Genomic DNA, 288,358 nt, shown 5'->3' with positions numbered 1-288,358 from the left:
CAATGGACTTCGTGTTATGTTCTGCTCTGAGTGAAATAATAGCAATATGAAAGGATTAGGTATGGTTCCACAGGGTGGTATTTTGGCCATCGATTCCAGGAGCTGGATTGGGATTCCAGTTCTTGCTGCAGTGTCTCTTTTACATTTTATTAAATAGTGGTGTAATACAAAATGCTCACAGACACTGGAACAAGGAGGATAGCTGTGCCTGTGTGCTCTCACGCGAGTGGTTTGCTTAGCCCATTATCAAGTGTTAGCTCTGACATGGATGTCAGAGCTATTTTCAAGAGGACCAGGAACACCTCTGTACTTGAGGGGCAAAAACGTGGGTCTCAATGTCCCCAGACCTGCACAAAAGAGGATGTAGCACCTCGTTCCTTAAGACAGGCAGAATTTAATCAGACAAGGCACAAAGCAGGCTGTCTTATCCTTGAAGTTACACGGGCTCTGAGGAGGAGGTTGGGTTAAGCAAAAGCATAAATTATGATTATGATTTCATAATCATTACATAAATTTCATATATATTAATGAAGTTTCTGGTTGCTGCTTTTTGGGATCTGCTCCTTAGGAACTAAAATAATAGAATTTTAGAATGGTTTGGATAGGAAGGGACCTTAAAGCTCATCTAGTTCCATCCCCCTGCCATGGGCAGGGAGACCTTCCACTAGATCACGCTGCTGAAAGCCCCATCTAACCTGGACTTGAACACTTCCAGGAATGGAATAACTATAGCTTCTCTGGGCAACCTGTGCCAGGGCCTCACCACACACAGGGAAGAATTTCTTCCTAATATCTCGTCTTGTGAGACCCCGCTTGGAGTACTGTGTGCAGTTCTGGTGTCCTCAACGTTAAAAGGAAATGGAGCAGTTGGAACAAGCCCAGAGGACGGACACGAGGATGATCAGGGGACTGGATCACCTCACATGTGAAGGCTGAGAAGGTTGGGGCTGTTCAGCCTGGAGAAGAGAAGGCTGCAGGGAAATCTCATAGCAGCCTACCAGTATCTGAAGGGGGCTATAGGGATGCTGGAGAGGGACTCTTCATTAGGGACTGTAGTGATAAGACAAGGGGTGATGGATTCTAACTTAAACAGGGGAAGTTTAGATTAGATATAAGCAAGAAGTTCTTTACTGTGAGGGCTGTGAGGCGCTAGAATGGGTTGCCCAAGGAGGCTGTGAGTGGTCCATCCCTGGCAGTGTTCAAGGCCAGGTCGGACAGAGCCTTGGGTGACATAGTTTAGTGTAAGGTGTCCCTGCCCATTGCAGGGGGGTTGGAACTAGATGATCTTAAGGTCCTTTCCAACCCTAACTATTCTATGATTCCATGATTCTATGATCTAAATCTCCCTTCTGTCAGTATAAAGCCTTTGTCTTATCGCTAAAAAAAGTTCTCCCAGCCTTTGTGTTTGCAGACTACTAATCCAAATCTGGATGCTATTCTGCTGCTCCTGGGAGCAGGTATTAAAGTTCTTTTGTGTATCCCAAATGCTTAAACGTGAGTTTTAGAGAAGAAACCAATACTGATGTCCTTTCCTGCTACTTCAAGGGAATGGCTTTTATGATTAAAAAGAAATCCACTAACTAATGGGCCTATTTTCAAAATTAACTAGAGTTATGAAAAAGAAGAAAACTTAGGACACCCATTAAAAATAAAGCCCTGAGGCAAAGCAATCCATTATGAAACTGTTCAGTAAAAGTATTCCTTTGAAGTTAATTTTTATGGAAATATTGGTTAAAGTTGCATGTTCTTCCATAGAGGTAGGATATGATTTTATATTTGTTACTAAACAGGTCATTAATATTCAGTGCCAAAGTCATTATTTTTGCAGACAGTAATGTAATTACATGCTGTCCAGAGAGGAAAAGTGAGTATGTAGTGCACATGCTGAGAAATGCACATGTTTATCAAGTTATCAGGTGTTCCTCGGCCCTGAGAATCTGTCATCCTGAGAATGTTCTATTCTAGTGCATTTTAATGAGCACTGCTGAATCTATGAATGGTCTGTCAGCACTTTTATTAGGCATCTTATTATTAGGGAGTTTATAGGTTGGTTGTAAAACTTTGCTGTAGGCTAAAACAACTTAATACTTTCAGAGCAATGTTTTGTGCCAAATTTAATTCAGATAGCTTAAGGCATTTTTCCATGTTCGTATCTGAAGGCAATATTCATGTTGTGATTGAAATCTTTTGAAGTAAGGCAAGGCAAAATACAAATGGCCTCAACCTGCAGCTTTACTTATAGCAGACAGTAAAGATAGTCCATTAGTGTAGAATAGACGTTTCATGTAATAATGATATACGGTCACTGTAGTGGTGGACTCAGTGTTTCAGGGTTGAAGATAAAGTCCTTATTGAAACAGAATCCTTCTTTGCCTGAGTAGGGTCTTCAGAACTGGAGCTACCCTGGGGCTATCTGTGAAAACCCTATATGACTAACTCTGACAGAAATAAATTACATCATTTAAAGTGAAAACTATTAATTTAAAATGCTGCAGAAAATTCCTGTTACTTTTTCTGTGTTGCACTCAGTGACTAGCTCAGCAGAACAGGGAACTTGCAGGGGTCTCTGGTTTACCTTTGTTTGTGGAACAAATGCTCTCATTTCATACATCAGCATTCATAGTTTGCTACTGCTGTTCTGCCAAGTCAAAGCATATACTTTTCAGGAGGAAAGAACACAAAGTAGTATATCATTTGATGGTCACTTCAAGACCTCGGATGTGGAAGTGTATTGATCTTTAACTTTGCAAAATTGTTGACATGGAAGTTGCATAAACCTGTAGGTAAAGAATCTCAAAACCAAAAAATCAAATGATGAAGTATAATAAGTTCTGTGAAAATATACTTGTTTTATTTCAATACAACATGAAGGGGGCAGAATGCCACATAGAGTACATGTTGCTTTAGTAAATAAGGCTTGTCATGTAGCACTATCACTCTGACCTTAAGTCCCAGACTGTGCAGTATATTCAATGGTAATGGACACACTGTAATAAGTTGAATAAGTAATAAGTTAAATGTGGACAGATTTTATGAACTCAGTGGTTTCCTTAATGCATGGAATTCAAGGCAGAATGTCAGAGCCAAAGGAGTTCCTCTTTTGTCTTTCATTTGCCTTTCTTCATCGCTTCAGCAGTCTCCCAGCTGATATCTACCAATTTGAACGAAAAAAAGGTACATGAGTCACCTTGCTGTTTCAGGCAGCTTCTGTGGGAATCCAACATCTGTGGAATACAAATTGTATAAAAATCCAACTACTGCAATTTTCGACCGAAAGCTAATTCCTAAGTTTTTACAGGTTAGATAATGTTTTCTAAATTAGCAATGAACAAGTATTTAAGGTGGAACCCAAGTACCTCTGAACTTGGTCAAAAGTAATGCTGTGGATTTGAGTAACTGCGTCAAGCTTTAGTGTTTTATCAAGTATTACAGCTGTGCTAAATGTTGGGCAATTATAAGATTATCCTCAGTTCTTCCACTTCATTACAATCGAGAGTCCCCTTTGTGGTGGTTTTCAGTCTGAGCCACAGGTTATTCCTGTTGTTGAGTTTTCAGTGGGCTTGGGGGAAAAGTGAAATTGATAAGGGGCTTTGAAAGATTATTTGTTCCTCTTTCTTCTGTGCAAAATTATAAAGATGATGCCTGAATTTTGAGAACCCTTCTGACGTAAAGCAACTGTCACAATTTAAAGTATATCTTTCCCCCTGTTCTGCTAAAAAAAAAAACCCTCCTTTATCAAACATCCAAGGCAGCTACACTTGGATTCAAGCAAGTGCTTCAAGGTATTCATTCACTGAAGATCTAGAGTGTCATAGCTGAATTTCATGGTTTGCAGGAGTTTCATCTACAAGATGAAGAGCTTTTACACTATATTGATATGCAGATAATTTATTGTCTTGCAGAATCTAGTATTTTTTCCAGTACTTTTTTTGTGTTGGGTTATTTCTAGAGAGGAGACAGTTCTAAAATTTGTTTTGTTGGCTGCCTTTGCTAAAGTACCATGCATAAGGTGAGTTCCTTCTTTTTTTCTGTACATATTTATGGTTTCACTTAAAAATCTAAGAAAACAAGTGTGAAGGTAGCAGAGACAAAGACTCACTGCACAAACTTCAGGTAGAGACAACCAGAGATAAAAGATACTTGCATCTCAAGGAAGTTTAGTCTATAACATTAACTGGGGCTTTTGTAAAGTTCAAACCCTGACTCAACAACTGCTGAAGCTCTAAGATGTTTTGGCCTGGGTTTTTTACTGAAAGTGATCTCTGTAGTGTTTGCAGGTAAACAAGATTTTGCCTGAGCTGCTGAGCTAAGTGATGCTGATCTAATAAGTGTGTATTTCTAAATCAGCGCACTGGGTCCCTCTAATCCTACTAAGAAACCCACACACATGGCAGTGTGTGCTGCAGCTTTGTAGAAGATGATTGCCTCCCCAGCTACTGATTGAATACAGCATATAAACTGCAGGTTTCTCTCAGAATAGCCACTGATTTATCTCTTTTCTGTACCTGGAAACAGTTTTCCAACTTGAGGAAACACTGTTATTTTTGAGCCTTTTAACACTTTCCTGTCTTTGAAGGAAATTGGCTGATCCTATTGAAAGGGCCTGGAAGAGAGAGGCTGGCATGGAGGGTGGTCACTTAGGCAATCAGGCTGAAAATGGGCAGAGAGATCTCTGCTAACACTGAGTTTGATTATATATTCCAAGTCCAACCTTATGTGGAAGTGTTTGATGAATTTTTAAACAGTCTCACAGAAATTCAGGAAAAGCATTTGTACTGTCAAGTTACTTCAAAAAAGTAGCTCTTAATTAGTGCCTGATATTTTTTCTTCATTTAATTTTTCTTACTGGTTGTACTGTAAATTCAGATGCTAACTTTTCATATTTACATACTTTTTTTCAGACATGATAATCAAATACATGAAAATTAAAGTCAATGTTTAACAAACATATATGTTCATAGAATATGTATGTATCCTGTTAGATGCTTTAGTCTTGATGTTAAAGTCACTGAGATAAAATACATTTTGCTGTTTTAAATAAATTATTTAGGCATAGGCTGAATATGTTATTTACACCATTGCAGATCCTTACCTTGTCTGTCTCAGTTTTATGGATGTGCAGAAATTCTGTGCCTGAGAGAAACTCTTCAGGTGAGGTGATATGAGGAGAAAGGTAAAACTGACATTCTGTTCAATAAATACCCTTTAGCCACTATGGACAGTTAGTCAAAGGGAATCTGAAAGAAAATTGATGAGAATACTAAAACAAAAAAAAGGTGCCAAAGAGGAGTTTTGTGTAAGTGCTAGTTAGACTGTGAGAAAGGGGAAAGACAAAACAATGGCCAACGAGACGAGTAAAGCGCAAGTTTTCCTACTTTCAGATAAATGTCAGTTCTGCTAGCATCCTTGCTGCCTGTTTCAAATAGTGTAGGTTTTGTTTGTAGTTCTAAAGTTGTATTTTTTTTATTGCTAGCCTATGTTTAACTTATACCTGTAGTTATAAAAGTATGCACTTTGCTAGTAGTGTGAAATATGTCTGTGCTGTCAAAGGATTGTTAAATAAGCCCTGTAAACAGTGGTGATTAGACTATTCCTCTTTTTATAGTCCAAAAGCAGATAGAACCATTAGATTTATCCAGTGTGACATTTTACGTATCACAGTCCATTACACTTCATCCAGATATCCCATTTAACAGATGCAGATTTTGGTAAACAAGTAAATTAAACCAGTTAATCTGGGAGATTTTACTTTGTACAGCAAACTGAATAGTTGGGATTGAGATGCATTTACTATCAAGTATCTGCAGTAGCCAAAAAATGGAGCAAGATATGCCTAGGTGATACCAGTTGCCTGTTGATATGTATTTCTGTTTTCCCTTATTCTAGGCTCTTTATTAAAGAGGGTACCTGTCAGCTGGAACTGTTCTTATATTTTGTTATGAATAAGGATGTCTTGAAACAATAATGGAAGTCTCCCAAGGGAATAATAGTGATGATTCTTTGACTCTTTCTACTGGTCTTATGGCTTGGAGTCTGTGCTTGTCCCTTGAATTTTTTAATCAAGCATTTTTGCATTACTTTGTAGTTCTGTACCACTTTCTTGTAACTCCCTTCTTCCTTAGAATTTTATCACAATTGCAAGTGGAATTTTCTGCTTGGTTGCGGCTTTTACTTGTGTTTGGTTTGAGTGAGGTGACCTTATAGTCCTTAACTGCATTCTCTTTGTCTCAAATTCCTCTCATTCCAGTTTCCCTGACAACTTTCAAAGACATATCCTGTGGTAAAGGGTTTTCTGGGCCTAGTTATGAGGTATTGCTCTTAGAGGAAAACAAAAAGAATGGTAAAAATTAAAGTGAAATGCATCTTAAACTTTTCCTAGATGATTAAAGGGGCAGCCTGTTGTAGTTGCAACGCATGGAACGATGCAGTACTGTGGAGGGAGAGTGCAGCATGTGAGCAACCACTGCAGTCACAGGGCAGAAGATTATCAGGAGAAAAGGAAGATGACCTTAAGCTTCAGGTTTACCTTCAGAGCTACATGTAATTGAGGTTTGGTGACAATAAGAAGGCTCTTGGTTCAATCATGTTTCTAAGACTGAAAATTTCATAGGTTATTCTTCCTGATGGTTCAATTGGAATTACAACATGCTGGTATTTGTTGTTTCAGGGTAGCAGGATTATCTTTGTTTCAGCAGAGGCAGGCAAGCTGAGAGAAAACAGTAAATGTCAAATAACTGGATTTATGAGACAGTTAACTTGTCCATTTCTGCTGCTTTGTGAGCTCACATAGCTTGAGATGGTCTAATTTGCTGGTTACATCAACCTCGCATCTTCCTGAGCTACTTCTGGTTTTAGGAAGAAAGGGGAATGGTGTGATAATACAATCCATCTCTGTGGCATCATACACTTAGTATTTCAGGAACTATCTATGTAGTATCAACAGTGCTAACCTTAGCAAATAGATACTGAGTCATAGAACAGATAATTCTTTATTTTCACTTTTTTTCTGTGGGTTCCATAGTGGGATGTTCCCAGTTTGGTGCATATTGGATGAGATTTGGGAATATAAAGGTCTCTTAAACTACCTTAGGTTCATGACTTTAGATACTTTTAATTTTTTAAAGGCTTTAAAATACTTTTGGCAACTGACTGGTACTTTTACAAGTTCCAAGAAAAACACCACGAGGAAAACATCATGAGGGAACATAGCGGGTTTGTTTTTTATGATAAAAATAAGTCCAATTATCATTCTTTTGACTTACAGTGAGCACTTCACAGAAAATTAATTTGTGAAAATAGAGAAAAATATGCACATCAAGGGATATATTTTAAATACCAGTATAACAAGTAGATGTGTATACCTTCATTGCATCTGTCCTCTTTGGCTGTATGTTTTTCTGTCCCCATTCTGTCAGTCTGCAGTTTTAAACAAAGAGTTCCAAATGTCACTGGTATTTTTATTTAAAAGACAGAATCTAACCCTTCAGAGATTGTGTTAATCGCTGCTGCAGTTTGCTGTACACAGTATTTCAGCATTTTTCTTCTACACACATTTTAGGAGCATTAAATATGTAATTCTGAACATTTCTTACTAAAAGGCATTGTTAAATTAAATGATGCATTATTAATAAATGTTTTTTTAAATGGAACCTAGTAAAGATATTGTATAATCCATTACAAAGAATAAGCTACATTTAGTTTCTCTGTCTGCCTGTTCTGGTACAATAGTGCTTCCCTGCTTATTGTTCACATGATTGATTATTTTTACTTGATATTTTACTGTTTGCTTATTCTTTTGCCTACATATACATGTGCAAATATGCATCCTGTACAGTTGCACTCATAAGTCAATGTAAGGCTCTCAGTTTTCTTTCCCATTACAATTCTAAATACCTAGGTCTCAGAGTTTTCTCTTGGCTTGGGGTAAAATGGAGAGGTCTTGAATAAGATAAAAGTAGGCTATGGCAAAGGGAACTGTTGCTTTTGAATCTTTATTGAAACAGCAACTGTTGAAGTCTAGAAGGTTCTGTATCAACACCTTCCAGGAACAGGCCTATGCCTAAGGTCATGTTTAACCTGAGGCACATCTATTGCATCCCATGGCAGTTAACACATCCATTTCTTCTCTCTAATTTCAGTAGAAAAGGGCTTCAAAATGTGCACAGAGAGAATTCTTCTGTCTGCATGTGCAGATTCTGTAATTCTTACAGATTTTTAGTCACATTCCTAAGTGGAGTAGTTGGCTGTAATGATTGGATGAGATCCTTAGCTGTGTTTTAAGCTGTGTTTTAAGTTAGACTGTCCCAATTCCTAAGATGAAAACCTTCAGCTGTAAGCTGAAGTTCAGCTAAAACTGAAGCTTCAGCTGCAGTTTAAAACATCAAAACAAAATATGTTTTACATACATAGCAATTTTTATTTCATAAAGAATTCCAGGAGGTATCTTTAATTTTCAATACATACATTAAAGCATAGTAATCAAGAAAGGTTATCATATCTAAGGATACTTTCCCAATCCCTTATATTTTGGGGATTTTTCAGCCACTGATGGAGCATCCCAGTGCCAAGCCAAAAGGATCTTTTGGCCACTTGTTTCATGGTGAAGAAGTTTGGGCGCAAGTGCTTTATCATCATATCAGTACTTTAACACAGCAGTCATTAGAAGAATTGGCATGTGTAAATCGGTGATTTTATGAATTTTGCATCTACTTTCTTCTTTCTATGTTACTGAAACATTGGCACGCATGATTTCTAGTGACATTGTAACCTAAGGGGAACTACTTGCAACAACAGCAATTTATTCAGCCTCATGGGAATTTATATTTGGCCTTAACTGACAGTTTTACTCATCTTGTAAAGTGATTGGTCTCATATGACAGTAGTAGCATATGCAGTAAGGTAGTAAGTACCATCTGCTGATACATTTGGTGTACAAATTTATACATTGAATCCTTCATGTATTTCATAGACTGATCTGGGCAAATACAGAAGTTTCTTAGCATTGCAAATGTCTTCTGAATTGCGCAGCTCCCAGGAGCTACCAGATTTGCAGCTCAGATGGGTGAGTGTTCTCCGGCTTGAAAAGCCTGCTTGCCTGGACATTAACCTACATGTTCAGTTCTTATTTTCCAGAACATATACTGTGGCTTCCACCCTTTGGACTCAGTCAATGACCATTGCACATAAATAGGAGATCTAAGATGTTGTAAAATAAAGTCAGTTGATCTTGTAAATGAAGCACACTGATGCCTTTGGGGAGATACAGAGGAAAAGCACTTCTAAAAAATCTAAAAAGAAAAAGAAAAAACAAACCATAAAAACATTGTTTGTAAGGCTTTTGTTCTTTTATTGAAAGAATACAACGTATGCTTTGACAGCTTTCAGGAACTGTCCATGTGTGTGGATGCTCCAAAAAGTTATCAAAGCAAATGTTACATAGCTAAAACAACATAAAAAGATTTTTTCTGAGTAATATGTAAATGTTCAGTGGAAATCTAAGATGCATTGCTATAGTCCCTGACTTCTTCCTCTAATATGTAGTTTTGAATCCATGTTTCACAGATTATCTTCCAGAAACATTTACAAATCTATTACTGCTTAGATGATGTGGTGATTCAGCCTTATCTTTAGAGCTGGAGGGTATTGGTAGTATGAGTGTGTGGGTACAGCAGGAGGTGAACAAATAGAAGATGTAGAGCTGCAGTGTGGCTGTCACTGCTGTGTGAGCCCTCCCATGCAGCCCCCCACTACTGGTGCTCCAGGGTGGGAAGAGTGGGTATCTGAATTGTCTGCTGTGCTAGAGTCTGAAGAGCTGGAGTAGATTTGCTGGTGAAAATGGCATGATTGGCTCAATACTGGGGAATATTTGAAGGCACTCTGAATCGGTTGCTATTTTCTAGGCACTGGCTTATTTGGTTGCCTTATGATAAGTCTGATTTGAAGGCATTACACTTCAAAACAGATTACTAATAATTCCATTTTTGGGGGGGAAGGTGTTAGGAACCTGTCTCTACATGAATGTAATATATATAATATATTATTAACACGATATATTGTGTTGTATATTATTATTACTTATATACTAATATTTTAAATTATCTAACTTACTGGTGTTCAGGATGATACATTTCTGCTTCCTGATTTCTAAACAAGTCTTTACACTTGCTTGTGTAATGTGTAGCAATAGTAGCAGATATTATCCATAAGCAAACACAGAGGAACAGAATAGTTCATTCATATTAGGCTCTAGTTTGGAAACTTTTCTTGTCACAGTCACATCATGAACACTGGAGCTGAACAAGAATTTTCTCTTTTAACTGGAAGATGTTTATTCATTTCAAACAAATGAACAAAAAATGTTTGGCGTAACTACAGCCATTCACTCTTGTAAGGCAGAATTTTAGATCAAAGTAAGGGAAGGTATCATACTACATTCCCTTACGCCACAAAGCTTGCAGTAGGCTAGAGCAAAGGTGGTTCACTCAGATTTGGATATTCCAGTACAATATTCTTCCTATTCTAAGCACGAATTTAAGCTCTTAAACCACAGTTTACTGGTACTCTAAACAAAATTATCTCAGTTTGGAGAACGCAAGGTGGTCATTCTCTTAACAGCTTTTGACTAAACCTCTTGAAAGTATCAAGTTGGCTTCAATCTAATATCTCAGAAGTTTGCGTAAGGCAGGCAAATGACTTCCCTTTCCCTCTCATCCTGAGTATGTCTGTATTATATCTAGCTGCATTTTGCTCTTGATATCTAGCTGTGAATTTGTTGTTTGAAAGAAGAAACATTGTATTTGAAGGTGTCTGTTTTACAACTAATTCCCTCAAGCTTTCCTATTGAGAAAACAAAACAAAACAAACCACAACAAACACAAAACCATACCAAACCCCCAAATATTGAAATCATAGGGGTCAGTATCTGAAGTACACAGGTGATGCATCAAATCAACCCCCCTAAATTACTTCTATTCTAAGGTAAGAAAGATACAATGATGCTAAAAGTATTTTTTGGGGGGGAAGAAAGAGGGGGGCATGTTTTTCCTTTGTACATGGCTGCAGAGGCTAGAAGGGTAAGTAGACTTGTTCAAGGAGAATAAATACCTGCCCATAGGACAGGCACTGAATTTTAAAAGACATTTCAGAAGCATTTAGAACCCTTTCGTTCTCCTTTCCAAAACATTTTCATGTGACATGTTTTCACTTTAGTGTGTAAGAAATTATGTGCCAAAAGAGAAGAAATGGCTTCTTGTTTACTATGCAATGTATTTAGGACACCTGAAATATTCAGAAAGCTTTAGAGATCACTTTTGTCATTATTTTTCTTTTACACTAGGTGTAAAGTTACAGGAATGTAGTAGCTTGACAGCTCAAGCAGTACCACCCAAAGTAGTAAAGAGGTGATCATTTTGAAGGAAGAAAAAAATTTACTGTCTGAAATCCTCTGTACCTGCATAGTTTCAATACCTGTAATTTTTCAGACAGATTAAATCTTAACAAAAATTTCTGCATGATAGGGTGGTGAGGTACTGGAATAGGTTGCCCAGGGAGGTTGTGAATGCTCCAACCCTGGCAGTGCTCGAAGGCCAGGTTGGACGAAGCCTTGAGTGAGATGGTTTAGTGTGAGGTGTCCCTGCCCATGGCAGGGGGGTTGGAACTAGATGATCTTAAGGTCCTTTCCAACCTTAACTATTCTATGATTCTATGATTCTATGATTCTATGATTACAGTTGAGAGATGCAGACAAGGAATGTAGAAATACAGACTGCTAACATAGAAACCCCTCCAAGTGATATTTTTGGAAGCTTCTCTGGAAATGAGATTTAGTTTTATTTCTTCTTTTCAAAAGGACTTCTATCAAAAATTCAATTTTATATAGAAAAATTGTGCTTTTTTCTGGTGTTTTTTCATTTATTTTAAAATATTATCATCAAGCCTTTTTTTTCTGGATACTGAAATGAAGCATGCGAATCACATGCATTTTTAAGGGAGCAACTAATCATACAAATTATATCAGGACCTGTCTCACCTGTTCTCTTACTGCCTCCATTCAAAGAGTTGTCTTCTCCCTAACCTCCATCTCAGCTGACTAATCAACTGCCCTGTTCAACTCCCACCAATGAGCTCTCTGTCACTAGACATTATCCACATGGCTTTCTTTTTTTAACATTTTTGTTTCTTTCATTTCTTGTGGGTTTCTTCTTTTCCTCAGTGATTGGTTTTATGAATAAGTGATTTTACTTTTATACTTTTCTTCTTGGTGACAGTTAGAAATTGTTGTCTCATGGCAGACAGCATCGGACTTTAAATATTTAAAATCCACAAAACACTTTTGGTGTGAAATATTAATTGAAAGTAAGTCTATAGGTTTCTCATATAAGCACTCAAGTGAATTTAAAAGTTGCTCATTCCTTATATGAGGAACAGCCAGGTCAACTCAGTATATTACCCTCTTCAAAGGCAAATGATAAAAATAATTATTCAGATCTGCTAAAATCCACCAAAAACTTTTGGGAAGCTGTGTACCAGGTTAATGTGTGTCAAGGGATGACAACTGAGAGACATCATCTTGCTGGAGGTCTTGCACATTGTCTTTTTGAAATTTAGAGGTGCTATGGAGGTATTTGTGAGGTGGGAGTAAGGGAAGAAGCAGGCATAAAAATAAAACATTTTTAGCAGTTCCCAGTATATTGCTCTAGTCACTACTTGCTTTATTTATAGGACTATCAGACCCAAATGCATACTCACTCTTACCTGTGGAAACTGGCAAGTGGGACATAAAAATGAAAGATTTTTTTCCCTTAGCTTGTAGCTAAGTAATCATTGATCTTCCCTAAACTAACATTAATCTTAGAAAGGCAGCAAGAAGCTTGTAGGTCTTTCAGGGAGATTGAAGGCGGTAAATTGGAAAACAAAAAAAGATCCCTTTGTACATTTTACTTATTGTTGGGAATATTTTATAACATTGTGGTTGCCAGTTGATTAAAACTTTTATTTCATTAAAGTTTCATGATTGGAGAGTAACTGTTCCCATAACTAGCTTAGGCAGTAGTCTGCAACGTAATTAGATAATTAGAAAACTAGACTTCTTTTGTTGCCTGTATCATTGGTAGAAACACTCTGTGGATGAGCTTTTAGAAAATCTTCTGAAGCATTCAATACAACAACCTCTAGTGAGCAATTCCAAAGCAGTGACAGACACTATCTTATTTTCTTAGCGGATTAGGTAATTTAAAAGAGCACAAAAGTAATGGAGGCAATTATTTCTTAGCTTTTCAAAATAAAAGTAGCAGGGCTTGGAAGCATGATATGCAGATATATTGGTGGATAGGTTGGATGTTTTGATTACCATGTCATCTAAATTCTTTCTTCTGCATTTCCCAATCCTTATTTCTATATAAAGGTGTTATATGATCTGTGATGCTGCTTTGTTGTTGTGAAGAAGGACCTGGATTGGTAAAACTGGATTTGGATTCCAGTTAGGACACAGTCTTTGTAACTGAACCATCTGTCTAAAACAGATACTCAGAAGATGTTAATGTTTTAAAATTTATGAGTCTGTACATGGTTGGTAATTCCATATAACACAGTAAATGCACAGACCTTGCTTGTAACACATAAAAAGGTAGAACTTGGCAGCAGCATATACAATAATGTTGTATGCTCTTGCCTCTAAAATAAAAACAGGTTCCCCAGACCTGTCACATGGATGTAAGCACACTTTTCAGTGTCTGAATTTCTCTCTGATTAGAAATTGTGTAGGGAGAAACCTCTTGCTAGCTGTGTGTCAAAAAGAGTGGAAAAGGGCTTTCTCTCTTCATCTCTCTCCCTGCTTTTCAGCAGTATGACCGTTAGATTGTAGATTTGACTACATTGCTGCAGTCTTGCTGATCTTTTGTAAATGCATACTTTTAATTTTTGAAGTGTACAAAATTCTCATTGCTGTGGAATAAAAACTGATACCAGCTGTGAAGACTTAGCTACCATTGTATTTTTGAGTATTACTTAAAACTGGGATTCTGTTTCCTTTGTATGGTAGTCCTGAATAAGAGGGAGAGGGTGTCTCAGCTTGAGACTGAACTAGAGGTTCTATGATGGCTGGTTAAAGGGAGCCAAAACCTGAACCATTCCTGAGCTCAGTTTTGCAAACAGAACTGGGTAGTTTGCAGAAAAGTTAAAGTTCACCAATTTATTCTGTTTTAAAGAGAGAGAAAACAGACAACCCTATATTTGAGTGATAGATAAAATTTAACTTTGGGGTTGGCAAATGTTGAATGTAACTGGTTTTTGGCTGAATCCAGTACCTCAGGAAGAATATCTATGAAAAAATATCTTTGGGGTTTGGTTTTTTTTTCACATTTGAGTTTTACATTTTTTTCATCTCTCAGACTACCCTAGTGATAACATTGTACATTGCCATGAGGTTAAATTATGAGTTTAAACTGAAATAAATATCTGTTTGCATGATTATGCCATAAACTGTATCTGAAACAATGTCTGTAATGTGTGTTGTAAGGTATTGAGTCATGTGATCTTAATTATAAATGTAACATATCTAGCCATATAGTCATGACATTGCTAGGTAAAGTTTCGATTTATACCACGCTTATTCAATGATGTACAGAGGTTCCAGTAACTTTAGAAATGTACATATTAATAGTTTCCATCGTTCATACATGAACTAAATATTTTGATGTCAGAGGAATTAGTCTTTTGACTTACTAAGTTGAGGGCAATTTTTGAGAGCTGATAGTATTTTCTTTCAATGATGAAGCACATACAGTCATCCGGATTTGAATTGTGACTTCTGCAGAGAAAGGAAGAGGTGGAGATCAGTCCTGTGTGGCTGAAAATATACTTGGTACTAAAACTTAATGGCTGAAGATATTTATAAAAGTATGTTTTCACATCTTTTTTCATATAAAGCTTTACCAGTTTATTCCCATCAGCCTGCTATTTCCCATATATTTACATAGACTCTTTCTCAAATAATATTAAAGTGGAAAAAAATTGCTACATTATTTTTGAGAGACAGAAACTGAGAGAGAAATAAAAGGCGATAGTTCTTCTCTAAAGTATCAGAGAAATTGAAAAGTTGTGCTTAGTGTTCTCCTTGGATGGATTTTGTGTTTTACCCAGCTACGTGGTTTTTTAGGATGGTGACAGTGGAGAAAGCCATGGTGGGTCTCTACAGAGAAGGAAAATGTTTAGGTGAGGTGCTAACTTGCCACTTACTCCTATAAAAAATATCTCTTCAGCTTCCAGATCAAACATCTATCTTTTCTCTACACATTGGGGAAGCTTCCATTCTGATGTTTTTTCAACAATCTTTCAATTTTGATTGGAAACATCTTTTGGAAACCTACTTTCATGTCTGTCTTGTACTCCAAGAATGCCTCTGGACTCTCCCTGTTCAGTGTATGCATCTGGCCAGGGAAACCAAGGGCCTGACGGATTAAACTGGCTGGTTGGTATCTTGCCTTCGCTGGCATTACTGGAAACTGTGTGGGTTTTTTTCACTTGGCTGTTCATTTAAACATTGTCAGGAGTCCTCTGCTTTACTCATTTACCTTCCATTGCCTTTATTTTAGGTGATGGAGATTATAAACAGTTCCTAAAAGCATATTCCCAATTGCAAGTGTTTATTTTCATCTTTATCATAGTCGTTTTGATGACAATTCACCTTTCTGCCATCAGAATGCCAGAATTTATCCTTAAGGAAAAAAAATGTATTAGATTTTTCTGTGTTGCATGAGCTACAGCAGGGCTGGAATCTGTGACAGTGATTCTGTTTCTTATTTCTCTCTTTCATATGGAGCATTGTCCTGGCTTGGACTGCTTGGTGTAATGAGTGCCATTTGGTATTGGTGGTTTTTTTGCTATACTTGAGTTGTAAATTCTTCATGCCACTTTATTTTAGGTCACTTTTAGCATCTTTGATTCTCAGTCACATTAAAAGGGAACCTCACTCCATATACCTCATTATGGACATGTAGATTCTTATTTCTCCTATATATTTGAATATTTTATAGTCCTAGGGCTATCTGTTAATTAATAGATTGCACGACAAGAACAAAATGGCATCTTATGGACATACAACTGTCAAGGAAAAATCACCAATTACGTATTCTGTGCTGTGAAAAGCTATTCATGGCATTTTTTTGAAAGGGAAGAGAGGCAAAGTTAATTTACTGAGCAATATGTTGCAAGTGAGTGCTCCATCCCTGGCGGTGTTCAAGGTCAGGTTGGATGAAGCCTTGTGCGGGATGGTTTAGTGTGAGGTGTCCCTGTCCATGGCAGGGGGGTTGGAAAGATGATCTTGAGGTCCTTTCCAACCCTAACTATTCTATGATTCTATGAAAGTGTGAGAGAACAGAATCAATCATTAAAATGAATTGCATACATATAGTCATTGTCAGTGTCTGAGATGCAATGGTAGGCAAAACTTTACAAACACTTATTTGTCAGTGTGTGGGGACACAAACATATATGACAAAGAGCAAGCCATAACAGTCAGTGATCTTTGCCGTGAGGCAAAGGAGAGCACCTGCATGGCCATCAGCTGTTGACTTCTGATAAGATTATACAATGCCAGGTGCTCAGAAAGAGCTCTGGGAATTGTGTTTTTCCCAAAAATAAAATGCTGCTTTCAGTTCCACAGTCTGCAGTGAGCATCCTAAAAGTACTACCTGAAGAAGAAGGGGATTTGCAATTATGAGATGCTGGTTAAGTGTTGGGCAAGGGTGGGTTTGAGGTATGTAAGCATCTGGTGCAAAAAATTAATACATAAGAGTTGGAGAGGAAGTCTAGCATATTAAATAAGAAGAGTTTAGTAAATTTCTGTATTCAGAAAGTGTGTTCTGTGGGAGAAGGGATTTTTTTGCATCATTTTTATACCATGGGGGAGAGACAAAGATGGGGGGAAATAGGTTCTTATATTGAAATAGATTTAAAATCCCCTAATAAAATCATGGTCTCTTTGGGCTAGATGTTCTCTGCATGTACTTGACAGCATTTTAGTGCCTAAACAGACAGAAAGAGTCTGGAGAAAAGGGGGAAACAGCTCAGCAGGCATCTAGGAAACAAACCTCTGTTAGAGATACTTTACAATTTCATTCATAAATTGAATATGTATAACATGATGATCCTTTCTTGATGTTAACTTTTGGTGTGAGTACTTCTTCACCACCTTCCATTTTTTGAGGAATAAAAAAAAGTCTCATTATTAATAAGCAGAAAATACTATACTAGAATTAGAGAATGCTTAGTGTTTGGTGGTGTAAAAACTCTCAAATTGTTCTGTTAGGTGTCATTGTGTGAACCATGTAACATAGTAGAATGATTTTTCATGTCACATAGCAATTTAATTCTCTCTTCCTGGGCTGTAGTTGGAATTCTAGATAGGTATAGCTGCTTATTTTGAAACAATAATAAGTTTGTCTATTTTGGAGTACTGGAAATCAAGAATTTCAAGGGGGAGAAAAAACTTTTTATTTGATGAGTCACACAACTTTTCCAGACCTGTCTGTGTGTCTTGGTTGTTTCTGAAACAAATTTCTAATAAAGAGAGGAGTATTTGAGATAGTGTATGTTGGAATTTAGCAGTTTTATGGCAATGGGATCCAGAGAAGACAGAGTAGACTCCTAAGGTGACTTAGGGTAAATCTGGAAGACAAAACACTTTTAGCTGCTTGGCTGTATGGTAGCTGTGTTCTTGGCATAGATGAGCACTAATGCATCCATGAGCTTATTGAAGACCTTTAAATGGTCCTGGTCCTTAGAGCTCAGCCAGTAGTCCCATTGTCTTTTGCATCTAGTGCGTTTGGTTGCTTTTTTAAATAGAAAGTGGTTTTAAGGTATTTATTGGTGGCGCATTTTTTAACATAGTAATTTTCCAGGCATGTTACTCACAAATTGATACAAAGCTAAGATCAGGATTTAGCCTAAACATGACAGATTCTTTTACCAAGACCTGAAAAAGAACAAAGCCTTTAAAAATCACAGACACTCCTTTGCATGATGTAGTTATTTAAAAGAAAATAAGAGGTTGTTATAAATTATTTCTTTGTAGCATTCTGTGGGACTTGTAATTACAAAAGCTTATGTTAAAGATTTCTAAGAAATTCATGTAATGTACTACTCTAGTTTGTCTTTGCTTTCAGTAATATTTTTGTACGAAATTTAGACAGTAATCAAACCCAGCTCTTTGTTTCAGAGAAAATAAAGATTTTGCTTCTAAACAAAGCTAATAGGTTTGAGATATTGTTTTCATAGCTGTACTAACATCTAATCATGGGCCAGCCATTGTTTTATGTGCTGTACAGGCAGAACAAAGTCTTTATTCCTGAAGACAGAGAAACTGAAAGATAAATCCCTATAAGTAGGACAAATATCACTGGTCCAGTAAAAGGATTAAGAGACAGAGAGCAAATAAGAACCTTTCTGTATCTTATATGGTGTTAGAAAAAATGTGAGAGAAGAAAGGGGACAGAAACAAAGTGGAAGAGGAAATAGTTAATACATTTAATCAGCTGATGTCTGGAAGAAACATGCAAAAATCCGTTGCTCGGTGGTAAGTGGAGGGTGCATTTGAAGCGGCAGTTTTGGAAGAGAGCTGTGGGAATTCAGTTTAAATTGGATGAAGGATAGCTGCTCAGCCAGAAATACAAAAGACACCAGATATCTAAAGTGTGAAGCCAGCTGGACAGCAGGAACTGGGACAAAGATGATTTGCAGCACAGCAGAAAAACCATGAGATATTGCAGGGGGAGAGGCTGTGGTTAATAGATAAGATACTAGGGGCAAAAGAATAACGAAAAAGTCACAGGAACTATGGAATGACAGAGAAACTCACCAGGGGAATGGTGCTGTCAAAAGGTAGCTAGGTGTAAGATACACTGAACCACCCTCTGATGAGCAAAAGTCATGGAAAGTGACTGAGATATGTGAGAGTGGAGGACCAGATAGATAACACTGAAATAGGTTAGGAACTAGTCAAAGTAGAAGCTGAAATAATTCAAAGTGAGAATAGAAGAGTGGATAGCAAGAAAAAGACAAGCCTGATGCTTTGGTGGAAGGACCACATGGTTCATGTTTGCCAGAGGTGGAGATGTCAAACTTCAGTGAGTACAGAGCATGATAAGCTAGGCTCAGGACTGCTCTGTCCAGACTCTCCCGGCTTCCTGCTAGCTTGAAGTACAAGTTCTATGAACCATCACAGTCTGCCCACTGTGAGGATGATGGAGGGAGCTGAGAATGCAGCAGTAGAGTGCAGGGAAGAAGAAAGAATGGGTGCTACAGAACTTAAAAAAAAAAAAAAAAAAAAAAAAGAAAAAGAAAGAAAAATCATAGGAGAAAAGGAAGAAGAAGAAAGAACTGAAAATTATACCAGCTTGTATGGAGAGCTGCAGTATGACCCCCAGGCATCCAGGAAGAGAAAATGACAATAAGTGATGAATTAAATGAGGTAATAATGCATATCAATTAATGAACCTCATAATGGGGGCTGAATTTATTTTAGAAATTATTTTTAAAGTGCGTGATCTGATCTGACGTATAGTTCTTTATCCAGTTATTTTGAACAGCTATCATCTAGGACACACAGGTGTGAATTCCTTTTCTAGCTCTTTTTTTTCTTTTTATTCACCAAGCTGATTGCAAAGGCTTTTGAAAGCTTGACTTCCTCAACAAAGTATTTCAAGTTTTTTGTAATCATTTTGAATACAGGATTAATTACTTTTCTGCAGTAAGACATCGTATTGAATATAATTTCATTCTGATAGCTTACTGCATGGCTTGCTTGTGATTGTTTACATGTAAGCAATTTCTTCTTCTAAAAGTTCATGTGTAATAAAGCAGTTCTGATTTCTTTAGGCTTCTCAAGATGGAACTTGGTCTCATTGCAGGAACAGGGACAAAGATGCTCTGTAGTTGATCAGTTATTGTGGGGAAAAGGCATTCAGTGCTTGGATGGTCGAATTCAGTTGGGCAAAAGAGCATACGTAGTACAGAGTATGAAACAAAACTTTTGAAGGGTATTAGCTTCCATCTTGCCATATCCCAACTTCCTAATTCTATTTGTATATCACATGAGCTATACTGTTAGTAATCCTTTCAGGAGGAAAATCAAGCTATTATTGTTGAGAAATCTGATAGTTTTCACCATCAGGATTCTCTAGATGCCCCACTGAGTGCTTCCAAATGTCGAAACAAATTACAAACAAGAAAATAAAATCCAAGTGCTTTTAATTTATTCTCCTAAAGCATAAGGCTATGTAATGTATGCACATGTATAAGTAGAGATTTTAGTTTCAATTTGAAATGATTAAAAAGTTTCAAAGAAAATATTTATGCATAAATCAGTAAATCACTGAAATATATACTTAACATAAGTACATGTATTGTCCTTAAGAAGGTAGCATTTGGGGATGTAAGTACATGTTAAAGACTACTCCTGTGTCTGCCTGTATTTTCTTTCTCTTTTTTAAAATCTGAATCTGGCACTGGGTTATAATTGGTTCTTATCACCCCAGCCATGGTTAGGACTCCACTGTACTTAATTATATCCCTGTTTCTCAGATGAGGAATTGAATTAAAGGGAAATAAATCGACTTTCCCACATTAACACAGGATGCATATGGACTTCACAATAATTCACAATATGTGTGAATTGAATACAAGCTGGATGAAAGTATCTCTCCAGGCAGATGGCAGTGAAAACAACCACCAAATTCTTTCCTTTTTGTGTTTTGTTTTTCCTTTGGTTATGTATAAATAAAGTAGGTTAGAATCTTGGTGTAGTCCACAGAACTGTAGCAAAATGTTGCTCAAGTCCCAAATGTCCCAGATGGTTCTATTTACCATTCTAAATAAAAATTAAAGCAGTTGTTATCCCAGAATTTTCAACTTACAAAGCTTCAACTCCGTCTAAAAAGGAAAGTGAGAAGTGAAAATATGGGAACTCAAGTTCAATTTCTTTGTAGATAGATTTAGCCCAGAAAAACTTTCAGTTTAAGAATTAGTCAGTGACAGCTCCAAATTTCTGTCTTAATAGAACACATGCAGAGTATGAAAAGGACAAAGAAAGGGATTTCTTTTTTCTACTGAAATTTTGTTTTTATTTTCTAGTGGGCATGGGAAAAAAGATATATACGTTGCATCTCCAGCAATTTCATTATGCTTGCACTGATTAGGTGCAAATAATGATACTGTAACAGCTAAAGCAGTTTCTAAAATTATTTTAGAAGCTGTCGTCTTTAAATAGGATTCTTTTGATGGGCAGTCTAGTTCTGGAATAAGTACTAAGTTTATATTATATTTTGGGGAGGAGGAGATTGTATGAGATGTTTGCCAGGATTGTTTGGAATGTGTCTAAATTGTGGTACTTGCTTTTACATGTTGAATGATATTTTGAGTACAAACCTATTTGAGAATATAATTATTATTGCTGAATATGTTTTTTTAATGTTAGAATGTTGTAGCCATAGTGGTTTAAGGGTATCAGGTAAAGTTTGATGCCCAGAGGCAATATTTTTTGTTAAACCACTCTTAGAAGAAGTGGGTAAACTTTTCCCCCTACTCAACAACATGAGCTGGCTTATTCAGTTTGTATTCTGACCTCCTACAGACCTGGTTTATGAAAATGTTAATCTAATATTTCCTTTTTATGGTGTGTGTAAGAACAGAATCTTCATCTTTGCTCCCCTTTGGTCTGGCTTCATCACAGGTGGGCGTACCCTGGTGGCACTCCATGAGTTTCAGAAAGGCTTCAGCAGTGGTGTGCCATGGAGCACCTCTGGATTGGAGACACGCAAAAATATTGGAAAAGGGAGGCTGAAGTGCTTTTTGCATTGTGTTGCACTGTCTGCCAAAGATATAAGCTATTTAGTAATTTTTAATGTAGCTTGTGTCTAATGAAGTATTGCTTCTGAAATTCCATCAGAGATTTAGGTCCTATTATGTCTGCCACCATTGTACGGTTTATATGTGTGAAGCAGAAACTGAATTTGACTTGCACTCTGTCATGCAATGGCTGCCACACCTTTACCTGAAGCATTTTGTTTTCAGAATAGATTTCAGATTTCATTGTATTTTGTGTGAAGTGTTAAATACTTGATTGCAAGATGTTTTCAGATGTCTGGAATGGAAATTTCCTCTTTCAGAAGGTGTTGCTGTGTGAAATAAAACCCCGTAATGAATTCTGCTCATTTACTGGGGAGCCATTATTCACACGAAAGAAAATAAACTTTAAATCTGCATGTGATGCCATAGGTTCTAGAGAGGTGATGAACTGTGACACTGAATTACTTTTAGCTTAACAGCTGTGAAATTGCATGAAAACACATTTATTTGCATATAAAAAAATAGAAGCCCTTGGATATGACGGAGAGACCTCTGCTACCAAAAGAAGTCTCCACAAAAAACATTAAAATAAAAAAGCAAGCACTCTCTGGAGACATTTATGAAGGCATTGGAAGTGTTATCATACTCATTGGGCTGGATTCTCTCACTGCTTACTTGATTTACCTGGTAAGGATAATTGCTGGATTTTATGTGGGAAAACCATTAAGTTTCAGTAACAGAGTATCATTTCACTGGCTTTCAAAACATTATGTAAATACACGGTAATGAGTTCACACCAGGAGGGAGAATTCAGTGACTTTTTTTCCTTGATCATATGCATTGTCTAAATTTGAACTCTGGATTTCTTGTTGGCTTGACGTGTTCTTGATACACAAATGCAGGGACTTATTAGGCAAGTATGAAGGGTGTGGTATCGTAGGAGAAACAACATATGAATATCAAAATAATTATAAAGGACAGTGAATTTTGTGTGTAAGACATAAAATTTATATTGCAAAGAGTTTCTTTAGGTAGAATGATAATGCTCTTTGATGGTCTAACAGTTTCTTCTCCTCAGGGCTACCTAGTAAAAGAACCTTTGAAATGTTTTGTATCAATCTTTTTTCATATCCCTTGTTGGGTTTACATGGTTCTTTTCTGTTTAGTTAAATGAATTTAACTTTTGACATATACTCTAAAATGTAGTTCTACTCCACAAAAATGACACTATTGGGTCCTATATTTGCTTTACTTCAGTAACTAAATGTCAAGTATATTTACTGTTGAAAGTGTTACTTGATAAATCACAAATCTGGAAACTCAGGCTAGACTGTAAAAGCTGCATGGGTTTTGTTCTGTTTTGTCCATTTTCACTGCTGCAGGAAAAAATCTGCAAGAGAAATTATGCTGCTGGGCTTGCAGAAGCATAGCTGACCAAAACTCACTAGACAGCTGTTTTGGTGATGCCCAAGAAGGATAATAAATCAACTTTCTGTCTCTTCTCTGGGACAACTATATACAGGGGTTTGTCATTTAGGGTGAAATAAGGTTGATTGTCCACAAGGATCGAATCTGTTCTGCAGTTTATCACAGCCTGGTTTAGAAACCTTGTGGATGTGTATTCCTCTAGCTGAACAGCCATGTTCAGCCTTTGGGTGGTACTACTGCGGCCAATTTTTCTGGAGACGGAAATCAACTGTATCTCAAGCTATGTGCTCTGAGGTATAATGCTATTTATCAAACATACATAAAATGATACCTATTCCTTGCCCAGGTTAAATAAAGGTGGCTCATCTTCCTAAGTAAAGACTGGTAATTGGAATCATTTTGACAGGTGACATGTCATGATTTTGAGTCCATTGTTGTCCCTACATACCATCAGAGCCCTCTGATGCTGTGGCAGCCAGTGCATCCATAGTGAACATTGTTTTTTGCTAGCTATGTATATATGATTGATGAATTATAAATAATTCATTATACAAATGAAAAACTTACAATTGACTGCACCTGACTCACAAATCTATGTATGATATCCACTGATATAAAAAGTGTCCTATTTGCTAAATGGTGACTTTTTGCTGTTAGGAAATGGAGAATCCTAGTTCAGGTAGTAATTCAGAATTGCCTTGATGCCATTTCCCATGTTCCACTAAGGCAAATCTCATAAAATTAATATTAGTGGCATTCGTTAGTTAAATGATAGTATTTCTTTACTTTCTCTGCCACTACATCTGCCAAAGGTGTTGATTTACTCTCATGTCTCACTGTGATCTCAACCACAAAGTCCTGGTTTTCCTTAACAAATACCAATCCACGATGTACGATTCATTTTACTCATCCTAGAGCAATGGCTCCTGGAATACCCTTCAAAAGGTAGAAAAGATCAAAAGGTAGAAGTTAAGTGACAGTAAAAATTAAAACCAATGTTTAGAAAGCAAAGTCCACTCTAAAGGAAGATTTTAAAGGGAGTTAAAGCAGCTCAGATTCCTGTTCAGGCTGAATTCTGTGACTTTTGCATGTAATTGTACAACATATGCGAAAGCTGTATGGCCACAGATTTGCTGCTGTAGGTGCTTATGCTGCCTGGGTTAAAGAATGAAACTAGTCAAGATAATTAGTCACCTTGCAGAAATTCTGTGTTCAAAGCAATATTACTAAGCAAGCTACATCTGCTAAGGACTAAAAAAAAAAAAAAAAAAAAAAAAATAGAATGTTTTCCTTAACAGTTATTATAATGTGATGTAATAAGAACAGATGTTTTATAATGAACACACTGTCTTTTAATGTGCTTGAAAAACAAACCAATGCGACATCTATTTGTACTTGAATTTTTTTTTTAAAGGCTGTGTTCATTCATGTTTTATAGCATACTTCCTACTTACAGTTTTGTTCTATCGAGACGTACACTCTGGGGTTTCTGAGTTTTCCTTCATTTCCCAGTAACAAAGCCTGATTTTTTTAAAAATCTGCAATCAAAACATTCTTGATATTTTCTCTTCCCATGTTTTAAAAGTGTGTCAATACACAGCAACTGCTGCCATGCCAATGTCACTCTGAATAGCAAATAGAGTTAAAAAGCAACATCGCATCAAAAAATTAATTTTAGGTTGTAACCCTTTACAGACAGAGACAATCTATCTGTAAAAGGATCGGATTACAAAAAAAAGGCTCTGAGCTAGAATTTAGATTTTAAAAAATCAGGATGCCAGAGGAAAAGGTCACTGTTTTCAGTAAGCATTCCTGAACTGTAACATGACAAGAACATGAGTGTTTTTATTAGCTAGGAGTAGCAAATTAAATAAATAATTAAACAACCATAACTCAAGTGGTCCAGCATATCTGAAACATGGGAAGTTTTATCTGAAACTATATCCAAAAAGAAACAAAGTTGCATTATGAAGTTTTAAATTAATATCATAATCTGAGATGATCCCTGCTACTTCTCTGACAGAACCTCGTCCTGAAGCCACTTGACTGGACCCTGTGACCCTGCTGAGGAGCTGACTGGCTCTGAGCTCTGTTCTTCCATCACTGTGTGCATCACTATATTCCCCAGAACAGCCTGACCCCTCCACTCCCTTTTCCCATGCCATGGTCCTTTGTTTAGTTTGGTGATTCTACACTAGAATATTCCCTGCAACACCTCTTCACATGTCGGGAGGGAAGGCCAGATGGGGTGAATATGCATTAGTGGCCCCAGTGAGCTTCATCTGGGTCTTTCCCAGAGGAATTCTGGAGCTCAGCTGTTCTGTAGCCTGCAGTCTTTGTCCCTGCTGTTGTGTGGTGATCTGAGTTCAGTTGAACTGGCTCCCCAAGAAAATGGGGTTCAGTGCCTGGCTAGTGGACACACAGAAGTGGTAAGTGTTGGAGTTTATTCTATCTGATAAACTTTCAGATTTCAGTGCTCCTCCAGCTGGGCTGACTTCAGCTGAACTGATCCTGCTGTCTCCCAAATCCAGAAGCTGCTGGATGTTTTTCCACAGACTCTTGGAAGGTATGCTGAAAGATGGATTAAGATTATGAGAAAATGAACCTTAAAGAACAAAATCACGTTTTAGGCAAAAATCTGTCGTGACCAAGTCTCCAGAACTGTGGGAGTGCATCTGAGGGTATTTTCATTTGTGTTAGTTATCAAAGCAAAAAAATATTAATATGCACTGGTCCCTATGCAATCCCTTGTATAACTGGTTATTCAATATTTTCTATATTTTACTTTCTTGGGGTGGAGGGCAAAGGTGGAAAGCTTGTTCAGCAACTTGTGAAGCTAAATGTATTTTCTGATCCATATTCCTTTATCAGATATCCTCTGAGAGCAGTTTGTTGTCTGGCTAGGTAATTTAACAAGCTATTAGAACAGATCATTAGCTATAGAATAGTTACAGGTTGGTAATATTGCCAGGGGCATACAGAGTTTATATTTTCATATTCAGAAGGGCAAAATATGTGTTTTATGGTGAAGAGTTTCACTTATATCCACCAAAAAACATAGGGAGGCATTCTCTCCTATGATCTACTTGGCTCTTCCTCATTCTTTGTTTTTTTCTAGCTCTCTCTTTCCAGTCTGAAATGCTTTGTGTACTTGCAAAAGTTGCATTTTAAATGCTGTATGGTAAATTTAATGGCAAGTATAATTCAAAGAATAATTATCAGCAAAGTTGTCATGCAATAAAGTTTCTTGTGACCTTACTGCTTTGTGAGAAAAAGTGTTTCAACCGGCCTAAGAACTGGTAGAGTGATGTCAGAGAATAAAGTGATTGTTTAGTACCCACAGGTGAGACCTCTGGAATTAGCTGGATGTCTTAGACGATCCCCTCCCAAATGCTTAGGCCTGTCAGGGGGTAGAAGCTCTCAATGGGATCATCTTTAGGTAGATTTTGCTCTTGGTGAGAAGTTCCAATTTAAACAGGGCTGGATTGCTGTGTTTATCACTTTCAGAATATCTAGAGTGATGTAGCCCTAGGAAGGAAGACACCTACAGTGTCTGGCTGTGTATTATCTGATTTCTGGCTCCATGCTCATTGAAAGGAATCCAGAAATCAGCAGGCTTTTTTCTTTTTTTTTTTCTGTTTTCCTTTTATGCAGCATGTGGAAAGTGATAGGGGCCTCAAATTGGGTAGCATTGCAAATGCTGCTCAAGGGTGGAGGAAATATCTAGAGGTAGCTAGAGAGACGCCAAGTAGTTTTTCTGTCTTAGAAATGGGCTGTTACATAAGATTTATGTACAAACTACAGAAAATAAAGCTTTTTGCTTTATTTACCGAACTGGAGGGGTCACCAAAGTCGTCAAATAGAGGGGAGAGGGCTTTTCAAAAGAGACTCCAATAGTGAGACATCAACCGCTTGTCCTCAGCACAACTGCTCCCCCCCCACCCTTTTTTTTTTTTTTACTGTTCAGTCTTGATGCCAGTTGAACTGAGGAAGATGCTGCTGCTGCAAACATTCAGAAAGAGGCAGCAAATCTCCACAGCAAGAGATTTATGTTGGATGTTGAGTCTCATACATGAAGATGCTGAACTCCTCCAGCATGTAGATGTGTTCTGAAAAGCCAACATCTCTTGTAGTTTATGATCCTGGTCTTGGCTTTTCTAGGTACTCTCTTCTCTTTTCTCTTGTTTTGAATTTAGAGCGATACTGCTAAAGGCACATCATAAAATATACAAGAAATGATGTGCAGTATGTTAGTATTTCTTGCTGAATCTTGAGCCTTTGAGATCTTGCAGCATTACATCTCGGGCTTCGTTAATGTTTTTGCAGTTAATTTAAGCAAGCAGGATTATGAAGATGAGAATGTAGAGCAGGTTGTGGATTACTGTGATTATTTTTTTCCCTTTTTATCTGTGGAGCTATTTCTCCCAGATTATGCATGGCTCAAAGGAGGAAGTAATTTCTCCTATATGAGATGGAAATTTCCTTCTGAATAAATACCTTAAAGGTCCTATATGAATAGCATGTCTTCCTTTAACGCTTTGGCCATCATTAACTGCTTTTTCATTTGCAATGTTTTGGCTACATTTGGGGTTTGAATTTGACCCTAATGTTCAAGTATTCTGGTCTATATTGAGATTTTCTACAACAGTAAATCTTTCCCTGCATTTAGTACTTGGAAGCCTTAGAGACTTTTCCTTTAAAACCACGCTTCCCACACAGATTGTGAATACAACTACAGGACACTTTCCCACTTGCTATATACTTGTACTATACATATCTTGTTGGAAGGAGCCCTTGATAAAGCATTCTCTACAGAAGTATCTTAGATGTTAAATAATCACTGTGTGCATAGTAAACATTTGAGCTTTAGATTCTTTAGCTCCTTTGCGATGGTCCATCCACACAAAGGTTTTTCTCAATCTGCTGTGTGTAAACAATTTGTTATCTATCTCTCTGGATTATTTGGAGTATTTTAAAATGTCTCCTGGAAAACTTGTTTCCCTTCATAGTCAATACATATAAGCATTTAGGATTTCTGACTGAGGGGATATGTAGACACATGTCTTTGTTCAAAATGAATGTATGTTTAAAAATAATCATATTTAAAAGTAAGAGATTGGAAGAATGAGGTTGCCCTGTAATTGAAAGATGTGAAAGTAGTAAAATTCCCATTATCTTTTTTCTTTCATAGCATTCTCTAATTTATTGTCAAGGTTGTTGAGATATAGAGATCAAACTGTGTATACCTTGTGTGAGGGATCATCTGACTTTTATAAAGAAATATTTTAGCTAAATGTTGGTGTAGCCTTTATGTGAAGGTTTCTCTGAAAATGGGCAACGTGCAGCAAGCTTGATGCGCTGTCTTTCTTAAAACTTAATCAGCTCTAAGCAGAGTTTTACTGTTGTATTTTTCTTTTTTAGTAAGCTAACTGTGATTTAGAACTATGACGTAGCTTTTCTAAAGCAACACTGTTTATTCATCACTTGGATTATAGAAAGATAAAATGCTGGCTGATCAATGCAAAGTCCAGCTCTCTTGGATGCCTTTACTTTGTAGAGCCCTTACCTATCAGATTCCTCTAAGCAGGTCCCTGAAGAAGCAGAAGTTAGCTCTTTTGAAGTCCGGGCAATCCCACTTATTGCCCTGCTTCCTCCATGCACCCTAACGCACCTCTTTTCCTACTCCTTCCCCCAACCACCCCCCCACCCCCACCCCAGTCCTCCATGCACCCTAACGCACCTCTTTTCCCACTCCATCCCCCAACCACCCCCCCACCCCCCCCCCAGTCCTTCAATTTAAAGCACACAACCTACCATCAGTGTAATATTTTAATATTTTAATTCTTTCATATTACAGCTTCTTCCCATGGAACTTTATTGTATGTGAATTGTATTACAGTATGATGTTAAGCTACAGTTTGTATGCAGCAAAATGATGCAGAGAACAAGCATTAAACCACCCACAGTTTTAATGCCACATAATGAATGACATCTCATGGGGGTTAGGAGGAGAAAGGTCTGTTGCTTTAAAGCACCAAATCCTGGTTCCATTAAAACCACTGGGAATCTTGCCATTGACTTTGTTCACTCTGGATTGTGAACAATTATTCAACTATAGAACAATAGCAAAATCATTTTCAGAATTAAAAAAAAAAAAAAAGCTAAACCCAATAACAACCAAAACCCCCAAAACAAAAAAAGCAAACCCAGAAAAGCCAACCACCCAACAAAACAAAACCATCAAACCCACAGTAAAAAATTTTCAACAGAACAATCACTCCCAAAATCATTGAGTAATGTTATCCCATATTTATTGTTTTTGAACTTTTTAAGCATTTATCTCTTCCCCACCCAGTTTCAGAGCTCAAAATATATGTATTCAAAGGCTTAGATCAATGTAATTCAAACTAGGCAGAACACTGAGCTACCCATCTCATGCTGCAAGCAAGGTGTGAGATGTCTTTCTTTATGTAGATGAAATACTGGCATATCTCCTAGGTTAAGGAAAAGGGAATGTAAAGATTTTGTCTGGCCTGTTCAGGAGAAGATCAAAGAAAAGGATTTGAGCTTTAAAGAAACATGACTTTAAACAAATGAGCAGTTACCAAATACTTGCTTATGGTAACAAACGTGCTTGCGTACATGTTGTTGTAGTGAATTACTCTTGCCAATACAACTGTCTCTTGCAAAAAAAACAAACAAACAAACAACAACCCGCTTAATATCTCCCCTCTGATTTTATGCCTTTGTTATTATATTTCTCTTAGTATTTTGCAGCAGATACAGCTGAGCTCTGCTACTTTGGGAGTAGAGGTAGATTGGTATCTTCAGCTTGAGCGACAAATGCTGAATTAATTCATTGTGTATGTTGCCTGTATGCTTTGGAAAACAAATTATATTTTGGGTTGTAAGAAAGAAAAATAATCCATGAAAGATTTGAGGGTTAGTAGAACATTTCCACTTTTCACTGTGATTAAAAACTCAGGGCTTTTTCTTTTTTTTTTTTTTTTTTTTTGTTGTTGTTTTGTGGTTTTTTGTTTTTTAATGTAGAATTGTCCTGATAGTGACTATAATATTTTCTTCTAATACAAGTTTGCTATGCTGCATGCAGCATTAGGTCTGTGTTATGAATGTATCAAACACAAAGTATATTATGTGAGTCAAAATATTTCCAGGAAATGTGTTCTTCCTATTCTACCACTGTAAGGTTGGGAGTGCTCTTTTGAAATATTCCTGTGGTTCCCAAGGTTTCTAAAACTCCCAGTTTCATGGGAAATTTAATTCTTGGAAGCTTCTAAACTTGTGCTTCCAGTTCTCTGTCTTGAGTTTTTCTAAGTAGTTTGGTTAGTTACTTCAAAGTAAGCTTGCTTATTTCTGGGGTTTTTTTCTTTTTTTCCCCTGTAACTTTCTGCTTTATTATAATATTTTTTTGTCCTTCAGAATGTTAATCTTCTGGAGCCCAGGAACTGTGACTTTCCAGGCAACATGGTGCTTCTGACATAATGTTGTGCGTTTTCTAATAATTATAATTAGTTATAAACCAGTTTTGAATTAGTTGTTTTAGGTTTTTTTGGGGGTGTAGTTTGGTTGTTATTTTATTTCTTATTTTGTCAAGCCTAGCAAACTTATTACTTGCATTTACAGTATTCTGTGTAGTGTTATGAGGTGCAGAAGAGAGTTATGACATTGCTGTATTATTGCGAAGGCTTTCTCTCAAAACTGAAGATTTCATAAACATAGTGATTTGTGTTTCATCCAATGAAAATTCCAGCCCATTAAAAGAATGAGATTTCATTGATGAAATTTGTCACGTAGGGTAAGAAACATTAATATTGAAGGCTGTATTAATTAGTTTTGAATAATTTAGCATGATAAAAGGAATGTTTGTTGTGGAATATGTAAACAGAATTTGCTGTAGAATACAAGTAAAAATATGATGATTATAGGGAACTTGATTTTTTCAGAAAGTTTGGTAAAGATAATTTTCTAGTATCAAATTATTTTTGCAGCTGGCAGGATAAAACCCGCTTAAAGCTTTACTTACAGGCCCAAGTACACATTTATTCTGTATATGTGGAAGCACATGCTATTTATCCCTTTTAAACTATGTAGTGGTTTTGTTTCATCATAGAATTCAAAAATAGTAACAAAGAGCATAAAAGCTTATGCTCGTATTTGTGGTAGGATTTAATTTATGGGTGTTTTCTTTATAATTCTGTTGGGTATGGTTTGGGTTTTTTAATCTTTACTGAACATTCTTTTTGTACAAAGATTAGCAAAATTGGAAACTCCAATATAAGGAAAATCCAAGAATTTTGGGCAAGATACATACACTGGTTATAAAAATAATTCCAGAGAGGCTGGGCAGGAGGAATCACAGAATCACAGAATCCCAAGGGTTGGAAGGGACCTCAAAAGATCATCTAGTCCAACCCCCCTGCAAGAGCAGGGTAACCTACAGTACATCACACAGGAACTTGTCCAGGCGGGCCTTGAATATCTCCAGTGTAGGAGACTCCACAACCCCCCTGGGCAACCTGTTCCAGTGCTCTGTCACTCTTACAGTAAAGAAGTTCTTCCTGATGTTAACGTGGAACTTCCTATGTTCCAGTTTACACCCATTGCCCCTTGAACAGAAGATGTCTGCTTTATCTGAACTCTCATGGCAGGCTAGTCAACAAATGAGTTTGAACATAAAATTACAGTGACCTTGTGAACTGAATAATTCAGAAGTAGATACCAAGGGTCCTAGTATTGGCTGAAAATTGTGTTGACTGTCAGTTAAGTTTTTAAAACCTTTTTTACTTAGATGAGTAAACAGAGCAGAACAAGGATAAAGTGGCTGGTAAATTAGTTGTTTTGGCTAACTAATGTAATTTTGGTTTCATATGAGTAGTTGAATAACTGGGTTGTTTGAGCTCAAGTACTTAAGAAAATTAATGTAAAGGTAGTTGTGATCTCAGAAAAATGAAATTTATTTTGAGCGCTTTTTTGCCTATGGGTTTATGTTTTCATTCTGGGACACTCTAGCTGTGCTACTAGTCCATCTGTGCATCCCTCCTGTGATATGATTTCTCTTTAGCTGTGTGTTCCTCACCTTCTGTTGACTTTTTTGCTTTACTGTTTAGCTGCCATAATATTTGGATTGCCAATTTCCTTTGTGCAGATTTTAAATTTTCGAAATGTGATTCAGTAACTTTGTACTTATATTTGGGTTATTCCTTTCTGCCATAGGTTTTCTGCATTAATTTAATGAATTTTTTCCTTTGTAATTTATTTCCTACAACTTCTTTTCATACTATTAAGGTGTTTTGTGTGTTCTCTTGTGTATGTTGCAATCAGTCTCTGCTGAGTTTTGTGGCTCTCGTTGTGGCATTTTCGTTTAACCAGTTCTTCCATAACATTCATGATTATGTCAGAATAGCCTTTTCTTCTGTGACTTTTAACCTGAGCATTACTTACGTAATTTAAAATACAAAGAAATTGGATTTAGATGTAATGCCTGGATACTGCAGTGACCACCACTGTATTGAAATAGCCTGACCCCTTCACTAGTCAGTCAGCAGCAGCTTTCTCCTGATCAGGTGGTCATCAACACCCCCACCTCTATGTTTTAATTCTTATAGCTTTTGGATTTGCAGTTTACGATCCAGAATAGCTTTCTTCCCATTAGCAAGCTGTAACAACAGATGTAGATCGAAGAACTGTAATTGATGGTTTTGTTTTTTTCTTCAAATGCTTTAATTATTTGCATTGCTGAACTACATAATGAAAATCAGAACATGAATATATTTTCTGTATGTGAACACTACTTTCATTAAGCTTTATGGACATTTAGTGCAACTTATGGTCTTTCACATCCAAATCTTAACATGACTTCTTTTTTTCTTTTCTGTACTTCAGGTACGCAGGAAAAAAATGAAATATATATATATTAAGTATTTTAGGCTTCATTCTCTGTTGCATTTTTTTTGTGTGTGTGTCACTGAGATAAAACTTCAAAAGGAAAGAAAGGAACTGTGTTCTTTTTGCTCAGTGATACTTTAATTCATCATCTTATTTACTGCTAGCACCAGTCTTTCCATAAAGGTAAATGAGAATCCCCTGAGTGGAGGCTAGGATTAGTTATAAGCAAATGTCAGCAGATCTTATGAACTCCATTAGTTAAATCAAGCTCTGAACAATTTCCCAGCCTGTTGAGGCTTATATCAAGCCACTCTCATGTTAAGCTGAAAATTAGGAAAATTAGAAAGTCTTAAAAGACGCAGGGCTGAAAAGAAGAAAAGTCTTTCAAGATTAATGTAATTCCACTGAGCTCTGTGCCATTAAACCAAATCTATAGTGTACATTTGGACGTTGTTATCGCCTAGTTATTAATGTTATCTTTTTGTTTGTTGTATTGTTTGTTATTTCTTTTGGGGCTGTGCAGGATATACACTTTTAATATACCTGTGGTATGAACAGGCAGATAACTGAAATGACACAGGACACAAAGTACTTTAAATCCTTAAACTCAAATTAATAATTTTTTATTTTTAGCTAGTGTTAGAAAAAGATGTAGAAGCTGGGGGGTGATAGACAGTGTATCTTCACAGGTATTTTTGGGTTTTCCATGACAAATATTTAGATTTTACCACTTCTGGCATTTCCTGTAGGTCTGGACCGATATTTGAAGTAGGGCTGATGTGTACGTAGTGATGAAAATGGGGGGATGGCAGCAGCGGCAGGCAGATCACACCTTATTACACCACTAAAGCAGTCACCTTGAGAGCTGTGCTGTCTCACTGGAGCATTATAGTAACAAGGACGTACATGAGCAGAAGAAGCCTTAAAGGAAAGGGCATTGAAATGCTATCAAAACCGGGCAATTACCTTTTACAAGCACAATCTTTTTCAGTTCCTAACCACTGGAATAGAATAATAACCAGAGGCTTCCCCCCAGTTCAATAGATACTTGCATTTGTGCAAAATACCTTTCTCTGTCCTTTAAGAGCTTATTTCTGCACCTTCCACATAAGCAAATACTGGAAAATTCATTCTTTCCCCTGGAAGAAAACCTTCAAACGGCTCAAGATCATTATTGGGGAAATGCTAGCACTTACTGTCCAGTTTTTGCTACATATTTTCTTCCAGGCATAGAAATCACTTCGTAGAGAACGGAGGGTTGTTATTTTGTTTTTTGGGAAGGGAAGCTATGCTGTGTTGCTGTTTCACTTATGCTGGTTGATAGGGTGTTCTTAGAATAAAATTCCATAATGAGCTTTCTTTTGCAATTTTCTCAGCTGCATTACTTTTTGACCCTTTGTGTTTATACACCAGACTTACATGTAGAAACTTTCTTGAGTTGTTTAACATACTGTCCAGAGTTAATGCTTCCTTCTTACAGAGCATGTGAAATAAAACAGATGAGGAGCACTCTCATTATTTATGTCCTTACCATTTAGTGCAAGACAAAGCTATCAGCTACACTGGTCAACTGCTATATATATATATATATATATATATGTTTTATTTTTTTTATTTATGACCAAGTCACTATAATTGGTGTTGCTTTTTATTATCATCGTTGTTAATGTAATGCTGAGTGAGTAAAGCTTTGCTCCTTTAAAGCTTATTAAAAAGATTTTAAAGAGTCTGCTGTGTCACAGAAAACGTGTATTGCCCAAGGTATCTGGATGAGTATGTATGAACAAAATGAGAATCGAATTGCTCATTTTCTAAGCATCTATTGGGAATAAACTAATTTTAAAGCTTCTGGACCATTTAGATTTTTTTTTTCTTCATTATTTTCTGGTTTTTGGTACACTTTCTAGTTTCAGCTCTGGCTGTCAGGATCAAAACAAAGTGAGAGGCTTATTTTAAGTTGTGGTGTTTTGGGGTTTTTTGGTTTTGGCTTTTCATTTCTTTCAGTCAGAAAGACTAAGAAATCTTTTAGGTTCTATTCTTGTCAAGATCCAAGACCTTTAGTATAGAAGAATTCGAAGCAAGGGTCTGAAGTGTGTATGTTGTTTATATGACTAGAATATCAGACTAAATTCATGAATGAATCAAAACGTTGTAAGGAACATGAAATTGTCTAGTGTACCTTGTATTTCTTTCTGTGTGGCTTTAGGCCAGCAGGCCAGGCCTAGTATTTAATGGCAAAACCTGCAAGATTTTTCACACCAGGTCTTTCTTGTGATATGTTATGTCTGCAAGTCAGAAATGTAAGAATGTATCAAAAGAACTAAGAGTAAGCTAAGACTTTTTCTTTAGCAATGAAAGTCTTCTAGCAATAGTGAAGCTAAGCAAGTAGCATAAGGATATACTTGGATTTGTAAAAATGTAAAAATGGATTAAGTAACTGACTACTACTGCATTCCAATAAGGGTTTAATGGTGATGTGTCCTTTTATACACATTTACATACTTGAATGTTTTTGTTAATCTTGCTGACACTGCCTAAAACTTTATCTGATGTCTAAGTATCTTTTTAAAGTAAAATCAAGGAATTCCTTAGCAACACGGAGCAACAGAAGTAGTGTTGAGGGTAAAAAATGCAAAGCTGCATTTGGAGGTGCAGGAAGCTGCTGACCTGGATTGAATTTGGCTTGTATTAGCAGCAGTTTTAGGGCATCTGGTTTTACCAGTCACGTAAAAGATAGTGCCTTAAGCATGCACTTACCCACTGGTAATGCAGTGTTGTAATGGTTTGGGTCAGAGAGAAACTTTCTGCAGCATTTTCTCATTCACCTCTTTCTGAAGGGTAACTTGATGAAACCCAGGGACTAGTTTCAGGGCTGCAAACCACACATGTAAATGGAGGATTAACTCTTCTAACTTTGCAATTAATGAATTAGGTTTTTTGTTTATGCAAAGTAGCTTGGGGATAGGAAACAACATGGCATGCATTATGTATTTAAATCTTATATTTCCAGAGGTAGAAAAATCAGAGGCTGAGTGTTTCTCCCATTCTCTTCTGTTCCCTAATAAATAGGGTGTGCAAACAGGCTTATATCAGCCTTGCTAATCAGAAAGGTAACTTGGCTTTTTGTTCCTTATGTGACCAAGTAGGAAGACACAAGTAATACAAACACCATCTTTCCCGAGCCCTATGAAAATGTAAGACCGTGTACGTGATCATATACTTTCATATGGATGGAGAGGGCTGGAAAGAAGCAGCACCATCTACTGACTAAACCCCGTCATTACCAATCCAAATCAGACCTATCAATGACGGCTCAATCTGTGTGTCCTAACCATATGAATGTAATTACCAGACCACCCTGGGTTTTTTTTTTTTTGTTTGTTTGTTTGTTTTCTTTTTCTTTTTTTTTTTTTTTTTTTTAATAAGTTACCTTCTTTTGAATTGCTACAGATTTAAAAGCTGGTCTTGTCAGCTCCCTGCCAGTTCAGCTTGTGGTGAGGACTTTAAAATAGCTACTTGTTATGTGTAGCTTCTGGGTTAGTGACATTCCTTGAGGGACAGGAAACTGCTTTAGTGTAAGTGTTACAATGACAGGTAGAAACATGAAGTTTCAGATCCTCAAAGGTATTTATGCCCCTAATTAATGTATTGGAAATAAGAATTAGGTACCTTTGGGGAATTGGCCTTGCACTGGGGAAGTTCTCTTTGGCTTCAAGGGAGAGCTTCAGCTATAAGAACAGATTTGGCCAAGTGCTATCCAAGCCTGCCATGATTAGCCAATAAAGCTGAATTGTGTAATCTGTGGGAGCAGGTTGTCTCCTGTGGGCAGCTTTATTTTGTGTGTGGACAAACACAGGTTGACTTTTGTTCAGATTTTTTTTAAAAGATGTTTCTCTTTAAAACATTTTACAGTTGCAGTATTTTCTTCTGTAGCCCATTGCTACGAGATATTTACCACAGGACAAAGTCCTGTTGTGATCATTTAGAATGCTGGTAAATCTGCAGTTAAAAGAAGATAATAAGATTGATTTTTCTGATAAATGTCTCATCTAGAATACAGGCATAATGCACTTTAATCCAAGAGGTGACTGAAAAAAAAAAAGACAAAAATAGCTTTAGGTCTGCCTTACAAATGACCCAGAAATTTCATCATCTGTTACAGATTTCCGACTTTCTTTTTGAAGGTCTTGTGTAAAAGATGCAAAACTGTTTTCTGCTTGATATGCTTTGAAAAGATAAAGGAATGAATTATTTGTGTTGTTTGGTGACATGGACATGGAAAGTATTAGTGAGTCTCCGATATGAATTTTATTTAGTCATGACCTGTAATGTTGGAAATTTTTTTCAAAGGTGTTTTATCTGCACCTTAAAATGTGTCATAACCATTAACAGATACTTTAAAAGTAGGGCCAGATCTGGAGGCAAAAGGTGAAAATGGCAGTCAAATTACTTGAAAGCAGGATGAGTTGTAAGTGGGAATTTGATATAATGAGAATAGTAATGTCTTGCAGTTTTAATCTTGGATACTAATATGACAAACTTTTTAAAATACTCCACTTCCAAACACTGTACCTGAATTGTAATTCAGCTTTCAATATTTTATGGTGAGATATGTTGAAATGATTCCCACTGAGTGGCTTTAATTATCTGATTTCATGGATGTTAGGACATCAAAGTGGGAAAAATTAAAGTGAAAGCAAGTGATTCCTAGTTGTTACATCATAAAATATTTGTATGTACAGTGAATTCCTTTCCCTTTTGTGTAATACGTAACTATTTCTCTCTGTTAAACAGAAAGTTTAAGCCTCTGGATTCTGTCAGGTTCTGGCATGCAACTCTGTAACTGAAATAAAGACTTGCTTTAGAAGCATTGAATCCTTTGAGCAGTAGTATTAGCAGGCTTCATCTCTTCCACCAGGTTGGAGACTGGTAGAAGTGTCTCTGCTTTACAATATAGGTAGCAGCTTAAAGTTTGAGAATCCTTTCTGGATTCTGTAGGTCCTAACTGACTAACCTGGTGAGGCTCTAGAGAGGAAGTACTTCTCTTTTGGCCCTTTCTATAGATGATAATATTAAAAAAAGTAAGTCTGAAATCAGGTGAAGATCAGATTAAATGAAGTCACGTAGGTCAAAGAACAGTAGATATGGCTACAGGGCTGAGGAAAAATGTGGTAAGAAGTTGATACCTCTGATATGCCTAAACATCTTTGTGCTGAGATTGGAATTGAAATATGCAGATGTTCTGTCAGGAGTGTGTGTGTGCACATGACTTGCTGGTACTTGCTTAAATGTTGGTGTTTGCACACCTCAGTAATAGTTTTTTATCCCAGTTCCTCAGTGTACAGTGACAGGTTTTCTAAGTCAGTCTTGGGGAAGTATTACATTTATTCTTGTCCTGAATGTCTGCATCAAAATTTCTAAATTTTCAGTACTCCCTGGAGAAGTTTAATTATCCTTAAGAAACCTTAATGATAATCTCCCCATCCTGAGACAGGGGGAAAAGAACTGTTTGGGTGCATTGTAAACCTCTTGGAAAATGAAGGCACTAGGAGTAATGGTTCCTAAATACCTTCCATTTTTTGTTGTTTCTGGGATGGTTTTTATTTTGGTTTGTTTGTTTGGGTTTTTTTTTTTTTTTGTTTATTTTTTGGTGTGGTTTTTTTTTTTTTTTTTTTAATGCAATTAGAATCAGCATATATTTCTAAAGCTCTAAAATTCCTTTAGGTAATTACATTTTCAAGCAAGTAGAAATTCTCTGATGGTGTTTAATATTTGCAAGTTTAAATTTGAGCTTTGCTTTTAATCTTAGAAGTCTAAACAAATCCCAGCATTTGGCTGCTTTAGAAACATTTGTGATCTAGAGCTGTACTGGGACTCTAGAATAAGTTGTTTGCAAACTCATATACTGGAAGTTGAAATCCAAACATTTTCCTTCATTTCTTTGCTCCTTATGCTTTCCTCTTAAAGTGCTAAGTAGATTCAGACGTTTCTCAAGCTGCAGGCTAGGCTTTTCTGAAAGAATTGGGAGATTTAGCAAACTCAACAGACCAGCCTTCAGCTTTTGGTATGTAAATAAGCTGCTGCTTAGTCCTTGTGGTTTAATGTTTTGATATAACAATTAAGGAAATATTACCTAATCCCCTTCTGAATAAATGTCCTTACTAGGAACTGGGAAATTCAGAAAAGTACTAAACCGGTAGGCAAGTTATGCTAAACACTGAATCATAAAATCACTGTAGGAGTTTAGGTTCTTCCTTGTTCTCTCATTGAAATAACAGCTACAAGTTAAACATATTTAAAGGACTATTTGCCCCTTATTATTTCAGTATTACTTTGACAAGCAAAGTATAAGTAATAGGATTGACAACATAATGAAGTCTTGAACTCTTGGAGTCATAAGTTCCAAAAAAAATATTTCCTCTGAGAATTTTCTCAGAAAGTGATGTAATATTGAAATAATCAGGATTGAACTGAGTTTGTTACAACTTGTATAAATATCTGGCACTGACATACTTCATGAAGATATGCATTGGAAATACTGTAGACTTAGGAAGAGTTGACTGCTTTAGATTGAGCTAAACCACTTGTTCTACTATTTTCTGATTTAAGGACCGTAGAACACAAATTTCCAGTAGCTGCTAGTGATTATAAGGTTGAGGATTTGCTAGCCATAAGAAATTACATTATTCATATAATAACATTAATCAATTGTAAAAAATATAGTAATACAGCAGTGGGAATCATTCACCATGGATACACTTAATTGAATAAAAAGTTAGAATTGAATAAAAAGTCTTCCAGTAGCACCCACTATTCCTCATTTTAAAGTGAAACATGCCATGCTGTTGAAAATATGAATTTTAATTTTAAAATGCTACTATGTTTCTGCCTTTATTCTTTTCCTGATAAAAACCAAAAACAAAACTAAAACCCAACCTTTCAGAATTTAGTCTTTTCCCAAAGGCAGTGCAGGATCTCATTTCTCCAGCTTAAGCTATGCAGTCTTTGGCTCTATGAACTGAGATCTACTTTCCTTAGGACCAATGGAAGAATCGTGTTCCATTATATCAAAAACTGTGGACAAGGACAACTCTTGGAATGGAGTCAGACTGCATTTATGTCTAAATGTTTCGTGCAAATGCATGACAAAAAAAAAAAAAGACATAAGATAAATAGTGTTTTGAGAGAATGTAACTTAGTGGGACAAACTGGTAAAATGTTGCTTTGTGTATTTTATAGATAAAATGATTCAGTTGAGCTTTACAGCACAGGTGACCATATATACCGTTGTTAGCTTTATTTCATATACAGAAGATAATCCATTTAGTCTGTCTTCCACCTTTAAAAGTGGGGTTTTTTTGTTTTTTTTAATGGGGTACTTGGTTGATATTTTGAGTACTTGGGTCCATGATCCCAGTTTCTATTTTCTGTACTTACATATATAGCAAGGACAGTATGTGCTGTGAGCAAACCTGGAAATGAATACAGCCTGGCATTACTCAGCATTATACCACATGTTGGTCTGGAGTTTCTTTGAACTTGGGTAGTTTATCATACCATTATTCATTCAGACTTTTAAGTGTGCTTTCTCTGATTTGCAGGAGTAGGGGTTTTTAAACATTAATATCAGTTATAGAAATTGCAGTGAAATGTTAGGTTTGAATAACTGACACAGGACAGACATTGACATTACTTCCCTTGTCAGCCAAAGCACATGCAAATTTGAAATGAACACTGTAGAACTGTTAACAACTACAGATGCCACTGAGCCTCTTTTATGGTAAGGCAATTTTGGAGGGCGAACATGCAATGATAAGCATTTTTAAAACAAATTATAAAATGCTAATTTAATTAATGTCTCTGGAATAACTTTCATCAACTCTGGTAGAAGTAAGAATGGGCTTTGAAGCTAGAGTGAGCTTACCTAAAGACGTCTGTATTCTGCAGGTTGAATAACAATTGATTTTTTGTCCTGATTATTTCTGCATTACCTACCAGCAATTGAAAATACAAATGCTAAATTGATGTGCTGTGAAACGAGTTATTCATGTAGGTGCTGGACAAAAACTAGGATTATTTAAAAACATATTAATGGTATGGTTAATTTCAGACTTCAGGGTCAGATGACCTAGAGAAGTGTTCTTTATTGCATCTCTCTCTCTTCCTTGGCATCCTTCCATTATGTTATTTACCTACTTAATCCCTTTTATAGTAATAATTTGAATGAGCCAAGAAATACTCTTCTCTGACATCCCTGGTACACATATCCTTAAACACCATGCTGCTACTGCCATTTCATTGGACAGATTCTGTGCTGGGTGAATCAGGGCAAAGGGATTCCCAGTTTTCCCTTTCATGATAAGCAGAAACAGACCAAAGCAAAAATACTCTGGTGATAACCTGCAAATTTGCATGTTTTTTGCCTTTGATGTAAATGATCATTCACATAGTTAATACAGAGTTGAATTGGGTTATGACTGTCAAAGTATATTGGGTAATTGGGAAAAAATAAATTATGTTGTTCTTATAACATCATAAACATACAAATTCTGACATCAAGAATAAAGGCCGTTAAAAGTAACAATAAATGTGCCCAAAAGAATTATTATTGCTATAACATGTAATTTATCTAAAATTGCACCCGCACACTTTTGTGGAAATACTTTCTTCTGAGACAAATATATAATAATATTATCATAAAGTATTTCTAAACTACTATACATAAACTACCTACTTAATGTTATTTCATCCTGCTCTTGAAAGAACTGGAACACAAAGATGACTAAGTGAATTGTCTGTGCTTAAACTGATATTTTGGAAAAGAGTAATCCTGGGTTCTGTGCAGGGCCTTAAAATGCCTTTGTGTAACCTGTAAATATATAGGCAGTATGGGCAGTCACTTGGCAAAATTGATAGCTTACCTCCATCTGGTCTGATTGAAGATTAGATCAAAAATTAGTTCTAATGCCTTGAAAATAGAGTATTGCCTCAAACAAATCTTTTGTTTCTCACATTAAGCACAAGCTCCAACAGTGAGAGAAAATCCCATCAAGATAGCCTTTAACTTGCCTTACCCAAATATTCCTTTCAGTTGCATAACTTGATTTTCTGCCCCAGAAGAAATCAAGGATTTAAGCCTGTTGTATCTTAATTAGGAGAATCTTTGAAATGAGATGAATTCTGGAGCAGAAACACAATTTCTAAATGAAGTTTTACAAAACCCGTTGTTTTCTGGGAGCAGGGAAGGGAAAATGGATGTGATGGTTATGTTTCCTGAAGTGTCTACTTCACTGAGGTTCTTGGGGGTCCCAAACTAGATGGAGGCCAAGGGAGTTAGGATCAAGATTTCATTCCTGCTCTGTACAGTGTTACCTTCAGGGTCTTCCAGCTTCAGCTGGAAATACAATGTTGTAGGGGGATTTCTGATAAAGAGAAAGCAACACAAAGCCAAATGCACAGATTTTGATAAGTGATGCTATACGGAGTACAGTACAAGCAATCTTTACAAATAATCACTGTACAAGTATGAATACTTCCATTTTAAAAATGGTTTGTATTATTGGCAGAAGATATTGGTGGAGACAGTTTTTAACCACGTTCACATTCTTTTTGTAAAACTAATGTGTAATAAAGATTCCTAGGAGCACAAAAATAACACACTGTGCTCTCTGAGTCAACTGAGGATGATTGTAATTCCCCCTTCCCAGACTGGAAGTTTCCTATATACACTCCGCCCAGTTAAGAGACTGGTGCCATAAGCACTTAACAACATTAAATAGAAATATATTGTGGTGAAACGAAGAGATTCCTTGTATCTAACAATTGTGCAAAGCTTGGGGCAAATGTGTTCAGCACTGCTTGACAGAGAGTCAAGCACCAGTTGTTCTGATTAGGAGCTTTCCTGCATTAATTCCCTCTGGAATTGTACCGATTTAAGAATGTTGTATTAAGGTTGTTTATTGTGTGTTGTTTCTCATAATGGCATCTTCAATGAACTAGACATCATTAAGCGTCTGATGGGTGGGTGGCATTTACTGAGGACTTTAAGATTCTGTGTAGTTTTAGCACTGAAGTTTCCTTTATGGATTTAGCAATGGGTTTTTATAGAAGACTACGGTGACAGAGTCCATAAATAATGTGCAAATCAGTATATAATACACAAAGCAGGAGCTGCTGAGGAAACTTTGAGGGGAACAAAGAGGCTTATAAAAGGTGGAAGCAAGGACAGGCAGCCTGGGAAGAATAAAGGGATGTTGTCTGGGTAGCTAGGGAACAGGTTAGGAAAGCTAAGGCCCAGTTAGAATTAAACTTGGCTAGGGATGTGAAAGATAAAAGGAAGGGATTCTATAGGCACATTGGGAATAAAAGACAGACTAGGGACAGTGTGGACCCTTTCCGGAAGCTATCAGGAGGACTGGCTACCCTGGATTTGGAGAAGGCTGAGGTTCCTAATGACTTCTTTGCCTCAGTCTTCACTGGCAAGTTCTCTGACCACAGCACCCAAGTCTTGGAAGGCAGATGCAGGGACTATGAGAATGAAAACCCCAGGCCCACTGTAGGAGAGGATCTGGTTCAATGCATCTTAAGAACCTGAACGTGCACAAGTCCATGGGACCTGATGAAATCCATCCGCAGGTCCTGGAGGAGCTGGCAAATGGAGCTGCTAAGCCACTATCCATCATATTTGAAAAATCATGGCAGTCAGGTGAAGTTCCTAATGACTGGAGAAAGGGAAATATAACCCCCATTTTCAAGAAGGGGAAAATGGATGACCCAGGGAATTACAGACCAGTCAGACTCACCTCTGTGCCTGGCAAAATCTTGGAGCAGATTCTCCTGGAAGGCGTGCTAAGGCACATGAAAAACAACAAGGTGCTTGGTGACAGCCAGCATGGCTTCACTAAGGGGAAATCCTGCCTGACCAATTTGGTGGCCTTCTGTGATGGGGCTATGGAACTGATGGACAGGGGAAGAGCAGGTGGCATCATCTACCTGGACCTGTGCTAAGCGTTCAACACTGTCCCACACGACATCCTTGTCTCTAAATTGGAGAGACATCAATTTGATAGGTGGACCACTCGGTGGGTAAAGAACTGGCTGGCTGGCCGCACACAAAGAGTTGTGGTCAATGGCTCGATGTCTGGCTGGAGACCAGACAAGTAGTGTCCCTCAGGGATCGGTGTTGGGACCGGTCTTGTTTAACATCTTCATTGCTGACATGGACAGTGGGATTGAGTGCGCCCTCAGCAAGTTTGCCGATGACACCAAGCTGTGTGGTCAGGTCGATACGCTGGAGGGAAGGGATGCCATCCAGAGGGACCTTGACATGCTTGTGAGGTGGGCTGATGCCAACCTTATGAAGTTCAACCATGCCAAGTGCAAGGTCCTACACCTGGGTCGGAGCAATCCCAGGGACAGCTACAGACTGGGCAAAGAAGAGATTCAGAGCGGCCCTGCAGAGAAGGACTTGGGGGTGCTGGTCGATGAGAAAGTGAACATGAGCTGGCTTCATTGTGTGCTCTTAGCCCAGAAAGCCAACCATATCCTGGGCTGCATCAAAAGGAGCATGACCAGCAGGTCGAAGGAAGTGATCCTGCCCCTCTACTCTGCTCTTGTGAGACCTCACTTGGAGTATTGTGTGCAGTTCTGGTGTCCTCAACATACAAAGGAGATGGAACTGTTGGAACAAGTCCAGAGGAGGGCCATGAGGATTATCAGGGGACTGGAGCACCTCCTGTATGAAGACAGGCTGAGGAAGTTGGGGCTGTTCAGGCTGGAGAAGAGAAGGCTGCATGGAGACCTCACAGCAGCCTACCAGTATCTGAAGGGGGCCTAACAAGGGTGCTGGAGAGGGACTCTTCATCAGGGACTGTAGTGATAGGATAAGGGGTAACGGGTTAAAACTTAAACAGGGGAAGTTTAGATTGGATATAAGGAAGAAGTTTTTTAGTTTAAGGGTGGTGAGGCACTGGAATGGGTTGCCCAAGGAAGCTGTGAATGCTCCATCCCTGGCGGTGTTCAAGGCCAGGTTGGACAGAGCCTTAGTTGACATGGTTTAGTGCGAGGTGTCCCTGCCCATGGCAGGGGCGTTGGAACTAGATGATCTTAAGGTCCTTTCCAGCCTTAACTATTCTTTGGTATTACAACAGAAGGATAAATTTTTTGCCTCCAGTCAGTATGCATCATTCTTCTGTTTATCAAATGAAGCAGAGCCATCTAAAAATGTGCAATCATGAAACTGGAGATTATCTCACAAGTGCGTATGTGTTATTTCTACTTAGCTGTCACCTAACATGCACATTCCAAAGGATATATGTAGATTTGTTTTTTAAAAGAAGTCTGATGATAGATGGTAGGTGGACTATTTTCAATGATTAGATAAGGTTTCTCTTAATATAATGACGAATATGATTTCCCCTTGGACTTCCTTGGGTCTCTGTTCAGCTTTCTCTGGTTAGTCAGACACTGCTTACTGCTGAACTTGTCAGAGCATTTAAGAGGGTCTACCTTGATAACTTTCTCTTCCAGGTGCATGTCCATCATATCTCTGAGCATTGACTAATGGCTTGTAACACTTTCTGTACTCTTCAGATGTGTCTTACAAGAGTAACTCTCCTTGAACAGACCAGTCACTGCTTGTCCTGGGTTCAGCAGTAGCAGTCGTTTTTCTCCTTCTTATTAGTTGGTGGAGAAAAATGACTGCTATTGCTGAACCCAGGACATTAGGTGACAGACCTAGAAACTCTTGCATTCAACTGACTTGTAGTGGGGCAGTTAACCTGTTTGTTTGTCTTTGGGTGTCTGTCTGTATTAGTTGTGTTTCAGGATGTCACATAGACAAGCAGATACCTAGTATTTCTCTAAACTATGAGGAGATGCCTTTGGTTGAAGCAATGGACAGCTCTAAGCCCATGTGTCAGTTCTCCAAGCTACCCTAGGTAGGCACGGAGGAGACTTAAAATGTGGAGGAAATCCCTCCTTAGCCTAGCTATGTACAATGCTGTTAGTCCATACTTCAGTATAAGTAGTTTTGTTAGTTTCTTGCACATACCTTTTGGAACAAAAATATCTTATCCTTTCCAAAATTCTGTTGACTTACTGTTTCTACAACATTCAGTGTTGTGTTTCACATTCAGTACACATTAAACATTTAGTGTGCACTTCAAGTTTTCTTTGCAATAAGACTAATCATTTTAAGAACTAATTTGTGTAATGTAGCATTTGCCTACCATTGCAATCCAAAATAAAGCTTCATCCACACTTGGCAGAACATGTGTTTTGTGGGAGGGACAATGATAAAGACCTAAAGAAATCTAAACAAGTAAACCAGAGAAATAGAATTCATTAATAAAAACCCACTTGGGGCATTGGTTAGTTGAACTCCCTTCTGTTTTGGACAGTTGTAATCCCAGATGAAGCTTTCCCTGGCAGCATTTCAGGGCAAAGCTCATTTTCATTATGAGGAAGTTCTCCTGAAAAGTCTCCTTACTTAGGTCAGGACTGACTGAAGTTTCTTAAGCACAGACTACAAATGCCTTTTTTACATTTTTATTTTTGTCCGTGTTTATTGCAATCAGTTACATGAAAATTGGAAGAACACTGGTAATGAACAAGGAGTGATGATTTGGAGACTGGTATTACTCCATAAGCTTACTCCATGGACTTACTCCATGAGCTATACTGAGTCAGCTGATTTCTGTCTTTTAGCTTTTATCTATTCTGAAAGAAATTATTTTCCTTAGGTTTGGGAACAGTATCTTTTGTAGCTCAAACCCATGCAATTCTGCAAGAGCTGAAATACCAGAATCTTTTAAAAAGTGAAGATGGGATTTCTCCTGGGTTTATTTTGATTCCCAAGACCTGTCTGCAGATTACTTACTTATATTCAAGTATAATTCTGTTTGCAAATATAGATGCTTATCATTTTGCAAGTAAAAGGTTTTGTCTTCCAGAAAATAAGAATAACCAAAATTACAAAATTTTAACCAGAGCAACAGGATGTCTGCTTTTTAAAGGGGTGTGGTGGTGTGTTGTATCTGCTGTGTGAATGCTTTCAAAGATAATTCCTTGACTTCCACCCCTCCACAACCGCAGCCTCCTAAGCACAGTACAAGTGTGTTTTGTACTGTCCAAATGTTTAGGAGCTTTGCTCCTACGCACTTCCAAGGACATTTTGCTGGGTGCAGATATTCTGTCTTTGTGGAGACAAATTAAACTAACAGCAGAGATGTTTTATCTTGTTTCCATTGCCAGATAAGCTTTCTGGTCAAACAGAAGACTTAGGAAAAAGCCTTAAAATCAGTCTTTATGTTACAACACTGCAATGAGATACCCTGTATTCATATGGTTTGGCCATAATCTTAGCAGTTATCTCTCCTTCCTCCACTTTCCACCTTGGACAGATCCCAACCAGAGATCTGGTGTTCATAAAGGCACTCTTTTTCCATACTTTTCAGATTATTTTACAGTTTTAATCTGTTCTTTCTCTGACAGGTGTAGCAGTTTTGAGACTACAATGACCTAAATATTATCACAAAATTACTCTACCACAGGTACTCACTCTTTCTCAGAGACTTTGATCTCTATTCCTCTAGTTCAAAACTGGATCTTCCTAGATCAGTTATAAATATTGTACCAAGCTCTTGACCTCTCTGTTTACCAGCTTTCTTCAGAAATAACATGAAACTTCAACAAAGAATCACATAGTAACAAGTTACTGCATAGGGAATCTCTTTGCCCAACTCCTAGTGTTTTTGCATTTTTAAATGGTTGATCTGCAACTGCAGTGGTACCATCCTTTGCTAGTCAGCCTGTTATTTTGGGGTAAGATCATTCAGTGTTCACAAACCGTGTAGATGAGGCCCTCAGTGGTATGGTTTAGTGGTGGTTTTGGCAGTCCTGGGGTAATGGTTGGACTCGATGATCTTATAATCCTCTTGTCTCTGTTATAGCAAGCTGGGATTTGGCTACACCAGTGTCTTCCTTTATTTCGTATCTAACTGACCAAAATGATTACCAGAAACACACAAGTAACACTAATAAGTCCTGGCACTAAATATTAAGGGCTACCGGCTACGGTTTTGTTTCTTTGTTTTACTTGCCTTGTCATTGGTTCCTCCTCTGTTAAATCTATACTTCGTTTTACTTGTCTTTGTAAAAGACTTCCTAAATGAACAGTTACTTCTGCCTTTAGGGAAATATTGAAATGACAAAACAAAACCATCCAAACTATTTCTAAATGCTAATTTTACTTATTTGTTGGTAAATAAATGAACACTTGAACATTAGTGACCAACAACTCTGATGCCCGACAATTGCTGTAGCAAATGCTGATGTCTTTATAAAGTGCATAATTTAACATCTGTGTCAGTTTATTTTATTACTTCTTTTTTTAGGCTCTACCTCATTATCATCTGTAACTGAGCTTTACAAAGCTGTAACTCTTTCTACTCTTTCTAAATAGAATTTTAAAGAGTGTTTTGAACCCTAATTCACTTATGGCCACACACTCCAGGTGTACAGATGCAGGTTAGTTATTCTTAGTTTACAGTTACTTATTTTTTATCATCTGTTTCTCTAGAAATTTTGAAGCTCTGATTTTCTTTCATTCGTTAAAAATCGACTTGTATTTCTCTTCTTCAGTACGTTTCGATAGTTGTAATTCAACAGCCTAGTTTCTAAGTATTTCTTACACGCTCTCACATGTTGCATAAATTAACTAAATTGCAAGGACCTGTATGTGATAATAAATTCTTGCAATCAGTACAGCAAAGGAATATTTTTAGTAATTTCCACTCCAAGCTGTGATTTGATGTCTAATTGTCTTACAAAAAGCTTTTCTTGCTGACCCATTTTGTCTTCAGCTGTTTCACATGATACAATGTACCTCGCTTTTCAAAATGCCTGTGAATGATGTCTTTGAAAGAAGGTTTTTCTAAATGACCCACAATCATTTTTCAAAAGTGTCATCCCTTGTCAACCATTATTCAGGTTTTCCCTGTGCACAGTACGTTCCTGCTTCAGTGATGTGTCGTCTTTTTAAAGACAGCTTTGCTGTTACAGTAGGAGAGTTCACAAGGTGCAGGAGTGTCGTCACACTTTCAGTTAGACTAGGACAGGCCCAGTCCAACAAATCACAGGGTCATTTTATCAGTCTTTTGACTTTCTGGGTCGTGTGGAAAAGCTCAAGTGAAGGTGTTGAATTAGCACAGTACACCTGGCTCTGACCCTTCATCTGAAAGCTGAGGAAAGTAAAGTGTCTGGAAAGCTAAGTCAGAAGGCATTTTGACTCCCAAAAGGCTTTCTGATAGGACAGCGTTTTGCAGGATTTAGGTTAGGTTTTGCTTCAGAATTTTCCCCAAATCTGTGTATTTCTACTTTACTGGGAGTTGGTTATGGATAGACTCCATGTATTGTGATGCTTGTCCTTTGATTGGATGTCCAGGCACTAAAAAATGAGAGAACTTATTTCATGAGAGGATTATTTTTCCTTTCTATTTCAACGAGATCAGGGTATGGTTTAAAAAAAAAAAAAAAAAACAAAAAAACCCCACTGTTTCCATAGTTGCAAGTTTAAATAACATTTGATGCCGTTACCTTCATGTATATACATCTACAAAAATACCTTGCTATTTTTGTGGACAGTCTCAAATTTCAAATAATTTCTGAGGACAAACTAAAAACCATTCTCCTTCCCAAATGCTATATAGCTTTCAAAAACTCTTGCATACCTGTCTGGTACATACATTGTTAAACCAGACTGTAGTTATTTTTTCCTTATCAAACAGTAAAAGGCAATAATGTAGCACTGAATCAGTAGGGTTTACCCAGTGACAAATCAACATAGGTATTTCTGTCTGTCATTATATACTTTAATACTTAAACTTCCAACAGATTTTTTTTTTTTTTTATGGCCTATGCAGTGCATTCTTTGCTGCAGAGTTTTATAGGATTGTTCTAGTGATTAAATCACAGTCATAAAGAGCACTTGTTGTCAATAGTTGTATTGTGACTAATTTTTCATAAATGGGGTCCACTGTGGAACTGAGTAGTAACATGCTTTATTTCACTAAGTGAATAAACACAAAGACTTCCTTATTACAAAATACTAAAACCTTCAGTTTACGTCTTCTAGATTAAAGTCTAAAGTCATTCATGGTGTGCATAAGTACAGGATAATTGAGTTCTTAATAATGGATCTAAAAATTTCAGTGGACATGGAAATAGGACTACAGATGTGTTTATGTACCTGTATGTGCTGTTAAAAGATAACAAATGAAACTCTTCAGCGTGAAATTTTTTTCACACATCTTACTAATAGAATTGTTGAACTATGGATGTACTTATTCCCTATTATAATATTAGAGCTTGTGGAACCTTGAAGGTAAAAAAGCCAATTTGGTATTTTCAAGACCTTCATTCAAATAAATTGGGCAGGTATTATTTTATGAAGTTTATTTTGGTACAAGTTTACTTGACTTGTTGGACCAGATCCCTAACAATTATGTTCTTTAGGAAAGCTGTGTTAATGTATGATAGAGCCAATACAGGGTAGAGATTCAGAGTTAAGCTCCCAGGCTTGTTTTAGAAATATTGTACATCAGGAGAGTTAAAAGCCTCAAAATAAAATTTGAAATAAACTGACAGGAAGCAAAATGAATGACCTTTTAATAAAATGTGAAAATAATCTTAAAAGTAGAGAAAAGGACCTGTTCTAAGTGACTAGGTGCAGCAGTACTAGCTGCAGCTATTGAGGTGAGGTCATGTATCCATTTTTATATTGTTGTAAAGTCTGTTACCTCACAAATTTTGTGTATGATGTTCTGTTCTTTCTTGTGTTATAGATACCTTGACACAAACACTTCCATTACTGTCTTGTGGTTTGTGTATTCCATTGTTTTCTGTCCCAGTAGAAGATTTTATCAGCTGTAGATCTTGTCAGTCAACATTACATTTTTCAAGAATAAGCTTTACTTACATTGACAATAACATCTAAAATGGCAGACTTGCACTTGGATGTAAGCATAGAAGGGTTTCTAAGCACAGTAGTAGTGAGAAGTAAAACTTTGATGGATTTATCTTATCCAAATAAAACGGAGAAATAATATGAAGTAGAATGTAAATTGGTAAGGATGCATGGAGGGTGTGAAAGATTGGAAGAATCAACGGTACAAGTAAAATATGGAGAATGACTAACAAGGCTGTAGTACTGTTGAACAGTAAGACGGGTGCAGTGAACAAGCCAAAAACTGGACTAGTTCCAAAGTAGCAGGCACTTTCCTGCATATGAGGACATGAACTGATCAAGAATAGTTTTGAAAATTATAATCCTGCTTTGGTATATTTCAGAGGTCCTTTCAGGCCTGTTTGCTGTGCTTTATAATGTTTAATTTTTGAAAACATCACAAAGTGTTATCAACTTTTCTTTGTACTACAAATGTACTTTCGTCAAGTACCCATTGCATGGCTGCAACAGATCAAACTTGACTGAACTCTAGCTGCGGCTCAAACTGAGTCCTGCTCCTTCTCACCCCCTATGCCTTGTTTAGTTGTGCTGCAGGAATTAAAAATTGAATGTTCATCTTAAACTAAAGCTTTGCCATTTTATTAGGTTTATTTCTGCACTATGAATTAAATTAATGAAAAAAAAATCATCAGGAAGAAACATGTTCCTCATCAACCAACAGGGAAATGCATGGTATCTGATTTAAAGTTACTCTCAAAATATTTTGGGAATGGTTTTTGTCTTCTGATGATTTCTAAGTGATGTAATAGAATTTTTTTAGCTGTTTGGGATCAAAATCATCTATTGCCTTTTTGCCTAAAATTAAAGGGGACTGAACTTAATGATCAAGTAATTCTCTGTAGTTATATGTCCTTCTCCCGGCACAGCTCATCAAGTTTATGGCTTTGCATTATTCACAGTCTGTGGCATTCATTATTTTTTGTCAAAGAAATGAAGACTGATTTCTTCAAGTATTCCTGAAGTTCTTGAGTACATAGCCATTTTAAAAGCTTAATCAGTCACGGTTTGAATTTTCTTGTGGTGCCGGGAACTTTCCCAAGGGTACACTACTGTCTCCAGATACCTTTGTGTTCCTGGCTTTTTCCAGCTTATGCATTGCAATCACTGACGCTTTGTCTCGTGTGCTTTTTCTATATTGGATTTATAGAAATTGTCACAAAACTCTTTTCCATACCATTAGTCTTTTGATATCACTATGCCACATGTAGCACATCCTCCCGCTCTTACTCACAGCACATAGAACTAGCCTCTCTGGAGTTCTTTGTTCAAGTCTTTCTCTGTTTAATCTCATACTCATATTCTTTATTATGTGCATCTTCATTATAGTAATCTTTTTCTTCCATTCTAGTTTTGGGGTTTATTTATACAATTTTCAACATTCTAGTGCTCTAAAAATAGCTTGGAGAATAAAGCCATTAATTTTAGACACTTGTGATTTATGCTTGATTTTCATATATGGTAATGCAAAATAATGATGAAAAAACATAATGACTTAAGATCTTGATGAAATATGGTATTACATGATGTTTTGCTTTGGATAGGGGAGGCAGGGCATTTGGTAGTTGAAGAAATCTGTTCCACCTTGCTGCTCCTGTGATTAAAGAAAAAAACTACTACAGACAGACATATTTCACAACTGTACGGGATTTAGACTTTTTGAGGGTGGGGTTACAGTAGTGTGCATATTTCAATGACCAGAGTTTATCTTCATAACTTTTCTGATTTCTCTAGAAACATTCCAGATGAATCCCTGTCAGTTGACAGAGCTGAAGTCTGGAGACTGTCAGATGTCATTGTCTGCTCCAGCAGATGATATCACCTGTGAAACTGATATGAAAGAATATAAGTTGTTGGCAAACTTTCAATCGTCATTGTGCTTGTAGTTACTAATGGGTTGTGTCTCAGTGACATTCTCTCCCAGTATACCAGGTGAACCTCTTTGGGTGGATCTCTAAAGGACAAGATACCCAGCTGCCATTTCCAAGCATTCCCCAGAAAACTGTCCTTGTTTCCAGTATCTCTGTTCTTATTCTCAAGAACAAGTAAACTTGCAAAATACTTTCCAGAGCTGAGCAAACTGATATGTAGCACAGCATAGAGCACCAAATACCAGGAGCTCATTAGAGACATTGGTTTATGGCACACACTGGTATTATCCCACACAAATGCCTGTGTGTTCTGTAGGCTAGAAAGTAACTCACTTTTTCACCTACTTATCACCTTCCTCCTCTCTGACACTCTTCTCCTTCCTTCCCTCTGACATTCTCTTTACTACTTAGGTACCAATTACCTTTCTTCACAGAGATAGTCTAATGAATGTGTTGCTAACTGAATCCTGAGAAATTGTTGTGAACATGCACTTAGCTTTGTAAAACAGGTCTTTTCAGACCTGCAGAAAGCAGGTACATAGCTAGTAGCTATTCTTAGGTTATGTTTTTTTAACTTTAACTTTAGATCTCAGTGCTTTACAAAGGTATTCCGCTCTCCTGTCTGATAGGGAGCTGAGCTACAGAGAAATGTGAGCTCAGACTCGGCCCAGCTGTTCAGTGGCAGAAGGAATTCTGAGAAGGAATTCTGACATGTAAGTCTCTTAGTCCTTCAGTCTCACCTTGACCTTGAGTCTGAGTCCAGATAAACCTGCCATCTAATGAAAGATGGAAAAAAAAAAAGCATCAGTCCAATATGTTACAGTAAAAAAAATTCCTTTTTTTTTTTTTTTTTTAAGGCGGCCTATTGAATTCAAAAGGAAAATATGGACAGAATAAATGCATAACAGGTAGCAGGGGGTGGTTGTAAAAAGCATTGCTTTGGGAAATGGTTCTATAGTGCAAACATTTGTGTGCTTGAATTATAGTGCCAGCTTGCAGAGGTGTCAGTGAGTTACGTCACTGATGGCATCACCTTATACTTAAGTTTTCTTCTGGTTTCTTCTGTCTTGATTTCATGGTCAACACCAGAGATCCCAAAGAGTTCTTCATCCTTCCCCTACCTGCTTGGTTGGAGTTTTTGGTGGTTGTCTTTGAAGATGATGTAATTCTTGGCTTTGAATCTTTTGTGTTGATAGGATGTGTTATTTCACAAGGAGCATTTTCTCTCCACTTTTACAATGTAATTGTTACTGTAATCTGAGCAAGTATGTAATTAAGTGCTATTCTTACCAGTTGATTGAAGCTTTGATTATTTATTATGTAAAAATGCTTCTTAAAGAGGAAGATGGATTGATTGATTCATTGAATAAATAATAGGCATATATAGAGCCTGGTGAATATTTTTATAAATTATTTGTCCAGATGTTTTTTATTTTCTTAATGGAAAAAGATTCAGCCCAGGGACTGGTAAAAAAAGTTCTGTATACAAAATTGAATTTATATTAATGTTTGCCCTGAATTTTTATCCTAGCCGTTCTTGAAAGCTTCTTACAACTTTCATAGTTGAGCTACTGAAAAAAGGGGAGCTTTATCGCGTATTACATACCTTAGAGGAATAAAAATGCAGGGTGAGCAAGTCAGAGCAATAACCTATCTACAGTGTTGAGCAATTCAAACACTGAGATACAGTGATAAGCAAGCACTGAATAGATATCTGTAAATGGCAAAGGTGCTGAATAGCACAATTCAGTTTGATTAGTGTTCATTAATATTTTAGCCAGATTCAGTCAAGTTAGAGGGACTAAGGTCAAGGCTGATGCAAGAGAACCAGCAAACATGTGAAATCAGTATATTGAACAAATTGCCAAGATGCTGATTTCTTTTGGGCTGGGATTAGTGCTCTAAATTAACAGAAACCCTTGCAGACGTGTTGTGTTCCTTAGTTTGGAAAGAGCATAGATGAATTTATTTAGGGTTTTTTTTTGTTTTGTTTTGCTTTAGAGCTAAACTTTTATTCTGTGCTAAAAATTTATGGCCTAGGTGCCCACGGACATGGTGATGGTGGGACCAGCAGTGGTGGGCACCTGGAAGAGGTGCAGCAGAGGGGGTGGCACAAGCACTAGAGAGGAGCACCAAGGAGCACGTCCCCTCCACCCCCACCATGGGCACTGGGATGTTCCTAAAGGCAGCAACTGGTAGGGGAGACAATTAGACATAGTTGGATGAGATGTGACCTAGAAATTGCTGGTACTCCAGGTTTATGTCAATGTATTTTCCTTAGGGGTAAAAAGCCTCATGCTGGGCTTGGAGAAGCTGGTTCTATTTAATCCACGCTTTGGAGTTTTCAGGCATTCCCACGATAGCTTTTGAGTCACTGTGTGGGATAAAGGGAGAGATATTTTAAGAACATGTTTACTCTCTGGTATTGGAAGGGATCCTGAGTTTAAATGTTCCAAGAAGCCTAGGTCTTTCCTCAGCAAACCTCCTCCCCAAAATAGACTGAGGGTGGAAGATAAGTTTCTGTCAACATCTCAATTTGAAAGATCCATTCAAGAACAGCTTTACTTTAATTCCTGCTCTGCCTGTGGTACCCAGAGAGCTGGCAAGACTTTTCTAGATCTTTTGCAGCCTCTGTGCTCTCTTAAACATATGTCTTGTTCCATGGTTTTTCAGCTTCATTAAGTTTTTGCCCCAGTTAAGCACAAAAGGAACCTTAACAGGGCTTCTCTCTCTCCTTCTGTTTCAGCATTGCAGTATTTCTCTAGTAAATGTATGATACTATTCTCATCCTGTCAAGAACCAAATATTTCTATAAAATTAGAAATGAAATGAGTATTAGCAGTGAAAACTTTTCTGTATTGTCATTGTAAAAATATGCTGAAGACATGCACGAATGATCAGGCAAATGTAACTGAACTACTGGGAAGTTTAATATTGGAGATGTATTGCATTGACTGACAGTAGTATTAAATGGTGAACAGACCTCTGCAAACATTTACTGTCATTACTTTTCACTACTTATATTCTTATGAGAAAGGAAGCTGAGGACGGTGCTGCAGAGCCATAATAGATCATCTTAAGTGTCTCCCAAGCCCTTTCCTTTGTCTAATAGGACAACAAATATCATAGAATCCTTGGGTTGGAAGGGACCTTAAAGACTGTCTCCAAATCTTTTTACTGTACAGGCTTCAAAGACAGCATGGACCAATCTGCATTAGAAAAGACTTGTTCCTGCTGTAGATAGAGGGGAATTGTAGAGGCAGTGGTGGTATTATTCCATTTAAATCAATAGAATAAGTTTCTGTCTTGTTTAAGAAAATGGACTGTGACTGCTGGGGGAGTGGGAAAGGAAATAGAGATACAAATTAGATGAATAGCTAGAGCTATAGTATGACATAAAGGTCTAAAAATGGGATAGGCTTATTTGAAAAAGCAATCCTCAAATTCCCTGCTTACCCTCCCAATCACCAAAGATTTATTGTAGAATGTTTTGAAGTGTTATTTTCCAGTCATCTCATGCACTCTTACTTTGCCTGAACAGCAGTGTCCTCTGTCTTGGCAGGGATGAGCAACTAAATATTTAGCAACTAAGTGTTTGGGAAAGATCTTTTTGGGGACTTCCTACAACCTATGTCTCTTAATTTGGTAGCAGTATTCAGAATGGCCTTACTGCAAGCTTCCGGCATTAGGTGATCACCCAAACCCTGAATAGCTTTTGATCCCAGTACAATTATTGCTTTCTGAGGAAGAGGAGGCTCCTCTCAGTCTCCAGAAAACACATTCTGTTCATTTGAGCTTTGGCTCAGCTTTAGAGGTCTCACATTTCCATGAGGGACTGATGGTGCCTTGAGAAGCCTTAGAGCTTCACAGTTACAAGCTTTCTAAGAAGTGAGAGATGAGGATATCAGAACTTGCTAGCAACGCGAGGAATTGAAACCCATGTCTCTCCAACATCCTAAATGATAACTTAATCTCCAGCTCTTGTGTCAAAGCATAGGCATCACTCTTGCCAGTCATCTTATTATTACTATATTTATGTATTAAGGCTGGGCTTAAGCTTCTAGCTCTTGGGTTTGGGAAGTGATTCCTACAGCCCAACAAAGTTATGAAGCACTTGATGGCTGTGAGATCTAGGGCACCTGTCACCTTTATTTCTTATTGGCTGGTTTTGTGGGCATCTGCTCAGTGAACTGACTCTTCTAAGGGGTCAGATAATCTTGTAATCATTTTAGACATTAGCCTGAGGCCTGGGTTTACTTTCAGGACCGGGGTTTTAAAATTAGGTGTTGCATAGTCAAGCATTGCGTTGCACATATCACCTCATAGGTAATTTCTAAGACTTCAGATAGCTATTTCAAATCATAGAAGTAGAAGGAAAGAGAACTTTTAAAATGCCACCTACAATATCTTCCAGTCAATGTAGGGACATTCTGCACTAGTTAGTGCAGTTTTCTAAAATGGCAGTTAAAAATGAGCTCCTTATTAGAGAAGCAAAAGTAAGACAGACTTCAGATCTTGTGAAATGCTTTTGTTTGTTAAGAAAGCCCACTTTGTGGGGGGAGGAGAGAGAGTATCCTCCAACCATCACAGCTTCATCATACACAATATTACCCCGTAATGTTTATTATGTCTAATAGTCACGGACAGCAACTTGATTCATCCCAGAAAGTACACAAAGAAAAGCAGCACTGCAGTCTCTAAGATACGAAGCTTGCGCTGTTAAATTTGCCATGGATGGTTGGATTCATCACTTTGCATGTGTCTTTGACTGATACATCATGCTGGATGCTGTAGGCAAGCACACACTAATTAGTAGAACAAATAGAAAACCCTGAGGATGCCCATGCTTAATGACATTGCCCAGCTTCTAAACCGGTTCTGCAACAAATTACTTATTTCACGGTTGTAGGCAGCGCAAGTTAATTTATCTGTATCAGTTGCTAAGTTGAAGCATTCAATTTTAACAAGACACACTGTATTATACCTTTCTAGGAAACTTTCCAGCACCTTGGCTTTTAACAAAAAAGAAATAGCCAGGCCAATTCAGGGATAAAAAAAAAAAATAAAATATATAGAATCTATTTTAAATTTAAAAGATGCTGATGAACTAGTTTAATTAGTTTGGTACCATATAAAACCCTGAAAATTGTGAAAAGGACTCGAAACAAAATGCTCGGAGGAACGTTGATTTGGAACCCAGAGCTCTGGCTTGGAACAAAGGTGGATTGTGCAGGACCGTGTGCGGTTCTCAGCATGAACACTTCAGTCAGGTAACTGCTTTTCAATCGATCTCAGCAAAAGAAGTGAGAAGTCAAGTATGGAGAGTGAATCACAGGCACCTTACACCAGTATGGTTATAGTTGTCATTTTCAGTTGTGGATTGGTTTGCTTTTCATCACTGAAGAATTTAACTGAAGAACCTGGATAAAGTGCACCTTGTTCTCATAAAATGAATGAGGTGAACATAGCAGTCAAATGATACCCAAGAGTCAATGACATGGCTGAACTGTAGTTGCTTAATTACCTAAATGAACCCGATTATCAGAAGCGTGCAACTAAATATACAATAACAGGTGGATGAGAATTTAGCTTTTAACATTGTCATTACTATACGTATGTTTTGAGGGTCTACTGATTTATATTCTTTATATTTTTGTTTATATGTTACATGCTTACAGACAAGCTTACAGTAGCAAAGCTCTTGGTGAGTATCCTTCCAGAAAGTAAAATGTTCAGTGTCCTAACGGAGACCTGGAAGCACACCTTTATTTGGCACATAGCACTAGGCTGTTGCTAAACAACTTCCAAAGGGACGTTTGACACAAAATCTTGCAAATCTGATACTAACAAATGCCTTAGTGGGCACCAAGAGGGTTTGAAGCTACTTCCTATTTCCCATATTTCCAAGGAAGTTGCGCTTAAATGCATTGCATTTATCAGTCTGCTACAGTGTTCAAGGCAAGGTTGGACAGAGGCTCGGGCAACATGGTCTAGGTGACGAGGTGTCCTGGCCCATGGTCAGGGGCTTGGAAGTAGGTGATCTTAAGGTCCTTTCCAACCCTAACCATTCTATGATACTCCCAGAGACAGAGACTGAAAAAGGGTTTGTGCCCTCTTGTACACCTGGCATTTTGAAAGTATCCAGGTCCTGATAGAGGACATACCTTTCCAACTCTCTTCTGCTTATAAAGCAGTGGAGAAAGGGAGAGAAGAGCAGCACCTGGGATTGAAGCCTTGGGGATCCCAGGCTGTCTAGGTTGATGTGTTTTCCGCTGCCATAAACTCCTTTTGTGGCTTTAAAGAAGTCATTATGTGTCAGCGTGCCTTGTATTAAGGCAAAACAATGAGACCTGCTCCCTCCTTATTTAACCCTGTTTGCATATATCTGGGTTTTTTCAGTATCTCGCATGTTCATTGAGGTGAACTTTTGTTCTCAGCTGTTGTGTGTAGATGGTGTGCTTGCAGGCACACTTACATAAACACAGGTACATCTACACACGGCAACACTTACACAGCCTGCACCGTTGGTGTGCATGCTTGTAGGTTGGGGTAGGAAAAAATCTCATGCTCTCTGCATCTCTCTCCTCTGTGGCACTGAGATGCTTACCTCCGGGAAGCTGCAGTCGATGGTCCTTGCTTGTCGAACGCACAGAGAGCAAGCGGTTGTCTTGGTCCATCTGCACTGATTTAGTTGATAATGTTTATCATGTCTGCTGGTTTGGAGAGAGATGGGGGAGTGGAAGAGTGTTGGGAAATTCTTTGGGGCTTGTTATCCCTGCAGTAACTACAGACTGTGGCATGAATGTGCGTGATTAATTTCAGGTCTGAGGGCTCAGCCCAAGTGGCAGCCTTTCTCCCGCTGGATGTCTGGGAGACAGCAGCGTCCCCCTGCTCCGCTCCTCCGCCGAACCCAGTGAATTCAGCTAGGCTAAATAAACACTGCCGAGCCGCTAATCACACGCTCTGAAACAAACCAGCACTTCACTTTGGGCTCTGGGCAAGATCAGACGTACCTCCTCCTCCACTCCCTCTCCCCTCCCTCTCTGCCCCCTCCCTGCTTTTCCCCTCCCTCTCCCCTGCAGCCGCCCAGCCGGTCCCTCCGACCCGGCAGCTTCACGCTGGGGGCCGCTGCCGGCTGGGGCTGCCCGAGCCCGTCCCGCCCGTGCTGCCCACGGTGCCGGTCCTGGCCGCCCCCCTCGCGGGCGCCGCCGCCGCCGCCGCCCCGCCGGTCAAAAGTTGTGCGGAGCGCCGAGGATGGGAGCGCATCTGCAGCCTCTCGCCCTGCGGCTTCTGGCGTTGACTTTCCCCTTGGTGGCGAAGGGCTTTTCTGACGAAACCTTGGAGAAAGCCGCGAAATCCGAGGGATATTGCAGTCGTATCCTGCGAGCCCAAGGCACCAGGAGGGAAGGGTACAATGAATTTAGCCTCAGGGTGGAGGGCGACCCAGAATTTTACAAGCCTGGGAACAGTTACCGGGGTAAGTTGACCATCCTCTATATCCCCTGTGAACGACAGTGGTCAGGACAAGCGGCTCTAACTATAACGTGTCTCTGCCTGTCATCTCTGTATCCCTTTTAGCGTGCATGTGTGACTGTGTGGGTTAAGACAGGGTAATATGTTCCCACGCATTACTTTCTTGGGGATGCTTTCATGACAAGTGAGAGGGAGTTGGATTTCACGGTATCACTTTACTCCCAGCCATTAACTCAGTATTAGGAGGAATTTCCTTTCTTTTATGAATTCTCTGTACCGGCTCAGCGCTAGCACAAGATCACAAGTTGATATGATACAACCACACTCTTCCCCCGTTTACCTACTTCTCTAGGATTTCTTCCTATCCCTTTAAATGTAACACAGTGAATAGGGGAAGCTTTAACATTCAGCAGGAAGGAAACTCGGAGCTAGTTGTTCTTGCCCTGAAATAGGAATGTTAATATAATGAGTTAGCATATGGGCAAACAGTGATGCAGCACGCTGCCAACTGCCCACATTTTCCACTTATGTTTATCCCACCCCCGTCCATACTTTTTTTTTTTTTTTTTTTTCCGGGGAAAAGAACAGATGGTTCAAACAGGAAAGAGGCATGGATGGTGCTAATGACCACTGCAAATAAGAGATGAAGGCATCGGCTTTTTGCTGAGCACTTCACATGCAATCCTCGAAATTACCTTCCAGAGTACATTTCAGTGTGTTTTTCTAGTTAATAGCCAAAGGCAGGTTTTGATCACTTGTCCTGCCTCACCATATAATACCTTTAGAAGCAAACCTTGGAGCACGCTGTTAACTTTGTCTTTTAAAAGCACTTTGAAAAGAATGTGGACATTTTTAGATACCGGAGCTGATGTACTTTATGGGCAAGATGTACTTTTTGGAAAGCAAATTTTGAGACTTTCTTCTAAGCATTTCTCCTTACCTTCCTTAGATTCAGTGTAAAGAGCAATGTTTTCACATTGCATGAACATAGGAACCTCAGCATACACAGGGAGGAAAAAGTGTGCACATAGCATAGACACCATGTTCTCTTAGAGGCTGAAAAATACATCTGCAGCAGTGAGTAACTGTTTTGAGGATCAGCTTGTAACTTTACATGACTTTATTTTTTATCCCCCCCCCCCCTTAGGTATTGTTTTATTTTTATGTGATGTGAGGAAATGCCCATTTCCCACAATCTGGTTCCCACCTGGCAGGTGTTAGGATTAGTACCTTGGGTCTGAAAGATTTCATCTTGCATGTCTGCTTCATACATCTAAGAAGGATAAAGATAAGTGTCATTTTCTTTGATAGTGACAAATGTGAATGTTCTTAAAAAGTTTTGGAGTTTACTACTGTAAAAGCGTTGCTGAATATTTTCAGTCATCTACAGAAGAGGTTTCTATTGCGTGGAGCCGTAGGGGGCAGGAAACCCCCAGATGAATTAAAGGAACTGATTTTATAGAGATACTAGGTCTTGGCATTAGGAACTCAATTAATAAGATAATATTAGTATATTGTAGCTTCTTAGCAGTGAGAAAATTACTGATAATAGTAAGAAGTAAAAATGTAGACCAAATATGTGCCCAAGATTTTGGTACTTAAGATTGAAGTACTCAGAGGGCACATAAGAATATCTAGACAGACCTTTAGCAACACTTCCCGAATGGTGGGAAGAAGTAAATGTTACCGTAACATACACGTTATCTATGGCAACAGTTAAACTGAACAGCATTAGAGGAAGTTTCAGAGCTCATTCCCAAAGGAATTTGTGCAGTACAACTGCAACTCTATTACTGTCTCATACAAAAGCTAGAAAATCCAACGAATGGTAAAAAAAAAAAAATAAAAAAAAAAAATGTGAGGTTTGTGGGGGTTTTATCATTAAATTACTAGATGTGCAACCCTGAGGAAGTTTTGCACAACCATTCTTGTGTTGGAGCCAAATGTGCCTGTTTCTATGGCCCCTGCTTGATTTAATGTAATCTGGATCCTTGGCACATTCCCGAGCAGGCCCCTGGAATAAACTAGTGTGTATGCAAGGTGGAGAACACAGGATTTAATTGTACGTAGAAATGCTGTGCTCCACTAAGTTGATGGTATAGAGGCATCCATTTATGTTTGTGACTCTCTTGATCACTGGTTGATGAGACACTCGTGTGAGACCCTCAAGCTACAGTGACTGGAGGGAACACCGCATCACTCTTTAGCAGTCAGATGATCATGGTTCACAGCTGCCATTTGTCTTTGGGGAAGTTTTTGTGGCTTTCCTGTAGCTACTTGCCTTTAGATCAAGCAGGATCTATTTTCCCTAAAGGGAAATCTCTGGTGGATCTGTGTATGAAAGCCTTGGTTTTCCACCTCTCTGGAGCTGTAATAGAAGAAAATGGCCTTGAGCACTGAATAACATATTTGTATGAGTATGTGCCTCCTCTAGTCTGCACACACTGGTGGCAGTAAATAAAAACACATTCTCCTGTCTCAGACAATTCAAAATGAGGTACGTGCAGAGCTGAGGAGATATCTTCCTTTTCTCCCTTATGTCTATACAAAGCAACAGTGGCTATGGGCTTTGTGGTGTCCCACAGGGTTGGTGGCATGACTGATTTCTAACATCTTATTTGGGACTTCTGATGCTGTAGTCTGCAAGGGACCTTCATCTGCCTGGTCTTTCAGGCTGCAGTATGTTGCATCTCCCCTCGTGCAGCTGGCAGCCAAATGCATGCGGTGGGCAAATCCTCCTGTAGTACCAGGTTTGTGGGCATACCATCCTGGGGCAGAGGTTCTCTCCTACCTGCTGGCTAACTTAGACCCTGATGTAGCTGCTCTTGCTTCACTGAAGGTCAAAGTTCCTCTTGCATTCAAAGCACACAAGTGAGCCTTAGGTTTAGATGGTGTCATGGGGTAATGATCGTTGAAAGTACTCAGTTGTAGCTTTATTGTTCTGTAGCATTAGATTAATGATTGCATGAGTTTTCCATGAAAAATGAGATAAACTTGATCCTATTAAAAATATAAATGAAATTGCTTCTAAAAAAAAGGCATCAGTGTGTCCATTTCATGTGCTAACATGCAGTGGACATGGTTCCTGCCATATAATTAACATATTATTCTGATGAAGAAAACAAAGATTTGACTAGTGTAGTCCTTAGATACACCTTCTATATGGATGCTGTTTATTTTTTTTTATGGAATTTCCACTTGTAGGTTTGTTCACCTCAGTTTTCAAGGAAAAGCTCATTTAATCTTGCACGCTCCATTGCACTGGTTTGGGGACTTCTAAGGAATGTTGAACCTTTTTCTTTCTATCTCTCTTCCCCCCCAAGATGCAAACCCTCTCTTCTATACTTTGCATATAAACAGTCATCCTGTAAATATTTTAGCGATTCTCAAATTTCACAGATTATGGTTAAAAGCAGATATTAAAAGTGTATTTGTTGGTACTTGTATGATATACAGTTCAGGATGTGCTGTTGTGTAGGTTGTAGAAAGTCAAATTTCATGCCTGAAACCAAAGGAAAAATTGCTTTGATCACCCCACCTTTAGCTGGGGAGACTGGGGAAGGAGGAGTGTGTTGAAGGTGTCTGCCAAAATGCAACTTGTAATCAGAGATTTGCTGGAGGGGGTGGAAACGGACAAAAGTAATTGTTAATAGGTAATCTTCCCCTTAAAGCATAATCTTTAACTTCGAAACTTGCACTGAGATGTAACTGATCTTTACAGGGAGTTCATGTTGTTCAATGGATGTTAGCTAACGTGAGTACAGTGTGAGCAGTGCTCAGCTGGTCTGTTAAAGGGCAGAGTTTAGCTCAGGAAGAACTCTCAACTCCTAGGGAGGAGGAGCTGCTGCTCTCTCTTGTGGAAACCAGATGTAGCCTGACAGCTTCCCACTGCTGACTGTGCAATGTGAGCCTCCTCCTGGGCTGAAACAATCAGTTCAGAGCCAGTGCCTACAGAGCCACCACCATAACAAGGCTGTGTATTTAGGAGCGCCTCAAGTATAAGCCTTGCACTGCAGTGGTGTCAGCACACCGGGTAGTTCAGAGAACTGACAGAAACCTTTTCAGCTTGGGTGTTAACATCTGCTCTGGTCTAGTTCAGGGGCCACCAAAGCACATGTTCATGTTGATATCCTTGAGTTGAGGTTGCACAGACACTAAAATCCTCAACAAGTCACACCAACATCTCACTTGGGTCCGCTCTGCTCCTGCAGTCCATCACCCTCTGGCCCCTTGCCAGTCTCTGGGTGTCCTGTTCCTCAGCAGCAGTGGCTGCTCAGGGGCTGACCCAGCTCAAGTCTACAATGGTTTGTTCTCTCTTTAGGCTGGATGTGTGCCCTGGTCGGGCTGACAGCCACCCGGATGCTGGTGCTGGAGGAGCAGTGAACCAGAGGGAAGGGCAGGATCGTTTGTGGTGGGGGAAGCAGGGGCTCATTCTGGGTTTAAATGACTGTGCAACCACAGCATGAGTATTGCTAACCTTAGGCATGCAAAAACTATGAGTCAGGCTTTGGAATGACCTTCCTGCCTTCTTTTTTCTTTTTTGTTTCCTGATCTTTTTGTAGCGTTCCAGATGTCCTCTAGTTTATAGGCAGGCATTTGTTTAGAAATTTGAAAGCTGGTTGGTTTGATCTGTAAGTTTGTGAGGAAAATGATGAAAACTATTGAGTCAATTCACAGCTGGATTCTCTGTTTGCATAATTAAGTGTTTCTGGTGTAACCTTTTACTCACTGATTCAGAGTTTTGAATTATATGTAATACATGGAAAAACTTGTTTAATGTAAAATACCTTTATGGCAATTAATTTCTAAGAATTGGTGTTCAAACAAATGTGATGCATTTGTGCTTGTTGAATTGAGCAGTGTGCTGTTGTCAGTTACTGTAACTGAGGGGCTGGCTGTGGATTTGCATTCAGATAGAGTTGCTAAAGTGTGTGAAATTGGTCAAGTAATACTAATGGATTAATTAATTGCAGCAATACTTAGAAATGTAATAAGAAATCTTAATGCTATTTTGCCACTGCTTAGTTCCTGTATATAAAATGTGAAAGTTTTTCTCCCCCAATTTATGAATTTTTACCTTATTATAAGGTTCCATGGGATGGAAAGTGTGCTGAAAATTCTGAGAGCTGGGGGACTTGCTGTTATGCTGATTGCTACTCTAGGTTTCTACAGGTGCTTGCAGGTGTACATGTCTAAACAGGGCACTTTGATTTAAATTTTTAACCTTTTGTCTCTGTCCAAAAAACCCTTTTTCACATACAGTCAGGGAGTTATGTATGTGTTTTAGACCCAAATACAGCTGCATAATGCTATAAATCTTCAAATCTGACTTTATATTTTTCCACAACTGAATTTCTGGACCCAAGAGCTCTCCATATATTCCAAATAACTCTGGGCGTATTTTGAAATCCATCTCTTTTACGAACAATCTGTAATTTTAGTGAGGTGGTTCAACCCCTCATGGCCTATTTGTGCGAGGAGGAGTCTTCTGTGAATACTCTTATGAAGCAGCACTGGTAGTTGTATGAAAGCTCTGGGTGGTCTTCAGTTTTTATTGTGCCAGTCAGGGTTTGAGAGTGTGACAATAGTGCACTACAAGCAGCGCTGCCTGCATTGTGCTTAAAGTAAAAGCTACTTAAAAGCATCAGTAGTCTGGTTTTCTGTCTGTCTTAGTTCAAAAAGACCTTTCCCCTAATATTTACCTCTGTTTCAGAAAAGGATTCCTAAAAGGTGTTGAAAAGGGTTCAGTAATTTTAAAACTCCCCCAAAAGTCCTGCCTCAAAGCTCTGCCCTGTTACATCTTTCTGATAGTGTTATAAAGGTTTGCACCTAGTGTCACTTGACTGTTGCCGGTGGTGCCTAGGTACTGATGATGGCAAACGGGAAAACCATACAAATGTATCTTGTTCTAGCAGAAATGGAGGGATGCGATCCTGGTCCTGAGTGTGGCAAAATCAGATTAGTCAGCATTATGTTACTGGTCCACTGCTAGTGGTTGTAGTGGCACACTCCTGGATAGGACTGGTATGTAAAGAAGGGTGATTGCTGATGTGTAGCATGCTTTGAGCAACCAGAGCTGCCATCGCAATCTTTAGAGATCAGCTTCAGCTATGAGTTGTACTCTGTGTCCTCCTCTGCCCTGGGGTTAAGGGAAAGGAAGAGCAGTTCTAGAGTGACTGTCTCCAGCAGCTGGAGTGCTGAGCTGGAGCAGACAACGCGGTCATCTTGCTTTACAGCTGAAGAAACTTCCTACTGAAGGGCTGAAATGTGCTGAAATGCCTATATCCTTGTCTGGGCTCAGAGCAGGGCAAAAGCTGAAGCCAAAATATTCAGGAGATGTTCCCTTGCATTAAAAAACAAATAAAAATAAAAACAAACCACAAACTGAAACTGAACAACACACAAGGAAAAAAAAAAAAAGATATCCCTTGAACATGTGTGTCCCCAGTCCCAAACCACCACCACAATAACCCTCTGTCCTGCTTTCAGCTTGGATAGAGTTAATTTTCTCCCTAGTAGCTGGCACAGTGCTGAATTTTAGCTTCAGTCTGAGAACAATGCTGATGATAACACACCAGTGTTTTAGTTGTTGCTCAGTAACACCCTGATCAAGGACTGCTCAGTCTCTCATTTTCTAGCAATGAGCAGGGGCACAAGAAGCTGGCAGGGAGCAGAGACAGGACACCTGACCCAAACTAGCTAAAGGGGTATTCCATACCACAGCGCATCATGCCCAGTATATAAACTGGGGAGAGCCACCTGGAAGGGCAGATCACTGCTCAGGTTGGGCTGGGTATCGGTCAGTGGCTGGGTTTATTTTTTTTTTTCTTTTGCCCTTTTAGTTTTATATTATTTTCCCTTGTTATTTCCCTTGTTAGTATTAGTAGCAGTAGTAGTAGTATATTGCACTTTAGTTATTAAACTGTTCTCATCTCAACCTGTAGGTTTTACATTCTTTTGATTCTCCATCCTGCCTAGGGAAGGCTAAGGTGGGGGTTTAAACTAGCCGTGTTTAAACCATGACACCCTTGTGTAGGTCTTAGCAGATAAGCAATCTGCTTTGAGGGGAAAAATACCCAAGCAAATCCACAAACCCTGACGTATTTCACATCATGCCGGTCTTCTCTGGTTTATGTGGAAACTTGGACTCAACATTTTTATATTCTGATTGGCTTTGCTCCATGTTGTTAGTGCTCTAGGTCTGGTGAATACTGACTTAAAACACACTAAAGTTGAACTCTGAAATTATATGCAAGTGTTGATTTCCCAATTAATATTATGTTTTCATTATTTCTCTGTTCATTGTATCTCAGTGACACTTTCTGCTGCCACTCCTGCTTACTTTCGAGGATTCACGTTGATCGCCCTTAAAGAAGGAAAAGAAGGTGACAAAGAAGATGACCATGCAGGAAGTTTTCAGGTGAGAGAACTTTGCCTACCTGGACCTCTAGGAGTCTTCCTTACTGCATGCTTGGCTCAAAGGGTGATGTTATACACACAGCAGGATGCAGACAATGTTGTGTAAGCACAAATATTTGTGGAAGTTGACATGAGAACAACATGGCATATTTTATATTCCATGCAGCCTCTTAAAGAGGTCAAGACTTTTGTGCCTTGACTTCAGATTGCCTTCGCACATTCTTAGTTAAATATAAGCATTAATTGTTTGAACTAGAGGCTAGGACACCTGCATTTGTTATCCAAACTGAATACGAAAATTACTTTGTTCACATTTTGATTTTTGTATTTCTTTGCCTAGATATTTTTGTCCATTCAGATGTAGATTAAGACTCTGAGAAGTGTTTGCCACAGCTATAATTACTACTTTATCAGTCATAAATTAGATTCTGCTGTTTTATTGATGCTCTGTAGTATTTTACTTAACGAACACATTCAGTGGGATGAAATGTTGTTTATCCTTATTAAAATGATCAGAATCCAGAGTGATGATTCACATAATTGTGTTTCCAGCAAATTCAAGATCACATTGCATGAAAGGAATTCTGGAAATTGAGAATACTTGTTCATATTTCTGAAAGTAGGTAGAAATGATGTAGAGGTTTGCTGTTTCTTGATTCTAAAATGAAGTAGTGCTTGCTATTTGACTTTCCAAACTTAGAAAAAACATTGAACGATACTGACTATGACTTACAGAATGGGTAACAACATTGATATTAATAACAGTTTATAGAAAGTTACGCTTACCTCAAAGAGTAAGTTCTATATATTTAAGGGAAATACTCAAAAGTTCTAATTTTGGTGATCTACAAGGAGACAGAAACCAACTTAATCCTAGCAGCTCTTCCAGAAGCATCTTCTGGTTTTTGTATGCAGTGAATACAATATGCAAACTCTACATGTATTTGCCTAGAGGCCTTTCTGCTTTTTGTAAGAAAATCTAGAGTAAGTGTGAACTTATTTGATATTGGAATAACTCCATCATCCTTGATATTAAACAATTTCTTAATAGTATTTGGGTGAAATATTTTTAGTTTTGTGGGTTTTTGGTTTTTTTTTAAAGCATAGGCTAGCATTGAAGCATCAGCTGCTTTTAATGGGTGGAAATGGCATTGCTTTATCTATTTTAAAAGAAACTTGTCACAATTAATTTCTGTATTTTAGTTGTTAATATCTCTCTAGCTGTGGGTTATGGGAAAGACTTGGCCTGACTTTTGCCTTTATGGCTAGGCGTATGTCTAACTCAGTGCAGTGAGAAACTTGCTAAGCTTCGCTGAAGTACAGAGGAATTTAAAGTGAGCAGAGTGGGATGCAAATGGAAAATCCATATAGGTCAAAAAGAAGAAAAAAGAAAGAAAGCCCAGTGCGTCTCAGTGGAAGGAAGATTGTTGAATTAGCTTTATTTTATGACTTACAATCTGAAATCAGTATTCTTATTGGTGGATGAGAGTTTCAAAGGCTTTCACTGTGCTCACCCCACATCAGCACAATTAACTCAAGTTCACTCATGTAGTGTCTGCCAGTCTTGATGCAGGTTTAAGATTCATACTGATGTCTCTTGTGTTGTGGCTGGGAGCTAAGAGAAGGAAAAATGTTTAGTTCAGGGGTTTGCACTGTTTTTATTATAATGTGGAGGTCCTCATGGTGTCTGAGCAGCTGTGCAGAGGAATTAAAACCTGTGTATGCAGTAACTTTCACATCGCTCACTATTACATTTTTCCTCTGCTCAGATAGAGAAAATATTCAATGAATTACCCAGTGGAACAGAACTCAGTGAAAATTCCTTAATAGTGGCAAGAAACTAAATGCTACTACTGGACTACTGGCATAAACCTCTGCCTCCATGAGGAGACACATAAACTCTTCAAATGATAGTTAGACAAAGCACGTGAATGCACTGCATGAAGCAGAGTGCTTTATTCATGTTAACAAGACTTTGCAGTATAGCCAGGACAGAAAGAAATGAAAGTTGACCACAAAAAACATAAGCTTTCCCCCATGCCTTACAGATTGTAATCCACTGTATTTTCAAGCCTGTGAGCATCACTTTCCAGTCATGAAGTGTGTGTTATAATGTTTTTTTGTGGGGAAAACCTGAATTGCTCTGCACTCAGGTTAAGATTCTGTTGGGGCTGTGGCTTCTGTTTTGCACAGCTATAGAGTTTTAAACTGATCAACAAATGTAGTGCCTCAAAGCACTGGAGAGGGGCACATGCTAGAGCAGCAAGGTGTTAAATAAGGGCTGACGTCTCAGTGACTGATGTGGACACGGTATACTTGGGCTGGAAGAACACTTTTTAAAGAAGTTGTGGTCATGCTGCAGCAGGTCGAGTGCTGCAGCCCACTGCAAAAGATGACCCTGCAGTAAGCAGCTGCCATGACTTGCCCCTGCAGGGGCTTTGCTCTGCTTTTTACAACCTTCTCATGGTTCATTTACTCCTGTCTGACACTGCAAGTCAGCAGGAACGGTCAATCTTCATTAATCATTAAGCTGCAGGGTCTCTGTCTTATAAATAGCACAGCTGTTAAAAAATTCTTGAACAGACAGTATTTGGGGGTTTTGTTTTCTGTTTTTTTTTTTTTTTTACTACTTCTGGTTACCTTTATACTTGCAGTGGAGCAGGGACCCTTAGAGAAGTGTAGTGGATTCTGCCATCCTAAATCTGTTTTCCTCTGAGAAAATTGAGGGTTTGAGGGTTTTAAATCTGAATTTATTACTGTTTGCTTATTTAATGCTTTGACACTTCTTTTTCTTTGTCCTTGTAGCACACCCAGTACACAATTTGTCTCTAAAACAATCGACTGATATTGTCTCCCACAAATGTGGAAACCTATGTTAAATAGCTAAATTAAATATGGTTGGGGAGTTAAAGATGCCAAATCCAATCATAGAAGTTTGGGGATATAATAACACGGCTCTTACACCAGTAGTAATTGTGGAACTCGGGGGCACTGTGCACACTCTGAAAGCTTTGGTTGTCATGTCCCATTGGCTTCTTTACATAAGCCATTCCCAACTGTTGTCATGCAGATTGCTGATCTGTCTCTTTTGTAATGTTTAGCAACAGTCTGCAAATTGCTTGAAGGCAGATTAGGGGCAACAATCAAGCACTGATTGTCTATAGGTTACTACCTAAACTGGCCTTCTTAATCACCATATGTATGCAGTGTAATAGATTGAGTCTGGTAAATAACATAGAATACTAGCAATGTAGTTCTGACCCTCATCTCGTCTATCTCCATTGTTTTATGAGGAAGAATAAATATTCCAAGAGAACTCTTGGTGGATGTTTTCTGAATCTGTTCTTAAGGGTGTTTAGCACCACCAAAAGCTTCATCTCTTCATATGGCCTGTTCAAGCACTTCATGGTATTATATTTTATGGAAGATGTAAGGACAACTTTATAGAGCTTTTATTAGTGACTAAACTGGAACTTCATTAATAGTGGTTATATTGCTCTAATAATATTTTCTTCCTAAATTAAGAATTTGCTTGATATTTTGAGACAGTTATTCTGAACTTTCCCCTGTTCTCTCTTCAACTTCACATACACTCTGCCTTTTTCTTTTTAAAATTTCCATATTTTCATTGTAGGGCGTCTTTTTTTTAATTTTGCCATTTCTGCAGCTGGGAGCTCAGTCTTATTTATAACCCCCTGAATTGTACACGATAGTCAGTCTGGGCCCTCAGCATAAAATAATGTAGAATTCAGATAAAATAATCCTTGGGAGCATCATAATTTCTTCACTCATCTCCATGCAGAATCCTCTAAATGTACTAAACGTGTCTCTATTGCAGGAGCATCACAGCATTGGTCAGGAGGTCCATGATAAAAGTCCTAAATCCTTTCTTGGATGTGTTGCTGCCTATGTTGTGATACCTCATTTTCTGTCTGCATTTTGTTCTAAGTGCAGAGCTTTGCTCAGTTTATAAAAAGTTCTAAACTACAATCCTATCCTTCAAAGTGCTCACCGTTTGTCCAAAAATTGGTGCTATTTGTGGACTTCACAAGTATGTGTTTGAAAATTAATGTGAAATATTGTGTGCAAATGTGACCTGCTTTTCTCATGTACAGTGATAAACTGAGTCATAAAGACTCAAAATTAGAACCTTATCTGTATTGCTTGCATAATCATTTGTTTGATACTTATGTCCACTATTTTTGTGGGAGTTCAGTGTTAAATGCATTTATCGTATTAGTATTTCTGGAGATGTTCTTTTGACTTATTTTGCTTTAGACTGAACTAAACAATTCTTAGTTTAGGTCACTGAATTTAACGACCCACCAGTGCAAAACCATCACAAGAACATAAGCAGGCACTGCAGTAGCAAGAATGAAGGTTTCATTAAAAGTATGTCGTGTTCTGAAGAAGAAAACATTTCAGGAAAGCTAGAGTAATAGTGAGCTAAGGGAGGAAAGTGGTCCTTTATTCTAAGTTCTCTTCGGGGCTTACCCCGAAACAGTAGTCCAACCTTTGTTTCGTTGCCTTTGCTGTTGAAGACGTGCTGACTGGTGACCAGGTATTTTGAATTGTTTAGCTGACTGATGTGCTTGCTAAAGCTTTTAGATTAAAAGGTGTTTTTACAAGCTCTTAGAAAAGCAGCTCCTCAGTTGCTGTGTTCCAGCAGTTTACAGGAATTTGACAGCTTTTTAAGCAATCAATAGCACTGCATTTTGAAAGAAGCAATCTTAAAAGGCTTTTAGCCATATCTCACGATTTATTTGTACTCGTATTTATAGGCAAAGCCTGTTTATAGTTGTCTTAAAATTAATGACTGCAATTATTAAGCTTTTTATATTAAAATTAAGCTATACTTACATAATCTTGATGTTGCACAGAACTTGTATTTTGTTTTGTTTTATTTTTTTTTTTAACTTTGTATCCTAATATAAGCACATCGAGCTTTTTAGTAAACTGCTTACTCTGAGATGTATGCAAGGATGTAGTTTTGCTTAACAAGTGCTCAGAACTTTGCAGTGCTTAGCTCTTGTCTGCATTCTTTACATTCCCTTTCCCAGCATTTTATCACTGGAACTAAGTCTGTCCTCTTAGTGCTTGTAAGCACATGAAAGTAATGCATTTTTACTCTGATGTGAAACGTTCAACCACTAATGGTTTGCATATCGGGGGGTGGGAATGAATGTCCAGTTCATAGTGAAATCTCATCCTTTAGGTTTCTTAGTGAAGCTTCCTCACAGTAGTGAATGAAAACAATGTTTCTATCCAATTACATTTTCAAATTTTAAACTCTTCAGGGTTTTCATGGAGGAGGGCTGAGATATTGCGGATAGAAACACAGTCTTCAAGTGACATATAATGGGAGGGAGGGAGAAAGGACTCAAACTATTTTCTTGTGTCCTTAAGCCTAGTAATTATATGGCCATAACATTATATACCTGCATTAAGTTTTCAAACAGAATACACAGTAGTATGTGCTGGTTTCAGAGAGGCATGGATGCTGTGCACCCCCCACAAGGGGGGTGAATGCAGTTGCATCCAAGCACCTAAATGAAAATTCTCTTTCTGAAGTACTGATCAGTTCTACTGTCAGCAGGGGATAAATCAATGTGAAATATCTGCACACAGTCATTAAATTAATGATCCAAAAGGATAACTACAGGAGTACATTAAATATGAAAGAGTTAAATATGCCAGGTATATGATTTGGAGACTGAGACAGTAGTGATGAATTCTGAGTCTGTAGAATTTAAGCCTCCAGGTCTTTTGCATTGGTGAGAGTATTCCTGGATTTTCTTTCTGTAAGAATCTTTGTATATATTATCCTAGACAGAAAAAAAGAAATAATTTCATAATAGTAAAACAAGCTCTAGTTCTCACCTTTTCTGCAGGGTGGAATTGATTGTTCTTGATGTAAACTTTCACATATTTTTCTACAAGTCTCTTGACTTCCATATCATGATACTCCGGGATTAAATGAGTTTAAAAGCAGATAAAAGGTATCTGCCACAGGCTGGTCTAGCATTGGTGGGAAAATGTGAACACTTTGAATGCGATTAAATACCAAAATCTCTGGTACAGTGGAGGAGCCAAAATCTGAACCACTTGTTGCCAAGGGTTTGGTTAAAAATTATCTCAGGAGACAGCTATATCTTGGTTCATGCAGCAGAGGATAATAATTTAGCAGACTGGTGAGTTCCAGGAACTTGTAGAAAAGCAACAGCTCTGTGATAGTCACTATTTTTTACCAATGAGGCTGTAGGAAAAGCAATCCAGATTTTTGACCATACATTCTTCCTTTAAGCATGTATTTGGTTTGGTTTGATCTTACCTGATGAATGAGGCAAAGACACTTGCATTGTAACAGTTCCCACTGTTTGTTTATACTAAATGTTGGCTTGTTCCATCTTGGGAATTCCCTCAACTCACTGTATACATAGTTGCAGTATCTTTTGGAATGAATTATTGAAACCATAACATCTCGCAGCCAGAATCAGAAAACATAACAAATTTCTGAATACTGCTCTTTATGGAATCCATCCGCGGGTCCTGAAGGAGCTGGCGAATAAAGTTGCTAAACCACTGGCCATCATATTTGAAAAATCATGGCAGTCAGGTGAAGTTCCTGATGACTGGAAAAAGGGATATATAACCCCCATTTTCAAGAAGGGGAAAATGGAAGACCCAGGGAATTACAGAGCAGTCAGTCTCACCTCTGTGCCTGGTAAAATCTTGGAGCACATTCTCCTGGACAACATGCTAAGGCACATGAAAAACAACAAGGTGCTTGGTGACAGCCAGCATGGCTTCACTAAGGGGAAATCCTGCCTGACCAATTTGGTGGCCTTCTATGATGGGGCTACAGAACTGATGGATAAGGGTAAAGCAGTTGACATCATCTACCTGGACTTGTGCAAAGCGTTTGACACTGTCCCACACAACATCCTTCTCTCTAAATCGGAGAGATATCAATTTGATGGATGGACCACTCGGTGGATAAAGAACTGGCTGGACGGCCGCACACAAAGAGTTGTGGTCAATGGCTCGATGTCCGGCTGGAGACCGGTAACGAGTGGTGTCCCTCAGGGATCGGTGTTGGGACCGGTCTTGTTTAACATCTTCATCGCTGACATGGACAGTGGGATTGAGTGCGCCCTCAGCAAGTTTGCCGATGACACCAAGCTGTGTGGTTCGGTTGATATGCTGGAGGGAAGGGATGCCATCCAGAGGGACCTTGACACACTTGTAAGGTGGGCTGATGCCAACCTTACGAAGTTCAACCACGACAAGTGCAAGGTCCTACACCTGGGTAGGAGCAATCCCAGGCACAGCTACAGACTGGGCAAAGAAGAGATTCAGAGCAGCCCTGCAGAGAAGGACCTGGGGGTGCTGGTCGATGAGAAAATGAACATGAGCCGGCAGTGTGCGCTCGCAGCCCAGAAAGCCAACCGTATCCTGGGCTGCATCAAAAGGAGCGTGACCAGCAGGTCAAAGGAGGTGATCCTGCCCCTCTACTCTGCTCTTGTGAGACCTCACCTGGAGTATTGTGTGCAGTTCTGGTGTCCTCAACATAAAAAGGACATGGAACTGCTGGAACAAGTCCAGAGGAGGGCCATGAGGAAGATCAGGGGACTGGAGCACCTCCTGTATGGAGACAGGCTGAGGAAGTTGGGGCTGTTCAGCCTGGAGAAGAGAAGGCTGTGTGGGGACACAATAGCAGCCTTCCAGTATTTGAAGGGGGCCTATAGGGATGCTGGGGAGGGACTCTTCATTAGGGACTGTAGTGACAGGACAAGGGGTAATTGGTTCAAGCTAAAACAGGGAACATTCAGGTTAGATATAAGGGTACTGGAACAGGTTGCCCAAGCAAGTTGTGAATGCTCCATCCCTGGCAGTATTCAAAGCCAGGCTGGACAGAGCCTTGGGTGACATAGTTTAGTGTAAGATGTCCCTGCCCATGGCAGGAGGGTTGGAGCTAGATGATCTTAAGGTCCTTTCCAGCCCTAACTATTCTATGATCTCACCACTGTGAGTTTTAATGTAGTTTCTTGGTTGATAATGTAATACAGAAAAAGCCAAGAGGCCTTTTGTTACAGCCCTCTGGGATTTATGTGGCCCAGACTTTTCCACCATGGGTGCAAAGAGGATGAGTGTCAACACATACAAGCTGAAACAAGGCAGGGTAAGACCAGTTCTGAGGAAGAGCTTTCCCTCTGTGAGGACAGTCAGGCAGTGGCAGAGGTTGCCCAGGGCAGACTATGAAGTTTCACACTGCAAGGTTTTGAAGACTTGTCTGGATACAAGTATTTGTATGTCTAGTTATTTATTTTGATCACTGAAATTATGAACAAATGCAAACACACAAAATACTGCCCAGTCTCTACTGCATACTTTAGAGTGTGCACTGTAAGACATGTACAAACAGCCTTTTACATGGGCATTTGAATCAATTTGAAAAACTTCATAACCGTTGATTTCATATTGAACAACTTGCCTATATATATCTCTTTAAGCTAAATATTCATAATTTGAACACTCAAAGCAGAGACCTCTTTCTCCCCGGCACCCCTTCATCAGGGCATACACATGCTGATGGAAGTCTGCCTCTTGAGGTATGACAGCTAAAATTCCAGAATCCTTTTCAGATCCAAGGCTTATCAGAGTCAGGTTATCTCAAGTCTAATTTCTGCTCTGCCTTGCAGCCTACCAATATGTGCAGCTTATCCACGCAGTGCCAGGCTACTCCATGGTCAGATATCAGAATTGCTTAATTAAATTTCCTGTTAAAAGAGTATCTACTAGTTTATTCTGTTCCTGGGATTAGCACTAAACTGTAAGGCTTTCTGGTTCTAAGAGGCTCATTAGAGAATTGTTTCCTAGAATTTGGCACTGACACATCAGCTCCACTCTGTGAGAAAAGAGTGAAAATGACACTGGGAGCACCGTCCCTTTCTGCCGTGGAGACTCCAGTCAGCTCTTCAGACACATCAGCATTGGCAGTTCCCTTCTTGTCCTTTGGGGACTTGGGATCATTTGACACCTTACAAGGTTCACTGTTCACAGAATCACAGAATCACAGAATCCCAAGGGTTGGAAGGGACCTAAAAGATCATCTAGTCCAACCCCCCTGCAAGAGCAGGGTAACCTACAGTACATCACACAGGAACTTGTCCAGGCGGGCCTTGAATATCCCCAGTGTAGGAGACTCCACAACCCCCCTGGGCAACCTGTTCCAGTGCTCTGTCACTCTTACAGTAAAGAAGTTCTTCCTGATGTTAACGTGGAACTTCCTATGCTCCAGTTTACACCCATTGCCCCTTGTCCTATCACTGGATATCACTGAAAAAAGCCTAGCTCCATCATCCTGACACCTACCCTTTACATATTTGTAAACATTGATGAGGTCACCCCTCAGTCTCCTCTTCTCCAAGCTAAAGAGACCCAGCTCCCTCAGCCTCTCCTCATAAAGGAGATGTTCCACTCCCTTAATCATCTTTGTGACTCTGCGCTGGACTCCTTCAAGCAATTCCCTGTCCTTCTTGAACAGAGGGGCCCAGAACTGGACGCAATATTCCAGATGCGGCCTCACCAAGGCTGAGTAGAGGGGGAGGAGAACCTCTCTTGACCTACTAACCACTCCCTTTCTAATGCACCCTAAGATGCCATTTGCCTTCTTGGCCACAAGAGCACATTGCTGGCTCATGGTCATCCTCCTATCCACCAGGACCCCCAGGTCCCTTTCCCCTTCACTACTTTCCAGCAGGTCACCCCCCAACCTGTACTGGTACATGGGGTTGTTCTTCCCCAGATGCAAGACTCTACACTTGCCCTTGTTAAATTTCATCCAGTTTCTCCCCGCCCAACTCTCCAGCCTGTCCAGGTCTCGCTGAATGGCAGCACAGTCCTCTGGTGTGTCAGCCACTCCTCCCAGTTTTGTGTCATCAGCAAACTTGCTGAGGGTGCACTCAGTTCCCTCATCCAGGTCATTGATGAAAATATTAAACAGCACCGGTCCCAGCACCGACCCCTGAGGAACTCCACTAGTCACAGACCTCCAGCTAGATTCTGCGCCATTGACCACAACTCTCTGCCTTCTTCCTTTCAACCAGTTCTCGATCCACCTCACTACTTGATCGTCAAGCCCACACTTCTTTAGCTTATCTATGAGGATGCTGTGGGAGACAGTATCAAATGCCTTACTGAAATCAAGAAAAACTACATCTACCGCTCTACCATCATCCCTCCACCTAGTCACTTCCTCATAGAAGGCTATAAGGTTGGTCATACATGACTTCCCCCTCATAAAACCATGTTGGCTGTTCTTAATGACCCCCTCATCCTTGATATGCCTAGTGATGGAGTCAAGAATAAGTTGTTCCATCATCTTTCCAGGGATGGAGGTAAGGCTGACCGGTCTATAATTACCTGGGTCCTCCTTCTTGCCCTTCTTATAGATTGGTGTGACCTTTGCCATCCGCCAATCCTCAGGCACCTCGCCCGTTTCCCACGACTTACCAAAGATGATGGAAAGTGGCCTAGCAATGACCTCCGCCAGCTCCCTCAGCACCCGTGGGTGCATTCCATCCGGACCCATCGATTTACAGATGTCCAGTTTGCATAGCTGATCCCTAACCCAATCCTCATCTACCAAAGCAAACTCCTCCTTTGTCCTGACTCCTTCTGAGGCTATAGAAATCCGGGGCCCTCGGGGAGAGTCTGCAGGAGTAAAGACAGAGGCAAAGAAGGCATTCAGCACCTCTGCCTTCTTTATATCCTCTGTCTCCAGGGTACCCACTTCGTTCAGCAGTGGGCCTATATTGCCTCTTGTGTTAGTTTTATTTGCTATGTATTTGAAGAAGCCCTTTCTATTGTCTTTAACCCGACTAGCAAGATTGAGTTCCAAGGAGGCCTTAGCTGTCCTAATTGCCTCCCTACATCCTCTAACAACTGTCCTATATTCCTCCCAAGCGGCCAGCCCCTCCTTACATAATCCATAGATTCTCCTTTTCCACTTGAGTTTGCCCAGCAGCTCCTTGTTTAACCACGCCGGTCTCCTAGATCCCTTACTTGACTTCCTACTCATTGGGATGCTCCGATCCTGAGCTTGGAAGAAGCGGTCCTTGAATGCTAACCAACTATCTTGAGCCCCTTTACCGCCTAGTACACTTTCCCATGAGACTTCCCTTAGCAGTTGACTGAAGAGGCCAAAGTTGGCCCTTCGGAAATCCAGAACTGTGGCTTTGCTAGATATTCTATTCCTCCCACACAGGATCCTAAACTCCACCATCTCATGGTCACTGCAGCCAAGGCTGCCATTGACCATCACCACTTCAACCAAACCCTCCTTGTTGGCGAGTACTAAATCTAGCAGCGCTGCTCTCCTAGTTGGTACGTCCACCATTTGCATTAAGAAATTATCATCAATGCACTCGAGGAACCTCCTAGACTGTGAATGACTGGCTGTGTGAGTCTTCCAGCAAATATCGGGTCTCAATTCCAGAGTTGAGGGCAGTTTTGCCCTTGAAGTTATTTAATTCAGAGCCAGTCTGGTTCCAGGTGTGCAAATCCCACTAACTCTCTTTTGTCAGTCAGTAGAAGCTGTATGTTCTTCCCCTGAGCACTATTTGACATCTCTATCTCAGTGACTGTAAAGGAATGTGTTTCAAATATGCCTTTTCTACAGCTCAGGTATTCTACCCAACTCGTTGTTCCAGTCTCAGATAGTCTTTCTTCACATGGCAACTCATCTTCACATGGCAACTCACCTGGGCCATGTGAAATTTTAGAAAAGACTCTTAACCCTCTGGCAACAGCAACCATAGGGTAACTGTCATGGGTTATAACTCTAGATGTACATAGGCTCCAAGTTCATTGAAATGTCTGTACAGCATCTCTTTCTTCATTCATAACATTGCCATCAGGCTCTCCTCCTCAGGTTTCCCCTTTGGTCTCCTCATTATTTACCCACTTCATCTAAGGCAGCCATCAATTGCTCTAGGTTCTTTGTGTCTCTACTGAGAAAGATCAGCACTCTGATCTCATTAGCTCCTATTATCCTTTTTTAATGCTCCAAGAATTATCTCTGATGTAGTTATTTGCAATTCAGCAGCGTCAGAAAACCTTCAGCGTGTCAGTTGCAATGAGTTGTACCTTAGAGCAAGCATCTGTTCTTTGCACTTCCACTTCACATAAGGTTACAAAGCCCTTGTCAGTTATTTTCTACTGATCTGGACTTCTTCAGCTATCACTGCTGATAGCTATTCATCTGGGCAATCGTGCTACCCTTATAATGATACAGGGCTTTAAAAGGAAGGGTTATTCTAGGGAACATGCTTATTCTGACACTTATCTCCAAAAAAGCACTGCCAACCACCAGGCTGCAATGACTAGGCTACAGACACAGAATTATGTCTGTAACTGAAAGTCTTTTCTCATAATGTGCTTTCTTTTCTCGTAATGTGCTTTCTTTTCACTTCAACTGATGGAGGGGCGAATGGATGGGGAGGGGGAAGGAGGAAGGAGGAAGGTGATGATAAAGGTTGAGGCTCAACTTGACAGTTTCTCCAGGTTATACAGGCTTTTCTACTGCTTGAAAAGAATCCTGCTGTCAGTCCTCTGGACTTGAGGAAAGCATACAAGTGGCAGTAGAAAGTCTCCCAATTAAATAAAGAAGATGACTTTATTTTTTTTTTTTATTTTTTTTTTTTCCCTCCAGTGTGTTCAGAGAAAGTCTGGTGGCTTGGAAACAGAATGGCCCTTTTAAATTCAGGAATTTACCTGCCTGACTTGACAACGAATGATTGTTGTAGGAAAAATCCTTCCTTCATGTTTCATAGTCAAGTGAGATAAGTCCTCATCACAAGTCACAGCTGAATTAATTGCTAGGAGACTAAATGAGCTGCTTCCTATGCCAGTTGTCTTGAGAGCTGCTTTTTAAATTCTGAAGGGAATTTGCATTACCAAAGTGACAAATGTATTTAGCTTTCATTATTCTAGACTGCATGTGCACCCTTCTCAGACCTAGATACTGTCCACTGACAGTCTTCCTTAACAACTGCTCCCTTTCTAATGATGGTAGGGACCTCTCAGTGTTTGCAGAAGGATATTGTTTCAACTCCCATTGCTGTCCTGAACAGTTGTAATTGATTATTCTCTTTGCTGTGATAGCTCTTTCTCATGACCTAATAACCCAGGATCGTTAGTCATCTGATCACAGTGTATTTATTCAACATCAGAGTGATGCAAAACCTGTTCAGGGAAGTGGCTGTATCTTTTAGTTCTGGTGTATTCAATATGCTGGCCTTTTACTGCTTTGTCCTAATGTACCTTCATATATGTTTTTAGTAATTTCATTTCATGCAGCCAGGAATGCAGATCCATAATGATGCTCTCAGAATCACATGCGAGGACTCATACAACTGAAAAATATACATTCTCATCCTAAACACATCAGATGTTTAGTTTCAAGGCTAGTCTTTACTCAAGAGACTTTGCAGACATGTTTCCCAGTAGGATGCTTGATTTTCTTTGGTCTATTTTATCTGAAAACTGCGAGGTAAGGCTAGGATGTACCTTTGAGAAGTCTTCTTTCCCTAACCTTTTTTGAGACTACTTGGAGTTCCAGACCCAAAAGTCATATAATGTTGCTTTTTCTGTCCCACCTACTCTTGCAGAACTCCAGGGACTTGTCTTGTCCAGCATGATGCTGGATTGCTTCAGTGTTAAAGTGGCTTTTTTCACCCCTACTTTGTGAAGGCTGGGATTATATTGCTAGCTGAAAGTATTTATACAGAAGGATCTCTTCAGATATATACACAAAGTTCAGTCATCAGAATTTCTCCTGCTTTCACCCCATATTCTTGATTTTTTTCTAATTGCTTGCTATCTACCTCAGCCTACGCTAGGTACAGTTACCTGAATGTTATCTCCTTCTAGTAAATAAAGCCCTGCCAGAGAGGTTTTTAGTGCTCACCTGCTACATAACTGTAATTTTACAAGGGCCTCCTGAGGCACTGTCCCTTTGTGCAGTCCCACCAGTGGAATTTTTTTCACTCCTGTCTGTTTTCCTATGACCTTTCTGTTAAGCACTCACACTAATCCCAGCCTACCTCTGCAGCTCAGTCTGTGTGGATTTCCTGATGGTGGTCATCACTGCTGTAAGAGTAATGCTTTTATGGATGACTTCTCATCTGCTAAATTGTTCTCTCACTGAATTGCCCTGGTACCTGTGCAAGACTGTCAATCAGCAGAAAAAGCCAGGACATATGGCTTTCACTTTAAGCCAGAAAGGTTATCTCTGTCTCCCCTCCTTCCCGGACTTGCTCCTTTAGTTCTGAGATCTTCCTAAGTATAAGAAGAGCTTTTACGTTCTACATTGGCTGAGCCAGGTCCTTTCCCCAGCCTCTAGTTTCTGTGTGCTCTATCAGGGAGACACCAGAGAACAGCTGTAAATAGATACGGTCTCACCAGAGACCACTTCCGAGTCAGGTTATTTCTCAAGCCGTAGTATAGATGTTTCTGTCCTACATAGCAGATAGAAGATAGCCTCAGGACAGCCTCTGACTTAGAGGAGTGACTGGCAGGAGGTTGACTTACTAAAGAAGCACTACAGATTCAAGGATGTATCTAGAAATAATGCACCATGTGCAAGTACAGTTATACAGTTTTGTTTTCTGAAATGATACTTAACTCCTGAGTAATTTTGTTAGTGGAAGGACCTATTGCTGGGAATCACCCCTGGTGGAAATTTCCATAGCAGCAATCACTGAAAGGGGACAAAAAAGTTACTTGTGAGTAATGTCACTCCTTGGGAAGTGGCTTGCTTGTTTTAAAAAAACAAGCAAACAAACAAAAAAAACCAAACACCAATTTAGCTCCCTCTATCCTGCCTTCTGCTCTGTTTTGGCTCCCTTTTCAGTTGCTGTGAGAAAAAACTGAAAATCATGCGCTCCACTTGCCTTTTTTCATGGCTTTATAAGGGGTAGGATATGGATGCACCCTGCCCGTACAGCAAAACAGAATTTTATGGCTTGTGTGCTCTTGATTTCAGTTGATATAGGTGAGAATATAATTAATACCTATACAGGTAAGACATCTCAAGAAGCCATTATTACTGGCAAGCTTTCTATTAAAAAAAAATAGATAAATTCCCAAGCAATATTTCCTGGAAAATATTTTATTTGTTATGCAGTTACTTTTGTTTATTAAAACAGCATATTAAAATTAATTTTCATATGAAAGTAAACTAAGAATAGTAAAGAAATTCCTGACCCAGCTACACAAAAGCTGATGTTTGGCTCTTGAAAGTGCTTTTCAGAGCACTCCGTAATTAGAAAGGGAAATTCCCTGCTGGTATAGAGCTGCCATTTGTACCCCATTCCCTGCATTGTCACTGTGGGTAGGGTTATTATGCAATCTCTGGCAAACTCAACCTACCAGACTGCTTACTAATTTGTAGGCTGGAGGTGTAAATTGAAAAGCCTTCATCCTGCTTCTGTTTACTTCATGTATTGAACTGGGCTCCAATTATTCTCATCTATGTGAATTGAGGCACTGTTGTTGCTCTTGCCTCTTTTTTTTCTTTTTTCCTTGTGGGTGGGCATAGCTCGTTTGGACCTGCCCTTCTTTTAAAAAGAAACATGTAAAAGAGTAAGAAGTAGTCTTACTACTTGCCGTTTTATAACTTTAATGATTATATAACTTGATACAGTCAGCAGCGTAGCAGGGTTTCCTTAGGGCAGGTATACATCAGGGTTTTGTTCTCCTGGAACGCATTTCATTTCATTCCCCACCCCCCCCTTAATTCTGATTTTAAAGCTGACTCTGCTTGCATGGGAGGCTTAATTGTACCTGCTGTTGCTCAGTTTAGCCTGTTTGTCACAAACCGATTTTTGCTAACCTACTCCTTTTTAAAGAGGAGGAAAACAGAGAAAAGGAGAGAGTGAAGTAGCAAACCAGTCTTTAAAATGAAGAAATGCTTTTTCCTGCAACCTCTCTTGAGCAATAGGTCAGTTTCATAGGAAAATCAGCTACCTATTTGAGACCGTTAATAGAAAAATATTTTGTGGGAGCTTCAGGGAGGTATTTGAAATGGTTGCCAAGGCAGCAGTTTGTCTCTTATTGGTGGTCCTTTTGATCTGGCCTCTCTGTATGTGATCGTGGGGGAATCACAGATGTAGGAATAAAGCAAGGACCTGCAGTTAGTAAATTACCCCCCACACTAATCCTACCTGTTAAGAAAATCTGCCCACACGTTGTGATAAATCCCAGTATTATTAAGATAATCATAGATGTTTTCTGTATGTGTTGTGTGCATAGGGCCAGTATGGCTTTTGGCTATGCGAAGTTTCTTGGCTTCCTTTGAGATTGTTTCAATAACCTAGTTTTAAATGTTATACAAAGTACTTTATATGAATTAGAGTTAAGTTATTATATATTTAGACACTGGGATTATATAATAGCGTTAGCTTCAAATACACTGTGTTCCAAACAATATTTTGGATTTTTTTCTTGGAGCTCATGTGAGATTTCTGTAAAGGATGAAAAAGAGCTGTCAGCTACTGACTCAGAGCTGTCTGTATATTGACCTGTTTTTTTCTCTCTGTTCAGCTGATGATCATCAGCTCCTCTGATTGCATTAGCTGCAAAATGTATTAAACCCACATAGTAATAAACAACCAGCTTTGTATGTGGTGCAGATGTTATGCAACTGCAGGCTTCCACAGGAAGGACACAGTGTATATCACAGTATTCTGGGGTTTCTAAACACATTTACCTCTTGCTGCTGACTATGAGAAAGACTTGGAATTTCTTTTTGGGAATAAGAAACCTGATACAATCTACGTGAAAGCTTATCTTGGAGTGTAACCATTGCTGTTCGTGTTTTCACATCAATACACATCATGTCCAATTAGAAATAAGCCAGAATTGCATTAATATGGGAAGGAACACTGCAAGATTAAAATATGGTAACCATAAAGGCAGCATAAAATGCTGAACTCCCTGCTGTTTGAAGATACTTGACTCTTGATACATACCTCTTGTATGATTTAGAGAAATTATCAGTACATTTTTCTTTTCTTTTTTTTTTTTTTCCCCAGTTCAATTTGCTGAATCTTGCCCTAGTGGTTTCTGTTGTCAGTGCTACCAGAGTTATGTTTACATTTATGGATATAATACAGCTTTCAAATGTGACTTTATATTGACTTTCTGCTGAAGTTTTCAAAGTTTTTGCATAAATTAAATTCCATAAACATTTTTGTAGGAAGGTGTTTTATCATATCCACTTTACAAAAGAGTAGATGTCGAAGTAACTTACTCAAGGTCACGTAACACGCTTGAGCTACCATTAAGCTTCAGTTCTGCTCTCCACTTGTAGTATTTGCCTCCCAAGTAGGAATGTTTAAATAGTCATCTGTCTTCTTGCATTTCAGTCCTGTGCATGCATAAAATCACAAATGCTTGCAAAATGTATAACTTTCCAACCATGAGTGTGAAATATAAGATGGGGTTTTTAACATACAGGAGCACAGTCTAAAAGTGTCTATACAGTGAGGTCCCTAAAAACAATTCCAGTATGGTATCTGTTGTGCTGGTATGTATTGGAAAGATAAGCAAGTCCTTCCTACTGCAGGATTAAAATGACAAAACCCCTCCAAATATTCTTAGTGCTCATGGCTTATTCACTTAAACCAGTAATTGGGTTTGTATCTGTACTATATTTTAGTTCTTCCTGTTGTTGGCACAGATTCAGAAACAGCAGCATTTCCATGTATTTTAGATTAGTAAACAGAATGGGTTAATGCCTTCTGAACTCTGTATAATACGGAAATAACGTGTTTAAAAAAAAAGATAAAATAATCCCAGAAGTAGTGAGTCTCATCTATTAAATATTATTCCCAGCCTTTAATTTTAATATTTCTCTAATTACATGGTTCATATTCTGGAGACAAGCTGTCATTTATCAACTGTTGGCATCTCCTGCAAATTAATTTTTCCTTTATATGTGGTTGAATTCCTGCCCATCAGAAGCTGTTTTTCCCGTTTTGAGCCATTTTTTTCCATGCTGCTTTGTTCAAGTTGTTTGAGGGTTGCGTACCTTGTAGGATTGTTCTCTCAAGTACTTGTGCAAAATTGGTAAGAATGTTTGCAAGAGATGTAAAAGCACAGAAAAATAATAATAAAATAATGAGTGCTGACTTAGAACTTTGTATAGCTTTTAGTTGAAATGTATTAAGAATAATTCAGAATAACTACCAAATGTGAATCTCTGAATAGACACCGGTGTGATTGGGTGTTCATAACCTCTGAGGCAGATTTCCCATATCGCCAAAATTTAGCTTTAGATGTGAAAAATGGCATGAAACTTCTCAGTAGTTCCTTTGCTAGAAGCATTTAGTTTCTGCAGTGAAAGTCCTGCATTATTTCTGGGCCTTACATGCTCATGTTCTGCAAATGTTTCCATAGACAGGTTAGGCTATTTGTGTTACTCATGTTGAAATTACATGATTTTGGGTACATTCTGTTCTCAGATAAAAACTTTCACAGTTATATACTTCAGATTCTCACATGGAAAACTAGAAGAAAGGGACAGCTGTTTATATTCCTATATGTCAGCACTTCATCAGTTTGAAAAGATGGTATTGTCTTGACTCTTATTTGGTGCTCCACTTGATTTTATTTCTTATGGCACCCTCTCCCAAATATGTCTCAAGTCATGTGAGTGAAAGAAGCTTTGTTCAAGATTGGAAAAACTACCTGTAGCAGATTAAGGGTAGTAAAAGAAGACAAGGAAGTACAAAGAAACGTTTTTTAATGCATGGAAAAAATGAGAATCAGAAATTAATTGACTGTGTACTTCATAAAATCATAGAACAATGCAGGTTGGAAGGGACCTAGTAAGGTCATCTGGTCCAAACCCATATGGGGGTGATACCTCTTTTATTCTATGGAAAATTGATCATTTGCCAAAATGAAAGTTTGTGCATAACACCTTTGCTACTGCCTTTTGCCTTGTAACTATTGCTATAATTCGTATTTGAATGACCAGGATAATCTAGGAGCTGAATGCAAAGAATAAGGCTTCAGGATTTCTCGGACTTCTTTGTAGTATCAATCTACAGACAAATAGAAGCTATATATATTGTGACAGGCTGTCAGTAACACATAGAATCATAGAATAGTTAGGGTTGGAAAGGACCTTAAGATCATCTAGTTCCAACCCCCCTGCCATGGGCAGGGACACCTCACGCTAAACCATGCATGAACGTGAACAGTACTGTGAGTGTCTTAAAGACATTTTTGATCAGGAGCAGAAAGTACAGGCAATTTTGGCTGATTTCCGATCAATGTTACTGCTTCCTTTTGTTGCTACTAAATGAAAGGCACACCCAAACAGTGCAGAAGGACTATTTATTTTCCCCAGTTAGGGCCAGTAGGGCTACACAGGAGGTTCTTTGAACCAAGAGGAAAAGATGAAACTGGTTGAAATGAGAAATTTTCACTGTCAAAATATGCTACAGTTTTAACTAGTTAAACAATGTAATCACTTAGAAATTTCCAATAGAAAGGTCATCAGTGCTTTCTATTCAGATACAACTGAAGCATATCATTCTTTGTACTGCATTATATACAAAGCTAAGTATTAAACAAAATATTGACTCAACAATGCTTGAGATGATGAAAAATCAAAACATTTCAGAATGGATTGTTTTGAATGTGTTAATTTTTCCAAATGCTTTATGATGATATTTCAGTAAAATGGCCTATATCCAGAAGAAAATATTGTTTTGACAAAATTACATGTTGAAACTGGAAATGTTGTAAAATAATGTTTTTCATATTACTTGTAGTTAGCAACTGTAGGAGTTCTAAAGCCTAAATCTCAGTGTAGCAAGAAATACTACCAAGTCAATTAGACCTTAGTTTAAAATGTACCTTTGAAATAATGGAATGTTTGGGGCTTTGTTTTGTATTGAAGTGGGTTTGCTCAGAGTACAAAGTTGAGGGCTGGAAATGGAGCCAGCATGAACAGTTTTTACTCCTTTAATTCGCATAATTTATTCCATTCTTCTCGTTCTTGATTCATACACATTTGCCTATTTTGCAGCAATGGTGTATTGCTATTGTTGATGCTAGAGATCTGCAATTTTAAACTTTCTTGCTTATGTGTCAAATTGGTTTGGAAATGAATTTTCTAGTTTCTTAATGAATATCCCTCTTGGTCTGTGACTGCATATATTGAATTTCTACTAGTCCTAATGAAATTTCAAATGGAATTTTTTTTTTTTTCCCTAGAAGTATTGTGTTGTCATCTGTATGTATGGTAAGATGGGCGTACAAATTTTTAATTGGAAAACCTATTTACAGCCATAAAGTTGACACATATAAAGAAAACTTCTATTTCAAAGCAAAATATGCTAAGCCATCAGGAGATGAAAACTTGGTCTAATGCATATATACATATATATACATATATATGGTTGCTCTGAAATGTGCTTGCAGCTTTAGCTATTCTATGCAGCAAACCTGAGATCATTATGTTGCTTGCAGCTTGGTGGTGTCAAGGCAAGTGATGTAGGCAGGTTGTATTCCGCTTTCTTCTTCACATTCCTCATTGTTCTTCCTACTCCTTCTTCCTCCAACGAGGGCAGAGTGGCCAGCCTTGAGTAGTGGCACCATATGTGAGTGTCCGGTCTCCTGCATGGCACCCTCTTGTCCGGACCTGGTTTCACACATGCCTTCTTCACCTCAGTCTTACTGTGTTTCTGTCCTTCAGAAATTTGCTGTCCCCTATGCAGTTTTTCTTGGAAATGCACCTGGAATGTACAAACAGTTTCAGAAGCAGATTTATCAAAATCACTGCATTTAATAATGGATTAAAAAAAATGTTGTGTGCCAAGTACTTGACAAAAGTGATGGTCCATGTCATAATACAGAGCTACAATCAAGTTAACAGTTTATTTGGTCTATCATTTGAAGCAAGATAGAATCTGTGTACCCACTGAGGATTATGAAGAGCCACTGTACTAATGTGGGGGTAGGAATGCTACTTTAGGCCCTTGTGCAACAACAGAGTTAGAGCTTTTTCTGCTTTATAAATGTTTTGTAGCTTTTAAAAATTAAATAGACAATGATGTCTGCATGAGAAGGTGCCACTTAGTGTGGCTTTGTTTCTCTAATCATAATAGTGTCAAACTTCTTCAGACTCCTACGTAGGAGAATGCCTCTTGATTGAGGCATGCTTCTGACTGCTAAGCCAGGTTTAAGTGAGTGAGAGTTGCATTGGACATACCTCATCTTTACCACTGTATACTGCTTGGAATTAATATGAAAGCAAGATACCACTATATATATTGGTTTTAGCCTGGCAAAGTTTGTTAGTCTATATAATGTTAATCTATGTACAAGTACAGTTTAATATAGTTCCATTTCAGTTTACAGCTCATTTTTTTAATACTTCAATTTACAGAGCTCTGAAGAATTTTCTTACAAGCTTTTACAAAATTTGTTACCCTATTTTTTCAGAATCCCTTCCTTCATTTTTGTTTCATTTAATAGGATCATGCAACTCTCTAGCAGACGTTTTACGTCATGAAGAGCTATCATGAAATAGCGTAATTCCAAGAGAATACAGGACCTTTTTTAAAAAACAGAAAAACAAACCAAAAAAAACCCTAACCCAAAGCAAAAAACAAAAACCAAAAACTACCACCCCAAAACAAAATCAAACATTCCAACCAACCAAAAAAAATCCCCAAACCCAACCCAAAAACAATGAAAAAACCACCCCTAAAACACACACACCCGTGAAGCTTTAAAGGACTTCTTTCCTGATACACGTACTATTGTTTTGTTCCCATAATGAACACTTTGTGCAAGACAGTATTCAGAAGTGTCCAAATTGGGCTTTAATAAGATGCAGTTTTCATGTTTGGCCATGAGAGATTTTCCTTTAGTGACAGCACTTAACAACCCCCTTCAGTCAGCACCTGAGGAAAGCCCACCACACTCTTGAAAAGAAACCTGGAGTCTGCCCACAAGACTCACCTTGTTGCCAGACTGGGGCTTCACTTTTGACTGACTACAGTGTGTCTTTCTGAAGCAGAACCCTCTCATACTGGATGGGAAAAAAGCATGATGTATTGATTTCCTCGAAACTCTCAGTAAACAGGTTTAATTTACCAGAAGGGTACTCAGATAATGTGAAATTAGGCTTCATTGAAAACCTTGGACACAGAGGCAGGCAGGGGAATTATTCCTGAATAGACTGTACAGTCTGTGATGTTCTCTAAGGAAAGAATCTGAGGATCTGTGCATTGGTAGTTCATCAGCACATCAAAAGTAAGAGAAGCCATAACCTGGATTATCTGTTGTCTCTGCCTAACATGCAGGCACACACTCATATGCATACAAAGAATTTGGTGGCTTTAAATTTGCTCACAACTATGTCAGTGCTACCACAAACCCTTCCTGACTCTCTGTAGCTCTTCTGTATCAACAGGATTCCTTATTAAATAGCTGATGCAAATTGTTAAGCAGAAGATTTGGGAGCTCCTTTAGGGAGGTCAATGCTGCCTTAAATTTATCTGTATAAAGCCCGTAGTTCCAGTTCACCAGTATTTTTTTCTCTAACTGTGGTTTTAGCAGTAGATTAAGTCTCTCTGAAATAGATTATGTTCTGTACGCAGTCATCTGAAGGCTATGGGAACTTGTGTGGAATCTGCCTGAACTAGGTTAGGATGTATGTTTTGGCATTGAGATGCTCATGAGAAACATGAATAGCACAAATGCCAGAGCTGCTGATGTGTCAAAGCTCCAACACCAAGCAGGATAATAATGCTATTAAATATATGTATTCTCTGCGATCCTTAAATCCCTTCTTAACTTAAACTAAGAGCTCCAAGTGAGGTAGCTATTCTTGCAGAATATTCATAATGCTGAGTAATATTTCCTAAAATGAAGGAGAAACGAAAAGCCTGAACAAACTAAGCAAGCTGAAAAATGCTGATCCAGTAAAATGTGCAGTCACATTTTGCCATGTATTTAATGACTTTGATCAATTTTGATTCTGATAGCAGAACAGCCATTTCCTTTGTAGTTTACTATCTAATGTCATGCTGTAGAAAAGTGTCACCTCTGTAGTAATACTGTTATTGATTACATTAGTAAGGAAGCTCCCTCTGGGTTTAAGCTCATGTTGTACTTTGTACTTTACAGAGTCATAGATAGTAAGGTTCCTTTGGCTAGCAATTAACGCTCTGACAAATGCAAGAGAGGAAGGTTGAGGAGGAAGGCAGGATGTTATCATCACACTGCAGGGAGAAACTGAGGGAGCAAGGTGGCTTCAGTAGAAGAGCTATGTGTGTCTTTTGAGTAGCCACTATAGAATTTCTTCCTTATCCAATGTTTTGTGTGTCTCTTCAAATTTAACATTGCTTTTCTTTTGATTGATTGATCTTGCAACTGTGTTCTTATCGGGGATGTTGTTCCTGAAATAAAAATATCAGTTCCTTTATTTAAAATGGAATTGACAATGAACCTAGAGTTCCTTGCCACAGAAATGTAAATGAAAAGTGTGTGTGTGAGCAGAAGATAAGGTCCATGTCTGCTGTGTGAGCCCACAGCAAATATTTCTCTGGCACTCACGTTACTTGTGTATTGCTCATTATGGTGCTGAAGGTATAAGCAGTATACAATTGTGACAACAGTACACGAAGAATGATATTCTTATCAAAAGATAATCACATCATTAATTTCAAAGGGAAGAGCTATACCTCAGCAGTCTGATTTAACACCAACTTTACTAAACTGACATGCAGTGATTTGTAAATGACTCTCACCCCGTCCATGTGGTTTGTTCTGATATGAAAGTCAGATATTATTGATTGCATAGATAATCTTTCTGGAACTGATGGTACGAGTGGTTGATTTAGGACTAGATCCTACTTTTTGTCTCAAGTATTGTTTCATTATGAACATCAGAATGTGAGGGGGTTTTGTTATTTACATTACTCAACTGCTTGATTGCTTAAAGCTCATGTTTATGGTGAACAGAAGTTCTAGACCACTGAATTTAAAGTATGTCCTTGACTGGACTTGAATGGTGGCTAGAGATCCTTACTAATAAAGTTATCTGTTAGTTGCAGTGAAGGCACATCCTGTCAAGCATTTCTAAATGGTATTTTTGTGCAAAGAACTGTGTGCATTGACAGAAGCAAAGACATACGGGCTCACTCACGTAAAGGCAGTTCCAGACAGTTCCTGCAGTTACTTAGAAAAACCCTAGTACCAGTACAAAAAGTTTCATATAGTTCTGACGAATTAAGAATGTGCTGACAAGCTTTTCCTTTGCATATAGCAAAACTGTAAAAGCCGATTTTTTTTGTGAAAAATATGCTCACAACAATCAGACATTGCTTTGACTTTTCTCAAGCATGTCTATAAATGTATTTCGGATATGTCCTAGAGTCAGTCCTGCAAGGGTCTAAGCACTCTTCCTCTGCTTTCTAATGACCTTAAACTACATGCTTAGCCTAAGGCCTGCAAGTTGGTTTAGGTGCGTATTTATAAGTCTTTGTCTTGCGCTGAAACATAAAGAATCTGAATGAATCCTTTACCATAGGGATTTAGAAAATGTGAGAGAAAAAATATTTTGTAATGCATTGTTAGTTTCCTTTAGATGCATGCATAAGTGGCCTCCTGTATCACCCAGGCATTAATCTTATTCACTAAAGTTATTTTGAATTTTTGGTGCTGCCGGATGCAGCACCATGTGTGTATGTATATACATATGTGTGTGTATATATATATATATATATATATATAAAAGTTGCAGTAACAAGGCCAAAGTGCTCATGCTGACTTAAACATAAATTCTTGATGGAGACGTGTTATATGTGACTATTGATGAGTCCTGGTTAAAATTCAAACATGATGCCGTGGCTGGGGAGGAAGTTTGGAAATGTGTTCTGCCCCTTTTCAGACAGGGCATTTGTTTGTGAGGGTCAGAAATAAATGCAGAATGAGCTTTGTTGTTTGTTTCCAACTGAACATTTTGAAAAGTGCTAAGGTAGCATTCTTGGAACTGATGTGATCTCAGCCCTGAGAGCAATGCTAGAAGAGATTATCAATATTTTGTGGAAACTTTTTGATGTCTTGTCTCTTCAGAAGGAAACACCAGTATGTTAACCCTTCTAATGAAATACATAAATTTTCAAATTGTATTTTTGTTGGCTAAAACTTTCTTCCAGACATAATTTTCAGTTAGGTGGCCCACATGTGCTAAAAGGCTTTCAATCTGGATGGAGAGAAGGTTCAAGTGTCTTGAGTTGTTAGAACAGGGATTGCATCAAGGAGTTTTGCAGCCCTGAAGAGTGATCCTCCACACAGCAATTTCAGTCAATTTCCAGATCAATTTCTCTCAATCTCTTCCTTTTCAATCCCTCTGCATTATAAAACCAGTAAAATACTTCACTGGGTCAGCAGGGAAGAGACTTGTGAGGGAAGTCATCAAAATAAACAGAGCAGAGATTTGAAGACACATTCCCTGACTGTCAAGTCAGTTTTTGCCCTTGGCTCAGTTGAGTATACATGTGAGGTAGAATGGATCAGAAAAGAGACTGGCCAAAGGTTACTCACTCTAGAAGCTCACACTGAGAGTGAACTGCCCGATTCAGAATGCATGGATGAACCTGAGTCTTCCATAGCTGAAGGAGAGCCTTTTATGTTGGTCCTAGAGCAGGCTCTACTAGATAAGTCTTTCAGCTTTTACAAGACAAATAAGTAAGTAAGATTTGTCTTCTAATCCCAGTATGCAGCCAAATTAAAATATAAACTTTTTTTTTTTTTTTTTTTTGCAAAGCAAGGTTCTTATTTTTCAGCAATATTTAAATTTCCATTTTAGATTAATTTTGCTACAACCCCTTGATGTGTTGAAAAGTGCTCTCATGTAAAAGATGCCATTGGCAAGCTGGAGCTCTGCCAGACTTGGTTTTGTTCTACTTCCTGGGATCTGTGAGCTTCAGTGCACCAGACTGGGCGACCTTTGACAGAATTTGGCTACTCTTTTTACAAAAGTGAGACAAAGGGTTAGTACACAGGGGGACACCCTATCTTTCTGACTTCCACGGGTATCCCTGACTTGAATTCCGAGTTGATTCAATAAGCCACTTTGCCAATAGCTCAAATTAGATGGAAATCACGGAGCAGGCCGATGATCTGGGCTTCTCATATTTAATCTTTTCTTGAAGAGCTCCTGTTTATGAAGTCTGAGACCAATCTGAAATACAATGAGCTGTTAAGGATAATAATAAATAAGTTTTAATAGAACATTTAGTACATTGTTTTGAAAAAGGAGGTCAATGTCTATATTCCCACTTCACAACTGAGAAACAGACAACACTAAAGTGATTTGAGAAAGGTTGCCTAGCAATAAAAGTCACATTTCACTTCCAGTCCAGTGTTGTATCCACATTGCTTTATTTTATATCACTTCCTTTTATAAGGTTGTGAAAACACTTATTTCCTTACACAATCTTCCAATGCCTTTATCCATCTAGAAAATCTGATTAAAATAGGCTCTTAAATATGAGGTAGATATACTGCAGCAAATATATTTGTGAGAGATGGCAACAGTTTTTTTCTCTTTCCAAAGAAATTTGTATTATAAGCTTATATGATAGGTCCTAACTGTAGTAACTTGCACCAGAAATATAAAAATCCTTAAGTTTTTACTGCTTTCAAGTGGTTGTTATCTGAAAATTCTTGATTGTGAAGCTGATTTTTGTATAACACCCTCTTCAGCAAGCACTGTTTCTCTGGGGCTGAAAGCACTTGAGGTACCACCTATCCAAAGTTTTGTTTTCTTTTTTTTTTTCTCCCCTGTGAAAATTTCTTATCAGGCTGAAATACTTCTTACTTTTTTGCAAAATAAATAATACTGAAGTAGTTTGACAAGATAACACTGAGTATAAATAATCCCTCTGCAAAAGTATTACATAAAGAATCTTGTGTATATCTTTGTTGAAGTTTATTGCGGTTATAGTAGTATTTGAAATGAGTGTGTTGGTTCTGTAATCTTGGAAGGACCATTTACACTCTGATCTTCCAAATACAAGGAGGAGAGAAAAGAGAAATCCATGTGAGCCAGTGATAAGCCTAAGCGGTCATTCTCAATTTTTTATTTTGTATTTTTTTTTTTTAATTTATATTGGATTTGATTTTCTGCAGCTGCTGCTTTGGGCTGTCCTTGGCTCAGGTGAAGGGAACTGCAGCTAGAGCACTGCTGTGATTGAAGCTGACTCTGTTCCCAGGGGACCAGCCAAGGATCACCATAGTATAGCCTTGCTCTGTGTCCACATCATCCTCACTGGTTGTTTTTCTGTCTTAGGGTTGCAATAGTGCAGTTCTGCTTCCTAATGCTGGGAACAGAGTTTTGAAACTAGTACGTCCCATTTTCATTTGACTAAGTGTTCATAAAATTTGCCCTTTTTTCACCTGCTTGTTTCATGCTTCCAAATGTAAGTGGTATTTAGATCATAAAAGAATCTTGATTTCATTGACAAGCAAGTTCAGTCTGTTAGCTCCTGCCTGAAGGGAATGAAAAAACCCCTGCAAGTTAATGTGTTTGAATAGTTGAGCATAGTCTGACCTCAGTAAGTTTGCTCTAGATTTAAGTCTAACTTGATTAAATTATACATCAAGCCAGAAGTTCTTTTTCTTTGAAACTAAAATTTTCAGTCTTGCCCAGAACCCTCATACCGCATTTCAAATGCTGCAAAAGGAGCTGTGTAGACTGAACACAAAACATGAAGAATAAAGGTAAGCCATTTGTCATGCAAAGCACGGAGGGACTCGTTGCTTTTGTACCAAATGTCACCCAAAGTATCTTGAATCAATTTACCCGACTGTTTTCATAGCAATGTTAATGTTGCACTTAGAAGAAAAATTTGTAGGAAACAAAAATTAAACTTGTGACCTTTAATCCACAGTCACTGAGTACTTGGATGAAAGTAGTCTCAAAGCACAATGGTCTGTGTTTATTCATCTCAGGGACAGCTTTTACTAAATTGATAATTTTCAATTTACAAGTATATGCCTTTATAATTCAACATGTTGCAACATTAAGTTAACCAAGAATGATTCAAATTCAAGAAAAAAAGTATAGTATAACATCTTAGGTTTACTAAATTCTGTCAAGTTATTGCTTTCTCTCTTTATCAATATACATCTTCTCTTTTTCTATATGTTGAATTAAGAAGAAATTGCTGTGATTTAAGCCATCCATAGACAGTCTCTTGGGCAGGAAAGGCTGTTTAGTGTAAAAGCTGACAGTGTGGTGCTTCGTCTGTAATTCACTTCAAGTTCCCCTCACTTTGAACTTCTTTCTTCCTGTTTGTTTGAATTGCACCTCAGAATAGACCCTCCTGCCTGCCCTACAATAGGTGTAATGTAACTCTCAGGTTTGTTAGGCTGAACAGCAACCTACAGTACAGTGTGACTACAAGATTCTTGAGAGCAAATATTTTTGGGATGTGTTAATGCATAAGAGTCTCATACAGGATTCCTGCATTTTTTCCTTTTGATCATCCAGCACAGCTTGCTTTTCAATGAACACACTATTTGAACTGATTGTATTAAACAAGAGAAGGTAGTTGGGCAGACGTATTCAAATACTTCAGAGCATCTCACAGACAAATATTTGGGTTTTGTTTTTTTGTTTGCTTTTAATTCCTGGAAGATGATTTATATCAGTTCTGTGATTCTGCTGATTCTAAGCACAGACTCTGAAGAAAATACTGTGTCCTTTAGTCAAAGAAATTGGTTACAAGAAGCGTATATTTGAGGCAGGTTTTTTTAAACTGACTTTTTACATCATGAGGTTTCCATTCCATATTAATCTTTGTTCTAATTTAATCTCTAAAGGACAAATATTATTACCATTATGTTAGAGCCAATGTTCTTTTTTATAATGATAAAGTTTCCTCAAGGAGATGATACTTTTGCAACATTCTAGAAGTCAGGTTCCATATTAGCTCTTCCAAAGAAGAGCACTGCCTACAGAGATGCTTATCTGGTGAACTTTGAATGTTTTGTTTTTGTTTTGTTTTGTCTTTAACTCAGTTGTTCCAGTAGAACACAGCTGTTTCAGTGGGTGGAAAGTGATGATGTGTCCACAGAACAAGAAATGGTGCTGCAGATCCCAGCCAGCGGTTTAAACTGAGGAAGTGGACGCAAGCCAGTAGAGGATTTATATAACTTCATTTCCTTTTGTACTTTTTATTAATTCCCTTCTTTGTGGTGCATAGCATTCTGACTTTTTAAAATACTGATAGAAATGTAACAATAGAGAGGACACCTGCTTGGTGTCATTTATCTGACTACCATTTTTATAGAAATCAGAAACAGATAGCAAGCTCTATCACTCAGCATGAAATGTTCCAATTCTGGGAAACGAAAACCAGTCATTCATCAGTTTAACTACTAAGCAGTTTTCCAGTCCTGCTTTTCAGGAATACCAAAAACTTGTCTTCAACCTCGTCAGTGTTTGGAATAAGCAAGGAATGCAAAGCTGAGCCTGGAACTGGTAGATGCTGCCTTTTGCTGACCTTCTTTCCATGCTTGTAGATTTACCCAAGTTCAGCTAGATTCTATAACACTTGTTCAAATCTAAGTGTTTTGTTCGGGATTTAAACTAGTTTCCCTAAGGGAATAAATTGGTCTAATAATATTACATTCATAATGGGAAAAACTCACACCAAAGCACACTAAAAACTAAATAGAAAGTTAAAATAATGTCATTGCATTTGTGGATTTGAAGGAATTAATCACATAGAGAGTCCACCCTTCTGAGACCTCAGATTCTTTGGCCAAGGTTTCTTTTAGCTTTTAGGAATTTTGTCCATTATGTAGTTAATTTGCTGGCCCATTACAGAAAATGTGAGGCTTCCCATTACAGATAACCTGGGGTTTTAGAAGCTGCAATTTTGAAAATGCTACATTTTAATCTGAATGTCTTTTTCCTGCCAATTCTTTCCTTCACGCTTATGTGGTCTGACTTGATTCTAGAAGGAAAATCAGGACTGTATTATTTTCAGAGATATCACCTCAAGTTGGCCAGGATACTAACGCTTTCTCCTGTGATATGTGTGAGTGAAGCGGTATCATCTACCGTCCTAAAACAGTGTGTTATTTGGAATCTTCTTGTATAAGTAGTGAACCCGTTCTGTATCACCCCTAAGAACTTTTTATAAAGAATCAAATCTCCATGGATATGGAAAAAAACCCATAATTTAAAAAAAGTATATTTTGAGTTTGGTTTATGTTTATCTGGAGTCCTAGAATCTGCATCATTCTCCTGTTTTTTATAAAATTTCTTATCTATTTTTTTTCTTTAATCCTCCCAAGTTAATTGGCATTTGTGCCTTTCCATCTACTTAGGAGTTCTTTACTATATTCTGTCAACAGTAGGAGTCTTTATTAGGATGTGTTCTGGCTAATTGTTCTTCAGAGCTCTTTTTTTTTGGAGGATCTTGTCCTTTTATGGTCAGGTTTTCCCAGTAGACACTGATTGCCTAGGTCTTCTTGCTCTGATTGTTCCTGATGCAGGAAATTGTAATGTAACCTTGAGGTTCAACCACTTCCTGTTCTTCTAGGATCGTGTTCTAAAATGCAGGCAAAACTTTTAAATTACTTCATCATAGGCATCTGTATTCCTTGAGAAAATTCAGAACTAGCTCAGTTGCAGGAATTGGGTAGATTATAGAAGTGCAAAATACATCTACATTTCTATGTGTTTGTTGCTACTGGAAAAGGGCATGGATGTACTCCCACCTAATGACTATCTAGAATTCAAACAAATATTTCAAGTTCAGGTTTTGCAGTAGCCAGAAATTTGACTTAGAATAATGACTCACAGTTGCTCACAACTCCTTCCTCAAGTATAAGTTATTGGATTTGATTTTGGTGTTCCTTGTGATTGCATTTATTACTGGGGGAAAAAGCAGGACTCATTCACCTAGAATGGATTCAATTTACCTTGAATGAGACAAAAATTGACTTAACATGCAAATACATCACAGGTGAGTCTACAGTGATGACTGGTGGAGGAATGGTATTTAGGGATATGAAAACAGTCAAGTTCTTGTTGACTGAAAATAGAACTCTGTACTTCGAGAACACGGGTTCATTTCAGTTGGGCTTCTCAAGAAATGCTCACAGATGAAGTATGTGACAGAAGAGCTAAACTAAATTTGCAAATGCCAGCATATGTGAAAGGCTCATTGGTCATTGCTGAATGACTTTTACCTGGTCAGTTGTAAAATATTTATACTTACCTATAATTACTCAATCTTTCTTTACCTGAATTGAATATGTTTTAAAATATTTTAGCTAATGTGAGTTACGATGCTACAGCAGCAGTTTGCATCTGACAAGAGAATATGGGGCTAGTGTAACTTGTACAGTGATATGCAAATTTTCCGCTTTTCTAGAACGCCTTTTTTAAGAACTTTGAGATAACCTCCTAAGAGCCCTTTCAAGGGAATTATCTTGCTTTTCTATAACATACAATAGAATTTTATTTTGTTATGAGATGATATAAAAATCACACATTCTTCACTAAAAGCTTCCACCAAATCTGGGTTTTGATTGAGAATGAATTCCTGTGAAATATGGATAAAAGGTCAATTGACATGGTCCCAAGTAATCGAGACAACCTTTCTGAGGGGTAAGTGAAAAGTTTTAGATCTTTATTTTATTGTTACATAAATACGGCAGACAGAATGAATACAGTTCATGGCTAAGACAGAACTGTACAGCAGGGATTTTTTGATGCTCAAGTTCATTAAATTGTATCAAGTGGAAGTATAAAATGAGCAGTGTCACTTTAAGCCTACAGTAGATCGCATGCTTCAATGTTAGTTAAAATCTAGCAAAGTAGATGTAGCTGTACACATTGTGTTTAGTTACACAGATTCTGCGAAGCGTTTAAAGAGTTGAACATATTAGCAGCTTTAGATTTAAAACCCTTTAACTGTTACCCTATTGACCAGCTAAATAGTTTTTCAGCATTCCTTTAGGGCAGTGCCCCTTCATTCTGCCATGGAAAACTGGATAGGTCTGGGGGCTCAGCCAAAAATGTTTGGGAATGTTGGAAGTATCATTGGGTGAGGCAAACTGGCTGCTTGCTCACTAAAGCAGATCTGGTCAAACTATAGAGATTGCCACTTTTTTGGAATGTAAGTAGTATTTTGTTGTGTTTTGTTTTGGTTTGGGTTTTTTTCCTTTTTTTTTTTTTTGTGTTTGTTTTGGGGGTTTTTGGGTGTTTTGGCTAGTTTGTTTAAGTTCTGTTTTGTTTTTTTTTTTTTTTTCCAAATACTTTTTTAAAGTTATGTTACTGCCAGAAGATTTTTATTTTTCAACTGTAGTCTGGTAAAAGTGTCTGTGCTGTTACAATCAGAATTGTAAAAAAGCTCCTTCAGAGTTCTCTTGTACATCAATATATACAGCTTCTTTCCTCAAATGGTAAGGTTTGTAATTCATTGCCTGAATCTTGACCCAGTGCAGTGTGAATTATGGCTTCATTGAATGAAAGTGGACCACCAAGTAATTCTGAGGAGAAATTTGCAATATCACAGAATCACCTGTTTCCAAATCAAACTTGGCAGCTTCAGATGAATTTTCTTTGAGTTGTGATGAACAGAAGGTTTAAATTACAACCCCTGAAGAGCATATGTAGTGAGAAAGCTATTTTGTTACAGACACCTTTGAGTAAAATCCTTAGAACACTACCACTTCCAAATCTGCCTCTCTGGTTTTGTGTTGACTTATGCCACTTAAACCTTTCTGTTAAACATCAATCAACCAAAAAAAAAGCAAAAAGCTCTGTTGATTGAACTAAATAATGGTCTCTGAATTATAGATTGTTATGATTCACATTACCTCTTTTGACCTGAAGATTCTTTTGGTACATTAAGAATAATACTGTTTAAGCAAATATTTACATGGATGTCCACCCATGGACAGATGGAACATGTTAGAAGCATGTTCCATCTGTCCTAACCAGTTGCCATGATATAAAAAAAAAACAAAAAACCAGTTAACTTATGCATTTTAATTATTTTTAGTTCATTAACATTTACAGGAAGCTCCAGTAATCAGGATCTACAGAAAGAAATTATTTGTAGCCTCTCTCAGAAAGGACTAACTTCTGTTCACATGGAACTGAATTATTCTTCTGTCTTAGTTTTGTGGGTTTTTCATTTTCATTTCACTGAATGATCTGCATGTTATAAATAAATTTACCAAAGTAGTGCTGAGCTAAGCAAAGAATTATAAATAACCCCACTGAAGGGAAAACATGAACTCACAAAGCACATTTAAGTGACATTGGCTATCTACATCCTTATCTTTTCATCTTCTTCTGTTTCCTTAGATCATAGATGAAGAAGAAACACAGTTCATGAGTAATTGTCCGGTTGCTGTTACTGAGAGCACACCTAGGAGGAGGACACGCATTCAAGTGTTTTGGACGGCTCCTCCTGCTGGTACAGGCTGTGTAATTCTGAAGTGAGTATTTTAAGGCATATTAAACTAACCATTAAAGTAAAATTTAGTTAATAATGAACCTAATATTTTTAGATTAGGAACTGCTGGTGTTCTTACATGTTTTTTTTCTTCTTTGACACATTGTGTCAAGGGTAGTACTACTTGCACAGTGAAATATTAGCAACTTAAAGCCCGAGTAATCAAAGTTACTCTATGCCTTCAATAACTATTGAATTGGCAACCCTAATTGAACTGGGTAGGCTCTCAGTCATTTATTTCATGTGAAAACCTGAAAATTCTGAATCTTAAAGGTCAAATTTGCACTACTTCATTTGAGATTTGGGTAAAACACATGATCTTAATTCAGATGATTAACAGGGACTTTCTGTAGAGCTGGGATTTTCTAAATTGACCTTTATCAGTAAAAACTGATCTACTTGTTTCAGGGTGAATGCTTTGATTTTTGAGCTGGTGATCTGATATTTTTCTATTATTTCTATAGGCTATTTTAAAGCATGTGCATCTATGCTTTTTAAGCAACAGACAGAAGCAACATTATGTAGGTGCACTTTGCTTTAGGGCTGCTCATTTTTCTGTAGACACCTTAAGGCACTTCTTGCTATGAAAAATGTCAGAGGAAACTGCCAGAGAAACATTGTCCTACCTCTTAAGATTTTGTTTGTCATGTTTAATAGGACAGGTTGGTCAAGCATGCATGGACAATTGGGATTTCTTTGTTTGCTTTGAATGTGTCTGAGATTAGCCTTTACAACTGCCAAGATGTGCCCTGCAGTAGACCAAAGGATTTCAGAGAGTCTTATCCATACTGGGGGCACCTTCAGAGACATAAAAAATTCCAGGTTTTTAAGGAGATGCTAGCGTAAAGGTTGCAATGAAGATAGTTCAGTGCAATTCAGGAAAATGTGTTATTAAAATTGCAGCTGATTTCTGAGCAGGCTGCAAAATTGCCACCAGCAAAATTGGTCCATGACTTGCTCTCCCCTTACCCTGTGCTTCGCTTCCTTCTTTTGCTAGTTATGTGAAAAATGCAAGCTTGCTCCCAGTGGTTTTATTGAGCTCCAAGGGTGACTGGCCAGTTCCCGAGGACAGCCAGAGAAAGAATTAAACAGTCACTGATAGTACAAGTTGCTGATGCCAGACACTGACATCATAACATGGTGTTTTGTTTGTGTTGTGGTGCAGTCCTCTGTGGCATCATACATAGCAATCACTGTGGTTTTGGCATTAACGTTGCATTTTTTCTTTTGTATGTAAAGCTTTGACCACATCCAGATTAGAATTTACAGTCAGCACTCTATAACCTTTCTTTATGGTCAGCTCCCATGGAAGAGCATAGACATGTTGGAGGCAGTGATCAAAATTATTCTGTCATTTGTGAAGGCTTTCATAATATGATAAAAATGAAGGTCTAAAAGCAGTTATTATTTTAAATAGTTAAGTCCAAACTCATAATGGTAAAATCCCGAAACCTTGACCTTTAGAAGAAACAAAAGCCATCTGTATTTTTCTATTTTCTGTGTGTGATGGAGTGTATGTAGCTTTTTATTATCAATACATATCTGTTTCTGTCCTTGGAAACTGTCCGATATTTTTTTTTTTTTTTTTAGAATTTCCAAAACAGAATGGCAGCATATTGGAGACCGTTCTGAATCGGAAGGATATACTTTTTCCTTTGCACAATTGACTTCAATATATAGAAAAGTTAAACATAGTCACAAGTAAAACACAGCTATCCATAAAACTTATTATGGTTGTAGTGCTAAATATTGGGGGATTTTTTTAGGTTTATAATGGGACAATTAAGTATAGAGGCTTCCAGGAAATTTTTTTTTACTGCAGCTTAGTGATCAGTTTGGTTGTGACAAGCATAATGTAACACAGAAACGGTAATCTGCAGTTCTAGGTTCAGTAAGGGATGCTAAATCTTTTGGCACTAGCATGTGTGTATAATGCTAGCTTCCTGGGGGACTGAAAACTACAATGTTTAGGACAATATGATCACTACTTTGCTTTCCAAAACATCGCTTAATGTGCGAAAGCTTAGAAATGAGAGGGGAGGAAGAGGGAAATCGTGCAACATTGAATGTTAATTCATAATTGCTTAGTCAGGAACAATTAATCCATTCTCCTCATTCCCACTGTGTGATGACAGTGAAGTAGCCTACTGGTTTGGATCTTCCAAGCTCTTTACTAAACTGCCACTGTGCTGAATGTACTTCCAGGATGCAAACAGTAGCCAAGGCTCTGTTTTTCCAAAGGCTGTGCTTGAGTCTCACTGAAGACACAAGACTGCTTAGATTTCACACACTGCTTAGGAGATCCTCTGGCTTTAAGCTGTCTTTTCACTTGCCTGATGTATGCTAGGAACACTGTGCAGCTAAATCCAGTTATAGGAAGGTGCACCAACTCCACCATACCAGCTCTTGAAATTATTTCTGCAGGTGTATGAGCCGGAGAAACAGCATATCACTTTCGGGATGGCTCCAGACACTGCAAGACAATTTCAAACACCTTGATTTTTAGAATGACCTAATGAAAATGGAATGTGTCATCAGGTGTCAGCATAGTGAAAATCATCACAGTACTAGGTACCTGAATGGGAAGTTTTGCTATGTGGAACAAAGCTATTATAAGAAGATAAATCAACAGAATGTTCTTGGGTCTTATGTAGCAATAAGTACTCATTTGGCTGCCTCAGGAGCTGTGCTAGCTTCAGAAGTTACCCAAAGCTATCAGCATGAGCGGGAAAGTGCTTACAACAATATTTTTCTTGCTTCTGTGGTTAAATGTATGTATCTGGACCATTCTGAACTGTTACACTGTGCGCAGTCTACTTGCATGCATGTTCAGAATTCAACGTCTTCTTATCCTTACTTGCTTTCCCTTGTTTCTTATGATTGATTGGATGCTAAGGTGCCATGTAATAATATGGGAGGATCAGATCATCGCCTTCATTTTCTGATTAAAATTTCTGTTCTAAAGCCCATTTACTAGATTTCTGGGCACTTCAGAAAGCATTTGCTTTCTAACATCTATAAGTAGTCATTAAAAGTTTCTCAGCAGTGATGGAGAATCACCTCTTTTAGGCCACATCTAGCCCCATATTCCTAGGTTGGACTGATTAGTTGGATTCCTCCAGATAAGGTGTCTCTGAGCAGGCAGGCAGAGGTCTGACCCCTGTAATTGATGGAAAACGCAGAACAAATAGTTTTCTGAAGTACTAGAATTATACATACATATATACATACACATATATATATGTATATGCACATATACATATAAAATATATATTAGAATTCCACAGTATAATACAAGAGTGAAGAAAATGTTGTAAATTGTCTTAGTTGTCACATATTAAAATTTCGTGGTAGGGAGAATCTTGTTAATATCCAAATTGATTCTATCTGTCAGCTGGTGCAGATCTCATGGAGTCTGGTATTGCTAGATCATAATTATCTTTTTCTCCTTTAGCATTTGGTGATTTTTGCTGAGTCTGAGATTGTTAATGTAGGGAATGATGACCACATGCAGATAAGTTGTATTCAATTTACCATTTGGAAAAGAAACCACAGTCCTCTGATTGGCTCCTGGAATAACTGAGTTTTCAGGCAATGGATGTGACTTGTATGGTAAATGTAACAAAAGTTCTTGCTGACAAGTTCCTTCTTTCTGCTATACATATAATTAAACAGCCAACAAATTGAAACCTGAAATCATTGCATTTATTTTAATGTCTCTACTGAAGGTTTCTAGAAATATTTTCTGAGCCATCTCCAGGGAAATGTTTTCTATTTTTGAGAAAAATTGTGAAACCTTGTTTTTCTGCATATGTAACAAACTCCATGATTTTAATTACATCTGAGTTGGCTTGTATGTAGTCAGAGAGTAGAGGAATTTTAATATAAAAACTATGATCTATTTAGTAGATCAGGTATGTATTGGCAAAATCTTTTAGGTAGTTGTCTTATTGTAGCGAAGCTACCATGGCTATGAGAACAACTTTATTGTACCAACCCTAACTATTTTATGATTCTACAAATATTCAAAGTATAAAAGCAAACAACAAAAAATGCTGCTTGTTTGAGTTGGATATTGAGTCTGTTATTCATCTTCTCCAATTATCCTTTCAATCTTACTGTGCAACTGTCCAGATATCATAGAATAGTTAGGGTTGGAAAGGACCTCAAGATCATCTAGTTCCAACCCCCCTGCCATGGGCGGGGACACCTCACACTAAACCATCCCACACAAGGCTTCATCCAACCTGGCCTTGAACACCGCCAGGGATGGAGCACTCACAACCTCCCTGGGCAACTGATTCCAGTGTCTCACCACCCTAACAGGAAAGAATTTCCTCCTTATATCCAATTTAAACTTCCCCTGTTTAAGTTTTAACCCATTACCCCTTGTACTGTCACTACAGTCCCTGACAAAGAGTCCCTCCCCAGCATCCCTATAGGCCCCCTTCAGGTAGTGGAAGGCTGCTATTAGGTCCCCACACAGGCTTCTCCAGGCTGAACAGCCCCAACTTCCTCAGCCTGTCTTCATACGGGAGGTGCTCTAGTCCCCTGATCATCCTTGCGGCCCTCCTCTGGACTTGTTCCAACAGTTCCATCTCCTTTTTATGTTGAGGACACCAGAACTGCACACAGTACTCCAAGTGAGGTCTCACAAGAGCAGAGTAGAGGGGCAGGGTCACCTCCTTCGATCTGTTGGTCACGCTCCTTTTGATGCAGCCCAGGATACGGTTGGCTTTCTGGGCTGTGAGTGCACACTGCCGGCTCATGTTCATTTTCTCATCGACCAGCACCCCCAAGTCCTTCTCTGCAGGGCCGCTCTGAATCTCTTCTTTGCCCAGTCTGTAGCTGTGCCTAGGATAGCTCCGACGCAGGTGTAGGACCTTGCACTTGTCGTGGTTGAACTTCATAAGGTTGGCATCAGCCCACCTCACAAGCGTGTCAAGGTCCCTCTGGATGGCATCCCTTCCCTCCAGCATATCAACCGGACCACACAGCTTGGTGTCATCGGCAAACTTGCTGAGGACGCACTCAATCCCACTGTCCACGTCAGTGCCGAAGATGTTAAACAAGACCGGTCCCAACACTGATCCCTGAGGGACACCACTAGTTACTGGTCTCCAGCCGGACATTGAGCCATTGACCACAACTCTTTGTGTGCAGCCATCCAGCCAGTTCGTTATCCACTGAGTGGTCCATCCATCAAATTGATATCTCTCCAATTTAGTGAGAAGGATGTTGTGTGGGACAGGGTCAAACGCTTTGCACAAGTCCAGGTAGATGACGTCAACTGCTTTACCCTTATCCATCAGTTCTGTAGCCCCATCAGAGAAGGCCACCAAATTGGTCAGGGAGGATTTCCCCTTAGTGAAGCCATGCTGGCTGTCACCAAGCACCTTGTTGTTTTTCATGTGCCTTAGCATGCTGTCCAGGAGAATGTGCTCCAAGATTTTGCCAGGCACAGAGGTGAGACTGACTGCTCTGTAATTCCCTGGGTCTTCCATTTTCCCCTTCTTGAAAATGGGGGTTATATTTCCCTTTTTCCAGTCGTCAGGAACTTCACCTGACTGCTGTGATTTTTCAAATACGATGGCCAGTGGCTTAGCAACTTCATTCGCCAGCTCCTTCAGGACCCACGGATGGATTCCATCAGGTCCCATGGACTTGTGTGTGTTCAGATTTTGAAGATGGTCTCGAACCAAATCCTCTCCTACAGTGGGCCCAAGGTCTTCATTCTCACAGTCCCTCCACCTACTTTCTAAGACCTGGGTGGTGCAGTCAGAGCCTTTGCCAGTGAAGACCGAGGCAAAGAAGTCATTCAGAACCTCAGCCTTCTCCAAATCCTGCGTAGCCAGTTCTCTCGAAAGCTTCCTCAGGGGGCCTATTTTGTCCCTAATCTGTTTTTTGTTTGCTACGTACTTGTAGAATCCCTTCCTATTATCCTTAACATCCCTGGCTAGGTTTAATTCTAACTGGGCCTTAGCCTTCCTAACTTGGTCCCTAGCTTCCTGGACAACATCCCTGTACTCTACCCAGACCGCCTGTCCTTGCTTCCATTTTTTATAAGCCTCTTTTTTCCTTTGAATTTTCCTCAGCAGCTCCTTATCCATCCAAGGAGGTCTCCTGGCCCTCCTGCTGCACTTCCTTCTAGTTGGGATGCAGCACTCCTGAGCTTGTAGCAGGTGATCCTTGAATATCAACCAACAGTCTTGGGCCCCCCTGCCCTCCAGGGCTATAACCCATGGAACCTTACTAAGCAGGCTCCTGAAGAGGCCAAAGTCTGCTCTTTTGAAGTCCAGGGCAGTGAGCTTGCTGCACGCTCTTCTCACTGTCCTGGGGATCTCAAATTCGACCATCTCGTGATCACTGCATCCAAGGCTGCCCTGGAGTGCCACATTCTCAACAAGCCCTTCCCTGTTGGTGAGCACAAGGTCAAGCATGGCACCTCTCCTTGTCGGCTCCTCTATTACTTGCAGAAGGAAGTTGTCTTCCACACAACCAAGGAACCTCCTGGATTGCTTGTACCGTGCAGTGCCATCGTTCCAACAGATGTCAGGGTGGTTGAAATCCCCCATGAGAACAAGGGCCTGCGAGCGTGAGGCTCTTCCTATCTGTCTGTAGAGTGCTTCATCCACAGGTTCTCCTTGATCAGGTGGCCTGTAACAGATTCTCACAGTAATGTCTCCCACAGCTGTTTTCCCTTTAACCCTGACCCACAAACTCTCTGTAAACTGCTCACCTGCCCCCAGACAGAGTTCCATACTCTCCAGCCTATCCCTAACAGAAAGGGCAACTCCCCCTTCCTGCCTGCCAGGCCTGTCCTTTCTAAAGAGCCTGTAACCTTCCATTCCAACACTCCAGTCATAGGAGCCATCCCACCATGTTTCTGTGATGCCTGTTACATCATACCCCCGTAGATGTGTACACATCTCTAATTTCTCTTGTTTGTTCCTCATGCTACGGGCATTTGTATAGAGGCATCTGAGACGAGCTCCAATTGAAGCCGGCTCGTTGGCTGGAGCAGCTGGAATATATCTACATTGTTCCGAGCATTTATTATAGGTGCTGGCAACTGACTGGGTGTGTTGGGATGGAATGATGCCCCCCTCCCCCAACACATCTAGTTTAAAGCCTCCTTGACCAGTCTGGCAAGCCTCCTACCAAAACTGTTCTTCCCCTTCTTTACCAGAGCAGCTCCACCAGCCCCCAGTAGATCTGGCCTACTAACTTCAGTCTTATGTTCAAGACACCCAAACCCCTGACTATGACACCACCCTTTTAGCCATTTATTGACCTGGCCAATCCTCCTAGCTTTTTCTTGGTCCTCCCCTGTGTCCTGGAGAATTGACGAAAAGACTATCTGAGCACCGGAGCCCCTAACCACCTCTCCCAGGGCTCTGTAGTCTTTCTTTATGGTCCCCAGTCTACTACTACCTATATCCCTAGCATCCACATGGATCACCAGGAGCAGGTAATAGTCCGCGGAACTTTAGTAACTAGAGCAGGCAGCTTCTCTGTAACATCCCTGATCCGTGCCCCTGGTAGGCAGCACACCTCCCTCGAGACAGGGTCAGGCCGACAGACGAGTGCTTCCGTCCCTTTCAAAGTAGAGTCCCCTATTACTACGACCCGCCGCTTTTTTTTTGTAGCGCCAGTAGAGATCTTTACCCGTGCATAATCCGGCTGTTTGTGGTGCAAATGCATTTCCTCATTAGTCTCCTGCAGGACAGCAAAGCGGTTCTGCTCAGGAACAACAGATTTAGGAGGAAGCTCCTTGCTTTTAATGGTCCTTTTCCTCCTTCTTTTGTTATTTTTCTTTATCACTAATTCCCAATTTCTCGGGTTGGTGGCCTCCTTTCCTTCATGAGCTGGAGGGGAAGCTTCAGGCCCCCGCACAGTTTGGGGCTGGAGCAAGCAGCCCTGCTTCCTCTCAGCTACCCTGACATCTTGCAGCCCACTAATAGCATTCCGCAGCTCAGCCACCTGCTGCAGGAGGGCCTCCACCAGGGCACATCGAGTGCAGCCCTGCCCATCGTGCACCTTTCCCTCACAAGCCCAGTGCAGGCACCCTCTACACTCCGAGCTCTGCACTGCAGCCTCCCCTCTCATCGGCTCTGTCCGGGTGCCTACGCTGGCCACCGCCGGGGCAGCCAGAGCAGAGCTCCCAGGCCGGGCCCTGCCCATACCACGGGCGCTCACCATCCCGCTCGCCTGGCCGCGAGAGCTGCCTCGACCCACCCTGTTCGCCCGCGCTCCCTGGGGCAGGTTTTTAACCACACTCAGGGTTGGTGCAGCTGCTCCTGGCTCCGCCCCGTGTGAGTCAGCGGCTCTCGTCCGGGGAGCTGCCGGCTCCTGGGCAGGGCCTGTCGAGGACTCGAAGCTCCCTCGGTAGCTCTGGCCGCTCTGAGTTGAGGCTCCTGGACGCTGATCTCTCCCCCGCTCCGGTGTTAAAGGCGTCCTCTCTCGAGCTGCTCACCTCAGCAATTGTCAACAATGTGTCAAACATTGTCAAATGTGTCAACAGTTTTACCTGCCTGTTTATTAGAGTGCTAATACTGGAGTAGTTGAGCACAGTTATAAAGCATTTACTGAAAGCTTTCCAGTATGACTAAATATAATGGCCAAGGAGACACAGAGGATAATCTCTCTGCCTTGCCTAGCAAGAACTTTAAGTAACAATTATATACAGTTTACGGAAAAATAGAAGGTAACAGTTCTCATAAGTAGCTATATTGATTTTCCCAGTGGAATTAATGTCTTCTTCATGCAAGTGATCAAAATTCCTGTGCTAATCTTTAAAGAAATACAAATCTGTATCTTCCAGTTACCTTAACCTCTATTCGACAGCAGCACTAAATTGCTTCTGAACTTAATTTTTCATAGAGATAATAACAGCACAGCTTAATATTTCTTTGTGCATAGCTTAAATATTTTACATAGACACTTCCTCTACATTTTACATAGACACTTTTCTACACAATTAAGTTAGCAATCTAAGATATTTCTATATATCCTAACATTCCTTAGAACAAATGCAACCTTTGATATATAGAAAATGTGCAGTTTCCATATGCAATTCTTTTGACATGCTGTCATTTTTCCCCCGCTCTTCACTTTTAGAAACTGATGTAACAGAAATGAACACAGCTTTAAATGGCTAGGGGCATATATTGGAAGTGGGTAGATTTGGGTCCATTCCTGTTTTTCACACTGGGTTATTACAGCTCAACTCATTTTTCAATGCCTCTGTTTTCTCAAATGCAAATAGAGTCCAGTGACTCTATAAAACACTGACAAGATAGAAAAGATTGTGTTAAACTATGACAGTTAGTATTGTACTATTCTAATTCCTTAAAAATAATTTAAATGTTTTCTTCATCCAGCTATTTTCTTATTTTTTTTGCAAAAAAGTGACAAAAACGTAAATATTGACATAAGTATTCATTTTTTTAGCCTAAACATCCACAGAGAGTTTACTTGTATCATGAAAGAAGAATAACCTGCATTCCTATACACCTATATTTATAGCAGCTCTAATATTAGGTTGTAGAAATGCATATTTGCATTTTAATTATACACAGTAGCAGTCCCTTGGATCTACTGACTAAACACATCTACATTTAAAACAAAGATCCGTTTCACTTCTAGTTTCTCACAGATAGAATATTGTTTGTGTAACTTCGCAATGGAAGCAAATGAATTTGGAACATTGTAAATGGATTTTCTTGTAATTTGTTGGTGTTCTAAATAATCTTTGTTACAGCACAATTAATATAGTGTTCCTATAGAATCTAGCTAGATTCATTCATATGCTGTTTTGTTCGCAAGGGCATAGTGTTGCAAAGAAACTTAATGGGTTTGCTACTGGAAGAAGGGTTTACTCTTTCAGGAGCACGAAGCAGTAGAAAAACAATCTGGAAAAAAAGTAAGGAGAGGATGATGGTCTTTTCTCTTAGTGGTAGAGGGAATATAGTTATGGCTTTATTGTGGAAGACAGTATTTCTAAGTGCTGCACACTGTACATTCAAAATGCCTAAAATAGTTTCGTATTTAGAAAAATCAGTGTCATGGTACATTTGGAATTAATGTGCAAGTACTCTCATTGGTCCATATGGTTACTGTTTTGCACAAATACTTGTTTTTTGTAAAACAAGCTTTTAACAGAAACAAACAAACAAAAAAGTGTCTTTTGATGAGCAGTGGGGTAGGAATGCCAGCATTAGAATAGTACAACATGCTTCATGACAAGACACTGATATCAGTTCCCATTTTGATCATTGTTTGATTTTCTCCAGACTTTCTGGAGAAATCTGCAACTGAGATTAATTATTCAAGTTCACATTCAACATAGACTCAAACACAGAGCTGATCAGAAGTCAACTGTATTCATATCTAGTACTTAGAGAGATGTATAGGATACTTAAAACTTTCTTTTTTGTTTCTTAGAAATTACCTATGTCGAGTTTCTTGGTCCTTCTAGATTGTCACCACTGTTAAGAATACCTACTATGTGTTTAAATTGTGCACCTGGAAAAAAAATCACATGAAGTAGTATGTCAGGTGTGGTGCTACTATACCTATATTATGTAGATCTACTTTCTAATCCAAAGGTTGAAGATAAATAGGGAAGCCGTGATAAATGATGTCAGAAGAGATTTGGTGAAATACCCAGGTCTTTTACTGTCTGACGACAGCATGACAATAAGATGTACTATGAATCAGTTGCCCCTGTCCACTTCCTTTCTTCTTAGAGATGGAGCCTTGGCAGTCCCCATAAGAAAGTGGTGCCAGTACTTACCTGTTACTGCACTGTTTTGCTAAAATGATTCCTCTGATGACCCTTATTTTCAGGTACTGTAACCCTCTTTTCAAGCCCCCCTTCTAGAAATCTGATTGTTCTCATCAGCCTTGTCTGAACTGTCCCCATATGATCCATATCCTTGAATTTTGGTGCCCAGAACTAGGCACTGTAATCCTTACAGGACTCCATGTGGTCCTAGAGAAAGTGCTTCCAGCAGTGTTTGCTGCTTTTCATGTGAGAACTTTTACTAGACTTCCTTCATCCTGATATCAAATGCTTCTCTCATTTGCTTTTCAATTTTTGTCTTTGTACAAATAATAGCTCTTATCTAAAACTAGGACTTTGTGTTTAATGTTATATAATTACAGCTTGATACTGTCTGCAGTCAGGCACTTGTTCTCTATTCATGTTATTAATGAAAATACTGATGTATGTGTATAGCTACACTGAACTTGAAACTCTTCAGTGAGTTACACCTGGGTTCTAAACACATGAAAAAGCAAATTCATTTGTTTTGAACACATGAATATTGCTGCCCAAAAAATCCTGCCATCTAATTCTGATGTAATTAATGTGTAAGCATTTTTTTAAAAAAGACAAAATCTGAGATTTGGGGTCTGTGTATTTAGAAATCTTAGATTTATGCAAAAAAAAAAAAATCAAGAAAATATTTTATTCGGTATTTTCTTATTGACAAAATTTGTGTTGAAGGAGGATAAATCCTCAAAGAGTTATTGTGCCTATTTACATATATGAGAGAGGAAATGCAAAAAGATTTAAGACATGTAAGGAAGGAATATATCTGAAGTATCTTGCACTCAAACCTGATGTTGTCTGAATATTGCTCCCAGTAAGTGGAGAAATAAATCAGTAAACTCTGATTTCTTTCTGGCCAAGTCTTTAGTGTAGAGTCTGTATTTTCATAAATTTCAAGTAGTGGGATGATTAAAAATATAATAAATAAACAGACTCCATAATTTTCTTGCTGTTTGCTGTTTGTAAATGAAAATTGTTGTTAATTTAAGAGCCCAGCAGCTGTAGAGTGTTTGCCATGCAGCAGCAGCTGTCAGGAGCACTCCTGCTTATTTTACAAACAGATGTTTAATTTGACTTCAATGACATTGTCAATTTTTGAGGGGAAACAAAGAGAGGAAAGGAATAAAAATAATCATAGTCATAATTTGATTTCCTTTCAAAACATAAAGCAGAATCACTATTGATGAAATCTCAAATGTTTTCATTTTGTTTTACTGAATGTTTTAAATCAGTGGGGTTTTTAGCTACATGAATTAAAACTAAGCTTTCTCAGTGCGTTGTTATTCATGTAAAGGAAGGTAATTATGTTAGGAAGTGAACGTGTTATTTTAATGTAGTATGCTACATTATTAAAATACTATTTATGAATCAAAATATCATACTATTTCTACAGTTTATAGATGAAGAGATTTTTGCCTCTATGTTAAACCCAGAGCACTAGTGGGCCCACTGTAATACAAACATAATTCTGTTTACTGCAGTTTAAGAGTATTCTTATTTCACATCAACAAAAGTGAAGGTGCAGAATGGGTCCAGTAGTGATGAAATGAAATAATGAAAGAGCTAAGTAACCTGATGTGACTAATTTTTAATTTTAGTGACCAACGATTTTATATAGTATGTGCCCTGTGACTAGGAGGCCTTAGTAAAATGTGCTTTTAGAATATCTTGGCAAGGTCTTCTATTACTCAAAATGTTTATAGACCTAGACAAGAGAGATAAAATTATCAGTTTATGGTCTCAATACTGACACGCTGGCAATTCTTGGATTCTACAAAGTCTAATTTAAATTATCCATAAAGATGGTACGTCTTCCTTGTCATTTGCTCCTTTGTAATCTAATCAGGTATTTCAGGGCTCTGTCTCTATGAGGGTGTACCGTAAGCCTCCAGTTAAATTAAAGAAAGTATATTGGGTGTGCTGATTAGTGTGAAATTTTCTGTGTTAGCAAAATTTTTCTAGCATGCCAAGTTCAGTATTTGCTGTACTGTCTGCATGCCACAAGAATCCAGCACAGCTCTGCAGAAAATGTTTTACAGGTAAAATTTCAAGCACAATTCTATTTCTGTATGAAAGGCAAATGGCTGAATTAACAACGTGTTGGATCCTGCCATCCTTACATATATTGAATAGTTTTTAAATTCTCATGTGGATTTAAACATATTAACTGGAGACTCTTTAAGAGTGTTCAGAACCTGAACACTGTATTTATCTTAATTATTCTTTTTTTTTTTTTTTTTTCTCATATGGAGTGCCACTAAATCAGTTCTGATTTGTTTCCTTAAAGCAGTTGCTACGTGGCTTACTGCAGTTCTTTAGACATTATGAAAGGAAAAGAGCACCTAGAAATATTAGTTGATCTTCATGTAAACTGATGAATTGATTCTAATTGTCTTTCTACTTACCTGGTTTGGCAGTGTTTTGAAGGGGTTTGTGAAAGGGTTGAAACATTAAATTCAACCAATAATTGGGTGGGTTTTTTTCTTGCAGTAATTAGGTACCCACTTTTTCTGTCTTTTCTCCTTCATAGACATGCATTAAGTATCTTTGCTGCCTGAATGCTTTCTGCACTGCTTTCCTGAATAAATAGATCTGTTGCTCAGTCTGTTCACTGCTTCAGCAGAATGTAGTTTGAAGTCTTGCAATGCACCAGAAAGCAAGCTTGATTCCTTCAGTGGTTCCTGGGTTTGCATTTGCTGCAGAATGGATGTAAGCTGCAGATGCCAAGAGCCTGTGTCTAGAGAAGGAATCGGCTCTGTTTGTTAGGGAGGTAATGAGCTTGATGCTGGCTTACTGAGTATTGTATCTAGCCTGGTGATACATTTAATATGTACCAATACCTCATTAAAATTCTACAGATTACCCATCCTGATGTTACTTGCCATACATATCTCTGAAAATTGAATATACGCTTGCTTGGTACATAGGAAAAAGGTGTAATCTCTCATGATTCAATTGCCTTGTGGTAGTTTTTTGAAGTAGATACACAATGAGACATGAAACTTGTCTACGAAATAGAAAAATGTTCCATACTGCAGAGGTGATGCCACCATTTCACGATAGTTTATAAAGGAATTGTCTTGTTCATCGAAGTTAACTTAGATAACAAATAGTAATAAACAGCCATTTATCTAATTGCTCTGTATAAATTGTGGACAAAACATTGTTTTCAGTACAGTGAAGAAACCCAAATAGTTCTTCATTCTTCCCACTCCTATAGTATTTGTCTGCATTTTTGCTGCACATAGTTCTATGCACAAAGTACTAAATTTGTTCAGGCAACTAAATAAAGGTAAACTCATTAACAGGAAGCAAATTTCACAGATACTCAGAAATGTATGTTAACAATAATCTGTTGAGTTCAGCAAGAATAAAATTTTAAGTGCTGTCCTTATAATTTTTCAGTTTTCCAGTGGCTACTCATGCATCGTATGAAATTCAGGCTGTGATTGCCTTCTGATTAAGTGAAACTGTAGTTGGTAATTGATTTCAGTGGAAGGTGGGTCAGTTCTGAATGGAATGTCATCTCACAATCAACAGCAGCATAAGATTGCAGGGCGCATCTATGTTTTCAAAACACCTTCAACATCATTGCATGCTTTAATTTTCAAAGCATGTGTGTATTCTGTCTCTCTGTGTAAATGGTGGTAGCAAATAATTGCCTGCTATGAAAACCAATATCAGACTGGTATCCTGCAGTTTTGTCTTGAAGATCAGGAGATTCATTTTCTTTGTTGCTTCAGTTTTGAAATCTCAGCCAGCTACTGGAAGAGTTTGAATTGCGCTGCTGGTGTGTCAATCACAAAATCACAACTGATTCGCATATTTCCCATACACAATACTGGAGGAGCAGCCCAGCTCGTCTCTTCAACTCTGATACCTTGCTCTATTTCCTCCTGTGTCTGTGCATATCTGTTATCCACATTCAGACATTTCCTTCTCAGGGTTCCTACTGAACTTAATCTAATTAAATTCACTTTTGTTCCACATAAAACTTGGTAGGGCTGGATTCTAGATCCTAGGCTATGCCTGCTTCTCAAAGCTGCTAATATTAATATGAAATTCATTGTCTTAATCCTTTCATTTCTACTTACTGCTGTTCGCAGTGCTCCTTTAACAGTGTTATTTGTGTGCTTTTCTTGTCCTGATGATTGAGGGAGATACAGACTGCATAGTGTTTTCTTAATCCCTAGTCCTTTATGTGTAGTTGTAATCATTGTAATCACTTCATCCATGAAATGGTGACCTTTATCCAGATCAACATTTCAAGAGCACCACAGAGGCAAAAGGCTTCTTGCTACTGTTGAGTTGTTTTTCTCTCCCTGCTGCTGAATGATGTTTTGTAGAAAAAGCTTTAAACCAACCACCTTGAGAAGGAATCAGTCACCTCCAAGGAGGTTCATTATCCCAGACAGTTTTGGGGAGCTAATTGTACATAATGTATATGTAATCACATCCACAATTCTCAGCAAAGAGAGAGGACTAGACTTTGTTCTTGCCTCCCTATGCATATCTTGGACATTTTTTGATTCTTTTCCTAATGCTTTTTTTTAGTACCTTTCAACATTGTTATTTCCTTAATTCTAAGGGTATTTTTCTGATTTTCACATAGTGTGCTTAGCAACTCCTTCTGCATTTATTTTCTTGGTCCTTTTATTCTGCTGTGCTCCAGTAACAGTGGTTACTGTATATTTCACTGTCCCAGGTCTGTGCTGCTTTAGCTGCTGAATCTTCTTTATCATCCCATTCAGCTTCCAGATCCTTACTCCTTTGAGCCTTTAGACACCTAATTCATAAGTGATCTCCACATCAGTTTTCATGCTTATGAATCTTTTACATCAATTCTTATTAAAAACCAGCTCTGTCACCCAGCCTTTACCTTCTCCTAATCTAGTCAAACATTCAATATTGTGCTCCCTTTGCACAATAATCTGGGTCAGGTAAAATCACAATGGACCCAGATTTTTGTTGTCTTTAAACTTCTAGGATTACTGTGGTCTGTTTGCTGGGCTGACCTGCTTAGAGTTGTTCCATTCAGCTTCAATGCATGCATGCCCTGTGCATGGTTTCCATCAATATACTTTGAAATTCCACTAGTAAGCCAAAGGTGGTTTCTGCTGTAACTTTGTACTGAAATCCTTCAAAATGTTCCTCAGACCCATGTGTAGGTGTCTGTAAATGACTAGGCATTGGCCTTCTGTTCCCGTTGATTAGAGCACAGTAAAAGAGATCAGGTTACTGAACTTGTCTGAGGCTAATCTGTGGCTTGTTGATATTAATGTCCATGAAACAATAGAAGTATTTGAAGTGCTGTGCTTCCTGTCAATGATCCTGGCAGAGTATACTTTAAAGGCAACTTCTTATTCACATCATTAGTAGGGGCAGTACATGTGAGTGTTTCATTTTTCCATTGTCCAAGCAGCTGCTCAGTATTCCCAAACATAGAATGAAGAGCACAGCTCTGGTATTGATATTTTTATTTATTTGTAGGTTACTGCGGCCAGCTTGTTTTTTTGATCTATTGTAGCAAAACTGCTACTATTGCTGCTGGTGTGGCAGCTAATCAGACACAAGAAGGTTATATTCAATTTGGCATTTCTAGGACTGAAGCAGGAAAAGTAAAACCCTGCTGTACAGGCTCCCTGCACTGCGTTCTCTAAAAATCTACCTATCAATGTTTTGCAATAATACTGGCTACAAATCCCCTTACTGCAACAAATTTTTGCAACCATAACAATTGCATGAACTGAAGACTCTAGCTGTCATTGTCCTCAGCTACAAATTTCTTGCAGCAGATATTGAACAAAGAGGAAAAGCTTGATGAAAACCTGCCTAATTGTCATGTTTTAAACCCAACCACAAACCTCGTTCACTCACTCCCCCCCCCCTTCTTGCCCTCCCCCTGCTCCTGGAGGGACGGAGAGGAGAATCAAAAAGAATGCAACTCCCACGGGTTGAGATAAGAACAGTTTAGTAACTAAGGTATAACACAAATCACCACTGCTACCACCAGTAATAATAATGATAAAGGAAATAACGAGAGGAAAGAATACAACACCTCAACACCAGCCAACCAATAACTCGCCCCACTCCCCCCAGCCGAGCACCGACTGATACCTTGTCCAACCCTGCAGTCCCCCAGCCCTTCCGGGTCCACTCTCTATTACATCCTGGGCATGATGTGCTGTGGTATGGAATACCTCTTTGGTCAGTTTGGGTCAGGTGTCCTGTCTCTGCTTCCTCCCGTCCTCCCCTCCTCCCTGGCAGAGCATGAGACTCAGAAAGTCCTTGGCCAGACCAAACATTCGAGCAGCAACTAAAAACATCTGCGTTATCAGCACTGTTCCCAGGCCAAAAGATCAAAACACAGCACTGTACTAGCTCCTAAGAAGGAGAAAAATGACTGCTACTGCTGAACCCAGGACACTAATGATGTAGAATAACTTCATGGATTAATTTGATCATTCTTTTATAACTGTAAGTTGCATGAACAGGGTGGTCTTTCAGCTATTTCTGAACTACAAGTTGAATGTGCCTTCTTCTCATATACTGTCCCTTCAGAATGAGGAAAATGGAACAGATCAGTGCCCTCTTATCTTGATTGGTCCTTTCTTTAATTTAATTTCTCTGTACTCATTTTTTCCAGAGTAAACAGGCAGTATATCTTGGCATGAGCTGTCTGAATGTTTGGTAAGCTGCAGTCTCAGCAGAAAAGCCCAGGTAGAAGAGATTCAGATATTACAGGTATTAATTCTGAAAGCTGAAATGTGTGTCTCAGCTGTGCTGTCTCTTCTGATGGTTTCAGACCCAGTTCCAGTGAATATATGGTGACAGACTTAACTTCAAGTACTAAAGGTACTGCATCCAAATAATACTACTCTAGGCAAATATATTCATAATTTTAAGGTTTCTTTAAGTACTATTAAGCATTTTAATATCAAGTGAAATTGTCTTAGTTTCAGTGGGTATTAATTCTGTTCATTGTGGCACATTAACCTTCAAGCTCCTGTCAACTGAAATGAGATGAAGATTTTTCTCGATTTGAAGACATCAAACTCTTTACTTAAGTTTTGATTCCTGCTACTGAATACCCAGTAATCAGTATTTCACAAGTGGGTGGACCTGGTTAGGGTGTTTCTCTGACCTATTTTTGTCTGTGCAAGCAAATAATTCAGTACATTGCTTGTTGACACCTCTTCCAAAGCAATAGCTGGAGAATGACAGCTCTGATACTTTTGGGTTATATCTACAAATTTTCTTCCTTCCTTCCTGAATCCCCTACAGATATTAAAGATGTAGAATAATTTTTCTAAAGTTTTGGGGATTTTTTTTTAAGCTTCATTGACTGGACAATTATGTTGATGTTTAACTTTTACTTATTTTTCTTTTTTTTTTTTAAATACAATATAGAAAAGAAAAAGTTGTTCGTGGGTTTGTTTTCTCATTTTTTATCCCCCCAACCTAGAGTGGGGGCAGGTGGTTTGACAAGGGAGAGAAATATGTGTAGGATATAAAGATTAAAAGAAATGTGAAAAGACAAATATGTTTTTTACCATGTCACAGCTGTCCGCACTTGCTGTGCAATAATAGCAAGATCAGCAGAGGTCAAATAGTGACAGCAAGGAGCTTGAGCACTGGTGAAGAATAGCGCATATTGGAGGGTTTGAAATGGAACCTTTGCCGGTGTAGTTCTTTTTTTGCCATATAAAGTAGGTAAGGCAGACTAGAGACTGAAAATGGGGGCAATGATGGGGGCAGTGATTGCACCTTCTTTTGGTTCTCTTGAACAGTCAGAGGAATCAAGTCTTTGACAAGTGGGTGAGTGTTATATGGGTTGCACAGGCCTTTTAAGCAGAAATAAAAAAAATGCTTGATAAGTTTTATTTGTTGTTTTCATTCTTTTCATTTTGATTTTTGGATTTATTAGTTAATACACAAATGCAGTGCATCAGTTCTTATCACAAGTTGGCTCAATGAATACAGCTACCAGGTTGTATGACTTTGGGTCCACTAGCTCGATAAAAATGATATTCCCACCTTTGCTAGATTGTTTCCACCTACTCCACAAAACCTGTACTCAGAATAACAAAATAAATCTATTCCCCAAACACCCAGTCCTATCCAGTCTTTTCTGCCTTTTCTTTATAATGCCTAGTTTTAAAATTAAAGGAGATGGTACTTGCTGCAAACAATGGTGGCTAGCAAAATACCTGGTGAAGATGCAGCCCACAAAGAACAGTGGGCTTTAAGCAATACAAAATTTGCCCAAGAGTCCTAGACAAACTCCTCCTTTCATCTTTTTTGCTTCTGCTGGTTTGGATTCTCCTCTTCTTCCACAAGTAGTAAGTGTAGTGTACATGTCAGAAATACTTTTGTCAGTATGAGTTTTTATCCTGAAGATTTTAGATTAAATATTTATGTCTTGTGGCCATTCAAGCAAAGACCAGAGAGATTTTCTGAGGACAAATACGAGATAGCAGCATATATAATTGTGTTTTCCCTTAGAGCTTTTTGTTGTATAATACATGATGGCCAAATCAGTCCTGAAGTAAGTGAGCTCCCATGGGTGTGTGTGGTGGTAGACCTAAGTATGATATAAAGGACAACCAAAAGGATTTTGAAGCTACAGCAAATTTGTAGGACAAATTTGGAGTACTTTGCTCTTGCTGTGGGATTTCTCTCCATTATATTTTCTTACAGTATGGGTGAAATGCTGAAAAATAAAAAACTGCAGAGGGATATTCTGGGTGTATATGTGCGCACTGAATATTTTAGAAGTGAGCAGCTTTTATTTATTTATTCATCTGACTAATCTATTACAGAAAAAGCACTCATCCTGTGCAAGGGTGTAATTATTTCGTTATGGCAACCTTGATAAATTTCACATTAATGTTACTATTATTTATCCACCATCAAATATCATGTCTTGTTGGTTTGTTCCAACTATGTGAACAACTTACTTAACAACAAACAAATCCAACAAAGCAACAACAAAACCTGCACCATCTGTGTTAGCTTCTTAGACATACAGAAAGAAATAACTTCGTCCAAGTTGTTAATAGTACTGACCTTTGTCAATGGTGGCTGATGACAAAATTAAATTCAATTAAATTCTAGTGTAGATGGAGTTTGTTCTTTGGTGAGACTGGGCATGCTTTCCTAGTTGAAAATTATTTTGGAGAATGTAGTTGTCAAATACCCTTCCAGTGTAAAAATTGCTGGGCATCTAATGGCTAAAGTGTTGTATATGCTTTCAGAGGTAATTTCATTTATCTTTAATAAAAGTCTCCTAAATATTAGAAATGAAAATAAGTATTGTTAGTAAACTTCTAGGAGTTTGTACCTTTCCTGACCTTGCCAGTGCTTGACAGAAACATATGTCGTGGTTTGTTCTTTTTGTAAGATATCACAAAAGGTAATGGAATGAGAATGTCCTAAATAAAGCATCAGAATGATGGCATCTACTAACACCAACAAAATTACAGTAGATGTGTGTGTTTGACACCTCTCTTTCTAGTGATAAGGTTAAATGGTACGTTCAGAAATCCCTTGTCTCCTAAGAACAACAGAACCAAAAAAGCAAATGAACTTAGCATTCTGTTGAGTATAATTGTTCTCAGTTTGCTTCTGGGGTGGGAAACATAATTAAATCAGTAATAAAATAATTTTGATGCCTAGAAGGGCAAGACAAGATTAACTCATAAGTAATATAGAGGGGAAAAAGTTATTTTCTGCTCTCCAGTGATTTGTGTGACGAATTCTCAATATCTAGATGAAACTGAGGGTATCCTTACCAGTTCTGGCAAAACCTGTTTTATTAAAATGTAACTCTAATATTGTGCTTAGAGGCTTTGATGTAAGCTTAAAAAATGTTATAGGAACAGTTCATGTAGATCCTCTTCCTTCTTTTGTCACATCATTGTACATTGGCAATTTAAAATAAGAGTACTTCTGTTGATGTTGGGATTTGACAAAAAGAGCAAGAAAGATGATCTAAAGCTGTTTTTATGGAAGAAAGAGATAAAAACTCCCAAAACATACCAAACCATCAACTCTGTTTCTGGTATGACTCGGAGCATTCCCAAAGTTGCACTGAGTTTTTAGGGTCTCTGACATTTCCTGATTGTCAGTATCCCAAATGCAATGTATGTAACTTTAGTAGAGCTTTTCACCGCAGGATGGTACAATTGTTGTGGAACAGTGCTGGAGAGGGACCTTCTTGTTCCAGTGAAGTCCTTCAGAGTGGGTCTCCCTCCCCTCATTTTCAGATATGGTCTGACCAAACTGAGACAGGACAGAGATTCTGACCTGCTTGTATCCAACCAACAGCACTCTGAGGTAGTATTACCAAAACAAATGTTGCAGAATCTGCTAGATATTCCTTGATTTTGCTGAGAACTGCAAAACAAATAATAAGTAACATTTTGGGGAGTTTGTTTTAATAAATAAATCCAGGTGCTGCTAGGTGTATAAATGTTTGTAACAATCAGTTTTGCTCCTTAGTTTGGTGATGGAAAGGCTTAAACATAAATCCAGAAGTGTCACTTTGAAGAAAATGGGAAACAAACAGATTTATGGAGTCACATTTTTTTTTCCTTTTTCTTTTTTATTCCTGCAAGCTGACAGTCAAAGAGAGAAAAATTTTGACTGAATATCCACTTCAGTATGTTAATATATAGGGGAAAGCAAACGGATCTCTTTTCCTCTTCTCATAAAGTTCAGACAACACTGATGTTGGAGGTGGTGCTAAGGATTCAAGCAGACTAAGCTGATGTGTATCTTGTGTAAAGTCTTAAAAGCTTTCTTAGCTCTCTGTCAAAGTTTCTTAAGGCTCAAAAGCAAAGAAATAATCTTTAGTTCAAATCAGAACTTTTATAGAGGAAGAAGAATTGTGTCAAAAAAAAAAAAAAAAAGGAACAAAAGGTAGTGATAAAACCTGGGCAGATACACTGATCAGACGCTTGGGTCTGTCTTCAGTCTAGAAGCTGATTATTAAAACAAATAATATTAAAAAAATTATTTAATATGGTTTCTGTCTGAGCATTTGTAAAATTGTGTAGTGGTATTTATGCAGGTATCTAACATAACAATATTCTTCCACTTAGAATCAGTCACAAAACTCCCATTTAGATTGTTGGCTCTGTCTATAATTTCAAACACAGCTGAAGAGACAATGACTTGGAAAGCTATGAAGCTTTTGTTGTTAGAAAAGGACCTGTTCCCATGACATTTCACAGTAACAGGCCAACTGCTGCAAAAGAAAATAAGTACACATTCAGCTTCAAACAGTATTTCTATGTTTTATTTCTAAAATAACTGCCTCTCAGATTAAATACTCCTAATATGTTATCTGCCGATTTGGGAGCTCCTTTATCAAGCAGCTGATTTCCTTTTTGTTTGGATTTTGTAACTGGTGTCTTGTTTGGTTCTTTTGTTTGAGTAAGCTCTGGCAAACCTGTTCTTTAAAATGTTTAAAGCAGATGATCATAGAATGCTGTAGGTTGGAATGGACTTCTGGAAGTCATTTAATCCACCTACCTGCTTGAAGTAGGTGTTGTTACATCAGGTAGCTTGAGTAGGTTGCTAAGGCATCTGATCAAGTTTTGAATGTCTCCAGGGGTCTTGAATGTCTAGGCAGCCTGTTCCAGTATCTGGTCACTTTGACTGTCCTTGTGGTAGGAAAGATTTTCCTTGTATCTGCATGACATTTTTTGTGTCCACACTTATCTGTTGCCTTGCATCCTACCACCATGCACTTCTGAGAAGCATCTGGCTCTACTTCTTCTGTATCTTTCCTATAGGTAGTTGAAGACAACAAGCAGTAAGATCCGTCCTTTGCATTTTCTTCTCTCAGCATCTCCTCAAACGTCATGGGCTCCATTCCTCTGATAATCTTAATGGCCTTTCACTGGAGTTTCCCTAGTAATGTAGTGTCTTTCTTTAACTGGGCAGCCCACGACTGTGTGTAATACTCCAGATGTGGCCTCACAATTGTCAAATGAAGGGGAAGAAATCCCATTCCTCTGCCAGGTTACTAGGCTTTTGCTGACACTTCCTCCCCTCCCCAGGAGGCTGATTGCTCCTGACCTGTCAGCTATGGCATTCTGCTGACTCATGGTCAGCTTGTCCGCCAGAACCCCCAAGGTGTTTTCTGTAAAGCTGTTCTCTGGCTAGCAGGTGCCCATACTGTACTGTTGTAACTGCATTATTCCACCCTGTGTGCAAGGCTTTGACTTTTCATGGGGTTCATGCCAATCCATTTCTTAAATCTGTTGGATATTGGCCTGAGTAGTAAGCTTACCCTCCAGCATGTCAACTGCTCCCTCAATATTCTTTGCAAACTTCTTGAGGTTGCACTCTACCCCCTCATCCAGGACATTAATGAAGATGTTCTTGCACCTACTGTCAGTCGTGGAAGATGGCTGCTGGTAATTGAGCACTGTATGAGAAATTAAAGCATCTTCATAATGTGTGAGTTGTGACAATGCATATACATTGCAGCTCAGATTGCTCTTACTTTGCATTTTATTAATCATCATACATGATTTTCCAGTTGTATACTACAGTGTTTGCAAAACCTGATTGATGGTGTATAAAAAATAGTATGTGTTTCATTGAGTCTGTATGCAAGTATTGGTTTTCAGTTGCAGTGTAGCACACAGAAAGGCTTTAAAGTTGTCTCTGTTTTTCAATGCAAAGACTGGAAAAACTAAGGTAGCGTGCCACAGGCCAGCCATTGGGCTCATATTCTTGCCAGCAGTTCTTTTGGTGCTTTTGTTTGTTTTATTTTTCTCATTGTTTCCTGTTGGAAACCTTGAAAAAGATTTCTTGGAAAGCTTTCATTCTGATTCTCACATACTTGGCCGGTCTCTTCTGGCACTTTAAATTGCCTCCATGATAGTTTTCATGTTAATATGAAAGACAGATAGGTTTCATTTACTTTCTATTATTTGCTACAAGCTCATATTTATCCCTAGTGTAAACACTGCCTTATAAAGATGAGACCTAGGAGTTGCCCTTCAAATACTGGCAGATCATGTCTTTGCTTTTTGCAAACATCAGTCTTGCTCTTCCCTGTTTCACAGTTTTTTCACAGTGTTGGTTGGTGGCCTGTGTTGTCTTTTGCTACATCTTCCTCTAGGAGTTGCCAGCACTACTATGGATGAGAGCAAGCTGTAGTTTGTGCACCCTTTCAGGCTTGATCTAGCTTTAAGAGGTGTACAAACCCCATGTATTCTCTTAGGTGCTTTACAATGTGAAACAAAGGATTCCTACTGCTCCTACTCTAGCCTTGTACCTTGGCAAAGAAAGCATGGTAAAATTGCATCTTAAGTTTGGTAACTTTATGGAGTGGGACAATTGTCAAGTTCTCAGTTTTCTAAAAATCTGGAAAGGATTTTTTGGGTAGAGACTCTGGGCTGGATGTAGCTCTGCTCCGGCCATGCTCGTCATCCTCTGTACATGTTGGTAGGGGTGGTGGGTGCATGTGCCCCTGCTAAAGCCCCAACCAAAACCTTGGCCAAATCCCACCAAATCTTCCCCTGAGACAGGCTCCAGGGAAAACTCCCCCATGTGCAGCTCTTGTGCCGTCCACCCGCTCGGTGTTGCTGGTGGTGCAGAGGCAGGAAGCAGGTCCTGAGCCCATGGGGTACGTGACCATAGCTGGTCAGACTGGCCCAGGATGTGAAGGAGCCCCCAGGGCAGCCATTCTGAGCCACTGCTCCCCAGAGCAGAGCTCCAGCAGCCGGGGGCTCTCCCTGGGGTCAGGAGCTGGCCGAGGGGAGAGCCCTCCCTGTGGAGGTGAGTGATGGCACACGCTGGGTCGTCGGTCATCAGCTGTGAGAGCAGCAGGGTAGTGGCGGGTCCATGTGACGCCCCACATGACATTTTTTTCTCACTTCAGCTAGTATGAGTGAGGAGTAATTCAAGTTATCACAAGATAAATATTTGACTGTAAAGTTAAGCTAAGACAAGAATCTGGCCCTTGCCATGTAGTTTTAAAAAGGAGTGGTGGTATAACATGTTGCTGGAAGAATGTGCTCCCTCACTGATAAGCACAGAATGCCAGCTCCTGAAAAAGGTTCTCAGAAAAATCTGTCCAAAGAATGTCTTTGACTTTAACAAAATTCCGTTTTCTTATAGAAAGAAGACAGAAGTTTACACGCAAGTAAAATTTTTATAGTTAAAAAATAGTCAAAGAAGCCAGTAAAGTTTGCTTAGTACTGGAAGGGGTCACCCGAGGCATTTGAACCTATTTTCCAGCTGATTATTGGTTTTGATATTTACCATATGGTGGTTACATAACCCTGATCATTAAGGAGAAGTGCTTTGCTGACTTGAAGATCTTCGATGCAAAATTCAGTTTATGTTCTTTTAGATGGAGGCTAAAAATCAACCAAATTTCATCTGTGCCATTCCAGCTGTGAAAAATAAACCTGCATGGATTTCCCTAGATCATTTTCAGGTTCAGCCTCCTTCCCCTCCCCCCGCTGAGGCTCACAAACTCACATTTTGTTTGAACTATAAGCCTTAATAAATTATTCTGCATTTAATTACTTGAAAGTGGCTTGTCTTCTGGAACCTTTGAATTGCTTTTAAAGACCTTAGCATATGCTACCTCTTTTTCTGTGTTGTGTGATACTTGTGCTGAATTGCTGTCATATATCAAAAGTACTTGTCTCTTCACAATACCATATAATTTCCTACAAACAGCTGCTTGCTTTAGCTGTACTATTGTTTCTGAAATTGAATACAGTTTTAGTATTTCAATATAAGATTTGATTGAAATATTGCATATTCAGTTGACCGTCATGCATTTCAAGAGCAGAGAGCCTCATCCTATGACCGTGATCACTTCTCTGAAAGTAATAACATTTCAAGGTTCTGAAAATGTGATGAAATTCAAATGCAGTTTGAATTAAAAATATCTTATCTGTAGTCCTGTGTGTATATGTATTGTCAGAAGATGGAAATATGCCTAGGTCTTAGCAGTCCAGTTCTGTCTTTTTGCTAATTTATCATGCATTTTCTCCTTCATTTAAGGAATAAGTGTATTTAAAGCTTTATTTTTCTTTCTTTCTTTCTTTTTTCTCTCTCTCCTCATAGGGCCAGTATTGTGCAGAAGCGCATAATTTATTTTCAAGATGAGGGCTCTCTCACCAAAAAAATTTGTGAACAAGGTAGGGTAAAGTAAAACGTCTTTCTGACCTCCTTGTTGTGTTCTACATATTTCTCTTAACTCATTATTTCCAACTAAAAGTTTTAGACCTTGAACAGTCCAGGTTTTAATTTGGGATCTTCTGTTTAATTGTGTTCTTCCTTATCACATATACTGCTCCTCCTATAGTTTACCTTCTCTGCCCCTAAATGTGATACTTGCAACTTTTTATCTGGTCTTCACATGAAACCCATTTGTTTCCAGGACACTTAGTTTATTGAATCCTGTGCTATTCAATCCTTTCCTAAACCTAAGAATTGCAATTGGTTATTGCTTTGGAAATAAATTTGTGTTATTTATGTGCTTTGGCCATCCAGAAAATTAAACCCTATTATGTTTTGAGTTCAACAGAGGATTTTTCCATATCAGATAAGAACTAGAAACAAATCTGTTTCAAATCTAGGATGACTGGAATAGTAGTGCCTTCTTATTAAAAAATGCAGATTTCAATTATTACATCCACTTATTTATAAGATCCAGGTATTTCAGGGTTCAAGTTTAAGCTAGTGTAGCCCAACTTAAAAATAAACAAAAAAGATGATGTGTTGGAATCACATTTATTATGTCAACATTGCTGTCAATTTTCAATGGGTATGTTGCTGCTTTTTCAGACTCAGCCTCAGAAGGTGTAACTGACAAACCAATTTTAGATTGTTGTGCCTGTGGAACAGCCAAATACAGGCTAACTTTTTATGGAAACTGGTCAGAAAAAACACATCCCAAAGATTTTCCACGTGAGTATTATTCTTTTGCTATTACTGTACCATATAGGGACTGTGAAGAGGGTTGAAGCCTGTTGTATAACACATTACTTATTTACAACTCAGCAGTGCAAATTATGACATATATATATATATATATATATACACAACGTTCTGTATTGAGAATCCATGGATCTTTATGTGAATGCTATCTGTTACAAATAAATTCTATTGATTTGTCTGATATTTTGAATGGAGGTATGTATTGAAATCACAATTTCAAGATTTCTTTGTGGTGGAAAAGTTACTTTTTTTGGCTTATAATCTACAGTTAGGAAATGAGATTTTGAGAAAAAGGCCACCATGGATGGACAGCACACTTGACATTTTGATATTACAGCCATGCCAATCTAGCCAGTATGTTTTCCTTCAAAGTCTTTTAAAAAGATTCTAGTTAGGTTTGGTGAGACCTGAATCTTGCTGTCCAAGGACACTAATTAGATATATAAACCTTTATGATATCGTCTTCTTTGTCTTTGTTGGTTTAATAGACAGATAAAATACAGAATCTGAGCTTTGCCTTTTTAAGTTTCTGAACTACAGAATCAGTATTCCTGTTGCACTAACTCAAGTAACTTTAAAGAGCTAAAGTTACAAAAACGTGTATTATGCATTTGTTCCTTCATTATTGACTCCACAGTCTGTGGTAATAAGGGTTAGGAAACAATCTGAGAACATGAGTCTCATTTTACTGGTCTTTAAACTTTGTTCTGTTGTCTGTGGCTGATACTTATTATATAGACTTCATATGTCAATTATAACTCAAATGCAGTTTTTGTGCTAGTCATCTCAGGGCCTTAACAGCCTAAGAAGTATTGCTTATGTTGAGTCTCATAGTTTTAAGTCGAATGCAGCATTGTTCAAATATTATTTGTCAGCATAATACATGGGAGATGAATAAGTAAAACCAATAATTGCAGGAAAGACCTTTTAGGTCACTGCATTATTTGTATATCTGCTGCTTACAACATTATCTGCAGTATTTGTATGGATTCAGCTGGTGGTTAGAAATAGTGTATAAGAAAATGATTGAAAATTATGAAATTACTATGACTTAATGATGTAATATTGGGGTAAATGGCCTTTTCCTTTAAAACTGAGTCAGTAAGCACATAAAGAATATGGGTGCATGAATGAAAGTAAGCAAGTTGTAATAGTTTGCCACAATATCGGACTCTGTAGACTGTCTCTCCCCACTGAGAAAGTCATGAATAATATTAATGTTAAAAAGAAAAAGAAAAGGCCAAGTGAAAAGCCTGTAATACTAACAGGTTTAAGCCCAGTAAGAACAACTGATAAGATTTTACGTTGAAATTTCTGAAAGTCACGAAAAAGATCTCATCCAAATCTAATGATGCTAATAATGAAAACTAGTCATTGATATTATTGTTTAAAATGTTGAACTTGTGGACTAATTGCATTAAAATAAAGTATTACTCATGATGGACTGTAGTAAATCACTAATTATTTGCCAACGCATCGCATAAAAAGTTCTGCTCTATATATATCAGTATGGCTGAAATAGAAAGCAGATCATTATACTTCGCACCTTTTATTTAATTTATCTTTGTATTTGCTTTAAAAATCCCTGAATAATAGGTACTCCATTGCTTAGCTTTTCTCCAAAGAACAGCTTTTGCCAAATGTAGTATTTTCTTTTGCTATTACACAGAAATATTCCTGCAAGGTACAGCACAACCCTTTTAATTCTGGGAAACTATTCTGAATTTATTCTCAATAATTTCACATTTATTATACTATTGCAATTAAAATACCTCTGTTCCACTAAATTTAAAAGACTTTTTCAGAGTTATCAGATGTGTCTATGAAACATCGCTTAGAATGAAACCGCTGCAACACAGTCTTGTTCTTAGTGTGCTGACTGAATGGAGAGAGATATACCACCGCTGTAGAAAGGGTTCAAAAGCTAACTCCTGAAATAGTTTTGCTCTGCAGAGCCAGTATCTTCAGGCAGAGGTGTTTGGTGGAAGAGACTGGGCTGTCATTGCAAAAAGTTCAAATTTTCTTGTCCTGTTCAAGATAGAGAGGGTGAGAAGCTTTGGAGCACATGGAACAATTCATTATCATTTTACTGAAGACTTAAAGGCACTCTGGTTCCTCCCTGTAGTGTTGCATTTTTGTTTTGCAAGGATTGTGTGGAACTTTCCCTTTCAGTAAGCTTAAGTGTCACCGTCTTTCAGGGAAAGTTGCTGCCTGTGACTTGTGAGATCATTAGAACTGTGTGCTAGGAAGAAAGAATGGGCAAAACTGGTGGTCCCATCACTGGACCTGAATGACAGTATCTCTCTCTGCTTTGACAATGTGCCAGTGTATATTTAAGGAACTACTAGGTCTTAGACTAATAAACCATCTTTTGACACTGTTGTCTACTGACCTATTACCTGTGGGGGAGTGAAGGTTTAATTGTTTTGGGTATGATTTTGGTTTTTGCCCTCCATATGGGGCTCAAGTACAGCTTAGCTTTAATTGATTCCGAAAACATCAAGCCTGTAAAAACATCAGAGCTCAGTAAGTGTACTTTGGTACAAATTTAGCATTAAGGAAATGATAGAGGCTCTGCTGTGTTGCTAGGTCATCTCCCTTATCTATCTATTCTGCTTGGTATGCTTTTTTAGCTTTCTTTTTTTCCCCTACTGTTGGTTTTCATTTTTTATTTCTAATCTATTTTCTGTGGTTAGGTTCCTGAATCTGACTTTATCTATTCAATTCTCTACACTGTCTTTTTCAATTTCATTGTCCCACCTTTCACTTCTTAAATTTGCATTCCTCTTATTTACTTCATTATTCATTTTTCATTCATTTATTCTAGTTTTCAACTGGTTTTGGTGCTACTCTCTACATTTTGCATTGCAAAGAAAAATGTTAAATATTATCTCACTCCATCATTCTGTCTCACTCATCTCCTACAGATTTTGCATTGTTACCAGACTGTCTGCTTATATGAGCAGTTAATTTTCTCATCCTTTTCCTTTAAGCATTCTTTTTCCCAATATCTTTGCAGAGTTATTTGACACTTAAGTGAGTTCAATTTTATTTCCAGCATGGTGAGACTTGTGTGACTCCTTATTTCTGCATGACTCTCTTTTAAATTCAATCAGACTTCTATAAGATTTTTCTATTTAAACCCTGACATTTTATTCCTTTTCTGTTCAGCAAAACAAGAAACAAACCAGGAATCCTTTGCCTAGCTTTCCAACTCTTACACTGAGAAATCTGAACAAGCAAACTCAGTGAATATAGACGCACCAAAATTCACTTCTTTGCTCTCTTCCTAAATTAATGAGCACCTCTACTAATAGAAACAACTTGCTGTTAACCTTTGAGCGACCACTGAAGTCTTCCCTTGAAAGTTCCATCCCTCAAAATATTTTACATGGAAAGTTAAAATTACTTAAACTTCCTGAATTGAAGTTTTTGGCAGAGAAAAAATGTTTGGGAGGCTGCTTTGTTAGTTGGAATACAGTCTTTCTCACCATTGCTGCCTGTGTTGTTATATCCAATAATTACTGACACTTTATGCTGTATTTCTGTAGTTCATTGTCTTGTTCTTATTACTCTAAAGATATGGTGTATTGATGTAGTGGGAACTGACAGCATGCAAAAGCTTGGTGCTGGTGAAGACCAGGCACTTCAAACCTTGCACTTGAGTGACAAATTAGGAATTGTGCTTTGAAGTTGTTTGGATTATTAATTTTATTTTATTCCCCTCCCTCCCTGATAGGACGCACCAACCACTGGTCTGCTATCATTGGTAGCTCTCACTCGAAAAACTACATCCTTTGGGAGTATGGAGGATATGCTAGTGAAGGTGTCAAACAAGTTGCAGAGTTGGGATCCCCAGTTAAGATGGAAGAAGAAATTCGACAACAAGTAGGTATAATTTGGTGCATAGTTTAAAACAATGCATCCTGCCTTGGCCTGCAAATGATTTGTCATTAACAGTGTCTGTGAATGTAATTTTGCCAGTTTATTTTCGGTTAAGCAGATTAGGAGAGCTGCCTTTCTTTCTAGGCTCATTCCTACTGTGGCAGAAGTTTTTGCCTGTGAAAGGACAAGTAAGTTGCAGTAGTCTGAATTTAGAAATATCTGTGTGTCATGTAAGACGTGAATCAGAGGTAGAAAAGTAAAATTCATCTTTCTGGGCTTAATTATGGAGTCACTTATAATTTGTTAAAGGAAGACCTTGAAGACTGCTAGCAGGATTCCTTATTCCTTTTCAAAGTAGCAATTTTCACTTTATAGTATATAATAGCATTTAGATTTTTTTATTTTTTTGCTGGCATGCACCTTATTTGCAATTTTCTGCAGAGTGATTCAAGTTAGAAAGGCTCTTACAGGAAAGTGAGGTGATTTTTGTTGCTAAGCAGGAGAGCTTTACACAACTGTACTAATAAAAATTGATGAATTGGGATTAATGGTTTAAGGGCAGAAGAGCTTTTACAGTTTATCGTCTTACGGGGGATTGATTCAGCTGAACAGAAATCAATCTTTAAAATAGTTTATAGCTGATTTTCATTTTGTTACATGAAGTAACACGCAACCAAATAAGATCTACCAGGATATGGTGATGATTATTATTAGGATGTCTACCTCCATGAAGTTTAAGGACTCACTAGAGATCAACCTCAGTTGTAAGACAGAAAGGATGTAAATATTATTACATATAATAGAGCTATGCATATGATTTTATGTGTATGTATGTGTGTAAGTGCATATATAATATATAGTTATAATTGCTTCACATGAGAGAGAAAGTAAAAAGTGCTCCCAACAGTGTATCACCTTGTACAATCAGGACAGAAGGGAAAATGCATTTGGTAAGAAGAGTTAAAAGCAGAAAAGTTGAAGACAGGCTTGGTTTAATGCAGTCTCTGAGTCAGCTTTCCTGACTTCCCCCCAGACTGATTAAGTGATACAAGAAAAATTAAATAAAACCAGTTTATAACATAATAGATTACAGGGGATATGTAGGGGAATATGAAAGGGAAAAGCAACGAGAAATTGGGGGGAGGGGGAGATATGATGATTGGGACGTTACTCCTTTTCTCATAATAAACCTTGGTGTACCAGGGGAAAGAAAGTAGTCCTTGATAACTTGCCTTTGCAACCTTACAGAGAAATGTCTGGATTTTATCCTAGCAATCCTATATAAACACAGATGGGTGAAAATTCTAGTATTCCATATACCACATGTGATTTGTCATTTTTGCTGCTTGCTTGGCAAATCAAGGTTTTCTCATAACAGGTCCATATGAAATAAAGAAACTCAACTTAATTAGTATCTTTGTACTAAAATAGGTGATTTCTTTTCAGTCTTCATAAATACCTTATAAATAAGGGTTTGGAACATCTGAACTGCTACTATACAAACATTAGGTCTGCTCCATAAGTAGCATGGGCATAGGGAGAGTATGGGACAAAGTACAAGCAGAGGTGCAGCTATGAAAGGTCATACTGAGTGTCAGTGGAAGAGGCAGTGAATGATAGAATCTGGTAAAGAATAAATATGATGACTCTCTGCTTTCCAGATTCTGAGTTCTTTCTCATTATGTGCCCTGTATTTGCAAAAAGGAGGTGTATTTATAAGTTCGATTCAAATCACAGGTGATTGTGACTTTTAAAGTACATAAAATAGCTAACTGGCTACAGTTTCAGGGGCTGTTGAAATTGGAGCTGAAATGAATGAATGTCGCAGTTCATATCACCATCAGGCTTGTCTGATTGCGTCAGGCCTGCAATAATTCCACTGATTCTCCTGGTTCAGTCTAATCCAAGCAGTGACCTCGTGCTGTAACTGGATTTTACCTAGAACAGTGTGATGGATCGACAAATGCCATGCATTTTTATCAAGTTTATTTCACTTTTTCTTTCATTTTAACATGTCTTAAAGCTGTGCTAATATTTTTGAGAGAAACTGAGGTAAAGTCCTAGAATGCAGACAGCAGAGCTACTAATGCCAGGAGCTAATTTGCCAACATTTCATTCAGGCTTCCAATATCCCTGCCAATCTTGAAATCTGATAGCATTGTTTCCTCTCCCACACTTCTCAGTCTCAGAATCCTTTTACCCCTTTTCCATTTCTTATTTTACCTTTATTTGCCTTATCTGTTGTCCTCACAGCCTTCTGCTGTGGGGTGGTGGGAGGATGTAATTTGTTAGAACCACTCTTCCAAGCTGCCTTTGAGGTTTTTAAAGACACAAGAAAGGCAATTTCTGCTCTTAATTCTGGTACCTGGACCCAGACGCCTGTGCAGTGGCATGGGGCTGAGGCTGTAGCCCTTGTCTGCAGCATGTTTCCAGTGGGTAGTGTACTGGTCACAAGGCCAGACTTGATTTAGAGATCTGCTGTGTATCTGCTGTGGTTTGAAGGCAGTTTCTTAGGGAAATACATATGCACATATTTATGTAACCAATATCTGTGTCTGTGTTATCTAAGATTTTATTAAGGAAAAAAAAAGTAATTATTTTCATGAATTATTACTAAAAAATTGCCATCGATCTATGAAACAAAGAAAATAGGGTTTCTTTAAGCCGAGTTTTCTTAAGAAGCGTTCTAATAATTATGTCATTAACTAAAGATTCTAAAGCGTGAACATTTCTGCTCTCTATTTGACAGACTGCTGAATCATCATCAGCTTTTCCTCTTGACTGAGCACCTTCAAGTGCTCTGATGTGTGTTGTTACTGTAAAGAGCCTCTGCCTTATTTTTGCATGAATGGCCCTGGGTACTGTAAACTTCCTTTGTAGTTTGTTTGTCTGGGAGAACTTAAAAGAACTAATCAGCCTTTTTCTTAAACTTTTCCTGGCAGCCTAAATGAAAGCCACAGCAATGAGTGTTTTAGTAAAACAAACTATCAAGTGGTTGATGTATGCAATAGGATAATTCATGCATTATACATCAGGGGTTAAAAATGAACAAACAGAGGATGGAAAAGGAATTTGTGAGCACAAGAATGTTCACTGACCTCATGTATCTCTGAAATGTATTCACTCTTTCACTTTGTTTTCAGAAAATCTGATTTCTCCAGAACCTGATATTTGATAAATTTCCTGGACAGAATCAAATACAGAATTTGAAAGGCGAATTCTGCAATCATATTGTGATTGCTCTGTTTAAACAAACAGGTGGTCAAAACATGAACCAGAAGGAATAAAGCATGGCGCTGAATGTGATATCCTGGGTAGAGGAAATGAGATTAAAGTAGAGACACGGTCGTTCCTCTTTGATTTACATTTCTTGAACCTTAAGAGAACTCATTTGGTTTTGCCTAATTATTTTAGGATAATTGCTAAGTTATTTTGCCACCATTTTTTGAAAAAAAGCAACAAAACATGATAAGTAATATTCTGTACCTTGCTGCTGTCTGCAGAAAATACAGTATGTACTCTTTGCTTATTCCTATGGACATATAGATGCCACTCTTACAGGTTTGGTTTAATGCTCTTTGAAATGTCAGTAAGTGGGCTGACTTTTTCTATTGTCTTTAGTGACCTCAGATTAGAGCTGACTATCCCTCCAGCCCTTTCAGAAGAGCAAGTTCTGCTTTCAAGAAAGATGCTGGTAAATTTTTTTACACATGATAATTTAGGTTGCATGCATTAATTGAAGATGAAACCTGAAATATCTGAACGTTCTACAGAATAATATTGTTATGACTCTGTCCAGACATTTATTTTTAGAAAATAGTTCTGGTTTGGATTTATTTATTTATTTAAATATAGCCATGTAATTAAAAGACGAAAAGAGATTAAAAGAAATAAAAGTAATTTCATTGTTGGATTTATCCTGTTTAGTTGATTCACCCCCTCCTCCCATCCCTCCCCTGATAAATATAACTTCAATATTTCAATCAAATAGTGAAGGTTTCATTACTTGTTTTGTAACAGAGCAAGATGTTGTTTCATAGAAAAATGGGGTCATTAGGTTTTTCTGACTGAAGCTGGTAAATCACCTGACTTACAAAGTAAAATCTGCAGTGTATTGATTACTTTTTTGTCACAGTGCTAGGCAAATTATTATCCAGTTTTCAGAGGCAACAGCCTCTCTCTGTTCAAAAGACAGGAACGCTTAGGAATGCTTATGGTGTGGCCATAAATTCAAATATAAGAAGCATAGTCACTATTCTTGCAAATAGCCCCAAACCCCTTTAGGTTTCTGTGCAAAGCCTATAGAAATTTTCATTAGAATTTGGACTTGGTCTAACAGTGAAAGAGTAAAACACTGTCCAAGCACGCTTTCTGCTTTTGATACAATCTGACAGCATATTTTTAATGTGGTGTTTAATCTAATTCTGGGCTGATCAAGCTGCGTGATTTTAAATTTGTACCTGGAATTTGTTTGCTCAGATTCTTCTATTGCTCTATGCATGAACCTCTACTGTGAATTATGGTCCTTGTAATGGCTTTTGCAAGTGTCAAATGGTAGATTTTCCATCCTTTCCTTTTGGAAGGTTTACCTTATATAATAATTTAAAATCTCTTGTTAATCGAGTTTTGAAATGCCTGTTTATTGTTCTAAATTTCTTAAAGTATTCTTGCCAAAGAGAAATTGATGTCTATTTATATCACAAAAGGGAGGTTTCTCTGTCTACCTATCAGTAAATAACTCATACAGTAGGGTTCAGAACAACTCTCCTAGGGTGCCTTCCATCTTTTAATAAACTTCTGTTGGAAACTGTAATTAGGATGATTCACAGTTTGTGTTGCTGTCTTCAAACAAACCAACCCAATTCTTCCCAATTGCCTTCTTTTATTTGAGTACTTGATGATAATAAAGATATGCCTCTCTAGTAAGAAAGCTGATTTTGAATGCTGTGCTATTTTGCTCTCTGTGGCCATATGATTAATTGCTGTGAGCATGATAACACTTCAGGCCAAAATACTTTTGCAAAACAGTGGCTTGGTTATGATTCCTAGAAAAACTCAAAGAACTCGCCAACAAAGTTTAAGTTGACAAGCAGGTATTCTTTATTGCAGCACTGGGGGACACGGGGGATAGCTTTTGCAAGCATGTCTCGCTCGAGCACCAAACAAGCAGTGATTATATAGTCATCAAATATGCATATTCATTACAATACATGCATATTCATAACATTACTTATACATGACCTCATTCTTCTAGAAAATTCCTCCCACATGCACACAATAATGTGGCAGTGGTCTTTGGGACCCCTGGTGGTTGTTCCTTCATCATCTTCCTCTTCATCACTTTGTCCTTTGGCTGAACTTTGGAGTTGGCCGGCCTTCTCCATTTGCCAGCTCCGTAGTTGGTTCTAACTGGTTTCCTTAAACATTAACTGAAGAGTTCTCTGCCTTATCATTGTTATAGAGTCCACCTGGGGTCCAGGTCACTTAGTTACAAGCAAAAGGTTCATTCTATATACAATGAGCTATCCTTCATTCTGTCTTTCTTGTTCTTTCCTCATCTCAGTTAACATTGCTTTTTCAAGTTTTATCAAGTTGCTGCTTACCAGGTTTAGTAAAAGAAACAGGAAAATGCTTTAAAATTACTGGAAACTCAGTCTTTGACACTAGAGCTGTAAAATCTTAGTGAAACATCCTGGTTACCGTTGCTTATTTGGATTTGTGGATTTGTGGTATGTCTTTAGTGCACTTGTATCTGTTATGTGCAGAGCTAGGCCAGGCATTTTGTTGCCAGAGAGAAATGAAGGTCTTTTGTGCTGTTAAAGATATGTGAAAATCAGAGAATTTTTGCACTTGTGATCTACAAACTGTTAAACCACTGTAGTTCGGTGGTGGATAGGTATTCCCCTCGCAAGAAACAGTGCTTGCAATTTGTGCACAATGTGGTGCGCTCATGCCATAGAGAAAGAGGATGGGTGTTTGCTATTGTTGTTTCAAGAATTTTGTCTCAATATACTGTATGGGTGTGTAATGTTACATTGCAGGACATTTCTTCATCTATTTAAAATTAGAAAATGCTTTTGGAAATTGTCAGTACTGAGCAGTCTCCTGTTAGGGTGTTGTTTCCTTAGGAAATAATCTCATGTTGACTTGTGCACACTGCATACAAATGGAGCTCCAGTCTTGCCTAATGAATTCCAGAGGTTTCACACCTCTAACTTGTGTGGGAGTCTTTGAGGTTTTGCCCTTTGAATAATTACTCAGTTTTCGGTATAAGACAATTTGTGTAACCAATCAGGTTAAGGTTTTACCAGTTAGTTTCCTTTTCATTTACCTTAATTTGCCTTGCTGCTTATTTTCTTCCAATTATCACAGACCATCTATTTCTAATATGAAACAGGAAAAAATACTTTTCAGTCAAATCCAATAATCTGGTTCTCTTTGGATAAAATAACCCTTAAACATGATAGAATTGTTTTTGCAAAAGACAGGGTTTAACTCAAAGACTAGTCTTTTCTCGGTGAATCCTGATGATAAATCTTGCAGAAATTCCTGCCCCTTTTTAATGTCTGTAAGAGCTGGAGGAGCCCATCAAAGCTTATAAAGATTTTTTCTGCGTCTCTGATACCTGGATACCAGTAAAGCAATGGCAGAGGAGGGAAATAGTTGCTTCTGGTAGGTTCATTCGTTTAGACAGTATGCAGGATTTTTTGTTCTCCAGTACACAGACATAACAGTCACTAGGAAATGTTTGATCAAGACAGTATGATTGGATTGCTAGACATTATTTGCTGATTTTAAAGGCTTTGAAAATATCCTGCCTTTTCATTTCCTGCAGCTGGATTTTATCATATGGTTGTGCTGCCACAAAATTATTACTATCCTGTAGCAGATTCATCTAGTGTAAAGATGCAACAAAATGAATTTCAGATTATTTTCTTTCAGCCTACTAGTTGTAGTATTTTTAAAACATAAACATTTCAAATGAATTGATTCTTCTTGCGTGGATAGGCTGAGGGACAAACTCTATCTGACAGCACTCCTAACACCAGACTTTGGTCAGAAGAATCAGTCTTATTACTTCGTTCAAATTGCTGTTTGGAATGGCAGATCTAAATTCTAACAAGAAACAACAGATGCATTTAAGGAGTGATTCTAAGGCACTCAGGAACTGCCTCACAGCAACACAAGCAGAACATTAAGTAGCATAAACTGTAGAAGAGCTAACACCACTAATGCCAAATTGCTTGTCAGGCATGTAGAGCAAATACTTAGGCTCCTCCTACTCTGGGAGACATTGCCTAAACTCCTCTTGACTTTAGCAAAGTCTGTTTTCTAAGGGTCCAGAGTACCCCTTAAAATTAAACTAGGAAGAGCTGACTTCTTGAATACTTTCACTTGCAGTGGCTTAACCTGTGGTTAAAATGCAGTGGATGCATAGCTGGTGGCATTCAGCTGCCTATCAGGGAGGTCCTGCAAATGCTAAAGTGCCTGAAGTCTCATTAGCAGCATTTGTCAGGAACCAGGGGATTATCCATTGTTTTCTTTCTTGATGCATTGTAAAAAATGTTCAAAGGAACAGCATGATGTAACAGCTGAAGCTGAAGAGTCTTACTAGCTCATTTGACTTGCAAATGCTTAATTCAGATAAATTTTCAACTTACACTAAGGAAGAAAACACACAGTGCCAAGTTCATCATCCTGAAAGCATTAGTCCTTTTAGGGGTTTGTTTGTTTGTTTGTTTAGGAATCTCAGTTCAGAACTCTGTTACTGCGATTATATCAAATGCTTATTTCAACTTGAATTCCAGCACAACACTCAGGAAAATGCCACGTACAAATATCGTATGTATTTACAAAATACAGATGCAAATATATGAATGTTACTTGTCTGGTGTCATTTTCCAAGACAGCTCCTCCCAGTTAAATATCTAGATCAGATACTGATTTCAAAATGTCTTATGGCATTTAGTGTGCAATGAATAAGCATACTTGGGTATTATGTTACATATGTATTAATATGTAATGAAACAACTGGTCCAATAGGGAGGATAGTCATCAGTCATTATTTAAACTTTTAACTTTGTATTGTTAGATGCTTTTTCAGTCTGAATTTGAAAGGACTGTTGTTTTGTAGTTTATGTCAGTGAAAAACAGAAGCAGGGCTACTTATTTTTAGTGAGGGGGGAAGGTCAATGCTGTTGACTAGAATTTAGCTCAGGAAAGACCGACAAGCTTGCAGATTGTACGTTTCTTTGAAGTTCACCAGTCAAACATTAACACGAAATAAAACACGAATGAATTTAGGAACTATAACATATGCTGCAACCTGAAACAGATTCAAGAGTTGACATATGGCTCAGATGGCAATGTCTGTTATCGTCATTAATTGTTGGTTGCAAACTCCCTGGATTCCTTTTTAAAAGATGTCACTGGGGTCTCTGTTAGTCAGCTATCTCCTTAAACATGACGTAACTCATTTGTCATATTCTGTCTTCAGTCAGTGATAGAATATTGATATTATTCTATAGAAAATTTGTTTTCCAATAAGAAATTGGGAATTTGAGTGAGATAGTAACCTGTAGCACAACATGTAGGTTGATGCTTTGCCACAATAAACACTGAGAACCTCAAATGCTTATTTTCTTCTTTATAAGTGAAAAGAGGCCAGCACTGCACCTGGAGTGGTCAATGAGGTGCTTAGACACTGTATACCTTACCTATATAGTGAGTCATCTAACTGGGACAAGTCAGTTTATTCCTTTTACAAAATTTTGTTTTATACTGTACTACTCAATCTTGGGAAAGAAAAAAAAAAAAAAGAGCTGATTGGATAAATTATTTGCAGAAATTGAATGCATCTTAAAATCATAATCTGGTCCATATTCTCCGTAAATTGGTAATACTAATTTAGATTTGAGGATGCAGTGATTTTTGCCTCTCTCCCTTTCTTTTATAACTGCCTTTTTTGAATACTTTCAATATTTTTAATAAATTCAATACTTTAAAGGTATCTTATTTAAGAATAAATATCAACATAGGAAACAGAATAAAGTAGCCTCTATTTGTAAACTGCATTCAAATATGGAAAAGAGAGTTTATTATGCATATTTTGTTCTAGACTAAAAGTACACTTATACTACATAATTCATAAAGTTATTTTGTTATGCAAACCAGATAAATTCTTTATATTAGTTGCTGATTTGGGGATTGGTTATTGAGTATCTGGCAGACAGATATACCTACAAACATGGATTAAATAAGTGTGAGTACATTTGTGCTATATGACATTTTAATTTGTGTGATATGAGATGGGATTTATTGCTTCTATTTAGATATAAATTCCTATATTAGTTGAGAGCAGAATGATAAATGATTTCTTGATGACTATCATTTTGAGCGTACATAAATCAAAACTGCAACTTTCCATTTCAGATGTGCTTATTAATCTATTAATTGTACCTACTTTATTTCATTTTGAAAGAAGGTTCGTACTTTGAGGGTAAGGGGAATGAAGAGGTGGGAATGGACAGTTGGTATTTTGCCCACAGAGGAATAAGTTTATTGGGTCTGGGGTTTTTTCGGGGTGTTTTTTTTTTTTTTTAATCTGTAATGGACTTAATCTTCAGTTGGCTTTGTGGTCTACAAAGTGATGGTTTATCATTTATGTTCAAGTTGCTAAGAAGAAGGAGCAGTGTTTGGGGCTGTGCAGGAGGTTGAAGACAAATCCTTGTACTTCTAACATAGGCAATGTAGATTCTAGCTAAAATTTTGCAAAGATACCTAGTCCCACATGAATCTAAGACTGATTATTATCTACAGACTCTTTTCAGTTGGCATTTTCTTGTTCCTTACATTCATGCTCCGAAACACCAAAATGAAACATTTGCTTCTAGTGTTCTTCCAAAATAATTAGGTCAGTTCAAACAATCAGCTGAATCATCCCTGTTCCATCCTCACAGCTTCAGTTCCTCAGAATAATTTTCAGAACAGTTTGTTGCATGTATGATTTTTTGCTTTCATTCCTCTTACAGCTGAGAAGGGGCTTCTAAAAGCAGTTTTTCGTAACTGCATTTTTTCTGCTGAAAAATTTAGTGTGGCTATTGCATTTAAAATAAAAACCAGATGAATAAATAGGTTTTTATTAATTTTAAGACAATATATGTACAAAGAGGAATGTATGTGTACAAAAATGCATATAATACTGAGCCATGAAGAGCAGAGTTTTCTTTCTTACAAGACTTGTGCATTTACCCAATCTTTAGAAAAAAAAGTAATCCAGAAGTTCCTAAAAATAATTTGCAACCAAGGTCTGTTGCTAACTCTTCATTTTTGTTTGGCTCAAAGGAGTGACAATACTACAAATAAATGGAATCTCTTGGTTGTTTGAACTATATAACAAGACTTTGTGCTGTAAGACTCATGAAACAGATTGTGTTGATGGCAAATTAAAAATGCATGATTTCTTTTTAAGTATATGAGTTTGAATCCCACACAGATACCTTCTTAGAAACACAGTTACAGAAGCTTTTTCTTTTCATTTTGAAAATAGAAATGCAATTTTTCTGTATCCCGTATAAATTGACTTTGATAATCACCCTATGAAATTAATGTTTAAAAATTTGGTATGTCATTAGTCATATAAAAATGTTTCATTTGAGTTCTTCAGGCAAAGAAATAACCACAGTAGACACCTATTCTAAGATACAAAAGCTGCCAGTAAATTATCTGTTAGCTGTCACTTTGGACATTTCCTCTGTGTGAGGTTTTTTACCCCCACCATTTTTTTTTCTTCTTTCTCTTCTCTTCCCACCCCCCAAAAGGAGACTGAGCAGAAAGTGCCCATGTGCATCTCTGCTGTACTTTCTCTCTCTCTCTCTCTCTTTTGCTCTGTCCTTTTCATATATGTTCAGGGACAAAGTGGGGAAAAAAGGCTCAGGAAAGAACAGACATCCCTTCATCACTTTACCCATAGTAGTGTTAAATCCTAGAATATAATCTAACAGAATTCATTTAAGAATCTTTAACTAATTTAATTTGTATAAGTTGCAATGTAGAAAATACTAGGTTTCCCTGCATCGATACCTAATGTTTATTTGCTGGTCTGTTGTCACTGTCAGCCTTGTGTTCTCACCAAGACGTTAGATAGCACGCTCTCAAACATAGCTTCAGACACACTACTTTTGCTGTCAATAGCAGTGGCGTTGCCCCAGAACTGTGTGTGATGTTCAGAATGATTTTGACCAGACACAAACAATGCAGTAAGTTCAGAAAAACCAAGACCTGAGGTTTTTTGTGTCCTTTTGATAGAAGGTGTTTTTACAGATTACTGTTTCAATTTTGTCTGTGTGTGCATGAATGTCTGTAGGAGACTATATTCAGTTTGTTCTGAACTTAACATCAGCTTAGCAATGTTAAGAAAGTAAAAAAGCAGGTTACTCCTTGATTATTCATATAATATCAATGATATTCATGTTTCTTAATTCAATCAGAAGCCTGCCTATGCGAAAGTCAGTGCATCTTTGCACACTTGGGACTCATCTTCCTGGGGCAGCTTTTGGATGTAAGGAATGGTTTGAGTTTAACAGACAATAGTTATGCTTCATTAACTCCCCAGGCAGAAACTGTTCTTCTGGAGGGGTAGCTTGCTTGCACTTTGGCTTTGTGATGTTTCAACACACGGAAAGACAGCAAACAAAGGAAGAAAACAGCACAAACCAATTGTAGCACAGAGTAACATCAGAGTAAACATTGTAACACAGAGTCATCATAGGTGATCTGTTCTACAGCAGCTCTTTGGGCTTTTGTGGGCAAATTCAAAGTTACAAAAGCATGTGTATAAGATAAGAATCCAGAGTGCCCTGTCCTGAGATTTACTGAATAAAGACATCTTTCCTTGAAATTACAGCATATAGTGTCAATGCTCATTAGATTCAATTGAAAGGCCCATTACTTTAATGGGACTTGAATCAGTCCTTCAAGGCTCCACAGCTGGGGTCCTTGTTGGTTGTAGTCCCAGCTATTTCACTAGGAAAATTCTGTAAACTTTCTTCTCAGGGTCAGTATGTGGGTTTGGGGCATACAGATGTTTTGGGGTGTGTCATCCCATGTCATCTCACAGGACAGAGGTCTAAATCAAAATAATTTGAAAAGAAAAAACTTTCCGATATAAAATTCAGATCTGTTTTTCAGAGTGGAATTCCTGGGGAATTTTATGTGGGATATATAGTGTGTTTGTAGTTAAGCAGGAGCAGAGTTTATTTATATGTCTGCCTTTACTTTTCTTTGACCAAAAATTAGCTTCTGTTTTGTTTGTGGAATCCCATTTTTACTTTTGCAATACCTTCAGGAGAAGTGCAGCACTTCTGCAACAATATTAAGGAAAGTAGATGGAAAAATTAATTTTCACTAAACAAAATAAAGGGAAAGCCTACTGTGTTCCATACATACACAGTTGTTTTAAATGCTTACCTTTTCAAAAGTTAATTACATGATTGCTGCATTACTGAAGAGCTGAGAAGAACATATCTGTAATGAGCAGAATCTGGATAGATTTTAAATGCATCTCTTTCGCTCTCCCTGTGTGCTAGGAGTGCTTATGAAGATCTTCATTTACAATAGATTGCTGTTACTTTTTTTAAAGTACTTTCCCACTCTCCATAATTGATGTATTAGTATGTCCCTTAAGCATATTTTCTTGTTCATCTGTACTCCATTAAGATTAAACAGAATGGTCATTAGATCATAAAGAAATAAAATATTCACTTCTCTACTTACTGCAAAAAAAAAAAAGCTGCTATTATCTGTCAAATATAAAGATTAACTTTGCCTTCAGGTACATTTTTAATGGCCTTTTAAATATAGCCCTGAACCACTGTAACACACAGTCACTGATGAAGAACTTTGTTCATCAGGGGAACTATATCTTAATTAGGTGTCAGCCCCAGAATTTTTTACTCAGCTTATGCTCTTAGCTGTGAAAGACTTTTATCCATGGTCATCTGAATTCATGACACAGTTGCAGCACAGGTTAAAATCTGGGAGACAGTTTGTACTTTATTACTTGCTATAGACTTTTTAACAGGTTTTAATTAAAATGTCAAAGATCATATTCTATATATATTTCTTGTTCAAATAACTGGAGAATATGAGTTTGTAAAGGTATGAAATTATCTGATTTTCAGTGTGCAAGCATAAATTGCATTTGCAAAGAGGTGTTCAATCATGAAACAAAACCAAAATCTTGTTCTTAGAAATGTAGGCTTGCAGAATGGTGTTTGTTTCCCTTAATCATTTTAGTCCCTCATTACTTTTCTCCACTGCTCTTTTCTTCTAAGGGGAAAAAGATCATGTGTCAAATGGTGAAAGCAGATTTCAAATGGCATCAGGGAACACAGAGGACACTTCTGTTTTATTCTACTTTATGACTAAGATATACATATATCATCATATATGATATATGCAGCAGCATAACTGTGAAGCTGTTCTTGCCAGTAATGGCCATGTTTACTGACAGTGTTTATCCAAAGGTAAATTTTGCAGAAGAAATATGGTATTAATGACTGATCAATTTTATCAGGAGCATTTACAGTCAGATTTATTTTATTGATTACATCATTATTAATGCTGCCATGGCTCCAAAGTCACAGTGTTCATAGTATCAATATTTGGTAGTTTTGGTTGTTACTGACAGTGAGATCTCTCCATTAGTTCTTGGTTCTTGGCCATTGTTCTGACTGTCCTGATATTACTAAAGTAATTTGAGATTTGGGTAGCAGTCATAATTGTAATGAAAACTTTGACATATTCTACCTTATGTTTATTGTATTAGGGTTTTTTTTCTTTTAATTATGTTGTTAATTTCCTTGATACTTGAGATCTTTGAAGGGAAAAGCCCTTTTCCTGGGAAGTCTTGTGTACTATAATGGCATTCTGTGCCGTTATTTGTTTGGAGGCTGTCATGGGCACAGCAGTCATGAAATGATAGGTTTTGATTCTTGATGAAGTAAGGAGGGGGTCATCAGAACTGCTACCTTGGTCTTCTGGAGAACAGCTTTTGACCTGTTTAGGAGACTAGTTGATGGAGTCTCCTGGGAGACGGTCCTGAAGAGCAGAGGAGTCCAGGAAGGCTGAACATTCTTCAGGAAGGACATCTTAAAGGCACCGGAGCAGGCCATCCTGTGTGCTGAAAGACAAGCCAGCAGCGAAGACAGCTGGCCTGGGTGAACAGAGAGCTTTGGCTGGAACTCAGGAAAAAAAGAAGAGTTTATGACCTTTGGAAGAAGGGGAAGGCAACTCGGGAGGACTGCAAAGATGTTGTGAGGTTAAACAGCGAGAAAATTTGAAGGGCTAAAGCCCAACTAAACCTTCATCTGGTTACTGTCATAAAAGACTAATAAAAAAAGGTTTCTATAAATACATTAGCAAAAAAAAAAAGGAGGGTTAAGGAGGATCCCTGTTCTTTATTGGATTTTGTCGAACTAGACTCTAAGAAAGTCTTTGACAGTGTTTCCCACAGTATTCCCCTGGAGACACTGCCTACTTGTGGCTTGGACCGGTGTAGTCTTCACTGAGTAAAAAACTGTCTGGATGGCAGAGCCGGGAGAGGTGGTGAACAGTGTTAATCCATTTGGAATGGGTTTCCCAGGGAAGTAGTTGAGTCACCATCCCTGGAGGTACTTAAAATATGTGTATATGTGGCACTTGGTACATGGTTTAGTGGTAGATTTGGCAGTGCTGAACTTGATTTTAAAGGTCTTTCGCAACCTAAATTATTCTATTACTCTATTTACAGGAATTTGTACAATGACGTTTCGTCCAGTTTAAAAAACTAGTTTTTAGTACAGAGTTCATGAAAGATTAAAGAAAATTGTTATTTTGGTTTTATAAACTGAAATTATAGTCAGCACATGTTGAAGATGCCTTATTTTAATACCAGGTACGCGTTTGGTTAGTCAGATTAAGGCTTTCAGTTTTTACGTCAGAAACATAGCATTTAAGGTTAACAATTCTTTGGCATCAAAGCCACCACTTTCTTTCAGTAGTGGTTTAGTTTTGTTAGCTGCAGATACCTTCCTGAGTGCCCCCAGATCTCCAGGACTGATTCAGCTACCCATACTAGCAGTTCAGCACAGGAGCTGATTTGATCTTAGTACTGCTGCCTTCTCCCAGACTGTGGGAAGGAAGGTGCTCTTTTCTACTTTACTTGGTGTTTTGACACATCTCTCTGAAGTCTGCTGTGCCTTGTCATTTGATTGGGAATACAGCCCCTGTGATGCTTATAGGAAGTGTTATTTCTTCTTTTTATTGGTTTTCCTTGGGTGAAAACATTCCTACTGACACGTCCCTCACTCGTTATGTAAAGCAGGTAATTAGCAGATTACTTGTGCTCCAATTAGCAGCATGATTGGATATGTGTCACTCTCAGCAAAGTTTTAGAATAATCTTCAGAAGAGGGCAGCTTATTCAGAAGTGGCTCTTCCAGTGTCACCTTCTCAGTATCCCAGTATCTCACCCTCACCAGTATCCCAGAAGCCCCCATTCTCACTCTCTGCTGAACTCGTGTGGGTCCCACAATCAATGACTAGATCTTCTTTTTATGGAAATGGACAACTACGCTTACCTGACCTGTCTCCCTGCTTCCCTTCCTAATCAGGGGCTCAGACAGAGCTGCTTGATTTCCTCAGTGGAGCTCCACCGGAGACATGGGCTGGAATTAAATTAACAATAAATACTCAAGATAATTTGATCCTCACTTATCTGTAAATATATTCTGACAACCTCTACACAGGACAGTAACAGTGTCATTTCTTATGTATTTGTTGTGTGAAGTAGGGGAAATGAGTTCTGCTTTGCATGTTCGGTCTTGCCTTTTCAGCTCATCTTCCTTCTAATCTTTATGGACTGCACTAAAAAGCGTTACAGTAAACATGTATCAACTTTTCCTGAAAGGGTTTTCCAGGCTTCTCTTAAAGAGCATCTATGTTTCAGCCTCTCCCAGATTGTATGCCAACATTTGGTCAGTTCTTTTGCACTTAATTTTAACACTTTCCAGAATTTATTAAGTATATAGTCTTTTCTTTAAATAGCAGTTGCAATTAAGTGAAGGAATTCAGTTGCAGACTGTTTATTCATCCATAATGTTACATGAGAAAATTTTTCATCTTTTTTTTTTTTCTACAAGTTATAAAAACCAAGACTGTAAGTCCCTTGTCATTTTTTATTTCTGACTTCACATCTTTTTAACATCTGCTTCAAGAAGACTAGGCTTTGCTTCAACTCCAATATTGTTTTGGCCAGTGTGTGCTGTAAAACAACACTGCGAAGTATTGTTAAATTTACAAATAAGTGTAAGAAATTCCTATATGGTCCTAATATGTTTTGACTGTCCAGATGTTAGGTAAAGCCCCTAACCTTTCCCATGTGCTGGTGACTTTAAACAAAAATAGCAATACCCCCCCTCCAACAAATAACAGACAGATTAATTGCTCTTCATATCTATATGCCATAAGTCTGTTATCTGTTTAACAAAGCAAGAAAAATATCTTGCTTTCTACAGAAAAAAATTAGATCTTTGGTATCCTGTAAAAATCAATTTTTTAGTAGCAGGAGGGATTGTGCCTAGTCAAGTTAATACAGTGCTGGCTTTGTTCTTGAAGCACCCACAGTCAGACTTCAACCTAAGAGAAAAATCTTTGGAATAAGAATAATTGAGAGGAGCAATAGCTTTTTCACCTGAAAGTGTGACCTAAACTTTTGTTGCTGGCTTGTAGTAATGTAAATTCTTGTAGAGACGTGAGCTTATTGCTACCTCTATTTTTCCTCTTAGATTAGCTTGCTACTTTTCCATTAGATGTGGTATAGACCCAAGTTATTTTTAAGGATTTAGGAGAAAAAACTAAAAAACTTGGAAAAATAAAACGAAAAGGATTGATGGCCAGTTTGCACTTGAATGAGTCACCACTGTGCTTGTTATTGCTTTTTCCTTGGGAATAGTCACTTATGTCCCCTGAATCTTAGCTACCTTTTGGAGAAAAAGAGGCTATCGGTACTCTCTTTTCTTATTATGGTGTTAAGAGAATAAATAGAATGTATCAATTTAGTACATGTTGGTGAAGCATGTAAAAATGCAGGGGGAAAAACTGGCTTATAGGTATTTTTATCCCTTTTGCTTAACTGATGACATAATTCCTGCTGTCATAATGAAGACAAAAATGGGTTTCCCACAGTGATGTCCAGTAGCATTTTCTATTCACAGAACGTTCTTCTAGCAGTTTCAGAGCATTTTAAAATATTTAATAAAAGAAAATCCCTAAAACTCAGGCAAGTTAGTTTTATTAGTGTAGAGTGGTTAAGTACCTTGCATGTGTCCTAAATCAGGGACTCAACTGGTTATTAACTTCTGGACCAATTTAAGGACATATGTATTTGTAAAGCTTTTCCCGGTTGCTATGCAGAAATTCTTCAAAATGTTCATAAAGAAGTATTTTTGTTTTGATATCTCTCTGTTGTGTGATATCTCTAGACTGAATTTCAAAAGAGGATGATTGTGTTCCAGCGTAAGACAAAAACTAAGTCACAGGGTCTTTTCTTTAGCCAGTGCCTTTGAACAGTGATTTTGGCTGTGCATGACTTTCAGGGTTGCTTTAAACTAAACTCTTTCATTAAAAGGTGATTCTGACAGAGCTATTTTCAAAGCTTAAGCTGTAAGGGAACTTGATGCTTAAGAGTGAGAATAGTAAATCATAAGATAGTATGGGTAATATAGAATATATTTCATCACCTTTTTTTGTTAGGGCACAGAAAAATGGCTAAGGCAGAAAACCAGCAGCCAGAATTCCTTGGCGCTAATAGTTCTATTGCAACTTGCAATACTGGGCACTTCAGTCTATCTTTTAATACCTGTCACAGACAGTCAATCTGTGAATTGACTGTAATGTTAGGCAGAGCATGCGTATGATGTGACAGTTAATATTCTACGTGCTTTTGTAAAGCACTTGTAAAATACTGTGAAGTGCTTCTGATTTTTGAGAGAAGGAACCTTTGTGCTGTTACTCTTAATATCACAACCCCATGCAGGAGGAGGCTGATAGTGAGGGAAAGATGGAAGAATCATTTGAATGTTTCCAAGGTAAAAGGGAAATAATGTAATCTTAGTTTGAGGAAAAATAGGAGAATCTGTAGGAATTAATTAGAATCCTTTTAACAGTTTTCACTTCTGCAAGTGTGGATAAAAGGAATTTGGCCTGTTCTTTACGCAGTAGCTAAGACTTGGTGATAGTGCCTTCATTTCACTCAGTTTGTGAAGCATGAGAAAATAAGATGGGTTCCAATCCAAATGGGATAATTCTATTTTCTTCACAGCGTATGAGAGAAGAAAGGCTGCCATGTGTTAATAAGATCATCACTTTAATGGCAGCTATTTATCTCAGAATGTTCTCTGGAGGTAAACACAATGATCACTTTTAAAGGCATAATTCAGCCTGGCTATTCTCTGAATCCTGTTCTTATTGAGGTGGCTTGGTTCAGCTGATCTATTTAAATAGTGAAGAATGCAGAAGACTATTTTTTCAAGGATGCCTCTTATACTTGTTCTAGCCTGATTTAGGATTCAATAGCAAATGCAACAAAAAAAATCCCTAAGCAGAAGGGCTGATCAGGCTGGGTGGAAATATACAGGAAAAAACATTCTTCTTTATGCTGCACTGGGGGACTGTGAAGCAGGCAAAATGTTATTTTGCAAATGGCAAGGAAAACACATAAATTCTCATCAGGAATGACACAGATCACTGAAGTCAGGTTTGCTGCTAGAAATAGTGCTGCTTTGTATATGTGGTAAACTGGTTGCTAAGGAATATGTAGGTTGAGCCTTTTCACATTAAAGTATAGACTAATACCTGTGGGAGATTCTTATTAGAAGCTGCTTACAGATGAATTAAAATGAATTCAGAGATAAAATGGTTAGACAAAGGCAATACGCCCAAACTACAGTGGCCTTACAAGAACTTAATCTGGCAATCTGTCTCATAAAAGCACTGGTCACAAACTTTTGTACACCTTTTTTGGTTGCTGGTTTGGTTGCTGGTAGAAGAGAACCTCCTACTTTTGCGTCCATACATTCAGTTTTGTACTTGTGAGGTTTAATACTCCAGCTTTTGTTTCTTTTCCAATGGGATTTTATACTTTCCCCTAGTGTAACAGCAATGAGCCTATCCTGTTTCATTCTCTTCCTAGTAAAGAATAGAACTGTTGTTCCTTTCCCTTTTTTGGGGGGGACTCAGTTTATACAGAGCAAGATCTTAGACTGAGAATAACTGTGCATTGCTGTGAGGCTCGTGGATGTGGGTATTTGGGTGTTGACTCATGAATATACTTTCATTGAGTCTACAGAGCCAAAAAAAAAAAGTACTCTAGGCCTCTCAGTACTAAATGAAAGAGTTTTTCTCTTCAGGTGTATTTGTAAAAAAATAAGTGGTTTAAGAGACATTTTCCCATAAAGAAAACACTTTCACAGTCACGTAGGTTTATAATTGCTCTTCCAAAATTCAGAGAAAGTTTCTAATATGTCCATCAGAACCTTCACCCAGTGGCGGTCCAGGTGGTCTTACGCACATTTGCACAAATTGTACCTATAAATTTTGCAAACAAGACAGAAAACTTTTCAATGGCTTGGTCATCCATTTGTAGATTACTTCCATACATATTTATTCCCTAATATCCTCCTTCTTCATGTATAGGTCTGGAAGATGGAACTGTTGAAGTTTTCTCCTCTGAAATAAAAACAATATTAAAAAAAAATAAAAATCCCTTGTACTTAATTGGCTACTTATCATAGGCATTTCCTTTAAGTTTTCACATTTACTTGACTTGAGTTACTGAGTTTAATAATGGTCAAGAAGCAAGTATAGACATAAAAAAAAAAAAAAAGGATTGGTTAACATTGAGAAGAATTGTATTGATTTAATTAAATTTCTGTCATGTGCCCTAGAAAGAAATGTCAAATTAAAGCCAGCTATATTGGTTAGATATTTCAGAGCTGACACAAATGAAGTCTTTATTAATTCCTAGATTCCTAATTGTTTTATCTGCATCACAGCACACAATAGCTGTGATACAGTTCTGCTCTTGCTCCCATTGTAGTTACATAGGATGTGGGCACAGGAGAGAGGAATTCAAGCCTGTCTCTTTAATTGCTTAGTTTCTTTTAATGCTCATATATTACCTGCAGAATTTAGTTGATGAATGCTGCTACTGCTGTTATTGGAAGCCTCACCTCGCAATCTCTTTCATTTTACGGCTCATCTTGACAGCTAGGACATGCTGTTATCTCCAGTCTGTATATGAAGAATTGGGCATAGGTAAAGTGGTTTGTTGAAAGAGCATGTGGGAATTCTTTAGAGGAACAGAAAATTACTCCATTGCTGGCTATCTAAGGCTACCTCTGAGGATTTGAATGTGCAGAGTAAAAGCTCAGACTCCTTGGCTGGAGTCTTTAGTTCCTGCCATGGGCAGCTGGAACTCTGTCTCTGTCTTGCCTCTTTTCTTTCTCCTTCTTGACTCCCTTCAAAGGAGTCCATTTTCCTTTACTTTTATATCTCATTGATTTGTGTTTTTTTTTTTTTTTACTTTTTTTTTTTTTTTTTTATTTTCCCATCTTCCTTGTACATGCATGTCAGTTGCTTTTCTCCTTCCTTCTTTTAGAACATCCTTATTTTCTGGAAAGAAAAGAAATAATATAGTTGAACTGAGCTATTCCTGCCCCGCTGGAGTTATGCAAATATGGTGCTATTTAATTTGAAGAATTTAGAAACATCTTCATCCTGCATTATTGTTTTTTCATCTCTATTTCAGATCCACAAAGCCAGTATTGTTTCATAACTTCTCTCCAGTACTTTTTGGAGATTAGTAGCACAAACAGACCAGTTTTGTTAAAAGGAAAAAAAACCAAGCCAGACCACTAAAGCAACTGTGGATTTTAATGAATTTGAGCAAAATCTTAAAATTCTGCAATTTCATGTGCAGGAGAATTCTTAAACTAATTTTTTCCAGGTTATTCAGAAGATTTCACTTTGGTAAAATAGGTTGCTCTTTTTTTATGATTTTTTTGTTGTTGGTGGTGTTGGGTTTTTTATGGTTTTGCTGTTCCATTATATGGTTATCAAAGGAGCATCTGAAAACATAGCATCGCTACTATGTGATGAACTAATATATATATAATTAGTAATTTAAAACAAAAAAAACCCAACACTTCCAATTAAGAACATGAATGTTTTTTTTAATTGAAATATGGCTCATAAAGATTCTTATTTTCTTCCTAATTTTTTTCTAAACTGGCATTTTTATTGCAATGGGCTAGAAAATCTAGTTCGTGCATTGAAATGAGCAACAGAAGGAATATGAATGGCAGATGTCATGCCTACCCTATAACACTGGGATCCAAACAGTTAATATGAGAGAGAAGAGAAGCTAAAATAATTTAGCTACTAGAACAGAATCTATATTGGGGAAAATGAACTACCTCTGACAGATGACAGAAGACAGTTAAGGACGAGTTTGTTTCTGCTGAAGAAACATACTACTAGAATCGTGTTACATTAATGAAAAACAAATTTTACTGGCAAATGGCCTATTTCCCATTTTTGCAGGGAGAACTCAGAGCATTTGTAGGCAGGATTCTCTCAAGTGAATATCCTGAGTCACGGAACTTCAGCTTCTGCCAACAGTATTGATGCTCCCAAATCAAAGCTAATAGAAGATCATTTCTCTCTTACCTTAGAAGCCATTCTTCCCTTCCTTTTTCAAGGCACACATTGTTTCCACATCAAAGTTTGAAACCCAGGAGAAAACAGGATGAAAAGAGTCTCATAAACAAAAGAGAAACTTGGTTAGTCAAATTCTTTTCTTTTGTTTCAGAAAAGAAACAACTTCTACAGTGTCAGAGACAATTTTAGATGAAGATCTTGGAAATGTCAATAGATTTTTGTTTGACTGTCCCATGAGAATGTCTCAGACCTGATGATCCCTACCAATTTTGAGCCAATTCAATTAAAATAAGAATAAAAAAAATAATTTAAAATAAATCCTTCCAACATTTATATAGTTGCTTGGGTTTGGTTTTGTCATTTTTTAATTTCTTGGGTTGGAAGAACATTATTACTGTGCTCAGCAGCAGTTGTTGCACAGTGAAATTTTCTGTACACATTTTCTCCTCCATAATAATTTGGTTTTTAGCTTTTGTGTTGACTTTGTAGTTTTTAGCTCTTGTGCTGACTTTTGTGCCACTCTTGCTGTCTGTTATCAACCAAACTGGTGAGGCCAGTGCTGATCCCTGCTTGTCTTGGCATCAGAGTAATATGTGTATGGTATTTATGCAGATATAGCCTTGGCTGACTGCTGCCTCACAGCATGTAGAGCCCTGATTAGTACAAGGATCTAAGCATATAGAACTGCAAGCACAACATTCCAGCCTGGTGTTAGACCCGTATCATCTCACAGTACAACCAGAAGAGTGCTTTGTTATTCCATGGAAGTGTTATTAGTACATATATGCTTCTATACTAACACTCACTTTGACCGTCATAAACTTTGTCTTCCTGTGAAATTAGACTGTTGTTGAAATGTTACTAACATTTGAATGGTAGAATGCTATTGGACCTGCTTTTATATATAAAATCATGTCAATAAGGTAGAAATAATTTTAATAGGTTTAATGGCACTTTCAGCAAGCAAATAGCTTGTCTGTGACCACCTAAGTCATTAAGGTGTTTGCTGACAATGCAGACTAACAGTAGTATGACTTGAATACTGCTGTGTGAAGGTTTATTTTAAAAGGCTTCAGCAAATTTTTATGCCTTTATCTGTCCCCATTATGTCTGGCTGCTAGAACCTATCTGTACTCCACATACCTTACCTTGCTCCTTGACAGGGAGCTGCTAAACATGCATAAATTTGTGGACCTAATTGCTGTTGAATATTTTTCCAGTTGTGTTTCAGAGGAACTATTTTGACCCATAAAAAGTTGAACCACAAAAATACTGTAACTGTGAAGTTAGGTAGTTATACTGCCTATACCTCTGGTCTGTTCCTTAGATTTAACTTTACCTATCTTCTCCTTGAAACAATTATTATTTTGAATGTAAAAATAAATATCAATTAGCAGAAATTTAATCAGCCATTTCTTCAGAGTCAACTCCCATGTTAGCTCAAAATATAGCGTGACTTGATGCAGCAATAGCGGTACATTGTTTATTGCACATATAAGGGCCATGGTGGTTTTCCAAATGGGATCTATTGGTGCATTATCAGCCTTTGCACTTATTTCATGTTTGAGTGGTGGGAAATGCAGTAAATGCAATACTTTGCCAGAGACTTGTAAAATTGACTGAGAGTGAATAACTCTCAGAGAATGATATTCTTGTCATGTCTCACTTCTTGCTGTATTAACAGATGATAGTGATTGTAAAAAGACGGAAATAATATATATGTCATATATATGTATAACAAATTAGCTTTGTCCCGTAAGTATACATTTTTTAATAGGATAATGTATTTTTAGTCACAAGAAATAAGGGAAAAAAAAAAAACCAAACCAGAGATTTTAAACTTCAAAAGTTTAAGTTTTAGAGTAATTTTTCTAGGATGATTAGTAAATATATTTCCCTGGCCAGGTGCTTTGTTACAGAAAGTGCTGAACATTAGTACGGTTTTGTGAGAAAAAATGCTATATACTGTTGCAGGCACTTAGTATATACAGAGTTTTGCTGTGCTTTGAACATAACCAAATGCTACAGTCACTGCTGTCTTTTGCTTCTGCAAAATCCTGCCTTTTGGTACTAGGTCAGCTTGAGACTGGCAATGTACAGCAGCTCATTGGTGGTGTTAAATTCTTCTGGCTGTGGGATCAGATGCAGTGCTAGCTACATTTCCTGCTTGTGCAATTCAGACTAAGAGCTCCCCAGTGGAGACAGATTACGTGGGCATTAAGGTTTCAGTTTTGCCTGGCCTCTGGAGAGGCACAGAGCTGAAAGAGCAGTCATCAAGCTGGTTCTGCACTTTTGATGGCTATCCATGTAAAAGAATCCATGGGTGCCTCATAAAAGATAAGAAAGGCAAATGATGTACAGTGCCAGGTGCAGTGAATCCAGCTCCCATTCCGCTAGAATGCTGCTTCCTCTGGAGAGCTCACTACTCAGATCAGAGTTGTTCTTCCAATGTGAAGAACACAGGCATGAGATTACAAGATCGTTTTTAATAACTTTTTACTTCTCTGTATTACTAGGCTAAGATCTTCCAATATCATGATTAAAATACTCGGGTTCATGAAAGTGTTTTAAAACTAATTTATAAGAACTGGAAAAATGAGATTTAGAAGAACTGATATCTTCTTTCTTCTGTAAGTGGTTTATATGCTCATCTTTGGTTGTATGGCTGTATTTCCAGTTATTATGTTACAATTATATGAAATGGAATTGTTTAAAAAGAGGAAATTTTACAAGTCACCAGACTTCTTGAGATTTTAAGTAAAACCTTGAACATTGTAATAGTTTTGATGAAACTGCAACATTTTCAACTGCATATAACCTTCCATCTTTCCTTACTTTACACCTTCATGTATTCTCTAAACTAGTCTGTAAGCTGAAGACTAATCCCTGTGCTCACTACAAAGTATTTTTAGGGTAAAATATGACTAGGAAGCAGCTTGCCTCCTGCTAGCTCCAATATTATATACATCTTCAAAGCATGTGGCCCTTTGCTTTTATTTGTTGAATTTAATATGCCCTGCAGCATATATAATACTGTGTTTTACATATATAAATTATGGAAGCTAGAGCATGTGAACATAAATGAGATCTTAGCTTCTCAAAGGACTTAAATGCTTGTTTTTCAGACACATGAATTTATGCTTCTTTAACATGGATTTTGAACTGTAACATTTTTGTTAAAATATTTGAAAAGCATAGATATTCATTTTTAGGTTTGTTTCCTAAGGAACAAGTTTACATGATCGTGCTGTTCATCTGTCAGCTGTAGATCTGGAAACTATTGAGCAAACCTGAACAAAGGGTAGAAACTGAAAATGAATTTGTGTTAGAAGAACTTCCCTGAAGTGCCAGTGAATGATTTCTGCTTTTTCACTTCACATTTCTAAGTGGAGCTTGAACAATGTGAGTATCTTGCACTGTTCTTACTTTTCTGTACAAATGAAGGTAGAATCTCATTTTTATCTTTGCTGAAATACAGAAACAGCATTACTGCTGTATAGCTCCCTTAGCCTAAGCACTGTGAGAATACCACAGTTTGAGTGTACCTCCTTGTGAGACTGTCTCTGACTGCAGCTTTCATCAATATAGCAGATGTTTCACTGCCTTTGCAATGTATCCTTGGTGGTGTACTCTGCTTTGGAGAGCAGTCAGAGGTCTGGCAGCATGGTATGAATCCCCATCATGGAACTGGTGGTTTTGGTAAATGTGACTGAGCTAAAAGGAACTCACCTCTTAACTGAAGTGAAGGGCTCTCAAACTTTTATTCAGGTGAGAAAATTTGAATCTCTTAACAGAAAACACTTAAGCATTGTTGAAGGGAAGACTTGCTTCAGATTCTTACCATATCACTAAATGACTAGTGTCAGGTTTATGGCAGATTGCCTGTTAGATTGACATATGGATCTGTCAGGTGCCTCCAAACCAATAAAGCAGATTAGTGAGCATCTGATCTCATTAACTGCCCACTCATTAGTTTGGGCACCAACAGTGACTCTATTGTAGCTGTCCTCTAGATGGTTGAGTTTATTTTCATGGTCATATGCTCAGACAGTGCAAAAATATAACTACAGTGAGTTACTGAAGTAATGCTGATCTTAAATGAGCTCAGGATTTGCTTTGGTGGATAAATTTAAAATGTTGATGGTAATTAAAGGAAGGCCTATTAATTACTGTATGTCAGATTTCTTAATTTTCTTTTCTTTGTCATTAAAGTTAATGTAGATCCTCAGGTTCACTACTGTCTTATATTCTATATGCTAAGTATGCCTAAATTTCTGCCCCTCCTCATATTGGGTCTTTTCCTCTTCATTTATGATCAAAGAAAAATCTTGTCCTGTTATCCTTATTGCCATCATTGGAATCACAGATTCTTTGAGAATGTGTATTAAATGTTTTATTTTCCTAGCATCATTGCCTTGTACAGGTTTTAAAACTTCCTTTTAAATTAATCATCTCATAGTGTAGTCATGCCCTAGAGTGTCCATGATGCATTCAGACACCAGGTTTCCCAGTGCAATGTTTAATATCCATAAAGTCTTTGTCAGCTCTTTTCATTTTCACATTCTGTCGTTTAACAAACATTGTCTTCTTATTCTTTCTTTTACCTACCCCAGTGTTAAAAGGAATATTAATTATCTTGTTCACAGTTTTATCTGTTGTTTTATATGAATTATTCTATTTCATTCTATAATGCCTTGAATCTTTATTTCTTTCTGAAATAATTGACAAAAGCTCTATTGTGTAGTATTCTTCATAATTCTTCGTTTGGCATACATCCTCTGTGTGTGTGTATATATATATATATACACACACATATATATATGCAGGTGTGTGTGTGTATATATATTACACGCACAGCTGCAAAACCACTTACTGAAATATTTGTAGCCTGCCCTTCTCTCCGAGTTTCACTCAAACAGGTGTGAACACTAGATTTAAAAAGAAAGTAGAATCTGACAAACTGGAGTTGTGGAAGAGTGCTTAGGGAGCATTACTACATTAGAAACCCAAGTTTACTTTCTCTACTTTGTATCACGGCAAATACTTCAGTTCTCTGGTTTTGTTTCCCTCCTGTAAGGTGGTGACCATAGAAATAATGCAGATTAATTAGTTGAAGATCTCTGTGCAGATATATAGAGTATTGTTGCAGCCATATGCGTTCTTGTTTTCATGGCAAGAAATAGTCCAATCAGTGTAGAAGTTGCAATGTCATAAATTAGGTGTAGTAGAAATTCTCATAGGATTTCTTTTATTTTTCTCTTTTTTTTCGGGGGGGGGGGGGGGGGGTGGGGTTGTTTGTTTGTTTGTTTCATAGAATCATAGAATAGTTAGGGTTGGAAAGGACCTTAAGATCATCTAGTTCCAACCCCCCTGTCATGGGCAGGGACACCTCACACTAAACCATCTCACCCAAGGCTCTGTCCAACCTGGCCTTGAACACCGCCAGGGATGGAGCATTCACAACTTCCTTGGGCATCCCATTCCAGTGCTTCACCACCCTTACAGTTTTTGTGCAAGTGTAGCATGAATAATTGTCATTTCTGTCCTGGTTTCTTGCTGAGTGTAGAATCAGAATTGTAGACTCAGAATCGTAGAATCATTTAGGATGGAAAAGACCTATAAAATTGAGTCAGGCCATGTAGTCTCCTATTTTTTCATTTGTCGTTAATCAATCTAATCAATGAAACAATTGTGGGGAAATAAAAACAAAACTCTACTAAGGCTTAACCAAATTATAAGCATCAGTCCATAGAACTCATCAGCTATATAAAATGTAAAGCTTTAATTACAATGATCTCAGAGAAAAACTACCAATGATTTGTGGTTTGGGATATTTATTATGGGCAAAAGAATCCATTGGTCAGAAAAAAATACTATGTGTTAAATGTTCTTAACCAAATATTAGTAAAATAATAAAGTCGTATGCTACAGAAAGATCAGGCTTTCTGATAAAAGAATTAATATATTTAGGTGGAAAAACTTGAATATGTCAAATATTTGGTGTGGTAATTAATAAAAATTTAAAACCATTGGGTTAACTGCAATTAATTACATTTTTATATTGCAGTGACTTAACTATGCTGTTATTAGCAAATCATAAATATGCAATATAGCGTGTCAGGGGATATGCTAATCAACCTAGAAATTTATCCCTTTGCATTATAAAGAAAGAAGTCCTAATAAAGTTTTACAAGCATAAGGTGAACCCTATATCTAATATCAAGAACAACTGAATTTCTAATAACAAAACTGCTTGGTTCTTGGTGTGTTGTTATGTTAGTGGCAAATTATTTGAAGCGGAAATAACTGAGGAACACATTTTCATTATTCTTCAAATTGAATGTACTGTTTTTAAATATCATGAAGAGTTTAATGAAAAGGGAAAATGAAAATCTGATAAGATTGAGAGAGGAGAATTTTGCAGTGGTAGATCTGACATTCTAGGCCATTTCCTCTTGTTATGCAATTGCAAGTCTTAAATTATTAAAAATGCATCAAAGCGAATTTGCACACTTAAGATAATGTATCAGAGACATGCTAATAAGAAGGACAAAAAAGATATTACTGTTTTATTGAAAGAATTACTAGTCTTTGAGTTTTAATAAAGGTGCTGTTTCCTATTTTGAAAAATAAAAACCAACCCAGCGATAGCTAGGTCTGTTCATAACTAGGTGAAAAGCACATTTTCAGATCATAACAGGGAGTTTTATGATTTGTTCAACAATGTCTGATTCTCAAACATCTTTCTTTTAGTGAATGATAACTGTAATCCTTGAAGTAAAGAAGATTTTTCTTTAGCCTGAGTGTAGGAATCTTATCCCATCAGACTTATCTTAACTGGACTGGTATATTTCTACTGTATCTATTGTGTATTAGCACCAAGGAAGCTTCTCTGAATTTCCATGAAGAAAAATGTTAGCCATGGCATAGAGCAGCTCAAATGCGCCTCACACATTTTGACAGAGCAAAGAAATTTTAAACCCTGCGTATTATTGAAAATGTGGTATCCCTATATGGCATTTTGTGAGCTTCTGCGCTGCCTGGAGTCTGATAGCTCATTCAGGGAGTTTTCTATACCTCTTCCCTAGTCTGTTCTGATCCCAGTCAATTCTGTACCCCAAAATCTTAGAAGTTAATTTTGAATCCCAGAATCATCCTAGCTACTCCTGAGCACACCACCTCTCTTCCTACGACAGCTCAGCAAGGAGATTACTGATGCTCTACTCGGGGTTAGGAGGGAGGCAGATCTGGCATGAATGCCTAATGGGGATTATCTTAGAGACAACATAAGAAAGAAGAAAAATGTAAACAAAATGGAATAAAGTACCGATTGCTTGGGTAGATGTAACCTGCTGGTTCCCAGTTTGCACCTGCCAGGAGTAGGCAAATGTTAGAGGTGACTAGAGAAGCTAATTCACTATTTACAGGAGAAGGTTGATTCACAAGGACTCTTGGCAGAGGTATGAGTGTTGGGTCATTCTGCCCATGTGTGGTTTGACTTAACCCAGTAGCTTCATGTAACCTGAAGTTACAGTCCATTCTTCACCTTTCCTTCACAAGTGTTTTTTTCTGGTGGTTGGTCTCTAAAGTCAGCTCTGATAAGAAGCATGTAGATTTCCCTCTGCCTACCCAAAATAATTAAAAAAAAAGCCACATCTGATTTATTTCAGGAGATTTTAGGAGAGCTGTGCGTGTGGCATGCAGCAGCTCCCCCAAGGAATGCAGGGAAAAGTGGATGAGCAAGTAAGTGGAGCTTCATCTGTACCTAGAGGTGTTGAAAACCATGGAGGAGTGGGTATACAGTAAAATGTGCCACCTTAAGATCCTCTTTAGAGTGGAGCTAGGGAGTATTGCCTGTTGCTGTCTGTGTTCCTCTGCTCCTCTTGCATCAAAAAAAATAGAATGAAGAAATATCTTCTGTTTTAGTCTTGATGGAGAAAATCTTATGGTTTTATTCTCTCATTACAGATTTCTGCTCAAGCCCAAACCTCGAGGGCATAATTTAACCAAGAATACCAATATTTATTGGTTAAATGAAAATCTGATGATTTTGTGTGACAGGCTTTGTAAGGTCTGCTCATTTCAGAATCTGAGATGCTCTTTGCCAGGTTGCAGATGGTGCCAACGGGACTTCAGTGAGCCATACTGCAAAGCTCTCTCTTGTCAGAGGCCCACTGGTCTGTCTCTGTGTGCTGTGTGTTTATGAGTCTGTATCTGCCCACCTGAAATTCTTGCTGGGTAGCTGCAGTTAGAGATGACCAGTTGATGCTTCCATCTTCAAATGAATTTTGAAAATATCTGCTTGCTCCTTCTTTTTAAATAGGCCCATCTATGTGGAACAGTCCTGTACAACCTTATATGTACAAACTATGCTAAACACTTGAACCAGCACAGCTTCACAACGAGAGCTTCACAAGGAGAAAAAGTTCCCAGTGATAACTATTCCACTCAGCATAATCACCGCGCACAAATACCCAGATCTGAAACTCTTTGCAAGTGCTACGTGCTGCTGTAGTTCTGTCCAAATCTATTTGTTTGTGCTACATTGTGGCTTTTACCTCCAGCAGAGGCAGCCTGCTTTATGGTCACAGATGTTAATGCAGATTTTCTTGATGACCCTTTACAGTTTGTGGCATTTTCTCTTGCTGTTCTCAAGAAGCCAGCACATCTTCATTCCAGTGACAGCCAACAGTATTATAGAGCAAGTGCCAGCTGAATGGGAATAGAGCTCCTGCTTATCTGGTGATACCTCAGGGGGAACAGAACATTTGTGACATTCTTCTTGGCTGTCAGAGGAGTCGAGGCATTTTCCTTCTCTCTTCTCAATTCACTTTTCAATCTCAATAGCTTATTGGAATGACAGGGTATCAAAACGTCTGGAAAGCTAATACCATACATCAAGCACCTGTGTATTGCAGGGGTCTGACAGTGCTAACAGAATAGATGGATTTTATACAATCTCTGTCTCCTGAAAAGAATAAAAGAAAAATATTATAGACTTGAACTGTGATCTCAGAGAAATAGTCTGAGTTTTGTCTGGGTGGCTTGGGAGAATTGGGTGCACTGAATACTGTTCCAGTCAGTATTTCATAAGCAGAAATGCCCCATGTAGAAGAGTAGTTGTGACCATTCTGTTAAACATGAAGGAAGTCCTCAGAGCACTGGTCCAGTCTCTCAGAACTGGTGTCCAGTCCAACTGCTGATCTTGTTTCAGGAATCTGAATTTCATTACCACACTACCCATGACATGTTGATAAACTGTGCATCCAAAAGAATCAAGATAACTTTCCTCACCTCCCAGTTTACACTGAGACTCAGAAAAGTGTCCCTTGTTTCCTCTCTTCTTTTTCAGCTGAAGGGAGTTATCTGTTTAAGTCCATCCACCAACTCAGAATCTCCAGTCAAGATGACAAAGTGTAACACGTGCTGCCTGCCGAGTGCTGGGGTGCTGCCCAGAGTTCCTCTCAGAGGAGGCTGGCAGTTCTGAGGGAGGAAAAGAATCAGCGTAGCAGCTTTTTCCTGTGGAGAATGGACTTTTGGAGAGTTGGTGACTGCAACAGAGAGACACCAGGGTGCTGAGTGTCACACAAAAGTGGGAAAAGACCAGGAGTGCAGAGATGTAGAGAGCTGAAATCGACACTGAGCCTTTCAGTAGGATTTGAAGGATATTTTCCTTTCTAGTTCCCTCACATTCATATGTTATTTGGAGGGAAAAAAACAGTGGGGAAAAATGAGTCCCAGCACCCATATACTCGAAGGAGCCTGCTGTCTTTGCTGCCTGCTTCTCCTCCAATACTTCCCTGCACTAACCTGTTTCTTCCATGTGTCATCAGTAATGGCAAATAGAATTTTCAGCTTTCCCTGCAGATATAGAGCTAAGGGTGCATTTTGGGGTGACCAAGTTGTCCAAGTAGATCTTTTTTTTTCACATAACACAGCCCCTACTACTGGGGAAAGACCAGCTTGGTGTGAAGGCTGTTTCAATATTGATTCAGCATAAGGGTAGCTGGGAATTCAGAACTGCAAGTGGTGAGAATAGATCACCTAAATACTAGCATCCTAAAAGTGAATGCTCCAAGTGTCTAAAAGATGTGTATGTATGTTTAAGTTTGCAGTAGTAACACACATGTCTATCAAAGATCCTCCTGGTGTTGAATTGAGAAAGAAACATATGTAATGTGGCAGTGAACAAGGACGTTTGGGGAGCTGTTGAATTATGCATTTTCTGGTTAAATTGCCACTTAGTGCTAGAGCTTGGCTTATGAAAGATGCAAATGTGTAGACATTGATGTAAACTTTGGAGGAAGCATGATGTAACATGCACGACATGTGTTGGGAATGAAGATCTGCTCATGCTGTGTAAAAATCAAACTGATGCACAACACTCAGTTTATCAAAGCAGATTTTGTACTTACTGGTAAGAAAGCTTGTTTCTGACTTGTTTGTAGAGCCATGTTTAGGAAACGCAACCAAGAGAGGTTTGAGCTAACTTATGCTGTTAGGAGTTTACTATTCAGAGTACCAGTCGCAGACAGATAGAAAAAGCTGTTAGTAAAAAAATGTTTCTTAATTACTTGAGTACAGAATATCAAAGCATTATTTTTGAAGGAAGAAGCCTGGGAGAATTTTTCTGTCTGATCTTTTGCCCTCGGGATATTTTGTGCAGCCTGGATCTGTTTCATATCTGACTGCTGTTCATCACCTACTGTAGCTGGTGCCGTACTCAGTTCTGGTAACGCAGCCTTACTAGTTATATTTTGCTCAAGGCTAGACCATTACCGGCATTGCTGTGAAAATAATACTTGGAAAGGCATGAAGAAACTAAGGGTGTTTAGTAAAACCAAAAGTAGCTATTTCTCCTTACAGACAATTAAAGCATCATAAATAACCATGTGAGTATTCACTTTAGGCTGAAAAACATTGTCATCTCTTAAAAATCTGTTCCTTTGTTTCAGTTACCACAAGCATTCAAGGACTGGCATTAATTAAAGTACTTCTTAATGGGATATTACTACTGAGTGCAGTACTAATGGGCTTATTTTTCTGCATTGCCATTCCATTTATCCTATATGTGCTTTGCATTTTACAAGCTAATTTGATGTATACTACTACATTACTATATATAACTGCTGAAATAATTTGCAGAACAGTATAAACAATTCATGTGTCTTGTGTATTTTTTGCCTTAAATATCGTACATAAACTTAGCAGGAAGATGAAAATACAGTATCTTTTCTGGGACTGTATCAAGTCATAATGGCATTCCTTGAGATCTCAGAGTTCATGTTGTGAGGTTGTTTACAGATTTTTCCTATGACCACTGAATTAGTGAGTGGTCTGTCATGATTGAGACTTCCCTGGGCTCCCAGTTAAACTAAGGCCTTTCCTAATCTTAAACAAATGCTGTGATTGACTCCTCATAAAAAAATGAGGAAGGGGAGGGCAGAAAATGTAGATGTCTTCTCTTGTCAGGGCCACATGCTGATTTGCTAATATTTTAAATAGCTGCTTGGCTAACTAGCTATTATTTTCAAGTACATCTCATTCTTGCTGTGCATTTGCAGTTATTAGTTTTTGTTTTTATCTTGGGAGGGGGTCAGGAGAGGCTCTGTATGTAGAGCCTGGAGTTGTCTCAAGAAATGAATATATAAACTATATAAACTGAGCTTATTGTAACCAGGCAGTGCTCTCAGAGCCGGGGAAGAATTTCTGTGGTCCCTAAATAACAAAGTCTGTTACAACAAATAGACCATTGCAGCTCCTCCATGGAGGCAGATTTCAGTGTGCTGCAAGATTTTCTTACAGCACAGTAGAAACATATCTGTGTCTACGTGGACAGACTCATATGTATGTGAGAAGCAAATAACCTCTCATTTGTTTGGAATTTATGACTTCCTAATCACAAATGTGGAGATACGGTGGTTTACTACTTTCTTACTTCATAGCAAACTAAATTGTATTTATATCATGTTTGCATGGAGAACTCAGAGCTCTTAGCAACAGCTAATAAACAGCTGAACAAATTTAGACCGTAAGGAATTAAACAAAGTGCTTTACTGATAATTTTTTTCCAATACTGGAAATTTTTAAACAAGCAGGAGAAAATTTATTTTTACTTCAAAAGTATCCTCCTCTAAATTAGGATTTTTCTGCAGCTAACTAAGGTTAAAGAAAATAGGTTTTGATCATAAAACAAAGCATTTAAAAAATATAAATAATGTTATTTAGACAGTAAGTTTCTATCCTAACCATCTTTAAGGGCAAAAATAAAGTAATACAGTATTGACTGAGAGCTGATCTTCATTAATTGAAAGTCAGAATCTACTTGTAGAACAGTTTTACTGATGTAGGTAACAGTGCCTCATTTCTGAGCGGCAGCTTATATCTCTGGCAGACTTTGATTCGCATTTGCGATGAAACATGTTGCAGTTGATAGAGGAAATGTCAGTCTCTAGTGAGCAAACTAATAGTGAATTTAGTAAGGTTTTGAAAGTATTTTGGAATAAAAGAACTTCCTCTGGTAGAAAAGAGACTGATTTAAAGGAATACTAAACCTGTGAGACCTTCACAACAAGATTTGGAGAAAAAAAATATGGTGTTTATTTTCCCCAATAGTTTATGATTATCACTATCATTTTGCATGTGAAATTATTTTTCAGAGATTTACAGTTTACAATATACACACATACTGTTGAAAAATATTATCAAAATAGAATTCTGAAATTTCATCTTTACCTTCGGAAATTTTGACATCTGGAAATGAAACTGGATGAAAAACTAAGCAGGTTCTATAGCAGGCACACTTCTTTTACTAGCAAATGCATCTACATCCACTTGGAAACCCATGTGAACACACAGCTTTCTAAACTTCTAGCTTGGAAAAACTTGAACCAAGCTCAAAAAATCAGTTGAGGTTTATTCAGACAGTATCTTTGTTTAGTGCCATCACATGCAAAATGGCAGCAATAGTGGATTTTACTAAGAGCTGTATGTGAGATAAAGTAAGATCTACGTAATTTTCCAAAGTAGCTTTGCAGTGTTAACAGCAAGGAAAAGCAATAAGAAGTAGTTCATTGCAAAAATGCCTCTGCAAACACGTGCAGTAGAATGCAAATGAAAAGTGGACCTCTTTTTTACATATATATAACAAATCTCTTTATAACCACACATAAAAAATTTATGACTCATGTATCCCTTAGTATTTCCTAGTAAAACCTTTTTGATCATTCTAGATTCGATAAGTTTTCTCTCAATTGCTCTCCTATTTCTTGACATAATGGCTTCCAAAGAGGAAAATCAACTACAGTTATCTTACTACCCCCTCACACCTGTGTTATGTGTCATTTTCTTAAAATAAGCAATGAGGTAATTGGTCTGTATACCTATAGACCTAAACTAAATACCTAAATCTATTTTGATTCCAAAAGCTGAAAATATGCTGTTTAGTTAAAAATACTGGGTTTAGCTTTCAATTTGCATAAAAATGTTTTCAGAATTGGCATAGTTTCCTTCTGCTTCTTTCTTGTACTCTCTGTTTTATACGCCTACTGAGACCCTGTACTGCAATTACTGCCATATGGGAAAGCAAGTTTAATTTTACAGTGGAAATCCAACACTGGGTAATCACATTGCTTGACTAGAAACAGATATGCGTTAAGTGTAAAAATCATCCTGTTAGGTCTAGCAAGCAAATCACAAATAAGTAGCAGATATTGATTTATCTGAGATTATCTGCAGAAACTCATGTTATCCTCTAGATTCTTTCATGCTAGATATGTCTTTTTGAATTTACCATCCTTTTTGGCTCAGGACCAAGGTATTAGAAGAAAAGGAGAGTGGGGGAATAGGGTGGGCATTTTAGATTTTCTTGCATCTATCCAGTTTCAACTTTTTATTCTGAAACTGTGTGAAACTAGGGTCAGGTCAGGTGCAAATGGAAGGTGGCCTGTTTTAAGCCTGGCTTTTGGTTTAGATAGAGAATAATGCCTGTGCTGACTGCATTGGAGGGCCAGCTGCCGGGGCCTAGGAGCACGCAGACTTCACTGTTTCAAGGTACTGCAATGAGCAGTAGAGGGTCTGCTGGGAAGTGGAGGAACATCAGTGTGTTAATGTGATCTGACACACTGTGCACATGTCCTCAGTGCTGTGGCAATTACACGATGAGCACGAGCACTGCAGGATATCCAGTGAATGCTCCCGGCAGAATTCATCTGATATCTTTTTAAACTCAACACGGCAACTTGTGACAGGTACAGTCTAACAGCCATATGTTTCTTGCCTAATTGCAGGCAAAGTTGCCCACATGCCTAAAATTAGCCAGAGAAAAAAACTGAAAGTGGGGATGTTCAGCGTCACAGAAGGACAATACTGGCAATGCAGAGAAAGCAGTCCTTTAATTAGTGCTGCATGACATGTGTGAGCACCCGCAGTACCTGCCAGTGAGGCAGGACTACAAAATTGCTCTTTTGCAGAACCAAGGAGCTTGTCCACACAAGTTAATGTCCAGCAGCAATGCTGGGTGAAAGTTTCTTCTGCCATCACACAAACTATGTCCTCTTCCCACATACCTGGAGTGGAAGTCAGTTTACACATCTGACAGCAGAGTAAGCATCTCTGATAGCACACCAGCCCTTGGTACTCACTCAAAACCATGTGTAACCATTATAGGGGAGATAAGCCATTGATCAAAGACTAACAAAGTAATTCTTCATAACCAAAATGCTACCCGGTGGAGGCAGTCATTCATAGAGTCTTTATTATTTTTTCTCATACATAGAACTGCAAGTAGAGTTTTATGTCTATTTTTTTTTTTTTTCTGAAATTGTATACATTCAGGCAGGCAGCATGTCTTACGTATTTAAATGTGTATGTGGGAATAACTTAGAGTATTTCTTTTTCTTTTTAAAGTGTTTTAATTAATTTCCTTCAATGTTTATAGAGTATACAGGAGCTCAAAAGAGGCCTGAAGGTCATGTGCAGACATATGTCTTGCTTTACCACAGTCAAAACTGGAGAACCAAATATCTTTACATGATAATAGCTCCACTATGGTAGCTATTTGTGCAGTAAAGTATCTCACTGAGCTTTTCCCTCCAAAGCCACAAACCCAAAATCTTGTTCAGACCAGAAGTGGTTTTATCCTTGAGGAGTTTTCAAAACAGCTGCCTTTGAACCAGATTGGCAGCCTTTATTCAGGGCTGGATCTGCAAACAACTACAGCAGTGGTGTGGCGTTATCTTGCATAGGAGCTAACTAGTTTAGCATTAACCTCTGGTTTTAAGAACATTTATGGTGGTTTGGAAAAACAAACTATTGTATACTCCAAGAAGGAAGACATTTCATGTAACTTGAAAAATAAGCTTAAATGCCCTTAGTACAGCTCAGAAAAGTGACCTCATGTCTGTTTAATGCATTTCTTCAGCCTGTAGAGGGGAAATGTTAAGGGCGAAAGAGGGTGTTTTTTTAAGGTTCTCAGGCTTCTCAAGGACATAGTCAAAGCTAGATAATGTTTTCAGCATCACTGAAGAGCAGAGGTAATTTTTTTTATAATTAGGTCCATGTTCTTTCCGCCTAATTTTGAGTACATCATGAAGACATCTAAGTTTGGAGAGACGTTTCTGTTACCCTGTACAATGCCATCAGATATCAGTTATCTCCACAAGATTAATTTGTGTTTTAAAGAGGAAAGGTCAGACTGAGGAAATTTACAGTTAGAATATTTTTCTTTCTTCATAAGGAGGTACAATACAGCTCATGAAAAATAGAGGACTATGGCTTTTCTGCGAGGAAAGCTGTTAAGGTTTGAAATTGTTTTGTGTTGTTTGAGAAGAAAAATGTTGCAACTTGTTTTTTAGAGCTTTTAATATTTTTTTTTACTTTTCTGTGTGGTGTAGGTATACAGCTGCCCAACACACACAGAGACACCTACATAAATGTTTAATAGTGCAGCTTGAATGAATTTTACTGCTTACAGATGCCAAAAAAGCTCACCAATTAGCTTTAACTTGGTTTTAAAAAGCCAAAGATGACACTGTAAAGCCTTTTATTGCCCAAAAATAAAAGAACCATCTAGGATCTGCTACTGTCCTGCAAATACCTTTTTTTTAATAAGTTGTCTTACTAGCCAGCTCCAAGCTACCTACCAGCTGATAATTTCCACACAAAAGAAAATCTGTTCTCTTCTTTTCGTCTTTCACCTGTTTAGGATTTGAACTTTTGGATCAGTGTTAACACATACTGCCTCAATTCTTTTGGAAATAATTAAAAACTATTAAAAATCTGAAAATATATTGTAGACATAAGAAGTTGAGTAGGAGAGCTGCAAAGTATTTACTAAGTAAAGGGAATGTTTCAGCAATATTTTCACTGAAAATCAGACAATTTTCTGCCATTTCTGATTATAATGCCTCCTGTTTCTAAAATATTCTGGATATATTTTTTTTCCCAAACTAAATTTTTTTTTTTTTTTTGGGGGGGGGGGGGAATTTTGTCTTAAATTTACATACTAAGAGGAATTGAGATTGCAAATTTTATTTCCCATTTAGTTGGAGCATTCATCCTTTTGCTAATTGGAACCTATGACAGTTTCTGATCAAGAACATAGCCTCAAAGTCTCACTCAGCCCTTCAGTGTCCTCAAACAAACTGTTTTCCATCTTTTGGGCTATGACGGAAATGCTGCTTTATAGGGCTATGTCAATATGTGCAGCGAGAGAGGGGTGGGTGAAGGCTGCGAATGACACAGAGCCTGTTAGGGTCTTGGATATGGAAGAAGGTGCCACAGGTTGGAGCCCCTTGTGCACTGAATTGAAGAAGTCTTTCCTGATCTGTTGTGGAAAACGGTTCCTTGATCTACTGCAGAAATACCCAGATAAAGTCTGCATGGGCTGGACTGGCAGCATTGCAGTCAAAATTGTAAGTTTGAGTCTCAAGCTGGGTGACACCTGTAATATTGAAGGGCCATTGTCTTACAAACCCAAGTATATTCATTTCTTCTGTATTTCGAATTGTAACATATACGAAGCTAAAAACTTGTATTCATATTATACTCAAGTTTTCCACCGTGCTTGTTTTCAAAGTGTCATGGTTTTACTTATGGTGAAAGTAGCGGGTTAGTTACTGTTCTGTGTGAATAACAAGGGTAAAATGTGGTCTTTAAAGTTGTAGAACTCATTTTCCTGCACTATTTTTCCTTTCTATTACATTTTAGCCATAGAGGCTTATTCTATGGACTAAAAAGCCCTGCAGGAGACCGAATCACACATGAACTTTTATACAACTTTTTGTTTGAACTTGATGGGTTTTTTCACCTTTCTCATCAGAATGGTCAATGTTTTACTGAAATGCTGGCAGATGGGGAGCAGGAAGGGTGCCAACTGATCTTAATGTTTCAACAACAACAGGAGGGAAAAAAAAAAAAAGAAAGAATAGCTGCAGAGTGTACTGTTTTTTCTGGAATAATGACCTTTCTCAAAGCATTTGATTCCCCTTGAGCTATGGCTGCTTCCAGTCATTTCTTAATGTGTAAGCACAGGCAGGCTCAAAAGTGTTTTAGGCTTTAGGTTCCAACTGTTCCATTTATCTCCAGCTCGACAAGGTAGCATGGTAACCATTATATTAAGCCATAAAAGGAGAAGTCACGAGATAAATTGTGGCTTTTTGAACTGTTCTTTATTCTTGTTTTTTCTGTAACCAAGTAGAGCAGACATGTACTAAGTTTGGTGGAATTAGTAATTCTCATCATATGAGGATGAAGATGTGATGACAGTTACAGTTTGTTGTGACAAATCTTATATATTAGTGCAGTTTAATAATTTGTCCCTGTGGCTCATAAAATACAATAATGCAACTATTAAAATAATGTTAAATGACTTGCAATAAGTAGTGGTTCAGCCCATGCAGGACTGTGTAGAGGCTGAGAACTTTACTAGTGATACTGCTTCCCTCACTGGACCTACTTTAATTATACTCCCTGTATGCGTCCCCCCTTAATAAAATTTCACTACATTTGTTTCCTTTATTTGTCCTGGAGTCTGTTACCTCCTGAGGATATTCAGTTACGTATTTTGAATTAAGACCTCTTCTAACAAACTCAACCTGCTTAAAAGAATAATGTGTAAGCTGGTGGTTTATCACAAAGATAATTCCTGTCATGTTTATTACAACAACATACCTTTAAAAATGATCCTGAGTCATAACACAGCCTTTCTCAGTCACTGAATTTCTGGTCTCCAGATAGATGAAGTTACCAGTTTTGGTTTGGGCTTGGATTTTTTCTCAACTGATGTTCAATTCTCTGCTATTCCAAGCAAAACTGTTGCAGACTAAAGCCTGAATTTGTTATGGATATTGGGCTGAGTTTTATGATGACTTTTCTTTTTTTTACATTGATTGATGTGTAATGAGGCGTGAATGTGCTCATAAACGTTGCAGTTAGGAAGCCAGGGTATAAACAATGCCTGCTTTATATGCCTGATTCCAAGTATGGTTTAACAAAGTTGGCTTCCTGCTATGTGTAAATGTGTTCAAATGTTCAGCTCTCAGTTGCTCTAGTGGGGATATTTTTTATTCAATCTTGGCTTATGTTGCTCCTTTCAAAATCAAAAATGCTTAAAGTCCATCAGACTAAATTTCACAATCTTATCCTAGGAGATCTACATCAGCATTGTAATTGGAAACTAACCAGGTACTTTAGTAATGAGCAACTAACATCTGTTAAATATATACTTTAAACAAACAAACAAACAAAAATAAGGTATGTATTATTCCTTACTGCTTACTCCATCGAAGGTGTCTTAAAAGAATTGATTGTTTATAGGAAGATCGGGGAAATGTACAGTTTCTCTAGTATCTGTGTACTAACAAGAATATTATATAAATATAGTATGAGTTACATGGCAATTTTGAGTGATAAACATAGAATGAGAATGGGTCAACCTATAAAGGAAAACTGGCTAGTAAACAGGGGGAAATGCCTGTCCATATTCTCTTACAGATTCATGGTAGAATTGCGTCTTTTGAGATCAATAAATCCTTCTACTGTATAAGTCACTATAATTCATCCACTTTTACAATGAGATTGGTAACTTCTGCTTGACTAAAACACAGTCTCTTTTTTGACTAAGTCTGATCTTCTGGAAAAAAGTGCAGGTTTAACTTGAAGAAAAGGCATGGGGAATATGCTGTGTCTCTTAGTAGATTGCTTTAGTGAATCACCACTGATAGACTTTTATGAGTGTGAGCAGGTTTCTCTAAGTCTCCTGAAAGAACTACACCTAAAAAGACTATAATGCTTGACAGAATTAGTAAATCAGACCTGATAGGTCATAAATGCACTCAGTTACTGTTTCAAGATCAGGCATAAATGAAAGTTTAACTTACAGTGTCAGATTTTATTTAAAGTTATTTAAAATTCTCCACTAAATTCCTGCTAACATTTAAACATATAAATTTAGAAAATTGGGTTGTAACATCCAATTTTTTCATACTCTATCTGATAGTTTTTCTTTAAAGTCATTTTGAAAACATATGTTTGAACTGTAATGTTTCCTTTCAACAAAAACTAAGTCTACCACTGGCAGAAAGGAAGAGAAAGGTCAGGAGGACAAGTTTGATTAAATAATGACATGCCGTTCTTAAAGAAGTCTTTAAAAATAAAAAAGGAAAAAAAAAAAACAAACCCAAAGAAAAAAGAATGGCTGTCCATAGAAACATTAATTGAGGCAAATGAAATGTTCAATGAATTAGGGAAACTAAAAAGGGAATTTTGCACAAGCAAAGCACATTGTGAATGAAAAAAGTTAAATATACGTTTCTGTAAAAGAAGTCTCTGAATATTATTATTTGGCTAAACTAGCGAGGGAACAAAATTTCTTCATTGGTTTTCACTACAGGCAAGAAGAAGACAGCTTTCTGACATATATTCTTTGCAAGTATTTTAAGTGAAATCTTAATATATGAAGTATTATGTCCTGGAGAGATTAGACTGATTCATATCTCCAAATTACAGTAAGTCATCATACGTAAGCATAGCCATTTATAACCGAAGGAGGTTACAAATGAAGATACAAGGCTGCTAAGAAAATGGTATGAGCTGTCATTGAAAAAAATTATCTTTCTGGAAGGTATACAGTGAAATGGTCATGTTTATATATGATGTAATACTTTTTTATAATTTGAGTATTTAATCTGTTGACGAGCAATATGTAAGAAAGCCCCCAAATAATGTTAAAAATAAGCCATGAGGCTTACGCAAACCTTGTATTTTTGTAGTGAAAACCCAGATCAAATGATTGCAATATGGCAGCAGCAGCATTAGAAGAGAGACAGAGACAGACCAACCACTCTCAGATGTGTCTGTTTGAGGCAGTGTCATGATACACCTACTATACGAAAATCTGAGGCAGGAGTAGAGAAGAAATTTGAAATACTGATGAATGTTTTCAAATTTGTAGGAAACACATTAGAAAACATTTGACTTGTATACAACTTCATGAAATTACAGATAGTCAAAAAACAGGGCTAAGGTAATAGGGTACGTTCTACTGTCTTGTAGGGTGGCTAATAATACTCACAATATCAGAATATCATATAAACTAAAAATCACTTTGATAATTTAGGTGCCTGTTCAAAAAATATCTACAAATATTGATGGAAGTTACACATCCACATAGTGTGGGGAAAAAAAAAAAATCTCAGTAAAGTACAATTTTTACAAGTATTTCAGTAGTGACTGAGAGAGTTTGCTTTCTGTACAAGCTATAGGCAACAAGTGAAATATTTTGGAACTTTGGTCCGAATAAGGTAAAAAAAAGTCAATCCTACTATAGTACAATTTGATGTGGCTGAAAGCAAAACCAGAACTCTGGCAAAACTTCAGTTTCTTTTCAATTTAACAGTAGCACTGAGCACTAAAGGTGCTAATTTTTTATGTTGTTATTTTGTTTTTGGTTTTGTTTTTGCTTTCCCCCCCCCCCCCCCCCCTATTTTGGCAGCAATTAGTTTCTTATAGTCCTTTTATATCTTCCAGCTGCTGTTCAAGTCTCTTGGCCTTAACTGCCTCTTAAATGTTTTTTTTCTGTGGGGAGTAGTAAATAAAGAACAATATAGAAATTTTATTCAGGAGTTCCTACTTACTTTTTTATTTCTCAGAATATATGAATAATGAATTAAATTAAAAGGCTTAAAATACCAAATGGATAAGAAGTAATGTTTGTTAAGTGGTTTGCTTATGGAATTCATTGTTATGACCCTTTCAAAGTCCTATTCTAAACAATTATTTCAAAAGCTGTGATTTTTTATTTTTAGGTGCACATTTAGTGCAGCTAAACTGCATAGAATAAAATAACGATACTGATATGAACCCTAATTGCTTGGGTTTATGAAGAAAAATTGTCTCATACAGACTGCATAATTGTCCTTCCTGGGTTTGTTACATGTTTTTGTGATAGAACAGGATCTCAGCACACAGGTCTGGATGTATTGGAACCTCTGTTTCAGTGATCCTAGCAGTAATGGCTTAGAGACATTGGAAGACTTCATAGTTTCATAAAGTAAGGGACCATTTTGACATTAGCACTAGTGGTAACTGGTGACAAGTCAAGTGACTGAAATTTGCATATTTTTGTTGTAATCAGCATGAAGCTTCTGAAACATAAGCAGTTTTTTCTTTTTCTGATTCTTTATCAACACACAATAACTGCTTATCTGTGTACACTTACTATCTTTCTCCTTTTGCTACAATTCAGTTTTCTGGTATATGTCCATCTTTTCCATAAGACTCTAGCAATTTTCAAATTCATTTTGAATATCTGTATTCAAATGCAGATTTTGTCTTTGTAGCTGGGACCAAGTAGAAGGCATCTTTGAAGAAATGCTAATAAGAGTACTGTGATAAGGCACTGCTCCTTAAACATACCTTCCTTCTTAAGAACATTTCTTTGAAATCTAGACTAAAAAAAATAAACCATTTTCCTCTTATCAGCATGGCTTTAATGTTCTCAGAATAGCACATCTACAGAAAAGCAGAAAAGTTGATGGGTGATAGTGAAATGTTCATTTACTATGCTGAAGGTAGGAGGGTCTGCTTTATTCCAATCCATAAAGGGATTTTGCAAGAAACACCTATTTATGTCCCTTTTCTTCTCCTTTATTATTTAGCTGACTGAAATGACACACCAGCCCTGGGCACATGATAAACAGTGCTGAAACCTGGCTTATCATCGGCAATGTAGAGATGCAGAATACTGTGGCAAGGAAATTACTTGGATGGAAAATGCTGTCAGGGTAGCTTCAGATCTGATGTGTAGAAATGTCTTTAAAAAAAAGTAATGGATAAAAGAATGTAAAGCCTGTAAAGGACATTTGTGTGAAATCTGAGAGAACCTGAAAAACTGCAGATCTTGAATGGTTCTGTCACTATAAGAGAGAAAATTTTCTTCATTGAGAAAAGATCACTGAAGAGAAAAATGTCATGCACAAGTCTACTCACATGACACTGTGTGATTTGCGGCACACAAGTGTACTTAACAATTGCAAGACAGATTTAAGGTTAAAGAAAATTCCTAATAACTATTATTCTCTCTTAAAAGCAGGTAAAGTTCTTTTAACTGCATTTGGTATCATTTTTAATATGGATCTATTAGAGCTAAGTTGGTAGAGATAGCTCAGTCATCACAAATTACTTTTCTGTCTGATGTTCAAGCCTTTGATGGCATACTTTTTGTTTGAATTGAATTTTGGAGTGACACTAAGCATGTTAATTAGATTCTCTTTGTGCTCTAAGAGGGAGGCAAACCAGAAGGGATCATTTTTAACATTTCACTTGAGCACTGTTTGCAGTGCATATATCTCTTTCCTCCAATAATGCATCTAATTAGAAGTAGACATTTCTAGCATTGACATGTTCACTATCTAATCTGAGTTTGCTAAAGGTACGTGTGGCCTTTGGATAATAAGCACCTAGCGGAGAGTAATGTTTTAAAATGAATAAAAAATACTATCCTGAGTGTCTTATTTAAATGTTAATATATTCTATTACAACAACACTGTTTTATAACATTGCAACTGCACGGCTACTTGACAAGAACAGAAGTATAGCACACATCAGCTAAACAGGGAAAATATTTAGGTTGGCTGATCCTTGTTTCACAACCATGCCTTTTTTTTTGTGGTTTTTTTTTTTTTAATCTTTTTTTACAAATGGAACGACATCAGGGGTGTCAGCAATAACAAGGAGAGGAGGCAAAGGGCTTTGCCTGCTTTACTCACAGTTGCTGAAGTGTACTGGTAGGGCCAAGTCCCAGGAGGCATCACTGCCTATAAGCTTTGCCAGTACTTACGTTGGCACTCCTGTCATTTGGAACAGTACTAGGTGTGTTAGTAGGTGCACCTGAGGAGATGAGGACAAACATATTCCTCTATAAACATTTTCCTATGGCTGAGAGTAAAGCAAAAAAGACCCTACTCCATCTCCTTGTTCATGCTTCTACTTCTGCTGCCAGGAGAGGTTTGGATGTGGAGTCTGACCCAGGGACTGCCTGGAACATTACCATCCCCAGTGCCTCAGGGCCAGCTAAGCAGTCAGCCGGAGCAGCCAATTGCTTCTCACACTCAGAGCCCACCCTGTCAGCTGTCCAGTGCTCCCTATTTAGTCTGATGTGGTGACTATCAGACTGAGGTCTCCAAAGAGGATGGTGGCAGGAAGTTGAGGGATAGCAAAAATGTTAACCGTGTGCACACATACACTAAAAAACTAACCTGAAAAGGAGGAAAAGGAAAAACCAGTGGAAGAGAGAACAGAGTAATGAAAATAATGAAAATAATAACTGTACCATTGAACGGTAACAAGGCACGAGAAAGAATGAGGTAGAACAAAACAAATGATGTAAAGAAAATAAAAAAAAAAAGCCTATAAAATGAAGAAAAGTGGCATTTATTGTCATGCTTATAAAGGCCAACAAGTTCAGTTTGCAGCTACTGGGAAAGTTTTAAGGTATTAGAAGAGTATAAAAAAAGTGCAAGGAGAAAATAGTGAGTTAAAACCTTTGCAACTTGCCCACATTGGCAGTGTTTGGAAGTCAGGGGTTTGGTGCAGCAGGTGGCACAGCTAAGCAGGTCCTTCTGGAGAGCTGCCTTCTCCCAGCAGGCAGCGTGTCAAGGAAGAAATCCAGGCATTTACCACTAACAGAAAGATTATGGATCTACTAGAGAGAAGGGATCTGACAGCTGTGAGAAGATCTAGCAGAAGGGAGACATAGAAAAATTAAGCCCCAGATGAGAGAGAACTGAGGTCAAAACAGGAACAGATGTGTGCCAAAAATAGGACAAGAAAAAGATAGATGCAAAGGACTTTGCAAGTAGACATATAGCAGGGAGCAGGGAGAGGCATCTTATTAAAGAAGAGATGGAAAAGCAGTGATAATGCAAAAGGAAGAAAAAAATTACAGTGCATTAAGAATCCTCTTCCCTGTCTTTTAATTCAAGTCATTCTTATTTAGCTCTAACTAAATCACCCCTTGAATCCTCAACCTGTGTTATTGCTTAGAAAAGAAATGAAACTTATGTAAAGGGCACCAGGGCAGACATTACTGAATGCCACTGCAAACTCAAGATAATGGCATTGGGGGAATTAGTAAAGTGCAGTCTACATTTAGTTCTAATTAGAGAAAAGATAGCAGCCAAATTGCTACATAAAGTTTAGATAGAGAATTCAAACAAATTACAGAAATTGTGGAAATACGTAACTTTTGGGTTGTATAAGATTCCCTGACTTTCCTCTAATGTATCTGCTCCATTCTGCTGTTTGTTGTCCCTAATAATTTCCCAATGCAGTATGGGAAACCAGCCCCTTTCTTGGTGGTAGGCTAGAAGCTCACCTCAGTTATACCAGCATCTGAGTCCCCAGCAAGTACCTGGCTGACGGTTTCCATGGGGCAGTCCTGGTAATAGGAGGCTGTTTCTGGCAGAGGGACAAGGAATGAGAGTGAACTTCCAATAGCAACCAAAAGAAAGAACTATAACCAACCCATTCGAACTTACTTAGCTTTTTTCTATCACAAACCCAAAAGTGTTGAAGGAAAAGTATCTATTCAGCAACTTACTCATTCTTTCTGCAACATCTCTAAAGAAAATACTCCTGAGCTGTAGTGACTTTCTAGGCACGTCTTTGAGACAGAAGGGACAGTGTGGGGGAAAAAATGGAGTCAGAATTCTTATTTGCTTGAGAATAGATCCTGGGAGACCATCAGAGCTGAACTGGCAAGGTGGATGGAGAATCTAGACATTTTTCTTTTGTGTTTAGAAATAGAGCAACAGCACTCAAAAACCTGTTTTTTTAACTTCTACATATTGGTATGCAGTTACTAGTGAATGTCACCAAATGTTTATCTTGGTATTGCCAATGAATTCCTCAGAAATAGGCTTGTGACTGCCAATTAACTAATTTTCTTGTTTCACTTAGCTTGGTATTTAAGGCAGACCAACTTTCCTCTCGGTTACAACCCCAAGAGCAGTCTTACAATGCTGACACATAATGGCAACAAACTCACCCCATGAACAGATTTTGGGGGCTTATTGAGGTACAGTGATTTGAAATCACTGCATAGATAAGCCTTCTGTAACAGCAAGAAGAATAAATGTTTTTTTCTCTGTCTTAATATCTTATTCTGGTTGCTACCATTACTAGCTTTATGCCATGCACGGTTCTCAAAGAACCATTTGAAAGCAGTTTTACACGGTTTCCTATGCTCCCTTTCTGTTATATTCTCATGTTTACAGCAGTTTCTGCTGTTATTCCCTCTAGCAGTCTGGTTGTTATTTTGCTTTTAAATTTCTTCAAGGGATTTTCAGTAAGCTGTATGTATAGTTTTTCATCAGATAGAAAGAGGACAGTTGGCAGATTGGCAGATTCATTACATGTAAAAATAGCATTTTATTTTTATGGCAGTGCTATAAAATAATCAGTACACTCGTGCTAATTAACAAAGTTACATTGGTAATTAACTCACCCAAATGGCTGGTCTACATATGTGTTCTTCATTTTACATGGGAACATTTTCCTTATTAATTTGTCTAGATTTGTAAGCAGTTCATTAGCAGCTGATCCAATAGCAGTCAGCCATTTCATGGACCTTATCTTAAGGGTAGGTGGGGACCACAAAAAAGGCTGGTTTATGATATAACTCTGCCCTTCAGTCTGAATTTATAAACCCCTTTCCACTTGTCTCTGAGCCCTTATATTTAGGACTGTGTAACTTCTTTTAGCAGCTACAGTATTGTTTCTATGGAAAAATATGTGTGGGCAATTATAGACAGCCCTGAAAAACATCTAGTGCAAAAAGTTGGGATTCTTTTTTCAGCTTTTTTACTTCCTGTAAGAGGCTACTCCTGTCCTTAAACAAAACAATGATTATCAGGAGGGAATGCAAGAGATGACACTTCAAATTTGTGAGTGTGATAAAAGGAGGATAAAGACTATTCTCAGAAAAACGCGTGATGTGTGCTGTACAGCCGTGGTGCTTCCAACTTCAACTTTGTTAAGGCAGTATAAAAAATGACAAACAAATATAGTGGGGTTTTTTTTTTGTTTGGTTTTGGTTTTGTTTGGTTTTGTTTTGTTGTCGTTGTGGAAAAAGATGTGGTAGAGCTAGTAAGGACAGTCAGAAGAAGAGCTTCCCTACAGGATGTTTCACATACAGGACCAGTGAGAATAGTACCAAGGAGGAGATAAAATGAAACCTCGACAGCTCTCTTCTCTTAAGTTTTTAGTAGCAACAGAACGGATGCCTTTTTGCTAAAGAATGGTCCAAAGAGGAGTAGGGTGAGAGAAACTCAAAACCAACAATGGTAGAGCACTTGTGTACAGTGGAGGGAAGGGTCCAAACAATGATTCATATGTGTCAAAAGGATTCTGTACTTAGGGCTGTTACAGAGCATGGCAATACTTTGTATGTAGGCTAAAATGTCTGCCTTTGCACCTTGAGCAAATATGCATGAGTAGCAAAATAAAACATACACCAACATAATATCCCTGAGCAGAAGTCTGCATCATGATTGCATTACTAATTCACAGAATTGACTGTTCTTGGCAAATATTCCATTAGGAACTCCTGACAAAGCTTTCCATAACTATATTTCTGACATACTATTTCTTGACACACATGCATGAGAACTGCCAGAGCTGCATGGGCTGTTCCCTGTCACTGTGAATTGTGCACACGATCTGAGCACGGTGACTCTGGAACCAAGCTTTTCTTTGGGTAACCTATTTTATTGCAGATCCCATGCCTTATCATCAGATCCACATAAGCACATAGTTTATACCAGCATTTGCAGGCTCTTATAGAGAGTCTACAGCTTTGCATACGTGATGTTTGAAGACGCTGATACAAAAGGAACTTTCTTTGCTTTTTGTGTCACCTATTACATGTCAAAGTAAGCAGGAGCCATGTAATCTAAAAGCATCTTTGTGTCCAGGCATCTCATGAGCTGTCCATCCTGAAGTGCTACCAAATTTTCATAGCTGTTACAGACAAGAAAGTTCTGTTTCCAATAAAGCTAGTGAGAAAAATAGTTAGGAGGAAGAGCACTGACATAGGACTCTTTCTGCCTCTGTTCCCTCACCCATCCTATCCTAATTAAGCTAACTACTGGAAGATTTGGTGGACTAAAGAGTCATTTGAAAACAGTAAAGATGTCAAGAGTTGTTCTTTGCGTAACATCACAATTAAGTATGTTTATATGATACATAAAGCTGGAGTCTAGTTTTGAGCTTTAATTTGCCTCCAGTTCAAATGGTTGAAATATGAAGGTCTCCAGGCACTCATGGACCTCCTGATTAACTAATTCTCCCCCTAACTAAAGTTAATTCATCCCAATTATAAGCTGGAGGAGGCAGAGAGCTGAGAGCTATTTGAAAGAGCTCTGCTTATGCACTGGAGGGAGGCATCAGGAAAAGAGAACACTCAGCCCTAGGGACCCTGCAAGTCCATGGGGAGCTAAGGGCAGTTACTGCTGTTGTGTCCATGTCCCCCAAGCTGAGCAAAAAGCCACTAGTCCAGGACAAGCCTCTTCAGCCAGTTCTGGGAACCGCATCTGGGGACTCGTCCAGTCCTGTTTGGGCCACTGAGCTGTAAGCGTATGTTTTCTACCTGATGCCTGTTCTTAACTGCAAGGACAATGTCAATCTGAAATTTATTATATATTTTTAACGTAGCTCAGGATGGACTGAAGGGGAAGCGTGGTCCCAATTCCAGAAATGTAGAGCATTGAACTGCATTTTAGTGGCAAGCACCACTAAGCAATCTGCCTTGCTGCTGAGTAAACAGCCTATGACTCAAATCACCTCTGTTTGAAGACAGGAGCAAAAGGTTCTGATCAGGAAAAAATGTCTGGTGAATTGGCTTAAGTTCTTTCTCACCCCGACTTTTAGGTCTTGAACTATTTGATATAAATGACCAAATGCTGGGCCAATTTCAGTGCACAGCCAAAAATGCCTCAGGGAAGGATTTTATCTAGTGTTATTTATATACATTTTTAGACAATTGTGCTATAATGAGTATCTTCAATACACATAGCATGTGGAGTTCCTCACCTGAAGGGTGCTTATGCTAGCTAGAAGCCGTTTCAGCCTTTGGAGAAATGTTCAGTCCTGAAGACTTGTTTTCCTTGTGTAAGTCTTAATTTTATCTCTTGGTGGTGAATTCATTATGCATGGATTCTGAAAGCAGCCTTTGCAAAGCCCTATATACTTCATTTGTAATATACTTTGTGAGAAAATTTCAGTGAATTTCAGCTGAAAAAATGTCAATGGACTTCAGAAACAATCTAAAGCTTGAGGAAAGGGAGTTTACAAATAGCCATACTTGGGAAATGAAGCTTCTGTGAAAACTGTAAATACAGGAAATGTATCTAGACAAGAAAACTTGTCTTGAAAGATAGTTAAGGTATAGAGATGCATAAGAAAGTCATAGTTCACGTAATATATGGCTATAGCAAATAGTTCTCACAGATGTATTAATAGTTTTCAGTATTTTGAGTTTGCTACCCATCCACTATGGAAGGTTTCATAAAAGAAATGTCCTTTAAAGTGCAGTTGTGTTCTGAACTATGGGTGTGGGGAGTTTTGGACTCATTCAGTGATTTCTGTATTTAGTATGCATTGTCAACACAAGGCCTTTTTTTCCATTTGCTCTACCCGTGGTTTACATGCAATCTTACATGTCCTTAACACCTACATTCTCCTGTACTAAATAAAACTGTCCCTGGCACAGAGCAATCTGTTTTTCATGGTTTTTTTTTTTTTTTTTTTTTCTGAATTATAGTTCTGATTTCATTGATCTAAACCCCTTAGTGGTTTGGTTGCACTCGGTATCTAACAGGAAATTTGTAAACATTCCTGTTAATAAGAAACAGATATACACAAATCTCCCCAGATCACTTGAACTGAAATAACAGAAATGATGAACAAAATGCATTTTTAATTCTTCCATCAGAAAATTGGACTGTATATGCCACAGGGAACCAGACCCACTGAGGGAAGCTGTCTAATGTTTATAGTGTAGGTTTTGAGAGTAGTGGCATATATAATTGAAATTATGTTTCAGGGGGACCTGTCATAATACTCTTGGCATATGGAATAACATTCACTTAGTGAATGATTTGAAACCACTGTCTTTTTCATCATATTAAGCATCCAGATGTTCTCCATGTTTGTGTTCTTATTTGCAAAGTACAGACTGTCCTGGGTTTACCAGTAGCCATTTTTCTCCTTCTTAGTAGCTGGTGCAAGCTCAGTGTTTTGACTTCCAGCCTGGGCACAGAGCTGATAACACCGATGGTTTTTAATTGTTGTTAAGTAATGTTTATTCTGGCCAAGGACTTTGTGAGTCTTATGCTCTGCCGGGGACAAGGGGAGGCCGGGAGGAAGCAGAGACAGGACGCCTGACCCAAGCTAGCCAAAGAGGTATTCCATACTACAGCACATCATGCCCCGGGAGGCAACTGGAAGTTACCTGGAAGGGCACGGTCTCTCTTCGGGGGAGTTGAACTCGTTTGGCGGTTGTATCATATTCTCTGCTTGTTATTTTCTCTTATCATTATTGTCATTGGTGGTAGCAGCAGTGATTTGTGTTATACCTTAGTTACTGGGCTGTTCTTATCTCAACCCGTGGGAGTTACATTCTCTCAACTCTCGTCCCCATCCCTCCGGGAGCGGGGAGGGTTGGGGGTGGGGGGGGGAAGGAAAGAAAGAGGGAGAAAAAAAAAAAAGGTTGGAGGGGGAGTGAGTGAATGAGCTTTGTGGTTGGGTTTAAACCACAACAGAGACACGCTATTGCTGTTTCAGAATAAGGTATAGAAATGGAAATGAAGCAGGTATTTTCTGTCTGCATGTGGAGTTTTTGCTACCTATTTGTGATGAGATCGCAATGCTGTCGTGGTTTCAGCGGTGGCAGTCATTTTTCTCCTTCTTGGTGGCTGGTGCAGTGCTGTGTTTTTGACTTTCAGCCTGGGAACAGTGCTGATAACACCGATGTTTTTAGTTGCTGCTCAGTAATGTTTACTCTGACCTAATGTTTACTCTGACCTAATGTTTACTCTGAAACTTCGTGAGTCTCATGCTCTGCCAGGGAGGAGGGGAAGCTAGGAGGAAGCAGAGACAGGACACCTGATCCAAGCTAGCCGAAGGGGTATTCCATACTACAGCACGTCATGTCCAGTATATAAACTGGGGGCAGTTACCTGGAAGGGCTAGATCACTGCTTGGTTGGACTGGGTATCAGTTGGCGGGTGGTGAGCGGTTGTATTCTCTTCCCTTGTTATTTCCCTTATCATTATTATTATTGGTGGTAGCAGCAGTGGTTTGTGTTATACCTTAGTTACTGGACTGTTCTTATCTCAACCCATGGGAGTTACATTCTTTCGATTCTCCCCCCCATCCCTCCAGGAGCAGTGGGAGGAAGAGGGGGAAGTAAGCAAGCGGCTGCATGGTTCTGGGTTGCTGTCTGGGCTTAAACCACTACAGATGCAAACATTTGCAGGCTATCATGTAGGGAGATAAACTTTCTATAAAAGTTTTAGATTTGTCTGTATCATAATATTCTGTTTTGCCATAAAATTTTATTTCCGTATAAAGTGTATAAATAATGTTTGTAAAAGCATGCAGAAGTTACACAAAGTACTACAACATGTGACCTCTAATTAAATGACAAATCTGTTATTAGGGTGATGGATATCTCAGGAGATTGGAATAAAACAGAAAACACAATGATAGGCATAGTTTCAGCTGGAATTAATCCAAGGCAGCAGTGCTAGGAAATGGTACATCATGAAGTGGGAGACAATGGCTGAGAAACAAGCTTTGTATCCTCAGATTCCAAAGTTATCTCCCCAGTTTTACAACTAATGACTGTGGTAGCATCTCAGAGAAGATGGCAGTGTTTGTCAAGATGCTGGTAATACACTATCCTTTCCTTTATAAAAAGAGATCCTGCTACCTAAAAGTTGACATGAAAAATATGGGTTGCATAAAATGCCCAACTCATCTGGCCATCCTCTGAGAATAAATTTAGTGGCAGAGAAACAGTAAGAATCAAATTTTAGGATTGTAGTGTCCCCATCTTTCACATGGAAAACCCTATTATTGATATAATATGATACGATAATATATCTGTTGAATGTGGTATATATTTAGGTCTAGAAATGTCAGTAAATTGTATCTGTATAGTGAACAGTTTCTGGAATCAAAAATATGCCTGTTTTTTTTTTCCAAATCTCAGTAGAGCAAAAGGCTTAGAGCTTTTTGGCACATGGATGTCAACAGAAGGTTTGATGCAAGGGAATTCTAAATACATGGAATAAATACAACTGAAATAATCTAACAGTGAAGTAGGAGGCTGTAGTTCTACATCTGTTGTTCTGATCTCACCAGAAGAAGCTCTCCATGGCACAATTTCTACCATATCAAGTAACTTGACTAAGTAATGCAACGTTTAATATTCATTCAGAGGCAGTGGCCAGAAAGGAGCAAAGTTATTTTCCAGTTAGACATCTGTCTGTACAGTCCACACAATTTTACCAAACCCTCAACTTTAAGTATGCTTTTTTGAACTGTATATAATCATACTGTAAAAACTTACAGTCCCATTAAAACTGCCAGATAAGAGGTATTCTCATGTTATAGCAGCCTTCCTGATAGAAATTTGCATCTTAATTCAGAGTTGGATTTCTCTCATGATAGATTTCAGAGATTGGGTACTCTTAGGGCTGTCTTTGCCAGATTTGATAAGCAACATTTTTTGGACTTTTTTATGTCTGCAAAAATCTGTGCCATTCTGAAACATTAAACCAATTGCTTCCACTTCTCAGGAAACTGTTCCATTTGTCAGGGTGTATAAAGTATTGGAGGAGATCCCTACCAATCTCCTGCTGCAATGCTGCTGTTTTCACTGAATCACAGGAGAGCCTGAGGGTGACTCCAGAGGCTTTGTCCTTGGGGTTCTGCTGGGAACAGGCACACTAGTGCTTTTGTAAAGACAGGGATCAGCTCTGCCAGGAAGATGGATTTTGTTTCTTGGCACAGACCCAAATATGCCCAAACACACTTCTTGCATAAATAAAAGGACTCCTGACTGTCCTGCCTCTATTGGTGGTAAGGGTTTATACCCAGTAATTCGTCCTCAGATATCTTAGTTGTCAAAGTGGTAATGTGTGTTGGTGAGGTCAGGGATGTCAAGGCTGACATCATGAAGGTGAGTGAGTCTGTTTCTGGAGGACAGACATGTTCAGTGCTTGGCAGAACACCCTGCCAAAGAGGAAAACATGTTTTTGCTGCTACTGGATCTCAGCCATTCCCAAGATGCTCCAAGAGGGTCAAGGGAAGAGCCATGATGTGGCTGGGACTGCAGCTAGCTCCTGGAAACAGCTGAGAGTGGGACCTGCTGCTCCTCCTTTATGTTTTTTGGTCAAAACTATTTAGCATACTTGAATTTTATCTGAGTTTCCTAGAGGAAAAGATCAATCAAACGACCATATCCAGTGTTACGGAGTTCAGAAGGTGATTTTTAGCTAAAGAAAAAAAAAAAGTTTTCTGTGGAAAGTTATCTTTTTTTGAAGAAAAAGTCCATTTGAATCCCTGTAGACCTCATGTATTCAGAAAGAAGAATGCTAATGAGAAGAAAATGTTTCCTATTTGGAACTACTGAGCAGATGTTGTATAGAAATGTGACTAATAGTTTATATTAAACCAACCATTAAGACAAAAAGTATACTTTGTGGTCCCTACTGATTAAACATCTTCAGTCAGAAGAGCCTAGTGCCTTTTTGCTGTGTGGTAAATAGGGGTGATACATGAGCTATCAGAATTGAGTTTCAAAGTGATAATCAGCTTAAGACAATCTAGCAAAGAAAAGTATTTTAGGTGCTTCCTTTTTTTTTTTTTTTTTTGCCAGTGATTAAATAGGACATCACTCCTGGTTTAAACTTTGAATTACCTAAGTAAAAGTGCAAGGTTTTGAGAAAAATATATACATGACTTCTGTGTATCTAGAAAACATAAAATCATTTAAGAAATAGTTTTTATATTTCTCAGATACACTGCTGGGCACATTTAAGATCTGTTAGAAGTAGCACAAAAAGAAAGCTACTCATCTTGCTCAGTTGCTCTATGTTAGAATAATCTTTGCCAAGTTTCTGCAGAAGTGGTTTACTGTACTGTTAGTCATGCTAGAAATTCTAACTTATTGGAGCTCAGCAATTTTATGTTCAAGAAGTTCCTGGAATAGAAGGGAGATTTTCATAAATACATGATGGGGCAGATGCTGTACTGGTATCTGTTCAATGAAAATGGATACCCGCTTTGGCTCCTCATCTCTGCCTGTTTGAGATAATCACAGCGGAAGCGAGTGGTAGTGACAGGCCATTAAGTTTGGTACTGCCACACACTGGGAATTTTTTTCTCATGCTGCATTCTTTAATGCTGTAAACTTAGAATAAAATCAGAGGTGCACTGTCTGCAACAGCTTGAAAACAGTCTATATTTCTCAGTTGCTATCGTGCTTGATAAAGAAATATGGCAGTGGTCCATGGCAAATCCTGTTATCAGAATAGTGATGTGGTACAGTCCATTTGGTTGTGCTTAACTACTGATAAACAAATATACTTTTTATTCCCTCTACTTTCCCATCCCTGCTATGAGGTTCAATATTCAGGGCACTCACACTGCCAGCTTTATGTGAATCTAAACATGTTTACATAAAGTTAAACCAAAGAGAATGTAGAAAAGCAGTGGCGTAGTAAGCTTATGGGAAAGAAGGACTGAAAATAGTATTACTAGAAATACTTCTTCAGAAAATTTAACAGGATTCATAACTGTTTTGACTTTGCTGAATGCCTCACTCTTTATGAGACGCTCTTTCTGTAAATCAGCTTTTCTTTCCTCATCTCCTTCCATTCCTTTTTCTGTCTTTTGTTCCCTTCCTCTTTAGAAGAGACAGAAGAAGCAAAAGCCCTTTTGGAGATTAAAAGTACTTGGGTTGACAAAACAATGTTTGGAAGGAAAATTTGGTCCGGATAACTCTCCTTTCTTAGCCTTTTAATAACTGGGAAAAGAAAAGAACTTATGGTCCAAAATCTTATTATGTCACTGTCCAGACATCTTTCTGTAAAACTGAAGCATGGGTCTTTGTGTCAGACAACATTTTTGGGATTTGAAAAGCAGTTGCTGTAAAGACTGCGACACACTGTTTCTGATCTGAGTGCCATCTCTTTGCGTAGAAGTTACTTTCAACTACTTTCAGAAAGATACTTGTTTAGGAGTTATCTAGCAAATTAATAAAGGTAGTGAGAAAAAAGTCATACTTTTGAAGAAGATTTATGATCTGCACACTTTACAAACAAAATTGGGTCAAATGTCAGCCTTATAACTGAAATCTGGGATATTTTTTGCTTAATCAAGAGATAACATAGAAAATGCTTTGTTTAGTATGTAAGCAGTAAGTCACCACCTATATTTATTGTCCATGGGACATTAAATAGGCATGACTCCAACCTGAATAGGCTCTGAGACATGCAATGGCCCTTGCTTATTATTTTTAGTGTACTGATGGGAGCATGATGTTTTACAGTTAAATCTTGCTGTCTTGGTGTCCTGGGTTGAGCAGCAGCAGTCATTTTTTCTCCTTCTTAGTACCTAGTGCTGTGCTATGTTTTGCTTTTTTGGCCTGGGAACAGTGGTGATAACGCCGATGTTTTCAGTTGCTGCTCAAATGTTTGGTCTGGCCAAGGACTTTCTGAGCCTCATGCTCTGCCAGGGAGGAGGGGAGGCCAGGAGGAAGCAGAGACAGGACACCTGACCCAAACTAGCCAAAGAGGTATTCCATACCACAGCACGTCATGCCCAGGATGTAACTTGGAGGGACCCAGAGGGGGTAGAGGGACTGCAGGGTTGGAGGAGGTATCGGTCGGTGCTCGGCTGGGGGGAGTGGGGTGAGTTATCGGTCGGCTGGTGTTGAGGTGTTGTATTCTTTCCTCTTGTTATTTCCTTTAGCACTATTATTATTAGTGGTAGCAGCAGTGATTTGTGTTATACCTTAGTTACTGGGCTGTTCTTATCTCAACCCGTGGGAGTTGCATTTTTTTTTTATTCTCCTCTTCGTCCCTCCAGAAGCAGGGGGAGGGCAAGAAGTGGGGGGAGTGAGTGGACGAGGTTTGTGGTTGGGTTTAAACCACGACACTTGGTTAAAGGTATTGCCACTGTCAGTAGTCCACCTGACCCCCTGCTACACAAGATACTGTGGCATAAAGGCATATATACTCATCCTCACGTTCTTAAAGTGAAAATAATATGCTTGCTTAAACTGCACATGAAGATGGGCTTGAGATAAAGTTTCAAACTAATAATTCTTACATGTTGGGGTTTCGGATTTTTTTCCCTTTTTTGTTATCCTTTAAATGGTGGGTGCACAGATATGCTGAAAAAAATTAGTATAGCCATCCATCTGGGATCTTCATAAAACAAAACTTATCATGCTCTTTTTGCAAATATTCAAAATACTGTCCTCAAAAAAAGAAGTGTTTTAATGCCCTTGGCTATGACCTTATGACTCAGAAAATAGCTCTTTTTCTTTCCAAATGCATTGAAAAAGCCAAAGCATTATAAACCACTCTATAAGCTTTTATCAAGCTTTTGTTAGCAGCTCTTATCCATTTTATAAGCTTTTACGTGGTATATCTAGCCTGAATGCTGATAAGGATTAGCCTAAACCTGTTGATTTTACTCTTATAAATCACACTGTTAATAAATAATAAAACTTGTTACTAAAAGAACTGAGCCTTCACTTTTAAAACAATAAAAAGAATACTAGGCAGTATTGAGGAGTCCGGAAAGAGATGACAGCAATCAAGATTTGTCTTTGTTAACACTTGTCTTCATTAATAATTAATACTATAATAATGGTTCCTGGGAAAACAGCAAATCAGTTGCTGGAATGGAGAATCGCAAGGCCAATGAAGAAATAGATTTTCTTCCTATCTTTTTGGGCTCATTTTCAGGCAATTAGGCTGCAGGTACATTCATTTGATTGATTCAGAATTTTATTTTAAAATTCTGAAATTGATGAGCTATTTATTAAAGTCATTCTAAGTGGCAGTATAATTATGTGAGGGATTATTGTCTCTTCATTTATTTTTCTGGAGTGATTAGCTTGTGATGCTCTAAAACTCATTTATGAGAAGGACTTATATTTATAACGTTTTAATTAAAATTGGATTGGGAGGAAAATGAGAAATTTTACATTCAACACATACAGTTGTTTCAAATGTGTTTGACAGCAGTTGTCTTTTTATTAGCTTAGGATAATTAATTGGGGCATTTATGTACTAATATTTTTTAATTAACTTCAGCAGTGAGGTAATTAATTTAGTTACTGGTTGTCCAAGAAAAAAAAAATTGTGTGGTAGTTTAGCCAGCTGCTTTCGTTTCCCTGTGTTCTTCTTGGTTACAGGATTTTTTCAAATAGGCATTATCATTAGAAGGATTCAGAGGCTATATCTGTTGTATTAGAGAGGACAATTTCTGCATTTTTCCCATGGCAAACCAAGGTACAGTGTAAATCACACAGAGGGAGCAGAGCAACTGCATAGTCTTTACTTTGGAAGATGCTGTTAAATTACTCTATCCATCAACAGCAGTCACTCCTTTGCTTCTAAATTAAAAATGTAGATTTCTTTCAAAACATACCTTATCGCAACATTACTGAATATCTGATTTGTGTAAGAATCAGGTGTAAATGCTCGACACTGAGCAGATAGATAACTAAAAAAAAATAATAAAATACGTGTCTATGCAAAAACTTGGGTGAAAGAGTTTAGTTCAGAGTTTCCAAGAGATAGGTTTAGGATGCAGCATGGAGAATTATATGCAAGATACCTAATTCAAAAGCATTCTGCCTTTTTTTCCACATACTGAGTACTGACAGTGATGCATAAGGTGTTTGGGAACTTCCTGTGCTTGTGGTTTTGCCCATGTTTATTCTGTGCCAAAAAGTGTGCGCTAAAACTGCCCCTGAAAGAACCCTGATGTTTACTTGTGAAATATGCATGTTTCGTCACATTATTTCTACTGAAATGGCTGAGTTAACAGTGCTTGGTGAAGGACCATTCCTGGGGTCTCAGCAACCAGAAGACTCACTGTGTTAATAGTGGAAAAGTTGTGTTGAGAGTGGTGACAGTGATGCACCACAGCTGTTACCATCACAGCACATCAAGACTAATATGGTGGATGAGACCAAAGGTCTGTCTGTGGCAGTTGCCCACTGTGCCCTCTTCAGCAAAAGACTTGGCCTGTGGGTCAGGAAACGGTCACAAATGGCCCCCACTGCCACAGGAGGGCTGGGCATGGCTCTAATTCCTCCTGATATTCCCCCAGGCTCCAAGTATTTTCAGCTCAACAGCTTCCCAAGACATGTATGGTTTCTCATTAATTAATTTCCCAAATCCACACACCCCCCCCTTAATTCCTTGTCCTCTTGAATGATTTAGCAGGCCCTGTGACACTAGCCGCACATTTAGAATCCTTCAGGTGTCTTATCATGTCTTTCTGCCAGTTTTGAACTTGAATACCATGAGCTTTGTTTTACGCTCTTTAATTCTTAGAAATGATTTCCATCCTCTTACCAGGTTATAGGGCTTAATATATGATTGCTGCACTAATCTGCTCCTGCAAAACTATGTCCTCAAGCCTTGCAAGATGGTGGTCTGGAGTGAGATTCTCCCAGTTTACTTGGTTCTATTTAAAGAGTATTTGTTTAATTTCCTCTACTAATGAATGTGCCTAAACTTGTGTCTCATCAGTTCTTAACAGTTCTGCGCTTTAAGCTTTACTTGTATTAGTCAAGTAAGTAGACACAGTAAGATGTAGAAATGGAGTGATTTGGAAAAGAAACATACTTAAATTCCTGGAGTGCTTAAAATAACAAATTACATTGAACTCTGAAAAGCAGTTCTGTGAACATGATACTGGCATCTCTGACTCACAAGGACATCTAGTCTGTTTTGGGGAGGAAAGAAATACCCAGTCTAATGGTTTATTGACTTACAGACAGGTCAGGTCAGAAACCTGCACTCTGCCTATTTAGATGTAGGTAGCTCCGTACCGATCCCCCGCAGCAGCGTTAAAAGTGTAATTTTCTGTGTCCTTTTTTCTACCTTCTAACATTCAGTTCCTGTCCATGTGTGTTTCATTGCTCCTGTTCCTGAAAATTTTGCTTTGCCTTTGAGTGTATTAGAAATCCTGCTGGTGGAATGAGCCTACATTGTTGGGGTTTTTTGTCAGTAACAGACTGAACCAGTGTCAGCCATTTCTTGGGAAGTTACTGTCTGAAAGGAATGCTCGCCTCCATACTTCTAAACATTTACATGACCTCTCTCATACCTTTCCTCACTGATGTTTTTTTTTTAATTTACTCTGCTGAATGATACACAGCAGAGAACAGCTCATTCTTTGCAGCTGTTTTAATATCATCCTGTAAGCAAACCTTATGCTCTATTTATCTATCATTGTCAAAAAACTTTCAATGTTGCTCTTTTATTTGTAGCTAGCTAGTCCCAAACGTGATGTTAGTCCTAATAATTCATGCACCATCATGTCTCAGTGCCTAATATAAAAATTGATTACTTAAATTCATCAATGTTCCTGACATTCCCTTAAATATTCTCTTACTTTTTATCATACCTTAACTAAGAAGTTTCTTGATTGATTCATAAGCCTATTCCTAATCCAAAGAAGTGCAAGTGAGAAAGTCACATTTCTTATGTATTTACAAAGGGTAGAGATAGAGAGGTTGTTTCAGAAGGGCAAGAATGATTCTGTGTTTTCTAATCTGAACATCCTGGGGTTTGTTGGGTTTTTTTGCATACCATTTTTGAGAACGAGCTACTATCCGATGTGTTTTCACAGTTAAAGTGAAAAGACAGGAATCGAGTAACTCCTCAATATTTCTGTGAAGAAGTTTAATAAATCAAATGTCCAAAGTCTCATTTAAAGTCTAGTTTTCTATATCTGGGTTTTTTTTTTTCATTTTTTGTAGACCCTCCCTCCCTGCTTTATTCTTTTTTTCTTTATCCCTGTGTGTGGAAGCCGGTGCTAGTATTCGTCCACATGATGCGGTGATAAATACTGTAATTTCCCTTCTCCTGCTTGTTATTTATCTGATTATCCACAAAAATCTGAATTAGTATTCTTGATGGTTCATCTTTTTTTGATTAGCCACTGCTTCCTAAGCCATTTCCAGAATTAGTTTTCCAGGTTACTGGTCCTTTGATTGCATATTCTGTATGCTTTGTTCCTAAACCACAGGTATTTATAAACCTCTGCAGGGAATTAATCTAATTTACCAAGTGATCTGTGCAGTACAGTTGATCTGCTCTTAACTTTCTGCAACCATTGCCATATTCTCATGCTGTTAGAAAAGTACCATTATCCCTACTTTATTAGCTACATAAACATTTCGGTGCCGACACATAGTACATGTTTTGTGCTGCCACTGCAGTAGAAGTTGTAGGATGTGATCCTTACCATGTGTTAGCTCCAGGCATAGGTGTCATCTCAAAACTTCTTTTATTTTCCATACATATTTTAAAAGTGTTTTGGTTAGTGAGGTCATGGGGTATTTAGGAAGAATACCATACCTTAGCCATAAACTATCCAGAATCACAAAGGCTAGAAAATAAGAATGAGCTAAAAAATATTTTAAATATCCATCTACAGATTAATGGTTGTATTCTTGTGTAGCCTTTAAATAATGCTTTTCTTCAGTATCCCTGTCTCCAGTGTGTATCTAGTCACGCCAGAGGAGCATCATTCTGCATCTCTTCCACAGACAGGTCTGAGCAGTCTCCTGCCTAACCCTGCTTGACAACCACAGGACAAAAGTGCAAAGAGAGTAGAATGATTTTTTAATTTTTTTATTTTATTTTAATCATGTTGTGGGTGGAGTGCAGTGGCGGGGTGAGAAGGGTAGAGCATGGGTTGTATTTTTAAACAGCAGTGGTTGACACCTCCTTTAAATGCTTCCAGTAGCAGTAGCATATGAACACAGTGACTAACAGTCCCTGACAATTTCAGTTTTACTGCAGTTATTGCTTTGACAGGCCTTGACTTTCTGCCAATTCAGTTGGAAAGAGGCTTTACATCCCTTTTGCCCTAAGGGCTTTCCAGATTCTCTCTCTTTTTTCCTAAGCACATATTTCATTCTCGCATAACTCTGATTTCTCTAGAGTAGTGGCCACAGTCACCTCTTTTCTCCCCATACCGTGGCCACCTGTGCTGTCTCTGCTGTTAAATCATTAAGACACATACACACATTCTGAGAAAACAGGAGAGATAATTACAACATTAATTGATCTTTTGTCTCATTATATTTTTTTTTTAAACATCTGTCTTTGACTTGAACGAGATCTGCAACTGCTTGGAACTTCTAAACGTTAAGTGTAGTCAAGCTGTCTGTTAACAGCCGCCACCCATGACCATGACCATGTTGCCCTGAACATAGATGCAGTATTTCTGTAGTATGTTGGTCTCTTTAGGCTACATATAGGCTCCCAGTAAACAGCTAGACATGCTGGGTGATGGACAGTAGAGCCTCTTACCAATTCCTGGCATGGTGTCAATATAAAACAGGCAAAGCTGTGGGAACTTATGTTTGTTAGAAGAAACACGCTTTATTAAGGACCAATATCAAGATTCTCACTAGTTCATCGTGCCTTTTTCTTTTCAAGTTTAAGCCCATTACTGTTTATAAATATATATTATTTTTAGTTACTGAGAGAAATAAGGTTAATGAAGTTAGTCATGTCCACAAAGTACTTAAGCTCACGGGTCCCAGTTTAACATAAGCCAAGCGGGCAATTATCAGAATAGTAACAGTTCACAAGCTGGGCTAAAAGGAGCTGCTGATGTCAACTCATCTTTAAATAGTCAAATGTTCACAACGCGAAATCACATTGTCTTTTCTGCTCTGCTTTCTGGAAGTACAAAAACTACCTTGGCATTGGAGAATCGATTATTTTTTCACTCTGAATGGTGCTGCCAGGTCCAGGCTGGGTACTAGAAAAGTACTGTAAAAAGTACTGTAAAAAGTCCTAAAAAATGTGCTGGATATTAGAAAAGTGATGCCACCTTTTAATGTTTTTCATCTTGTTGATGGCTTAGAAAAACTCAGTGTCTGCCACCATCAGTCTATAGTGGAGCTGGAGTTCACTGGTAAAAGAAAAGTTTAACAGAAGAAATATCTACTTTATCTCCCTATTGTTGTCTTATAGTCACCTACTGGCAGAATATTTGTGAGAAATAAATTTTGTCTGCAGGTAAATAGATAGCTCAGGAGGGTTGTTTTTTCTTTTTATCCTCATGCATCAATACTTTGGTATAAAGATTGAATGTAAAATTTTAGGACAAACCAAAGGAACCAACACAACCCTTCCCCCACCCCAGCGATTAATTTCAGAGTTTCTATGAAGTCACAGAATGATTTTTACTTATGTCAGAGACATAGTTATCAATATGAATACTTTCTAGGGGAAGTTTTTAAACTGTCAGCAAAGTCCCCAGAAGCTAATTGTAGCATGAGTGGTCAGGTTTACAAACTTGCTGTTTTCCTTTGATAACCAAATATCTTCTGCGGAGTTCTCAGGTCTTTTGTGAGGTACCTTACCTAAGGAAACATTGGAAAGCCTGTAGAGAAAATGGTTGTGAACCGGGAAGGAGAGGGGGGAAGTTTTGGAGTAAAAATATGTATTAACTATTGGTACTCTATAATCATTATCTTGTGCAATAACCTAAAACCTGCCATTTGGCACAAAGAATAACGAATACAAATAGTATGTTTATACGTAGGAATTTTATTTATATCACTCTGGTGAAAGGGCTGGAAGTGGCTTCTCATTTGATAAATTTTTTAAAAGCATGTAACAGTGATAAAAATATATGAAACATACTAATAGGAATTTTAGCAGATTATTTATCATTTCTCAGAAGAAATCTGCTAGATGTGCTAAGATACTTTGGGTAACATACTCAAAACAACTGTCGAGATTCTCTTTTAGGATTTTTCCATCACTGAGGGACACTTACACCTTTCCTTTACTTTGTGGCTTACTATTGTCAGTAGATTTTCCTCCACACAGGACATTCTCCAAAGGATGGGTGCAGTACTAGAATTTTTTTGGGCGGGCCCAAGTGAGATTCAAATAATGTTCCATCATCTGGAGAGTCACAGTCTGAGCTAGTCTTCAAGCATATGCTGCCTTGACTATCTCCACTCTATTAATAGACATCTACAGGACATTTTGACAGTGGCTGTTAAAAACATCTGGCTGCGTGAAGACTGAATATGAATTTCATATTTTATATGTGTGCATATATATATATATATATGTATGTATATATGTTTTCTGGTATCGCAGCTGTGCTCCAGTTTGGAAGTGCATTTTTTATGTTACTCTGTATCAGTACAGAATTGTACTTTATAGCTCTTTGATTTTGAAATTGAAGATAAGGCTTTTCTGAGATATATATATTGAATATTCATTCACATTAAACTTTAAGTTTCAAGCAGAGTTTTATGTGGAGTAATGACATAAATTTCACTGAAGTAAAATGAAGAATTCAAAATATTTTATTAACCTGGGCTCAAGTAAGCTCAGTTCTAGTTTCATTTCAATGAGTATTCTGATCTGCTAGAGATGTAATTTGTTAGGCATAATTAACACTCTTCTCATAATTTTTATACAGGCATATATGTTAAATTTAAATAAAAACTCTTAAGTAACTGCAATAAATTGTCAGCTCAAAAATTCTCATTATAAAACAAAGCCTGTATCTTTTGCTGTTTGTGCCACCTGCAGAACAGAATAAACTAAAAGCCTCTCATATAAGTCTACAGGCTGCCAAACTTTTACCATCACTTTGATGTATATAGTTTTCACCAAGTATTGTCTGTTAGTGGTATGTCACTCCAGTATAGCTACATATTAATGCACAACATCTTCCTTCAGTAGTTCTGTTGTTGAAAAGGAATCTTAGTTCATCATGGTGTTTTGTAAATGCTGTAACAAAAAACAGAGGACTATAATATAACCATCTAATAAAACATAATGTAACAATATAATGAGCACTATAGCAGTCATCATTATGGCTAAGTGGCTAATGCATTTAAACCTATATGAACTTTGTGGTCACTGGCAATTTTGAAGAAAAATGTCCTAAAATGAAAAAATTACTGAAATAACCTCAAAAACCCCTCATAAAACCTATTTTAAGTTCAATAATTTCAAGTCAACCTCAAAACCTTCCTACTCTTTCAGTGATTTTTTTCTTTAGGACTTCTTCTGAATGTGCACGCAAAGCCCATTCAGCATAAAATGAGAATATGTAGGAAAGGGGATTTTGTGGCTATCTGCACTTCTGCAGTTTCAGACCTGCCAGGGCTCAGGCCGGTAGCCTAAATAATCCTCCACTGAGTTATGATCAGGTGCCTTATGCAGAGTCACAGAAACTGCCGAGGAATCTGATATATTCTAAGTCAGCATATGGCTGATGGTTTATTTTTTCTGCTCCATTCTTTTTTTTATTATGTTTGCTTTTCTACTTCTTTTTTAATTGTGAGTTGTATTTTGTTTATACGTATGGCTCATCACTGATGTATTTTAATGTTTACCGCATCATTTGGGAAAAATAGGATATTAAAGGCTATATAAATCTGTTTATGAACATGTTACTGAGTATAACTCTTTGCAAAGGGGAAAACATCCAAGATGTTTTAATTGACAGTTTGGTTCAAACTCATCCATCTCATTTGTGAATATCTCCACGTATGAACACCACTCACAATAACCCATTTGCAGCCACATCTTCACTGAGTCCATTTACATAATAAATTAGCAGACACGTGGGTGAGAGGTACAGTAAGCTTAGCAGTGAAAGCATGTTCATAAGCAAAGTGCACAGCAGTGATCAATGTTCATTTTCATGAGCGGTGTGCAATCTAACAAGTCACAGTGCAGAACAGAGGTGGTTATGTTACGTTACATGGTGAATGACCAGCTGTGAAAAATGGAATTTTCAGTGGATTTACAGAAGGCCAAAATATTGAGTTGGAGAGTTCACTTTCTCTTCCTCAGACTGAAAGACTTGCAAGCTATGATTTTCTCTTTTCTCTTTCTTCAGAGAGTAAAATGATTTTGAGTCAAATGAGGGAATTAAATACTTAAACACTGCCAACAAAACACATCTGCATATATTTGTTAGAATCTATGAATATAACTCATTTTCTATTCAACCTGACTTTTACTCTTGAGATGGTTTTGCACCTAAATGTGACAAACCATAGTGTTTGGGCCAACAGGGTAGAAATGCCTTGTTCTTTCATAGCAGAGTGTTTTCTTACAATCTTTCCCAGATTGAGAATTGTGAAATATTATTTTCAGTAAGTATTTTACTCTTAGGAAATCTGTGTTCTGAAGTGTAGCAGACATATCTTTTTATTGAACTAATACATACTCTAAAGACCAGATTTTCAGATAGACTTCCATAAGCATATGTGTAAGCTGACCATACAAATTTTATTTAGATGTACATAATTTCTCAATTGCTGCAAATTTATTTTAAGGAATTGAAATATGTGAGTTTGAGTACTGAAAGTATTATTTTACACTAGCAGAAGACAACTTCTGGCGAGTAGCGGATACTTAAAAACCTCAGTCAGTATGTGCTCTGAATACAAGACAGACCCAAATACTTTCTCAGAAAGCCCACAGAGAATCCAAACCAAGACTACTCTCACATGTCCTTATCGTACCTCTTTCTAACAGGGTATCTCCAGAGGATGGGGTTTAGATACGCCAGGAGACAGTATTGGAGCTTACTTTTCAGTCATACATAATGTAGTTAATAACCATGCCTTCCACATCACTTTTGCATCCTGTTTAAATGAGACTATTGCATACTTTTTTGTCCATTTTAAGCTAAAATATCTAGTGGCTTAATAACAGCCCTTGTTCTTTAAAATGTACTTAGAGATCCAATTTAAGATGCTAATTTGCTTAAGGATGGAGCAGAACTACTTTTCCTTCTTGATAAAAGCTCTTTCTGCATTTTAATCTCCTAATCAATGGTAATAAACTATGGAAATATAGAGGTATAGTAGTTTTTTTTAAGAAGGACATTCCTAACAAAAATAAGCCACATTTTAAGATGCTCTTCCAGCATCTCAAGTGTTTCAGTTCATACAGTCAAAAAGTCTGACTCACTGACACCCACGGGCAATCAGATCAGTGACTGAACTCAAAGAATGGCCTAAAATAAACATGCAGCCTAAGACAGCTGCACAAACAGTTTATACCTGTTCAGTGGTACAAAATTTGCTTTTGCAGTGAACATGAATATTTTTCTAGTTGTATTGGCCTGTTTCGTGTTGCGGGTTTTTGTTTTAGGTTTGTTTTCCAAAAGTGAGACAGCACTGGCTGTATGCAACTCTCAGAAAATTGGCCAGGCTAATGAAAGAGCCTTCCATTCAGGCAAGGCTCTCAGTCCTGCAAGAAGCCTATGATCCCCTAGGTTACTCGCATGTACAGTGCTCGCAGCCACATAGCAGGCAGCTTGGAAACTCAGAGCTGCAGCAGGGAAATCAACTTCATTTCAACTCCATGGCAGGGAGCCAAAAAATCCTACAAGTCATGGCCTGAGCAAAAACCTGAGTCTCCTTTAGAAACATATGCAGTGTGCTTCTGGATTTGTCAGGCCTTTAATTACAGATCACGAGCAAATTAAGTGAGATCCCAGGCACCCAAGCAGCTTGCTAGATGGGAAACCAAGTATATTTCCATCAGAAAGCTGCCCAACCTTTGAAGTAATTCATAGAATCATAGAATCATAGAATAGTTAGGGTTGGAAAGGACCTCAAGATCATCTAGTTCCAACCCCCCTGCCATGGGCAGGGACACCTCACACTAAACCATCCCACACAAGGCTTCATCCAACCTGGCCTTGAACACTGCCAGGGATGGAGCACTCACAACCTCCCTGGGCAACCCATTCCAGTTTCTCACCACCCTAACAGGAAAGAATTTCCTCCTTATATCCAATCTAAACTTCCCCTGTTTAAGTTTTAACCCGTTACCCCTTGTCCTGTCACTACAGTCCCTGATGAAGAGTCCATCCCCAGCATCTTTATAGGCCCCCTTCAGGTACTGGAAGGCTGCTATGAGGTCCCCATGCAGCCTTCTATTCTCCAGCCTGAACAGCCCCAACTTCCTCAGCCTGTCTTCATACGGGAGGTGCTCCAGTCCCCTGATCATCCTCGTGGCCCTCCTCTGGACTTGTTCCAGCAGTTCCATGTCCTTTTTATGTTGAGGACACCAGAACTGCACACAATACTCCAGGTGAGGTCTCACAAGAGCAGAGTAGAGGGGCAGGATCACCTCCTTCGACCTGCTGGTCACGCTCCTTTTGATGCAGCCCAGGATACGGTTGGCTTTCTGAGCTGCGAGCACACACTGAAGCCGGCTCATGTTCATTTTCTCATCGACCAGCACCCCCAAGTCCTTCTCCACAGGGCTGCTCTGAATCTCTTCTTTGCCCAACCTGTAGCTGTGCCTGGGATTGCACCGACCCAGGTGTAGGACCTTGCACTTGTCATGGCATCAGCCCACCTCACAAGCGTGTCAAGGTCCCTCTGGATGGCATCCCTTCCCTCCAGCATATTAACTGAACCACACAGCTTGGTGTCATTGGCAAACTTGCTGAGGGCGCACTCAATCCCACTGTCCATGTCAGCGACGAAGATGTTGAACAAGACCGGTCCCAACACTGATCCCTGAGGGACACCACTCGTTACTGGTCTCCAGCCAGACATTGAGCCATTGACCACAACTCTTTGTGTGTGGCCGTCCAGCCAGTTCTTTATCCACCGAGTGGTCCATCCATCAAATTGGTATCTCTCCAGTTTAGAGAGAAGGATGTCGTGTGGGACAGTGTCAAGCATTTTACAAAAGTCCAGGTAGATGATATCAACTGCTTTACCCTTGTCCATCAGTTCTGTAGCCCCACCATAGAAGGCCACCAAATTGGTCAGGCAGGATTTCCCCTTAGTGAAGCCATGCTGGCTGTCACCAAGCACCTTGTTGTTTTTCATGTGCCTTAGCATGCTGTCCAGGAGAATCTCCTCCAAGATTTTGCCAGGCACAGAGGTGAGACTGACTGGTCTGTAGTTCCCCAGGTCTTCCATTTTCCCCTTCTTGAAAATGGGGGTTTTATTTCCCTTTTTCCAGTCATCGGGAACTTCGCCTGACTGCCATGATTTCTCAAATATTCATCAAAATTCACCAAATTCATCAAAACAACCATGTGTTTCTACAGTCTCTACCTCAGCAAATTAGTATTGTTGCACTGACAAACTGGCATCCAGCTTTATTGATATTAACCTTTGATTTACATAGAGTCTTGCACATTTCAGAGCAGAGTTCCTGTTCTGCAATGAATACCACTGAAGGAGGTATAACAGGTTGCCCTAATGAAACGATGACATATATTGCCTTTACATTATGCTTTAACATATTGCCTGAATCAAAATACCCCCTCCTTTCTTTTTCTCCTCCTGTTTCGTTCCATGTTTGTAATTTCTGGGATAAGAAGTCGTTACTTCCTAACAGCAGCATGCAGTTGTGGCTTTAGATGAGATGGCAAAATCTTGTGTTTATTTTGCAAAGGACTCCCTCTTTCTGCCAGTCCCAGTTTCTGAAGTTTAACAGCACAGTAGTTGCTTTGATGAATAGCTAAACTGAAATTCCTTCTAACCAGGTATCGTACTGCTCACCAGTAGCTGTAAGGAATGTATGGGAATAAGGCACATAGTGATGCTTCCTCTGAAAAAGTAGTTGCTTTGAACACAGGGTGCAGCATGCAATGACCTGAGATGATTCCAAAACCACAGGAATTTAATCAGACAGGTGGGGACTAAGTAGCCCCCAAGTACATGTACCATGAAGTGAAATTTAACCAGTGTGTGTTGAGCCCAGGGTTTGGTTATTGCAGCATAATGCAGAAAGATCCAAACTAGGTTTGAACTAGGCTAGATATGGCAACAAAGAGATCTGCACAAGCTAATTTATCCTACAGAGAGAAACTATCAGCTGTCCCTCACTGCAAACCCTTTTGGACAAGCAACAAGAACAAGGGAAGGGACTGGGGAAGGAGCTCTGTTGCCATACCTACAAAGCTGGTAATTCCTAAATGGTTTCACATATAACAACCTTCTTTCATTTCCACTATACCAAGTTGTATTGATTTTTGCTGCTGTAGCAGTGCCGTAAAGACCTGACCACTGCCTCTAGGCATAGATGTGTTATGTTTTTATAGGCATGTAAGACAGAGATAATCCATGCCCTAGGCAGCTATCAAGTCAAAAGACAACAGGATGTCAAAAATATATGGGGAAAAAGGGGGCTAGCAGGGTAGTTAAACTGCCTATGAACCTGTAGACAAGAAGTTGTAAACTGAAACAAGAACACAAAGTTGCATTACTATTTCTCCCATACCATGTGTGAAAATTAATTAATGTTAATCACTACAGCATTATGAGATAAAGCAGTGATTTTAGTACTTATGATGTGGATGCGTTCATTAGCAAGGACTTGCTTGTTCTTGCAACAGGCATACAACAGGTCACTCGACCCACCCAATACCATCTTCTTAGTGAATCAATGCTGGTGTGCTTTCATCATGTTGTGTGATATTAATTAGCTGAGACAAGGTAGGAGACATAGAATTTTTAACACTACTGAAAGTATATAAAAAGCAAGAAGTCATATTTTATTCTGCTTCATATCACATATTCAAAGCTGAAAGGGCTGCTAATGTGACTGCTTAAAGTGAGGCTCCACAAATGAAGGTAGGGTAATCTAGCAGGGTTAATTTCAACACTAACAGTTATTGTTTTGATAACCACTACATGTCTTGCACTTATATGAAGTCTCTCAGAGAGTCTCCTGGAAATCCATGTTTAAGTTGTCCTTGATCAGCAATAGAGAAAAATCTTTGCCTTGTAAACTTCTGTTCTTACTCTGCCTTAGAGGACTGGAATATTGATTTTAATCTTTGCTTCTCATTCATTCAATTAGTGTAATTGCATATGAATGTTCTTCTTTGTCCTCCTTTTTCTTGTAATGTTCTCACAGCTCAGTCAGTAACACCATCTTTTACTGGGGATCTGTCTTAGCCTGAGCATTGTGAAACTACAGATGGGTCAAGTCAGTCACTGGGTTGAATCACTGGTGTCATGTCCCCACTGAAGCATGCATTCCCCAGTCTTAGACTGTCAGCCCAGAAGACTGCTATCAAGAGAGATAAGGATTGATTTTTAAGCATCAGTTATCATTCTTGTGCCTAGTTTGAATATATCTTTGCACTTCTATTTCATGCACAGATTAGCTGTGGATTTAGGATACGCTAGGAACTACTTTAGGACTTGCAGATTTTAGGTGTATATGCTTAAGGTGCATCTTTATAGCTTATTGTGGCAAATCATTTTGATGTGCATTGATGTGATGTGTTCATTGAATTAATATAGTTTTTTATTTCTTTAAAAATCATACCTACACCTCACTGACTAGGTCTTCCACTTTTCATGCATACTGTGTCTAAACCTTTGTTTTCCATGGTCTTATGTCAATAGGAGCAATCACTTATTAAAGGTCAGTTTGTAGAAAAAGCTTATTGTGTTAAAAAGAATGGCAAGTACTTGGATGAAGACATTTATGCTGTACTTATGTGAGGTACAGCAGAAAAGAAACCAGTAATATTCTATTTGCTAGTGTTTAAAGTACCACCATTTATGTGTAATCAGAGGGTTTCAGAATCCTATTTACACAAACAAAATAATAAAAATATTCACATTTTCTATAATTGTTGTTTGATAAAATGATGTATTTAAGCTGCATAGTACATTGGCTGAATGCATGTAAGAAATACAGCACTTCACTAGCAAGTTGAAATGTATTCTTGTAAAACTGATTTTATGTCTTATGTATAAAGCTACAGAATTATAACATTAAGCCTAACTTTTAGATGCTATTAATGGCCAGCATTCTATTATTTCAATAGAGAGCTGGTTCTTCTAAAATAATTTCTCACACTATCGGCATGGTTATTTTCTTTTTAAGGCAATGTATTAGAATGTAATTAGATGCAATTCAAGAGTCAGTTCTCCATTCACCAGACAATAAGAACATTTTGGAGAAGACCTTTGCCTACAGATACATGTGTGTAATGAATAAATGAATAACTTTTACCAGATAACAATAATATATTCTATATTGTGTTGGGGCACTTACTTATAAAACAGCCTAGAAATGTCAAACATTTTGATATATAAACTCTTACTGAATTTTAGTTGTCTCAAATCCTATATAAATTAATGAGAATAAGCCCTTTACTTCCATGAGATAAAATATGCATCACCCCTCAGGGAAAAGTTAAAGAAATGCGTGGATAAGAAGACTGGAAAAGGTGCTTTCAGTGTCATACTAATTGATCAGTTGACAGTACTGACACCCAGACACCAGCTGCCTGCTGATCTAGATGGAAATCAGTGTAATGAATGTGTAGGGGAATTATTTCAGGCATTTCATTTAACAATAAGTAGCTAAGTTATAATGTATTACAGAAGAAATTATGCTTCAAAGTTGAATAAGCAACTGATTTTTTTACTTAAGTTATTTTAAGGAAAGTTATCTAAAATAGAAAACCCCATCTTCTAGAACTTCAAGCTAATAAAGGTCTTGGACTTTCTTCAATCACGCCTTAACAATAACATTAGCTTGTGGTGATGATAAGAACTAAATTTTCCAAGGCCAAATTCCCTGTAAAACATTTCAATTTCATAGCCTGGAATAAAAGCCCGAGTTATTTGAAAAATAAACTAAATACTAGGGGTTCCACAAGTAAGATAGACCTCTTGCTTCTCAAGGGAGTGAGATTCACCAAGAGGCCTTATGTTAAAATAATAATTAAAAAAAAAAATCTAAATGTATATTACAGTGTGTCCAAGTGATTCTTATTAGACATTTCTTCAGGGAATTTCTCTTTCGTGGGATCTGGAAGTTAGACTAATAGATTTTTCCACCTTTGGCAGAAACTGACAGCATGTCCCACTGCAACTGGCATTCCAGTTGTGAGGCTGAAGATTGTTATGCCTTTTTCCCAATGTCTTTCTAAAACGTTCCTTTCTGGCTCATGGAAATCCTTAAGAATATATTTCATTGGTTTCACTTTGAGATAAATGGATCCACTATTTTCCTTCTAAAATTTTCTGAGAGAGATATCAGCAATAACCTTAATACTTCTCTGAATCTTATATCCTTTTTCTTCTCTCTAAATGAATCAAAGTGAAATAGTTTGAAGCTGTTCAGAACATCCAGATGTAGCATAATATAAGAGAGAAGAGGGTACAATCTTGAAGAATCTGCAGGTTGTTTTAGCCATGGTGATTACAGATTTTTATGCATTTAGCACTTGGAACATGTGAATGACTATCATGTGGCATCTGACCATCTAAAAGCCCAAAAGCTGCAAACATGCTGAGCTGCAGAACACATCAATTTATTTTATTAAGGTTAGAGCCCAAAATACTCTTGGTACTTTCCAAACAGTCAGCACCTGTCTTTGACTTTGTGTTATTACTATAAAAAAATCCATGACATTTTGTTTGAGATTTTCTCTTACTTTTTTCACCTTCAAAATGTTGCTCTGGTATAAAATATTTTTGCAGTTGGACACAAAACCTTGCTGAATGTTCTTTTTTTTTTTTTTTTCCCTAGCATGTTAATGAAATAGAATGTGAAATCATGATGTTTAAATTTATTTTCTTAATGACTATGCTTCAGGTAATTAATTCATAAGTCATTTCTAGGTCCTGGATATTTCTTTGCATCAAAGCTTATGTTGTAAAGATAATGGTATTAAGTAGGTGGTATAGATTCTGGAAATGCTGGCACTGTGTGTTCATGAAACCTTCTGTGGGCTGCAGAATGATGGAGCTCCTAAATATATCTTCCCTTCTCTGCTTAGGTAAGCAAACAAATGAAAAACAAAACATGCAGAGCTAATGAATACTGTAAGAGCTCCCTGCTCTAATCTACCAAGAGATCCCAGTAGGAACAAATGCTTTAGTTTTTAACAAAAGTTTGATTCTACTTTTAGAAATGCCTGTAAAGCTTTAAGTTTCAGCAGATAAATGTCCGAAAGGGAGAGTTTAGACACAAAACCAGATTGACTGCATGTTTAGCATTTATCTGTGGCTTTTTTCTGTTTTCAGTCCATAGCTGAAGAGTTTAAGTGTGCTCTCTGAAAGCAGTCAGAAAACATTTAGGGCCAGATAATTGCTGTTCTGAATGTGGATATGGGGAGAGCATGTGCACATTGAACATCTCTAGAAGAATAAGGAGAATACTGTCACAACTCAGTTCCAATTCCAGTGTGTCTAGTTGACAGGTAAATTGGGACTGTTCATGCAGCTTTGTCTGAGTGTTCCTGCAGGGTTTACAGCTTTGGCTTCTTCCTGTACCTGCTCCTTCCTTCATAATTCTGCGCTGTGGGAGGACAAAGGCTGCAAACTGCTTCTTGAAAAATTACCTTGACCAATTGTTAATTATTTTTCAGCAGCCAAACACATTTCTAGTACTGAATAAACAAGACCCACCTTCAAAGTAATGTTAAGACCCCCAAGGCACAACTACTTTGTTACTATTTGCTCATTAGCCTAAAACATCTGCTCTTTCCCTTTCTCCCCTCCTCTCTGTTCTTTTGAAGATGATTGCTGCAAGGAACAGAAAAAGACCTTCAGAAGGATAGAGGTAACTGAAGAAAAAGAAAAAATAAAAGGAAAATATCACACCCTACTGTGAAGTTACCCTGAAGTTACCTGGGTTTTTTGGCAGATACAGGGAATCAGAAGAAAGATTTGGCCACAGATATTATTTTGGCTACTTTTCAATTATGCATATCCTATGCAAAAATAATGTTACAGAAATGTACAATTCCCTGTACTTTATTCAGCCAAATTAATAGTGGCCAGTAGTATACAAATTGAAAGCAGTTACTGATCTGAAACCAGCAGACACATTTATCATTTGGGGTCCTAATGTTTCAGTGTAATGAAAGTGCATCAAATGCTTGATAAGACTATGGAAACATTTTAATACCTGATAGTTCATGCATGTGTCAAAGAAGCAATATACAGTGCATTCCCAGGACTTTTAAAAATCAGCTCAACAATGTGGATAAACTTGTACCTTTCACAATCATAAATGTTTTCTTGCTTTATATTTCCACTGCAGAGAGTACATTTTTGCAATAAACTGTGCTGGTTTTGTTCTTGCTGATTACACTCTCTCTTTGGGGAAATACCAGTTTACCTATACGCTCAATTTTGCCCCAGATACATCATAAATGTGCTCCTGCAGACAAGAGAAAAAATTACATGCACTTATCAAGGTACAAAAATGGACCTTCTACTAAAATCAAATCCCTAGACTTTAATTTTGGTGAGCATTGGATTCACAACTTGTCTTTGCAGCTGAAATAGAAAACTGGCAAAATGGTCTCTCAGGCTTTTGGAAGAGAGACAGAAATAATCTTATCTCTGTACTGTCCCTGCTGGTCTTTTTAGCAAGAATATCCCAAGAATGCTCAGCTAGAACATTCTTCAAAGAAATGACTCCTTTAATCATCAGACTAAAATGTGAAAGATTTGGGAAGTGTGGCAATATTTTCATCAAGAATGTAATTGTAGGAAATTACTTCGTTAAGGAATTGTGAATTAACCTGTTCTCCTTGCTCAGATGCTGAGGTTTCATTTTTTTTTTTTGAACACCACCTTTAAAGCAGCTATTAAGAAAACAATAGGACCACTCACCTAAAATAATTAAAGAGTAAATCACTGCTGACACCAAAGTGTATTTAAAAGCAGCTGCAGTTGATAAAATGGTTGGATTTTTGTTCACAAAAATGAAAGGCATGCAGCCACGTGGGACCAATAACACTGGATGATTTATTGTAGGAGAAATGTGCAGAACAAATTTTTTCTGAAGGCAGAAAAAAGAAACTGTGAATGGTTAAGGTTTTTTGTAAGTTCTTGTGTAGCTGAAGGAAGTAGTGATTAAGAGAGCAGTCTTTGAGAAGGGCTGATACAATCAGGGCTGTATTCCTGATCAGGAAGGGAGAGCTACTGAGAGCAGTTTAGAACTTCTTGTATCTCTGAAAGGTACAAAAAACTGTATGTAAAACAGGTGAAAAGAAAAAAAGAGAAGGATACTAATTACTTTGGTAATCTGATCATACCTTATGAAGTGTTAAATTCAGATTCAGTTGGACATGCTTATGGTAAGTAGTAGCTTCCTTCAAAGACAGACATAACTTAAGAACTAAACCAACGTTATTTGTGCATAGTATCTGCACTTGCAAATGTTCTTGCCTGTTGTATACAGCAGTTCTGACTCAGAAAATGAATAATTGGTAAGATGTAAGCCTATGAGCAATTGGGATCTTACCAGATCTTTGTGTGAGGAAGGTTTTCTTTCATCTATAAAAGGAGGTGAATGTTTTGGAGAAATGGAAGCTGTGTGGTTAAGAGCATTAAACCTTGGCTCAGTAGGCCTGGGCTGTGTTCCCAGAGTTTTCACAAATGTTTGTCTTACAGGAGAAAAGTTTACAGGAAAGAAATAATACTCAAAATTTAAGGTAATTCTGAAGTTTGAACATATCCTATGTTTAATTAACTGGCTGCATTGTGGGGAGGAGAAACCATATGAGACAGCAGGAACTGTTCAAAACCAGAGAGTACTGGATCTCAGTCCTCAGGCTTTGAAAATATTTTGTAGGTTTTCCTGGCCCATCAGAGTATATTTTACTGGAGACTGGATTTCCCTTTTCCTTGACTGTGTGATTTCTTTCCAGGGCTTAATATATTTTATTTCATTTATATAGTTCCTGTGAAATGTTATGGCTTCCATGTTGGTTCTGGCACAGCAAGCAGCAGTGTATGAAGTCTGTTGGTGCACAGAAAGCTTAGTTTTGGAATTACAGTTGTCAAGACAGGATGGAGTGGCTGCAGGTTGTTTGCTTTCTGAATGCTGAAGATGGAGGAGGCTAAATCAGTAGTTTGGGGTATTACTTTGGGGGAGGGGGTGTGTTGATTTTTTATTTTTATTTTTTTAAAGCATGGATTATAATGCAGTTATTCCAGAACAGGATAAGATAACATGCTTCCAGCTTTGTAGATGGTATGTGGGGAAAGTAGTTGTTAAACATTCTCATCTGTCTTCCTCAGAGAAGCAACCTCATTTATAATGCTACCATAGTTAGGTGCCTATTGGAAAGACACACTTTTGTTCTTTAAAGCCAACTACGTGCCGTCTGAGGGTCTGGTTTATAGCATGCCTTTTACATTGCTTTTACATGGTCTTCGGTTTTGTGAAATATGTGGTTTGAGCCATGGATTATCTGTTTGATGGTGTCCTGGTTTCACAAAGTTAGTGTAGTTAATGTATTTCACAGCCAACTTGATCATGCTTGCTGGTTTAATTAATGTTTTAACCACAAATTCAAATTGACAGTCCAGATTGTAGACAGTGCCATGTTTGCACGTAATTACTTTGATTATAGAGGGTGGCTCATCAAGTCATTCATTATTGTAGGACAAGCTTGGTGTCTCTACATTTACTGTGGATTATCAGGTGTCACTTCTTCACAGTTACAGATGACACCAGTGGTGGTGTGATTGTCACTCTTACTTCTCAAGGCACATGCTGTTGTATCACCACAGTACTGCTGGAAGTCAGTGAACATGCTTGGAAAAAAGCTTTCTGAACCGAAAGTGCTTTATTGCTCTGCTAACTTTGCTGTAGTTTTTGTGTCTGCACAGTGGTGCAAATGATTTACGAGAGAGCTCTAGAGTATAATCGTTATTTAAAAGCATTTTTAAAGTCCTTGAAGCAAGGGGCCATGAAAATACAAAGTGCTATTAATTGGTTCATCAAGCTTCAGAGAATGCCACAGTAACTGCATATTTAATAGTCTCTCAGCACTTACTGTGGTACAACACCTCTGCAATTCTGGTGTAAGTAAGTGAACATTTCCATCAGTTTCTTTCAGCAAACAACTGCAGCATCAGGGGAAGACAAGATGGAACAAACCTGTGCATTTTACATGCTTTTGCATTAGAAACGTGAACACTAGAAACATTCATCCTGATTAGCCAAAGGGTGATGTATCTTTAAAGTTACTCCAGTCAATAGAGTCCAGCTACTGGTTTTTTAATGAGACATGGCATTTACCATACTTTGCTGCTCTGATTATTAACCACTTTGGAAGCTTGCCCTGCAATAACAGAGCAGTTCTAGTCTCTTTAGAGATCTGTGAAAAGAAACAACCTGATTTTATTTTAAGGGATAGAAAATTACTTTAATAAAGTGGCTTAACACCTGGAATTAGGACTTTTAGGACTTCAGTGGGACCAGTCTACTTTTCTACAAAATAAAGAAGGGAATAATGTTTGTGTTCAGTGGTCCCCTTGAAATCCCCCAGCAGGAGGCTGGTATGGGAGGGGGCTCCAGGGAGAGAAAAGAAACGATGAAAGAAAATAAATGTCTGTACGCAGCCTCCCTGATTTAAAAAAATTGAGCATGATTCTAATCCTGTACAGTTCAGATCATGGAGTTCTTAGGAAAGAGTTTATTAGATACTGAAAGGAACACAAATGAGATGATCACAACAGAAATATGTGCTTTTACCTCTGGAATGAGAAGTGTGCTTTTTTTTTTGGCTCTGAATGTGTCACAGAATATTCAAAACGCCTGTTTCATGGCATAATAATGTATTGTATTGTGTCTTATCGTGATAACATGACTAACAGTCAAACTCTAAAATTTAAACCAAACTTCAGCACATAAGCTTCAGAGATAAGTGTATATATAGGTCGTTGTACATATAATTACAAATCAGCAAGAGATGTACACCACAATAGCAATTTTTAGCAGTACACACAGCTTTAAGGTGCATCTCTACCAGTTAGTGGTATTTTACAGCTAAAATGAAGATACTTACATTTTCCTGACCTTACTGCAGTGATTGTTTATCGCTATTTTCTTATTATTAGAATTAATATTGCAGCACACGAGAACAGTGTAATATGGTAAGTACCCTCTTTTAAGAAACAGCCTCTGTCCCTGCTCCTTAATTTAGAACTACACTGATCATAAAATAACTATATGAATGATACACTCAGCAATTGGATGTCCTATGGATTTCCAGAGTCCTTTAGGGGTGTTCGGTAAACAAACACATTTCTTCATGTCTGGCTTATTAGAGACAACATCACCCATTTATCTCTTATTACTAAAGGCTGACATACAGCACTGTGGCTATAGGATTTAATTCTTGTTTTCTGTTTATTTTTGCTATTCTAAGTAAACAACTAGAAACCAAAACATTACTTTCAACAGTGGAATTAATAGTTCTTCCCTGGTATATTGAGTACATCAATTGCAGATGTCATTTTAATAGCAGCTCCTACTGTTTTTAAAGCTGTAATCGTATATAATTCATCTTCTCATATATTAATTCTGCTTGATGGCACGTGTAAAGTATAGCCATATTAACTGATCTAAAAATATCTGAGGCTCTTCGAGCTCCTGTGGACACCAGGTAGGGAGATAACCTTCACCTGACTTCCCACACTATTCTGAGGGAAAAGTTAGTTCTAAATGGCTTACAAAAAAACAAAAACAAAACCAAAGCCTCATAATACCATTCCCAACTGTGTAAGTGCTGGAGAGCCATCAGAGATGGGAGACAGTGTTGCCTAGCTCAGGCCCCTGACCTTTCTAAAAAGTGGTAACAGTGACAAGAAGACTTTCCTGGTCAGTCTCAGTTTCTGGATTTGCTTCCATTGCTGCAGAAGGAATGATGCACTTCACTCACAAGACAGAAGCAAGGACATATTTCAATGATAAAAGTCAGTGAGTTAATAGAGGTCAATGGTAAATGCAACAGCGGTTTAACAGCAAAGTACACTTGGTTACATACTGCATAGAGGATAGGGTCAGACAGAACTGTCAGGGACACCCTCCTGTTGAGTCCTGAGGTTCAGAAAGGAGCCCCTTGGGTCCTAAACTCCTTTTCAGATTGGAGTCTAGTAGCAGCTGCCTATAGACTTATGCCCAGACTTGGTCAATGGTTTATGTCTGAAGGATTATATGTGCACAATCTATCCTTCCTATATATCACATAGCTAAGATTTTGAAGTTTCAGTGCTCTTATTCCCAATTCACTTACTATCTGACATGGTAAGGATTTTCTCAACCTCAAGAGGTAACCTTGAGAGGGATCCCTGCTCAAGGGGAGATCTGGCATGCAGCCCACTGCCATGCAAGAGAGTTCAACAGGCTCTGGGTTGTCCACTGTTTGTGGAATAGGATGATTGAGTCATATTTGCATACTAGCCGTATGTCAATTGAAGTATGCTGTACTAGTCCTCTGGTGTTGAGCAAAATTTAGAGCCCTTAGCTACTGTGGTGTAACCTATCTCTCCAGAGTCCAGCTGAAGCCAGACAGAGTGGGGAGCACACCGCCGCATCCACGTAGCATCTGCCTAAACAAGACCTTTCTAAAAGTATGCAAATCCACGCTGAGGAACAGGACAGGAGAGTTCCCTGTCTGAAAAATAAAAGCTATCAACTGTAAAAGCTAATCCTGCCCACAGGATGGATAGTGCAGTCAGTTTCCTTCTCTGTCCCAACATACCAAAGTGCAGAAGCAAAGATGAGGCAAAACTAATGTACACAAGCAGAATCAAGGCTATCAGACTGTAGCTGCTGTCTGTGGAGAGCTACGTAGATAGTCTTTTGAGTCACACAGTGTAGGCTGAGTTGTTTTTCAAAGGCAAGGGAGTTGCAAGGAAAGAAGGCAGTAAAGGCAGCCCCAGAGGGAAAAATGTCAACATCTCCATTCCTTGGAGAAAACTCTGACATTCCACTTAAACCCCTGCTCTCTGAAGTCCCATCAGAGATTGACATGACTGTATGCAAAATCTGAGACAGGCGTGATGTGGTCATTAAATTCTGGAACAGTTAATGCCAAAGCATAAACCATGAGACTGCACAGTGCCAGAGAAATGGTCCAGGAGGGCAGCAACCTGTTTGTCACGGCGATGGCTGAAAGTGTATGGAGAGAGGAAGAGGTGAAATCGATTTCTCTAGGAGAATACTCCTCTGCAGATTATAAAAAATGTAATTCATGATAGGATCCTCAATTCCTTGATTTGTTTAAAGACTATATTTTTTGTTGGGGTTTTTTGTGGGCTTATGTATTTTTTGAGGAAAGGAATGGTAAAGGGTGTCTTAGACACATCTTACTGAATGGATATGAAGCTGTTATGATTGCCTCTGTACAGTAGTTAAAGCCATTTAGAATACTTAAGTTGTACATTCTGAATGGAAAACAATACCTAGCTCCAACATTGATTTGTCAAAATGCCATCAGGGGTCAAGAAAACTTACCTCCTGAGCTAATTTTCTGGTCTTCTTTAAAATCACTTATTATCCAAAGAATTGCTTGTGTTCAAGCTATTATGTTTGAGTAATGTCAGAGAGCAGCAGCAGGATGAATAATAGCGATACCTGGAATCTTACTGCCGGCATTCACCAGAAAATGGAATCATTCTGTCCCCATTCTCTGGGCTTTTTCTCAGAGGAGGCCCAGCCTTCTCCTTAGGTTTTCTGCTGATACTTAAGTAGCTGGAGCTCACTTATTCATAGCATGCCCAAGTACTTGTCTCAGTGCTTTCATCCCTGTCTGTTTTGAAACTATTTGAAAGAGTCTGAGCAAAAAAATGCTGTAGTTACCTGAACATGGATATGCTGAGTGAACCCAATGCTTTAAAACACTTTTTTCATTATCTCCAGTGAATGCAGTTTTTGTTTTGCTGCTTGCAGGTTGCCATTCAGGTGCATACATCTGCTTTATTATACACAGAATGCCTTGGTATGTTAATTGGTTTCGAAATCATTTGTAAATTTAAAATAACAGTAGCTTTATAGCAGTTAGATATAGGTTTAAAGGCTAGTTTAGTCTAGAGGATTGATGAAATCAGCAAGCTAGGACAGGAGGAGGACAAAAGGGTATGTATTGGATAAACCTATTAAGAAGAGGGTGGGATTTACACCACTTATGATCAGCTTGAAAGTCTAGTTTAATTTCCTACTTTAAAAGTAATCATCCTTAAGGATAGTATTTCTGGTAAGTAATTTAGGACTCCACAATGTTCCTGTAGCCCTAAAGACAGCACAGCATTCTAAGTAGAATTAAGCAAAATGTGGATTAAAAAAATGAATGTGCAATCAGGAAGTGGATTCATAAGAGAGACCCTTTTCTGCAGAATCTGCTCAGCCACAGAAAGTACTCTGAGCATACCTAGGGCTCATTAGCACACGCTGCTAAGTTTTGTACTATGCAAAAATAAATTATTGCTTTATTGGGACACCCTACATTATGTAACTGCACCTTAATGGAAATAAAATGGAGCATATGATTTCCAATGTTGCCATTAGCAACACTTCTGTTATTAATTTCAGCCTACATTCACCTCCTGAAACAACCACTTCATTGAAAGAATACCCTGTGGGACAACTAATGCAGAAGGTTGTTAATGCAAAGTGAATCAATGTTTTGGGGATATATACTAAGAGTAACAATAAAGAGTAATAATACTTCTTTTTACATCCTATCCTAGTAATTTTTGATAAAATCAGGAATTATAATTCCTATAATTCCCTTTTAAAAGCTTTTTCTTAAGCATACATTGTCAGCTAAAGTCACCATCCTGAAACTGTAGCTTCAGCATATATTTCCATAGTTCCCGGAAAATATAGACAATATTCACATTTCGGGAAAATTCTCAGCCTGATTATCTAACACAGAGGTTTTTCTTTGTTGAAGTGAATTACAGAATTGCTAAGTACAGGAGAGCTTTGCTGTACAGCTCAGTGATTCAGCTGGGACTGTCTGAAGCACTGGGCTACTTGTTCTCCTGAAATGGAGAAGGTTTCATCCCAGTTTGTTTCAATTGCATCCCAGCAGTATTTTCTTATCTATCTCAGCCTGAAATCATAGAATCACAGAATGATTTGGGTTGGAAGGGAACTTAAAGCTCATCTAGTTCCAACCTCCTGCCACAGGCAGGGACACCTTCCACTAGATCAGATTGCTCAAAACCCAGTCCTACCCAGCCTTGAACACTGTCAGGGATGGGGTAAATAGTGCTTTTGTAATTGGGTGAATGTTATTAAAAGTCTGAAAATTCCCCCAGATTTTCATATTTGGTGAACTAAAACCCACAGATTTTGTATTCCCTGAAATGTCATTACCCATTTTTTGAAGAAAAGAAATAAGACATTTTAATTAAAGACATTAAAGAAAGTACTTGTACAGGAAAATACTGAATTTGTATGTACTATGATCAAAAAATGACTTTCATTCAGGCATGTTTATATATCTTATAATATGTGTTGTTTTCTCAGCTGCCTTGAAATAACTGTCATGAACATAGAGAAGTCAAAGTAAAATGGGCAAACACAATTCTGGTCTAATTCCACTGACTGAATTGTACTTTTGCTGTTGCTTAAAGTAACCCCAAGTCTGTGATCCTATACTTTAAGTATACTCTACATTAGGCATAGAATTTAACAGAATTTAGAATTTAATTCTGGACTTTTTTTTTTTTTTCCCCTTCTAAATGAAGTAATTTGTGACTAAATTAACCTTTTAAAAAATGCTCTTTTTTATGGAATGGAAAAAAAAAACAGTGTTTACACATTCTTTCATAAAAAAGTCTCTGCATGTTAAAAAGAACAGAAAAACTGCATCTCAGCACTGAGGCTCAGGGCAACTTCAGCAATCTCCTTGGCTGCACCCACAGGAAAATAGATGTGTTGCATGATGTATTACCAGATCCCAGTAGTAGCCTTGCAAGTAAGATTTTGTAATGCCCATGCTAATAGCTATGGGGAACTTCTGACATGCTCCACATAAACAAGAAATACTCAGAAAACTTGGCTGACTCTGAGCAGGCTGATAGTTTATGGACTCAATGAAACACACCAGCTCAGTGTGTGTTACAGGAGGTCATAGTCAGTTACTATACATCAAATGTGTATTTACTGAAAGATGAACTCTAGAGCAAATAAAGCTGTATGTAGCTGCTTTTATCCCAGAAATATTTTATTACCACACATTTTTCCTTTTTCTTTTAAAGCTTTTACAAATTTCAGTAATGTGCCCACATCAGTGTCCCCTTTTCATTCAAATACGTCTTTAAAACGGAGGTAGGCAAAATGTCTAAAAATTTTATCAACCAGGTGAAAACATGCCATATTTCAATTAGTATCCATGGAAGTCTATAACTTCTATGTCCATAAATAATTAATTGAGCATTAATTAACCAGGTATTTTGTGATAGTTAATACTTTAAAGACAAGCTTGGTCTTTATTTTTCTCTCTGGGAAGAGAGCATGCATTTGTGTTGGGGTAAAACAGCACCTTTTTCTTTTTCTCTGATCTTGTAATACACTTTCTGGCACATCTATTACCACAGTAGAATTCTTCATAAATGAAATCCTGCAATTCAATTTCTACTGAAAGCTATGCTATTGAATCATAACAGTCCTATAATACCAAAGAAGGTACACTTCACTTACAGCTTAAGTAGAATCTAACTACATGTACTTAAAATTAAAATTATAGCTCTAACATCTTTCTAGCATTAAGAGGTTGTAACATGAAAAACAAAATCATTATCCAGAGCTCAGAATTCTTCCTTCTCCAGCAAGTACCCTAACCATGAGTCTTGCACTCTGGCCCCAAAATTGAAACCTTTTATTAGGCTGTGGTAGTTTCATCAGAATAGACAGCAACATCATCTAGATAGTCTTTCACTCATCAGCAGGGACAGTTGAAAGACAGTCATAAACTCTTGGTAGAAAATTGAGCCTATATAAAGGTATGACCACTAGTAGAGCACTGTAGCAAACACTGTCACCATTCCTAGTTTAGAAGGGAGGTGTCTGCTTTCAGAAGTGATCTTCATGCCATCAGTCTCAAGTAAACATGACCTTTATCAATGAATAAGATACATGAGCCCATAAGAGGAATAGTATAAGCAACCTCTTGTCTTCAGTGCTGAGCCCTAAGGCTTCTTTGTAGCCTATCTGGCTGCTCAAAGTATGCAAACGGATGTTTGTATTGTCTGTCAAATATTTCCTCCTAACAGCACCTTTAACAAGGCATCTAACTATACAATGTATGTAGCAACAAGGAGCCAAAAACTGAGTCTTGAAGACTTCTGTTAGTCTGAAACTATTTCCAGGAACTGGAGAAGTGTTAGGGATACTGAACAAATGCTTTTCACATCCTGAAGTCATTTCTGTGTGCCTGTGTAGCCTGGAGGTGGAAATAATGTCTATATACTAATCACAGAAAAATGATCGGCTTTTAAGAGCACACAACTATCCCCCCAAGGCACTATATCATTTTCATTTTCATAGCATTTGATTCCCCACAGAAGACATATTGTTCATGATACTTCTTCATTCTCATCTTATCTCTTTGTTCTTCAATAACAAATGATTTTTTGAGGGCAAGGATGATCCTGCAGTGCAGATGTTATCTTAAAAGTCAGATATGTAGGCTTGTTTCCAGAGGATGCTCAATTAATCATCTGTGAATTGAGGATAATGTTGCTTTTTCTACTTTCTAAGAATCTTGTGAAAATGAGTCTGCTGTGGATAGAAAGGCATTCAGATATTACAAAGATGAGTGTTGTAGAAGGAATTAAATGTTCTCTGCTCTAAAATAATGGAATGAATGCCAAGCAGTGGTGGTGTGAATTGAGTGTGATGAAGCTCTGGCTCAAAACAGGTTTTTTTCATTCCCACAGTTGATTGAATCTGACTCTGATTTTGATGTCAGATAATACAGTCACGTGTTTAGCTGAACTGAATCAAATCATTATTTTGAAGTGCTAAGTGATCTGCACAGTAACATTTTCTAACATAATTTGGCACACATAAAATACTACTAATAAGAAACATTTTTGAAAATAACTTCCAGTTCAGAAAATATACTGATCACATCAGTTACCAAAAAGCAGCAGGAGAACATGGAACAGTTTATGCAGCTTTTCAGATCCTACTAATCTCTCTCTTATTCTAAATATATTCAGACAATGCTTAAAACTTCAGCTGAAAGCTTTCATTACTTTTTTAATGGATGTTACCCTTCAAGAAAGTTGCTTTAAATTCTCTTGGTTGAGAAAGACTTCAAATAAAATTCTATCTTCAGTGCTGCTTTTTTGAGCTGTATCCCACTTTCTGTTCTTGAAGATGAGGAAATGTTTTTAATCTTTTGTGAAGTGCACAGCTGGATGAACTAATTTAGCAGTGGTTTCACACTACGGGATTCTATTTGTTGCCATTTAATGCCGTTATTCTGTGTGCATGTTCATTTGTACATTGCAGGAACAAATGGATCTGCAGTAAATGATTAATTTTTGCCAACTTCAGGACACCAGTAAGACTGGCTGTATTAGAATGACATTACCAACTTTTTGAAATCGTGCTATTAGGACTTTTTGGAGGACAGTATGTTCATAAAGAACTGCTGTTGAGTCAACCACTCACCCCCAGCTTGAAACACAAATATAGAAAGAGGATCTGAAGAAAAAGAGAATTGATTGCTATTTTTGCATGTGCTAATGTAGGCCACAATCCAAAAAATATTGAAGTTAATCTAGAAACTACTTTGGCTTCACTGGACTTTTTGAGCATGCTCTAGGCATGTAAAGAAGCTGTCATCCTATTTCAACTGGTTGTGCCGAGGCTGCCAGCAGCATAGCACAGCACTGCGCCAGAACCTGCACTCTGTTGAATGATACCTATTTGCACAAACAAAGCTGATCTAAAACTCAGCTGCAAATTCCCAAGTATCAATTCTGTGATTTGTACTAAAGAACGGAACTGCCTTAAATGAGAAAAGGAAAGAGGGTTGGGACTTTTTTACTGTGTATCTCTGGAAAAACTGACAGGTAGTCCCAGATTTATTCCTTGACAACTTCTACATGCACAAAGGACACAACACAGGCTTGAAAACCCTCTAAGCCCTTTCCCCTTCACCCTCCCCATCTCCCCCTCTCCAGCTTTATTGTTGAAAGAGGTGTGCATCAGACTTTACCTAAAGTATTTTCAACAGCTCCAAGCAAGAGTATTGGTGTCCTTCTCTTTAACTTGTTCTGACACTGTAACATTTGACACTCCATCATATTGAAAATGATGTAGTTTTCTTTTTAAAAATCTAACAGTTTCATTACTTGGGAGTCATTGCTTCCCAGACAAATACATAAATGATGACGACTTGCAACATACAACAGTGAAAGGTTTTAGATCTTTTTGCCATATTTTGACATGAATCTGAGTTTGTTTACTTCAAAAATCATAGCAAAACTTTGGAAATATGAAGAGGAAAGAAAAATGAGTACAAATGTAATACAGCAAAAAAACATTAAAATTCATAAAAACTGTATGCCTCTAAAGTCTGTTCAATTGGATTATTCAAGGCAGTTGGATTATATCAACCAGTTATATAACATTAATCTGTGGGTTTCTCTTCAGGCATTTTGTATCCTCTCAGTTTCTCCCATCTGCCAGTAAATTATAGCTGAAGATACTGGCCAGCAAATCTAAGCATCATCAGACCTTTTCTACGGATTGTTCACGAGGCTGTGAACTCGTGTGGTGTGTAACATCTGTTTGCCTGGCCTCTTTGAGTTTATCGTATTTCCTTAGAATGTGGAGGTCGACTGGAGGTAGAGGAAGGTCACTGCTGTGCTGGATGAACTCCGGAGCCTGCTCCCTGCAGAACCTGGAGAGAGACAGGCTGGTGGCACCATGAGTGATGATGGGAGCTGTGCTGCCCAGGCTGCCAGACCTCATGCACAGTTTGCTGGATTGTTTTCAAGGACATAAATATTTGTCCAAGGGAAACTCCTTACTGTACAAACCATCTACTCAGATGTCTGCCTATTACTGCATGTAGTAGTAGATACATACTGGCATTAGTAACAGTGTACACATTATATTTTAATTTAATTGTTTTTAATTTTGAATTATTAAAAATTGTATGATAGAGGTAACTGAATAATCAGAATATCAGTCTGGAGTAACAATTATTTAATTCAAGTTGCAGCTTGATCCTGTATAATTGTTAATGATCTCTAGGTACCAAAAATGTGCATTTTCATTCCAACAGAATGCTGGATTCTGCATCTTTGGATTTTGGTTACTGTTCAGGCCATGAATTCAGCTCTTGCACCTGAATCTTAACCTCCCTTAAAAATTTTGGGATATCTGAATGCACCATGATCTGTTTATTTCCTTCCCTCTGCACTTTCTCCAAAGCTAGTACTAAGAGGTCATCTACTCATCGTATGTATTTTTAGCTTGAATAGCACTTTCAGTTTGAAAATGCTTTCACATATGAGTGATTTGAGTGTTACTAACATAATTACTGGCTTGTATTAGATTAGCAGTGTATTATTTTAATAAATGTAACCATCTATGCTCATAATAGTCTTCCTTTGGGATGTACAATACACAGTTAATAATTTTGAATGCAGATGTGTTTTCAAGACAAATAAGTGAAGGTATGAGTGGCTGCAAAGACTTGAGATGCTGAAACAAGGAAAATTAAAAGTTAAGGCAAATTCCATTGGCAGAGAAAGACAAGTAAAATCTTATAACTTCAGGCTTTTAACTTCATTTATTTATCAGTTTCCTTCTAAATCACTTTGAGGGGAAACCTGTCTTTTCCACTTTTGCAGGCATGGAGGTAAGAAGGTTTCCATAGGTGAGCCTGGACACATGTGATGCCCCACTCTGCTGGGTTCGGCGCAGGAGCAGGAGCTGGGTGAGGGTTGTGCCGGTGGCTCAGGCTTCTGCTTCTGGCCCAGGGCCTGCCCCCGGGAACCCAGCTGCTGCTGTGCCTCTGCTCTACTCATCATAATGTTCTCTTCAGTCCCACTGTGTTAGTAGTACAGGAGTTTGATTAAATCTTTCTGCACTCGCTTGCCTTTATAGAGTCAGATTTTCATCTAATGTAGCATAGGCTTTGGCAAAGCAGTAGTGTTTATAAAAAGGATTTTCAAGCAATGTCTTACCCATTCACTCAGGCTGAGTGAGAGGTCATGTCACATAAATATTCCCAAGACTAAAAACTCTGTGTGTTACAGAGCGGGTCTATCACGATCATAATTACCCTGCTTTGGTAATAAAGAGAGAGCCAGAAAATATTGGGAGTGGTAGAGACAAACAGTGAAAATTATTTTCTTTAAACAGGGGTGTATATGGACTAGAGCTAGTCTGGGGTATCAGAACTATTGCTGTCTAGCAGGAAATGGCACTATTATCACTAAACTGAAAGGTCAGCTCTGCTGGAAATGCCAATTACTGGTGACGTATGAGGTGGGTTTCTTAGTGTAATTGGGAAATATTTTTAAAAGGCAGTAGAAATCATGTGAGTGAACTGTAAATTTTGTGTTCCTCTAGGTGAATTACTGTGGTGGATTCCTCAGGGAGATGGGAAAAATGCTTCTAAAAACTGTAATAGATGTCTTCTGGGCATCAGAGCCTTGTTAGTGGTCTCCTGCCTTTGTCCTGGGTTTATTGTGCCAATATAAAGTTTAAAACTGCTGATAAAGGAATTCCTACAGACTTCAGAAAATAATCTTTGTACAATGCTCTACCACACTGTGAGCTTCCACAGATGGCTGTTATATTTCACACTATAATTTTCATGTGCATAAATGGAGAGCAAACACAAAGTGCTATCCATGGCTTTACCTGAAGGAGATTGCAGTGCATCCACCATGGATTTGTTATATCCTCTACCCAGATAAGGATAATAAATAATATATCATACATGCTCACATGTTGTGTCAGTTTGCCAAGAGCAGCAGAGTCTAGCTTTTGTCTCCCTCGTGATCTGTAGATCTGTAACATATTAAGAGCCATTTTTGTGTCTTTAGTTTTTTTTAACCTGGTAAATTCCTCTGGTGACAAGGGTTGTTGGAGAGTCACAAATTTGACAGCCCAGGATGTATTTTTTGCCACTAAACTACTACATGTGGACTAACAGCCCAGCATACAGCACAGCTACCTCTTTCTGTGACAGTGTTAACAGAACAAGGCTCAGTTCGGTCATATTGTTTTGGGGTATTTCCCCATTACAAAGGTTGTTGTCTTATTTATTAATGTCATTGTGCACCAGTCTGAAACCTTTCGCTTCAGCTCATGATGCAAAAATAACATAGTCTGTGACTGCTGGTGGTTTAAGCTCACTTTAGTTCCTGCAGAAAAGAAGACTGCGCCCACAATCTCATTGCCTTTGCTTGCTGCTCTTGCCTCCTGCATTCAGAGAGCCTTCTTGATGAACCCCGTGCAGCTGAGGGGACAAGGTACCCAGACAGCAAAAAGGACAAAACACATTTGTCACAGCCAGAACTTGGAGGCACAGTTTGATTTAGTGGCTCTTACTTTTTTTTCTGTAAATCAAATTACTCTTGCTGTAAAATTGTCCCAATCACTTTCTTGTTTTCTCTTTTTACAGAGCGATGAGGTTTTAACAGTCATCAAGGCAAAAGCACAGTGGCCTGCCTGGCAACCCTTAAATGTGTAAGTAGGGAACAGTATGTCTCAGTAGCCTTGTGTTGAGTCTCAGTTAATGGACTGCTGCAAACTCATTGTCTCATAGAATCATTCACTCTTGCAAAGAAATAATCTAAAAATATTTTGATAGATGAGTTTTTCATCCTTCCCCTCCCAGTTGCTTTTTTCTCTCTCTCCTCTTCAGCATCTCCTAATTTTTTACATGTTTTGGTTCACTCACTCTTACAGCAGAAGGATTATCCCACGGAGTTTGTGCCTTTATTGAACGATGATGTTTATTCAATGCTTGTTCAAATACATGTTGTACTCCTTACATATAGTATTTTGTATCATCCTGTGTCACGCACTGTGACAACTCTGTCAATATGGCAAATCCACAATCCACCACCAAAACACTTTTAAACGACTAATTCTTTAAAATGCTTATCTGAAACACTCTACAATAGCATCATGATCCTGAAAGCAGTATAACTATGGTTGTTTCACCAAATGAGACAGCAAACTGGCTTCCCAGTATGCTGACTCTAGGCTTTCTGGCACTCACCTGAAAAGAGGAAAAAACTCCTCTCAGGATACTCTCGAGTTTACTGGTTGTCTTTTGAGGGTGTGGGTGGTGGCTCCTGCATAACTTACCTGTTCTTGGCCCAAAGTTCATGCTCATTATCCAAGCCCACATGAGTGAGACTTACAAGAAATGACTAAAGGTGAGAACCCAGTATAAGGGGTCACCCCACTGGCTAACAGTCGAATAAAGTCCTTGGAGAAGCAGGGCAATTAGTCTACCGCAAGACTGTAAGGACCAGGTAGTCCTGTTTCATCTGTAAAAAGTATAAGGGAAGCAGTTAGCGGAACACTGTGTCTGGTCTGTCGTCTGTATTTCAGAAAGTATGTGAAAATTTGGAGGTTAGTCAAAAAAAAGCTGCAAAAGAGTAAAGTTTTCAGAAAACATCCCCTACCGTAAGAGGCTTAGGAACTCTTAAGCAGCTTAGGGTTTAAGCTGTTCAGTTTATCCCCTCCCCCACAGCTAAAAGGGAAAAAAAAAAAAGAAAGGGTTAGGAGGTGAGCACAGTTTAAATAGTGAAAAGATTTCTGATAGCTGATCCTTCTCTAATCTAGACGAAAAACCCAACTGTGAAATCCCTCATAGCGTGGAAGCTAAGGAAATTGGTGACAAGGAAATTCTCAGTAAAAATACAGGAAAAAGCTTTAACAGTGTGACTAACCTTCAGAGCAGTTTACCTGAACATGAGATGGATTTTCCATCACTCGAACATATTTTAATCCTGAGACAGAGCTGTGGGCTCTGCCCAGGAATTGTGGGGTAGGCTTTTTTTGGCTGATGTAATGCAAGTGGTCACTCAAGGTGACAGTAACGGCATTCTTTATTTATGGTCTTATTCCCCTGAAAGTGTCAGTATTTGGATTTGGTAGTGTTTGAATGTTGTAGTTGTGGATAGCATTTTTTTCCTTTCTCCCTTCTTTCTATTCACTCCAAACTGACACTTTAAAATGGAAACTTCTGTCCACTTCTCTGTTCTGCTACAGGGAGGTGTCTGACTGAAACAAGTAATTTATTTTTTCATTCCAGTTTCAGTTACTTTCCTAAAACACCATTTATGTATGCTGTTTCTGTATCAACGTCAGCAGTGCTAATAGGAATTAACAACTCTGGGCGCTAGGATGCCAGCACTGGACCACCAATTCTTTGGCACTGACAGGAGAGCAAATCTGTACTTTGTTCACAGAAAGACGGAGAGAGGATCTCCTGCTCCAAAGTCTCAATACATCAACTTTGACATACACTGAATATATTACATAACAAAAATCAAAGCTAATTAAAGTATGTTGCCCCTGGTCATAATACCTACTTTAATACAGCATCGTGAAACTTCACAAAAAAATTGAGAGTGAACAACTTCAGATACTTTCTAGGCATATTCTTTCACAGACGTGCCTGCAGACGTCTTTGCAACATACTCCAGTTGTTCTTCCAGTCAATTGTTTCTTTTTCTATCCGGTAATTCTCACCTTTCAGGAATATAAAAAAGAATAAATCTTGGTGTTTGTGCTTCTAAACGCTGTGTCAGTGTTCCCCTAACAAATGTTCCTTCACTTTATAGGTAGTGTTAGATTTTTGGCTTTTAAAATAATTACTTATCGTAATTTAACATTATGTCCTTTTTTTGATTCCATTTAAAAATATGATCTAAGCTTCAAAAGAAAATGTCATTTTCAATAGCTATTAGCTCCTGGTGTTAATTTCCCATTTGCTGTTATGGATGGTCATTCAAGAATGAAATTTAGAGTTGTGCAAGTATTGAATAAGTCTGCAAGTTTACTCCTCAGAGTAAACATTTGGTCTACTATTAATGCATAGCACAGACATCTTACTAATCAAAAATTGACTAAAAGTCATGACTAACCTTCTTCAGCATAATCATTAGTCACATTTCTAATATATAATATGGTGTGATAGTGGTGCCAATATGGTGTTACAATGTGTCATAATAAGCACAGCCTAAAACCCTTCCTGAATGGGTTTTATGACAATTATCAAATGCATAATACTAGTGAGCTGATTTACAGAGACCTAAATTGTCAAAAGTTGATAGATCCAGCCTGCTCACAGTTCAGCGCTCACCTCCCAATTCCATGTAGGGATTTTTGTTGCTAACCTCATCCAAGTTAGTTACAGCTATAACACTTAGATCAGAGGGAGGAGGAACAGTGCCCTGCAAAACTTGTGAGGGCTGTAAGAGTGTTACTCTGTTTGCACGCTGCTGTGGAGAATGGGGGTGAGGCGCAGCGACAGCAAGCTGTGAGAGCAACAGCACAGGTACTGACTGTGCTGGAGTGCAGGGACATTCACAGAGATGGCGGCAGACACTGTCATGGAGGAGAGCCTTATGGGCTCAGTATTTGCTTGTCACAGGCATCAGCTCAGTCAGACCCATCCCTTTTCAGGGGAAAGAGAGAGAAAACACACCAGGTGGAGCATGCAAGGGGCTCAGAATGACCCTGGACACCAGGGTGATCACCACCCAGCCAGGACAGGCACTGCACCTGCCGCTGAGGCTGCCGGGTCCTCTCCCATCTTTCCAGAACATCAAGGGAGGCTGCAGCATCTCCTCTCCCTGCAGACGCTGTACAAGTGAAACCCTTATTTCTTGCCCATGTTTGAGCCATCAGTAAGCCCTTGTTTTTCTACTCTGGCCACCTGTAATAACATATGAGAGGATGGTCTTGGCCGGGCACTTCTCACAGATTCATCATGGAGTCAGGCGGCTTTGCTTCTACCCTGTCAATGCTGGTCAGTGAGGCTGTGACTCCAGAGGCCAGTTGAACCTTGTTAACTAATGTTTCCAGCTCTTTATAGACAGAGGACACGAAGTGTGTAAGTCTGTGTCTAAATCTGACAGTGATATCAAAATCCTTCTGTTCATGACACCAGAGGTAAGAAGGAAAATGGAACTGGGAGCTTTTATTCTGCTTAGGGTGGAGAAATGGAGACTTCTCAGTGTAGATCCAGTGGGCATAGCATGCCACCTCAGGAAGAGCTGCTTGACTTCAGACAGTGAGTTCAGATACAAGAAATCACAGTAGGGGCTGAGACAAGTTGCCAGCCCTATGCAGGGAAAGATACAATGACACCTAGTAATTTTCTGAAATGCTTTCTGTTAAGTATGATAAAGGCATTAGCCTTCAACATATTCATATTGACAATATTTCAACATATTGTCATCTCCCAGTACAATATAATGCTGTGGAAACTGTAACCTGCCATACTTCACTGTGTTTTTCATCATTCCCTCTCCTCAGCTCCTGTATGTGCCTGCTCTTTGTCACTGTTTTTCCTTTTTTTCTGTACTACTTCACTATTCTCTATTCAGTTTCTTACCCAGGGCACCAGCATGCAGGAAATTCCTGAGTTTTTTCATGCAGGAGACAGGTTTGGGTGATCTTTGTGAACTAGTCTGATGGCTGCCCATCTGGTAACATTGGTAAAGTGAGGAGGAGTGCCTGAGAAAGCATGCCAGACCAAGTAATAAAACATTTCGCTGATACTGATGTTTGTATTACCAAGTTAGGTGCTTGAAAGTCTGACTTTAAAGGACTTGCAGGGAATGCATTCTTCCTTGAGCATGAGGGTATCAGTATACAGCATGCTGGCACATGAAAGTAGTTTTTCTTATCTTACTTGTATAAACAAGAGCACAGCTCATTGCTCCCTTCCTCTCAGCTGTGTTTCAGACAGAATAGAATTTTACTTTCATAGCCAGCTGCAAATCATTGGCCTTTGGCAGTACAGAGGATAAAATACAGCAAATACAGATAGTACAGCTGATATCCAAATCTGCACATCCAGCATCTGTAAAATAATCAAGCCATGACAGAAGAATGTGGGGATAAAGAAGGCAAGCCTTCAGAGATAGTATGCATCAAATTCCACTAGAACAAATACCTTTAAAAAAATCCTACCTTAAACTCTCTTCCTCCAAATATATGATGTTTGTTTTGGGTTTTTGGAGGGGTTTTTTGGCTGTATTCGTTATGCCTCTTTACAAACGCTGACATCTGTCTTGTGACACCCTGCTTTTGCATTCAGTAGGCACTTTTATCTAAATAAGAGCTTCCCAGGATAATCCACCAGAAGAAAATCAGCGCACATCTTACATCCTGATGAATTTCTACTACTCTGTAATGGGAGTGAGTTACAAGAACAAAACCAGGACCTTTTGGGATGTGTTGGGGCTAGTTCTCGGGCACAGAAGAAGCTGCCAATTCCACATCTTGGCATGAGCTGGATTGTCTTTAATGTGATGAAATCCGAACCGCAGATTTTTATCAGGGTGCTTGCTGCTTTTCCAGCTGCCTGTTTTCTCATGGTCACTGTGTCCTCTGTGATTCCTCAACCTCAGTGAAAGGCATTATCGTCGTGTATCTTTCTTTTATATAACATCATGTTTGTCCTGATGGTTGGGGAGTAGGAGAAAGCAAATTCTTCAGGTGGCACTCTGATTGTCCAAAATGGCAGATCCTCCATGCCAAGATGCCTCATCAGCACAAGGAATGTCATTTCACCATATAGTTCTTAGCTCTCTGTAAAAAAAGAGTGGAATTGAAAATGGGTAGTTAGACAGGAGTCACACATAGACATCTCTCTGTGTAGTTTCTGACATTTTGAAAATATATCCAGTAAAAGTATATGGTTCTTTTTCAATCTAGGCAAAGACAGAGGTATTTGAACAGAGGTATTACAGGAACTACACTTTTTTGTAGTTCCTGTAATCCAGGGAAGCGTTCAGCCCTGTGCAATGCTGTGGAATATGGCCTTCCATGTACATATAGCCTAAGACTGATAAACACAAACACAGATCAGCCGAGGCTGGAAATTATTCTCCAGTGTGTCATGTATTCCATTATTAAACACCTAGACCTTACAAATTATTAAAGACTAGTACAGATAGTGTGCCTTTCCAAGTATTTTCATATGTTCATTCTGGCTTTTCCTGATACGTAAAAAGGCAATATCAATTTGGGGAAAAAAAAAGAAAAATAGTTTTAACTTTCTGTCCTAAAACCTTTCAGATTCTAAAAAAAACTCATAAGATCTCACTTCCCTGCATAAATCAGCTGCCTGTTTCCCATTCCTTTCCTGCCACAGCTTCAGTCTGCGGCCCTAGCTAGGAGAATGAATATGCTTGGACAGAGGAGTCCAGCAGTATGTTTGTAATTACGAGTAAGCATATCATGTGTTTTCTAATTATTAATTTTTTCAGATGGTTGAGTTTAGGTTTAATAGGTCAACCTATAGACAATATGTTTCAATGAAAAAATTCAAGATATTTTATTTAAGAAAATAGCATAGTGAGAGTACCCAACACTAAAAGGTAAAGCTTTTAATGTTCACAAGCATAACTTTCATACTCCTTTCATTTATTTTTTCTTTTATGCAGAAGCAACTCTGCTTTCCAGGCTTTTTACCTCTTCTGTCCATTATTTGTTACAACCAGTGCACATTGAAGTGCTAGGCACTTTATTATAATTCTGAACTACTTGAAGTTTGGAACATTATCCTCCTCTTCCTTCTCTCTCTCCTGTTTTCATTTCATCTCTCCGTGTTGTTTGCGAGGATAGTCATAGTCCTGTGGTTTTCCTGTGCCTCTTGACTGTGTGCAGAGCTTACTCTTTTTCTCATCCATTTAAGCAGCTCTTCCCCTTTTATTTGGGGATTACCTGAAAATACTCCAGTAAGAACCTGGAAGTGAAGCTTAGCAGAAGAGGAGGCCTAGTCCTTTACCCTTCAGATAGATAGAACTATTTAGTCCAAACAGTTTATCAGTTAGTATGGTTACCTCATTATCCCCTCCAGATTACCCCATCAATCCCCTTCCATTTCAAGCTTTATAATCTTTGATATCTTTCCTCTGACTACCAAAATATTAGGGCTGTTTTTCCTGGCTTGCAAGAAGGATAGCAGAAAATGTAATAGGATATTCCCAGGTATGGTTTTTAGCATCAAGATAGATAATATGACTAAACTGGGCAACAAAGTAAACAATTCCAGAAATCAAATGAATAGTATTCTAGAGGAAGGTGATGGGAAATGCAGAAATGCTCTGATCCAAAATATGTTTGAATTGATGCATCATACTAGTTGGAGAAAAGAAAATGCTAACATACTGTATCTCATTTTCCTGTCTTTACTCTTGAGTGAGAGCTCTTTCTACCTTTGCTTTCTTTCAGAATTATTCTTCCACAATTTGAGCAAAAAAGTCTTGTATGTTTCGATCCTGCAGTGAATTTACTGTGATAAATAAGTCTTCATTACAGCATTTGGGAATGGAAAGCCAAGCCACAGCTGAGTAGGGATTTCCATCTATTTGTAGTTTCAGTGTTTGTTTGCTTCTCATTTTGTTTTTTACTTACACTTTTTAGTTTTTGCTTTTTCTACTTTACTGTAATCTGCTGTTCTTGTGCCCATAAAACTTCTCTTCCCTGAAGTAGCCTCCATATTTAAATCATTGAATGATTACTCACTGTAAGATGGAGAGCCACTTCAGTCAGAAGTGGAACTCTTTACTGTCTTCGGAAATGTAATAAAATAACTCCCTCTCCTCATCTTATGCTTCACTGATAAAGATCTCAATTTATTGTGTTTCATATTCTGCTCTTTACAACTCACACAGTCTTAATATGGTGGTATCTCACTGATTAATGTCCTTGTGTAAAACTACCCAAGATTATGTATGCAGTTGCATACTTAGAAGCCTTCAGCAGTGTAAACAGCTTTAATAAGAATTTGTGACTATATTAATGTTATCAACATTGTCTAATCAGTTCCATCAGACGATAGAGAGGTGAAACATGAATGTTATCCATGTAAACATGATGTGTTGCTAAACCTCCCTGCTGACCTTCTCAAATGTTACCTCTTTTGTGAGCTTCAGAGACAGGCTGATTTACAAAAGGACACTGGAAAGCATTTAGGCAACCATTTGCTGTAAACACCTAATTCTCAAACTTTCAGTTCTTCAAGTGTTAATATATTGAAATAGTTATTAGTAACATTTACAAATGCATACAAAGACAACCAAATAATAAATACTTACTAGCCAGAGAAAGCAAGCAATCACTAGGATTTTCCCCTTAATGACGGGGAGGAAAGACAGAAGAGTTTTCTGAAGGAGATTAATTTCTAAAATGTTTGGTAAACACAGTGACTTAACCAGCTTTGTAATCAGGGAGGGTATGTGTGGGATACGTACAGGTCAGCTGCATCAATTTAAAATTCCTCTATGTTTACTTTGTGGTACTTACTCAGTGATGATAGCTTTCAGATCCCAGCTGCCTTGGAAGACTGTTCCTGGCCAACAAAGATATTTTCTTCTATTTCCAGGTTTTTAGCCTTTTTTTAAAAACACCATCACATTACTTAAAATAGAAAGCATGACTTAGGTAATTTTTGAAAACACTTAGGTTTGTCTCATTTTTTGACTGAATTCAACTTAAGAAACAATGATGTTCCTGTTGACCCAAAAAAGCACTTTTAAATTAAATGATAATTTGGTTAGACTAGTTGAATTTGATTTTCCGTTACTCGTATAATTTCTCTGTGCTGGAAATAGGACAAAATTACATACATTTGCATAGTTTTCTAGTATGATGATTTCAAGTAGATGTTTCCTTTTCTGTTGACCTATAAAATTAATGTTATCTGAGAAATCTTTTTAAGATTTTCTGTATATCTTTCAGAAGTAATCTGTTTTAGGATTTATGTAATTGATCTTCATAGATTCTATCTGGGAAATATGAGAAACAAATTTACCTATTCACCTATATGAACTATTTCTGTCTAAACAGCCTGTGTAGATAAAATGTGCATGCATGCACATTGATAAGACCTATATGAATAATATTTATAGGTCATATTCAAAATCAGTACCTTGTTGTGCTACTACATGTGGAGTAATTTGTTTGGGAGGGCTTAATGGAGGGAGTGTTGGAGGAAAAAGAAACAGATGTGCAGAGTAGTTTCATGGCTTCGATCAGAGACTTTAATGGAGAAGAAGAAAGAGAATCTTTTTTCTCCCTGTTTACTTGGTGCCTCTGATTTTGGTAAAACCAAGCTAGTGCCAGCAACTTGCTCATTCCTTTGTATCATGTTTTAAATTTGGGAAGGTTCAATGCAGTTAATTATTATAAATACAATTAAAATAATTAGGCAGTTTATTCCAGCTACATTTTTCAAGGCATTTCAGTTAAGGCTGGTATGTGCTGAAACCATGTGTGACAGCAGCACTGGTCTGAGCCAGCTGAGTCAGTCAGAACAAAAAAGCAGAGATGGTGCAGTTGTGCAGCCTTCAGACAAGGTAAGCCTTGCACATGTCATGGGAGTCTGTGGCACAGTCTCACACCAACACCTTTGCTGCCAAGCCTTGCGTCAGCTGCTGCTTGCATGCATCAAAATAACGCTTTTTGTAGGGCCAGAAAGTACTTGGCTTGTTCAGGGCCGACAGTGTGTGTTTAACTGTTTAAGAAATTCACATAACAAAAATATGGTCTGTTTGGTTGTGTCATTAGGAAATAAAGCCCCTGCTTGCACAGACATTATCTGGGGATGCTCTGCACCAGCAAGAGGATGTGCTCTGCATCCCATTCACTTGCTGCCACCACCTGGTTCTGCACTGTCGCACCTGTGCACCAAGCCCCAGTAGAAACCCCCTCTTTTTCTTTTCCTCTGAAGCCAGGCATTTGCTCTAACTCAGAATCCCTATGACAGTGCCAAACGTCATTCTCTGATAAATTTATATTAATCAGCATTGAGAGGGGGAGATTGGAATCAATGCACCTTTCAGCTTTGATAACAGAGAGGCTTTAGATAAGAAATAATTAAATGCCCAGAGCCCTAGAGACTAGAGACCTGACTATGTCTGTAAGTCAATTCTGTGGATTAGTCTTCCTAGAGCATCTTATTAGGGGTGGATAGAATTATTCACAAGTACCACACCAAACTCCTCACAGCATACAAACTAAAATTCACTGAAAAGTACCTACTAATTTTCATTAATCAACTTCAGTAGACGGGGTTTGAATTTTGCAGTCATCCCATTTCATATCCGTCCACTTACAGTATTTCACATGAAAGAAAACTGTACCTTTAGTTCTTTTAAAATGTTATCTAGTGACAATTTTTTTGCTTTGTGTGATGTCTAGGTGAGTAAATTCTGAGATTAATTGCTCATTTTCATTTGATGTATATATGTATATACCGAAAAGATTTCCTGTCCTGCCATGCAATGCACTGCTATTGGTATTAGAATGTAATTTATAAGTATTACATTAGAAATGAGTAAATGATTCAGTTGCTTAATTAATCAAGTCCTCAGACTATCTAGCTGAGAAGTAAAATAAAAAAGAAAAAGCTACATTTAAACACTCAGATTTGGGTTTAACTGGCATTCTGAACGGCAGAATACAGAACTGAACTGCAATTAACCAACTATAATGGGCATAGTTTAAATTTATTTCTTGTTTTTGCCAAAGTGAAAAGAAAGAAAAGCTCATATCATAGTCCTTTAATCATCTATCCACTGTATATCATTAACATTTGAGTATACAAATTGCTTATAAACATTGTTCCACCTAATGATTTGAAAATAATTCATGCATGTATAATTCACCTAGTGTGGCTGAGAATCAGCAGAGGGTCATATTGAAATAAGGAAGCTTATTACTTATTGCTAATTCTTACATTCTTAAAATGCTCATTTTTCTTGCATGCTTGTTAGACATTTTCTCCTAATTGAAAGCTGCATTTATCTTCCTCTGTATTGTTAAGAAATAAGGTTCAGATAGTGTCTTGCTTTACAAGTTCATATATACTTCCCTTGCTGCATTTAACCCATTGAACACCTTATGATGGGTATGTTGTTGCATTACCGGTAAGTTTCTTTTAATAGAGAAAAGTGTGCGTAGCTAACTCTCCAGTTATGAAAGTGTACTGTGAACCAGCAGCTGTTAAATCTTTCAATGTGGAAAGGGTGAAGGCATATGAAGAACTCGGACATTATTTTAATTAAAAGAAAATAATGCAGGTCACATGGGAAACTGTTTATCATGCTGTCGGTGCAACCCAGTGAGCTCAGAGCGTTTGTGACAGTGGCTCTCTTTAGGGAGCTGGGCAGGAGCAGAGAAGCTCACAGTCCTGTTATTAAAAAATATGCTATTTATTTTGGACACCAATAACATTCTGATGTTACAATAGATTTTTGAAAGACATTTTCTGTCCTTTAATATAGTAATGTGAATAGTATGGCCCTTGCAGAATATATTATGTATTGAATATGTTCTCAGTGACTTGCCACTGTAATGAAGTGGGATGAATGAAATGTGGTTATAGTTGACATCTCACTGGATCTATGTTATCCTAACAGAAAATATATGAATGTTTTGCTGAAGAATTATGCTCTCCTTTTCTCTTGACAGATGACTGCATTTAAATTTTGAGATGCTTGAAAATATATTTTAAATACCCAAGTGGCTCTCTCCAAGTACAGATATGCTTTTATAAGAATAGCAGTTGTAATGTTGTATCATATGACCCATATTTTGCCTTAAATGGACACTATGGGAATATTTAAAATCGATTTTGTGTGAGGTATGTCTTGTCTAAACTTAAAACCCTACTTCAATTCTGCGGTGAAAGGATTACGATCTCTGTAGTGTATGTACTTATAACTATGACGACTATTCATAATGAATAGCTACCTACACTGCAAGAGGAGCAGATCTGTAGATTGAAAGAGTGCTGTGAGGAAGTGACACATTTTGGGATGGGTAATTGCTTTGGGTGGTGGCTGTGATGGATGCATGGAGTGTGGCTGTCTGCCAGCACTGGGAGTGAAGGGAAAAGCTCCAGCCTAGACTGATCAAAAGGAAATCAGGTCAGCACTGTGAGATTGCTCTGAGATGAGACCCAAAGCACAGAGGGAAATTTACCTCAGAAGGGCAACCCTGGTCTCAACTCTCTGTTTGCATTCATACAGGATGCTGCTCAGTGCCATTGCACGTTACAACTCAGTGCTGGACAGAATAGTAGAAAGTGATTTCAGGATTTACCTGAATAGAGGGAAATAGCAGGTTCAATAATTTTCTTGTCTGGGTGAATGTAAACAATGGATTCATTTTTGTAACAAGTGCAAGACGAGGGAAACATTGCGTATCACTTGTAGTTCACCTTGCACGATATTGAATACAATACCTTGTTTTCACTTGGTTTAATTCAGAATTAACCTTTCATGCTAAGTTAGAGGAAAAATACAATGGTTTAGTTATGTTTAGGATTTTATAATAGCTGTTTAACAATGAAGGCTTGTTTTGTCATCTTTGGGAAAAATGACTTGATAATCACTGACTTGAAAAATTCTCCACATCTGACCAAGTCTGATGATTGTACAGAGATCTCAGTATTCCCCTGATCACTTGTTAACATCTGGTAGCTCATTATTGCTGCAGAAACTGACCTTATTTGAGATGCCACTTAAAGCATAAAGAGGCAAACAAAAACTTTGTTCTTGCTGCATTTCACTGGCTTCTACTCTGGCTTTCACAATCAGAATGCAGAGTGTAGACTGATGGGGAAATATATGTTTTGACTGAAGCCTTTTGGAAGGCAGAACTGTTTTAATAGTTAAAAGTACAGTACTTAAGTGAAACTGCAGGAAGAACTGGAGGAAAGCAGCTAAGGCAAATTGGCATTTGCACACTTATCGTGGCCAGTGGTATTACTCTTGCAAGAAATAATCAAGACCTGAATTTACGCTAATTCTTTTGGGATTCAACAATAAATTCTATTTTTGTTACGTTAATTATAAGTAGGAAAAAAACCCCAAACATATCTTGAAGTTCTAAAACTAAGAAATTCTCAAATTCCAACCTATTTTCTTAGAAAGTAATTCTTTGAAGTAAGAGTTTTCATAGAAAATGTAACAAAGGCAAAAGAAGACAGTCCTTCAAGGAAAAATACATTACATTATCACTGCATTATCAAATCTGCTACATTTCATTGTGGAAGAAATGCAAGCGCATTGGTTAAAGTAAGTATCTGTCTTGTTCATTTTTTTGTGCTCAATTTCTTGGATGAGATCTCTTGCTATAGTCCTATATGGAAAAAAATGCTTTCTCACAAAGTATTTCTTATTCATTACTGATGAAAAGGTTTTGTCATTAAGAAAAATATTTTTTTGGTCAACTGCTCACAAGGGAACAGATGTGTAATAACATTTCTGGGTTTAAACGTTTAAAAAAATCTAGTTAATCATAAGGTGTGGTAGTAACAGTAAATCCTTGCAGAACCTTCCAGGCAGTCAATGGTACCTACTACCGCGAAGAGGTCTGTCCTGGTTTGAGCAGCAGCAGTCAGTTTTCTCCTTCTTAGGAGCTAGTATAGTGCTGTGCTTTGATCTTTTGGCCTGGGAACAGTGCTGATAACGCCGATGTTTTCAGTTGCTGCTCGAATGTTTGGTCTGGCCAAGGACTTTCTGAGCCTCATGCTCTGCCAGGGAGGAGGGGAGGCCAGGAGGAAGCAGAGACAGGACACCTGACCCAAACTAGCCAAAGAGGTATTCCATACCACAGCACGTCATGCCCAGGATGTAACTTGGAGTGACCCAGAAGGGGTAGAGGGACTGCAGGGTTGGAGGAGGTATCGGTCGGTGCTTGGCTGGGGGGAGTGGGGCGAGTTATTGGTCGGCTGGTGTTGAGGTATTGTATTCTTTCCTCTTGTTATTTCCTTTAGCACTATTATTATTGGTGGTAGCAGTAGTGATTTATGTTATACCTTAGTTACTAAACTGTTCTTATCTCAACCCGTGGGAGTTGCATTCTTTTTGATTCTCCTCTCCGTCCCTCCAGAAGCAGGGGGAGGGCAAGAAGGGGGGGAGTGAGCAAAAGAGGTTTGTGGTTGGGTTTAAACCACGACAAGGTCATAGCCATGAAAATCATGTTCTGGTAGCTCTGTGCTTTTTAAGTGTAATTTTTACCAATGTGAGTGTGCTATTTGAGCCTTTTAATTAAAAGCCGCATTAACTTTAGTTTGATGACATGCACCCCAGGGCTCGAGTATAAGGATAGCCTGCAAAGATTTCTGTATTTGTATTGTTGCATGGTTACATCTTATTTCAGTAGTGCACTACAGCACATGCATTGTCTTTACTTTTTATTCCCGTAAATCTCTGGAGTTTTGTTTTCCCCACAATTCCTTATCTCTCTTATTATCTCCCACTGTTATATTGTCCTGTCTATCCTAAAATGGTGTAAAAACTGTTATCTGTCAATGCAGATGTAAATGACGTTTCCTTGCATGCAAAATGTCAGTACAGTACTAGGAAGCATTTCCAAAGTTTGGGATTTTGTACACAGAATGAGAAAAATGAGAACGGCAGACAGAGCGCTGTCTCTATGGCAACACCATGGTGTGTCTAGTTCAGCTGTTTTCTTCTTTATGATTTTATAGATAGCTGGGATTGATCCAGTGAAGTTTAATATTGTCAGAAATAGAAGAATTCTAATACCACAATCTGATCAGAAATAGTAACGCATAAAGGACAATCTGATATAAAAAAACCCCACCACCATATATAAGGAAAACGTCAGGTGTGACTTTTGATAATGTAAAGACAAATAAATACGTAAGTCTGTCTGGAGCTGTGACACAATCCTGAGTGCTCCAGCTTTGCATTTGGCTAGTATTTAAACTGTATCTTAGGTCAGCAAAGTCCCTGTGGTATATGTTTCCTTCCTGCTTTGTATTGTTCCTCCACACTGTTGATGCACCATCTTAAAGACCACCATCTCCCTTAAAGCACAAGGTGATCCCTGCTTGTAGGACTTGACTTGAAGTACTTCAAAAGGTTTGGAGAAGCGGCAGTAAACTCCTGAGAGCTGTGTGCAGGAGTAATTTATGTTGAATGAGCAGTTTATGCATTAAAGCTAATCAAACCACTTTTGTTAAAAGGCTTTCACTTCAAAATGAAACTTGGACCCAAACAGTAAATTTATGGTTTCACACTGAAAACAGAAAATCTTCCTAGTGGCTTTAGATTTTTAAAATAAAAATTCTAAATTTGAACAAAAAAGCAGAAATATTTGTTTCACCAAAGCCAAAAGATCTAACTGAAGTAAACCTTAGACAAAACACATTGTAAAAATCCATACGAAATAACTGGCATTTTTACGAGGTTTTATAATTCATCTAGATTTGAGATTGGGTATGATTGAGCTCAAAATGCATGTATATGTTTGGATAATTAATATAAGACACAAGCTTTAATTGTATGAATTTTAATTTTATTAACATCTTTGGAGCTTACTTCATAAGAATGACTAAACCCAACACCATACACTGCCCTTGCAACTTGGTTAGTCTCTTTTAATAGCTCTATGAGCTCCATTTAAAAGTAAAAAGAACAGAGTATCTTATTTTCACAGAAAACAGGACTAAAGAAAGCTGCAAATTTCTACCTCTCCCAGCATGATGTCACATGCTATTGTAAAGTACTATGTTCACCCAAGTCTTTGCATTTATAGTTACACACACTCATTAGGTGTTCACTGAGAAACACTAATCACAAAACTACATCATGCTTATAAAAAGAATTGATGTCTTAAGTGTTATGTATGTTATTGAGACTTAGGGAAACTTCATTGTTTGACAGATGGAATGACACACGCTTTAAGAAAAAAAAGGTAAGGGAGAACATCTGTGTTTGGTGGAAAAGGAAAAAAAATTGTATCGATCTTTTTTTTGTCAGAGCAAGCACATATGGCAGTCCCACTTTCACTTATCTTTTGCTTTCTTTTCTTTCTATTTCAAATTCAAATGTCACTAGGCAAGGAAAGAAGTTGGGTATTACAACATAGAAAAGGTTTAACTAAGAACAGTCACTGCTAGAACTTGATACTAATTGTTCATGGAAATTAATGGCCATCCAATTAAATCAAACTTACTCATCCCATTCTATCCTTGCTTTTGTTTTCTTTACATGTTCCTCCCATTGGCAGTTACTGTTTTATGATTATTTCCCAACCATCTGTTGTCTTTCCTGGAGCCAAAATCATTTCCCTTTATAATTTCATGAGTAATCACGTATGCTTGATTTTCATGCAATTATATATGTCTAGTTACTAATCCTAACTCCTCATTCTTGTGTAAATACTCACCGAGTAATGGGAACGATTTGCCATTTAAATTAGTAGTGAATAGAAGTCTATATGCAAACTTTCAAACTCTTCCAATAGTTATCTTCTTGCATTGTTATGAATGCAATGATAATTAAATATTTACTCTAATTCACATCTCCAGACACCAAAAGGCATGGGTAGGTTAGATGGGTATAGATGCTGAATGAAATGGTATGTGTATCATATTAACAAACATGGTGAGGGGTTGGACATTGTCAGTGACAACACAGGACCAAGGGAATGTAAAATGCAATTCTGAGCTTTTGCTACTCATTAAATAAATGATTTTGAAATGCCTGACAATACTGTTTTAAAATCTTTGAAAGAGATTTGAAGGAGTATCTACATTTTGTAGCTATTCCAATAAATAGCCTCATAAGTAATTTGTGTTAAAAATAAATATTTGCTGTAATCTAATATTGAGAATAAATTGATAGCAAAGCAGATTTCATTGCTAAAGCAGTCTGATAAATAAGTCTATGCTGTTTATCTGACACTGTTAATGGGAAAGAAAAAGATCAGAAAGCTGGCTGGTATTTTTCTTACACTGCATCTAAGAACTGACTTTTCATCACTGTTTCCCAGAAAAAAGAGCATGGTCAGCATTTTGTTGGTGAAAAGGTGATACAAAGCAACAGTGCTTTTACAACATCCCATAGTGTTTCCTTTCTAAATACAGCTGTAGTTACTCTGGGCAATTTGTAGCCTCAAATTTCCTAGGAAGTGAAGAAGAGAGTTTCCTGGATTTGTACAGTTAGAGTCTTTTAGCTTTGTAGCCAGCCTGGCTCTGGTAAAACACAGTGATGCCATATATTGCAAAAGGATTCTTGAAACATGATTTGAATGTAAGTGCACAGTAAGTGATCTAAGAAGTGACAAAGTTATTCTAAACAGAAGCAAATGTCTAAACAGAAGCAAATGTCACCAGCACCGTGTGGGATAACCACACCTAACTGGTTTGTGACAATCTGCAAAGAACATGTACACAAATCAGCAGTTTTCAGAAACTGCAATTTGAACTTGAGACATCTCAGATTTTATTTATTATTTTTTTGGTGAGGAAAGCCTGTTCATATTTGTTAATTGTATCATTAGGATGTACCTACTCTGAAGGTATTAAATCAAACAGCTGGTATAGTAATGAAAAATACATATTATTATTATCTAAAGTAGCAATCCATGTATGTTTAGCTGACAATTTGAAAACGTCTGAAAGCTGCGCTGCCCAAAGTCGCTTCCTTTTGTAATGCTTTTTAAAAATACACAGATTAATATGATCTTAAAGCAGCATTTGTTCTGATCTGTGGTTTTTATGTCGGTGGCAACAATATAATTGCTTAGTTCTGTATGCAATTGTATATCCATCTCTTACCTGGTTATAGGCAACATTCTTATTTTAAGTTTGTTATGCAGGCCTTTTTGTAGTCCAAAAGGTTAACATATAAGAATTTTTTGTGGCTTGGTCTGTTCTTTCATTGTGAAATAAATAGCTAAACGCTTACTGTCACCTCCTCCGAGGTGCTCAGAGACAAAAACATCTTGGCATTAAAGTGGTTTTCAACTTTTCATATGGGTGTCAGACAAATTTAATTGACTCAGTGTTCATTTTATTGCAATTTTCTTTTCCTCAGCTCTTTTGGAACATGCACATGTTTAAATTATTCATTAGGTTAAATGCTTAACCACCCTGCATTTAAGCAGAACTTAAACAGGATTGTCCCCTTCCTCTGTGCAACTCTGAAATTCTGTTTCCATGTTCAAATGTTGATACATGTGGAAAAAACTTTGTTGTTCATGTAAGTGTCCTAATTCTTTTGCATCATTTCCTAAATAGTATACGTAATAATACAGCATCTAAATATGCCATCAAATTAGTTCTGTTAGTAGTAGACTTCTTATGAGAGTAGCATTTTAGATTTCATTTTAGATATTAATTTTCTTCTTTTTTCTTTGAAGCTAGTAAACTTTTCAGGATGTTATGATTTTAAAGTTTATTCAATAAAACAGATGTTGTGTAGGTGCTGCTGGTAGGCAGGAGGTGCAGAGTTGGAAGTTCAGGGGTGTGAAATGTGTTTCCATGCTTATACTGTTTGTATCAATAGCAAAAGGGTTTACAGATGAATAAATCCTGGGAAGTGTATATGAGATGGAGTGAAAGCCTCTGAGAAAGAAAGATGTCACTTTTGCTGACTAGAGGTATAATAGGTAATTAATTTACCATTTCCCTAAAATATGCAGTTTTCAGGTCTATGAGTTAAACTCTCTGCTTAAAATAATAGTGTTTTCACATTCTCGGTGCCACCTAGAACTGACAGCAAACCTCAAACAGGCATCAGACTTATATGGGCTTCTCTTGCGTGTACGCTTTTTTCTTCCTATTTGAAATGGCTATTTAGATTAGCCTTAGCACAAGCGAGATCTGATCCTGGCATATTCAAAGGAAGCTGGTATCCAGACTCTAAAAATGGGCTTAGGATGATTACACCTTAATACAGCTCTATGAAGAAACCTGAAGAATTACATGCTATTTCAAACTACCATATGCCCTGTAGAGTTATTAAATCCATGAAATCAATTAGATTTTTTCCCCAGCATAAAATATAGAAGAATAATTGATGTAGAATTTTATTTCAAAGACCCATCATCAGTATTTTACCCTCTCCTGTTCTGTCAAATATGCTCACTTAATGACAACATTATTTTGTACCTACCGCCAAAGTCAGAACTTGGATAACTGTGAAGCAGTTCCATTCAGGTCTGTCCTTACATAATAGGCTTTAAGCATGGGTGAGGCAAATGTCTTACACAAATGTAGTACACATAGCATCCAGGAAGTAAAATTCACATGGATTCCAAAACTCTATAGTCTAATTTGTTGAGCTAGCTCATATCATAGAGAAAAAGAATACATGCTTAGGCTGCCTTTTTCAACTTCTTTTATACTAATCAAATATTAAATCAAAATTAATCTAAAAGTTTTACATCCTGAAAATATTATTTTCAATATTTGTATCCACCTTCCTTGTGTGAGCTCCATTACCTTGTATGGGGATATCGCTAGAACACAACACTTGGTTCAACACTTGAAGCAGGTTTGTTGAGGTTTCTGTTGGTTTGTCAAAGGCTTTCTTAACCTCCCACTCCAGCAGTGATAGCAACTAGATTGTCACTTAGGGGAAAAGCTTGTAAATCAAAACCATGTTTGTGTTCTTTCAGCTTTAAAAAAAAAAAACAAAAACAAAAACAAAAACACCACCACAGAAACATATACATGCAAAACCAGAAACAAACATAACCAGCCAACAATAACCCATGGGAAAGAAGAGCATTTCCTTGTGCTGCTCAGTGTGTCATCCCTATAGCTGGAGATCCAAATCATGCTAAGATAAAAAACATACATAGAATAAAAATAAAGAAGATGGAAAGCATTAGAATGCAGGACACTATCTGGTACTTTCCTTCGCCCTGTACTAAGTGACAGGAATTGTGAGCAAGGTGGATCAGGCTCACAGTGGAAAAGTACTGTCTGCTTCAGCTAATGAAAGCAGGATTCCCTAGGCCTGTGGGGTTCTCAGGCTTGTCACCTAGAACTCACCTGATGTTTAGGATTTGATCTGCAACTCCTATTTGCCATTGTTTTTATGCAAGTATATGTGAAAGGGAAGGAAAAGGAACATGTTAGTCCCACAGCAAATTCACATCAGTTAGAAACTTTAGGCTTTTCCTGTGGGCATTACCAAACATGCTCAACCTGTCACAGAAGAACACTCTTAAAATTTAAGAGCCTTAAAATGATAATATATACTTCTATTGAAAGTAGAGATAGAGATGATGATCTACATTCCTGTTTCATCAGGCATGTTGACAATACAGAAATGAAAAAGGTCAAGTTTAGGATGCACTTGAGTATCACTAGATTCCTTCAGAATACCCATAGGCAAATCTTAGGACACTTGAGCCTGATGTGTTGTTGGGGTATGCCTGGAAGGATTTAGGTTCCTGACAGCTTCATAAATTGTCATTTATGTGGAGAGTGGAAACATCTGAAATCTGTCACTTTATTAAAAACCCTAGTAAATAAAACCCACTGAAGATCATTTAAGATTGTAAAAGACCAAACAGTGCCTGCCCCTATGCCCAGGTAGTAGTTACTAACCGTGCCTTAGATCAGCCCATTTCTCCTCCTTAGTTACAGAAGCTCAAAGACTCTGAATGTTGGGCAACATTATATATCTGTGGTTCAAATATACTGCTTGCAGGTACTACACAGAAATTAATAAAGTAGCAAGAGTAACAAATACATTTTATGATAATATATAAATACTTCATTATTGTCTGAACAAGAGTGGAGGAAAAAAGAGAAAAAACGTGCCTCCATCCATCGCATTCCTTCACATTTCTGTTAAACAGCTACAGGATGAAATACAGTAAAATGGCCATAAAAGTACCTATTTGTCTTAAAGAAGGAGCAGAAGGTAGGTAATTTTTTTCAGAGTGCTCTGAAATTGGAAAATGATGCAAGCTGCAGATCTCCTGATATAATTTAACACATGCAAAGACTTGCAGGCGAAGCACATCTGAAGTGTTCCTTCACACAGTTTCAATATTGATAGAGGCTAATTTAACTACACAAGTATTTTTTATTCATACGAATAACACAATTAATATTTACTTTGCTAACAAAGTATTCAAAGCTTTTATTATATGTGCCTATCACAAGAATAACAGCTGAAAAAGTTTTCCATTCCTATGTGTCTAAAGTGATTTCCAACCCTCTGCTTTTAAATTGTATGACTGTATCTGCCTCTTTGCTTTTCCTGAGCACATGTGCACAGAGCAGTGAGCATCGTGTCACACAATACACACCAACTCAGTAGTATCAGCTCAGGTGCTGGATGCAGTAGTGAGAGCTCCACACAGCCTTTGCTTTTCCCCTGCAAGAGCTGACCCGCAACTCTTACCTGCATCTGCAATGCCCATATTAGATATATTCTTAATCTAAAGATCATGTATGCAAACACATTTCTTACTGTTTTGACTTCTGCTGTGTACTGCTTCAAGTACAAATTCCAATAGGGAATTCTTAGAAACCCATATAATGCAGTAAATCCTTTAGTTAATTGAAATCAGCTGACAGGCTTTTTAAGACTAATCACTGCTATGTACTTGACAAATATATCAGGATACTGTACTCACAGACTGAAGTTGATACCGTCATTCATTATTTATTACTTTACATTAGATAAGTTGTTCAATTGAACAACAAAAAAAAAAAAGTCATTGAGTCATTGGCTTCTCTTTCTGGGAAAGGCAGGATTAATGTCATCACTTTTAGAAACTGTTCTACTCGGAGTCCTTAATTCAAGGACTTTACGCAGTAAGAAACACTGGAACAGAAGTGGCCAGAACATTTCACCCATTAGCAAATGCCTGCTTTTTCATTTGCCTCTTGAGGATGAGCTAGGAAAACTTAATTTTTAGACATCTTACACTTAAAACTGTGGTAACTACTCAAAATCACGGTCTTTGGGCTGTTCAGTTTTCTAATATGCTGAGAATGCTATGAACTAGGAAAAATAGACCAATGAAATGCTACATTTTTACAGGGACTCAAGCATTTGGATGCTCAAAAAGCAGTGTGTTTTAGCATAAAACACAAAAAGAACCAGGCTTCAATTTGACTCTGTATTGGCTCAAGTCCTGTAACTGAAGAAAACCTGGGCTGACACCAACCAGACCAGTATTTGGAAGAGCAGAATTGCCAAAATCATATTTTAAATACTTCTGCATTTGTTGTTGCTCACCAGAAGGATGCCATGAAGTGGTCCAGCTTTTTATCTGAAAACAGGAACTTCCAGTTCAGGCCTGATTTTATTTTTCATCTGCAGAGGAATGGGATAGCTGCTTGTCAGCATTGCAGAGCACTTCATGATTCAGCAGGATTTGATTTCTTCCTAAGAGAACAGCTGACAAAGTCTGGATGAATAGGGGCTCTTTCACATACATTGGCAGAAACCTACGACAGTCTTGGCTGAACTCTCTAGGGCTGGCAGTGGCCATTAATCTCTCAGCTGAGCACTAAAACTCTGTTAATGAGTGCTTTCTTGCACACATACACAAGTAACACTTCCAAGCACTTTTGGCATCAGAATTTCTGTTCTCTTTTGGAGGTAAAAAAGTATTCCAGCAATCAAACCCTCACAGTATTTCTCTGCTATTTTACTTCAACTTTTTTAATTATTATTATTCTATGACTAAGACATAAGCTGCTGCTGCAGCAGCTCTTTATTGCTACATCTCTCTCACCCATTAAATTGTAAATCTCCTTGAACAATGTCAGAGCTGTTTCTCAGATGATACTTGGAGAATGAAACTAGACAGGGCTGAGCAGCTGTCTTCCCCCAACCCTGTTTCTCCATCTCTATGTACCAAACGGTGTTGTGCCAGTGTTCAGCATTTCCCAGTCTGAAGTACCAGTTTCATTTCCATCTAGCAACAAACGAATTCATGTCTTCCTGTGGCAAATTTGCAGGAGAGCTGCTCCCTCTGCTGAGTTTTCTGTCGATCGTCACCGGCACCTGATGTCCTTCCTCACCATGCTTGGCCCCAGTCCGGACTGGAACGTGGGTTTGTCTGCTGAAGACCTCTGTACCAAGGACTGTGGCTGGGTTCAGAAAGTCGTTCAGGATTTAATACCCTGGGATGCTGGCACAGACAGTGGCATTAGCTACGAGGTATTTGTAATATATTAAATACATTAAGTTTATCTTAATCAGTGAAGAATTAGAGCTATTTGATCCACAGTAATGCCATACATGCCTTTATACTACTCTTGTAAAAATTTTGTTCATAATTAATTAAAATTCATGTAGACAGATGCTACAACTACTGTCGGTTGTTGCATCTGAATTCCCTGAGCATTATTATTGATGGATAACATTACATTCACCTAGGATATTATTACATTCATCTACTTAATAAATGGATGACTTAGCCTGCTCAAAACTAAGTATCAAGGTGTCCAACCGCTTTGATACAGATCTGTGTGCCATCAGCAGCCATATCACCTTAAGTTTTCTACTGTTTCAACTCCAATGCCAACTGTTCTGTTTTGCACAGAAAACTTAACTGTTCCTTACAGTGACTGAAACTCTGAAATTCTCATCACTACAAGGCTCTAAAAATCGTACATTTTCTCTGTCTCCATCACTTTCTCAGTCTAGAAAAAGATTCACATCATCCTCAGGTAAAGTCCTGGTTTCGACCAAATGAGTTACATCACGTTCATGAACTGGTTAGGTCTCCATAGGTTCCAAGCATACCTACACTGTGAGTCTACAGACAGTACACAGTTGACAGTAGACAAGAACAGTCACATCCTCAAACACCACACAAACTCACTTTTCAGGTGACAGAAGATGGCTGGTTTTTTTCTTTCAGACCTGGTCTCCTTAGAACCTAAGAAATTTCTCCAGTTATAATACAACTCTGGAGCCATGCTGAATATATATTTTTTATTAATGTAGTTGTGTCTAACCACACAACAAGACTCACATCTTATTGTGAACCCAGCTTCAGGGTTGAACCCCGAAGTGTTAGAGAAGGGCTTCCTGACACACAAAAAAAAAAAAAAAAAAAAAAAAATCCAACACCTCACCATTAAGTACAACTGCACTGACTTCATCTTAGATTGGAATTTCCCAATTTTGCATTTTGGAGAAGTTTTAATTCCTGCAGATGAATTGTATTATTAATAACAATTATTTGTTTCTTTAACATTTTTTTCTTTTTGACTGCAGTCTCCTAACAAACCTACAGTGCCTCAAGAAAAGATCAGACCACTCACAAGCTTAGATCATCCCCAAAGTCCATTTTATGATCCAGAAGGAGGATCCATCAAGCTGGTAGCCAGAGTTGTCATTGAGAGAATTGCACGCAAGGTATAATACATATGTATAACATTCTTAAGCAAACAAAACACCTCACTTCATAAACCAAAAAAAACAATCCTCCCCCCACACCCCAAATCTACCCTCTTTAACCTACACCAAACAAAGGTTGTGGCAGAAAAGAACTAAAACTGTCTTAACATATTATTTCTCCTACTCGTGGTAATAACTGCATCTGCTTAATTGGGGATTTTTTTCAAGTATGCATAGGAATGAGAAGAGAAGAAAGTGCTGCAGATGCAGTAGTGCCTCACAGTACACTGGGTTAGCCCCCTCACTGCATACACATATAAGTTTCCTGTAACACGATAATTCCTTTGCAGGGGGAGCAGTGCAATATCGTACCTGATAACATCGATGATATTGTGGCAGATCTAGCACCAGAGGAAAAAGAAGAAGGTACATTTTAAATTAGTTTGTGCTGTACTAATTTACATTTTGTTCCATTTTCCACTGTCATTTTTTGGATAAAGTGCAAAACTGACTTAGGAGCAAAAGCCTTATTCAGTGCCAAAAAGTGATTTTGGTTTTCATCTTTTCTGGTATTTACAATTAGCTTTCTCTTATGCAGTAAAGGAACTGCATGCGTACCTGGAAGATGACAATAACAATGGAAGTGATAAAAGAGAGAAGCCTTTTGGGGTTTGAATTATTTTTTTTTAAATGAAAGTTGGCAATTAGTCTTGGAGGGTTGGGGGCTAAAATGGAGAAGACAGAATGCAAGAGGAAAGACTGTCCCCTATTAGCATCTAAAGTAATCACCAGTCAGGTAAAGAGAGCCAAATGGAAGACTATTTTTAATATTCACTGCCTTTTCTTACTTTTTAGATGATACCCCTGAGACCTGCATATATTCAAACTGGTCCCCATGGTCGGCTTGCAGCTCTTCTACCTGTGAAAAGGGCAAGAGGATGAGGCAGAGAATGCTTAAAGCTCAGCTGGACCTCAGTGTGCCCTGCCCAGATACCCAAGATTTTCAGCCATGCATGGGTCCAGGCTGCAGTGATGAAGGTAATAAAGGGAAAGAGTGGAGAACCTCTTGTAGGGTTTGCTCTTTCCTTAAAGTTCTTAAAGCTATTGGTTGCTGCAGTGTGACTTGGGTTATAGCAAAGAGGACTAATTGCCAAAGAATACAAACTGGATTTATCTTAGTTGGTGCACAAAGTACACAGAAGTAAAAACAAAAGGAGCAAAGTAAGCAATCAAGGAAGCACAGAATGTGAGAAGCAGCATAAAAGTGACATTGCACAAACAGGCAGCTACAGATTTATCAGCAATTCCATCAATATTAGCTATTGAAATGGTTCTCTGTGTTTTAGATGGTTCCACTTGCATGATGTCTGACTGGATTACATGGTCCCCCTGTAGTGTTTCCTGTGGAATGGGAACGCGATCTAGAGAGAGATATGTAAAACAATTCCCTGAAGATGGCTCTATGTGTAAAGTGCCTACTGAAGAGACTGAGAAATGTATTGTAAATGAGGAATGTTGTAAGTATTTTATTTAGCTTTGTAAAACCCAGCCAACAGCAGGAGTACTGCCCAAACCAAGTTTTTACATAAGCTCTACTAGTGAATGTTTTTATTTGTCCATTTTGAATAGCCCCTAGCAGCTGCCTTGTCACTGAATGGGGAGAGTGGGATGAATGCAGTGCTAGCTGTGGCACGGGGATGAAGAGACGACACAGAATGATCAAGATGACTCCTGCTGATGGATCCATGTGCAAGGCAGAAACTACAGAGGCAGAGAAATGCATGATGCCTGAATGCCGTAAGTGTCCATGAGTTTCTCTTCTCTGCTATAAAGATAGGCATAACTTCTGACATGTTCCTCTGTCACACAGATAATATACCCAAACAAGAAGCAATGCTGCTTTTTCTTGTTCTCAAAATTAGCTCCCCCAAGAAATGTGCATTAAGCACTAGTTTCACCAGCAGGATGAGAATGTTGAGAAAAAATATTCAGTAGTATCCTATTACTGTATTACCCAGACAGCAGTGTGCATATTAGCAAGCCATACCTAAGCAACTCTGATTTATGGATTATGAGTTATATTTAATCATAAGGCTATAATAAAACAATGCCCTCTCCTTTTAGCCCATGAACAGTTCAGAAATTGAAGTACTCCTTTCCTCTGGTCAGCCAGTCTCATTCTTACTGTGACTATTGAACTAGATGATCTTAAGGTCCTTTCCAACCCTAAGTATTCTATGATTCTATGATTCATATTGTTTAAATGTCAAGAAATGTTAAGATTTTCATGAAAGACAAAGAATTTTAAAAGATTTTTAGTAGACAAAATGTGAAATAATCACACTTTAGACTATATCAACTTGAGTTTCAGTCCGTCCACGTCAACAATACAGATTTTTTTATAGGAGTCATGATTGAAACATACCTTCTTAAACTATTTATTTCCCAGGAGCACTGGGATTCTGCAGATATAAATAGGCTATAGAGAAAGACAACAAAGAAAAGGTATTAATATGAGGCAAAGCTTTCAACTTAATACAGTGTTTTCTGAGCATCTATAGCAACATCATTCAGCTTATGATTCATTTTGTCCAAATGTATACAAACAAAGTATAACTGGCTGATGACAGATAAAGCAGTACATTTTTCACCTGTATTATTTTCAAAATGTGTAGCTTCATAATTTATGTACAATAAAAATTCATTACCTTTTTATTTTCGTATCAGATACCATCCCCTGTCTACTCTCGCCTTGGTCTGAATGGAGTGACTGCAGTGTAACATGTGGGAAGGGCATGCGAACCCGGCAAAGGATGCTGAAATCTGCTGCTGAGCTGGGAGACTGCAATGAGGAGCTAGAACAAGCAGAAAAGTGCATGCTGCCCGAATGCCGTAAGTGTGGGAAAGTGGAGAGAGAAGGTTAATTATGAATGGCAAAGTTTATGTGTCAAAACTCTATCACCAGTTTTTAGAATCACCTCTTAGGGAGGATAGCAAATATGGATTTTTATTTTTTTTTTATTAGTAGTACTATTATTATTAGTGTGGATTTTCATTTACTGAGAGCTAGAATATGACCATCATTTCAGCTTGCCTTACTGAACCTTATGCTGATGACCAATATTGCTTTGGGCGTACTGTTTCTGCATATTTATCACACTACAAACTTCAGGCAACAGTCTGTGCACTTCCCAATAGTAAATAAGTCAGAATTATAAAACCTCTCTTTTACTCAAATGCAGCGTGTGTTCTACAAAGGAAGGAAAGAAGAATTAAAAACATCTCTGTGGTTCTTTTAGCTCACACAAAGAGCACAAAAGAGGCTCGCTCCATCTTTGATACATCTCTGAATGGTATCATAGATTTTTTTATCTGATCTATGTATCCCTTTGCAACCAGGAATACGTATGAGCCACTGGATGCTGTGGAAACAGCTGCATTGATTCTTTTTTACCTTACTCTACTGAAATCTGCTCCCTTCTTGAGTGGTCCAAATTTCTAGTTGCTTTGCAGTCTTGTGAAGCGCCCAAGGCGCTCCTGAACAAGTAAGATATGATTGCTTTTAGTGTCCTGTTGCCAGCTGGTTTATGAGGCTTTATAAATGAATCACATTATTTTTACAGAAAGTATTAGTTAATTTGTTAATTCAGCTTTTCTTAAATTATGCGAAATATCATTTTCATTATTATTCACTAGGGCTGTAAGTTTTAAGTAGTGCTGAAAGATGAAAACTTTTGAAGCTATTAGCAAATCTTGCTTATTGCATAACGCTGCCAGTAAAGCAAGGCTTACACTTCAGAGGCTTACACTTCAGATTCTTTGTGAATATAACTCAATTTTTAACAACTTTTCATTATAAAACAGGCATACGGGTGAGAGAATTGAAGAAAGCACAGGGGAAGAATTATTTATACATTCTTGGTAATTTTAGTGATCTGCCAGCACCACTCTTGAAAAAGAAATTGAGGAAAGTGTCAAATAGTAATTCTGACTAGAAATGAACTCCAAAAATTTTGACGTGTAGCCTCACATCATCTGCTGAAAAGACTGGAGGCTTAAGCTGCTTTCCTGTGTTCAGGGTGCAAAAACTCATTAGGCACATCAGTGTGTTTCATCTTGACCTTATGTTTAGATCTCACAGCTTTCATGTAACATTTCTTATTCTTTACAGCCATTGACTGTGAACTAACAGAATGGTCCCAGTGGTCCGAATGCAATACCTCATGTGGAAAGGGCCATATGATTAGAACAAGAATGATTAAAATAGAACCACAGTTTGGAGGAACAGCATGCCCAGAAACTGTCCAACGTACAAAATGTCGAGTCAGGAAATGCCTGAGAGGCCCGGGTATGGAAAAAAGGCGCTGGAAAGAGGCCCGGGAGAAAAGGAGAAGTGAACAAGCAAAAAAAAATATAGATAGTGAGCAATATCCAGGTGAGTGTGAAACCATTTTTCAGTATGCTTACGTCTGTTTTTCTTTTCTGCATGACAGGAGTTTGTGAGCAGCTCCAGTTCATGCATTTCAGTCTAGGGAAAGCTTTGGCAACAAAGCAAAGCATTTCTCAGTGTTTGACAAATGCACCTTGAGTACACTTAACTGGGGTTTCTTGATTCCTACTGTAAGAACTAGGCTCTATGCTCTCTTCGATTCAAAAGCTGTAAGTGTGCACACTTACACTGAGATAAGTAGGTTAGACTGAAATACTAAAAACTTACTCAAATGACTTTTTTCAGTTTGTAGGCTGAAGCCATGGACTGCTTGGACAGAATGTTCTACACTCTGTGGAGGTGGAATTCAGGAACGCTACATGATGGTAAAGAAGAGGTCCAAAAGTACTCAGTTTACTAGCTGCAAAGACAAAAAGGAGCTAAGAGCATGTAATGTTCATCCTTGTTAACAAAACACAAGGCTTCCAAGAGATGCACTCTGAGCTAAATGGAAAGTCAACCTTGGTTTGGTTTTTAAAGCAACAACAACAAAAATATAAAGTGTATATTAGTTTTCATTTTTTTGCAGTGTGGTTTGCTTTTTAGTCTTGCTGGTGCAAGAAATATATTTTATAAATATTTCCTTACAGGTTTATGCTGAGAGTAAATCTTTGATACTCCAGCCAGCCCTTAATGCATAAAAATAGTAAGTCATTATGAGTTATTTAACTAAAATACAGACATATCTGTGAACATGGAATAGCCATATAGAAACATTACTTGTAAAGAGTAAAGACATGGGATGCATGCATATTAACATTACTAAGTTGAAGTGACATGTTTCATATGTGGGAGGATTTCTCTCTCAATTAGATTTTGAAAATCCAAAGCAGTGCCTATGTGATTCCATAACTATGCCAAGGAGTCATCTCAGTGATGCTGGTTCAATACTATTGAAGGTGCATGTTTATCATTTTACACTATTGGGTCAAGCTATAGTAATTATCCTGTATACTTTTCTTCACATGGATGCTATGGTCCACGCAAAATGGTCTTAGTTTCTTTAAATCTTAAAAAGGAAATAATTTGTGCAGCTCAATAATGGTGCCTGCCCACTACATAGTCACAGCCAAAACAGCACACACAGAAAACCTGTGAATGTCAGAATATATTTAGATTTCATATTCATATATTGGGTCTATCCACTGCCTCTCAAAATTGATACAGAACTACTAGAAATTGGTCCAAATACAGAGTTGCAACAGCTGTGTCATAGAAAGACTTCCACACGAGACACTAAAAATTAGATTCAGTTTCATCAGGATGTTAATCACAGGCAAAGAGAGAAAGAGGTTTATAAAATAATAAAAATATAACAAACAAATGGAAGGGAGCCTCTGAAATGAAATAATGTCAGCCTCTTAGCATATTATTTACACATTGACACAAGAATATATGTACAGCTGTCTCATTTATGTTTTTTTACTCAGAGTATAGGAGGCTCTAAAATTTACTACATTTGTGAGAATTTCTTATTTGTAGATATACCAGCCAGGATTAATGTCTTCCCTGACCACTTCAGTGATTAACAAACTGCCCGAGATTAGAAAATAACTCCTCAGCATTCTAATTGCTATTTCACACCATCTCTTGCAGAGTTTAGCTCTCATCCCCTACATGTAATCAGGTGTAGGACCAGCGAGACCTTGGGCTTCACTTGCTATTGGAATATAGCACTGTCCTATAAGTTTAACAGAATAACAACAAAGATGAATGGTGAAGGTGATGTGTTATCTTTTGGTCCAGGAAAGGCAGCATAAAGTCTATGTCTCTACATAAGTAATAACAATGCACTGAAAATAAAGACTGTTGATGTTGAACACTTAAAACAAGCTTGAGAGAAATGAATGGAGAAAAAGTTACTTTATAGTCTCTTTAAACCAGCCTTAAGTAATTTACTCACTTCCTTAACACTTGGTCACAATCCTGAGAACCTGGCACCCAGGTTTTAAGTGCCCACATTTGATGTGAACCACAACCCACTGAGGCTGTTCAACTGCACCATCAGTACCCTGGGAATCCTCTCATTACCTCCCTGTACCCAAGCGGGCTAGATGGGCTGGCTGCATGACACTGTAGGCTTTTCATCATCATTTCTTCACTGAACACTCCAAGGCCTGCTCAGAACTTCCACAGTTGTCACATCCCACTCCCTCAAGGTATTTTACTGCTCTTTTTTAGATCTGGAATGAAGGGAGAGCTGGGGAAATAATGAAACCAACCACAGTGTTAAGCCTCTCCTGCCACTGCCAAATGAAATGGCTTCAGGCCCATAGTGAACCAAACCAGGAGGGAAAAAATAATACAAGGTTTAATGATGAAACCAAACAGCTCCCCATTTTGCACAGCTTGGCTCATTTAATAATATAATTCAGATAGTTTACCTCCTTCTGCCTGTTGAAAATTTCTGCAGTTTATGTCTCTACAGCACTGTCATTACAGTGTAGCAGCAAGACTGTGCCTAGGTAATGACCTTACCTTGCGCATTACCCTTTTATGACTAAAAAAACAAAAAGTAATGCTCCAACAAAAAAACCCAGTGGAATGATACAGACACTGGAAGAGTGACCAGCTGAACATATTTCTGATGAAGAATCAGATGTTTGCATAGAAGGACTACAGTGATTCCTGCCAGGCACTCAGCCAGGGCAAACCTACATGTGCAGTCAAGACCATCACACCAGCTACCTTTGTGAGCTGCTCTTGCTGAGCCTGAAAGAAGCTGCGACAGTGTGGGTTTTGTACGCTTGGGTCTGTGAGAGCTTGGGGCAGGGGAAGCAAAGGAAAAAAGTGTCCTGAATGGAAAAAAAATTATGTGAGTTTATGGACTATATTTATCTCATCAACCCTTACCACTTGTTCAAGTTAATCTTGCAAAATCATGCCTGCTTCTGCAAATAATCAATTAAAAACAACACTGTATTTTCATTTTCATGTTTGTTCCATTTCATTAACCTATTTTGGTTTTTAATTACTCCCTTTGCCAAGACTACATAGTCCCAATACACCTTTAGGTATGTAGGAAATACACAACATCTTCCCAAACGTGCCACAAAATTGTGCATTAAAACAACTTGGCATCCCTTTCACTGTGGTCCTTACTAATTTGATTCTCTGTATATTTTTTGTTAGGAGGCTGCCCAGTGTGATTTCCAGTCATTTCTCTTAGGCTTATTAAAGTAATGAATGTTGGATTTTTCCCCTCCACACCTTGTTAATACATGCAATGACACTATAGATTGCACTGGCTCAGAAATGTATGATTGTTCCTGCTTGGGTTCAGCTTTTCACACAGTTTTCCTGTTGAAACATTTTACAAACCACTTGTCCTTCCCATAACTTGATACAATATTTAAGCTTGTTACATTTTGTAAAAAAACCACACAAATAAAAACAAATGAAGAAAAAAAAAATAGGTTGATTTTCTATTCAGAAAAGAAGCTCTGATACACAATCTCTAAAAGTATTGCATTGTCACTGTAAACTTTCTAGTAGTGTAATAGCCACTGATTATCGGTCAATAAAAATAAGAACTATTATCTCTCCTATCTTGCAAATAATCCTGCTGAACTGAAAAGCACAGATGTCATTTCAGTTTTGTAGACCTCAACAATCAGATCTTAGCATTGTGTGTACATTGTGGGGTTTTTAACCTAACATACAAACTGTAGAGGCTTTACACATAGTAAAAAGTAAAAGTTAGGGGCTTAACACCTGTACAGTAGGACTCTGTGTGCAGCATACGATTCGAACAACATTTTGTTTGTTTGCATTTTTAGATTTCCTTCCTTGTTTTTGTTTGCTGTGGAATTATGAAAAAGCTACCATGAACATTTCTTACCAAAGTCTTGTGTAGATGTTTTATAGCTGTCTGGCTAACACATTATTATTATTATTTTGGAATAAAGACATCTTTACTATGAATTTTATTCTTGTATGAGATTCTGTTCAATCAATATGACTATGTACATCAAAACCCCCATATGCTTATCAATATAAGCAGTCAAGTTATGTTCTTATTTACATTTCACTCTTGTTTCAATCTAACAGGATATCAGAAGTGAGCTGGGTTTCACTAGAGCCACTCATTCTTTCCTCTTGAAAGTGATTTGTATCATAGTTTTTGTCGGATAGTTTGTTGTTCTTTAGGAATCACCGAGTAACTTAGGATCATTACTCAAATTACCCTGTATAACTCTCCTGCGGGTTTTGTTGCTGTTGTTGATGGTTTTTAATAAAAGAGAAACTATTTAAAAGAACATATTTTAAAGCCTTGTGAATGGAAAAATAGTTAAAAAATGAGCTTTTGAACAGTCTGAGATTTTGTGAAACTTTCAACTGACTTTTTGTGCTACTAGTAGACTGTTTAGGCACACTGCAAGTGCAAGCATGTCACTGATAATTACACAGAAAAGTACAGACCAGTTTTTCCCCGCAAGGGGTCACAGAGCACCTAAATCAGCACAGTGACCATATGGCCTCTACAAATGCCAGCCATCTAAGTTACTGCTTGGGACCTGCTTGACAGCATGCCTGCCCTAACTGGGGATGCTCTTCTTTGCATGGCCAACACACCTAAACCATAACCAGCATGGCAGAAAGACAGAGTAGGTCCTCGAGCATGATTTGTAGTATGATTATATCATTTAACTCTCCTTTTAGAGGTACCTGCAATTCTCAGGGCCACAGATACTGATTCTGGGGTGGAAAAAATAGCAAATCCCTGAAAATATGCACAGCTCAGCTAAAATCTGAAGCCTATCACTGCAGTTCATTTGGCAACTATCATTTCCATTTCTGATATAGTTAATAATACCACAACATATCATCATATGGCTACAAGCTTAACTGCAAAGCAAACTATAGAGAGAATATGTGTGTATAAATATATCATATGGTACAGACTGCATACACCATTTTTTCATGTTTTTTCCACTTAGGAAGCAGTATACTAACTTCAACTACTAAGCACTTCAACTAACTACTAAACTTCAATTTACCAGTAAATTGAAATGCGCTTAAAAATCTCTTGCTGCCATGTTCCAGGCACTTAGTGTACTTTGCTTCACATCCAAACCCATTTAAGATCTTTATTGCAACACTTTCAACTTTGAGACTCAGTCACTTCATGCAGTGTTGTGCAAAACATAGCAATTACAGGCCACCTGAATCATACTGAGTTCTGTCTCCTCTGGTTTCCAAAAGACAGAACAGTTTGTGCCCTAACTGACAGGCACATTAACTGCTCAGTAGGCAATGACAGTTTTCACATGTGGTCTAGATAGTAGCTTAACGAATCTAAAATGCTAACACTTGGAGCTCTTAGTTCTTCTCATCTTCTTTGAAAAAGTCCTAGGGAACATCATGTACTTCACCTTCAGTAATAAACTTGCAAACACAGAGGCAGGAAAGTCCTCACTTTCTCCTTACCTGTCACATTAGCACAAGCGAAGATGAAGCCACTCCTAACTACCAATTTGCTTCCTTTTAATTAGCAAATGGCAGGGTATTTTAGAATAGGTCTTTTAAAATATTGATGTAAGTTTCAAAGAAAGATCAAAGGTTGTTTCCATACACCATGAACATTTCCCATCACCCATCTCACTGCACCATTTGAACCAGCAGCAGCATTGCAGGCACAGAGAGCAGCTCAGGCAGATGTCTCTTAAGGACTCTCTCAGGAGTGTATGGCAGCATCTGGAAAAGTGCCTGCTACCTCTGAAAGGCCCCAAAGCCCTGCATGACCCCTGCATTGTGCCAGTTACTGCCTCAGTGCACTTCATGGGCTCAGCCCCAAGGCCATCCTAATCACCACAGTGCCAACTCATCAGATTCTCTGTGAAGCTTGGACATGCCACAGGATGATGCTCTGCAGGGAGAGGCCACGGGCACAGCACAACACCTGCCTTTTAGGGTATATCACAAATTCTGGGTTTAAGCACAACCGGCAGGACCATGAATCCCCAGACACGGAGAACAGTTGCATTCCTGGCGCTCACCCATTCACATTGGAAATAACCAAGGGCCTTGAACATTCACTCACTCAAGGCCCAAACATGGAAAGGACGCCACAGCAGCATGGTGTATGCCAAACCAGCTGCACTTACACTGCCTTGTGTTTGGAGCAGAAAAACAAAAAAAAGGAGAGTGAGCACACATGCATATGAAGAGAAAGAGAGCAAACAGGACACATGACTGGATCGCAGAAGCCTTTCAAGCAATGCTGTCTCTCCCACCTAATGACTTAGATGATGCAGCAAAAAAGTCATCCCTCCTTGTGCCTGTAGTGGCTGGGGCCAGCACAGAGAAGATGGTATGATTGAATCAGTACAGAAAGCATCAGTACCTCAGCCACAGCTGCTCTGCTAATACAGCCTGTAAAACTATACTGGACAGGACTAGCAGCAAGGTTAGGGTTAGCAGAACAGAAAAGTCCCACCGCTGACTATCTTGCAGTCCTGATCCATTCTGGAGAAGGGGTGAGCATCACCTGCGGAAAGCCAGTGGCTCATTCCTGCATCTGAACAGCTTGGGGTTCAGATCAACAGAACTAGGGGTCCCAAAACCATCATCCAACTCCTGGGGAGACAGAGCAAGGGCAGTGTATAGGAGTAGCCAGTGGCACACCCATAAAGCCTCCTTAAGTAACATCCCCAGATAGGACTACCAGGGTTAGAGTTAGGATTTATACTTCTGTTGCATTAATATAAGCCCTGAACTAGGAAATTTGGGCCAACAGCTGAAAAAAAAAAAAGAAAAAAGAAGTGAATGACAGATCCCACACTTTATCCTGAACCTCCAGGTTTTACACTTTACTTGTCCACAACATGTTATCCACAGAAGTTAGAAACAGCAAAAATGTTTTTTTACTCACAAAACCCTTAAGCCCATCTGAGCAATGAGTGAACCAAACCAGCACCTAGAAAAAGAAAAAAAAAAAAAAAAAAAAAGAAAAGAAGGGGTCTAGATTATAATTTAGAAATGTGAAAATGGTGTACATCATGAGTTCAAAACACATAAAATGTTATGAATGGCAGAAGAGAATTTTTATACCACTTACATAAAAAGATATACAGGGAACAGAATGCACAACTATAGGAACAGTACTTCCAAGTGCAAACAAGCAGCTAAATTACTTAGAAGGTCTCTCTCAGAAGCCTCCATTAAAGACACTTGTCATACAATCTACATGCAAACATATAATTCTGTTTACTTTTCTATGGCTTGTTTCAACTTCTAGTTTACATCTACCTTAAACGTCGGAAGTGAGCATAAATATCTATAAATGGATCACTTCTGAAGAACACAGGGGTGTACAGAAAGGAATACTGATATTAATGTATGCACATATACAGGCTTGAAATGTATTACTGGAACTCTACCGACTACAGAAATAAAACCAGAGCCCACTAGATGGCACTGGAAGCTAATACAGACAGCTGCCCTTTCAAAAAGAAAACCCCAACTGAGCAGTAGAATCTATATGCACAGTATCACTGACTGGATACACTGATCTGCACAGGGTCTAAGTCAGCATTTTTATCTCTATCCGCAAACTCAACACTGCTAACACCAAGAGCCTTTCCACTGCAGACATGCCTGGTACCTTGCCGGGAAACATGAATCTTGTCGTACCCTTTTTCACTTAGCTGCAAAAGTGCAGTGGGTACAGACTGGATGGGAAGATGGCGAGAAGGATGTAGTGAAATGAGCTAACAATCTGTTTTCTGCACATGAAGGCACAGCATCCATGGACTGCTTTTCCAGTGAGGCATCCATACCGCCCCCTAGAGAAAAAGGGTATTTATGAATCTTCAGAAGCAGCTGCACTGCAGAAATCCTACAGCCCAGCACTACACCACCTGGCTAGGAGACAGGAACCTAGGGCTTCAAACACTCTGGCAAGGGAGGGCAAAAGCAGATGAGGTTTAAAGCCGGCCTCCTCGAGTGCTTCTGCTGGGGCACAGGGGCTGGCAGCACTGGGGCTGTAGCTGGGCCTCCCAAGCAACCCACAGGGTGGCACCTGTCTGAAGCTAAGGTTAGAACCACGCATGGAGTTGTGCTCAGAAGTCATTTTTTGCTGCCTTGTTTCTTCATTGGTGAGACAGAAAAGCACCTGCTACAGTTGTGGTGGGATTGGTTTTGTTCACCACTACTACATAAAAATTATCGCTTTAGGAGTGAAACTGGTTTAAAACTGTTAAGGAATCTGACTTATTTGACTTCTGTGCCTGGACACAGAAAAGCAGCCCCAGCCTCTACTTGGTTGGTTTGGGTGTAATGGGCAGCTACCTGACGACAGCTTTTTCTCCTTTTTTTTCCACATTAAAGTACATTCTTATATTAAAACAGTCTTCAGGTCAAAAACCCAGGGCTCATCTCTAATTTGATGTAATTTGGAAAACGTTTTTAGGGTGAATCACCTAACAAAACAGAACATTTCAAATCCTTTATTAAAAAAAATATTATTTATAGTATTTTGTCTATTTTTGCCAGTTAGAAAAAAAGATCAAAACATCAATTATCAACAAAAGCAACAGGTAGACATATTATTTTAAGTAACAACAACCAAGCACTCTCATATACAGTAGGTGCTGCTCTACTACTTAAGGTATGAATTTCACACTGGCAATTAGAATACAGAATACACAAAGGATAGACCTAACATTATTTTACAAACTATTGAAAAAAGATTTTATCCATTTTAGAATTTAAAATGTAAAATATAAATGGTAGCCAACTCAAGTTGAACATTTTAACATTAACAACAGACATTTTAATATTCCTTTGAAATGTTAGATTTCTCACTGAGGTTTCTCTTTTCAGTTTATACTTGGACCATTTATGCACTGGCTTAACAGAACACCCTACCTGCAGCATTCTAAGAAGGGAACAGTTGTTGAAGGAGCAGTTTGTTAGCAGAGCTGTACTTTCAGACAGCCTCTCTGAGCACAGGGCTAACAGCACACACGGGCAATTGGCTTACCCTTTTTCGTCTTGCTAGAAGCTGATGTGCAGCATTTATTCTAAAGCAGTATAAAAAAAAAGCATACCTGGAGCTAACTATGTCTATCTTCTATATGTTCATTTAATGTGCTTAAGACAGTCACAATTAATACAGTTTGCCTTCCTGAAATAGCTATCTCTAGATGCATTTTTGGGAGCTTTTCGTTTCTATGGTGACCAAAACCAGACTAACTGGGGACAACTTGGTTATTTCTGTCCTGCTGCAGTGATCTTTTTGTTTTCTATGTAGAATTAAAATAAAAAGTACAGAAAAACAAAGCAGAGCTGATTTTACAAAACGCACACCTCTAACCGGGCCAGAGGCTGTTAATTTTTGTTTCATTAATTGCAGGAAAAATAGTTTTAATTGATTTCTTGAGAGCCTTCAATTAATTGCTCGAAACTATTTCCAAAAGAAACGCGCAGAAAGAAAACCCCCAGCTTCTACATCCCGGCGAGGCTGAAGGCCCCATCTGAGACTCCTCCACCGCGTCTGCAGGTGGCAGCATGAGAGCAGCTTTCTAACCCAGGGAGCTTTGCTCTTCCCAAGTCACTCCAGCAAAGTAGCTAAGGCACAGAGCTGGGAGAGGAAGCTGGGTAATGGATAGGAGCAAGCAGAGTTCCCCACAAACCAAAACAGTGCTTTTGACGTTAGGAAAGCTACAAAGCTAGACACGCTGTGAAATGCTGTCAGCCTCATCCGCACAAATCCAGACCCGCCAAGCACCAACTGACAACAGACAGTGCCTGTAAAAGACAATGGGCTGTTGCAACCTGAAGGGGCTCCAGGAAGTCAGTCAAATCTTCAGAAACCTACTGAACATAGGTCCAACTCAGTACAGACTCCTTACATGCTCTAAAATCACCATCTCTTGAGAGCAAGGTTTCTCTCTTAAGTATTACAGCATTTTGAAGGAAAATCACTTTGCAAAGATAAAAAAAAAAAACAAAACTCTAGTTGTTAGACTCATCAGCAATATCATAGTTGTGCTTTACATGCCCCACAGAACACACATGAAGCAATAGTTTGGGAATCTGAAGTCTCTGACTGAATGTTCTGGGAGAGCCAGGCCCCTCGGAATTTATCTTATAAATAACAGCAGGGAACTGATTGCTCAACTCCCAGTTTTCAAACCGCTCCTTTAGGTCTATTGCCTTCCCTGAGCTGCTCCTCCTGGTATGAAGTGATTATATTAAAGTAATTGGATATTGTGTGATTTGACTGCAGAAAAGCTAGAACAAAGCACAATCTCAGCAGAGCAAACTTTGCTTGTGATACAACAAAACCTGTTCCCTCTTCCCTCCCCTCAAATACTGAAAGACCAGAATGTTAGAAAAGAAAGAACTAGGTTGCTATGACTACCATAAGTTAATATCAGCATCTTCTCATTAACACTTTCCTTCTTAAAAATCAAGGTTTTAATCATCTAATATACTTTGAGTCTTTAATCTAAAATTTTCCATATAATGTTTCCGATTTTGATCTTTGTCAGTGACATGGACAGTGGGATCGAGTGCACCCTGAGCAAGTTAGCCAAGCTGTGTTGTGTGGTTGACACGCTGGAGGGAAAGGATGGGATCCAGAGGGACCTGGATAGGTTGGGGGGGGTGGCACCATGCGAGTCTCATGGAGTTCAACAAGGCCAAGTCCAAGGTCCTGCACCAGGGTCAGGGCAATCCCAAGCACAAATGCAGGCTGGGTGGAGAATGGATTGAGAGCAGCCTTGAGAAGGACCTGGGGGTGTTGGTTGACAAGAAGCTCATCATGACCCAGCAGTGTGCTCTTGCAGCCAAGAAACCAACTGTATCCTGGTCTGCATTCCCGGCAGCATGACCAAGGGAGGGGATTCTCCCGCTCCACTCCGCTCGGGTGAGGCTCCCCACTTGCAGTGCTGCGTCTGGCCCTGGGGCCTCTAACATGAGAGGGGCAGAGACCTGTTGGAGTGAGCCCAAAGGAGACCATGAAGATGATGCGAGGCTGGAGCACCTCTGCGATGGAGACGGGCTGAGAGAGCTGGGCTTGTTCAGCCTGGAGAAGAGAAGGCTCCAGGGAGACCTTAGAGCAGCTTCCAGTGCCTAAAGGGGTGACAATAAAACTAGAGAGGGACTTTTGACAAGGGTCTGTAGTGACAGGACAAGAGGGAATGGCTTTAAAATGACAGAGAGGAGATTTAGATTAGGTATAAGGAAGAAGTTCTTCCCTGTGAGGGTGGTGAGGCCCTGGCACAGGGTGCCCAGAGAAGCTGTGGCTGCCCCATCCTTGGAAGTGCTCAAGGCCAGGTTGGAACTAGATGACCCTTAAGGCCCTTCCAACCCAAATCATTCTATAATTTAGCATGTGCTAAAATTGTACAGATATTTCAGTAATTCATTTTTAAGAACGTGTGCTGCTTTGCCAACAGTTAATTTTTACAGCCCACCATGCACTGTAGCAGGGACTTCACAATTTGGCAAGGGAGGATGTCCTCTTACTGTTAGTGAGGAGACAACACCCATCTTTCTGTCTTTACGAGGAATCATATATGGATAAACTAGACAGCTTTGCAGTAAACCTCCGTGTACACTAACACTAACAGGCTCTAGTTGCCCTAATGAACCCCTTTTTCGCCGACTGAGACCGGGGAATGGGTAGGAGCTGGTATTGTTCTACAGCATGCTGTTTACTGCAATGGGTCTTCACACCTTCCTCATTACTACACTGAAGAAATATATAGTAAACAATAATGTCTGAAAGCCTCTGCAAAAACATTTCTTCCCTGTAGAAAAGAGGACTGACAAAGTGAATTGATCATACTTTCTTCCTAAATAGGGTTAAGGTTGTGCATGTTTGGAATCTTATTAGTAAACTACATTACACAAGCCAACATCTCTATTTGCTACAGAGAAATTGCAAATTAACCCCCTTTAAAAGTAGGTCAGCTCACATCGCCTAAAAGATCAGTACTGTGTGATCAATCTTAATATTGTTATCAAGTAATCTGTGGAAAACTGTTTGGCAGACAATGCACTTTGACTCCATGCTCAGGGCTTCTGCTTTCTGATTAATGATTGTGCTATTCCCCATTTGTCCCCTGATAAGTTATACCTGTCCACCACTTAAGTAGACTTCATCTAAAATTCATGGAAGCATTAAAAAATTCACCACTTGGGAAACAAAAACAAAAGAGGAAAAATATTCTCAGTATTTAAGGGAAAAGTTACCAGAAGTTCACATTTCAGACTCACTGTTTGACAATTACATACTTCCACAGAGTGCTTATGATTTAATGTTTTCCAGATATATACAATACTTTTTACAAGTATGGCTCTGAATGTATGCTTACAATTAAAGGAGATTTTTCCAATTTTATTATTATCCAACCCACCAAAGGAACAGAATCTATTGTCTACAGATCAGACTAAATTATGCTGCAGTCCTCCAAGACCAGCTGGTAGACCTGTGTAATGTATGGATAGTGGATATTTGTGTGATGCCATTTACTGAAATGATTAGCTTTTGTCCTGTAATATTTTCTCAAAAGGTTACTGACCAAATCATTGTTGATTTACTGCCATATGAGAACCATCTCTTTTGGCTGCTGCCAATGCTGCAGTTTCTCCAGACATAGGAGGCAAGCAGAAGGCTCTTAGCTGCTTCAAGATCTATGTTTGCTCTTCAACTGGGGTTTATACATGGCATGGACTTCATTTTGGATGAAATGATAGAATCAGAGTTGTTTAGGTTGGAAAACACCTTTAAGATCATTGAGTCCACCCTTTAACTCAGCACTGCCAAGTACGCCACTAGACCATGTTCCTAACTGCCACAAGTACGTGTCTTTTAAATAGATCCAGGAACAGTGACTCCACCACTTCCCTGAGCAGCCTGTTCCAGTGCTTGACAATCCTTTTGGTGAAGAAATATTTCCCTGGAACAACTTGAGGCTATTTTCTCTTGAGCCACACCCCAGGCGCTTTCCATCAAGCAGCTTTCCAGCCACTCTTCCCCAAGCCTGTAGCATTACAAGGGGTTGTTGTGCCAGGTCCAGCACTTGGGTCACTTTGTCTTGTTGGACCTCATACAATTGTTCTTGGCCCTCCAACCCAGCCTGTGCAGATACCTCTGCAGAGCCTTCCTACCCTCCAGCAGATTAACAGTCCTGCTCAATTTAGTGTCATTTTCAAACTTAAGGAGGGTGCCTTTGATCCCCTTGTCCAGATCATTGACAAAGACATTAAACAAAACTGGCCCCAAGCTCAAATGCAAGTGTAACCATTATTAATGATTAAGGTAATTATGAGGTAGTTAGTTCCCTCAGATTGTTGTTTCATACCATGAACTGCTGGGTAGCTAAAAAGGTTCAATGACCTAAAAAAACCTGCTTGGCTTTAACTACCAGTCCACATCACCAGTTGCGCTGGTGCAAATATTTGTGGGATTGAAGTATGCTCAGAGTACCACTCTGGCTTAAAACAAAAGCACATGGTAAAGAGCACATGGTAAAGAGCACCCAAAATACAGAAGACATATATATATGGCATATAAATTCCAAATATAACTTACATATTAACAAACACCCATAGCTGTTTGCTTCATCTCCTTCGACATCTGTAATAACAATAGCATTTGAACAACTCAAGAACAGGAACAGGGAGGATTTCAAATTAGGATTTAAATTCTGAGGCATTACAATGTATTAATTTTTTATTACATTATGACATGTTATTTTTTTCCAAAGAGCTTAATGGCAAAAGATAGTACCACATATTGGCATTTTATAACTGCAGCTAGCTCAGCCACTCAGACAAGAGCCTATGCCTACCCCACCCTCCAAAAAACCGTTTTAATGTAAAGAGCTCAATTGTTCAGAACTGGAAAAATATTCCCCCAAAATCTTACCAAGAAAAATAATAGGTGGGTGCTTTCAAGGTAATTTTGGTATTTTCTCAGGCAGAACTTGGGAATATGCTCATACTTCAGTTCAGAACATTTCCTGCATGAGTCTATGGAAGCCAATATACTGAGTGACTTCAACAAGATTTCAGTGTTGGAAAGGAGGAAATAAATTTAAAAAGCATTTCTTAGAGCTTCTTTGCTCTTTTAGATACTCCTCAGTACCCTCTTGCATTCTTTGTTTTTAATATTTAAAGAAATATTAATCGATCTCTCTGGAAGCCCTATAAAACTGAGTGCATCATCTGGCTGTAACAAAGCACAAATTGCATAAAAACGTTCACATGACTGATACTTAACTCTTCAACAAATTCAAAATTCTTTATATCTCCAAGTTACACATTTCCTGCAGCCAAGAGATGACTGATTTAACTGAATTTCACAATTTAGCAGATACTAACTGAGAACAGCAGGCAAAATTGCAGCAAAAAAACACAAACATCTTTCCTCCACAACATGACTCTATTTCAGTGGGCTGCTTCACAAAATAAACAATCTTCTCTGTAAAGAAAGCAGTATGAATCTGGCGATTTTAAATTAAGATGTGTGAGGGTTTTTAAATTTTAAGTCCCCATCATAAACCACAAATGATTTTCCATGAAACACAAGTGCCCTCTGTAAAGTTCTCCTTGCAGCCCTGAGTACACCTTGCCTTGTATGCCTAGAAAACACAGTATCTAAACGCACAGGTAACTTCCTCTGCCAGAGGGCTGAACCTGCAAGCTTTATTCACAAGCATTTGGTAGCAAACCATACAGAAATGCAGTCCCCATCCCTTCCCTTCACATTAAGAGATAGTCTCATCAGAACTGAACAAGTTTTCTTGTGGAAGGGTAGGAAAGACATTGCATATTGTACTGGTAAAAGCAAAACTGCAGCATACCCAAGAACTGAAAAGCACAGATGATGAGGCTCAGCTTTCCAGTCCTGCTCTTCCCAGGACTGAGGAAAAGGGCTGGGATTACATATGGCCAGATGGAGGAAGAAGCTTCCACATATCAGCTTAGCAAATGTTCTGTTGCCCAACAGCGAGACTTCCCTCAGCCCTTTCTACTTGCCTTCCAAGACCTCTGCTGAGCCAGGGACTTGAAGTATGTTTTAGCTGGCCATAAAGTTGGAAAGAAGCAACAAGAGATAAAATATAACAAAAAGACAGAAACACAGCAAAAGCATAGCAAAAGCCAAAGAAATGACAAAACAAATTAAACAGCTGGAGAAAATACAGAGAATGCAAAATAACCATTAACATCTCCATGTGGCATTAATCTGACAGGCAAAACCAAGGATGACTCAGATATTTTCAAAAGTTTTTAAAAAACGAACAGTTATTTCCAATTCTGACTTGATTTTGTATTTCTAGACTCTTTGTTTTGTTATGTTGGGTACACACTTCATACAGTCATGGCTTTATTTTACGCACAAACAGAAAATCAAAAATGCCAAGCCTTGCTGATCTCACAGAGTGCTAACAGCTTTAAAGGCAACAATATGATTTCCCATAATCTGCTTCTATACCATGAGTAGTTTCAGTGGCTATAACAAAGAAATGGGAAAAAAAACGAGGTCACATTCAAGTTTTAGTTTAAAAACTGCTTCCTGGTTACTGTCAAAAATTACTTTTAGACACTCCTTCAACAAACAGTGTCTATAGGACACAAATGCTGGTATATGTTCCATGCAAATACCAGAAGGGTTAAGTCTATTTCTCTTTCCATCCCAAGGGGGTCATTATTCTTTTCCCTGTATTACTACTGCTACCTGTCTCTCCTAGGCTCATTATTTTATTTAACAGCTGAAAAACTAACACTAGCTCTATGTGTCTGCAGCAGGCAGATTTATAGGAACACCCCCCACACTCCTCCCAGATCAATAAGCATCATACTTACTAATAATATTTGTTGAATCAGGCCCTCTGCTTTTTTTCTGTATGAGCTACGGATGCACCAGCATCTATACAGTCTTTTACAATTATAATATCAGTGCCCTCAGGAATGATGAATACCTTGAAATCCTACACTTTTATGGCTCTCCACCTCAGAAGCATCTACTTTTAGGATATGTCGAACTATGCCTTTTGCATGCATTTACCTTCATCTTGTATGTATGCCACCCACTTCAAGAAGTCAACACAAACCACAAGGAGCAGACCTGTATCTTTCTGTAGCTAGCGATGGTAAAAACTGCTTTTGTTGACTTCAACTGCCTGTTCTTCTGATTTGGATTCATGTGTGCCAACTACTATTTATGCACCCAGGTCATGCCAAAAAATCCCTGTTTATTGCCCTTCTTCCCCTCCTATCTGTTTGCCCCTGGATACAGAAGAGGCTTCCAGAATCAAACCTGGTCCTGAAGGGTTGCCAATATATTTAAAGCGGTTTTCAATTAAGTCTTTAAACTGATTCAGGTTCTAATCCAGTTAATTTAATAAAAAGACAGTAGTAAGAAGAGTTTTCATAATATACTATTATATATTATATCATAATATACTATTATATATTATACTAATATTATATTCATTATATATATAATTTCATATATATATAATATTATACATAATATATACTATATATATTATATATATTCATAGATACTGGGATTTTTTGGGTGTGGAAAAAGGGTTATTTCTTTGCAATTTTTTTCAGAGAGAACTTAGGCCAGGAGAACATATTTATCTTCTATTTCCCCTCATTCCCCATTTTGTTGTTAATGTTGTACACTTGACTGTTTTTATTTGATAATTTAAAGGCTCCTTACCCTTAACATCCCAATGAGTTGAAATAGTTTTGGCCTCAGTTTATTCATGGCATAACTCCATTTTCTCCAGTTGGAAAGCACCAAGCACCGTAAGTTTTTCATTAGTTGTAAATCCCATCTATTCTTCACAAAAAAACCCCAACAAACAACAAACAAAAAAACCCACCACAAACAAACAAACCACAAACAAACAAAGAAACCACATAAAAAAAACAAGTGACCAAATTATGAAGAGAGGACTCATGTAAAACCTTATGAATTCTTATATGGGCTCGAATTCCTAGACTGATAAGTACAACTTTTCCTGCCTGCAATTTCAGAAATCCTATTTTCATTTGGATCAATCTGAGGCAACAGAAACACTTCTTCTCTGGTTACGCTGTTTATCCTTGTCTTACTCCCCAGAGCCATAAAATGCAGGGCAAAAACTGCATCATCTTAATTAAAAATAAACATGAAATCTCTGCAACAATATCCAGCTTTTCCCTCAGAATAAAACTAGAAAAGGGTAGCCACTTCATGTTAGCTGATACTTCGAGCAACCTTGTCTAGGGAAGGGTGTCCCAGCTCATTGCAGGGAGTTGGAACTAGATGACCTTTAGGGTCCTTTCCAACCAAAACCGGTCTGTGATTCTATTCAGAATTATATAACTGATGCATCCCATCCATCTCTTATCTTTTGCCAGCTCTGTTCAGTCTGGACTTTGGCCTTGCATGTATTACAGTTATGTTAAACTGTGAACAAACTGGAATAATTTAATGGTAAAAATACTACTAAAATAAACAATTCCAATGAAAACATGAGGCAGAAAGAAGAAACTCATCCATTATATGAAGCACTGGAGAGACAGGAGTAGGTGACAGAACCACAACAACAAGGCAGAATTTCAGTCATACCATCCTCTCCACAGGTCTGACCTTGCACACCTAACATCAACCTACATGTACATTAGGATACTTTTTTAAGCTGTCCTAGAGTGATGTCATGCAGTAAACCACTGTAAATAAAATCAATGAAGCAAAATTAGTTTTTATACAAGACGAGCTTTTACTCCATCCAGGGATGTGATGAGAGGGGAAGGGACTTCACACAAGAAAAGAATAATCTTGTATTCTTCAAATGCACCACAGGTTTAAGCACAAAGCTTAAGAGTCTTAAAAACAGAGCCATAACTTGTGCTTCACTAGAAAAAGAGTTGGCAGAAGGGAGAATTGTTTTCACAGAACAGTATCAGCATAGAGACAGAATAATCCTAAAAAAAGATAGCAGGGAAGCGCTGAAGAAGTAGTTCATAGTTCTCTCCAGTAAAAAGCCATGTTCAGGTGTGGTAGGTAAGATACTCTTCCTGTGGTTTAAATACTAAATAAAATCTGGTTTTATACACATGACTCCTGGCATATTCAGGTAAAAATGGGTCTATCTATGCTTTGCATTCCTCACAGAAAAATTGTCTACTATTGCATAGACTTCAGATGCTGCAAAGGCAGGGGAAGAGAAGGGAAGGATTGTGCTAAAAGGAATATACGAACCTATAAAGGTTTTATTTTCATATCAATAGAAAAGCATATCAGAAACAATGGAAAATAACAGAAACTGAATCACAGCTTCTTTATATGAATTCTGGCATTGTTTCTCCTGTAAGAGTGGTCCTAATTTATTCCTCATCCTCCACAGATAATTTTAATCTATCAAAGCATTAACAGATTTCAGACTGTCAAAGCCATAGCATTTATCTATATACAGCCTCTGCCAAAGTACATATCTTCATATACACTGCCATATGTTTTGTTCAGTCTGTTATTAAATTAATCAAACATGGCAGCTACTACTAATGGGTTGCTTTAATAAAGTGCATCCATCACCATGCAGACAGGGCTTGTGTACAGTTACATATGCTGAGCTCGGCCCTAGGCTTGTTCACACTGTCCTCCTATACAGCTCACATTTATCCTCTGTTGCCACTAGTCGACATCTCGTATTTATCACCACCGGGAGACGCAGATGCAGACAGTGCTAGACTGACGCAATGACTTGCCAGACTTGGTGCAAGAATAATGGCAGAAATATTACATTTGCTAAATCAAAAAAGTGGATTTTGTAGCTTTCAAAAAAAAAAAAAAAAAAAAAGTCAAGTATTCTGTCATGTTTTCCCAGCTGCTGGAAGTTACATTTTGTCTCTATCACTGAAATGGCTCTTTGGTGCTACAGAAAAGCATTCTCATAAGATTATTTTCATATTTTTAAGCACACAGTAATTCTCACATTCTACACATTTCCCCTGTTTCCAGTGCAATTTGATTTTGGTAGGTGATTCATATAATAGTGGCTTCAGCTTAACCCTTTTGAGTACCTCTATCATCCTGGTCAGGATCATAAGTAATGCTGCCCTCTCAAAAACTAAATAACACACTTGACTGAAACATTCATCTGTTACGTACATATTTTCCACCCAAATAAGTTCACCTAATAACTCACGAAAGCTTTTAGTACATGAAAATGATGAGATTAAACATGATGCCTTTTGATATACTTGCCCCCTTCCATCTCAGGAGAACAGCATTAAATAAAGCCATTCATTTTATCTCAAGGGATCTCTATAGTGCTTCATCTGCTAAACAATTTCATTAAATTCTCCATCCCTAGTAGAAATAAGGCGCAATTTCACATAGCCAGAGATTTTAGCTGCTGCTATCGCTACCGAGATGCAGTAAATATATTTATTCCGTCTAACATAAATCAGATGATCTACATGCTAAAAACCCTCCCAGGATGGTAACTAGTTGCTAATGAGATTGGACTCATGAGGAACAAAATGTCTTTCTCTCACCACTACTGTTGGTCACAGCATTTGTGAAATGCTGGGTACCAGAGAAATAGGGGCCACAGTTGCCTAAACGGAAAATACAGGCCTTTATCATCACCAGATCTCAAGCCCCATAACATGCTTTGCTTTTTAACAGGCATTGGTTTCATAAGACTGAAGAAAAGATAAGGCAGCTTTCATGGCACCAAGCAAATTAGGGAATATTTCTCCTGCCAAACTGAGAAAGTGGAGGTGGAAATCTCTCTGCTGTGGTACGAACATCCATAACTGTCATTACCTACATTTTCAGAAGTTGATTGGCTTCAAAAACATATGCTGTAACGTTGGGTAAGGAAGGTTCAGGAGGTACTAGGCTGATGGTTTTGAAGACAGACAATGTTAAATATTATGCTTTCTGTAGAAAATACAGGAGACAGGAAAAAAAACTCATTTTGCTCTCCAACATTTTAAAACTGTGATATGCTAAGCATTCATCAGAAGTAAAATTTTGCTTGACTGTGAAGACATGGCATCCTTCAGCTCATAAACCAGTAGGAAATAATGTGTTCTGGAACAAAGTATTTCTTGGGAAACCAACCATCTGTTTTTCATAAAATGGGTCAGCATACATACATATTGGCCTGATGAGTACCAGAGGCAAGATTACATATAACAGAGGTATTTTTAGAATCGGGAAAGACAGTTCACACTCTATGGCCCCTTGTAGCACACAATCACTCATCCAGACTTTTTATCCAACTTATTCTCATGGTGCTTCACATCCATAACCTTGGGAAGCAGACTGAGGCCAAAGAGCGAGCTCCGGCTCCCCGCAAAGTAGGTTATCTGAAAAGGAGACCTGATGCATGCAGAGCAGCTATTGATCAGAGGAGAAAAGGACTGTGCCCCCCTGTTATAATCCCCTTCAGGGTGTAGGACTGCTAAAATATTCTCATATCATTGCCTCAGGGCCTGGCTGGTTTAGGGTTTTTTTTTCTTTCTGTAAATCAAATACTTGAATTTTGTTTCTGTTACCAGTCTGATGTATACAGAAAGCTTTCATGATGTCCAGACAAATGTTTTATACTGAATATTTAATACTGAATATTTAAATGCAGTAACAGTATTCACATCAGTTATTACAGCAAATCGTGCCTTCATGAATACGCACAACACATTTCAGGATTAGCAAACAAAGGTTTGGTCAAGTGAAGTTATCATAGAATAGTTGGGGTTGGAAAGGACCTTAAGATCATAAATACCACCCTCAGAACAAGTTGTAGTTTTATTCTAACGAGTGCTTTTAGTAGGATTTAACCAACTTCTGTATTAGGCTGTCTTCCAGGAAATGTTCTACATCTTCAGCTGTACACTGACTGAAGCAAATCTTTTCCATCCACCCATAGACAAAAAGCTTGTTGATTTGAAATCCAGTGTGGCTACACAACTAAGTATTAATGACCCCTGGAAAGATTTTGAAGGGGCTACAAATAAATTATGTTAAAACACAGATTAGCAATGGAAGCTTCTGTACTTCTCTGAGTAGCTGAGTACAGCTGACAAAAAGGTTTTTTCCTCAAACAATATAGTAAGTCTTTAGGAAAGCTAGGTATCTGAAGATACAAAGACAGAAATATTCATAATAATTGGGTTCAAGGAAATGAAAACAGCATAAAAAAGTGCTATTCATTTGCACAAACACTTGGGTTTCTTTAAACCCTTCATCTAGAGAGAAAAACCTACTCTCAAAACATATTCACCATGGCTCCTGAGCTGATTTTCAAGGTGCTGGCTGGAGGTCAGCATCATACATGGCACCCTAGCTCCCACAGCTGCTGCTAAAAGACATTCCTACTACAACTTATAGACACTGGTTTGTTTGTTTTATGCAACAAGTGTAATAAATGACCATATAATTTTCTATATGAAACACTTCTGAAATATTGACATATTTCTCCTGTATTTATTATCTGTCAAGGATCACTCTCTCTTCTCATGCATATCATCTTGCATAATGAGCTTAAGGATCAAATTCTGACCTCAATATGGGTATATTATTACATTGTGTAAAAGAGAGATGTTGTATAACAATTAAAGAGAGAGGCTAACGCAGAAATTGTACGAGGTACTTCATATCTGTGCCATTAAACAAGAAAAATAAAACTTCTTTTTCAGATGCTCTTCAGCTGCTGAGATCCTGACAAACACATGAACAGGACATTTATTGTCCTCAGATCCCATATTCTGTGAGGTGAACCCATACCTGAGGCATTATACTGTTAATACACACCCTTTCACAAGGATGAACCCACAATATACATGGTAACTCAAGCCCAATGTACATGTTCCTATCTACATTATGGATAAGGGCCGCACAAAGCTCTTCCACTCACCACTCTGCTGCTGAAAGTATGAAGATTTCAGACCCACATACATCCCACGTAGCCCCAGGCACCAGAAGTCACCTATCTTAGAAATCATAGGCTGTATGAACAGTCAACCAGGAAAAACATTATGCGTCCTTTTTCATTTCCCATGTTTTCTGTATCCTTACTGTATCCAGCTGAAGAGCAATAGCACCCCAAAAAGATCAGGATCTTGTACTGTAAATCAGGGCAACATTTGTATTAATCTACCTTCTTGGTTGTCTGGTATATTTTCTTGTGCCAGATTTAATTGCAAATAATGTATTGTTACATATGTTTAATGTTATTCAGTAATAAAACTCCTGCTTCCTACCTTTACATTCGTTTCACTCACTCATTTTTTCTGCTCTGCTTCCTATTCTGCATTCCATCTAGGTGGAGAAAGGTGGTTTGTTTTTTTGTTTGCTTGTTTCCCCACCTTAGAAAATATAGATTTCATCTGCAGGATGCTAGCTGCCATATTTGACAGCTGCTTAAGACAGCAGAACTTAGCTTGGTCAAAATTTCATCGTAATTCAAACTTTCATATGAGAAAGAATACCATACAAACAGAAACTCATCACATGGGGCTTTGGTCCAGTAGGATGCCCCCATTTAAAGACTAAATATTTTCTGAAGGGGAAAAAGCTTTTCTTTCAGAATTAGATATCAACAGTAATTGTTCCTACCTACACCAGTGAAGCACAAAGCCACTAAAACAATTATGCTCTCTGAGGACCAATCAAATACCAGCCATTTACCTCTGAGACTTCAAAAAAATTGCATGTTTCTGGTCTGGCAGAAAGAGCTTTCCAGAGTCAATATTCATACTGCTGTGGGGAAACACATCTAATCTCTACATAATCCCTCTATTATTATTATTATTTATAAGACAATATAGTGGGTAAATAACAGCAGCTCCATCTGCATGCGGAATTGATGAGAAGCTGATTTCAGAAAGCAGTGATTCATAAATCAACCTCCCTGAAATAGAAGAATGAACACAACAGCCTCCCACTACACTAAGCAGTCCAAGATCTGTGAGTCTGAAATGCAGTCTTTGAGCATCTTCCCTAAGTTAAAGACACACCTGTGGGCTTAGCACCAAGGTTTTCCTTCTCTCCTGTTCACATCCATCATTTTTACTGAATAAAATATTATGACCAAACAAGATCAGGTTTTTTACTCTGAGAACTGCACAACCACATAGCTGGAAGGAAATTATACTTCTCCAAAAGCTTACTATTGAGACCAACAAACTAAGAATAGAACTGGATGGTAGTGCTACAATGCCATACATCCACAGAAATGTACAAAAGCGAAGTATGTCAGTAGCTTTAAATAGACTTCTTAACTCTTAACAGAAAACATAATTAATGCTTCTGTAGTAATTTTTCATTAAAGAAAAAATTTGAATGAATGCACTGACCTAAACATTTCATGAAGAACATCAAGGTAACAAAGTACCTACAGCAGTATTTATGACACTTTAAAGCTAAAACAGAAATCAAAATTTCATGCATTTTCTAGCAATTGTTCTGAAAAACACTTAAGCAGTTGCATCAATTCAAGTGAGATCAATCTTACTGTTAAAAGGACACACTGATATGGAGAGTGCTTTGGCAACCATGTATTGCTTTGACGACTTGGAATGCATGGTTGCCAAAGCTTTGTGAACATTAGCAGAATGAAGCTCACGCCCCAGCTAATGAAGAGAAAAGGTAAAGCAGACTTCTCCTGGTTTGCTGATGGGTAACCCAAGAGACAGAAATATGAAGGTTATAACACCACAAAAATTTAACTCCTGTGCAATGACCTATGAAGGGACCTTTGACTGTCTTCAGAACAGTCCCTATGAATGATGCCGTGCCACAACTGTTTTTATAATGCTCAGACTTGGTATCACATTAGCAAATGTTCTGCAGTTTATACAGTGAAAAACCTGCTTTCAGTAACGTTCCCCAAAATCCACTGGGGTGTTTCAAATAAAAACATGATTTCACCTCAGATCTGCCTCCAGGGTGATATTAATAATATTATTTTTATTCAGTTAAATATTTTATATTTCAGTTACAAAGCAATAATAATTTAAAAAAAAAGGATAGAAACTGAAGGCTCAGTAGTATTGTCATTAATAATCAGGCCATTATAATAAAACAGTCTCATCGCAATTCTGAAGAGTGGCAATAGAACAGTCCTACAGTGAAAAAACAGAGCTATAATGTTCATATTTTCCACAAATTTGTTATAAAGTCAGTTTATACACTAAATTTTAGGAGTAATTTCTTCTTTTATATTTGTATCATATGTCCTTGTGTTTTCTTTTTATTATTACTCTTAAAACACATTATAAAAAGGACAGAGGAGAAATAAAGCTGACAAAGTTGATGTGAATATAAGTTATGTATTGAAAGCAAAAATTTCTTATCCTCTATAAAATTATAGCTTCCAAATTAAACTAGTGGTGGTCTGTCACTGCTTGGCCTTAGAATAATAAAAATACAGAGCAGACACCTATCTGGTTTATTATCACAGTTTCCAAAACCACACACACACACTTAATTTACAGACCAGTAACACTTCAGCTGCATTATTCTCCACATTTAGAGGTTTGTGAGGGATTTTTTTCAGGTGTAGGGCCTCGGAACATAATCCTTTTATTGTGAGGGCATTCTTACAAGTATCACACGAACATGCGTGCACAGAGTGCAGAGTGTAGCGGGCTGAATGTGTGAGACTGAAACATCTAGGGCCTCCTACCCTGCCTGTGCAAGTGTCTTTTTCCACTTTTTAGGTGTTAGCCTATTTGGTTTGGAGAGCATTGCTTCTTGGACGTGACAAAAGAGACAGAAAACCCCACAGCTTCAATACATCTTCCAGCTATAGCAGATGGTATAAGAAAATAAACTACCTACCCCTCCAGTCTTCCTCCCTGTCTCTGGGTCCTCATACAATAGCCACATCAAAAATAAACTCAGTTCAGATTTCCATACTTTTACTCTCTACTGAAGAAACAGAGAATACACTTTTAAATGCCAGTTTAACTACCAGGCACAGTGGGTTGGTTTTTGGTTTGGTTTGTTTTTTTGGATGACTGCTTACAGAACAGTAAACCAGCCCACTAAAGTTAAAACTAACAGCCAATTTTCTCACACAAACAAGGGATTTCAAAACCACTCAAATCACGAAGCTGAAAGTGCAAGTGCTCTGAGCAAAAGGCAACAACTGGATGTGGAAGATTGACAGAAAAAGATAGAGCTTGCCAGGCATGGGTACTGCTTCGTGGTTCTCTGCTTACCACCTCAGCCACATAAAAATGTTAAAAGGACTCTAAGCAGTTGTCTGCTGGACACAAAAATTCATTTTCTAGCAGACCAGCAGATCATCTGCTGGACACAAAAAAAACTCATTTTCTTGCAGACCAGCAGATCATTATTTATCTTCACTGACATTCCACTGCCATATGCCCAGCAACAGAGGACATACCGTAATTAAAAAAAAAAAAAAAATAAAAAAAATATGGGAGCTTCTAGGGAAATTTGAAATGTTCTATCATTAGTCTGTGAAAACATCAGATCAGATAATGGATGTCAAAAACAATTATATTAATCAATCTATATTGTCATAAAGATTATAACCTTAACCTAGCTAAAGATTTGGAACGAAACTATAAAAAGCTAGTACCTTTATGGTCATTTAAGATCACTATTTTTTGCTTCTTTTCTTATGGAACAGGGAAATATTAATCCCATTTTACAAATGGCAAACTTCAAGGAAAAGTACTTCATGACCAAAGAGTAGAACAACTTATTAAGCCCATGTCTACACAAAAAGGTGAGAAAGATGGAGTCCCTCTGATAAAATTACAATACTACTGTAAAGTAGCAGCCATCTTTTAGGAGTTGATACTTCTGGTTATGAATAAATATAGCACAAACGGTCTTGGAGCTGAATAGCTCAGCAGAAACAAAACTTCTGGATGAATAAAAAAAGGATTTGGGGATCACATCTCCAGACTTTTGGCAAATGACAAAGAACCAGTTTCTGCAGGCTGGAATGAGCAGAGGCAAACATATGCTGAATGATCACTGACGAAATGGAAGCTAAACTCAGATCATAGCATCAAAGAATCACAGAACAGTTTGGGTTGGAAGGGACCTTCAAAGCTCATCTACTCCAACTCCCCTGCAATGAGCAGGGACATCTTCAGCTAGAGCAGGTCGCCCAGAACCACATCCAGCCTGGTCTTAAACGTCTCCAGGGATGATGCTTCTGCCACCTCTCTGGGAAACCTATTGCAGTGTTTTACCAGCCTCGTAATGAATTTTTTCCCATACATCCAGCCTGAATCTCCCTTCTTTTGGTTTAAAACCTTCACCGCTTATCCTAGTGCAACAGGCCCTGCTAAAAAGTTTTTCCCCATCTTTCTTATAGGCCCTTTTTTAGAACTGAAAGGCTGCAATAAGGTCTTCTCTGAGTCTTTTCTCCAAGCTGAACAACCTCAACTCTCTGCTTTTCCTCACAGGAGACGTGCTCCACCCCTCTGATCATTTTTGTGGCCCTTCTCTGAACCTTCTCCAGCAGGTCCATGTCTTTCCGGTACTGAAGACTCCAGAGCTGGACCCAGCACTCCAGCTGGGATCTCATCAGAGCAGAGGGGCAGAATCACCTCTGTAGATCTGACGACCACACCTTTATAGATGCAGCCAAGATACGATTGGCCTTCTAGGCTGCAAGTGCACACTGCTGGCTCATGTCCAATCTTTCATCCACCAGTACCCCCAAGTCCTTTTGCTCAAGGGTACTCTCAATCACTTCATCCCCCAGCCTGTACTGACACCAGGATTTGCCCTGCTCAGATGCAGGACCCTGCACTTCGCCCTGCTGAACCTCATGAGGTCTGCATGGGCCCACCTCTTGAGCCTGTTCAAGTCCCACTGGATGGCATCCTGTCCCTCAGCCGTGTCAACTGCACCACTTAAAATGATTGCCTCAAACAATTTGCTGAAAGGTTTCAGCTAAGGTCATACAGGATTTCAAACACAGAAAGTAAACAGGACAAGAACTGGCATTACTGCAGGCATTTACAGCATTTACTAATTTGATTGCCTAAATACTGAGAAATGCCTGCATAATTTCACTATTTAAATCCATTGATGGAAGGTACGTTGAAATTTTAGGTCAGTCAATTTGCTTTTAGTTCATAAATAAGTTTTTTTCAAATTCTGCTAAGAGATCTAGGAGAAAAAAATAAAATCTGGTAGAACAGACGCTATGTGGTTTCACCTTCTGTTCAAGTAGATCTTTGGTTTTATTCATACTCCATCAAGGAAAAAAGAAGAAAATAGTTAGAGCACACAGCATTGACATGCTGCCTATGTTCTCGGATACTCTTTCTTCCCACTTGAGGTTGGGGAAGACTTAAGTAGTATAAAAGAATCCGTGGAGTAAGAGCTCAAACAGCCAGGAGAAATCTCCCCATTATTTGTAAAGGTGATAGCACACAATACATTAGAAAAAAAATAAAAAGGAAATATTCTACTCATTTATTAAAAAGACCCCAAAACTATTACTCATGTAGCACAAGGCAAATTCTGTATAGCTTGGGGACCAGCTCTGTCAGTAACGCACATGCTCTTTTCAGCATATGGTTTAAAAAGGCCATTTATATGATTTTCTTTGATTATGTAGATTGTCAATCTTATTATCAAAGCCTATCGGAAATTTTACTGATAATTGTAAAATTAATAGATTCAACATGAAACTTAATTAAGAACAGCCCACTTGATTTCAAGTATGGAGACACAATAAGTACTCAATTGTCTTGCTGGAATTAGTGCAATTTTTTGTTGAGTACTCTGCATAAACAGAGTATCAACTGGACCCACCAAATTCAGCTAGGTTCACACACTGAAATTTCTGTCTAATGAACCCAGGAAAGACTGGACTCAGGGAAAAAACTCTAAAGAGACAGGGCACCTGGGAAAATGCCATTTGCAGCCTTTTTTGTTACCACCAAGGCCATTCTGCGTACCTGCATTTTTAAAGCAAAGAACAGAGAATTTTTGTTTCTTTCGGGGGCAGGGCAGGGGGGGTGTAGTCATTTAAGCCCAGCTGGTAACTCAAAACCATGCAGCCGCTCGCTTACTTCCCCTGACTTCTTCCTCCCCCCAACTCCCAGAGGGATGGGAAGGAGAACTGAAAGAATATAACTCCCACAGGTTGAGATAAGAACAGTCCAGTAACTAAGGTGTAACACAAACCACTGCTGCTACCACCAATAATAATAATGATAAGAGAAATAACAAGGGAAGAGAATACAACTGCTCACCACCCGCTGACTGATACCCAGCCTGACCTGTCCAGCTATCTAGCCCTTACGGGTAATTCCCCCCAGTTTATATACTGGAGATGACATGCTGTGGTATGGAATACCTCTTTGGCTAGCTTGCATCAGGGGTCCTGTCTCTGCTTCCTCCCGGCTTCCCCTCCTCCCTGGCAGAGCATGAGACTCACAAAGTCCTTGGTCAGACTAAACATTACTGAGCAGCAACTAAAAACATGGGTGTTATCAGCGCTGTTCCCAGGCTGAAAGTCAAAAGCACAGCACTGCACCAGCTACTAAGAAGGAGAAAAATGACTGCTACTGTGGAACCCAGGACAGGGGGAAGGGGTATGAGAATCTAAAAATAGAAGCTTTCAGTTCTAATTTGACAGAATATTTTGGCTCAAAGTAGATAAGAAATCATGGCCAAAAGTTCTTTTTCACATAAGATGCCTCTTCTGAAGGGTTCTTTCATTCTGATTAAAGATTTGAATCTTTAAATTGCTCTGATTACAAACTCCCAAACAACTTACAGAACCAAACTAAAGCATTTTCGAGAACTTCATTAGCACAGCATACAGCACAAACACAAACCCTGCAGCAGACTGAAAGACGTGACAAATGCACTGGGGTAGTGGAAACAGTAAAATAGGCAATTGGGCTGAGGCAGTGCCCATTTATCCTTCCAATGGTAACATATTTAGCTGAGAGAGCATACATAGCCATGGAGTGAGTTCACTTTTATCTCTAAATCATACAACCTTTTCCATTTGTAAGTTGAAATTATAAAATATATATAGATGAAGACTATGCCATTGTGGCATGCATTGTGCAGGCTGTGTTTTGTAAGATGTATGTCTGACGCTGATGCCAGCAAAGACAATAAATCCATCTTTCTTCAAATGACATTTTTGAAGAAAATAAGACAGGATGATTCTATGATTCTATGTTTCTGCTGGCTGAAGACCCCTGTCCTAATATACTGCCTGAGCTTTACCGTTCAGCTGGCTGTTTAGCAGCAAGAGTCTTAATGCAAATGGGAATCACGTTGCAAACAGTCTGACTTCTGCAGGTCTATTTTATGCATTTATCTAAAAAACACAAATTAGCATGTGATTCTTCTATATATAATAGAAGCCAATTGTCTGGAAGACATCCTGCAGTTACCTACTTTACAATTTACTGAAGATATTTATTTCCAGTCAGAAACAACACTAATTTTTTTACAAAGTTGACTGTGGAACCATTTAAGACTAACACAGAAAAGCTGTTCTGCTGAGTACCCATGAAAACAAACCAAAGTGACTCTGGTGTACAAAGTGTATTTTACTGCTGTATAAATTACTGGGTCTCAGTATCTGGGGTTTAGCTTTTATAATGCTTTTGACATTCACCACTCTAACACTTTGAAACATCCTCTTTCATTAAGAAAAAAACATTTTTCATTCCCTGAAACTAATAAAATTAAAACACGATCCCAGGCAAAGTTTACTTTGAACAAGGAGGAGAATAAAGACTCCATAAACACTCTCAAAGATTCTGCTTCTGCCAGACTGATTTACACAAAAAACCCTCAGACACATCAGCCAGTCACACACACTAGAGTGGAAACAAAACCTAAAGGACTAAGGAGATATTTGTGTTTCCAGACCCACAGCAGAAGAAACACAACATAGTCAGGACACTGTGTATGCACAGACACACACAACCTTGCACATCTAGTTTTTGATAACTACATTTACTCTAAGCTTAGACCATTTCAGTCACACATATAAAACTGAGCAGAAAATAAGCAAAATTAAATAATTAAAAAGAACCTACTGCAGCCTATATCATATCTTGAAATTTGACAATCTTACTAATAAATACATTTTTAATGAAACAAATGGAGTAAATAGTACTGGCCTTCAGCAGTACATATACTGATTTACATACTCTGGTTTTTAACAACTCATTTCTGTGTAGAGCTGTAAGTGAAAATTAGTAATAACCATGATTCATTATGCAGAAGTGAAGAGGAAAAAGGGATTATAGTTTACTGTCACACTTGCAATCATACGAGCACAAGCGTATTAAAATAACTACACTCCATTAGATCCAAAATCCATCTACTCCCATCTTCTGCCTCCAGCAATGGCCAGCAGCAAGTAACCAGGAACGGGAATAATGTTCAGGCAAGCAGGCTGTGCTACTTTCTACAGCATTCTCTGCCTGCCTTACCTATGTAATGAGGAAAATAATCATGAGACAATTGGATTTTCTCCACACTGACAAGTGGCATCTTGGGTTTTAAGATGCTGCAGAATATTATCCCCAGGCTATTACATTTGATGTTCTTTGCCTTTCACAAATCTAACTTCCCATACATACACTTAGAACAGGAAGCCAAAGAGATGTGCGCTGTGTCTTATTATACCAGAATCCAAACAGCATCCAAACTAGAATCTAATTTTTGGATGAGGGCAACACCTACTTACTGGCTGTGTCTCAGCTAAAGATCCAAAGGCACTTAAAATAAGGCAATGACCAGCATATCAGGCTGGTTGATCCACGTGAAGTTTAGAGCATTAACAGGGGCCAGTGATATCACAGTGAAGTTGAAATCCCTCCACAAACCAAAAATTGGTTTCACTAAACCATGAAAGCCTGCCTTACCCATTTGCTGAATTCCCTTTGGCTTCTTTTTACTTTAAGACACTGTGGCTGAAGTTTATACATCATGTCACATCACTTCCTCTAAGGGAATCCAAGAGCGAGAATGAACATTAGGAAGTGTATGTGCCTGCACATGTATCTGTATTGTTGAGTATCGGTGCCCTGAAGAAACTGTACACAATCAAGATGGGTACAGAGTAGCTATTATTTTTTTTGTCTCTTGTGCAATAACCCCATGGAAAGCTCTCCAACAAACTGCAGGCAGGAAATTGAATATACACTAGCATCAAAAGGCTGGAACCTCAAAAATCAGTGTATACCAGCAGCTTCCAAACATGCCTGGTCAGCAATAACAAGTCAGTGGATATGTCCAGCTTCACACTTGTGTCCTGCATTGCTGTGGCTTCAAAGAGAACAAAGACCTTTGCACAGACTGTGAAAGGGTTTATACATTTCTGCTTGTTGAATGAACCAACAGTGTATTCAGGGCTGCTGCTGACAATTCTCAGCAGTAAAAGTAGCTGTTAAATCTTGAATTAGTTTGAAGTCAGGCTTATTAAATTTGGAAATGAGCTACAAAGGTGTTTTCAAAAAGGATGAGTTAGTCAATTTTTAATTACTTATCAAGGAGCCGTTTTCAGGAGATGTCTTCTTCACAACTGTGCAAAGCAATAAATATAACACATTTGCAGCTATTTTCATTTTCATGGCAAACACCAAGAATTTGAAAGTAATACAGAGATCAAAAAAAGGCTTGCTTTGACCAATACTGATGTAATATTCCGTCTTCCAGCAAGGAGGCAGAAAAAAAGCACAAACATAACATCCTGTTCTTCTTATAGGAAATAATCTATGTGCTTATATTCAAGCAAAAATAATGAGACATTCTGTTCAAGTCATCTTAAAACTTCCTTACACTCCAATCATAGAAAGATACACTTTGATCAAAATTGGGCATTTGTACAGCAAGTTCAACTGCTGGAAGATTCAGCAGGTTATTACTTGTAGGTCTCCTCATTCATTCTCACATTAAATCTGGTTGCATTGATCCAATGAAAGCAGATCAGTGGCGACAAATTGATTTACAGAAATTATCATTCATGCCAGTATGTTTTATGACACTCAGTGCATTAGGATCTGGCTTGATTTACATCTGGAATTTACCATAGGCAGCTGCTGGCACCCTGTGGCGGTTGTTCTTGCTGACTTGCTGAGGTTTCCAAGCACAAGGCATTGTTGCCTGATGAGGCCATAGTAGCAGCAGCAATGGATGGCGCAGATGCCTACACCACCATCAGTGAATTTGCAGGATGACTTTCTTCTCCCACTACTTTTCAGCAATCCTTCCTTTTCTGCCATGGGCAATTCTGAAATCCTTTAAAATTGCCTAGCACAAATTTTAATGTGTTCAGAAGCTGCTGGGTTCTTGGTTGGTTTTGGGGAGGGGGGTGTTGTTTTGTTGGTTTTTTTTTTTTTTGTTTTGTTTTGTTTTTTTTTGTGGGTGTTTTTGTTTGTTTTGTTTGTTTTGGTGGTGTTTTTTTTAAAGCAAAGATCTGTCAAAATATTGTGCCATAAGCAAAGTACTGCCTTATGCCTCATCTCATCATGGGGGTGTGCTTCCCTCATCCAACCTGTCTCTGCAGTCAGACCTTTAATACATTCTGAAATGTAAATAAGGCATACCGTACAAACACTTTATTTCCAAAATTTGGGTTTGGCTTTATCAAGGGTTCCCCCTACACTACAAATCACTTACTGCATTTTAATGTGAACAGAGGACATCCTTTGCACTCACTAAACCCTTTATGCAGTCATAAATGACAGAGAATGCAGCTCTTATGCCACAGAAGCTGTGGCTGCCCCATCTCAGAAAGTGTTCAAGGCCAAACTGAACAGGGCTTGGAGCAACCTGGTCTAGTGGAAGGTGTCCCTGCCCATGGCAGGGGGTCGGAACTAGATGATCTTTAAGGTCCCTTCCAACTCAAACCAGTCTGTGATTCTACTGTTCTATAATCACAGTACTGCATGGCTCTTCAGCTCCACCACCACCAAACCTGTAATACCATGACCCACCAGCTCCAGAGTGCTCTGCACAAGGCAGCCGAGTAAATCACTCCCACCTTGGAGTAGGCACTGGATTGTTGTTTTCAGCATACGACAGGGCATTTTTATTTCCAGAATAGCAGCAAACAGATTTTGAGCCTCAGAGAAAGCATGTTAAAATGAGAACCCTTTTGCTTCAGAAAAATTCTTTTGTCTAAGTTAGATTTGCTTCAATAACAAATTACTGGGGTAGAAAACAGACTTCCAGTAAACCCAGGGAAGATGTGACATAACGCTCTAGCATAGAGAAAGAAATAACCAGTAATTTTCTACATTCTACAGAATGTAGAAAGGAACTTTATACATTATTACATGTTATTATATTACACATTATACATTATTATACTGTTACACAGCTGAGCTCCCCAATTACACCTAATTCTGGAGTTGAATCCTGACTTTCAGTGGACAGATTCTATCCTTCCCTCCCCTTCTCTCTGCTGAACATACCTCTGAACACGATGATTGATATTCTTCTTCCAGACAGGAAGTCTGGATATATGTGCTGGTACTCAGCAAAGAAATTGAAGAATATATGAGTACATACAATGTTGTATGCCATATTTGTGAAACATCCCTACATATTTTGAAATGCATTTCAATGACAGACTGTCTTAACAAGAACAAAACCAATTTAGTTGATTATTTTCAGTACATATTCCCTCAGTATTTGAAAGATTTCAAATTCTGACAAGGTATTACTGAGAAGTAGACCCTTTTTTATAAGATCTAAGACTTTGAATTTGGAATTTTTTATATGTTACTAAAATCAAAGTATTGAAAATCAAAAGTTCCAATTCATTAAATCCCCAGTTTAAGGTTTCACATTTTCAATTTTTCTTCTCTGAACCAGAAATGTGACAAAATTAGTTTGAAAGAAATAAGAAATAGATAACTAGCAGAACTTCAGCTTTAGACATAGTTCCAAATATCACAACAATCTGCACCACTACCATGGTGTGGTAAATATAATCTATTGATAAACTTCTCTCTTATGAAATTTCCTACCTGGAAAAAAAATTATTGTGTGATTCATTAAAAAACATATCGATAAATATTTTAAAAGAAATTGTAATGTAAAAATGCACTGACCGTATTGTCTCTTCTAGAAATTCTGAAGAGGCTGCCAGAAATCAAATATTCTTTTAAGGGTGAGCTCTGCTACAAAGAGAAGTCACATCAAGAGCAATCATTTCTAATTTTATCTAGTTAAGTATCAACACAGCATTTTTATTATAAATCCTCAAACTTGGACACTTTAACATTTCATTCTAAAGGCTTACCATGCATTTGAATTTGAACATAAAAATCTCAAAGACCAGCATCAGCTTTTAAAGCTCCTTAAAGCATCATGCAGCATTTCTCGGGATGCACATAAACAGGCATTGGGAGACCAGCGAGACAGAGGACTTCTTCAGTCAGAGAGATGCACTTAGCAAAACAGTTCAGGATGTATTTTTCCTCCTGTGGTCTTTTGGTTTTGCCTTACCATAACAACACATAATCAGTAGCTGCAATAGAAAGTGCCTTTCCTGGCCCCTTTAATCCCTTGCTCCACACACTGCTGCAGCAGGTGGTGGATGGTGGATGAATCATCTCCAGAGGAACCTAGTGCTATTTTACCTCCCAGACTAAAGCTCAAACCACCCAGCTGATACATCAAAGGGGATTCCACTACCTCCACTTTTAGTCAATTTATGAAGAAGAGTGCACTCTGGCCGCTTCTTCAAAGGACAGACCAAGGTACCCATCTTCAGCTGATGGCACAGAAATATGCACTCTAAGTGATCAGAGCCAAGCTCCCGTGGCTCTGATTTAAGGACTGTAAGTTGATTTTCATTCCTGCTGTCTCTCAGCTCATTCAAAATAGGTGCCCATAGACAGGTCTGCACTCTTGCTATCTCAAAATGTTCTTTAGATGTGCCTAAACTTATTCTTCAGCATCTCTTTCATCAAGATTAAAGTTCATGCAGTAGCTAACTTACTGTATCATAAATCTGGGTTCTGGATTCCATGCTTGCACAATCAATGTCTAAATGCTGACAAAACAAAACACTTAAATTCAGAGTAACCTGGATTTTCACTTCATTTTGCAGCCAGTTACTAACCCATGTCATTATTCATATTTTAATATAGATTTTTTTAATTCAAAGGACAAAAACCCTACCAGACATCATAGTTAAAAAGAAAATAGTTTATCCATATTTTGATCTAATGTTGATGTATTTTTTCAAAACATATCCAGGAACCTGGCAATTCCATTTCTAATCCCAAATTCACAAAGATATTTAGGTCCTTAACTTTTAGACATCCCACTTAAACCAAAGTCAGTGGCACGCAGTGACAGCAATATGTTCACTAATCAGGCCCTCATTATGGTTAAGTTTCTTCACTTCACGTAAATATTCAGTATCTGTCATATGCAGGGATAGCTGCATATTTCATTATAACAGGGAGTTGTATATAGAGAATATTTCTGAACTTTGAACACTCACAACTTATTCATTTTCATCAATGACCTGGATGAGGGAACTGAGTGCACCCTCAGCAAGTTTGCTGATGACACAAAACTGGGAGGAGTGGCTGACACACCAGAGGACTGTGCTGCCATTCAGCGAGACCTGGACAGGCTGGAGAGTTGGGCGGGGAGAAACTTGATGAAATTTAACAAGGGCAAGTGTAGAGTCTTGCATCTGGGGAAGAACAACCCCATGTACCAGTACAGGTTGGGGGTTGACCTGCTGGAAAGTAGTGAAGGGGAAAGGGACCTAGGGGTCCTGGTGGATAGGAGGATGACCATGAGCCAGCAATGTGCTCTTGTGGCCAAGAAGGCAAATGGCATCTTAGGGTGCATTAGAAAGGGAGTGGTTAGTAGGTCAAGAGAGGTTCTCCTCCCCCTCTACTCAGCCTTGGTGAGGCCGCATCTGGAATATTGCGTCCAGTTCTGGGCCCCTCTGTTCAAGAAGGACAGGGAATTGCTTGAAGGAGTCCAGCGCAGAGCCACAAAGATGATTAAGGGAGTGGAACATCTCCCTTATGAGGAGAGGCTGAGGGAGCTGGGTCTCTTTAGCTTGCAAAAGAGGAGACTGAGGGGTGACCTCATCAATGTTTACAAATATGTAAAGGGTAGGTGTCAGGATGATGGAGCTAGGCTTTTTTCAGTGATATCCAGTGATAGGACAAGGGGCAATGGGTGTAAACTAGAGCATAGGAAGTTCCACGTTAACATCAGGAAGAACTTCTTTACTGTAAGAGTGACAGAGCACTGGAACAGGTTGCCCAGGGGGGTTGTGGAGTCTCCTACACTGGAGATATTCAAGGCCCGCCTGGACAAGTTCCTGTGTGATGTACTGTAGGTTACCCTGCTCTTGCAGGGGGGTTGGACTAGATGATCTTTTTAGGTCCCTTCCAACCCTTGGGATTCTGTGATTCTGTGATTCTGTGATATCAACTTGTTATGTTCAAGAGATACTTAGCATACCTATACATAGCTTATATATACTTGTTAGGTACGCAAGTCCACACACAGAGTACTTTACAACCACTGTACTCCAGTGGCACAGAGCACTTTGGATATATTAGCATTTGTGCAGAATCTATTTATTAAGTTCTGGCATGGAAGCCTTACTGCAGAGAAAAGCAAAGTCATGACAGGATGTGGTTGGTTTGATAACTAATGGAAGGAGATTGCATAATACAGAACCCTATTATCCCTTCAGCATAAAACACAAGGGAGGACGAAATCTAATAACAGAGCAGCATAAAGGTCTCCTAATGGAGAGAAGGCTGATTCTTCCCTCAAGGGGAGCAGGATTAGGGTTTGTACAAAATGAGCCAGGACTAACAGCTATTAGTTACTCCAGGTTTATCAATAGGTGGAAAACTCAGCACACAGCCTGC

General features: G+C 38.3%; 1 protein-coding gene across 1 annotated transcript; it reads left to right on the top strand.

Annotated features, from left to right (window-relative positions):
- The first annotated feature begins 60,169 nt into the window (after positions 1-60,169).
- On the top strand, positions 60,170-255,732 carry SPON1 (spondin 1). The gene is made up of 16 exons (XM_065683197.1): positions 60,170-60,544; positions 67,854-67,960; positions 101,393-101,526; positions 127,486-127,559; positions 128,209-128,331; positions 132,101-132,249; positions 223,260-223,324; positions 245,595-245,796; positions 246,862-247,002; positions 247,335-247,410; positions 247,840-248,022; positions 248,331-248,501; positions 248,614-248,781; positions 249,712-249,876; positions 251,156-251,419; positions 251,720-255,732. Exons 1-16 carry the CDS (start codon positions 60,322-60,324, stop codon positions 251,881-251,883), a joined length of 2,409 nt encoding a protein of 802 aa, XP_065539269.1. The 5' UTR covers positions 60,170-60,321; the 3' UTR covers positions 251,884-255,732.
- Positions 255,733-288,358: the final 32,626 nt, after the last annotated feature.

The sequence above is a fragment of the Lathamus discolor genome, chromosome 6 (genome assembly GCF_037157495.1).
Source record: "Lathamus discolor isolate bLatDis1 chromosome 6, bLatDis1.hap1, whole genome shotgun sequence".
In the NCBI taxonomy this organism is placed as follows: domain Eukaryota; kingdom Metazoa; phylum Chordata; class Aves; order Psittaciformes; family Psittacidae; genus Lathamus; species Lathamus discolor.
The sequence above is the reverse complement of the archived record's forward strand: the minus strand, read 5'-3'. Positions and strand labels throughout refer to the sequence as shown.

Coding starts and splice junctions, on each gene's coding strand:
- SPON1 (XM_065683197.1), top strand. CDS start 60,322: ATGGGAGCGCATCTGCAGCCTCTCGCCCTGCGGCTTCTGGCGTTGACT. Junction 101,527..127,485: donor ACAGGCTGTGTAATTCTGAA/GTGAGTATTTTA, acceptor CTCTCCTCATAG/GGCCAGTATTGTGCAGAAGC. Junction 128,332..132,100: donor ACATCCCAAAGATTTTCCAC/GTGAGTATTATT, acceptor CCTCCCTGATAG/GACGCACCAACCACTGGTCT.